The 288,358-nt window shown below is 46.6% G+C and overlaps 2 protein-coding genes across 5 annotated transcripts; both read right to left on the bottom strand.

Moving 5' to 3' along the window:
- Positions 1-12,469: 12,469 nt before the first annotated feature.
- GPS2 (G protein pathway suppressor 2) lies at positions 12,470-65,052 on the bottom strand. Of its 3 annotated transcripts, none has more exons than XM_086946093.1 (12): positions 64,900-65,052; positions 46,658-46,791; positions 45,845-45,954; positions 45,473-45,585; positions 45,085-45,164; positions 32,521-32,600; positions 29,472-29,640; positions 28,446-28,532; positions 23,812-23,891; positions 15,688-15,780; positions 15,013-15,087; positions 12,470-13,854 (listed from the first exon to the last, which is right to left on the bottom strand). In XM_086946093.1, the coding sequence occupies exons 2-12, from the start codon at positions 46,749-46,751 to the stop codon at positions 13,771-13,773; spliced, it is 1,065 nt and encodes a 354-aa protein (XP_086802219.1). In that variant the 5' UTR covers positions 46,752-46,791; positions 64,900-65,052; the 3' UTR covers positions 12,470-13,770. The 3 variants fall into 3 exon arrangements, with proteins under 3 accessions (XP_086802219.1, XP_086802220.1, XP_086802221.1); XM_086946094.1 differs by having other exon boundaries at positions 64,755-64,943; XM_086946095.1 differs by having other exon boundaries at positions 64,651-64,915.
- A 47,599-nt stretch (positions 65,053-112,651) lies between these two features.
- NEURL4 (neuralized E3 ubiquitin protein ligase 4) lies at positions 112,652-277,771 on the bottom strand. 2 transcript variants are annotated; one of them, XM_086946091.1, is made up of 29 exons: positions 277,568-277,771; positions 274,058-274,445; positions 250,422-250,487; positions 246,286-246,566; positions 246,073-246,184; positions 230,666-230,754; positions 230,233-230,305; positions 228,813-229,074; positions 228,249-228,430; positions 227,496-227,581; positions 226,758-226,923; positions 225,657-225,855; positions 211,949-212,025; positions 211,689-211,767; positions 209,081-209,256; positions 200,525-200,653; positions 197,083-197,228; positions 182,888-183,103; positions 180,332-180,430; positions 179,916-180,065; positions 178,835-179,017; positions 170,738-170,896; positions 169,755-169,934; positions 167,350-167,443; positions 166,978-167,085; positions 159,311-159,455; positions 159,091-159,203; positions 153,507-153,666; positions 112,652-117,496 (listed from the first exon to the last, which is right to left on the bottom strand). In XM_086946091.1, exons 1-29 carry the CDS (start codon positions 277,736-277,738, stop codon positions 117,292-117,294), a joined length of 4,494 nt encoding a protein of 1,497 aa, XP_086802217.1. In that variant the 5' UTR covers positions 277,739-277,771; the 3' UTR covers positions 112,652-117,291. The 2 variants fall into 2 exon arrangements, with proteins under 2 accessions (XP_086802217.1, XP_086802218.1); XM_086946092.1 differs by having other exon boundaries at positions 226,758-226,920.
- Between the last annotated feature and the right edge of the window lie 10,587 nt (positions 277,772-288,358).

Below are 288,358 nucleotides of genomic sequence, written 5' to 3'. Positions count from 1 at the left end.
CAGTATCTCCGTGCCCAGTCCGGAGTCACAAGGATGACTTGGGCCCGGTCTCACCTGATCTTCTTCAGCACTCTGGGCAGAAGTGGTATAGGCGGAAAGGCGTACAACAGACCGCAGCTACACTCACGACAAAAAGCGTCTCCGAGCAAGTGCTGCCTTGGAAATTCCAATGTGCAGAACTGATGGCATTGCGCGTTCTCTTAGGTGGCGAATAGATCTAACCAATGTTCTCCCCACTGCTGAAAGAGGCCTTGCGCCACGTCGGAGTTCAGACACCATTCGTGATCCATTATGCACCGGCAGCTGAGTTTGTCCGCCCTGGTATTCAGGGAACCTGCCAGGTGTTGAACCACCAGGGGGACACCCTGGTGTTCCAGCCATGTCCAGAGGCGCAGAGCATCCTGACATAGGGTCGAGTACCACATGGCGGTGGCGTTGTCTGTGAACACCTGCACTACACTTCCCCGGACAGAGGGAAGGAATGCCTTCAGTGCAAGCCGGAATCGCCCGCAGCTCCAGAAGGTGGATGTGGAGCCAGGACTCCGCCGGAGACCAGAGGCCTCTGATCTCCCTCTCTCCCCCCCATCCCAGGAGGGATGCATCCGTCACCACTACGTGCTCCGGTTGGGGAAGGGAGAGGGATCTGCCGTTGACCCAATCGCGGTTCATGAGCCACCACTGCAACTGGCTTGCAGCGCCCTCTGAGATCCGGACGTGGTCGGGCAGGTTGCCCTGATGCTGTGCCCACTGAAACTTCGGGTCCCACTGCAGAGCCCTCATCCGCCACCTGAAGTGATACACCAGAAGGATGCAGGAGGCCATCAGCCCCAGGATCCGCAGCGTCAACCTGACCGAGACTCGGGATAAAGGCTGAAAGACCGGAATCAGAGCCTGAATATCCTAAACCCGCTGTTCGGGGGAGATAAACCCGAAACTGCGCTGAGTCCAGAACCGCTCCAATGAAGAGGAGCTTCTGAGAGTGACACAGGTGTGACTTCGGCACGTTGATGGAGAACCCCAGCGAGTGCAGGAGGTCGGCTGTAGTCTGGAGGTGGGAGACAACTGTTTGGGGCGAGCCCGCTGTCATGGTTGTAATTGCAGAGCGCAACCACACACAGTTGCACAAGCATCAAGCTGAGGAAGGCTTAAAACCAGGTACAGACTACATGTCCCAGAAAACCTGGAGTACTACTATAACGAGTCAGCCACGTCCATATAATAATGTGAGCAACCAGGAAGGGCGTCGGATATTCTCCTTCCAACACAGTGTCCCTGGGTTGCGATTTCTTTGTTCTGGATTGCTTTGGTAACCTGCCCATTGTTTACTGCAGATCGTTGTGGATCCTCCGTTGGAAGAGCGGCAATTACAGCGCTCGTGCGGAGGCCGATTCAGAGGCAATCTTGTTTCCTGCTTCTTCGTTGTTTGTCCTCCGTTGGAAGAGAGGTTTGATCAGCGCTCGTGCGGAGGACGATTCAAATACCCGACTAATACTTGTACAGTTTGTGAATACGGGCTAAATTGTCTTCCGTTGGATGAGCTGCCTTGCCGGCGCTCGTGCGGAGGACGTTGGTAATACCGGACAGCTTTTTTGGCCGCCTATTGTTTTCGTGGTCCTCTGTTGGCAAACTCTGGGCTCAGAGTTCATGCAGAGGACGGTTTTGTTAATACATGGGCATATAATACATCTTTGCATATCCATGCTCTCCGGTGACGTTTATTGGCAACAGAACCCCAGCTTTACTTACAGGTACTCAGCTTGCGGTTCTTACATTATTGTTTAACTCTTATTTCTTATGGAGATGGATTTTGCGTATCATAACGATTGTGGATGCAACCTTTCCCTTGGGATTATTATATGCAAGACTAATACCACCTTGGTATGTATCTTAAACTTCTTGGTATTATACTGTTTAAAGGAAGGTAACAGTTGATGGGTTGTGGTTCATTGTCGAATCTTCTTTCTGTCTTCTACAGTGTTACTTCCCCACCCAGTGCATCCAGAGGGTACAACAATCCAGCCTATTAGGACATATATATATATATATATGCCCACATTCTTTTGTGTTACAGGTATGACCTCTGGGTAGATTAGCCATAGGTCTACTGTTAGGGGTTACCACTAGTGTAATAATTTATGTGATTTGTCATTCCAGATCTCCCTCCTCGCTGTTCCCTTCCTTTCCCGCCCTCACTTGTCCTCCTAGTGACCTGCACCATAATGGCATACAGGCTATGGTAGATCAGGAGGTGGAACCCTTTTTGCATCAATCGATCTTGAGGACTTGCAACGTAACAGAATATCCGACCCACGGTATCTAGTCCTCCCGGTTGGTTGGTGTAATAAATGGCCACTTTAGAGAATGTGATGGCGGCTCCGGTTACACTGCAAGTAGAACTAACTACCTCGAGACAGGAAACGGCCGAACTTAGGGCTAGGTTGGATGAGTTACAAAGGAACCCCTTCAACCTGGGAACAGCGACCATGCCTGCGGGTGCCATGGTGGTTGAACTACCCGTCTCCATCCCTTTATCTACCCCAGAAAGGTATCATGGGGATTCTATCACAGTACAGGTGTTTTTAACACAAGTATTGTTACACTTTTCTTGTAAACCAAAGTCTTTTCCGACCAATCAGGAGAGAGTAGCCTTCCTTATTTCATACCTGGCAGGGAACGCTGCTCAATGGGCAGTTCCTTTGGTGAATAGGAACGACCCTTTGTTACACGACTGGGAATCCTTGCGAGAGGAATTCGTTAAAGTATTTGTTGAAGGGCTGATTCCTACACTGCCGATAAAGAATTGCTGGAGCTGAGGCAAGACAGTAAAGTCTTGTTAGTATATTTAAATGTGTTTCGACGTCTGGTAGTAGAAACGAAATGGCCTGAAGCCAAGCAAGCTGCCTTGTTTCATCAGGGTTTAAGGGACAAACTAAAAGATGTTATTGCCCAGAAGATCCCCAGCCAGTTACTTGTGAGGATTTGATCAATCTGGTATTACGCCTGGATCACTGAATGAACAAGCGAAGATGTGACAACAAGAAGAAGGAAGAAGGATAAAAAAAAAATGCCTTCCTATGAATCAGGGTCTTCCGCACCACATCAAACCACTAAGACTGAGCCTATGGATATTGGGACAGTAAGGGCGTCATTGACCAGTCAGGAGAAGGAGACACGCCGCAAACAAGGACTCTGTCTCTATTGTGGGAAGAGAGGGCACTTTGTGAGGGCATGCCCGGTAAAACCAAGATTCAACCGGTTTCGTTCTGGCACCGCGGCTGCTGCAGACAAGGTGTCGGAAAACTAGATGACTACAGGAATCAGGAAGGGGATACTTGGAGTCCTGCAAACATCCATTCTTTATGTTATCAAGGCCTTGTAGAACCACGTCACTTGTATTTCGAGGTTAGTCTGCTGATACAGGATGAATGGATTGTAATGGATGCAATAGTAGACTCCGGTGCCACTGTTTTTTTCATGGATTGGGACGGGGCCAAGAAGGTAGGTATTGGTTTGATCCCTAAAGACGTTCCAGAGGAGGTCTACACAGTTGATGGGAGAAGACTGGTGACTGGGCCTATAGGGTACCACACGGCAGACACCATCATGCTTTATGGGTCCCTTCACCAGGAGACGATCTTTCAACATCATCAAGGCACCGCAATATGGGATCATCCTGGAGTTACCTTGGTTGCAGAAGCACAACCCCGACATCATTGTGAATCCTGCCTGAGCGTTGGCCTGTGGGCTGCGAATTGCCACTGCAGCCGAAAAGACTGTGCAATTGCCTACGGTGTACCTAAAATACGAGGGGGTATTTTACAACGTGCAGGTGGAAGGGCTTCCTCCTCATCGGCAGTACGATTGCCAAATTGATCTTGTGCCAGGTGCTGTGGTTCCCATCGGTAGGCTGTACGCCTTAACAGAACCAGAAATCCTCCACCTGCGAGAATATCTGGACAAACTTCATGAACTAGGATTCATCTGTCCATCTAAATCATCCGCCGCCTCACCGCCTTTTTTTTATACCAAAAGCTAACAGAGAACTCAGGGCTTGTGTGGACTTCGGAGCCCTGAACCCAGTCACCGTAAAGAATCGTTATCCCTTACCACTCGTTAGTGTTCTGTTGGAACAAGTCAAGAACGCCAGGATTTATACAAAGCTCGATCTCAAGGGGGCATATCATCTGGTAAGAATGAGATGTGGGGACGAATGGAAGACGGCATTCAAGACCAGATACGGCTTGTTCGAGTATCTGGTCATGCCGTTCGGGCTCTGCAATGCCCCTACTGCCTTCCAACTCTCTCAACGACGTACTTCGGGAGATTTTGGACCTTTACGTCGTTGAGTACATAGACGACATCCTTATTGATTCTGCATCTGAAGAGTAGCATGTCCATCATGTATCATCAGTACTACGGATTCTTCAGGAACATCACTTGTTTTGTAAACTAAGCAAAGTGTGACTTTCATGTGACCACGGTTGAGTTCTTGGGTGTCATGTTAAGCCCTTCCGGTCAAGAGATGGCTGAACGCAAGATCCAGGCAGTTCAGGAATGGCCCCCTCCCAAGAACGTCAGGGATGTGCAGTGCTTTCTTGGCTTTGCCAATTTCTACAGGTGCTTCATTGCTTAGTTCTCCAAACTGGTGATGCCCATCACACGCTTGCTGGAGAAGTCACAGGTGTTCGATTGGAATACGGAGGCACAAGCTGTGTTCATTACATTGAAGAAGGCATTCGTGACTGCTCCGATATTGGCTTACCTGGATCCCGAGAGACCTTACATTGTGGAAGCGGATGCCTCGGAGGCGGCTCTGGGTGCGGTTTTGTCGCAAAGACATTCATTCACGGGGCAGATGCATCCGGTGGCATTCTTTTCCAGAAAACTTAACGAAGCTGAGCAAAACTATCACATAGCTGAGAAGGAACTATTGGCGATTAAGGAAGCCTTTGAGCCTTCAGTTCATGACTGCAGCAAAACATCTTACCCCCCCCGTCAACTCCATTGGATGCTTTTCTTTTCTGGGTTCCATTTCGTGATCACTTACCGTCCTGGGGTGGAAAACCAGAAGGCAGATGCCTTATCTCGACAGACATCCGTTACCGCTAAAGTTCTTTCACCATCCAGTTCCATAATCGACCCCACCCCAGTCATAGGGAATGGCTGGTGAAGGATGGGTTCCCACTACGCAACCATCGTTTGTTGGTACCCACGTTGAGATTACGGAAACAGGCATTCTCATGGTGCCATGAGTCGCCCATTGCTGGCCATTTCGGAGTGGAAAAGACTCTTGAATTGATAAGTAGGCAGTTTTGGTGGCCTTCCCTTCGGAAGGATGTGAAGAATTCGGTCTCAAAATGTGTAACATGCGCTGCAATGAAGACAGACCATCGTAAGCCACAGGGGTTGCTGTATCCTCTTCCTACCCCTTCCAGACCATGGGAAAATATTTCTTTGGATTTTGTTGTCAGTCTGCCGCTGGACCAAGGGCAGGCTGCAATCTTGGTGGTGGTGGACTATCTCACCAAGATGGGGCATTTCATTGCATGCAGGCAGGTGCCTACAGCCGGCCAACTCGCGACACTACTGCTGATACATGTGGTGAGACTGCATGGACTACCCAGCGTCATCGTGTCAGACAGGGGATCCCAATTTACCGCCCAGTTCTGGAAGACATGGTGTTCTTCTTTGCATGTTACATCAGCCTTGTCTACCAGTTTCCACCCCCCAAACGGACGGTCAGAGGGAACGTCTTAACCAGACACTGAAGCAATATCTGCATTGCTACGTGGATAACAGTAAGGAGGAATGAGTGAACTGTCTGAGTGGCTGAGATGGCCTACAACAATGCAACACATGGATCCACGAGAGTATCTCCATTTTACAGCAACTATGGCCATCATCCAAGGTTCCTTCCTTTTCTCCATCCCATAAGGGATGAAAACATTCCTGAAGTGGCGAATAGGGTGGAGCATATTAGGGATACCCTGAAGGAAGCACGTGAAGGCTTGTCAAGGGCCAAGATGGCGTATAAGGCTTCAGCGGACAAGCACAGGAGACCTGGTCCTTTGTATTGTGTGGGTAACTCAGTCTGGTTGTCTACAAGAAACCTCACTTGTCCTCCTAGTGACCATACAGGCTATGGTAGATCAGGAGGTGAAACCCTTTTAGCATCAATCAATTCTGAGGACTTGCAACGTAACACCCGCCTACAACAACCAATCGTCGAGATAGGGGAAGACTGAATCTGCGCAGATGAGCTGTGACCACGGCCATCACTTTTGTGAACACCCGTGGGGCGCTGGTAAGGCCGAAGGGGAGCTCGGTAAACTGAAAGTGCTTGTGGCCTACCGTGAACCGCAGGTAACGCCGGTGGGCCAGCAGGACGGGGATGTGGAAGTAAGTGTCCTGCAAGTCCAACGCTACCATCCAGTCTTCTGGGTCCAGGGCAGCTAGGACATGATCCAAAGTCAGCATCTTGAACTTCTTCCAGAGGAAGCCGTTGATGCTCCTTAGATCCAAGATAGGGCGTAGGTCCCCTTTGCCCTTCTTGGGTACCAGAAAGTAGTGGGAATAGCAACCACGTCCTACTTCTGGCCCAGGAACGCGCTCGAGGGCCCCCTTGGCTAAGAGGGCCGTAACTTCCTCCTGCAGAAGTTGCAAGTGATCCCCCGACATGCAGTGGTACTGCGGTGGCATGGCTAGAGGGGTCGCCTCGAAGGGGTGGGAGTAGCACCGTCGGACGATTTGCAGCACCCACCTGTCCAATGTGATGGCGCGCCAGTGGAGGAGGTGATAGCGAATCCTGCCCCCCACTGGAGTCGAATGGGCCTGAAAACTCAACTAGGAAGGAGGATTTTGAGGCAGATGCTGCGGGGGTGGACGCGGACTGGCCTTGCCTGTGTCCCCCGGCACCGCCAGGGCGGTTACCACTTCCGCGACAAAGTGGATTCTGCAGCCTGCGGCTAGCTAGACGTGAGGCGGCGCCCCTTCCTTGGCCAGGAAAGGGACGAAAGAAGGAAGTCTGCTGGCGTTGGCCGAGGCCCAAGGACTTGGCCGTAGCCCTGGAATCCTTAAAACGTTAGAGCGCGCTGTCCGCTTTGTCGGCCATCAAAGCGATGTCCACATAATGCTTGGACATCACCTGAAAAGTTGGCGGACCTCAGCCAGGCGTGGCGGGGAACCGCCACCATCTTTGCAATAGCCCTGCCTAGCGAGTCCGTGGTATCCAGTCCGCACTGAATGGAATATCTTGCTGTGTCCCTTCCCTCCGCGAGGGCCTGGGTTAGCTTTACCTGGACCTCCACCGGGCACTGCGGGAGCACGTCCGCAACCTTATCCCACAAGGAGTGGGAATAACTGCCCAAAAGACAGGCGGTTTTGACAGACCGCAACCCCAAACTTAATGAGAGCAGCTTCTTACCAAACTGATCATACCTTTTGGATTCCCGATCCAGAGGGGCGGTCAGGAATGCGGTCTGGGAGGTTGAGGCCTGGATCACCAAACTCTCAGGGGTGGGGTGAACGGACAGGAAACTGGGGCTGCCCGGAGTCGGGCAGTGGCGTCGGGCCACGTTCCTATCCACAGGGAGGCCTGTGGCAGGCTTGGACCAGGTGCCCAACAGAACGTCAGAGAGGGCCTCGTTGAACGGCAGGAGAGGCTCCAGAGGAGCTTGCCTGCGGTTTGAGGACCCTTAGTGAGGAGGTTAGTCCTCACGGCCACGACTGGAGCTCAAGACCCAAGGCCTTGGCTGCCAGAGTCAACACCACACTGTAACCAGCCCCCTCCTCCGTAGCCACGGTAGGAGGGGAGACAAAACCAGTGTTGGGCGAAGTGTCCAGACCACTGGCATCCCCAAGTTCGTCCGCCCAGTCCTGACTTAATTGACACTGCAGAGCCAGAGGGTCCTCAGACCCTTCCCAATCCCCCTCGTCGTCCATCTCCTGGAGGTCAGGAAGAAATGATGGATCCGGATCGTCAGTGAAAGGCTCACCTATCGGCGTCGAAGACGGCGCCGATCCGATGCCGGATCCGGACCCTTGAGGGGGATCGGGGCCGCCTCCGCCCGAAGACTGCGCCGGGGACGACACCCTTGGTGACGACGCTGGTGGAGGGGTCGTGAGGTCCAACGGTGTCGACCCGGATCCAGGCCTGGAGCCGCGTGGGCAGTGTCGCTCGACCCCCCGGCCGCATCGCATGAGCGCCGGGGGGGGGGAAGTCAGCAGAAGAGATGTCGCTTCTTCGACTTCTTGTGCCTCGACTTACCTGAGGACTTCGAGCCCGACGAGTAGCCTCAACTCGCCGAGCTGTGATGACTGTGGCCCCGCAACCAGTCCCTCGACCTCCTTCTGGACTGGGACCTCGAAGGGCATGGGGCCGATTGCCGGATCGAGTCGCTTACAGGACCGCTTCCGCCTAGCTTTCGACGTCAAGGCCCGGCAGGGCAGTCGGGGCACGACTTGTCATCATGGTCGGCCCGAGGCAATAAAAAAACCGATGGTGGGAGTCAGTAACAGACATCAGTCGGTTACAGTCGTCGCAGGGTTTGAACCCGGGCATCCATATCGGCACCGGAGTCGATAAACTACTCAAGAAGATCCAAAATAGATCGAAAAAAGTTAGTCAAAAGTGACTAAGGAGCACTGCTTTTCCCGGATCTGCACTTGCTGGCGCGGAAAAAAAGAACTGACATCAGCGCGCGAGGGCGGCGTCTAAGTACTCAGACGACATCATCCCGGCGACCACGACGGAAGCGAAGCCGCAGACGACGCCTACCGACGAGCAGGGGTACTGAGACGCAAAACTTTCCGGATCCAGTCTGATGCCTGGGGACATTCTAAGGTAAGGAATCTAACACTAACCTGTTTCTTTCAGATTGGTTGCTTCGTGAGGGAGAGGATGAGCTGGGTGTCGTCGGCGTAGGATAATATGCGGAGTCCATGCTGTCTGACGATGACGGCAATGGGAGCTATGTAGATGTTGAAGAGCGTGGGGCTGAGCCATGATGCTTGGGGTTCTCCGCAGTTTATCTCTGTGGGTTCGGAGAGGAAAGGCGGAAGTTTGATTCATTGGGTTCAGCCAGTGAGGAAAGCGTAGATCCAGTCAAGGACAGTTTCCTGTATGCCGGCGTTGTGGAGTCTGGAGGAGAGTGAGTGGTGGGAGACCGTGTTGAAGGCTGCAGAGGTCTAGTAGGATGTTAAGGTTTTAACTTAAGTCTTTATGAATTTGTTTAGGAAGCAATGATCCAGAATTGGACATGGTGTTTTGTAAGGTTTCGCTACCAGAATTAGTTTCCCAGGCTGACTTCTGTTGTTGGTAACCTTTCTATTGTCTGTTTTAGCAGGAACTTCCCTAACTTCTGTTGCAGATAGATTTCCTTATTCCAGCGCAATCTTTTCTGTGGGCTTATGTTTCCCTTCCTCTATGAGACAGGGAAACCCTCTCTTGACATTGCTCTGGGGAGTGTTTCATTAGTTCCTCAATGTTCTCCCATTGTTTATGGGGGTAGTGATTTATCAGTGTTAGAATTTGCAATACTCCATTGAGTTGCTGCACCTTTAAACCCACCATCTCCAACCTATTGATCTCAGGAGGTAGTTGAGGGGACATAAGCTCTTTTCCTTGCAGTGGCCACTATGATGGAATCTGCTGCTGCACTGCCTCTGATGTTCAGTAGGTCCTTTGATGAGTGTTTAGATTTTTTCTTCCCTCTTTGAGTTACTTATTTGCAGCATGCTGGTTTAGGGCACATCGGGTGGTACTGGCTACAGCTCTATGAGGCTAAGATGATATCTAGCGGGAAACAAGCTTGTTTCTCTTCCTCAGGCTGCACTTTACATAGGTCTGTGGCAATCTTTACTACCACATTCTATTCTACATGGTGATGTCATCTGGTGGGGATGGTCTTGACGGTTGTGATTTGATTCCCCTCTCTTGAGAGGCTGTGTCGACTTATGTTGATCTGCTCATGCGCCGCTGACCTCTTCTCTCCTATCGGTTTTGAAGGGATTTGAACCTCTTAGAGGCATGCATCGAAATTCCTCTTCTGGAGAATTAATGCCAGTTTGACCTAGAGGCACCGAGTGAACAGCAGTCTTTTATTCGATGTCTAGTCATCTAGGCCCGCCTCCTTTGTCCACTCATGTTTCCGATCTCATTCTGACGTCAACTGTTTGTCAGAGGGACATCCTCCACTGGAGTCCTTGTTTTTGAACCAATGGGGCTCCTTTTGTTTTGACTTTCCATCGGCTGATAAGGGTGCAGTGACAAAGCAGTCTTACGAGGTTTCGTTTGTGAACGCTTCAGCGTAGGTTCAATAGGTTTTAGGGTGTTATCTAAGTTTTGTTTTGCGCTCTCCCTCCTTATGTTTTTTTTGCCCGCTTCAGCACGATCTCGTCCACTTCCCCTTCGGCGTCCGATCCTTCTGCCAGCCACACCTGTGTTCTCGATGCCATTCAAAAGCCTGTGCTCTCTCAGTGAAGGACTTTCCTTTTTCTGTGCCTGCATGGTGGCGTAGTATGCCTGCCTCTGCTTCTCTCTGGTTGTGTTTTCTTTTTTTTGGACACACTTCGATACCTTTGGTGCAATGGTCCCTTGGGAAGTAGAGGATAAAGACCTGAAGGTTGTCTCATTGGACAAACTTTCAGTGGAAACTGAGTCAGAATCTAAAGGGTTCGTTTTCCATCTCCCTCAACGATTCCAGCCACCAATTAGTGTATCCTCTCTGTCTCTCACCTACATAATGCATCAACTTTTTTGGTCTTCAGTGCTTGTCTTGGGTTTTTCCTCTTTGGATAATCTCTGTAAACAATTTTAACTCCACATTTGCGTGATGTTCTGTTGAATGTCCTTGGCCTTTTTTTCAGCATTCACAGAGCTTCAGCTGTTGCTTTCAGATCCAATGGCAGAAAAGAGAATGAGAAGATGGCGACCACGCACAAGGGTTTATGGGGTACATGTCTGACATCACAAGAGACAGACATACCACAAAAGGAGAATAGACTACGCCCCCCACAAAAAAAAAAAAAGGAAGCAGAGAAAAGTATTCAGACCCAACCACTAGATGGTGGAAAAATGCACAGCATGCAAATTCAGAACAGATCCACGCTGCAAAAACTCTATTCATAACTCCACTCCACTCCACTCTGTAAGAGAGCAGTTATGATTAGCATGTGCAAGAAATCTTAATCGGAGTGTAGCCCAAGCCATAGGAAGAGGACAGAATTACTTTAAGCGCGACATGGGTCTCCTAGTCGAAAAGGTTGGATGGGTTTCAGAAAAATGATGTGCAAGAATATCCAACAGTAGAAACTATTTTTAGATTTAGATCGGTTTTCAGAACAGAGGTTGTTTTCAACACCGGTTTGGATTTAAGCCTCAGCTTCATATAGGCTTTTGTCAGATGGTCCTTCAAGAGTATGACCTGCAACAGAATGGCCCTTTACAAATCCTCAATTAGAGTCCCAGAGGTCAAGGATTTCGCTGGTTTTGAGGCAGATAGCCCTGAAATTATGGTTGTGGGTTCTCAGGAAAGCAATACTGGTCACAGGTTTTGTAGGTGTTTGTGATTTGACTTTCTTGAGTAGGATACAAAGAGCAAAACTACAGCCTGGAAAACAACTAGAAGTAACAGAATTTGTAAAGACTCCCAGGTATAAATCCAGTCATGCTCTACAGAACAGCAATGACACAGTTCAGCTCAATTAAAATCTCCAACTCATTTTTTCCCCCCGACCACCAATTGGCAGCATTCTGCTTCATAATAGCCCGTCCGAACAAATGTGGGAGGAGAGCACAGAAGTGTGTACTGTAGGGTCCATTTCAGGCTACATGCCCCCATTATTGTCTGAATTGACTCCAATCTAACTGGCATCCTTGGCTTCTCTCCAAGCCTCAACTCTGACCCAAAGATCTTCTCCTTAGGGTCCGGACTCTGATACATTCGCTGTTAGCATGCTTGTTAACAGCAGCAAAACAAGGTCCATTCCTCCTTCGGAGTTCATCCACTCTCGCCATTCTTATTCTCAAACAATCCTCTTTGCCCTACTGCCACTCTCGCTAGCTGGGTTTTGAAATCATTGTGACTGTTACTCCAACCCTACTGTCACCTCCTCCCAATCCATATGTTCTACTCATTACATTCCTCTACTTCCTTCTCCTGTTCTCACTAACATTTACAAATACTACTAAGTACCCCATTCTTTTCTCCCCAGATTTTCAGAGCTGTGCTTTGAAACCTTGCCCAAAAAATTCTGTGATCCGGTTATCAATTCTACCCCTTCTTAATTTAGTTATAGGCACTCTGAGGAGCCTAAGAGACAATACCCTTGATCTATAAAAAATAAAATGTGTATGGGCGTGTGGTGCGTGTTATAAAAGTTCATGCAGTGTTTGGATATGACCACCTACCTCTAATCTTCCAGCTTGAGTATTTTGAAGAACTCAAAACAAATAACACAACAAAAGACCTTAAAAATTAAGAACTTTTTTTTAATGGTGAATCACCACGGAAGAACATTTCAAACAAGATCTCCTTGGTCAGGGCTTCAATGTTTTGTTACACAATGGCACGTTGTACTAGATGGACTGCTTCTTTGTGCCTTTTTCTAAGAGAGAAAAACTCCACGGCTCTGAGTGAGCTAGGTTAGCAGCATGTGTCTTTGAAGGGAGTGCTTCCAGAGCTCAAATGCAAAGTATTTCCTCCTTCGTTAGTTTTGAAAACACAGTTTTTAAATTCACCTCATTAGCTCGGCACATAAGCAAGTTGATGGTCTTGTGAATGGTCGCAGCAGAACAGCAGGAGTTCTCCAATCACAAGAAATAAAATGTACAGCGCTTCAGCTACGTTGGTAGGGATCCGTTGTTCAACATGAAGCTCTCCTTCGAAGTATAATGAAAGTAAATAAAAAGACACCGTTTAAAAACTGTTTAAGATCAGATAAAGTCAAATAGTTGCTTTATGCTACTTAAAATCAGGTCTGGGTTGGGAGAGGGAAATGTCTTTCCCTAAATGTGAAATAAAAGTTCAAATTCCTTTTTCTGGCTTAACACAGGGCATCTTTGTCCAGTAAGAGTTGGCCAAACAGGTTAGATAGGCAGAATCAATGAAGCATTCCCTCTAAATCTAGAGGAAGGACAATCTTTTATGATGTATGCCCAGTGGGTATCTGAACACCCACGCTGAGAGTTGCTGCCCTCTGTAACGATCCCTTTTAAAATGCACCCTCTTAACACCGATCCCATGATGAACACCCATAACCAGATCGCGATGCCTCCTCAACATCCTTGGTGCCTGTAAATTTACCCATGCAGACTGCCAAGAACAGGTTGCTGTAAATGAAAGGGTCTTCATTGCTGTAGAGATACCGCACAATAAGCCAATGGATAGATCAGACTGTGTCAGTAAGATGGACACTTCTATCCCTCTGATCTCATAAGAGGTCACTCGTGCCAGCTGGAAGGCACCCATGTAAAGGGAGTAAATAAAGAAAGGAATCTTTGTAAACTATCTTCGTATCATTGGCTAAAATGAAGATTGGAAGCTGGCTATCCTCATTGCCTCTCCAAGTTGGTAGATACAGCAATAACGGAGCACTCTTGCTCAAGTAACAATAAAAACATGAAGGCACGACTAGCAGGCATGAAGATCAAATGTGTGTATGCAGAGTCCAACAGAGGCTGGATCGAAGTAAATTTTCATGACCACAGCAAGGTCTCATATCACGACAGAACTGCAGCACAGAGTCGCCTGTATCCAAGTCTTGAAGCAGTTACTTGTGGTAGAACCGCTGAGTTTGGCCATGTTGAGGAAAAGTATGACGAGGGGCCTGCTGGACTGCTGCCTGAAATCCAGACTACGGGAATAAAGAAGAAGAAAATACAACAAAATTACTAACCCTCCCAGGAACACTAGAGACATTATGAGGGCATACCAGAGACAAAAAGAATCTGACAAGATCTTCCAAATTCACATAGAAAGATAACTGAAACATGCTGCTAGTAACGCTAATGTTCCAAGCCAAACGCCAAATAATTACCTTTATTTTGATTCTGGAACAGGATTTTTCTTTAAAGCACAGACAAGAAATGTTTGCATTCAATATTTTCATGGCTGTGTTAGAGAACACCACATTTCCCAGACAGCCAGACTATTATCTCTGATCATGCTGGAATTAATTCCACTTGTCAGTGGGGGCGCATCCACATTGCCCTAATGAATAATGTTTAATTCATAATGTTTAAAATAACAATGGGACTGACACCACAAGGAATATAAATTTTAGATTGGAATTATTAATTTGTGTTGCAAAATGGGCTCTAGGATTAATAATGAACTGGTCCATAAATAGCATTTGGTTTTCCTACCATAAGATTTAATCAAGTGGTCTTATATATTATTTTTCAGCAACCCATGTGCACGGAGCCTTTTCACTCACTTGGAGCACTTTTTCCTTAGTTGTGATTATTGCCATTTGTCGATCAATATAATTTGGAACAGGTTATGGCTGATTTTTTATTTGTTGATTTTATCACTTCGATTATAAACTCATGAATCGCATGAATAGGTTTACAGTTTATTGAATAACTCTGATGGTACATTTGTTTATTTGCTACCGTTTACCCAGGCTCCTAAGAATGCGGGGTTCCCCTTGTTACAGTAAAACATTTAAAATAATGGTGTAACTATTAAACATTGGTAATGGTGCCACTACCAAATATTGGTAATGCGGTCACTACCAAATATTGTACCGCATCACCAATACAATCTGCTCTGAGATATTTTTGGGCCTTTCTTGTAACAAATTCAAAACATTAGCATGTTGACACACGGAGGGAGGATATCTTTTGTCACTAATCTTTAAAGTGGGTTCTGTCTCCCCCTCTTTTTTGAGAACCAATCAGTTTTCCTTCTCGTTTTATGAAGGTGGATATAATTTACCAATTTCCTTCATGAAAAGATGATGGTGCCAAGAACACAAACTGTTTTAGAACGTTTTCCGTAGGATACGTACTGTGTGGGCCTGTTGCGGCGGAGTCCCATGAGTAAAGCTCCCAGGGGAGGCCGGTCTTGTGTACGCCAGTGCAGCCTATAAGCCAGAAAAGAAATTGTTACATCCATCTCAACTGGGTTTCTAAAAATAAAAGACAAGTCCCTAATAGTGGTTGTCGGTGGCTAAAACTACAGGCATATGTGTATTAAGAGGAGAGGAACTCAAAATGACCCTAATTCACAATCAGCAAAATTGACTGAAGATATTCTCTAGGCGGGCATTTCAAAGGATGACAACTCTCAATGAGGTCTCCTCAATGGGCAGGATTCCAAATTAGCAAGTAGTCAATGCAGCTATTTTTAATAGGTGTTTTTCCCCAATTAGCTGAACAGGGCATTGATAAGGGGTAAATTCCCCATAGTCAATACAGTGACTTTCCCAAGGGATGGAATATCCAATGGATCTGACTTCTGGGATACAAGTCACAATACAATGGAAAGGGCACTGCAGAGATAGTGGTCGATTCAAAAGGAAGCCTTGGTTTTAAAAAGAAGGCCACTGCACTCACCTATAATCTTTTAGGGCAATTTAAGTGTTGAGAGGGAATTCACTATTCTCTTAACCACTGGAGCAGAGCGAACCTCAACAAGGTGGAGAACTAGGGCGAGATGCCATGGTGGGAAATGAACCCTTTACCTTGGTTGGCTGCATCTGCACAGTGAGCTGGGGCGCAGGCAGCAGAGTCTGTGTAGCATGAAGGGCTTGAGGGTGCATCGGGCGTAAAGTCGACTGCAACACAAAGAACAACACAGATCACACTGTGAAGGGAAGTAGAACACAAAGACTTCTATAACCAGGAGACACCAGAGCAGGGATACGTGGATACAAGTAAGTGGAGAGTAGAATTAGGAGAGGGAAAGCGTGAAACTGGCTGCCCTGTATAAGCAGCAAATGCTATTACAATACAGACTAAAATGAGAGTTGTGTGCTAATGAACCTGGAAGTACAGCTGCGACACTGATGGAAAGGAAACTACCTTTTCACCTATGGCACTGAGCAATCTAAGAAAGAGACATAAAGCAGACTTCCTGTCCAATATCCGATATTTAGTGCAAGTGTTTCACCCACATCCCTCTTGTACTGCCAGATCCCTGTTGCTCCAGACTCACTGGATACTAATGACTGACAAATCAGAGGAGCAGGACACATTTGTGCCCAACATAAACATAGTGAAAGAAATTGAAGGCCAGAACAAATATGACTCTGCCAGCACTCAGTCGCAGCACCTCACAGACTGCAGGCTTTAGTGTTCAGTTCTAATCTTTTTTGTTCAGGTCACTGGTTGAACTTACAGCTAACTGGTGAGACAGACATCTGTAACATGGGTGACTAATGAGTTGAAGAATACAAGTCACTATTTGTACCCTTTCCGTCAAACACTTTGGCGCTTTCATATCACTTTGATTCTATTACAGAGGCTGATTACCATCAAGAATTATTTACTCAGGATGTTTAAGTGGGCCACATACCTTGAGCTAACAGCCATGACTTAATAACTGGAGAAGCAGTCAAATCCAGTACTTTACATAAAACGTACAAGGGTATATGACACTCCTATTTCAAGGAGAGCGCAGCCTTTGTGTTTGTAGTACTCCGAGCGGCAACCCAGTGAGCAACATACATTTTGGACCCCTGTCTGCCTTGGAATGGGCCACGGTTGAAAATTAGGAGCCAATGAGAATTTGTCAATCCTTTGGTCTGAACTAGGTAACATTTAAGAGACCCTCCTTGGATCCAGAATGTAATGGAGGATTTTCACATCCAAAGATGGACTGCAAATGCAAAAACAAGACATGAAATGCAGAATGCATGCTAGTAAGAATGCATTGAAAACTATGAAAACGAAGAACAGAATTACATCTTCTGGTGGAAGTAACAGCTAAGACACTAGATGTAGGTTGTGCTAACGATGGGCTTAAAAAACCCATTAGCCACAAGAGAGAACATATGATTTAACAGCCAACATGAATGAGAACTTCTTGTTAGCTGATGTAAGTGTGGAAAGGCCTTAAAAAGCAGCTGAACAACTGCATTCTGAAAGGAAAACCAATTTCTTTCATTCCAGGGAGAAGGCAAATTGGGGCTGCAGTTATTCATGTGTGTGCCAAAACACTAAGGGCAGATCAACACCCGGAAAGGTCGTCAAGGTTTTATTGTTATTCGTGACAACTCTGCAACAAAACCCTTTACTCTCATCTTAGAATGGGGGTGGAAAGATGCCTGCCGTGTATGTTATTCAACAGATTCATCTCCATTCTGGTAAACCCATGGATTTTCAGGTAGCATCTGGAGAAACCAACATTTCTGTCTAAAACTCAAAATACATAGGGGGGGGGGGGGTGAACCCCAAGTGTATGAGGGCCCCCACCATGCCCGAGCTCCAATACCATGCATATCCACATGCATACAGGTACTCATTTGCTCCTTCCTCAAGAAGGGATCCAAAAGCCTCTCAGAAACTGCCACATAGAGTGATATGTCAATCTGGAGGAAGAACACTAAAGACTATCAGTAGAAGGGTCAATACGGTATGTACATTCATTAAATTCAAGAGTTACTAGATGGAGAGGGTTGTTCTGGGACTATAGGAACGTGCCCAAATCATACACAACAATAAACTCCTGGGCTAACAGGAAGAGGGGAAGCTCTGTACAGAAGATCCTCAGAAGGCAGAAGAGGGACACGCCCCGGGATTGGGAGGAGTATTTCATGTGTTGCATGCAACAGCTGTGACTAGTCACTCAAGAGTCCCCTTGTCCATAGAGAACGATGTCAGGGTCGAGATCTCATTGGTTTATAGCCCATTTGAGAAGAGAAAACATTTGAAGTGGATGGGCCATTAGTGGGGGACTATTGAACTGGCCTTGATCTTTGCTATCAGAGGATTTGAAGTCTGGAAACATGACCTGGATGGGCTGCGACAGGGTCAAAGATGTAGCAGAAAGTAGATTCCTTCTACAGAGGGATGGATGCAAAACAGAAGACAATGTGGAGTTTCTCAAAGTTAATTGAAATATCCAGAAACTCCAGGTCAGCATGTAGGACATCAAAGGGATACCTGTGCGTACAAACTGATGTTCAGGGGATGTGCACTGTGAAAGGCAAAACAAGTCAACATTTCAGACTACAAAGCACAGGATGAACCTAACACACACACACATCTGCTGCAATACGGAGAAACCAAGGGCGCCTCCTTAAAAGACAGTTATACACATGCTCAGAGGGGATCCTCAAGGAATTCATAAAGTTAGTGACCACCAAAATTCCATTTAGAAACAATGGTTTCTGTACTGAGAGAACACAACTGGATTCTCTGAAGGATAATGAGTCCAAAAGCTCAGCTGGGATAATAGACTAAAGACTGTCTTGAAACAAATGCGCATAAAATGGCAATTACTTTCTTGTCAATTGCCTCCTAGACACCCCAATGCCCCACTTACAGCGCAATAGATGTTTAAGGCGATGTGGGCAGAGGCTGTGACCTTGCGAGAAAGGCAGCTAAAGGTCTCTGCTGGCTAGTTTTGCCCGCTTCACACAAGACTTCTCAGTTCCCAGGCACCAAGACAGCAGCAAGCATCTGCTTTAATGAATGGGTGATTTGGAGGTATGAGGGGCAGTTTCATAAAAACACCCATTAAAAAAAAAAGGTTACAGCCCTCTCCTATAATGACCCTGCCAGACTGTTCTTCTATGAGGAAAATGGGCAGCATGTAGGTTCAAATTAGTGTGAGCAAAGGGGACTGCAGGCAGGGTTTAAAGGAGGTGGGGAGTAGCCACCATAAGCTTGGAGACAATCTTCAAACAATCCTATGAGGATGTCCCTACAATACAACTGCAAAAAGACTGCACAACACACTATTGTGCACTCCTGCCTTCCACCACTAAACCAAACTTCTAGGCTCCTAAATGGCTGCAGGACCGGATTCCATCCAAATATAATAACTAGTTAAGCCCCTGTATTTATGCCTTTCTTCCTTCTTCTGCACACCCCCCTTTTATGTATGTCCTTGGTATCTGCTCAGTAGATTCTGCATGATTCCAACCTTCCTATCCTGCAAGAGATACTGAGAAGAAGGGTGATGGCAATTGGTCACGCTATTGTGTTGATTCAATAAACACATAGCTACTCTAAGATAACTGGTGTCTTTGCCGGTCTTTACAACACAAATTGTCACCGAGGACTTGTGCTGTGCAGAGGACAGCAAATCAACCTTCCTTGTTGCTTTTACCAGACCTATTAGTGCCTCTTATTGCGTTTGTTCAGGCTTCATCAAACCATCAGCTACAAGCACACCTACAGATGGAGACTTTTAAATCTCTGGTCCCCGAGGACGACCAGCCAACACGTCAAATTAAGGAATGCATACAAGCAGAGTGCAAGTTGAAATTACCTTTCAGGTCTTTAAGAGTGGCACCCAATAGTGTCACAGGTGTTGCTTCGTTTGTGTTCTTAAAAAGAAGCCAACCAGGCATCAAATAAATGCAAGGTAGGCTTTAAAAAAATATGTCATCATGGAAAGGATAAACGTTCATCAGCCAAAGTACAAAAACCGTAAGGACAGAATGCACAAAGTGCATAGAATGAAGTCATGTAAATGGGCAGTGGGTGATTTTGTGAGTCAAAAATCCATGGTATACTCCTAGAAGGTTCTGCGTGGTCCTAAAGTTCTATCTCGTGAGAGAAAGACTTGGAGAACGGGGTCCTTTGAAGCGTGAAGGCTATTGGTCATGGTCTGGTGTTGATTTAATAAACACATTCCCATGTTCTTTGCTCATTGTCACAACAGTGTCTCACTAAATGAGGTTTTGGAAGTATCTGACAACAATATTCTGCACTTTGTGCATGGAGAAAATGATTAATCCGAAAAGGACTGATTAATCCGAAAATGAGGCAGAAACAAAAAGGATATTGCATACTATCGTTCTTTGATTGAATCGGATTTAACATTTCCCTTCCAATTCGACTTAACTAGCATCTGATAAAAAGTAAAGAAAATGTCATTTCAAAGCATCCGTTTTAACCTTTCTTGTAATGAAGAAATACTGTTGAGAGGCTAAATAGGCTCTCATTTTAGATTGAAGAGACATTGTATTGTTGGAATAGAACGCAATGCTTCCCAAACAGACAGCTGCTCCCCCCAATGTAAGATATGGCTCACATCTAACTTATAACGATTATGCCAGAAAGTAGTTTTCTCGGCATTACACCTGCCAGAGAAGTGAGTGAAATAAAGGCCTCCCAGAAAATATCTTCTGTATTCTGGGACAGTTCAGTTTCTTGAAGAATTCACTCCTATTTCAAATAGAATTTCAGATTTTTATAAACAAAGGAATTTCCATGCAATCAAGACAGCTTTTAGGTATTTGGTCGACAAAACCAACGAGATTAGGAATGCAAAACAACTCTTTGGAAACTGCAGCTGTCTCTAGGGACCGAGCTCCTGATAAACAGCTCAGAGCCAAAATACAAGGTTTCACATGCTACCAAATACCATTCGAAACACGGCAGACCCTTTGAGCTTAGTCTGAAGGCTGATCCGGGGCAGAGAGGACCTGGTCCAGAATGTCCATCTTTAACTTTTCCTTTCGAAGGAAATTGATCTAGAATCAGTCTGAACCCACTATTTTTCATGGGCACCACAAAGTAGTGAGAGTAGCATCCCACGCTCTTTGCGTCTTGACGGGGGGGGGGTTCGCTCTACGACCTCTTTGGTCAACAGTGACTGAATTTCCTTTTATGATGGAGGCAGATGAATTGAAGTCAGACTAGGAATGGGAGGAACATGAGGGAGGGAATATATGAATGGGGAGCAGTAAGCACATTGAACAAAACCACAAACCAACCTGTATGAGGTAACTATCCTACAGCTTACTGGTAGCAAACAACCGAAGAAGGGTGATCAGAGTGGTTTAGCTGCAGTTACGGCAGGGGATGAGGCAAAAGATCAAGGTAGTCCCTGCTACTGTTCGCCACAGCCTCTGATGCCACCATGTCCTCTGGAATCTGGCTAACTCTATGCAGGGTGCTGTGATGGCTACCTGTGGCAACAAGGAGGGCTTCACAAGTACCACCTGAATTTCTGGTATGGCTGATGGCATTGAGGAGCTGGTGAAACCAAGCCCAAGGAATCGGCCATGATATGAGCTTCTTGAAGCGCTTCACCTCACCTGACCCTGATGGAAGAATCTACCTTTTCTCAAAAAAGCCTAGAGCAATCAAAAGGCATAAGGGATGCATGTATGTACACCCGAAAAACACTTGGTGCACACAAGTGATGTTGGATCACAACACTAGTGGCTATGGCAGGACTCATTCAACCCGTCTTGTCTAGGCAAGCTCTCAGTATGTACTTAGCCACATCCTGACCATCATAGATTGCATGTGAGAAAACACTCGTAAATTCTTGCTGAATAGCTGGCAAGATCTTGCTGGCAGTTTCCTAAACAGCAGTCATATAGTTCCCTAGCAGACACACCACGTTCAGGAACCTTAATGGCAAGTTGGGAGAGGAGAAAACCCTCCAACAAACAAGCTTGAAATCTGTCTGATGGGGTTCATGGGAAACTCATTTAGGGTTGACTTTGAGGCCTGAACAACAGGTGCTCAGAGTGTGCTGCTGTCTGAAAGGCTGGGTCCCTAATAGAAGGCCAATGATGTTTTGCTTGAGGGTGATTCGCCACATTGCTGTCAATGTTTTAGTAAGGGCATCTATAAAATGCAGCAAGGGATCCAAAAATGCAGAGTTGGGTGGCAAGAGCTCTGTTACCAATAAATTCTCCTTGGTTCCAACCGGGGGTTGCTGAAGGTTACAGTGGATTCAACCTTGGGGAGCCGAAGGTTAAGCACTTCTGCAGAGCTGAGGACTCCCATCACAAGAGAGTCACTCTCCTAGAATATGGTCTCATGGTGGATAGCCAAGGCCACTAGTATTTATTTTGTAAATCAACATACAAGCCTCATCATCATGCAAAAACGCAACGCCTAAATCTGATCCAAATAAGAGCTGAGACCATCTGTAATTTTGGAGTGGAGGTAGAGGTACTACTACTGGAGGATTCATCAAAACCAGTGGCTGTGTGTTAGTTATCTTATTAAGAGATATCGGCCAAGACTGGGCTGAAAATGTCTCTGGATCTGAAAATAGTGTTGGACCTGGAATCGGTGCCTGTGCCGACGAGACTGGCACTGGAGCAGTTGGGAGCAGATTGGCCTTCAGCACATGTATTGAAGAATGGCGCAGTGCCACTTGGGCGGGTCATCCAAGGGGACAGCAGACGTTCAAATGGGGGCTTCAAAGGCTCCATGGGGCCCAATAGCACCGGTAAAGACACAAACAAGACTGGGAGCAGAGCTCCGGATATTCGACGGGTGCAGAAAGAAAGGAATAGGCATCGGCTCCAGGGGTGGAATCTAAACAAGATTTAATGTAGTCACTTCAAGAGTCAGGTGGCACCAGCTGTCAATAGGCGGGAGCAATTGCTGTAAAAGTTCTGGATCTAGTATGGTGCCTGGGGTAACACTAAAATGTGGTACATGCATTAGAAATATCTATCAGAATGCAAAAGACCTCAGAGCAGCACCTCTTCTGCTGGAAGGTCAGGCGGACTTGGGCTTTGGGGACTGGAGACTGAGGTAAGAGAGTAAGTCTGGGAGCCAACATGAATGGTCTGCTCATTTTTGGTCTCCCTGCCAGAGGACCTCATGAAAAGTCACTCATGGTTTTGGCAGACACCAGGCTTCAGCTCCATTCTAGAACAACATATTGAATACAAGTGTCAAATGAAGCCACTATCTAATCTCCATGATGATTCTTGAGGGAGCATGTTGAAGAAAACTCTTAGAGGAAACAGGTGTCATCGCTTTGCTGAGATGTGCAGGCTAGCTGAGAATCAGCAAGGGCAGATCTGCTATTATATGCAGCAAGTTACATCTGGTATTAATGAGCGCCACAGGATCTGTGCTAGGAAGCCAGTGGAAAGGACGCCCCAGGCTGCAAAATCAAGAAATACTACTCAAGTAATGAAGAAATTTAAATGGGAAGAAAGCATTCAATGGCTCGACAAAAACACGCCTAACTGCTACCAATAAGAAAAAATGGATATGGAAAGAAGCCAGCAAGTATTTTGGGAGGAGTTACCGGGCTGGCATGTTTGTACCCGTGGTCACTCATGCACCCAGGCCCAATTTGTAACTTATTTGATGGCAGGCAAACATGTTCTGATCCTCTGCCAGTCCCAGAAAGGTCATGTTGTGAATTTGAACAAAGGAACCGTTCGCATATCAGTACGGTTAGCACAGTGACTAAAGAGACTCCCTGCCTCAGGGCACCAGGTAATATTAAGAGTAGGCTTAAAGATGTCCTTTTACAATACATTTTAAAAAACGGTGTGGTACAACTAAGCTAGACAGTGAAAAGATAGTACTTGAACATGGCACTAGCCTATACTATCAGCATAAAGACTGAAAGAAGGCCACACATCCCAGAATACAGGGCAATCTTTAGGCATCAAGGGGTATTTCCCTGAAAAGAGGAAGTCTTATAGCAAGGTTTGAGACCACCTTACCAGAAAAGAGAGGAAGGAAAGGATCTTTATTCCAGACACTTATTTCAAAACCGAGACCATCCTCTTCAAATGACTGAGCTGTTGAGTGTGGAGAGACAACTGGATATATGAGGGGTTTGGGTACAGTAGAACTGGAGCATCCTCAGAAAGCAGAGAGAAAAGCAGGGCAGAGCAAAAATGGGATTCTGCACTCACTGTGTCTGTAAATCCCGACTGCTGGTTTGCGTGCTCCAACTGCTTCTGCAATGGGATACCTGCACTGGAAGTGATGAATCCTAGTAACAGAAGAACATGGCTTTTTGAAGGAAGATATACAGCAGTGATAAAAGTTGGAGGGAAGGAGAAGACAAGAAAAGTTGAGAGATAAAGGACATAGACATATCGGGGAAGTGTGTTAGTGAAAAAAATGAAAATGTACAGAAAAATAGCAAAAGCATACGAGCCAAAGAAAAGGAACACCAGAAGTTGGGAAGCAAAGTTACTCAGAAGGAGATTTAGCAAGAACAAAGAAGGCAGAGAAAGCATCATAGAGGAAGAACAAGGAGGACTTGGAGACACGTGAAACAAAGATAAGATGCAGAGAGTGATAAATAAGGAAGAGAGGTTTGCAAAAGAACAAGCAGAAAAATTCTGCAGAAGGAGTTGCAAAGTGAGGGACAAATGGGGTGGGGGCAGATGAAGAGAATTAAGAGGAGAGGGAAAGAGGCAAGGATAAAGACTCACTGAATTAAAGAAAACTGACAAAGGGAAAGGAAAGCCAGAGGAGGGGGATGGATGAAAGGGCATGGATTGATATGCAGAAAAAAAGCAGGCGTTGATCTAGACAAGGGACACGAAGCAGACCAACACAAAGTGTAAGGTCTCATTTGAAGAGGCTACGGCAGAAGCAGGGCCTCTGTTGTGGTTAATGGGATTGTCTGCCGCTGATGACCTGGGACTGCCCCACTGGGATACTGGAAAGTGGACCAAGTACAATCCCTTCAACAATTCATTTTAATTAGTAGAGACTTTGAGCAGTGGCATGCTTCTCAATTATGACCTACCTTTAAAACAAGCATTAGAAATGCAATAGGTCTCGCAGCATTAGAGTTAGTGCATTTAGAATTGTTTATGGTTTTTTTTTGTAAATCTTTAGCATTTTTGTTCCCTGTAGCCAATGCTAAAGAAAAAAGCCATAAACAATTCTAAAAGCTCTAACTCCAATGCTCTGAGACCTATTGCACTGTGTGAGGGTGAGGAGTTGAGGGTGAGGGAGGGTGAGGGTGTGTGAGGGTGAATGAGGGTGAGTGAGGGTGAGTGAGGGGTTGAGGGTGAGTGAGGGGTTGAGGCTGAGTGAGAGTGAGGGTGAGTGAGTGTGAGTGAGGGTGAAGGTGAGTGAGGCTGAGTGAGGCTGAGTGTGAGTTAGGGTGAGGGTTTGCGGGTGGGTGAGGGTGAGGCTTTGAGGGTGAGTGAGGTGTTGAGGGTGAGTGAGGGTGAGTGAGGGTGAGTAAGAGTGACGGTGAGTGAGGGGCTGAGGGTGAGTGAGAGTGAGGGCGAGTGAGGGCGAGGGTGAGTGAGGGTGAGTGAGTGTGAGTTAGGGTGAGGGGTTGAGGGTGGGTGAGGGTGAGGGGTTGAGGGTGAGTGAGGATGAGTGAGGATGAGTGAGGGTGAGTGAGGGGTTGAGGGTGAGTGAGGGGTTGAGGCTGAGTGAGAGTGAGGGTGAGTGAGTGTGAGTGAGGGTGAAGGTGAGTGAGGCTGAGTGAGGCTGAGTGTGAGTTAGGGTGAGGGTTTGCGGGTGGGTGAGGGTGAGGCTTTGAGGGTGAGTGAGGTGTTGAGGGTGAGTGAGGGTGAGTGAGGGTGAGTAAGAGTGACGGTGAGTGAGGGGCTGAGGGTGAGTGAGAGTGAGGGCGAGTGAGGGCGAGTGAGGGTGAGGGTGAGTGAGGGTGAGTGAGTGTGAGTTAGGGTGAGGGGTTGAGGGTGGGTGAGGGTGAGGGGTTGAGGGTGAGTGAGGATGAGTGAGGGTGAGTGAGGGTGAGTGAGGATGAGTGAGGATGAGTGAGGGTGAGTGAGGGTGAGTGAGGGGTTGAGGGTGAGTGAGGGTGAGTGAGGGTGAGTGAGGGTGAGTGAGGGTGAGTGAGGGTGAGTGAGGGTGAGTGAGGGTGAGTGAGGGTGAGTGAGGGTGAGTGAGGGTGAGGGGGTGAGTGCCTAGTACCAATATTCCGCCACAGTTTGCCCGAGGCATCGGCAGACGCTGTAGGTAATAATAATAAAATAGCCTGCTTTCGGGTGTTCAGAAAGGGGGGGGGGGATTTTGCAATCGGGTATAGCAAAGAGATGGCGGGGATGTAAAGGGCTTGACTGGAACTATGCCAATAGTATGCTACACGTTAAACGCGCTGCTGTCAGACGCTGAAGGTAACGAAAATAGGGTGCATTCAGGTGTTTAGGGGGGGTTGTGTAAATAGAGCATAGCAAAGCGGTGGCAGGGAAGGCAAAGATGGATATGTAGAAGAATCCTAGGACTACTGCAAGACAATCACTGGCAAAGCTAAACTGTCTCGGCTGCCAAATGCTCGAGTACAACTCGGAAATCAGTTTTTTTTTTTAAACACATGCAGTGCCTGAGCGTTACAATCACTGGCAAAGCTAAACCGTCTCGGCTGCCAAATGCTCGAGTACAACTCGGAAATCAGTTTTTTTTTTTAAACACATGCAGTGCCTGAGCGTGTCACCACTGAGGGTGCATGGGGAGGGGGGAGGAGGGAGGAGAAATGCGGAAGTGGTTACGTTTCGAAGAGATATCTCCCTACGGAATTCTACTTGGTGGCCGGATACAGCTGGGCTGTGCCCTCAGCTGGTAAAACTCAAAAACCTTGAAATTATCCTAGATGACAATCTTTCACCATCAAATCAAGTCAATAGCATTACTGCCTCTTGTTTTCGCCCTTTAAAAATCCTACGAAAGATTTTACCTTTCAGGGGGGGCGCTAGAGGCCGCACAACAGCATGGCTGCACATACGGGAGGCTCCTGATGGCCAGACCAGATATCCTACAATTATCCTGCTAATAACTAAAGGTGCAGAATACTAAAGACTCGCCATGTTGTACCTTACGGCCCAGAGCGCACTCAGTCAAAGTCTGGGGCTGAATGCACAAGAATTGTGGAAACGGTAACTGAACCGGTTTTCGCCCGAGCGCTGTGCTGGAGACCCCCGGAGGCACGCAGCGGAGAGGAGCGCTGGGAAAGAAAAGGGTCGGAGAATCGGAAGGAATGCCCCAAACACACGACGTGTGGAAGGAAAGACTGGGAAGGACTCTGGGTATGGCTGACTGTCCGGACTGTGTGAGCGGATGTTTCTGAGACAGCGCGGCTCCCTGGAGGGGTGCCCTTCATGGTGAGACATGGCGGCCACTACCAGAAAATAGTGGACCAGCAATACAGTAGGGAGGAATTGACGTAGAGACCATCGGCGTAGGGCAGAGAGTTCCCATGTGCACAAGGTGACACAAGGGGGGGGGGGGTGCACGTAATACAGCAGCGAGAGACGCCATATATTCAAGACAGCGGTGCTGGCATAGACAGCGAGGTCCAACATGGCAGTCGGACGACTGAGACTGCAAGGCGCCATTTTGAGAAGCGCGGCTGCGGAATAGATCGGGGCAACGGATTGAGGTACTACATCCACCGTGAGTAAGGCAGCACATACTGGGACTGTGAGAGGCCTCGAAACATCTGAGGGTCGGTGCGAGCATTGGGGCCATGGAACGTTGATGAACAAACAGGGGGCGGAGATTCACTATCTTGCATTGGGCACAAGGAGCCCCGAGGCACGTCAGGCATACATGCGGACTGCTGCTCACTTCCACTCGGTACTAGTGAGGAAGAGACTGAGACCGCAGGAGAGTGACATAGCTAGTGACATAGCTAGTACCATAGCCTTACACCCCCCTCCTCACCTCTTCACTGGCTAATGAGCATGATGCCGGGCTAATTGGGACTGGCAGCCATTGCACTTGCAGAGGAGATGTACAACTGCGTGGTAGAGCAACAGCGGAGAGGCCCCCTCCAAAGCGTGGGATACACAAGGAGACTGCAAAGAGGGGAGGGGGGAGGAGAAATGCGACACGGCGGGAAGGGGAGGGGGCGGAGTGGGTAAAATAAACGAGTAAAATAAACCAAAAAAAAAAAAGAAGCCGGAGGGAAGAGAGGGGAGGGGGGAGGAGAAATGCGACACGGCGGGAGGGGAGGGGGCGGAACGGGGGCGGAGAGGGGAGAGAGAGAGTAGGCAAGGGTAAACAAACACGGACGTGCACGCGCCCGTGACTTTTAAGGTCAATGCGCATGCGCATAAGCTTAATGCGCATGCGCATTGACCTTAAAAGTCACGGGCACTGCAAGGAATCGCCACGATTCCTTGCAGTTAGATAAAGAGTCGATGAGCCCCTATAGTCTCGCTTGCTCGATGCGCATGCGCATCGACAGGCGAGACCTAAAAAGGGCATGGGATCTTATCTTCCTTTCTAGCATATAGTCTCATATTTAGTGTGGTTTATGAGCTATAGAATTTTTTTTCCTTAAATCATCTTACCAGCCCGCCTACTGCACGCTGCCATGGCCCCTCTCAATTCTCCAATCCTTGCCATAAAGTTTTGGAAGGGGGGCCCCAACCTCAAATCATTTTGCTTAGGGGGTGCTCAGAGGAAAAAAGTTTGAAGACCTGTGCTGTACACCACACAGGGCCGTTACTGTCCCAAAACAAGGCAAAAGACAAAGGAGTGACACACTGATGCAGAAGAAGACAGAGGAAGGACAGGCCAATACATGTTAGGGGGTGAGACAGATACGCACCTGGCTGTGTGGGTGGGAAGTGCCCATGAACGCTATAGGCCTGCGGCTGGTGAGACAGGTACTGCATGGCCTGGAACGCAGAGGGACCTGTTTGAAAACCAAGAGGTAGAGCCTTTAGAAAACTGCTTTTCTTCATGTATGAAACAATGACTTGTTTCCAAGCTGGGGGGGTGGGGGTCTCCAATAAATTCTTTTGGCTGCAAACAGTTAGCACCAATTTCCTGTTGCTTCTAAATCCATGCAGAATTATGGGGTCTTACATTTTGCCCCTTCATAACTTAAAGGTGTTGCGTGGATACAAACTCAAAACTATTATTTTCTGTCCAGTCTGTACCTCCTAACCCAGAGTACTTCCTATAGTTTGATTCACCTATAGCTATTTTCAAAATGTATGACTATGAACATAATTGGGGCCCATTTAAATTAATGGCTCGACTATGAAAAATTCCTTGATATCGGGATTCCTTTATTCTAGCTTTTATCTGCAAAGTGCTGCAGGTTGTTTCTTGTGCCACCTCAAGTGAAGCGCTCACGTGACAGCCAACAGCAATGGATGATGCCAACGGCTGCTAGAAAAGTTTTTAATGCACAAGAACATTTGGCACAAAATGCCTCCCACTTGGGCCAAACTTTAGGTTCCATGGGCCGTGTTTAATCTTGCCTCCTTTCCTACCCTTTGATCATACAAGAAATAAGGATAGGGACTAAATATGTGATACACTTTCAGGACAAATAGCCAAGTCACTGTTGGTTCTGCAAATCCTAGAAATCTTTCTTGGTTACATTTGTATGTTATGCTTTCACAAGCCAGATGAGGACTAGTGGTATGAGCCACACCAAACAAATTAGATTATTCAGTATAATCCAACCGCACACACCGCGCGCTTCTGTTCACTAACTTCACCTTAGATACTAACAAACTGTCACAATACACAGAACAAGTGAGCTTGCCATAGCCACTCTAACCTCCCCAGAGACCCGTTTTCCCATATGAAGTAGAGACATATGTAAGGCCCAGGTAGTTACCTCGGATTGGCTGACCACTGGCGTAGCTGACCGGCACAGCCTGTCCTGGTGCATAGCCATGTGGAGACTGCCCAACAGAGTAGGGGCTATGGCTGGATTGGCTGGTTTGGTACTGCCCGTGCTCTGGTGTACCTGGGGCAAATCCTGGCTGCCCTTGATAGTGACGAGACTGAAATGAAAAAATGCAGATAATAAATTAAACCTCTTGGAACCAGATAAAGCCATGAAATGTGCTGCAAGTAATGGGATGTTGGCATAATGTAAACAGGAAGGTAAAAGTACAGGCGACTAGCGAAACAAGTGACATGAAGCTTATTTGAATAATAAAGTACTCCAACTAGAAGGAAAAGGTATTAAAACATTCAGATCTGCGTTCCAAAATTTAAGAAGAGCAGAAAGCGAAATCCTCTAACTCAAACCTCATTGGGAGATCAGGGAGCTTCGCATTACCATCATATATAATGATGTGGAAGCAGTAACATGCTGGAGTGGGTCACCAAGCTTGAAGAAGTGATAGGGGCTAGAAGTAGATTTAATGTGAAGAAACCAAACAAGATGTGGAGGAGTCACGTGTGTTGGGATTGCATTAAACACAGGCAGCGAAACAAGGCGTTTCAGAAGAGTGACAGAGAATGGGTGCAATTATGTACCTAGAGTGCGATGGCTTGTTGAAGTTTGATGTATGACCACGTGGGATTTTATATGCAGTGTTATTAAGGGAGAATACATGATTTTTATAGAATATATTGTTCCAAGTCCCTTTAGGGTTCTCAGTTGGACACCTGTTATTTATCACTTTTCCAAATATACAGCCTTCATGATGTGGTCCATAGGAGGAAATTATATATGCAGGAAAAAAATTTACAAAACGCTGGGGAGGAGCGCTTTGCTCTCTGGTAAAATGACATGAGCAGGGAGGGAGAGGAGTGTTGTGTGATAGGACAAGATGTTTTCAGGGAAAATCTGGTCTATTGATTCAGTTAAAAGTGTGCAGTGTGTTACACAGGTAATTTACCAGCTATGTATTGGTTTTATTTATTAAAATAACTTTTTGGGCTTAAGGTGGCCAAACGCATTGAATTCAAAGCATTGTGCAACATGTTCAAGGCCAAATTTGGCCCGGGACCACATTACATTCAGAAACTAGTATCCCCCTGACCATCCAATCCGGCTACTAAATTCCTCGACCCAAGCCCGGTTTGGTGTTCACAAATTTCGACTAACCCGAATGAACGGCCATTCTTTCACCTACCTGCACCCTAAGCTTTGGAACTCGTTACCAGATAACTTAAGAAACTGTAAATAATTTCTCACGTTCCGTAAGATGCTGAAAACGAATGTATGACGTTACAACGAATTCCGTTGCAACGCATGCCTTTTCCACGCATGCGTTACAACGGAATTCATTATCCACGCTTAACCTTTACCTCGAATATACCTTTAACACGCATACATTTACAACGTTTTTCGTTGTAAATGTATGCATGGTGAGGGCATACTCTTGATAAAGGTTATAACTCTCCCCTTAAATGCCCCCTGCCTCCACTCCTTATATTTACCCCTGCCCTTAACCCTTAATTTATATATATTTATTTTACTAAAATGCCCCTTACCTTTTAACTCGCCTTCTCTCCTTCTTCTTTGTTTATGTCGGTCGTACATCGTTGAGAGGAAGCGGAAGTTACTTTCCGTTTCCTCTCTAACGACGTCGATTGCTTCAGCTTCGTCTTTTCAGGTAAGTTTTTTTTTGGGGGGGGGAGACCCCCCCCACAGCCCCCCTTTTTATCCCAACGCTTTATTTTTTTATGGGGGAGACCCCCCAAACCCCCCCCCTTTTTTTTCATTTACCACACATGCCTTTACTACGTATTTTGTAGTAAAGGTATGCGTGGTAAAACCTCTCGTTGTAACCACGCATGCGTTGTAAAGCATGCGTGGTAAAGGATTTCGTGGAAACGGCTTCGTTGTAGAGGCCGTTTCCCGCTGAAAACTTGGTTATTCTGATTTCGTACAGTTGGGACAGCTAATCTGCGACCGTCTTTGCCCGGGAAACCCCTCGGGTAGCTGTACGCACTACAAGTTGCTAATAATCTATACTACTATTATAAAGGAAGAACTTTGAGGCTTTGAGGCGGGTAAACTCGGGAACCACAGCGCCAATCCACACACCCGATACATCGTTGTAATCCTCAGGGTGTGCAGATGGACATAGGCTATATAAAGTCAAAAAATATGTTATATTTAAAAAATTTACATTATAAAAAAAGTAGTCCCCTCAAAGTAGCGCCGGCCGCGACCTGCGTGCTGACGTCACGAGCGCGGGGAGGTGCGGCGTCCAGGAGCTCGAGGAGGAGCGGCGGACATGGCGCGGGGGAGGAGCGGTGACGAGCGGCAGACATGGCGCGGGGGAGGAGGTGAGGAGAAGCGGACCGGCGGGAGGAGCGGTGACGAGCGGTGAAATGAGAAGCGGCGGTTGAGGTAAGGCTCCGGGGGACAATGTCGGGCAGGCGGGGGTCGGGGCAGGCGGGGGACGGGGACTTACACCAAAACAGAAGGAGGAGCGGTGAACTGAGGAGCGGCGGCTGAGGTAAGGCTCCGGGGGACAATGCGGGGCAGGCGGGGGTTGGGGAAGCCTGATTGCTCCCGGACAAGGTCGGGACGGGCTGCTAATAATAATAATAATAATAATAATAATAGCATGGCCAGGGAGTTGGACAGCCTGGTGGGGCGGGTGAGAGGTGTGCCAGCTGTGCTTTACATATGCAGGGAGCGGTACAACGTGCTGGGAAGAAGTGATGCGTGGTAGCAGTGAATTTCAATGGTGAACAGCAACACAAGCGGTCGTGAAGGAGTGCTGTGTATTACAAATGAAATTACTTGTGAATGGAGTGAGAAAAGCTATTGAGTAAGAATGACACTAGAAGTGAAATGAGCGGCGCATACTGTAACATTTTGTTGAGGTGTGGAATGTGATGGGATTGCAGCTGGGAGACACGCTTTAAGAGAAATAACACATATTGGGTGTCAACAAGGTAAGGAATGAAATTACCGCCATGACTTGCGATCCAAACATCTGCTTGGCTCGATCTGACATGAGAGTGGCTGGACGGTTGTGTCCCCCGGGGCTTCCTGTTAAAAAGACATAATTCTCAATGAATTGTCCATAGTGGTCACAGACAAGCCCTTCATCCAGCTGCTCTGCTGCTGCGCACATTGCCACATTCTGCCAATATTACAATCCCTTAATAGACACCACCATAATCTCTACCAACACCATGTAATGTCAATATGAACCTTTCACTGCCAAATACCATGAACATCTCACCAGGAGGCGACAGAGACTCTACGAAGACACTTTCTAACACACCAGAGCCCCTGGTATTGACCGGCAATGTAAACACAGTACAACACATGGGGCACCCTGGTGGGATGGAATATTCAGCAGAACCTGTAGCAAAACCCACCCAAACGCCAACAAGCCAGTACTGAAAATCCACTAACAGGATCAAAAGCAACCAGAAAGCATTTTTACAAACCACCCACACCCACACCCAACCCCTGCAGGAACGCCAGTCCAGATAACAAGGCCCGAACCAATTGAAGGAAGAATATGAGATCCAGGAGATAGGACAATCAGCAACCTAGAAGGTAAAAGAGACAAACAAGCCACACAGGAATTAAAGCAATAACCAGCGCTCAGGATGACAGCCACATTCAGGGGATCCACCTTCCAATTACAGTGGGGGGTTCTGGATAGATACAACAGAGAAGAAGAACAGAGCATAATGGTCTACACAATATCCTTGCCCTTTAGCCTCGAGAGAAGCAGAAAAGCAGTGTTCTGGTCTTCAAAACAACATGTATCTAGACTATCGTATAAGGTAATGGGTGAGCACTAGAAAACACAATGGATGGCCTAAAGGATTCATTTTGTTAAAGGTTTATCTAGGTAAGTTGTACTATCAATTACGGCTAGCACGTTTGCTTCTTTGGGTATTTTTTTGTACATTATCGGGTTATTGAGTAAGAGAAATAAATACCATCTAAAATATTGTGTTGGTTGCACAATTTATTCTACTCCGTTTCTTATCATAGTTGTCAATCACTGTTAATACGTTAATCAATAAGTAAAACAAGATTTAAGTATTGTGCCCCCTCTTTCATTTAACACAACTAGGCAGCATATTAAACAAAAGTTATTTAAAAAATATTCTCTTGAAGACCTCCCCATGGACTTAATTTAAATATTATCTGCAACACAAATTTTGTAAAGAAATTATTTTCCTAGTAGAACTACTTGAAAGCACAAGTATCATTGTAGGTCATTAAATACACCATTAAATACAGGAACAGTCATTCACATTAATGCCATTAGGCTGCTGTGAAAAAGGATTAGAAAGCATTTAAGCCACAAATGCAATATCTGAGATTCCCCACAGTCTTAATTGATGGCACTCTTTGCTTAGCTAATACATAATGGACAGGGAGCTGCAAATGCACAGACCTGTGTGTGTATGCCCAGTTAGTCTTGTACAGGCAACGGAGGAAACCAATTGAAAAATAGAGCACCAGCTACTTCACATTGGCATGAAGGGAATGGTTGCCATCTTGGACCAATGCAAGTCTCCTTCCAATCAAAGAGCCAGTATTTCCAGAGAAGAAACTCTGGGGGGAGTGCAACTAGCAGTCGTCAAAACCGACAGAAAATGCATCATCTACAAAGCCATCATGTCTGGCACCCTGGCTATTTGGCAGACAAGTGCAACATCTGCAGTAGCTCTTGGAGCCCTGAAACTGGCATCAATCCTCCATTACTGAAAAAGCCAAATCTAGATACAATGGATCCCAATAACTATCGTCTCATCTCAAGGCTCCCACTCCCAGCTAAACTTATTGAAAAAATGATGAACCATCAACTCAGTGAGTTTCTGGGGACAACTCGTGCCCTGGACCCCTCCCAACACGGGTTCAGATTGGGTCATAGCACAGAGTCTGCCCTATTAAAGGCAACCGAGGAAATTAGAGGAGTAATGGACCTGGGGGGTAGAGCTGCACTGGTCTCCTCAGCCTTCGATACGGTGAATCATGGAATTCTGATGCACCGGTTGAAGGACTGTGGGGTGCAGGGGGATCTCTTGAATGTGTCTGACTAATCGGGAACAGAGTGTGGCAATGGGAGAGTATGTATCTAAACCTTTCACTCTACCATGTGGAGTCCCTCAGGGATCCTCCCTAAGCCCCACTCCGTTCAATATAAATGTCACCTCCCTGGCCCCGATTATTAAGTCCTTCGGCTTTAATCTGACCTCCTACACAGACGATACTCAAATTTTGGTATCAGTGCTGCCAGGGAGAGAAGAGGGAGCGGCCTTACAATTCCAGGAATGCATGTTGGCTGTGGGCAGGTGGATGGGTGAAAATTGCCTGAAACTGAACACTGCCAAAACTGGTCATTGTATTTGGTGTAAGTTATGATTTTTGGAGCCCGCAATGGTGACCAGAAGAGATGGGTGCACCCCCTTCCTGTGGCAATGGCGAAGAAGTTAGGGGTTCTAATAGATGACCATTTAGGCCCCAGGTCAGTGCCCTAACATCCTCTATTTATTTTCTTTTGAAAATGTTGCGGAAGATACTCCTTTTCCTCCCTGAAAGCAGTAAAAAGACAGTTGTTACTGCCCTGGTCTTACCCCGGATGGATTATTGTACTAGCCTTCTGCTAAATGCCCAACAGGGGCTTCTTAACAAGTTGCAGGTGCTGCAAAATGCAGCAGCCAGACTCCTGACGGGCATTCCGAAGTATGTATCTGTGTCGTGGGAATTTAGGAAATTACACTGGCTGCTGGTGCGGAAGCGGATTGCTTTTAAGGCCTTGTGTCTGGTCTTTAAGGCCCTCCAAGGCTCCGGACCGGCCTGTCTGAAAGATCATTTTCAATGGTATAATCCCCTCCGACAGCTAAGATCATAGAGTTTGAGATTGGTCATTGTGCCTCGCATAAGGAAAGCTCGTTGGGGGGTGGGGGTAGGAGTTTTGTGCTGGGGGCTTGGAATGCCTTGCCCTTTGCTTTGAGGAACACAACTGATCTTATGACATTCAGGAAGGGCATCAAGACCTGGTTGTTTACACAGTAATCCCGTCGGTGCATTCCCTTTTTTTGTATTTCATTAGCGCCAGGACACCTCCGGGTAACAGTGCGCTCTATAAATGCCTAAATAAATAAAATAACATAAATAAAGTCAGGATACCATCAGACTGGAGATAAAGTGAAAAATGTAGAAATGGGGTAACAGGCCTTTTCCCTCTATGCACCCAGTACATGAAACAAACTTGATGTGTCCCTAAGGAACCCCCTAACCCTGCTTCACTTTAGAATAAAGCTGAAGATACACCTCTAAGAATACTACGTCAAGACACATTAACAGTTCACATCTGCTCTCAGGACCTAGCTATTTCTCCAATTGTTAATTGACTGTATCTTTGCTTCTGACCCAGTACAGCACTCCACTGTCTTTCGGTTAGCTTTATGCTACGCAAACACCCCATGCACACATGCCGCTCACCACCTAGCATCACCTTAGGTCCCAGGTAACAGTCTCTCAGTTCACAAGAGAATTAACGAGTGAGGCGCCCAAAGTCCCATACTTACTGTTGGGAGGACACAGGGAGCTGGTTTCCCTGCATGACAACAGTGATACTTGCAAGTGTTGTGGCAAGAACCGTAAAGAGCAATTCTATATCATACATTCAAACTAGATCGATGAACCAGCAGCCCCCCTTGCCCCTCTTACCCCTCTTACCCCCAGGCCCAAAAAGTTTTGAGACCTTAACAGGTGATACCCAGAGCATGGTATGTTCCTTTAAAATGATAAAAACAGCAGTTCTTCATCATGTGTAGAGTCACAACATGAAGTGAAATGCACATTTCTTACTGCTAATAACCAGTTTTAGTGCAAGAAAGGCACTGAGGGTTGTTGGATCGAGAAAGGAATTACGATTGGGAACACTTTTAGGAATAAGCTTTTTCAGTGACAGGTGTCAAGAGAGATTATTGAAATCGGTGAAATCAGTGAGGAGATTTCCAAATTGGAGATAGTCATAGAAAAAAACCAAGGTGGGACTTACCAGTGCATTTTAATTGGCAGCAAAGACTGAGTACACTTCAAGGAAGTATGAAGTAATTTATTGTACACAAAATTCACCCAGGCCTAGTGCTCTGCTCAATTCAGGCAAAAGAACAAAAATAATATGGTTAGCAACCTCATTGGCGGATATATCTGCACAATAATCAGTGGTTCATTGTCTCATCGCTTGTTGAATGCAGCCATAAGGGATAGGTCTTGCACACATCAATGGCAATTTACATTGGGAGCTCAAAGTCCTGAAAAACTTTGAAAATTGGAAGTGGTAGAGGAAGTTTAGGCAGAACACGAAAGTGAACACATTCAATTATGAAGGACAAGGCACTTGAAGAGTAGGGTTTTCTACCAATTTAGAGAGTTCCCCACTAAAACAAAGAAGCATAAAATGTGACAGACCGTAATGTCTAATGTTTCAAGAACTCCAACGAATTTCATCCAAAGAGATCAGGCACAAACACAAAGGTGGCAGACCTGTGTCCCAAAAATTGCCAGATTGCCTTATACACTTGTTTTCATGAGAGACACTAAAAGGTAAATGTGTACAACTACAATATTGCGGTAAGCAGAATTACAAAAAAACATACAAACAAAAACAAAATTATTGAGACCATCTTGAATGTAAACATTGCTTTGATTGGACCGTGCCTGATGCTGAAGGGTCTCATTAGAATGGTTAAGAGAAGCATAGAGCATCAGCTTCTTCTTGGTTACAGAGTTCTGGATAGATTTACAAGCGAAAAACTAAATTATGTTGTTAAAAACTAGACGCTTCCTTCAGTAAGGAGTACTTCTGAAATGCTGTCAGTTATTCTGATCACCAACTGTGCTGAGCAGATCTACTTTAACATCCAAACAAAACAATGTCCAGATTATTCAAGGGATCATATTAAAGCAAACTGTTCAGCGATGCCCCATGTGCTTTCACACTTGTTTCAGTCTAGATTCAGACCTCAAAGTCACAATGAAGCTGGTGCACTTTTAAGTACTGAATAATATGAGAGTCATCCACATTTCACCCTATATCACGAAAAACGTCATGATCATCACCATCATGTCTGCTAGGATGGAGATAGAGGGACAAGGCTGGAATGGTTCTCCTCCTCCTGGTCATTCAGAACCAAATTTCTTTTGAAACAATGAGTGCCTTCATGACCAACCAGTTATCCACATTTATTCATTCTCTACTTGAAGCCACTAGGCACAATGATCCAGGAAACTGAATCAGCATACATCAGGGTGCTGCTGGCGGACTACTTTCTCAAACAGCCCCCATCCCAGTGCATCTAACAATCCTCAAAGTCATCCCAAACAAACTCGAGGAATGCCTTCTACCCCAATCTAAAAACACAGCAAAAACAAGAGTTCCTTCCATCTTACTCTGCACAGCCCCCTACCCGTACAAATCTGGAATTAGCAACTTTTCTTGGTATATCCAAACAACTGCCCCATTGTCACAGTCATTCAGCTTCGCCATGGACAAGAACATATCCATGGTACTTTGTTGTAATTTCTCTCTTCTATTTCTTCTTCCTATTCTACACTTCCTCTCCACTCCTTTTTTTGCCTATTCTAATTCCCTCTCCCTTGGAAGCTTCCGTTCCACCCCTCCACTTTACTTTGAATGTTCCTTATGTCAACATTCTATTGTAAGCTTCAGAGTCAAACTGCCGTTGTGGTGGGCGATGGATGTCGACAAATCTCTTAAACTTACCTCGTTTCATCTTCTTTATTTCAATGGCGACGATTTTGTTGTGAGGAGGACAACGGAGTTGACATCCCCTCCGAAGTGTCGCCCATTGGTTCCGTGTGCGTCTTGTTGCTGCATCTTCACCAGCGATTTGCTTTGAGTGGGATCTTTCCGTCAAACTAAAGAAGCACTGTGTAGTGTCTAAATATTACTGCAGTGCACTCATCAAGGCAGAATGGGCTGTCCCAGGCCTTGTTTCTTGCAAGCTCGTCTGTACGCCCTGGTAGTCAAAAGGAGGAAGCAATTGACGCATTACCGGCCCTAAGGATTTCCTGTTCAGGGCACAACCTTGATCTGGGCGGAGTTGCATTTTCGAATTACCGGTGGTTAAAGCACTACATTTGCTGTGTCTTTGTCGAAGATAAGTCATAGAAATGCCCTCAAGAGGAGTCCCTTGTGTAAGCCAGTACTTAGTGTCAAGAATCCTGAGGTGAGCACTCATCGTTAAACGGTGAGGTGGGTGATAGGATTTTAACTATTCTTACAGCGATTTCAGCGTGACCTTCGTGCAAGGAAATTCCTTAAGGGAAAGCGCTTCTGTCAAACGGGTGGAATCGAAGAACAGGAGTAAACCTCTTAACCCAGTTGAGACCCGGGTAGAGTATATAACAATAGAACAAGGTCTCAGCCGGAAATCATTTAGAGAAGGTCAATTGTAAAAATAAGTACAAATTACATAAAGATGGAAGAGAGGGGAGACCACACCAACGACATCCATATTTCATGAAACTTTGGTGTGGTCTCCCCTCTCTCGCATCTTTATATGATTTTTACTCTTTTTTTTTACAATTTACCTTCTCCAAATGATTTCCGGCTGAGACATTGCTCTGTCAAATGCGTGGCGTCTGGTGGCAGTTATTAATGACAGTTACCATCGTGTGCGAGATGAATTCTCCTTAAAGGAGAGCGCTCCAGTCAATCGGTTGGCGTTTAGTGGCAGTTATTTACTACAGTTACAATTGGTGTGTGAATAGATAGCTAGGCTGTGTTCCATTCATCCAAAATAGTGTTCAGCATCAAGTGGAGGAACTATTTTGGCTAATATTGAATAACTTTAAGAAAAGCATTGGAGTTTCAATAACATGGACATAATGTTTCCCTTTTTGACATTATATTGGATATTTTTTTTCCTCAATGCTATGTTATATCTCAACTACAGATAGTCTTTTATTAACTTATTTCCACAGGGTGCTCAACCTTTTAGGAAGGAATTTTTTAGTTTTTGTTTATGTTCCACATCTTACATTAATAACTTTGCAATGTCACAGATTTGTAATTATTCAGTTTGTATTTTACTTAAACTAGGAAGTTAGAATTTCAACATGGCAGCAGTTAGCATGAATCAACCTTCAACCTTTCTGTCATATGCAGTAAAACCAATTGTAGCGTGGAAAAATTGGATAACTGTTTGAAACATATTTAATTGCCATATGTGCCAATGGATTCTCTGCAATAAGGAAACATAATATTACACAGTTTAGGTGAGGAAGGTAGGAAGGTTTTTGACAGTCTTCCAGATTTAGGAGAGGATTAGGAAGGTTTTGAAGAGATGGATGCCTATTCTTCACTATTGGAAAGTTAGAATTACAGTTTGACAGAGAGACATAAATTCTTTGTCAAGAGTCAGGGAAAGGATTAAAAAGTAGGGAACTTTATAGCCATACGAAGAGATTTGGCCAACACATTCAAATTCAATGAATTAACTGATTCGCTCATTCGTGATCAACCGGTACGTTGTAGTAACAAACATATGCAAGAAAAGTTGTAAGTTGGTAATCCTGAACATAAAAATGCCATAGATATTGTGAATTGTTGAACACACATCTGAATGCATTAAAGAGATGAATGTGACAACCGAACAAGGTGCAAATGAAATCTCAAGCGAATTTGGAAATGTATGTGCTATTAAGAGCCAAAAGAAGAGTGATGTGTATAAGGAGCCTAATAAGGAAAGATACAGTTCTGAACATAGACTAGAGGGTTTTAGGTGTGGTAGTACTGGGCATTTAGCGAATAATATTCATTGTTTAGCCAGAACAGCCATGTGCTGGAAATGTAACCACAAAGGACACTTTGCGTATGTATGCAAAGATACCACAGAGGTGCTTCAAGTAACAGTGAAGGGAAACTATGAAGTACACATGGTTGATCTCCTTAAGTGTGAGACTGGGTTAGACGCACAAATAATTGAAGTTTTTGCAGATTCTTGCTCACCTTTTACTTTCATTGACAGTGAAACTTACCATGCTAATTTTGGAGATGATCTCTCCTCCTTCAAAGAACCCAATGTGAATCTGGTTGGGTACAACAAAGACCCCATACCCTTGGAAGTGAAATGGAGTTCCAATATTTGTCCAGGAGACAGTGCATGACAACAAACGATAACTTGCTGGACATAATATTACACAATCTCTACCACTTATTCTATTCTAGAAGATTGCCTAGCCTGTACTGTCTGGACTCTGTATTAATAAGAGCAAGACTCAGATCTTCCCGGTGAGGCCTGTGCTGAATAGACCAGTGGGAATACGAGAGAGACTAACCTGGTCGCCATATACACCTTCAAATACCTAGGTATTCACATATTTCATGACCAGCAAGATTTATTGGAGGGAAATCTGGGAAAAGCTGCCCGTGCCTAAAGGTCAAATGTGGCCTTCTGGCAGACTTTCAGGCTTGCGGGCAAGGCTAGTATAGCACTCTCCAAAACGGTTATCTTACCAAGATTACTGTATTACTTTGTGAATCTTCCAGGTAAAGTCCCCAAGACATGGTTCAAAGAGATAGACACCCAACTAAGAGAACTGATGGCAGGAGACACAGGGTGTCCCTTATGACATTAAGACAGCCATTGACTTTGGGGTGTGGGGGAGGGGCCTGGGAGCACCTGACTTTGAAGCGCATCATCTGGCAATGCAACTCCAGTGGCTAACAATGGCTGGAGGGTCTGGGACAGGAGACACTGGCATTACCTGTGAAACCACCACGCGAGACGTTAATGCCCAGAATGTTACAACTCAAATACAAGATAGAACACATGGGAGTGTTGTTGGAGGTGGCCCTGAAATGTTGGAATAGATGACTAAAAAGGGGAACGGAGCTCCCCTATACTCCCGGACCTGCGCTTGATAAGCCTTCCTCAAGTTCGGGGAACAGAGGCACCCTCATACGTGGTCAACTGAAAGAATGGGAGGAGACTGGGGTGACTACAGTTTGAGACTGCTACCAAGACGGAGAGCTCTCTCTGAATTCTTAGAGTATCACGAATTAGGCCTGGGACAAATCTTGAATTCCCATGTAGTTAGAGGGGCTATGACGGCGCTCTGGGGTAGAGACACTCAGGGACCTGACACACACCCCGTGCTTCAGGCAATGGTTACGTTGGGTACTGCCAGACACCTGGTTAAATGGTTGTACCGGGCAACAATGGACACAGCGAAAACATCATTCACACACCTGCAGGAGAAATGGGGGGGGGCTGGTCTGCAGACCTTTGACATGGAATGGAAGAAATCCCTAGAGAGCATTAAGAAAATATCCGGGAACTCTAACTTATAACTAATACAATTTAATATTCTTCACATAACATCTCACAACCACACAGGCTAAATGTTCTATATATATGGCACGACAGACGGAAAGTTCCCCAGATGTGTTTCTCACATATACTGTGAAACAGTTCAGACCTACAGGGTTACTGGAGGAAGATAATCAAGACCCTCAATAGAGTGTTAGCGCGAATGTTGAGGTGCGTCCCAAAGTCTGTCTGCTTGGGCTTTTCCTTAGGCCAAACGCCCAAATGATTGGCCACAGGTTTGTGGATTTAGCATTAATACTGGCCAAAAGGCAAATAGCGAGCAGATGGCGAGCAACAAATGGCCCCAAGGTCCTGATCTGGGAGGCAGAGGTCTGAACATGGGCCAGGGCCGAGAAAAGAGTACTGACAAGAGAGGACAAGATAATTAAATGGTGCATGCCCCTCGCAGAATCCTGGGCGTAAATACTGCAGGCTTGGGAATCAATGTAATCTGGGGAAGCAGAGGGCGACAGGGAAAGCAGTGATATGAGTAGAATATAAAAGAATACATAGAAAGTTACATGGACCCCTGCCTGAGCTTGCACCTTTCAGTACCCCCCCCTCCTTGTCCTCCCGTCCATACAGAATAGAACTGAAAAATGTGTGTAATAGTAGGTAAGGCAGAACAGCATGAGAAGGGGCTCCAGGGAAAGCTGCAGATTGTGGGTATATAAGTTTGTTTTATTTTTCGCTTTCCTTTAGTTAAGAAACATAGAAAAGGAATATCTTTTTACGCATACGAAGATCAGAGGACACTACATGCCCCACACCAAAGGCTCCCTTTAATAAAGAATGTGAGATCTTTTATATCAGTAATTATCTAAAGTAAGACTAGATCACTTTAGACCGAGACACACAGGGTAACAAAATAAGACTGTTGACCCATGCCCGTTAAAAGCCTTTATCTTTTCAATCGGTACAGCAATAGAATAAATAACTATGTATGTACAATGGATAAAATATTGTATGATTTTCAATGCACAAAATGCTAATAAAAACAAAAAACAGATTGCCTAGCCTGTGGCTTCTCTTGTAAGAAAGATTCTGGTTCTCTACACATTTTGTCAATAGTGACAGTGTGCCAAAACACACGTAACCAAATCTGAACATTTCCCTTGTAATATCCAGTTAAATACCGGAAGACAATGCACCACGAACTTGAACTCTGCATTTTAGGGAGCAAAGTGCTTACCTATTATGGGGAAGGGTTCTGGCACAAAAAAAAAATAACTGTCCATAACCTGCACATATTTCCCTTCACACACTGAAGTAACCACCCAGATTACCTTTTCAATATCTCCTAATAACTGATCAAAGCTGCCTTTTTCAATGTCCGCGGGTCAAAGCCATGGATTGTTTAAGTTACTCTGGGGCGGATTATGATGGTGATTGGACGAGCGTCCGACCGCTATCGCTGCTGGAACAGGACTGGCTGACAAAGTCGGAGGTCCCACCTGCCAAATTACAATCCATCCACCGTGGAGGTGGTCAGAAACATGCCTCTTTATTTATTTATTTTGGAATTTTATAAAGCGCTTAGTTACGCTCTCCGGCGTGTCCCTGCGCTGAGAGTGAGGATGTGGAAGAGTGGGAAGTTAGGGCAGTGCTAGACGAAAAAGGTAGGTTTTGGGGGCTCTGCGGAATTTAGCCTCAGAGGGTTAAAGGCGTAATTCAGTTGGGAGCAGGTTCCAGTTCTTGGCCGCGAGGAGTCTAAACGATCTGCCCCCCATACGAGCTTTACGGATTTTGGGGACAGCAGCCAGACCAGTGCCAGAGGATCTAAGCATCCGCTCTGGTTTATAAGGGGTGATGAGACAGTTGAGGGGGGCGGGTGCCCTACCTCCAAAGATGCGATGGCATATGTATAAAGCTTTGAATTTAATCCTTTCAAGGATCGTCAGCCAGTGAAGGGACTTTAGAGCAGCTTGAGAGGATGTTCTCTTGGGGAGCCTTAGCACCAGCCGGGCTGTGGCATTTTGCAATACTTGGAGACGGTTGAGACTTCTGGCCTCTTTGCATTGAGGCTTGTGCTGCGGACCGCAAAACGGCCACAGCACAAGCCCCAATGCCAAAAGGCATGTTTGGAAACATCCCTGCAACCTGTGCTGGCACCATGCTGTGCCTGCCACATGATAAGGGATGTTTAGGGAGCATCACAGGTTCCCCCCAGGGCCCATAGTGGAGGGCCTCTAGGGACAGGGGCCATGCTAGAGGCCCCCCCCCCCAAAAAAAAAACTTTCTGCAGACTTGTTCCTCTCAGAAGAACAGGGGTGAAATTGCTGGTGGATCATAATACCCATGGCAGTGCCTGAGAAGGCACATCCTCCATTGTGGGGAATGAGATAAGACCACCCACCCGAGGGGGTCCTTGAGCCCATCGGAAGTGGTCGGTCGCTGGGCCAATGCAGTCCAACAGACTGCACCGTAATGTGGCAGTCTGACCAGGGTTAGAGATGTTGGTGGGACTGACCCCGGCGGGATGTTGGTGTCAGGCCCACTGAAATCATAAATGGCCCCCAAGTCTGGGTGATAGAGTAAGAGGAAATCTCGTTTCCATGGCAATTTATACAGGTAAACAGTACTGTAAGGCATCCATAAGATCTCTCTCTGCTTTCTCTGATAGCCAATGAAGTTGAATATCATTTGGTCCAATTGATTTATCCAGTTCCTAAATAACTGTGCTATGCAGACATTTTGACTCAAGCCATTTCCTCTAAATGTAAATCCTTTTTCTACATTTTAGCTGTGAAAGAGGAGAGGATGTTAATTGTTATCAATCAACATCACTTAGTTAAGACTCAGTTTTCACCTTAGGCAATTGTTTACCAAACTATAATTACTCAAAAGTATTTCACACGTCTCTGATAAGATCCAATGGTCCTAGATTTGTTAAAAACACTGTACATATGATAAGGCACAAGACAAAAAGATATTTAAATAGAGGACAGGTAAATTGTAAGGAATGGCATTTTTACTTTAAAATATTTCCTCTCCAAGCCGACACCAACAAAAAGATCAGATTAGTTGGCTTAAAAATTGTGTTCTACAGAAAACCATGGATACGGAGTCCTGTAAAATCACATCAGCAGTAAGAGGATATACATTTTTCTTCATATTTTAACTAAATGCTCAAGCTGTAATTTTCTACTTACCTTGCATATTAATAAGATGAGTTCCTGTGTGCACTGCCATACTCTGCTGATACGCAGCTGATGTCAATGTGGACATGTCACTGAAAAAGGAAACGGTTCATGGTTAAACCCAAGATTAAGGAGCCAGACTGAGCACAAGATGGCTGCCCCAGAACAGAGAAGGTCCACTTGTGAAAGTAACAAGTGAACACAGGGAGCCTGGAAGTTTAAATAACATAATGCTGCACTCCAACAACTGCTTTGCTTATGCATAGTGGAGAAAGAGCAACAACAGACATACACAAACAAGCACAAACATGTGCACACACAAGCATGCTCTTTCTCCCAATCTATTCAGTTCCTCTATGCAATCGCCCCCATTCTGCTCTTCAGCAGTTCTTCCTCTCACTTCTGCTCCTTGCGCCGTCGCTTCTCCTCCTCGTGGAGAACCTTCTTAAGCTGCAAGAACAGTTGATGCTTCTCCTCCTGCAGAGCAGTAAGCTTCAGCTGCAGTTTTTGGACCTGTGAAAGAGAGGGGGACAGTCAGATGCAGACTGCACAGTGTGATAATGGTGACTAAACAAAGACAATGCGAAAGAAGCAGTCGAGCTGGACAGTGAGGATTCAATGTTTTTTTTGGGAGGGGCTGTGGAAGGTGTTAGAAGAGGAATTCAATACAGGATGTGTGCCCAGAATGGAGTGAAAGTAGGGAAACAGTGAGGTTTGTGGCCTTCGTCGTAAAGTGCTCCCATATTCACAATACGCGTGCAGTAGGTTTTACCTGCTCCTTCGTTTCCTCCAGTGACATTCGCTCCTCCAGCTCTTTTTTGCGTCGGCGTTCCTGCTCTTCCCGCATTTTCTGTTCCATCATCTTATCCACCTCTTCCTCCTCTGAGAAGAAAGAGGTGCCAGTCAGAGGTTTTATCGGGGACATATTAAAATCAGAAGATGGTAACAGAAAAAATGTTTCCCCAACGAAGAACAAGGAGGTTTTAATGAGACATGACCTGAAAAGACTCAGAGACAACAACAGGGAAGGTGGTCAACTAGGAATGGTAAGGAAGAGCCTCGCCGGATGCCTCCTATGGAGGCTGTAAAAAGACAGGGGGCACACACTCCGCATAATGAATCTTCATTAGGAATAGGTGTAGGGTATTAAGAGACAGTGGCAGAGGACTCCGTGATGGGGATAGATGCCCTACTGATGTTACTGAAAAATGTAACTGTGGAGTGCAGCCTGGAAGGGGGCAAAGAACCAAAAGAGAGACTGTGCACCAGATTCATACTGAGGGCTAGAGAGAACTGTGCTTGGCTGTCTTCACTCTTGGAGTGGCAGGGGGACCAGCAGATATGAATGCACCCAAACTGTGAGAGACCCTTCAGGGGACTGTACATCAGATTTAATCTAGCCGCTCTTCAACCTCATGCCCTGGTGTGCTCATAAAACCGCCACAGATAATGCTATAGCAACGTATAGTAGTTTGAGCACCCCTTACCATACCAACATCACTGCATACTCTCTCTCTCCATGCTCACATACAATCACCTCCGGATTAAAAGTACCAGTGGTGGTTCCATTCCTCTATCAACATACCTTGGCGTTTCCGCTCCCTCTCCATCATGATATGGCGGTGCAGTGCCCGGGCCATAGCATTGGATAGCTTCGGCCTTTCCAACAATGCAGGCATCTTGATAGGCTGCAGCCAGTTCTAACTCTCGATGGCAAAACTGTTAACAGAGAGGAAGAGACTTGTGAGAGACACTGGCATAAAGAGTATTTAAAATCCCCAAATGTGATTGTCAACTCACAGCAAAGAACTGGACTAACCCAAACTAACTAGCAGTCCCAAAGTGAACTCACACGACTTAAGAAAACAAACACACAACTAACAGCATTACCAAAGTAACTCCATGACCAACAACAAACTAGTAAAAAAAAAAAAATTTTAAAAAAAGGCACCCAAACAGATTCCCTCAACTGTCTCAACACTCTTGATTACATGCTGCCAGATCAACAAAACTGTCCCTCGGCTGCTTGCCAAATGTAGCAACCAACAAATATGCCTACCTGCCCCCAAGAGAGCTGCAGGACACGGTCAACGGATGGGGGTTGGGGGGGGGGGGGGGGGGGGGAAGTGGTCGGGATTGAAGAGGAAAGTGATGTGAACGGAAGAAATAGAAGTGAGAGACACTACAAGGACCATTAACTCGCCCACAGTCCTCAGTAATGGCTAATTTGCACTCTTATATTTTCAGAATTCAAGTATGTTAAATCCATGTCCTTAGTCGCCTTTTAGGAAAGATTCATAGTTATGAATGTTTGGGCATGGCCCTTTTAGGGAGGCCATTACCTTTTTTTTATCCTACTTTAAACACAGTCTACATTTAGAGCCATATTTTTAGATGGCACTGTTGTATTTATTTTGTTCTTTGATTGCAGTCTCCTCCTGACCATGATAGCATGGTAATTCAAAATATGTACATTGTTGCAGGGTGTAGTCTCATTTTGCAAAAAATATAAATGAAAATAATGTTGTAAAAAGGACAAAAGTGTCTATTTTTCAAAAGATTTTCTTGAAAGGACAACCCCACGCTTCACTCATTTTCTGCACTTCAACTTTGAGCACTGTACATGCAGGAAGCAGATTATGAGAATTTTGGAAGTGTGAAGAGCCAGCATACCAGTGCGGCAGTAGCAGTCGAGGCAGAATTAGCATCTATATTTATATCGGTTGATTAACAAAAGCACTTGTTAATGGTGCTTCAGCAGCTGACCCATGGTAACATGAAGGGTCAAAGCAGCTGAGGAAAGCCAGAAAAAGAGCCAGTGACATCAATATCTGACCTCCTGTTGTGTGGGCGAGAGAGGCAGGGACATCCAGCTCTAGAGAGTGGACAAGATTTTGGTGAAGCATGGGACTGGTCACATCTGCTGCTTAATCGGTCACACACAATTTCAGCCGGGGCAGCAAGAGTGCTCAGTGAAAAGTGTTAGAAGCAGCTCCTTCGAACGTCAGAGTTAAATAACCTGTCTCTAGCCTTATGATGTGTACAACTTTATTTTGGATCACCTTAACCTTCCATGCACTGCAAAGATGACAGAGGATGTATTATACTGGCCCCTAACTGCACCACCTGAAGATACGCAATTGGTACATAACGTGGTGGTAAAGTGATAGATAGCATTCATACAGCGAAACACTTGCACCGATCATTGCCATTCCTTCATCGCTGGCCGTGCCTGTACAAATAAACATGTTTTAGACTGGGAGCATACCCCAAGCTGAGCACTGGGAGAGTTCCCTTATGATCTTTTCTTTATTTGCAGATTGCATTCAAATTCTTCATACAATAACATTCATGATGCAAATCACCATTAATATAGAACAAGAAACTCTTTGCAATATCACACTACCATTAACAGCAAGATGAGGGAAAAACAATGAACACATCATGTTCCAGACTTTCCAAAGTTACAAGCAGATCATCTGCGACTATATATTTGGGTTAATAATTTTGACTGGCATTAGTTACAACAAATGCTGGGGGTAAACAAGGCATGGACAATGGAAGGGAGGGCAAAGGCACAGACAATGGGGGGCAGGGGGTAAATAAGGCAGAGACAACAGGAGGGAGGTCAGGAGGTAAAGAAGGCAGGAGCAACTGGAGGGGGTCGGGGTAAAGAAGGCAGGAGCAACGGGGAGGGAGAGGGTAAAGGAGGCAGGGACAACGGGGAGGGAGGGAGGGGGTAAAGGAGGCAGGGACAACGGGGAGGGAGGGAGGGGGTAAAGGAGGCAGGGACAACAGGAGGAAGGGAGGGGGTAAAGGAGACGGACATCCAGAGGGTGGGGGTAAAGGTGTATGGTACAACGGAAGGGAGCGTGAGGTTGTAAAGAAGGCACAGACAACAGGAGGGAGGTTGGGGTTGTAAAGAAGGTACAGAGGGGTTGTAAAGAAGGCATGGACAACAGAAGGGAGAGCGGGGTTGGAAAGAAAGCGCGGACAATGGGAGGGGGGGCTGATATTAAGAAGGCATGGACAACAGAGAAAATCTTTGCAACGTAATAGGTCTCACATTTAAATTGCGAGACCTATGGCATTGCAAAGAAGCGGCCGCCATTGACCCGGCTGCTTAACGGCGGATAACTAGAAACCGGTCCTAGGATGCTTGATTCCGGTCCAGGGAAGACCTGGCTTGGTAGTTCGGGCTGGACTGTTCCCATGAGGCACAGGGTCAAGACTGATTTGCATATGGCCATGTCTGAACTGGGGTGGCTTGGTGAGCAAAACTGTCAGGATTGGTCAAAAGCGCCTACCTAATACCCGAACTACAACTCCCAGAATTCCTTGAGAGGGGGCGGGGTACTATATAAGCAGTGTGGGCCCTTCCCACACTGTTCGTGATTTTGTAATCAGCAGTACTGTTGAGGTTCATCGATTGTGTGCTGTGCTGGTCTTTCCCTGCATGAGGCAGAGAGAGTTTTGTTTCCCGTTTTTACCAACGAGTCCTGCGCGAGTAAAGCAGGAAACGCGCCTTGGATTTGAATTACTCGTGTCTTTAACGAGTAGCGCGAGGGTCGCGCATCTTTGTTAGCCCTGGTGTTCCTGTGATTTGTTTTCTCTCTGGTAACGGCGGATGGAGAGGAACCCTACGAGGACGAACGGAGACAGTAGCAGAGGCACCGTACTGTGAGTTATATTGCAGCGCGTGTTTGTTTAACGCGTTGCAGGGAACTGAATGACAGCTTTTTCCAAAGTGGTTTTTTGTATACGGCGTGACAATACCTGCGCTGTGGGATACGGCCGGAAGATACAAGTGAGAGCGGAGTGTGGCGGGGAATATTATCCTGCGCTCTACCGTTACGAAAAAAGGCACTAGTGTCGGTCAAGGAAATTGCCAAAGCGGAAGGTAGTGGGTTAAGCCTACACCTTGCCGTGTTTGGAACTTTACATTGTGTGAACTTGGTGCTTGTGGACTAGAGAGCGGAGGTCAGTAGTGGGAGGCTACGACTTACCGTTTCCATTTGAGGATATTAGTTGGTCATTCCTGAAAGAAAGGATTGGTCTTTCATACACAGACTATTTATTAATTGGATACACTTTTTGAAGGATACACGTTTACTTTAGAGCACAGATATACACAAGGCGGGGTAGGTGCTAGATCAATAGAGAGAAATTTACCACATGACCTTGTAGGCATCTGGGAGTAACTGGTGTTTTTTGTTTCATAGGGAATGTCGTGGCAGTTTAACATATCTGATTAACAGGGAGGAAGTGGAGCGCACTTCTTCAGGAAAGGTGAAAACTCATTATTCCACTTAGCGAGAAATACATGAGAGTAGGATTTACCTGTGTACATTAATAACCTGTATGCATATTGCTTTTGTCTTACAGCCATCCCTTCCCTGCTGCCCCCCTTCCGTCCCCTCCTTGTTTTGTTTCCTTTTTATTCCCTCGCTCTATCGCTCGAACTCGCTGTATTATTAATATCGGCGTGTTGGTGAGATAGGGAGGTGGAGTTATATGTACAACAACCGGATCCTGCAGCGTGGAGTCTGACAGAATCACGAACCCACGAATTGCATTCTGCCTGGTCCGGTTGGGGTACATATGGCCACCTTGGATGATGTGTTGAGGGCTCTGGTTGTGGTCCAACAAGAATTGGCTGCGTCCAAGGCGGAGGCTGTGCTTCTTAAGGATAGGGTAGAACAGCTATCCAAGAACCCTTTTTCTACCGGCCCTTCACAGATTCAGGTTACAGTTCCTCCCCCTATTCCATTAGCCACTCCGGAACGGTATGGGGGGGATCCACGCAAAACGCAAGCCTTTATGACTCAAATCTTACTTCATTTCTCCTGTAAACCCGCCTCCTTTCCTACTAACCATTCTAGGGTGGCGTTTGCTATCTCCTATCTGGTGGGAGACGCCGCCAATTGGGCAGTGCCTTTGGTGAAAAGAGATGATGCTATGTTGTCTAACTGGACTGCGTTCAGGGACGAGTTTGAGAAAGTCTTTGACAGGAGGGCCACCAACTTCAGCGCAGATAAGGAGCTATTATCTTTGCGTCAGGGTAGGAGTGACTTGATAACTTACCTTACTACGTTTAATAGGCTGATAGCTGAAACAGATTGGCCAGAGAGTAAAAGGATGCTCTGCACAGCGGCTGTGCCTTGCTAACCATTTTATTTCAATTACAATTGTGGTGTTCTCCGTAATTTTGCCTGCACAGCGCTTAGCAGCCTGAATCTCGTATAGCGCTTTCCTTTGCTGTCCTGCACTATTCTTGCCCTCATAGCGCTCCAGTGCAGTGTCAGTATTGCCCTCATTGCTGGGAACCCTCGCAGCATTTGTTGACCAGAGCGCCATTTGGTGTTTATTTTCGGCCCAGACCCTCCCTGCACCTCGCTCCCGCCTCCCACCCGCCCCTCCCACGCTCCGCCCCCTCCACTATCCATTTATGGACAGATGGTCCCACGCGCAGCGTCCACGCGCTTCGGACACGCCGAAGGTGCGCCAAAGGTAAGCCCGTCTACGCCCGTCCGCGCCTGGACCGCGCCCAGCGCCAGACCCTCTGCCCCTCGCGCTCCCCAGCCCTCCCGCATTAGCTATGATGCCGCCACCCTCCTAGCCCTCAACCCCGGTCGCGCCCCCTACTGCGTCCAAGCAGCTCCTGGACGCACCCATGGACCATTCTCCTGCCTCTCCTGCAAATATAGCAGCACCGACATCTACACCGCTACAACCACTCCACAGACTCCCGACCCCAACCACCTAGAATGCATCCTTCTCAACACCCGCTCGGTCCACAGGCACGCCATTGACCTTTGGAACCTACTAGACACCATCTCTCCTGACGTCGCCTTCCTAACGGAAACATGGATGAACACTTCCTCCGCCCCTGACATCGCCATCGCTATCCCTGATGACTATAAGATCACACGCAAGGACCGCACCGACCATACAGGAGGCGGAATCGCTATCGTCCATAAGAAATCAATCCGCATCTCAACCTGCTCTGACGCCAACCTCGCTAACTCCGAACACCTTCACTTCCAGATCCACACCGACCCCAAAACTACACTCAGAGGCACCCTCCTCTACAGACCACCAGGACCCCGCGCAAAATTCAGTGAAGACATCACGGACTTCATCACCCCACACGCGCTCCCCTCCAAAGACTACATCCTTCTGGGAGACCTCAACTTCCACCTTGAAAAGATCAACGACCGCAACACCGCCACCCTCCTGGACAACCTCGCCAACCTTGGACTTAAACAACTGGTCACTTCCCCCACCCACATCGCAGGTCACACACTCGACCCCATCTTCACCTCCAGCAACCATGTCTCCTTCAGCCACACTACGGATCTCCTCTGGACTGACCACAGCTGCGTTCACTTCACCTACAACAAGCCGAAACCCATCAACCACCTCCAACCAACTCTACAAAGAAACTGGAACAAAATCACCACGGAGCAGATCTCCACATCGCTCCTTCAAACCTCCCCAGCCCTCTCTTCTAACGCCAACGAAGCCGCCTCCAACCTCACCTTTTGGTTATCCAACACCGCCGACACCTTAGCACCACTGAAAAAACGTCAACACAAACTTGGCATCAAGAAGGCCTCATGGTTCAACGATGACCTCAAGAAGTCCAAGAAACTGTGCCGCTCCCTTGAAAAGGCCTGGAAAAAAGACCCATCCACCAGCAACAAGGACGCCTTCAAAAGCGCCATCCGTACTCACCACCAACTGATCCGAAAAGCCAAGAAAACAGCATTCAAGGAGCGACTTGACAACAACGCCCACAACAGCAAGGAACTTTTCAACATCGTCAAGGAATTTTCCAACCCCTCGGCCAATTCCAACGACATCACCCCCTCTCAAACCCTCTGCGATTCCCTAGCCTCTTTTTTCCACAACAAGATTGCTGACATCCACAACAGCTTTGACAACCAACCCGGAAGCCAACCCACCCTACCATCAGCTGACCATCTTCCCCCCGTTAACACCCTTAACGCCTGGAACCCAATCTCCACTGAGGACACCATCCGCCTGATGAATTCCATCCACTCTGGATCCCCCACAGACCCATGCCCTCACCACATCTTCAACAAAGCAGACTCCGTCATAGCTCCGCACCTCCGAGACGTCATCAACTGCTCCTTCAACTCCGCTACCTTCCCAGAAGACTGGAAACACGCTGAACTCACCGCCCTTCTGAAAAAACCAACAGCAGACCCCACCGAACTCAAAAACTACCGCCCCATCTCGCTTCTTCCATTCCCGGCCAAAGTCATCGAGAAAGCTGTCAACAACCAGCTCGCCGCCTTCCTCGAAGCCAACAAATCACTCGACCCCTCACAATCTGGCTTCCGAGCCAAACACAGCACTGAGACCGCCCTCATCGCAGCAACAGACGACATTCGAACTCTATTGGACAATGGAGACACAGTCGCCCTCATCCTCCTCGACCTCTCTGCAGCCTTCGACACAGTCTGCCACAGCACCCTTTTACAACGCCTCAGCAACATCGGAATACAAGGAAAAGCACTCGAATGGATTACCTCGTTCCTCACCGGAAGAACTCAGAGAGTCCGCCTCCCACCATTCAAGTCCGAGGCCTCTGAAATCATCTGCGGCGTACCGCAAGGATCCTCACTCAGTCCCACCCTCTTCAACGTATACATGAGCCCCCTCGCGGCCATCGCCCGCCAACACAACCTCAACATCATCTCTTACGCGGATGACACTCAACTGATCCTATCTCTCACCAAGGACCCCAGCACCGCCAAAACCAACCTACACGAAGGAATGAAAGAAGTCGCCGAATGGATGAAACAAAGCCGTCTGAAACTGAACTCAGACAAAACAGAAGTCCTCATCTTAGGTAAATCCCCCTCTGCATGGGACGACTCCTGGTGGCCGGAAGCCCTCGGAAATACACCCATCCCGACAGACCACGCACGGAACCTTGGCGTCATCCTGGATTCCTCACTCTCAATGAACAGACAAGTCAGCGCCGTATCCTCTTCCTGCTTTAACATCCTTCGCATGCTCAGAAAAACATTTCGCTGGATCCCCTCCGAAACAAGGAAAACAGTCACCCACTCTCTAGGTCACGAGCCGACTGGACTACGGAAACACCCTCTACGCGGGTACCACCGCTAAACTCCAGAAGAAACTACAACGAATCCAAAACGCCTCAGCCAGGCTCATATTAGACATCCCACGCAACGAACACATCTCTGGTCACCTTAAAGACCTCCACTGGCTACCCGTCAATAAGAGGATTACTTTCCGACTGCTTACCCACGCACACAAATCACTCTACGACATCGGACCAGACTGCCTCAACTCTCGACTATCCTTCTACACCCCCTCCCGCCAACTTCGCTCTTCCAGCCAAGCCTTCGCCACTGTACCTCGCATCAACAAGACCACCATGGGAGGCAGATCCTTCTCATACCTAGCTGCCAAAACATGGAACTCACTCCCCGCTTACCTTCGCCTCACCCAGAATCACCTAGCGTTCAGAAAGCAGCTTAAAACATGGATTTTTGACAAATAATCCTCCTCCCCTTCCCAAGCGCCTTGAAACCCTCTGGGTATGTAGTGCGCTATATAAATGTTATGACTTGACTTGACTTGACTATTTTATCAGGGACTGAGGGAGGAATTGAAGAACGCGGTGGCCTACATAGATCCTCAACCCACCACTTGTGTAGATATGGTGAACTTGGTCCTGAGATTGGATGGTAGGCTGACTGAGCTGAGTGGGGATAGAAGAAAGTGGGACAGGGGTTACAATAGTTTAGGGAGTTCCCCTCCTAGAGCTCTAGAGGCCTCGGCAGACGGGACAGAACCTATGGAAATAGGAGCTATTAGATCCCCTCTGTCCAATGAGGAGAAAGAAAGCAGAAGAGTACACGGTCTTTGTATGTACTGTGGCAAAAAAGGGCATTACGTGCGTGAATGCCCTTCTAAGCCCCAAAACCCCTCTAGTTGGAACAAGAATAAAAGACTAGCGGTTTCCACTGTGGGAAGGGAGACAGACAACTTGTTAGCACCTTCATCCCGAGAGAAAGTGATACCCGATTGGAAACTCACTTCCCTTTCTTCACCTGGTATAGGAGTGAATGAATCTCACTTGGTTCTTAACATGTCCTTAGAGTATGAGCAAAAAACCCATCAAGTTAGGGTGATGCTGGACACAGGAGCCACAGGTAATTTTATCGATAATGGGTTAGTGTCTCGTTTAGCTCTACCTAGAGATATACCAGAGGAGGTTTTGGCAGTAGATGGACAACCTATAAAATCAGGTCTAATAGTTGAGAAGACAGCTGAGGTAACGTTGTCAATAGATGTGTCAGAAGGGAGACATGTGGAAAAGATAACTTTGAATATCATTGAAGCTCCCCAATATGAGATCATATTGGGGATGCCGTGGTTTACGTACCACAACCCTTCCATAGACTGGAGAACTCGAACAGTACATTTTCTGTCTGGGTATTGTCAGGAACATCTGGTGTCTTATGCATCCTCACCTTTAGCGGTAGTTGCATGTCAGTTCAGGGTGGCCACATTAGCACAGAAAGAGGCGGTCGCTGTTCGCACTGGGTTGAGTAGTCAGAAGACAGAAACATTAACCCGACAGATACTGCCAATCAAGGAGGGAGTGGACGATAAACAGTCTATCATTCCTACAGGGAAGGTTAATGGCATGATGAGGGCGGAGAGGTCTAGTAAGAATGTGTGGTATAGCCCCCCTGGATGGTTTCCCTTCCTAGCTAATTCCGGAATTGACGCCAACACTTTGCCGGTTGGTATTCCTTTTGATCTCCAGTTCCAGCCATCAGTTGAGGAAAAGAAATTGATATTGCAGATGGCTCGCAACGGGGAGCAGGGATGTTTGAACAAGGTTAAAGAGGAGTTCATGCAAGGGGTGGGTTGTTCTGAGGTGCCTGCTTCTGAGAAGGTGCTGTCTTTTCGTCAGAGGTTTCCTGCTAAACCTGGTCCTAGAAGGCGCTAGGGACGGGGACATACTGTCAGGATTGGTCAAAAGCGCCTACCTAATACCCGAACTACAACTCCCAGAATTCCTTGAGAGGGGGCGGGGTACTATATAAGCAGTGTGGGCCCTTCCCACACTGTTCGTGATTTTGTAATCAGCAGTACTGTTGAGGTTCATCGATTGTGTGCTGTGCTGGTCTTTCCCTGCATGAGGCAGAGAGAGTTTTGTTTCCCGTTTTTACCAACGAGTCCTGCGCGAGTAAAGCAGGAAACGCGCCTTGGATTTGAATTACTCGTGTCTTTAACGAGTAGCGCGAGGGTCGCGCATCTTTGTTAGCCCTGGTGTTCCTGTGATTTGTTTTCTCTCTGGTAACGGCGGATGGAGAGGAACCCTACGAGGACGAACGGAGACAGTAGCAGAGGCACCGTACTGTGAGTTATATTGCAGCGCGTGTTTGTTTAACGCGTTGCAGGGAACTGAATGACAGCTTTTTCCAAAGTGGTTTTTTGTATACGGCGTGACAATACCTGCGCTGTGGGATACGGCCGGAAGATACAAGTGAGAGCGGAGTGTGGCGGGGAATATTATCCTGCGCTCTACCGTTACGAAAAAAGGCACTAGTGTCGGTCAAGGAAATTGCCAAAGCGGAAGGTAGTGGGTTAAGCCTACACCTTGCCGTGTTTGGAACTTTACATTGTGTGAACTTGGTGCTTGTGGACTAGAGAGCGGAGGTCAGTAGTGGGAGGCTACGACTTACCGTTTCCATTTGAGGATATTAGTTGTTCATTCCTGAAAGAAAGGATTGGTCTTTCATACACAGACTATTTATTAATTGGATACACTTTTTGAAGGATACACGTTTACTTTAGAGCACAGATATACACAAGGCGGGGTAGGTGCTAGATCAATAGAGAGAAATTTACCACATGACCTTGTAGGCATCTGGGAGTAACTGGTGTTTTTTGTTTCATAGGGAATGTCGTGGCAGTTTAACATATCTGATTAACAGGGAGGAAGTGGAGCGCACTTCTTCAGGAAAGGTGAAAACTCATTATTCCACTTAGCGAGAAATACATGAGAGTAGGATTTACCTGTGTACATTAATAACCTGTATGCATATTGCTTTTGTCTTACAGCCATCCCTTCCCTGCTGCCCCCCTTCCGTCCCCTCCTTGTTTTGTTTCCTTTTTATTCCCTCGCTCTATCGCTCGAACTCGCTGTATTATTAATATCGGCGTGTTGGTGAGATAGGGAGGTGGAGTTATATGTACAACAACCGGATCCTGCAGCGTGGAGTCTGACAAAAACAACGATGGATTAAACCCAGATCTGTGACTGGGGGTGAATGTTTTTGCCATTGTACAACATTCCGTCCATCATCTTGCGTGTTTTGCTGTTCACCCTATGTGGGTATGGTATGCCCAGATGTGGGTCCCGTGCTAACTACGCCACTGGAGTCAAACTATCTTGGCCGATGACAGCTGATAGCCAGAAACCGGTCCTAGGATGCTTGATTCCAGTCCAGGGAAGACATAGCTTGGCAGTTCGTGCTGGACTGTTCCCATGAGGCACAGGGTCAAGACTGATTTGCATATGGCCATGTCTGAACTGGGGTGGCTTGGTGAGCAAAACAACGATGGATTAAACCCAGATCTGTGACTGGGGATGAATGTTTTGCCATTGTGCAACATTCCGTCCATCATCTTGTGTGTTTTGCTAAAATGAGAACGTGGGCATGGCACGCTGACTGTAAGCAAAGCACGAAGTGCCTGCAGAAAGAGAAACTCAATAAAGAAAATAGTGCTTACAAGACTAAATAACCCAAACTGTGTAACAACCGACGTAAAAGGGCCAGTTGCCATGGGAGGTTACAAACGGAGAGAAGGAGGTACTAGGAGGGACTAACAAGCCTATTTACGAATCAGAAGCCAGCATTTACGAAGGACAATGGCACAAGCCAATGACCAATATGGGAGGAGAGTAGGCAGGGCTTCTATTCCATGCTCAACTACAAGTTTCGCAGCACATGTGCGCGGTCTCTAGGCTTGACCTAAAAAGGTACCCTCCTGCTCGCATCCCCTAGGGCATAACGCCGTCTCAAACCACCAATTTCTGACCAGTTTAGTATAGGTATAGTATGTTCTATGGAAAATGTTGAGGTGTATTAAATTAAATCAGAATGTAATGGCCACCTCCCTGGGGGAGGCCACAGCCTCCTGCCATTCTTCGTCCTCTATTAATCCCTGGTCGTTCTCCCAGTGTCTTCAAAGTGTGGATATTAGTTCCGGGGAATTATTAAGGATTTTGCGGTATGGGAGGGATATTGCTTTTTTGCCATATAATGGTCAAGCAATCTATCCTTTAGGGAAGAATATTCCGGGAGGTCCTCTCCTTTCGGCAGTGCTCCCTTAAGTGTATGGCTGACTTGGAGATAATTAAAGGCCTCAGAATGTACCAGTTGGTAGCCACGCTGGAGGTCAGCAAAGGGAATTACCTCTCCCCTCACCCACAAGTCTCCAACCCTTGAGATGCAGATCATGTCCTACTTATCGAATCCCCATTGCTTTGCCAAGAGACCGAATTTCACAGAGTCCCACAGCAGTCTCACTAAAGACTTTATTTCGCCAGCCTAAGGCCGCTGACGCCTCCTGCCAGACTGGTATTGTAACCGGCACTGGGCGGTAGCAAGTTGCTCTTACCCTCTCCATAGATCGCCCTGAGATAACCTCACAGCTGCAAGTTGATGCAGTGCATTCTGTACGCTGGTTCATTAGGGTGCAGGTGGGCCCAGTGGTTAATCACCGGGAGCTGGGACACCCAATAATATTTCCGGATTGCTGGAATCCCACAATTATACCAGCTTCTAGTCAACTTCGGGAGAGAAACCCTGGGGAACCCTCTCTCCCAGAGTAGTGAGCGAACCACACCATCCACCGATCCAAAATACGGGTTCGCCACTAGATGCAGTGTGTACTGAAGTACATACAAGAGGCAAGGAAGGGCCATCATCTTAAAAAGAGATGCTCTGCCCAACAGGGACAAGGATAGGGTTCTCCAATGTTCAGCGTGCTTCTCAGTCGCTTCAGTGGGGGTTCCAAGTTGTGATCATAGAAAATTATTAGGTCATTATTTATACAGATCCCTAGGTAGCGGAAGCATTCCGAAACCACTCTTATTGCACAGTCCCTGGGAAGACGCAGAGGGTCTCCCAGAGTATATATATTAGTGATTTCTCCCAATTAATGGTATACAGAGAAAATGTGCAATACAGTGTGAAGTCTATGGATTGTCGCGCTTGGGTTCGCAATTTAGAATCTGATATCGCCAGCGTAGATCGAGATCCTGTCTTCCCACTCCGTAGTTCACCGCAAACCTCTAATCAGTGGATCACCCCTTATCCGTACTGCCAGTGGCTCAAGCACTAGTGCAAAGATCAATGGGAAGAGAGGGCACCCCCCCCGCCTCGTGCCTCGACGCAAAGGGAAAACTTTTGACATGGCCTCATTGACTGTCACTTGGGCCAGTGGATTGGAATATAGGAGTTTCACCCAGGGCAAAAGTCGGGGACCAAATCCCTGTCCCTCTAAAACTGCAAACACAAGTGGTCACTGCAGAATGTCAAAGGCCATTTGTACGTCTAAAAATACCACTGCCGTGTCTTCCTATATATCAGTTGCCCTGCCCAGTACTCCAAGCAAGCATCTCATGTTGAGCGCATTGCACCTACCTGGCATAAAGCCCGATTGATCCGGGTGAATCAGTGAACATATGATGTGGGTCAGGCGGGTTTCCAACAATTTCACCAGTATTTCAACATCTGCAGTTTATAACGAAACCGGCCTGTATGAGGCGCACTCCTCCAGGGGCTTCCCCTCCTAATAAATCCCCACTATGTTCGCAATTCTTTAATCACTTGGCAAACACCCCAAGTCACAACTCTTCCGAAACATTTTTATAAGAAGGGGCGCTACCTTTGCAGCCATAAGTTGATACAGTTCGATGGGCAAGCCTTTCTGACCTCACCTGCCTAGTCCTTACACTCCCTCTGTTTCAAAGTCAGGCAATGTTGCGCCGACTCATTGGTCTCCTCGATCAGAAGGGCCTCTAAATCTAGGATTTCCCGTTCCAGCCCTTCCAACTTAGATCGTTTTTTTCTTTCTTATGGCCTACAACCAATGAGATACCTTGGTCCCTAATAACGGTTTTTAAATGCCTCCCACAATACGACATACGTAAAAAACAATATCCCAACAGGTATCAGTTCAAAGACAGTTATGCATGTATGTGGAAAGCATTACACAAACAAGAAACAAGGAGACTCAATTGGTTTGTCTAAAGGTTGTTAATCACCAAAATATTTCAAATACAGTTACACAGGGGTATACAGTTAAAGCAGCACTGTATAGAGAAAATCATATGACAACCCGAAGGCACTTGGTGTATAGTGATATATACAAGTGGATCAAGGTGAGGACGCAAGTGATCAGAGTGAACAGCGTGAATGGCGCAAGGTGAACAATAGTAAAAAAATAATGTACAGTGGTGGCTCAAAGAGTAACAATTTACATCAACTGCATTCATTATTTTCCATTTTTTTCGTGAGCCAAACGGAAGAAATATGTCAAAAAATTGCGCTGTGGTGTCGACGGCAGGCATACCTGGTGGATTCACAGGAGGTGCGGGGGTGAATTCCAGGGCGAGCGTTGCAGCGCCTTGCAAGGGAAAAGGAAAAGGAAAAGGACAAGGCGGATAAGAAAACGCCCGCAGTACGAGGGGGACGGCAAGAGTAGCGTGGAGCTTCAGACAGGGCAAATGCGTACCCGATTAAATCGTGGCAGCTGGCAAGGGGGCTGAGTCCCGGGCAGGAAAGACTGCAGGACGGCACGTTGGTATGAAGACCGACAACCTCAATGAGGAAGGGTGGGGTTCATATAGTATGCGATTGGACACGGGGCAGTAATGGCATCGGAAGGAGGCGGGGCATGAGGACCCCCGCACCTCCCGTGAATCCACCAGGTATGCCTGCCTTCGTGCCCCGAGTACCCGTTCCATTGTTACGAGCCTAACACGCTTTCATTGTTCCTTTTCCCGCCAGACGCAGCTCAATTCACTTGACCGCTCCCCCGGACCCGCTCAGAAACACGTCCAGATTCCTCTGATTTCAATGTTAGTATATCGCTTTTATACCGTGCACCCTGTCTTTTCCTGGCCCACCAGCACCCGCCTCACCCTGTTTTTTCCTTTCAGCAGGTCACGGAGACGCTGTTGTCCCGGCCGGCTCCCCTGGCACCCAAGACCAGGGTGGTGATGTTTAGGTATGCTCCCTCGCTTCACCCGCTTCTCCACTGCTCATTCACGTGTCACTCTCTAGTCTCACATGCTGCCTTATTTGAAATGTCCTACCGCGTATCGTGAGCAGCTAGCACCTTACCTGCTTGAGCACTTTAAACGGTCCTTTAACATGTACATAGACTGGTTGTACGCCGCAATTTTTTCCCCCTTAATGATTGCGCAGCCCTATACTTCTGTATCGCGCTTATTTCACGAACACTAACTGCACAGGGCATCATTTATACATGATAATTTTGGTATATCTAACCGCGTTGCTCTCATTTTTGGCCCAACTCTTGATCGTTCGCTCTGTATCCTCACGTTCTACAACACATCTTATGTTGAGATCTCCACTATCCTCACTCGGTAACCAGTAGCTCTCTATAGTTCCATAGTCAGACTCCACTGGTTTCACACATCAGTCTGTAATGCGATTTCTTACCTTTTTTCACTGCCCAGCCCCCATCTTTCAGCGCGCTGATCTCTACCCTTTTCCCCGCAGCACTCAGCAAATTTGACAACCCCGTCCTGAAGACGATCCCTCGTAAAGAGGATCGAAACGCCGTCGACACCACAGCGCAATTCTTTTGCGTATTTCTTCCGTTTGGCTCACAAAAAAAATTGAAAATAATGAATGCAATTGATGTAAATTGTTACTCTTTGAGCCACCACTGTATATTATTTTTTTTACTATTGTTCACCTTGCGCCGTTCACACTGTTCACTCTGCTCGATTGCGTCGTCACCTTGATCCACTTGTATATATATCACTATACACCAAGTGCCTTCGGGTTGTCACATGATTTTCTCTATACAGTGCTGCTTTAACTGTATACCCCTGTGTAACTGTATTTGATATATTTTGGTGATTGACAACCTTTAGACAAACCAATTGAGTCTCCTTGTTTCTTTTTTGTGTAATGCTTTCCGCATACATGCATAACTGTCTTGGAAACTGATACCTGTTGGGATATTGTTTTTTACGTATATAATATACCCAATCCCGACGTGGTTTATGGGTCCCACAGTGTAAACAAAATTGGCAAATTATCGACATAAATAAAAGGGAGAAAGTAAGTAAGACACCAAACTAGGTAATTAAAAAAGTATAAAGTATCATTTAATTGATCAACACATATTCATATTTAAAAACAATTAATGGTGTTGTTGTTTGCCACAAATATATGTTATAGGAATTTTTTATGGGATATATTGTGTTCTGAATTATTTGGTTGTTTTTGTAACAGATTCATTGTGTAAAATTTATGTATTTTATTAATTGTTTTTAAATATGAATATGTGTTGATCAATTAAATGATACTTTATACTTTTTTAATTACCTAGTTTGGTGTCTTACTTACTTTTCTCCCTTTATTTATGTCGATAATTTGCCAATTTTGTTTACACTGTTTATTTCCCTGTACCGTGAATTAAGTTGCTGAACAGGGGGTCCTTGTTATTTACATTGTTTATGGGTCCCACTCCTGTTTTGTTTCACTTTCCCACAATACTACAGCAGAGTAAACCGTCCCCTCATTCTCCACTATGTAGTGATCTGTGGAGTCCTGTAGTTTGCAGCGGATCTTGAGAACCAGGGACTAGAGTGAAATGAACAGCATATGAAAATAAGGAAGAAACTGACGAAAAGGAAGGGTTAAAGGGATGAAAGGATGGATGCAAGAGCTAAAGGACTAATGGATGTAGGGATAAAACAATATTTGCATGAGTGAGAGAAATAAAGTGGCTGGAATTATAAAAGTCTGTGTGAATGGTCGCCTGGATGGAGGTGTGGAAGGATAGATTGCTGAATTGATAAAAGGAGGGTGAGTTGGAGGATCGATGAAGAAAAATGGTTGTATGAATAAACAGTAAAAGGGTGTATGAATGTTTGGAAATGTGAGCAGCAGGATGGATAGATAGAAAACTAATAATGAAAAGATGGATGGACGAAATGGTAAAAGGATGGATTAAAGTATGAAAAGATGGCTAGACGGTTGTATACAGGAAAGGCTTAAAGATGACGAGAAAGAGTTAATAAGGGAGTTCATCTAGAGCTGGTAGGGTTTACTCGCTTCACTTGCCCAATGGCACTCACGGTATGGAACAAAATGGGGGGTATTTTAAGTTGCTGGCTACTCCCTTGACAGGGAATAAACAAGCAAGGCTGCTGGAGCAGTGACACCCACGAGAGGTGGTCGGGCTGCAACTCAGGTGGTGCTGCACCCCACTGACTGCAGTGACAGCAACACTCCACAGTGAGTAGCAGTTTCGTGCTGTTTGTTCTTCCACTGACCGCTAGCTCAATGTAGAGATTTCCAAAAGCATTCTAGCCCAGACCTGCACCGCACTCAGCTTCCTTCCATCACTTAAACACCCAACAAAGATCTAGCCCCACAATCCTGGTTGAACCAAACTCACAGCTAATATGCAAATATCTCTCTGCAACCCTCTTCAATGATTGCCGCTTCCTAGCGCCGAACACCGATCAGACCTCTCAATATTAAAGAACAGTATTGATCAAATGGAAGCAGTCTTTGATAAACAAATTCCTGTGTCTGGCCAAGAGTGTTAGTTTCACCGATAGTATAGGTGTCGATTGAGCTTTTACACGCCACAGATTTGCCGTAATGTAGATTTTAGCATGTGGTAGTGCACGATATTAGGCTGCAATGCTGCATTTCAATTAGTTGACATGCAACATTATCCAAATTAGAAATAAATAGTGCTCCTCGTACATCCAGGTCTGTAGCACGCTCACCTGTGTTATTATTGATCTCAGCAGTGTTCTAACTTTCACGTTCCCTTCCCTTTAACTTCGCCCATTACAAAAGCCAAACTACATGCAAGTTTCACCTGCAAGTGTAAAAGTGAATCGCCATATTGATGAGAAGTGAAACTACATGTCCCACAACGCAATACACTGCTGGGTGGGGATATTGGCACTTACTGCTGAGACACATGACATGGAGTCAACTTGTAGGTAAGCTCAGTCAAAAGATAAAAAGGGGATTTATTTTATCACTAGTTTGAAGAGTTTCATGGCAAAGTTTTGAACTGCTTTAAGGGTGAGGAGAGCTGTTGGATAGTTGCAATACAAGTTCATCGCTGGACGTGTTCCTTCTCAACATCAAAGCATATTTGTAGGAGTTTGGCTACAATGCAGTGGGATGATGGGAGGGCTACATCGTGTACTAAATATATATCTATGCTATTGAAGCACTATTCGATATAGGCATATTATACCAGTTAGAGCGCATGTTGCACACAGCCGACGTTGAAGTGTCACGCTACAATGTCACTCATAAGATACCAAGATGTCACGCGTACGGCCATCAGACTGCACTCACTACGGCAGAGGGTCGGCTGCTCAGCTGACCGGCCCGCGGCTGCGCCACCGGCCAGGAACCCGGCTCGGCGGGGAAGCGGCAGGGATGGGTTCGGACTGAAGCGCCCGGTCACGGACAGCTTCCCTGACGGCGCCGCGGCTCGTACCTCGCGCTGCCTCCCCGTCCTCCGTCCTCTGGCGGCCGCTCCTCTCGGTGAACCCGTGCCGGGGTCAAAGGTGGCTGAGGATCCCGGGAATCAGCACTGTTTATCTGCTGCGCATTCGCCGATGACAGCCACCCGGCCTGTACCCTACGTCACGAGCGCGACGCTTCCTGTGCGCCTCTCCTAGACTTCCGCCGACGGGAGCGCGCGTGCTGCTTGTATCTGAGTGACGAGCACGTTGGTTTTCGGGACTATTGAGGTTCCACTAGGGCCCCCCCCCCCCCCCCCCCACACACTCTACCCTGCGGCCCCGAAGAGTGACAGGCAGCCACCGGTGCCCCCGGCCTCCCGTGCACGGACACGTACGTGCCACGAAGCTCGAACCATGCGAGAGATTCCCGAATATATCAAGCCAAAAGCGGCCCCTATTGGGTCTCCCGGCTGAACTTGCCTCTGCTGCAATAGATTTCCCCTCCTATTTATTTTTTAGAACATCCCTCTTTCTTAATTTAAAATGTTGGCATGTATGCGGACGTTTACTTCTTTGTAACCTCCCCACTTCTTAAGAGTATGGGCAATACTCAAAATCTTTTCCCAAATATTTGAGTGCTGTTGTTAGACCAGTAAAGTGTCTGGTGCTCAAATATTTTTAGGGGGAGGCGTGTGTATGTCACTCCTCTACATTTCTCGGATGGCAGTTACACAACCCAGTTTTCCTGCAGTTTATGTGTGACGTATAATCATTCCCAAACTCCTTTTCAGAGCCTAATGTATGTGCTCTGAAAAGAAAACTCATCCGGGAAACCCTTCACTTTCCACCTCCTGGTTTCCCTCCACGTCCACTTCCCATTCCGCTCTCCCTGGCTAATGTGGAACATGCCCCTCTCCCTAATGACCTCCTTACCGTCCACGCTTTTAACCCAATCGCTTCTTAACATTAGACTCCACCTCTCTATCTAACGTTGGAACTTTTATCTCTCAGGAAAGACTACCTCCCTCTCTGATACTTAAGCCTGCCACTCATCCCTTCACTATGGGTGGTGTACATACTAACACTCCCCCCCCCCCCCCCTACGAGGATGTACTATTCCTTATGCCATTTCAGCCAAGGGACTTCCTGGGAACTGTCCCCTTATCCCATCCCAAGCCCCGACCCATCACTCCTCACTGGACCGAACGGCCGAGGGGTTTTTCAAGATTCAGCACTCATGTTTTGAGTTGCGGTCCCGAGATGGGTTATTATCTCGGGCCACAGGGCGAAACACATGTCCGCTGTTCTTCCTTTTGTTTGAATGTATTTGTGGATTAACAATTAAAACGGCACATAATGCTCCGAAAAGGAGATTGGATTTTGGGAATTATTATCCGGAATATTATTATTGATCATTAGGCACAGACCTCCCCCATGTCCTAAATCTTTTCCTCAAAACCAGTGGCTCTTGGGGGTGTGTGGCCATTTGGGAGATGTGTGCTAACTGCAACATTTGGGTCCTGACCCCCTTGGTTTGAACCCTAGCACCATCCACCCATTGCTTATAAAATACGTTTATGTGTGACATTTCCATGGTTCAGTTGTACTTCTGAGGGACATTCTACTACCAAAATGTGTGTCATTTTACTACCAAAATGTGTGACATTTTACTACCAAAATGTGTGACATTTTCTCAAGGAAAGTAAAACCAAGCAGTGAAGTCCTTGTAAAGAGCTAAAGTATTGCACATTGGTGACCATCCACCTTCACATGCATTACTTCTTTGGCAACACTCATTGAGTCAAGGGTTGCCACCTGGCTAGTTTTATACCGCATGACCAATATTTTAACGTCCCGGCAGGCACAAAGATTAGAACATTCTCATAAAGCTGGTGTTGGACTTGGCCCTTATGGCAGGTTCACCCCTAAACTTTTTGCTTGTAATGGTGACCTGGTGATGGTGATTTTTGGGTTCTGCGCACTTTCACTGTGTCCCAGTGGAAAGTGCGTGCGCACTCTGAGTGCATGTGCTGAGCTAGGCCTGCCCGCCCATAGGAATGCATGGGGAATGTATGTGTCCCTGGTAGTTCCTGATGCGTGGGGTGTACAGGCTTGAGTCTGGTATGTGTGAACTCGTGAGAGTGAATGCTGCGAGATGGTGTATGCAGCATGTATGTGTCTAGTAGGGAAGCGCCATTTCTAGACATGGCTGTACGTGTGCTGTGAGGGTGCTGTCGTGTGATTGGCTGGAGCTGGCTGGCATGCCAGGCTCCAGGAAGTCTGGATGGGTCTGCCCCGGTGGTGAGTGGGAGATTAGCATGAGTGATGTGTGGGAGGAGTGTACCTGTGTCCTGGATGGGCTGGGTTTTCCCCACACAATGCTGGCTCCGCCCCCCTGTGGTGTGACTGATGTCCCTAGCCCTGCCAGTGAAAGAAAGGGGTGGTTGGGCCATCAGGGGTACTCAAGAACCAGCTGCAACTGGTTTCTCCCCCACCCTGCACCGTCAGACAAAGGAATGTACTGTATAAAAATGGGGCTGTGTCCCCACAGAAGTTGTTCTTGTTCCAGGATCCTGAGGGGGCTGCTGTTGCTGCTGCTGGGCCAGAGGACCGCCACTTGGGGTGTCTCCCTGCCTGGAGACCCAGTGTGCTGGCTCTGGGCCCAGCCTTGCCCCCTGCCCTTGAAAGGACTTTTGCTGGGCTTGTTGGCCCCTAGCGCCTGGGAGCGCTTTTGATTGCCTTTTAGCGCTTAAGAGCGCTTTATTTTGCTTGCAGCGCTTGGGAGCGCTGTGGTCACCCCTTTAGCGCTAAGGAGCGCTTTGCCTGCATAGCGAGTGCCCACCTCGCTTATTTTGGTTAATTTGCCCCCTGGCAGGTGCCCACCCCGCCAGGGACCTGGCCGCTATATTTTAAGTTTACCTCGAGGGAGCCCACTCCTCGGTAAACTCATCCCCCGCCTACGAGTGCCTGGAACGGGCCGCCGCGCTGCCCGCGACGACCCGGAAGTGGCTGTCCGGCCGGCCAATCCGAGCGCGACCTGACGGAAAGCCCGCCCCCGCGACCCGGAAGTCAGGCGGGCCGGGGACAGGACATAGAGGCAAACCGGAAGCTGACGGGAGTCCACCCCGTGCTCCGGTGCAAGAAGGGAGAAGAAGTGTCCAGACGCCAGCGCCGGCTCCAGCAGGGCTCTCCTGAGAAGGGGGAGAGCCCGCCTAGGCACCTGGGGAGCAGAGCGGAGATTGAGGAAATCCGCCCGCCCCAAGCTGAGTTCACCGCCGCCGACCCCTCCGGAGTCCCTGTGCTGCACACCGGTGAGTGGAGCTGACCGGGAGGAGGGGGAGTGAGGCCGAAGCCCCGTGGTAGTTGTGAAGAGTGTGGGCCTTCCTGGGTAACCAAGTCCCCCCCCTAGGGGGCTCCCACATTGCGGCTGCATTCTTGTGAAGAGCCTGCGAGGCTCAGGGCAGCAGTTGTTTTCACGTGCCCCAGAGGCTCAGGGGGCATTTGGTGTCTGTGGTGGAGTGGCCCCAGAAGGCCCCACCTTGCCCCCACCTTGTTGTGAGCCCGGAGAAAAGGCTTAAGGGGCACATCTTCAGTTAAAAGCCCACGAGGGGCTCAGGCGCATTATGGTTGGCGAGCCAGAGAGGCTCCAGCGAGTGGGAGCATTTCCTTGGAGCCACGAGGTGCCCCGAGGGCATCAGTTGTTTTGAAGAGCCCAGAGAGGCTTGTGAGTCCCACATTGTTGTTTAGAGCCCTGAGAGGCTCAGAGGGGACATTCTATTGCTTCAGAGCCTGGAAGGCTCCAACGTTGACCTCAAACATTGTTGCACCAGTTGCCCAGCACTTTGTGGGCAACTGCTCCGTTTAGGCCCCCCTGACATTGGACACAGGGCGTCCTAGCCCCAACAAGGCCAGAGGGCCTAGGGACAGTCACAGGTGGTGACTTACGTGAGTTTGGCGCAATTGTACTTTCTCTGCACCTCTGAATGTATTGTTTATGCGTCATGTGCCTTTACACCTCTGAATGAATGTCATGCATTGCATCATGTGTATGTTCTTACACCCCTACAGGTATTGTGATACATAGGTGGTTGTTTTCTCCCTAGTACAGGTGGTGCTAGTGAGGTCCTGGTTACCAGTAGATACTGGTTGTGTGCTATTTTGTGCTAAAGTAAATTTATATTTTACCTTCTAAGTGCTATTTCTGAAAGTGCTACTTCTGATTCCTGACAGTGGTCCAGGTGGCCCTGTCTTGTACATATCCCTTGTAAATTCTGCCCGTGCCTCTGGCACATTGTAAAGTGTGTGTTTTATCTAATGTGTTTTGGTGTAATACAAAGGCTATTTTTTATATAACCTTGTGTGGAGTTTCCTTTGTGGTGGGCCTTGGGTGTTGTTGCTGGGGTGCGCGCGCAAATACTTAACTCATATCGCCTCCAAGTTTAGCCTTGCTGCTCGCGCCACGTTACCTAGAGGGCGAGTAGGGGTTATCTTGGCGTGTAACTCCCTTGCCCTGACCTTGGGAATGGTGATCCCTGACTGACCTCGGCGCGAGTCTTGGCCAGCCAGGGTCCCGTTTCTAACATTGGCGGCAAGCGGTGAGGATGAGAATTTGTGTTTGCGTTGTACCACAGTGGCGACAGGCCACATTACAAAACTCTGCATTTTAGATGACCACATTTTAGGGGATATTATTGTTTTTGAAGTTCCATTACTTTCTCCTCCTGAAGGTATCATTGTGCAATTGTGTCCAGTACATTTGTTCCCCTGCCCCGCGCCCAGAGTTTGGTACCTGTGTCACGTGTGGTCAGGTTGAGGAATCAGGGGTGGTAGAAACTGCCTTACCAGTCCGAGGGGGGGGTTGTGTGTGAATGAATGGTGTGTGGCACTAGGCAAGTGAGTGTGAGTTCTCTGGGAGAGAGAGCTTACTGAACCTTTGTGAATTTTGTACTCCTGTCTTAAGCTCAGACCCTTAGGTTCGCTGTGTGATCTTGTCTCTAGAACGTCCTGCCAAGATGGAGCTTGTGTTTGATCTCAGTGATCTAGTTTGGTATAATACGCAGGAGTTGGAAGGGTTCTGTAGAGAGAGAGACATAGGGGTGGATGGGTCAGATACTAAGTACGAACTTAGGAGCTACCTGGTCCGATGGTGTAAGGAACAAAGGGATCTTGAGCGCAGTGAGGAAAGGGTCCGGGCCTCACACCAGGAGGGTGGTGGGTCTGTGGGGAGCCCTGAAGATTCAGAAGAGGAGGAAGAAAATGATAGCACAGGGACGCCAGCAGATAGTGAGGACCCCATAGATAGGGAGTCCCTTGCTGGGTCCAGCGCAGGAGGCAGCGCCTCATCCCTTTCCCTGTCCCCAGAGGAGCTGGAAGATAGGAGGAGAGAAAGGGAGCACCAGCTGGCCTTAGAGAAGCTCAGGTTAGAGCATACCCAGGCTATGGCGCAGCTGGAGGTTAAGAAGCAACAGCTAGAGACTGAGAGGGTCTTAGCGCAGGAAAGGATGGAGGAGGCTGAGAGGGCCTCCACCAGAGGCAAAGTAGCTCTGGAGGGTAGACTATCCCCTGCGCGCAGTGTTGATTGTCTGGATTCCCCAGGGAGGGTTGAGTCCAGTGGTGGCAGCTATATAGACTTCAGTGCAGGAAGTCCCAGTCCACGTCCCCAACGTAAGGTACCTTGTTCCCAAGAGGAGGAGAACAGGTTGAAGTTCAGGAACCTTAGGAAACCACCCCACCAGGAGTGGAAGTATTTTGTGGATGACTGTTCTGATGCAATGTGGGAGTGGCTGGAGGCTAGCTCGGATGAGGAGAGGGACGGAGTACTGGATATGTTCCTCAAAGAGCAGTTGCTCAGTGTTGTTTGTCCAGAGTTGCGCCAGCACCTGTTGAAGTCTGAGCACTTTAGTCCTTGGGCGCTTGCTGAGGAAGCAGAGCGCTGGGAAAGTGCTAGAGGTTCTCTAGAGTCATTGGTGAGTGACTCCAAAAGTAGTGGTTCAGGTATCCTCCAGCCCAGCGTGGTGGAGGAGGCTCAGTGTAGCCCAGCTAGGTCCCAGGATAGCGAGGAGAGTGTAGGGGCTCACTGCCTGGCTCAGTGGAGCAGGAGTGAGGGGGAGACCGAGGTTCCCCAGACGCCCGAAGCCCTGCCTCAGGACTTGGATGGTTTCTGTAGGGAACACCAGGTTGGGGACCTAGGCTGTCCTGTTAGTCCATTTGAGGAAGATCTCCTAGTGAGTAGAGGACCTGGAGCGTCTGTAACCAGAGCTCCTGTGGTTCTAGAGTCTGGCAGTACCGCTCCGGTAGGGAGGGTACAGGAGTCCAGCGTGAGGAGTGATTGGGGGAGTTCCCCAGTGGAAGAACCAGTGGGTCAGGGACTACCCAGTTGGGCTAGGATCCCGTGTAGTGACCATGGTGACACCACTTCTGTGCTGGGGGATCTTTGCGCACTGTCAGGTGGACAGGAGGCGGGAGATCTGCGCCAGGCAGACAGTCACACAACATATGTGTCATTTGTTAGCCTCAGGGGGATGGTGTGTGAATCCCCAGAAGTCCTGGAGTGCCAGGCAATTGTTCCACCGAAGGTTTTAGACCAGAGGTTGGAAGGCCAGGTTCAGGATCAGCCTGACCTGAAGGGTAGGACGACTGTAACCAGTGTCCTGACCGGTTCTTCTTCCAGAGGAACTTCTCCAGTTGGGAGAGGGCAGACCTCTGGAAGGGGGTGCAGAGGGTGGGAGAGCCCACCTCTGACCCCGGTGCAGCCTGAGGGGTTAAACCCTGGGTTGGAGTGGCGCTGTAAGGGTACCCCTCGCAGGAGGAGGAGGAACCCTAGAAGAAGAGGTAGGGGGAGGAGAGCCTTCCCTGGGACTCCTGGTCCGCCTGAGGTTGTAGACCAAAGGCTGGTGAACCAGTGGCAGTCTAGTCCTGTCTTGCAGACAGGGAGAGTGGAGAATGGATACTATGTGCCAGGGGTTACTACCCCCCGCTCTGCGAATTGGCAAGGACCGGCGGCACCTGGGTGGCCCAGGGCCTGGTCCTGGCCGCGGACAGCTGAGGAGTACCAGTGGGGTAGCCCAGTTGGTCCTTACAGTAGCTTTAGAAGGAACCCTAGGGGTTCACCGTGGCATAGAACAGGAGGGTGTCCCGGCAGTGGCGGGCCTGCGTCCGTGTTCTATCGCCCCAAGCAGGGAAGTCCATCACGGTGGTGATTGTTCTACCCTGCGTTTTGGCTGGAAGGGGGTTGTGTTGGACTTGGCCCTTATGGCAGGTTCACCCCTAAACTTTTTGCTTGTAATGGTGACCTGGTGATGGTGATTTTTGGGTTCTGCGCACTTTCACTGTGTCCCAGTGGAAAGTGCGTGCGCACTCTGAGTGCATGTGCTGAGCTAGGCCTGCCCGCCCATAGGAATGCATGGGGAATGTATGTGTCCCTGGTAGTTCCTGATGCGTGGGGTGTACAGGCTTGAGTCTGGTATGTGTGAACTCGTGAGAGTGAATGCTGCGAGATGGTGTATGCAGCATGTATGTGTCTAGTAGGGAAGCGCCATTTCTAGACATGGCTGTACGTGTGCTGTGAGGGTGCTGTCGTGTGATTGGCTGGAGCTGGCTGGCATGCCAGGCTCCAGGAAGTCTGGATGGGTCTGCCCCGGTGGTGAGTGGGAGATTAGCATGAGTGATGTGTGGGAGGAGTGTACCTGTGTCCTGGATGGGCTGGGTTTTCCCCACACAATGCTGGCTCCGCCCCCCTGTGGTGTGACTGATGTCCCTAGCCCTGCCAGTGAAAGAAAGGGGTGGTTGGGCCATCAGGGGTACTCAAGAACCAGCTGCAACTGGTTTCTCCCCCACCCTGCACCGTCAGACAAAGGAATGTACTGTATAAAAATGGGGCTGTGTCCCCACAGAAGTTGTTCTTGTTCCAGGATCCTGAGGGGGCTGCTGTTGCTGCTGCTGGGCCAGAGGACCGCCACTTGGGGTGTCTCCCTGCCTGGAGACCCAGTGTGCTGGCTCTGGGCCCAGCCTTGCCCCCTGCCCTTGAAAGGACTTTTGCTGGGCTTGTTGGCCCCTAGCGCCTGGGAGCGCTTTTGATTGCCTTTTAGCGCTTAAGAGCGCTTTATTTTGCTTGCAGCGCTTGGGAGCGCTGTGGTCACCCCTTTAGCGCTAAGGAGCGCTTTGCCTGCATAGCGAGTGCCCACCTCGCTTATTTTGGTTAATTTGCCCCCTGGCAGGTGCCCACCCCGCCAGGGACCTGGCCGCTATATTTTAAGTTTACCTCGAGGGAGCCCACTCCTCGGTAAACTCATCCCCCGCCTACGAGTGCCTGGAACGGGCCGCCGCGCTGCCCGCGACGACCCGGAAGTGGCTGTCCGGCCGGCCAATCCGAGCGCGACCTGACGGAAAGCCCGCCCCCGCGACCCGGAAGTCAGGCGGGCCGGGGACAGGACATAGAGGCAAACCGGAAGCTGACGGGAGTCCACCCCGTGCTCCGGTGCAAGAAGGGAGAAGAAGTGTCCAGACGCCAGCGCCGGCTCCAGCAGGGCTCTCCTGAGAAGGGGGAGAGCCCGCCTAGGCACCTGGGGAGCAGAGCGGAGATTGAGGAAATCCGCCCGCCCCAAGCTGAGTTCACCGCCGCCGACCCCTCCGGAGTCCCTGTGCTGCACACCGGTGAGTGGAGCTGACCGGGAGGAGGGGGAGTGAGGCCGAAGCCCCGTGGTAGTTGTGAAGAGTGTGGGCCTTCCTGGGTAACCAAGTCCCCCCCCTAGGGGGCTCCCACATTGCGGCTGCATTCTTGTGAAGAGCCTGCGAGGCTCAGGGCAGCAGTTGTTTTCACGTGCCCCAGAGGCTCAGGGGGCATTTGGTGTCTGTGGTGGAGTGGCCCCAGAAGGCCCCACCTTGCCCCCACCTTGTTGTGAGCCCGGAGAAAAGGCTTAAGGGGCACATCTTCAGTTAAAAGCCCACGAGGGGCTCAGGCGCATTATGGTTGGCGAGCCAGAGAGGCTCCAGCGAGTGGGAGCATTTCCTTGGAGCCACGAGGTGCCCCGAGGGCATCAGTTGTTTTGAAGAGCCCAGAGAGGCTTGTGAGTCCCACATTGTTGTTTAGAGCCCTGAGAGGCTCAGAGGGGACATTCTATTGCTTCAGAGCCTGGAAGGCTCCAACGTTGACCTCAAACATTGTTGCACCAGTTGCCCAGCACTTTGTGGGCAACTGCTCCGTTTAGGCCCCCCTGACATTGGACACAGGGCGTCCTAGCCCCAACAAGGCCAGAGGGCCTAGGGACAGTCACAGGTGGTGACTTACGTGAGTTTGGCGCAATTGTACTTTCTCTGCACCTCTGAATGTATTGTTTATGCGTCATGTGCCTTTACACCTCTGAATGAATGTCATGCATTGCATCATGTGTATGTTCTTACACCCCTACAGGTATTGTGATACATAGGTGGTTGTTTTCTCCCTAGTACAGGTGGTGCTAGTGAGGTCCTGGTTACCAGTAGATACTGGTTGTGTGCTATTTTGTGCTAAAGTAAATTTATATTTTACCTTCTAAGTGCTATTTCTGAAAGTGCTACTTCTGATTCCTGACAGTGGTCCAGGTGGCCCTGTCTTGTACATATCCCTTGTAAATTCTGCCCGTGCCTCTGGCACATTGTAAAGTGTGTGTTTTATCTAATGTGTTTTGGTGTAATACAAAGGCTATTTTTTATATAACCTTGTGTGGAGTTTCCTTTGTGGTGGGCCTTGGGTGTTGTTGCTGGGGTGCGTGCGCAAATACTTAACTCATATCGCCTCCAAGTTTAGCCTTGCTGCTCGCGCCACGTTACCTAGAGGGCGAGTAGGGGTTATCTTGGCGTGTAACTCCCTTGCCCTGACCTTGGGAATGGTGATCCCTGACTGACCTCGGCGCGAGTCTTGGCCAGCCAGGGTCCCGTTTCTAACAGCTGGTATTTTGTTCTCCTTAGTACATACTTTTAACAGTACTGTTCTACAGCTGTCCCAAAGACCCCTGACCGATAACTAAAGCAAACAAACACAGGAAGGACATACTATAAATGAATACTGTTAATTATATTTCAAGCTTTACTTAACAATCGGGTCCTTTGCAGAATCTTAAAACTTAATCAGTGGCTGGTACCTTTCTCTAGGAAAGGTAGCAACCGTAATTGAGACTGGGGATAAATGTACGAGCTGCTGATTTTATGATTTTGGAAGTTACTGCTCAATGAATGCTTGCCACCAGAGGTCAGAGTAAATCAGTACAACTGCAGTAGCAGTTACAGCATGCAATAATCCCACCAGGAATTAACTGCTAAACCCAGTGAATGGTGATTGTAATTTGCTGACCGTGGGCGAATAAGTTAAGAAATTCCTGTGCAGAGACCTTCTCGTTCAGTTTAATAAAAAAAAAAAAGGCCATGGCAATTCGAACAAGCATCAAGATCAAATGAATTGCACAGAAAGTGCAGGTTATAATCTGTATTTCAATGTTACACTTCTCTCTTTGCAAATTTGACAGCTCTAAAGTTTGTTTGAAACCACATATTAGTGGCGTGGCTTAGTAGAGGATCATGGCTGACGCGTGAGCTGAGAGCTCCGCACCAGCCCGCTTTTTATCCTCGTAAATCACACAGCCACTCTTGGCGACCTCCTGGGAGCAGTGTGCCCAGGGGTGCATCCGGACGGGAAATGAGGCTCGTCTGTGCCGCTGGCCGAGACCAGCAACTTTGTGAGGAGCTTGTAGCGAAGGCCGAGGTAATGGCGGCCACGGGAGAGTGGCCTGAGCGCCCATCCACGTATGGCACTGGGCTCTAGTCGGGCGCCCACTGCTGCACTTGGGGACTGAGGAGCGGCCTGGGGCGAGGAGGCGCGTGGGGCGGAGAAGACCCTCGCAAGCAAAGGCAGACGCTGCAGCTGAGAGGCAAGATCCGAGCACCAATGTGGCAAAGTAGGCACCCACAGGCTCGCTGTGCGGCAAGGCAGCGGCTCTGGGGCACCGTCTGCTAAGCTGGACTGCCTCTCTGGATCCGTGGTGCGGACCTAATACACAGAGGGACGCGGCAGCACCGGAGGCTATTGCCAGAGACGGCTCATTGGCAGGTCATAGTGCATCAGTGGGACTGGGGGTTTTGCGGCTGGCAGAGCCCCAGCGAATTGGACCCACAGGTGATGTTGGGTGCCGTGGTGGCCCCCACGCCCCTAAATTCAAACCGCAGCTGGACTGGGTGGCAGGAGTGCGGCAGAGCTGGACACAGCTGGCCGGGGCCGTGTAGCAGTGAGCATCGGCGAAGCCAACGCAGTGAGCGGCACAGGCCTGCTTGGGTGACCCTCTGCATGGTCCTTGGCCCTTAACGTATCGGCCCCAGGGAGGAGGCACGGGCTGCGGTCCCGAAGTGAGCTTGACTGGCACGGCTCCCCCAACGACCCCATCTGCTAGGAATGCAGGGAGATTGGACTGGAGCGGTAGCCGGCTGCTGCCTCTGCGCTTTTGTGGCGCACTTAGTGGGCCTATACCAGGTGGTGTGGCGGTGGGCCCGATGCGCTGGGCAGCGGGCATGAACTTGACACACGCCTGATCCTTTCTGGGGTGCAAGTGGCGGACATCACCCCGAAGGGCTGACCACCTGCAGTGTGCTGGGTGTAACACAGGGCTGGACCTCCGTGTTGGAGCGCTCTTTGCGGACCCTTACTGCCTGCCGGGACCAGGGAGGCACCCGTAAACCCCAAGAGGGAGCCTGTGTGGAGTTGGGCTGCAACCACACGCCTAACCCTGGGTGTGGCCGGAGGATCGTCTGGATGGTCTGTGGGGCATTGCCGGGATTATAGGGTGGTGACGGAGGCAGCCTGAAGCGATAACACACCGGATCACCTGGTGGAGTGCGCCACGGGAGACAGTGAGACGGGGAATCCAGTGCACTGGCAGAGTTTGTAGACTGTGGGACTTTGTCGATCATGATTAGCTTGGGCAAGGATAGCCCAGTGGGGCCTGAATGGGGCTGTTGGCCTAGAGGAAGAGCGGCATACAGGGCCCGTGACGCGTAGCAAGACCACAGGGAAAGTTAGGAGGTGGCCCGGGCCGGCAGTGAAGACTGAATTGAGGTGACAAAGGCCTAGGTTCCTTGTTGGCCCTCGTCTACAGGGCGCCCTGAACCCACTACACACCGTCAGGCGGAGGCATTGCCTTGGACTAATGAGACCTCGGCATCATAGGCAAACCTAGAGGCCGCCAGACCGGGTCCCTTGAAGATCCAGAAGACAGTACCCAGGAACAGTCGCAAACTACTCCTGAAGACCCGGTACAACAACAACTCAGTCAAATACCGGAGGCCATAGCGGACATGAAGGTTACCTTCCACCAAGATATCAGCACTGTTGGGGTGGGGCTCAGTCTGCTGCGGGAAGAACATGAGAAATTGTCGGAGAGGGTTAAAGAGTCTTGAGTTTAATGTTGCGGAACTAGCACCTGCGCAAAAGGTACTAGAGCAGCAGATGGGTGACCTTACGGACAGGGTCTGTTAGCTGGAACGCAGGGCTGAAGACGCCGACGGGCGCAATAGAAGAAACAACATCAGAGTCCTCGCCCTGACAGTTGGGACGGAAGGAGGCGATAGTGTGCCTTTCTTGGAATGCTGGCTTAGGAGTGTGGTGGCACCAGGTCAGTCTGCCTTCCAAACACTGGAGAGGGCCCATAGGGTGCCTGCCAAGCCGTTGGCCACGGGGAGTCCTTCGAGAGCTGTGGTGGCCCACCTGCTTCACTTCCGGGACAGAGACCTTCTCATGCAAAAGGCAAGAGCAGAGGGCCCTTTCACTGTAGACAATAGCAAGGTGTCTCTTTTTCCGGACCATATGTTGGAGGTGCAGAGGAAGCAGGCCTCCTACCTGGAGGTCAAGAAGGTACTGAGATAAGAGGGCCTCCAATACTCTGATGTTCCAGGTTCGAATGCGTATAATGTTGGAGGGGAACACTCAGTACTTTGATTGTCCCAAAGATGCCTGGGTCTGGCTGGAGGCCTTCAAGGGTGAGACCCCACGGGACAGGGGTTCTGGAGTCATCGGGCGGAAGGCCACAGACTCTGGGGAACGCTTGAGATGACAACCTCATAGCGGGACCTCAAAGAAACCATGATCATCCCATACCGAGAAGGAGAGAGCTGAGGCGGCACTGATGCAGGGTCGGAGCCCTGCCCCGGAGGCAGAGGCCAGCTCCTCAAGAGAGACAGAGGGCAATGAAATGGACACTTTCCACAGTGATAGTGTGAAGATGCCAGTGGTGACGCCAAATACTGCGGACAATATTCTTTTATATACTTGGTAAGCTAAGGAGACTATAACACTTAAAGGGGCGCTGACCCGCAGGTGGCTGTTCTAGGCCCCACTGCTTCTTTAGATATGCGGCTGGTGCGCTCTACTTGATGGGAGCCTCTTTCTCTAACTTTGCTAGGCTAACCCCCGGTGAGTGCTGTACTAGGTTAGGGCCTCATTTAGTACTAAATTGTTTCACATGATGTTTGGGCGGCCAACCGTTGTCAGACTGCACTGGGGTCGGGGAGTTGACCATCACATGGGTCCTTTTTTTTTTTTTGTTTTTCACTGCTTGCTGAGGGGTAGGACGGTACGAGATTGGGGGGGTGTTGGGGGAGGGCCCATTTTCGCAATGCTGTTTGGTGACACTCAACATGAATGGCAGAGGCTCGGAGTATTATTCGGTTCCTAACATGGAACATCAGGGGAATGGGGTCTATGGCTAAACACCATAACATATATTCATACCAGAGGCGTAGGGACATCCATATAGCGTTCCTTCAGGAAACCCACTTGAATAGTGAGGAAGCTGGGAAGCTGAAACGGCGATGGAGGGGCCAGGTCTTCGCGACCACCTGCTCGGCCTTTGCCAGGGGGGTGCTGATCTGGGTCAAGCCAGGAGTCCCTTTTGCTGTTGAACAGTTGCGGCTGGATGTAGGAAGCCGATAGATACTGTTAACAGGGAGGCTGGCGGGTCAGGAGGTCACCCTAGGTAATATTTACGTTCCTAACCAGGACCAGGTTGGCTTTTTGGACTCCTTCTCTGTTGTATTGGCTGGAAGCCTGAGGGGGCAACCTGATTCTTGGGGGTGGGAGGGGGGACTTCAATTGTGTTGCGGACGTAGTCGCTGACCGGTCACACCCTCCCTTGATGGGGTCTCAGCACGCTGCACAGCCTTGGGGTTCAGTGCATGGATCACGCACTGGGGACTCGAAGACACTTGGAGGTTACAACACAACAGTCACAAGTAGTTCTCGCTAGTACACCAAGTGCATACATGATTGGATACATTCCTGTGCTTACCACCTTTAATGGCTCTATCCAACTTACAGAAAATTTAGGGCGCACATTGTCAGATCACAGCCTGTTAATCACACATCAACCCGTGGGTCGTTGCCCCCCAATTCCCACATGGAAACTTAATCCGGCATTGCTTGAGGACAATCCCTTTCGCACATCATTGCATACACTCCTAGACACTTACTTCCCCATCAACACAGCATCCTCCTCCCAGGTGACTTGGGAGGCATTTAAGGTGGTAGTGTGTGGCCATTGTATGGGACAGGCAATGGGAGCTTATAGGGAGCTCTGTTGGGAAATCTTAAACCTGGAGGGGAGCATCCGCAGCTTAGATAACGCTCAAGGCACTGACAATGCTGCCCGAGTGGCATTGCAGGATTCACAGGCAAAATATAATGATGCTCTGGGGCGGCTGCGCTGTTATAATCACAAGGACTACCTTGACAAAGTGCAGAGGGAGGAAGGAAAAGCGGGCCGTCTTTTAGCTCGGTTAATCAGACCTGAATTAGGGGGATCTCCCATCACACAACTGGGCCTAGACACCGTGGAGTTGGTGTATGACCCGGATGAGATTAACAATTATTTTCTAACACACTACGAATACCCATACACGACCCAAACGCGGCTCCCCTGCCTGTTGTAAAAGACTATCAGGAGCCTCTGCCCCTCCGGGTGTTAGAGGAAGAGATCAGGAAGAACTGGGGGAACCTATAAACCTGCAGGAAATCAAAGCAGCCATCCATGCATTAGCGGATGGCCTCCTGGTGGTATTTGATCAATATTTCACGGATACGTTAGTGCTGCACTTGGTCAGGTTGTATGCAGACGCGTATAAAGCTGGGGAGCTGCCCAGCTCCACCCAGACAGCCCTGGTGATCCCCCTCCCAAAAACTAAGAAGCCAGATGCTAGTGTTAAGAACTACAGACCCCTCTCCATGCTTAACATGGATCTTAAGATCCTACGTAAGGTCCTGGCCGGTAGGTTAGTCCCGCACATGACGACATTGATACACCCTGATCAGAATCGGTTTATCCCTTCACGCAACACCTATTATAATCTTCGCAAGCTGTACTCTATTCTCCATCGCTTGGCTGCCCCGACCCACCACCAGGCTGCGGTGCTCTCTGTCGATCGAGAAAAAGCTTTTGACACCATGGGATGGGAATATATATTTGAGGTGATGCTGCGCAAGGGCCTGGGATAAGAATGGGTGCAGCTCTTGTACCGCAAGGGTCAGAACAGGCAGAACAATCTCCAGAGAATATAGGGTATCAACAGCCCCCAGCGCCTAGAGACCCTTAAGGGTGATTGTGCGCTTTACAAATGTGGATTATTATTATCTCGGGGGACTAGACAGGGGTGTCCCCCTTCTGTTTGCCCTGGCAATCGAGCCCCTTGCGGAGAGACTATTCCAGGGAGGAGATGGGATCCGATTGGCTATCGAAGGGCGAACGCACCATGTTTCCTGTTGAAATACCTGGGAGTGCATCATAACTAGAATTCAGTCATTGCAAGGCAGTAACAACAGCCCTTTGATAGAGGATGGAAAAAAAAACCCTCGTCCTCATTGGGTTATCAGCCATTCTAAATGACCACTACGCAGCACAGGCCAGAACATCTTTTGCAGAGGTCGTTGATGGGGTTTGGAGAATGAGGGGAAGGTGCAGTCTGTAGACATGAAGAACATTTGCAGCAGAAGGATCCGCACACACTATATTTTCAGACACAAATTAAGTCACAGGAATCATGATGATGTAACTTCGAGAGGCACAACCCAGCACACCATGTATTGCCTTTTCTCTCCCACAATGCAAAGGCAAGTGTGCAAATTGCCAACCCTGGAAAAAGTAGAGGGTGATTTGTACTTTGTCTTTTGGCAGACCGCACGTTAGACAAACAGTGGCAAAGCCAATAGGTCTGGTTTTATTTTGCCAACATGTGTAAACACTGGTATTTACATCTACTGCATTAACAAATGCTGTTTATTAAAATAAAGTCAAACCTACTGGATTTGACAAGGCTGGGGAATAAGTGGCAAAAATATTTCTTTTTGTATCAAATGCACATAGAAAATAAAGAATTGCATGTGACAAACAGTGTAATGCTTCTGTGTACTTTTCAGATGTAAAATAGTCCCTCATGCATTCCAATAGAAGCCCTTCACATAAGGCAGAATGGTACAGCTAACAGTCTTAACCCTATCCATGCTGATGACTGAACCGCTCCGTCATCAGCCGCGGTGGCACTGTGCTGATGACGGAGCGGTTCCGTCATGGCCCAGGCCGCCGTGCCTGTGCGACGCTGATTTCGCGCCTGCGCGGCGCGTTCTATTGTGCGGGCGGGGCCATGACAGAACCGCTCCGTCATGAGCACAGCTCAGCCGCGGGTGGTGACAGAGCGGTTCAGTCACCAGCATGCGCCCGCCACGCGGCCCTCCCGCCCCCTTAGCGCTGTGATGGAATAGCTGCCGCAGCGAAGGGGTTAAGTGAGAAGAGAAATACTTATCTAGATAAAGCCAAAGCCTACTATATGCATTCTTTTAAGAACGGGTAACAGTAGGTATTAAATTAAAGCCAGACCTAAAACAGTGAAACAAAAGTTGCGTGACTGTTTTTTCAAATGAACACTTCTTCCCACATATTCCTCTTAAAAAAAACTATGCCGTAAACAAAACTTACACTGGCAATAACTCTCACCTTTAATGTGTATTACAGGGAAAAAGAGCATAAAACAAGTTAGAGTGTCCAAAAAGAAAATATTTATCATAACATGGCAGAGAGATCATAGTGGCCGAGTGCACACACTGCTAGAACCTGTGTTGGACCTCACAGTCACGGGTTCAGATCCTGGAGGGTTAACTCTCAGTCTTTCATCCCTTTTAGGTCGATAAACTTAGTACCTTTGTGTTAGACACGGTCCTTCTTAGGAGATTGCCCCCCAAAACATTTAGTTTTTCTTCCAGGGTTTTGGGGATTCTCTTTTTATGGTCTTAGGACTCTGGGCACTTCCCACTGTAATCCAGTGTTTAAGTGCATGCACCCTTCCTACGCTTGCTAGGAAGTGATGCTTACTTGATTGGTTTAGGTGCTTGTGATTAGACGCCTGGTCTGGCCTCTAGAGAGGACCCAGAGGCATGCCCCAGGGGGACCAGTCCGCTTCAGGCTGTGCAGGCCACTGTTTCATGACTTCAAGATGATTGTCCGACGTACAACAGGGAGGTTTGTTTGGTACTGGAAGTGGAAGAAGACACCTGAAGATGGAGAATCAAGGACAACAACGCAGAAGAAAGACTGGGCGATGGTGTGCAGACACGAGGACCAGAAGAGGCGAACCAGGGAAATCGAGACGAGCCCTCGGGTGACAGGAAGGTCTTGAGGCAGGAGGAGAGTATGTGACACGAGCAGGAGCAACCACTGACAATGCGAGAGTCGGGCGGCATCGAGAGAACCCCAGGGAAAGGCAACGTGGATGAGACCACCATGTCTCAAGGACAGTCACAGCCGCAGGCGAGTACAATAGGGGGCTTTGTGGTGAGTTGCTTGGTCGGCTCGCAATATAACAATAGGATGCAGCTGTAATGGCATGGTGTGCCTGATAACTAATGCCCTAAGGAAATCACTTATTTGCACGGGGAAGGAAGGGAAGCACTGTGAACAGCTACTCACAGGTAGAGGACCGGAAGTTAATTCCTCACCCTTTTTAGCTGCTTTTGTTAGAATTGGGGGTCTCTGGTTGGCGCAAGTTTTCTCTTGAAACAAGCAGAGACCCTCCTCTAAGTCAGGGCGAAGGATGACCCCTTAGAAGTACCCTTGCTCACCCTCTAGGTGCGTGGCGTGAGCAGCCAATGCTATTCTTCAGGCGTTTCTGGGTTAAGCGTTTGTAATCACACACACAGTAAATGTACCAATCCCCCCACAAATGGACACCAGGCTGTGGTTATCAAAATACGGTTTCTTTATATAAAAATATATCTGGCAGGCAAGTATTCATCACAAGACCAATATAACGTTTCTAACTTAGGCCACAAGATTGTAAATAGGCAAGTGTTCTCTTTGGATTAACAGCTGCTTCCTGTTAGTTTCTTTGGCAAGGGTGATACTCCTTTTAAAAATGCTTCTCCTGTACTTTTAGGTGCCTTAGGCCAGCTGGGCGCTTCGTAGCGCTTCGGTGTGCTCTGAACGGGAGACATCACCGCACCCCACCAAGTCTCATGCATCACGCGTGAGCCGAGTAAGCGGCGTACAGCTTTGCGAGGAAGATACGAAGCGTACAGTTCAGCTCCAGTCATACGCTGCGCACAGCGGTGCGAAGTACAGTTCAAGTCTAAAGGTGGGAAGCATACAGTTCCAAGGCAGAGTGCGACGCAAGCAGCTCACCCGGCCCTACGATGCGCACAGTAGCGTACAGTCTTGCACGGGGAGATACGAAACGCCCAGTTCTTTGAAATATGAATCGCACAATCCCTTGCTGGCAATACAAAGCGCACAGGCAGTGATTACGTGCTGAAGTACGGGGAAGTCAGGCGTTGCGGACCCCGAGTCCGGTGTGCACTGTACCTTTGTTTTCCTGATGATTTCAGCGAAGGCGGGAGCGGGCGCACGGTGGCTCTAGGCAGGGCGAGGCCGGCGTCCGATCTTAGTGGGGTCTGCTCTCTGGATCTTTAGGTCCAGTGGGTCTTCAAGCGGGAGCGTGGGGGGCACACCAGCGAGCCTCCAGTGGTGAGGTGACCGGGCGGCCTGACACAGCGGGGGAAGAGTTGCTCAGCGGAGCGGGGCTCTTCCTCGGCGGGACCGGCCAAACAGCAACGGTCACGGCCTCAAGGAGGGGCTGGGGGGCACCAGGGTCACCGCTCCAGCGGGGCAGAAATCCTCACAGTTACCTGCAGACGAGCAGGGAGCAGGTTGAGCCAGATGATCCTGTGGCTCAGGTCAGGGGGCAAGCTCAGTCAAGCCCTTGGAGAAAGGTTCAGCACAAGTCTACAAAGTCTTTTCAGCAAGTCCTCTCCTCTCCTTCCTCAGCAAGGCAATCAGCAGGCCAGTCCTTCCAGCGTCTTCTTCTCCTTCTAGTTGGGCAAAGGTTCGTTGTGGGAAACAAGATCTACAATAAGCATCTGAGCTCTTGTGCATTTGGGGCCAATAGAAGTGGGTGACAAGCCTGTCATAGTTCTTGTCCATCCCCAAATGTCCTGCTAAAGGCACATTGTGAGCCAGCCCCATTAGGAAGGCTCTGAACTTCTGGGGTACCACCAGCGCACGGGCTGACCAAGGTTCAGCAACCTTAGGCTCTGAATATAGGTCATTCTCCCAGTACACATGTGATCCAGACTGAACACCATTGGCCTGGTCTGCAGCCTGCTGTCGCATACCCACGAGAGAAGGGCATTCTTTCTGCTCCCTGCAGAATTCCTCCCTGAAGGGGCCTCCTTCTTGCTGCCAATGGGTCAGCTCAGGCAGGTCCCCCAGTTCAGCAATCTGTTCCCCTGTAGGCTCCAGGGCATCCCCCTGAAGGTCTGCTTCCTCCTGGACCGTGGGAACTTAAGGGGCCGGTTTCCCGCGCCCCCTGCGCCTTCTCCCTAAGGCCGGTTCCTGGGCCTCTCCTTCAGGCCCCAGGATCTCTTGAGCACCCCTACTGGCTGCCATTGACCGGGTGGTCATGCACGCCCAGTCAGGTAGGCCCACCATCCTCAGGTGAGTCGTCTTCTCCACCTTTCCCCAAGGGGAGTTCTCCAGATCATTCCCTAGCAAACAGTCTCCAGGCATGGCCGTTCTCACACAAACCTGCAGAGTACCAGAGACACCCCCCCCCCACACACACACTCAAAGGGAACTTGAGCCATCGGACACTGACTCTCTGAGTTGTCAGCATTGTTAACCCTACAGTAGGCATGGGGTACAACCTGCTCTTGAGACACCAGGTGCTGCCTCACTGCAGTCACACTGGCTCCTGTATCTCTAAGAGCCTCAGCTTTTTTACCATTGATGGTCACCACCTGCCCATATTTCTTAGTGTTAGAGGGCAGGTAGTTCTCAGTGACCATCTCGCGGTCTCCTAAAGAGACTAGGGTCATCTGGACAGGATCTCCACCCCGGGGACTACTACTTCTTCCCCCAAATTAACACTAGCCACTTGCCGGGGTGGAGCACCAGTGGGTGCTGGTTTACCAAACAGGTGACACTTAGGGTCAGTGGCAATGTGACCCGGGTCACCACACCTGTAACAATTGAAGGGCCCCTTTGGAACAGGTCTACCTGTCGGGCCCCGGTCTGCTTCGGGGGTGGGGGAGGCTGAGAACCTCTATGCTAGTTCCCTTGGGGATTACTTTGGGGGCCTCGCTGGCCTCTTGGTTTACCCCTGTCCCCCCCACTCTTCTGCTGGGGACCCTGCCCACCTCTGGCGGAGTCTCCCATTGGACCCTTGTGGACCCTGGTGCTGAGCCAGCGGTCCGCCTCCTCAGCAAGCTTCCTCGGGTTGGACAGCTTGCTATCAATCAGGTGCTGGCGTAGCTCAGGAAAACAATGACTAGACAAGTGCTCCCATGCCATTAAATCAAGAAGCCCATGAAAATCATTTACCTTACTACCCTTCACCCAACCATCCAGTGCTCTGCAGAAACTGGTCACATACTCCACATACGTACTCCCAGGACGCTTTTCACACCCCCTGAACTTCTGTCTGTACATTTCAGGGGTTAGCCCATACCTGGTCATCAAGGCATCTTTCATGCAGGGATAGGAATTGTGGTCTTTAGTGGGCAGATCTAGGAGGGTGTCCCACCCTTCGCTAAGGAACCTCCCCCACAACCCCGCCCCCAATCCTTTTCAGGGACCCGGTGGGAGGACATGGCTATTTCATAAGCCCTAAACCACTGTCCTATGTCATCCCCCTTAAAGAATTCCTTAACCACATCTTTGGGTATGTACACCCTGGACTCTACCTGCACCGGCGTTGTGCCGCCACCAGGAGGAGCTGTCTCCAAACTTTTCGCTCTCAGCTCCAGCTCCTTCAATCTCATCATGATCCATTTGGCGTTGTTGCGCTTCCATTGCCAATTTTTGCTTTTCCATTTCCATTTTTTGCTTTTCCATTTCCATTTGTCCAGCTAATTTTGCTATCTCCATCGCATGTGCCCTGTCTGCCAGCCCCTCAGTTGACAAGCCTCTGCTGGGATCCACAATGCCATCTGGTGGTATGATATCCACTGCATTCTCTGGTTCCCTTGACTCCTTCCAGGCTCTAAGCACCTTGACGAGCTGGGTTTTGTTTTTGCATCCTGTTTGGGGAATTCTGAACTTTCCGCAGAGTTCTTTCAGCCGATCATTTGTTAAGCCCTTCAGGGCTTCTTCTCCCCAATCTATGTCATCTTCTCCAGAGAAGACAGAGGCTGCTCTTCCAGCAGGGAGTGCGCCAGGCATCGCTTCAACAATGGCAGATGTCTCATCAAAATTAAAGAAATGGAAATCTGTGGCTGCGTTATAGGTGTGCTCTCACTATGTGGTGATCAATAATTCACTGTATGTAAACCACAAATGCAAATTCGCAAATCCACGTTTAGGTTGGTTCTTGGCTACCTGCAGCCTGTCCTGACATTGCGATATAGGGCGTCCTAGCCCCCGTGAGGCCAGTTGGCCTGGGTATAGTTTTGAGTTCATGCTAATATGATTTCTGCGAAGTGTTCTTTGCTGCACCTCTTAATGTGTTGTAGATGCATCATGTGCCTTGTTCCTTACCGCTCTGAATGTGTTGTAGATGCATCGTGTGCCTTGTTCCTTACACCTCTGAGTGTGTTGTTTATGCATCATGTGTTCTCCTGTGCTGCACCTCTGAATGTGTTGTAGATGCATCATGTGCCTTGTTCCTTACACCGCTGAATGTATGTTTATACATCATGTGTCTTGTTGCTGGGGTGGGTTCGCAAATACTTAACTCACATAGCCTCCAAGTTTAGCCTTGCTGCTCGCGCCACGTTACCTAGAGGGTGAGCAGGGGTTATCTTGGCATGTAACTCCCTTTCCCTGACTTGGGAATGGTGGTTTCTGACTGACTTTGGCGCAAGCCCTGGCCAGCCAGGGATCCCATTTCAAACAGCTTTCAGTAACAAGAGAGAGTAATTGTCTTTTCCACACTTCCCTACCCTGCACACTTCAGGTACGGAGAAGACGCACATGACTTCAAATCAGCGTCCCGGCTTGTATCTCAGGACACTGGTAGGGTGGTGGTGGTGGTGGTTAGCCTATAACTGGTAGAAGTCTACCTACTAAGAAGGTCTCTCCACATTTGTATTTTCCCAGGAGGGTCAGTTTAGAGGATGAAAGGAAGCATGGAGGAAAAAAACCAGTGGGCCTTATCCAAAGAAGGAAGACCTTAGGAACGTAACCCTGCAGGGATCATCTTAAGACCACTTCTTCACTTATCCGGATATGGTTATGCTAAAATAAACAAACCTTGTAATACAACACTGGTCTGGTCATTCTATGAACCCAACGACTGCTGCACCTGTGAGTGCCCTGGTTGAGACCTGGGGTGCACCCTACAACTTTGTGGTTTTGAATTAAAATAATTGCCAGGGTGGGCCTCATTCTGACAACGTTTTGCACCGCATAAGGGTGCTGGCGGCAAAGTAGCATCTTTCCCAAGTGTGCATATTACTGATGTCATTTTAACACGGTTAGGCCTAGTACTGCTAGTGCCATTTCCAAATGTGATTTATGCCCAGAAATACATGATGTTCATGTTGTGTTAAAATAATATGTGTTGAAAGCAAACGTTATTTACATACACCACATATAAAGTCTCTTTTGTGATGATGCTCAGTGTATTTTCTGTGTGAGAGTGCTGTGCCAATGCTTTTCACATTGTGTCGGTGATAAACCGGACTGCTCACTCCTACCCAAGGGTGAGTGGAGGTTATACAGTGAGTGAAATCACCCACCTCTGATGAGAGTGGTAGGTTCTGCCTGGCTAGGACCTCGCCTAAGCCAACCAGAACGTGCCAGTTCCAACACCTTTATATCGATATCAATAATAATCTGGTTTTATTGCCAAGATAGCCTTCTGAATAAATATGTGCTTTACAAATACATATGTGATGTTATGAAGCATCCACAAAGTGAGAGCAAGGATAGTGCAACACTTCACTGGAAAGAAAGTATGTAAATGGTAAGGAAAGTCTGACAGCTGTACTGTTTGGAATGTAGTGAAGAACATCATTTAGGACAGAAAGTAAAATATCACATAGCAACTAGAAAATGACAATGACCCGGATGGTGTAGGACTGTTTTGGCTACAGAAAGGAAGACTTTAATAATTACAAAGACACAAAAGCAGGTTGAATCAAAGCAAACCTTTCAATAGTACCTTGTGCATCAGAAGGTGGTGCCTTCTGGCTAAGCGTTGATGCCAGTATCCTCCTATATAGGCTCCACTCCCACGTGCTGACACCACTTGCTTTTGAGACTGTCTGCTGTAGGACAGTGCCCCTTTTTGACATGGTCACTCCCACTTTTTGCCTGGTAATTGATGGAATTTTCACAGAAGTACACTGGGTTCCTGTTATCCAGGTCCCCAGTGCCAGATATCCCCAACTGGCAATATCTTTAGCATCTCTGGACTTAGGCTCAGGTCAAAGGGGGATCTGGTTTAGCACACAAGGTGCACCCACAGCGGCGGCCAGGTGCAGGGTACTATGTTTGCGTTGGGTGCCCTGTTTTCAATGGGTATTCTCTGGTTGCAACAAATACTGCAGGCTCGGGGCTGAAGATCTTCTGCCAGTGACTACCGATTGGAGAGGTAAGTTGGGATGCCGGGACACCATCAGTTGGGCCACCCAAGGCCGTGGGACGTCGGGTGCAGGGGTATCTTTTGACGTCAGGTTTTTCTTACCGGCTCTGGTCGTGGTAGGGACGATCCTCCAGAAAGGGGCTGCAGGCATCGTCTGGAGACTTGCAGTAGGTCAGGGATGACCAGATCCCAGGTCGGGATCACCGGACTGACCTCATGGTGTCAGGCTACTCGAACTTGGGACGTGGGCGTCGAGTGCAGACTCTCGGATTTGGCCGGAGCCAGAATCTGTGGGTAAGCAAATCCAGTACTAACGGGAAACAAAGTCTGATTTGGGAAGGCAGGGCAGGTTCTCCAGGTTCTTGGGGGCTGCTGGCTGCAGGACACACCAAGCTTTTGTTGTAGTCGGTCGAGGTTGGGACAGGCCAGTAGGGCTTGGGAAAAGTCAGTTAGTGTCCTCCTCTTCAGCACAGCTCTTCGGCCCTTCTTGTCAGAGGAGGCAAGGTTCGGGGTTTCCCCGTAATTAATACATTTAGGGGGTTACAGGTAGGTACAGATCGGGACCAATAGGTCCCTTCCTTGGGGTGTGTACACCCTCTATTATGCCACCCTCCAGTGGGAGGGGGGCATGAGCCTCACTCTCGTTGATTAGGTTTCCCATCTGAAAGATGGCGGGGACAGAGTTGTGCTTCACCTTACCTCCTCCACCTGAGGGGTGAGGTTGGCAAAGGTGGGCACACCTCTCCTCCTAACTTGGGTTTCCCGCTAATTCTTCCACCCTAAGTGGGGGTCAGAACCGGTGGGGACCAGTTGCTGGGAGCAGCAAATGGCTGGGGGTCTCACAAAGGCGGTAAGCCTTTGAAGCTTCCCCTTCGTGGACACTGCCCATCCTGGGGGAGGAGGCTTGACACCACGTCCCAGGATGTGCTTTATTTCATGACCCAGAGAGCTGCAGGCTCTCGACCCAAGGGTGCAGAAACATGTCTGGTGGTGACAGCTGGTGAGCAGCCACTCAGCCAGGACACTAGACTTAGGTGGTTTTTCAGGGGGCATCTCTAAGATGGCATCTTAGTGCATTTTTTTAATTAAATCCTACACTGGCATCAATGTAGGTTTAATGGGCTGAGAAGTTTGATACCAAACTTCCCAGTTTTCAGTAAAGCCATTATGGTGCTGTGGAGTTCGTAATGACAAACTCCCAGACCATATATTCTTTATGGCATTACTGCACTTGCAATGTCTAAGAATTGACTTGTACACTGTAGGGTACAGGGCTCATGCACCTGTACCCTCAGCACTGTAATAGTGCATCCAGCTAGAGGGGTGGCTTACTTATGGCAGAGCAGTGGGTTGTAGGCATGGCACACAGGGATGTGTGCCATGTCGACTCTTCACTTAGTTTTGCACCAAAGAACGCTGCCTGCAATGGCAGTGTGTGTGTAAAGGTACAGGGCCTTTAAGGGTGGCACAATAAGTGCTGCAGCCCTTAGAGGCCTTCCCTGGTCACAGTGCCCTTGGGACCTTTTACAAGGGACTTACATGTGGCAGAGAATTGCCAATTGGATTTAGAAACTGTATAGTTTAAGGGAAGAACATAGGTCCTAGGTACCTGGCTGGCAGGAACCCAGGGCACACTTGGTCAAAGTTCATCAACTTTAGACAAAAAGTAGGGGGCAACCATTCAAAAATGGGCACTTTCCTATAACTGGTGATTACGAGTTCCCCAGCTACAAGATAGCTTAACTGAAACCAAAGAGATTTGGTAACAAACATTGCACATTAATAAACCCACACTGATTCCAGTGATGGATGTATTAATATATGCACCCAAAGGGTAGTCCACTAGTGTGCTGGTTGACGGATACAGGCCAGCCTGCTACCACAGATGTGTGCTTATGCTCCCCTAGAACAGTATTTCCCAAACTGTGCGCCGTGGCTCCCTGGTGCGCCACCAAAATCAGCCAGGGGTGCCGTGGTCGCAATTGCTGAACCGAGTCCCTTATGAATTATTCTCGCCTTTTGAGTGCAGGCCGGGGCGCTGAGTCTGGAGTCTGACGTCGACTAGGTGGTCCATTTGCTGCATAGTCAGAATATTTCATACCTAATCATGAACATCCTTTACTTGTCCTGTGGGCTCTCAGAAAACAGTTATGCCCATCCAGAACAAAGTATATTACCCACCTGTATTTATAACACCATAAAAAAGTTTGTTTTTATGTGTCACTCAAATGTGTTTTCAAAATAAAATATCTGTGCAAGTTTGACAGTGCGTCATATAATTTATTATATAAAACAAAACCACATTGTGAAACATGACGTAATCCACTTGTCATGCAAGTCTCAGCTGACCGATTGCTTGGCTTTAGGGGCAGGGAAGACTATACTGCAGTATGCATTGTTTGACATTGATTAACGCCATCTGTTAACGTGCAGCACTTTGTATTACAGTTGGGTCAAGTTACAACTTGTTTGAAATAGGATTGTCATTGTGAGACCTTCAGCGCAATGAAGGAAGTTTTACTTGTGACTGCACTCTACAATCAATGCTTACTTGTTTAAGTAAAACTGCAGCTTTATTATGACTAAAATACTTTTTAAAAGAAAAATGAGCTGACTGCAGCAGTTCTTTTCAGCTGTCCATTGAGACCAAGGGAAACAATTATCACAGAAATAAATTAATATTGATGTGTATGCCAAACTACAGAACATCCAGGGGTAAACCTATACATGCGAAACCTTTTCCTACATGTTTATTAAGTCATGTCCCAAGGTTCATAAGATATGTCAATTATACAATTCTGTTATTCAATCTGATGTTTTGAAATATAAACTAACCCGCACAGGGTTGTGCTTTATATGACTTGACACTGGAGTTTTTTAGTACTTCGCAGTCTCTTATAAATGGGGAGATATGTTTGTTGTCTCTTCGTGTACTCAGCCCCAACCATCCAAAATAGATCCATTAAGTTTATATAAGGTATCCCTGGTAATGCAGGCGTAACCTATTTTTTCCATTCCTGAAAAAGAGCAAAAACTGGGGACACAGAAGATAGAGCTAAGAAAAAATTATACCAGAAGCAAACAAGCATTGGAAAAGTAAATAGGCATCACTTAAATGTGCTAACAAAAGTTTGGGAACCACTGCCCTAGAAAGTGAGAGCCTTGCTCAGATCAAGAAAATGCCTGCTCTGGCAGGAGGTGTTTACACTTCCTTCAAACAGGATGGCACGCAACCAGCATAAAAAGTCTGGAGGCTTCAAAACCAGATCCCCTTTGATATGCGACCCTGGCATCCCAGAGACCTGGGAGATGCCATCCCCTGCCCTGAGGCTCATTTGGCAACAGGACATGTGAGAAATTAGTATGTGAAGTAGGCGTGGAGCACACCCATGACAGTCACACCCCTAAGGGAGCGGCATGATGTGCCTCAATCTAGGATCTTAGTGATGGCAGAATTTAAGAACCAGGGACAGTTATACCCACTTCCCACAGGAAGTGGTCATATAGGGGGCATAGTAACCCCAAGGATAAGTATCCCATTGGCTACTACTCTCCACTCGCCTACATTTAGTATTTAAGGGGCTCACTGAATTCAGAACTTCTGATTCCACTGATTGAAGAGAAGAGGACACTGAAGAGCTGACCCCGCAAGAACCCAATACTGCTGTGGACTTTTAGCACCAAACACTGCCTGCCGCACAGAGACTCAACAGTTGCAAAGACCTGACTCCTCCTGCAGCTGTTCATCCTCCACAGGTGCTGGAGGATTATTAGCATTTCGCCCAGGTGTCAGCAGCTCTCTTGGAGTAGAGGAGCAACTTCCCTGCAGCCTTCAGGAACCGCCCGTGACATTCGGTTTAAAGAAGCTGCTGTCCACAGGGTCCACCAAACAGTAGTCGCCCAGGAGCAGATCAGCACCCTCGAGGTCAGATCCTTCTTCCTGCCAAGCCTGAAGATGCCAGGACCTACACGAGCCCTCCTGCACAAATAGCCTGGGTACAGGACCCTTGCCGCGACCAACACTTGTTGAAAGTTCAGTCCAGACTCCAAAATCACCGATGACCAGCAGCCGAGGGACGTCAGCACTGGAGAAGCCAGCATCGAGAGTGGCCCGGCTGATCTGTTTTTGTCCCCTTTACTGGCACTGACTGACACCAATAAGTGCCTTGACGCACGAGAGCCAGCAGACCACAACACTCTGCACCCAAGCTGCCCAGCCTGGGCCTGAAATAAAAGACTGCTCCCCATGCTTCTAGGATCCTCAAGACCAGGGCCCCCCACTGGGATCTTCCGGACTTGTCCCCAAGTCCCTCCTCACAGCCCATTTCGAGGTGACCCCCTTTCCTTTCTACCGCGTAGCGTGCAAGGCTACCAACCCATCCAGCACCTCAGCACCAGGACTCACCAGGGGAGATACAACTGATCTGCTGGTAAAACGTTGGTCCTTGACCCTCTACCACCTACCAACAGAGGTCCCACAGAAACGCCTCTAAGTATATGTGTGCAGTGACTTTCTCCCTTAGGAAAGCAGGGTAAAAGCACACTGTTGGCTTACTGAGCTAAAACTGTACAAAGTCCATCATGAAAAAGTACTTACCCGATAACGAAGTTTTTGGGTTCAAAATATATATAAATAATCCGGTTATTTTTCCAAATTGGTGTGGTACACCTTTTTGAGTGCATCATTTATTAACTCTGTGTGTGCCACAAATGTCTAACACTCCTCTCTGAAAAGCCTAAGGCTGCTTGACCACACTAGCCTAGCTAGAGTACCGTGGGATTGCTCGAGCAAGACCATGTCCACTCTTTAGGGATACCTGGACTCCACTGAACATATATTATTTTGGTATACTATCTTTAGAACTCGTGACTCCTTATTGATAGACCTCATAAAGGGCTCTGGCCATTGCAGGATTAGTCTCCCCAAGTTACAGCTGCCAACGGAAATCGGAGAATCCTGGGACCGGTATCAGGGTGTCACCCCATATCGGCCAGACTAGCTTGAATCCAGTGGCATAGCGAGCACGGGACCTACGTCTGGGCACACCCTGCCCACTCCAGGCAAAAACTGCAAAACAAAGATGATGGAGGGAATGCTGAACAGAGCCAATCATTCACCCCTGTCCAGTCTGGGACTAAATCCATCATGTTGTTAGTTGTCACGCCATTCCATTCCAGTTTGGACGTAGCCATATGCAAATCATCCTTGACCCTGTCCCTCCAGCCCGAACTGAACGAAGGTTGTAAGTTTCTGCTGCATTCTCAGTGGTCATATCACCCCTTCCTTTCATACACTTCTGGATAACTGCACCTATTTCATAAGAACAAATTAAGCATGCTGTGGCATAGCCGCTGGGTTCTCCTACAGTGTTCAAGTCTGTGGCTGCCTGAAATGAATTAAAACTGCAAAGTCTGAGTCCTTGTCAAATTAAATTTAAACAAAGTTCAGACCTTTATATTATAAGTCGGAAATGCAGCTCTTCTCTCCTATAATCATCTGTAAAATATATGCTAGTGAGATTCAAAGCGGTACTGCAGGCCACTGAGCAAAACACATTGCATACCAGTTCACAAACAAATAAGTTAGCATTGAGGACAGGGAATGTTTGACCTGGTGGTCAGAGGTTCATAAACTGGTGGGTCTACTCAGCCTTTCAAACCTTCGTGGTCGCTCAAATGAGTACCTTCGAGTTAGCCAACAATCTTTGATATTCAGGGCCAAGATGCCCTTTGCTTATCAATGCATGCGTTGACTTAGACTTATTGGAGCACTTACAGCCCAAAGTTGAATGTATGCAGTATTAGTCCCAGTCTTGCAACACCTTCTGTGCTTGAAGGCGCACTTTGTCACACGACTTACAATTGAATCCAGAGCCTAGGCACCAAAGACACCCCTACAGTAGGCCCATGACTATATGGCTTGAAACAGCAAGCACTGCAATGAAAAAACTCATTGGAACCAGTCTGGAACAAGGGGACAGGCAAGGTGAGAAATCTACAATATTCCGTGGGAAAATGTGATCATTTGATGCCCGTTTTTCTTACTTGAGTCATTGTTTTTCTAAGCTGACCATATAACTTTGATCATTGGTATCCTGTGTTTCGTTGTCTTTACACCCTTTTAGCTCTCTCGTATTTCTATGACCTCCTTTTTAATTGATCATTGTAAAATTTCCCCTTCTGTTATATCGGTTTCCACTTATATCTTATACCGTATATCCAAATTTATTTATAATTATTTATTTTATTCTTAAAGTCTTGAATTATAATTGAGTCTTTCTCGGTTTATTTTAAATATTGGCAATTCATTGTGCCCATTGCATATTCATATATCCTTCCCTATTTAGCATTTATCCTTAGTTCCCCCTTTCAAATCACCTATAACACGAGGCGTCACTATTACATAGGGGGCCCCTGTTTAAGTACTTCAGGGTTTGTGTATAGCCGGTTCTTCCCGACGAGCTTTACTGGCCGAGTCTGTCCATCTTTTGTGTTTATTGCGACTCATTCCGGGATACTTTCCTTTAGTCCCTCATTGATGTCCATTAGAGTTAATGCTTTGAGTCCGTCTTTCCCTCGACTAAGAAATCCGTGGAGTTCATTTAACTCCGTCTTGCAGTCACCTGTCTACTACGTAAAAATTCACAGGTGTGCCTGCTTAGAAATCCGCCAACGTGGCTATTTATACAGCCGTTTCGACTAGGGACTTTGATCATTTTCACGCCATACGGACTGCACGACAGACACAGACGCTGCCTCGTCGTGCTTCTAAGGGCATCATCCTGCTCTCATCTTGAATCTTTAAGGTAAGCTTTGCCCCTAGAAACCTCGCTGATCTCCTTTATTTAATTTTTCGTTATTTTTGTTCTTGAACTGATTATTCCCTCTACTTGAACCTTTAGTTGCCGATCGACAGATGGCTTGGTTAAAGGGATACCCTCACCTCTCAGTGTCATCTATATATCCCAGATTGAATTTCGATAGGTAAGCGCCGCTTTTAAATTTTCCTCTTACCTTGGCCCCTGTTTTAAAAATCTGAATATAATATTATTATGTTATGCAGGCACTAGTCCTTCATTTGCTGATCGACAGAAGGCTCATTCGAAAAAGATATCTTCACTCTTCCGCGGCCTTCTATATCCATTTGCAAGATCGCGGCAATCTAAGGTAATTACAATGCCCTTTGCATCTATGTAGGATCACCATGTCGCTTTGCGATACGGACAATATTACACATATTTATGGTTTGTTCTCCCTCTCCCTTTGTTCATTTGCCTCCTAGATTTTATTGGTTTCACACCTACCACCTCTGCGGCTTTCCATCTATATAGCGTCCCATTGCCCCCCTTAAGACATTTTCGGAAGGTGCGTAAAGGAGTTTATTTATATTTTCAATTCTTTATTTGACAATCTATGTTAATTCTCTTATGTGTCTGGCTTGATCTGCATATTTTGCCATATTACTCTGAATCTAAGAACCACTTTGGCTTAATTTATGAGTACCTTTGTGACTAGGATATACTATCATGCACTATGCTCCGTCATATTTCCAATTCTCAGTACTGGTTGCATCATTAAAGTTTCTCCTCTTACTAGTGAATTTCAGCTCTCCACTGGACGAACCACAGCTGCGTTCACTTCACATACAACAAGTCCACAATCTACAACCATCCTCAACCCACCATGCGAAGAAACTGGAACAAAATCACCATCAACCAGATCTCCTCCTCGCTTCTTCAAAACCCTCCTGTCCACTCCTCTAACCCCGACCAAGCAGCCACTAAACTCACCCAATGGATATCCAACAGCGCCGACATTCTAGCCCCGTTGAAAAAACGTCAAAGCAAACCTGGCAGCAAAATCGCCTCCTGGTTCAACGATGATCTTAAGAAATCGAAGAAACACTGTCGCTCCCTCGAGAAGGCCTGGAAAAAAGACCCAAACACCAGCACCAGGGACGCCTTCAAAAACGCCACCCGCATACACCACCAACTAATCCGGTCTGCCAAGAAAGCCGCATTCAAAGACCGACTTGACAACAACGCCCACAACAGTAAGGAACTATTCAACATCGTCAAAGAATTCACCAACCTATCAGCCAACTCCAACGACATCACCCCTTCACAAGCCCTATGCGACTCCCTAGCTTCCTTCTTCTACAACAAAATCGCAGACATCCACAACAGCTTCGACAACCGACCCGGAGACCAACCTACCCAACCTTCTGCAGGACCTTCACCCCCCCTGAACACCCTCAACGACTGGAACCCAATCTCCACTGATGACACCATCCGCCTGATGAACTCTATCCACTCAGGATCCCCAACTGACCCATGCCCTCATCACATCTTCAACTAAGCAGACTCCATCATAGCACCACACCTCCGTGATGTCATCCACTGCTCCTTCAACTCCGCCACCTTCCCGGAAAGCTGGAAACACGCAGAACTCAGCGCCCTTCTGAAAAAACCCACAGCGGACCCCACCAAACTCAAAAACTACCGCCCCAGCTCGCTTCTTCCTTTCCCTGCCAAAGTCATCGAGAAAGCTGTCAACAATCAACTCGCCGCCTTCCTCGAAACCAACAAATCCCTCGACTCCTCACAGTCCGGCTTCCGAGCCAAACACAGCACTGAGACCGCACTCATCGCTGCAACTCACGACATTCGATCTCTACTGGACAACGGAGACACAGTCGCCCTCATCCTCCTCGACCTCTCCGCCGCCTTCAACACAGTCTGTCATAGCACCCTTCTACAGCGCCTCAGAAACGTCGGAATCCAAGGAAAAGCACTGGAATGGATCACTTCGTTCCTCACCGGAAGAACCCAGAGAGTCCGCCTCCCACCATTCAAGTCAGAGGCCACTGAAGTCATTTGTGGCGTGCCACAAGGATCTTCTCTCAGCCCCACCCTCTTCAACGTATACATGAGCCCCCTTGCGACCATCGCTCGCCAACACAACCTCAACGTCCTACGCTGACGACACTCAACTGATCCTCTCACTCACCAAAGACCCTAACACCGCCAAAACCAACTTACACGAAGGAATGAAAGAAGTAGCCGAGTGGATGAAGCACAGCCGTCTGAAACTGAACTCCGACAAAACAGAAGTCCTCATCTTAGGCACCTCCCCCTCCGCCTGGGATGACTCTTGGTGGCCAGAGGCCCTTGGAAAGGCACCCATCCCGACAGACCACGCGCGGAACCTGGGCGTCATCCTGGACTCCTCACTCTCGATGACCAGACAAGTCAACGCCGTTTCATCATCCTGCTTCAACATTCTTCGCATGCTCAAAAAAATCCCCATCGAAACTCGTAAAACGGTCACCCACGCACTGGTCACTAGCCGCCTGGACTACGGAAACACCCTCTACGCCGGTACCACCGCAAAACTCCAGAAAAAACTCCAACGCATCCAGAACGCCTCTGCCAGGCTCATACTAGACATCCTGCGTAAAGAACACATCTCTGGTCATCTGAAAACCCTCCACTGGCTCCCCGTAAATAAGAGGATTACTTTCCGCCTCCTAACCCACGCACACAAAGCACTTTACGAACTTGGACCTGAATGTCTCAACTCACGACTGTCCTTCTACACCCCCTCCCGTCAGCTACGATCCTCCAACCAAGCTCTTGCCACTGTACCTCGCATCAACAAAACCACCATGGGAGGCAGATCCTTCTCCTACCTGGCAGCTAAAACTTGGAACTCTCTTCCTACTCACCTTCGCCTTACTCAGAACCACCTAGCATTCAGAAAGCAACTTAAAACTTGGATATTCGACAAGTAATTCCCCACCCCCCCCTCAAGCGCCTTGAGACCCTATGGGTATGTAGCGCGCTATATAAATCTTTTTGACTTGACTTGTTCCACATGTCTATGTCATCTGATGTGGGAATAGTTGGCATTTTTTTATAAATGTTCTTTGCTCATTCAGCCCAGAAACGATACTCTATCTGATCATTTGGTAATTAATATGTTTTAGGAATATCTCTGGCGTGGTGACCTGTATATCTGCTGATAATCCAATAATTTGACCATCTCTCTAACATATACGGTTTAGGAGATTCTTCTGATAACAGTGAGTAACCTAGACTGTACTTCACATGGTTGCTACTATGTTAGTACCAAGTGTCAAATGTAAAATGATCAATTTGGATGGCGATAGCTATGACCTATGTATTAATTTGTATATCATATATATAAATGTGTATATAAAATAAATAGTTTTAATTTTCATCATGAATACACAACTGCTGCTTGTTAGGTCTGTCTTTTCTTGAAATTAGATAATGGATATTTGTTCTCTCTGAGTATGGCACACTTTTTTCCTATAATTACATCAAAAATTGTTGTGGCAACATGATATTGCATTTTCTCTTGACAGTGATCACTTAGGTGATTTTCATTGTTTGTATTTTATGAATAAATGTTAAATAGTTTTTTGTATGATTTGATTATGATGTAATATAATATGTAACACTATGTTTTGATATTTTCTAATGTATGTTTTAGATATCAACACATTTTGGTGGCTCCTGAAGAAGGCGTCCTAACGCCGAAACGCGCGTCGAGTTGCACTCGCCATAGTGTGATTTTTATCAATTAAATGATGTTCACTTTTTATGTAAAATAGTAATGAAATATATGCTTTTTAAATGTTATGTCTATTTCGTATGTTTATGAATATGCTATGTATCTGTATGATTTTTAACTGTCTACATTAAAATTCTATTTTTAATTTTCTTTGCTCACCTTTAGTTTTTACTGTCATTTGATATTACTTGTTTTGCCACTGGTATTGACTGCCTAGGGTGTTTACTCACACATTGTTGTCCCTGCCCTAGGAGTTCACTGGTATCAGTGTCCAGGGGGTCCTTGTTTTTCGGAATCTACAATAGACATTCATCACAAAAACCCCTTACCACTAACCTTAGCTATCACCCAACACCTTTGGGAATCACTTACAACTAAAGCACTACCCATAACAAAGAGGGGGACCTCCCTAACTTCAACAGCCTCCGTGGTAGCCTTCGAAATCCTAAACCCTAAGCAAAGTATTTTCTATCCATCATATTTAGTCTAGTGTTTCCTGAACGCAAATCATTTTGACATCAATAGGCAAAATTTTTCGATTCATACAAATTTTGTATATATATCTTAAACTGTTGACATTCCATGCAAGTACTGAAGCGCCCATCTTGCTAATGTTGCCTCTTCAACGATCTATGAACAGACTGTTAGAAAGGCGATCTCCGGGGGGAGGCAGAGGATATCTGGCCGACCACCCTGAGACCCACCCCTCCTATGAAACTGGCCGAGCTCCGCCGGGAGACCTCCGGGCGAGGTTCCTCTCCTAAGATCGTACAGGCGAGTAATCACACTACTACAGAGGGACACCACACAAGGATAGATTCTTAACGTCTTTATCAGCAATCAAGCAGGTTATCTTGGCAATATATGTACAAGAGGGATCGAGGGATCCTTAACGTCTGAGTAACTGTGAGAAGGGGGTAGCGGGACAGTCTTGGTACCAGCCTGGTACAGGGATACCCTACGCTCAGCTCTCAATCCTCGAGCTGGGCGGTTCCTTGGAGTCGGGCCCCGGCAGCGCCAGCAGGGCTTTGGAGGTGGTTTCAGCGAGGTCGGGCCGCGGCAGCACCAGCAGGGCTCCGAAGATGGTTTCAGCGAGGTCGGGCCGCGGCAGCGCCAGCAGGGCTCCGAAGATGGCTTCAGCGAGGTCGAGCCGCGGCAGCGCCAGCAGGGCTCCGAAGATGGTTTCAGCGAGGTCGAGCCGCGGCAGCGCCAGCAGGGCTCCGAAGATGGTTTCAGCCAGGTCGAGCCGCAGCAGCCTCTCGTTCAATGGTGCTCCAGCGTTGCTCTCGGGCCAGCAGACGTCGGCTGATTAAGGCCACCGGCTGGTCAACTCCTTCGGCGTTGATTTGGGACAGGACCGCCCGACATCGTGCTCGGAGGCATCCGTTTGGACTACGAATTCCCGGCTGTAGTCGGGGGCTTGGAGCACGGGGCGGTACACATCGCTGTCTTTAGGGTTTCAAAGGCGGCCTGACACTTGGGTGTCCAGTGTACCTTCGGTGGCTGCTTCTTGGAAGTGAGTTCAGTGAGGGGGCCCACAATGCTGCCATAATTCTTCACAAAGCGCCGGTAGTACCCAGTGAGCCCCAGGAAGGCTCGAACCACTGTCTGGGTGACCGGGGGCTCCCAGGCCAAAATGGCGTCGATCTTGGGTTGGGAAGGGGCCACCTGGCCGCTCCCCACTTGGTGTCCTAGATAGGTCATGGAACCTTGGCCGATCTGGCACCTGCTTGCTTTTATGGTCAATCCGGCCCGGCAGAGGGCCGCCAAGACCTCCCGTAGGTGCTGGAGGTGTTCGGTCCATTGGAGGCTGTACGCCGCGATATCGTCCAGATATGCGGCGCTGAACTCTTCGAGTCCCGCCAGCACCTTATTTACCAGCTCTGGAATGTTGCGGGGGCGTTTTTCATCCCGAAAGGCATCACCCTGAAGTGGTAGTGGCCATCGGGGGTTGAGAAAGCGGAGCGCTCTTGGGCGCCTGGTGTGAGTCCGATTTGCCAGTACCCGGAGGTTAAGTCGAATGTGCTCAGGTAGCGGGCCGCCCCCAGGCGGTCGATCAGTTCATCAGCCCGGGTAATGGGGTGTGCGTCGGTCCGAGTGACGGCATTCAATCCCCGGTAGTCTACACAAAACCTCAGTTCGGGAGAAACGCCAGGGGCGGCGACTTTGGGGACCAGGACGACAGGGCTGGCCCATGGACTGTCAGAGGGTTCGACCACCCCCAGAGCCAGCATCTTGGAGACCTCTGATTGAATGCAGGTCCGGACTCGATCGGGAACTCGGTAGGCCCGGTGTCGCACCGGCGGGCTGTCCCCAGTGTCGACATCGTGGACGCACCACGGGGTGACTCCGGGGGTGAGAGAAAACAAGTCTGCAAATTGTCCCAACAGCTTTTGGCAGTCTACGTTGTTCTGGGGTCAGGGCGGAGGAGAGGTTGACTCCCTCCACGGAGCCGTCTTTCTCGGAGGCGTTCAGGAGGTCCGGTAGGGGCTCGGAGTCGTCTTCGGCCCCGCTGTCAGTAGCCATCAGGAGGCTAAGTTCTGTCCGTACAAAGTGGGGTTTGAGCCTGTTGGCGTGGAGGACCCGGAGGGGGTTCCTGGGGGATTTTATGTCCACCAGGTATGTGACCGGGCCCTTGCGCTCCACCACTTTGAAGGGCCCAGTCCATTTGTCCTGGAGGGCGCAGGGTTCGACCGGTGACATGACCCAGACCTGCTGGCCCGTCTCGAACTCAATGGAAGAGGCGTTTTGATCATACCAGCGTTTCATCTCCTCTTGGCTGGCTTCAAGGTTGTTCTTGGCAAGTTCCCGGAACCGCCGGGTCTGGTCGCGGAGGGTCAGGAGGTACCGGTATACGTCTGGGGGAGTATCGGAGGCGGCCACCTGCCAGCCTTTCTTGACCAGGCTTAGGGGACCCCGGACGGGGTGCCCGTACAATAGTTCGAAGGGGCTGAACCCCAGGGATTTCTGGGGGACCTCCAGATAGGCGAAGAGGAGGCAGGGCAGCAGCACATCCAATTGGTGTCGTAGGAGCTCTTCTAGGCCCATCATCATCCCTTTTAGTGTTCGATTAAAATGCTCCACCAGTCCTTTCCCTTGGGGGTGGTAGGGGATCGTAAATTTGTATGTGACCCCACATTGTTGCCACAGGGACTTCATGTAGCGGGAAATGAAGTTCGTACCCCGGTCACTGACGACTTCTCGGGGGAAACCTACTCAGGAGAAGATCCCCATTAGTGCTCGGCCCACCACGGGAGCCGTCACAGTCTGGAGAGGGATGGCTTCAGGATAACGGGTGGCATGGTCCACCAGGACGAGAATAAAACGATGACCTTGGGATGTTCGGGGCTCCAGCGGTCCCACGATGTCGATCCTCACCCGTTCGAAGGGGGTGTTGACGACTGGCAATGGTTGCAGGGGGACCTTGTGCTTTCCGCCGCTGGCTTGGCAGGTGGGGCAAGTCCGTCAGTGATTGCTTACATCCTTCCTCATCTTGGACCAGAAGAAATGGGTCACCAGGCGGCTGTATGTCTTGTCCTGCCCCAGGTGCCCGGTGAGGGGCACATCGTGTGCCAGATTCAGATGGAAGTCTCTGAACCGGAGGGGGACTACCAGCACCCGGCTGGCCCCCAACTCGGCAATCTTTTGTTCACTGTAGAGGAGATCGTGGTTCCAATAGACCCAGTGGGACCCCGAGGTGTCTCCGGCGGTTTGAGCGGCGGCTTGCTGCCAGATCCCCTCAAGGGATAGACAAGTTTTCTGTTCTTGTCGGAACTGCTCTTGCGTGGGGCCACCGTCTTGGCGCCATTGGGCCAGTTCCGGAAGGTCGCTGAGCGGGGAAATTTCTTCATGGTTGGGCCCCCGGGGGCAGGGCTCTGGTTCGGAGTCTTCGGAGACGGCGGGCGTCGGAGGCTCGGGCCACTCTGGTTCTTCGGTTGGGGGGTGGCCCGGGCGGCCATGGATCGGGTGGTCGCACAGACCCACTCAGGGAGGCCTAGCATCCCCAGATGCTCTATCCGCTCGACGTCGGCCCAGGGGGAACTTTCCAAGTCGTTCCCGAGGGGGCAGTCTACGGGGGCATCGTCCCGGTCACTCTCAGCATGCCCGACACTCCCCCCCACTCAAAGGGGACTCGGGCCATCTGGCACAGGCTCTCTGAATTGTCCTCTGACCGCACTGGGCAAAGTACATTGGGCAGGATCTGGTCAGGGGTCACCAGGTGGCAACGGACGGCTGTCACGCTGGCTCCCGTATCGCGGAGGGCTTCGGCCCGGTGTCCATTAATGGTGACCCACTGGCTGTACTTCTGAGTGTTGGCCGGGATCGGGGCCCGTGGGACCATGTCTCTTTCTCCCAGACATACCAGGGACATGGCGGTGGGCTCCCACTCGGTCTGGTCATAGCCCTCTTCTTCGCCCCTCTCCTCTCCCAGGGAGGCGGCGGCGATCTGGCGGTTTGGCTGACCGGTGGTGCTGGCTCGCTGGTTCATTGGGCCATTGGGGTCATTGGCATAGTGACCGGGTCGCTGGCATTTATGGCAAATAACGTTCGAGCGGGGCCCCGGCCGTGCTGGGGGGGGGGGCCCTCTTCTGGCCAGGGATGGCAAAGTGTTGGTCGGGGGAGGCACCGCGGGGGCGTACTGGTTCCGGTTCTGACCTCCTCCGCCGCCTCGCGGACGGTGGGGCCCTTGGGTAGCTCGGCCGGAGTCTCCCATCGAGTTCCGGGGGACCCGGGTGCTTTCCCATCGATCGGCTTCGTTGGCGAGTTTACGTGGCTCAGTCAGTTTACTGTCGAGGAGATGCTGCCTGAGTTCAACAAAGCAGTTGTTGGAGAGGTGCTCCCATACAATAAGGTTGAACAGCTGCTCGTAGGTGGTGACTTGGCTGCCTTCGATCCACCCCTCTAAGGCTCTACTATAGGAGTTCACATACTCCACCCAGGTAGTACCGGGAATTCTCTTACAGTCTCGGAATCGCTGCCGGTACATCTCGGGGGTGAGTCCATAGCGGGTAAGGAGGGCGGCTTTCATGTGTTCATAAGAGGTCATTTCGGCGTCTGGGAGCTGTAGCAGGGCGTCTCTCCCCTCGTTGACAAACTTTCCCCACAAGCCAGCACCCCAGTCTTTTTGCGGCACCCGGTGCGAGGTCATGGCTACCTCGTAGGCCTTAAACCATTGTTGGATGTCGTTGTTTTTATAGTATTCTCTGACGACATCTCTGGGGATTTGGACCTTTGTGTCCGCAGGAGGAGGTGGGCTCCGGTCCCCGGAGGCGCTGCCCCCCCGTTTTTAGCCTTGATCTCAAGTTCTTTTAAACCACGCTCCTGTTCGTACGTGAGCTTCTTCTCCTCTAAGTCCCTCTGCCTTCGTTTCTCCTCCAGGTCCCCTTGCAGCCGTAGTTGCTCAAGGGCTATCTTTTTCTCGGCCAGCTGTAGTTCTCCATCCAGACGGAGTCGGGCCAGCTCCAATTTGTGGAGCCGGCTCCTTTCTCGCTCTTGGATGTCTTCGTGGGAGAGGCCTGTGTTTACGTTGTTATTTCCTTCTTCTGCTGTGGTCGTGATGGTTTCCGGGTGCCTATCTGGGATCGTGATATCTTCGTTCTGGGGTGACTTCGCTCCGGTCTCTACCCATGATTGTAGGGCCTGCTTGAAATCGTCCTTGGTGCTTAGTCCAGTGGTAGCGATGCCCAGGTCCTTGCAGAATTGTTTCAATTCTTTGTGGTTATAGTCTTCTAACCGTTCCTTCTGGCACTCCGCGGTCGGTCTGGTTTCCTTGGTAGTTATGGTCGTAGTGTGTTTCTGTCAGTAGTGGGTGAGTCACTCTCTGTACGATTTGCGTTGGCTCGGATCGCACCGCCTGCCTCCAATGTTAGAAAGGCGATCTCCGGGGGGAGGCAGAGGCTATCTGGCCGACCACCCTGAGACCCACCCCTCCTATGAAACTGGCCGAGCTCCGCCGGGAGACCTCCAGGCGAGGTTCCTCTCCTAAGATCGTACAGGCGAGTAATCACACTACTACAGAGGGACACCACACAAGGATAGATTCTTAATGTCTTTATCAGCAATCAAGCAGGTTATCTCGTCAATATATGTACAAGAGGGATCGAGGGATCCTTAACGTCTGAGTAACTGTGGGAAGGGGGTAGCGGGACAGTCTTCGTACCAGCCTGGTACAGGGATACCCTACGCTCAGCTCTCAATCCTCGAGCTGGAGGGTTCCCCGGAGTCGGGCCGCAGCAGCGCCAGCAGGGCTTCGGAGGTGGTTTCAGCGAGGTCGGGCCGCGGCAGCGCCAGCAGGGCTCCGAAGATGGTTTCAGCGAGGTCGGGCCGCGGCAGCGCCAGCAGGGCTCCGAAGATGGTTTCAGGGAGGTCGAGCTGCGGCAGCGCCAGCAGGGCTCCGAAGATGGTTTCAGCAAGGTCGAGCCGTGGCAGCGCCAGCAGGGCTCCGAAGATGGTTTCAGCGAGGTCGAGCCACGGCAGCGCCAGCAGGGCTCCGAAGATGGTTTCAGCGAGGTCGAGCCGCGGCAGCGCCAGCAGGGCGCCGAAAATGGTTTCAGCGAGGTCGAAGTAGGCGAGTTCGTCTCAGGGTCTCTCAACTCCAGGATACAACTACCGACCTGCTCCAGAGCTGCCCCAGATATAGGTCTGGAGTCCTTTGATGTCCGGACCCTCACGCCTGGGGGTCAGAGGGGCCGGGATAAGAGGGTCCAGACACCCAGCAGGGGGGTGGAGCCAGCGCCCAGGGAGGCCGGAGGGCCATCGAAACCAGGCGTCCAGGGACGGCTGGAGGGCCATCGAAACTCTCCTCCTCCTTGATCCAGCAAGTGGCCGCTTTACCACCTGGTCGGATCTTGGTGATTCGATGTCGGAGCTTTGCTGGGGCCGCGGCTGAGGTCGGGCCGAGGCCACCGGGCATGGACGTGGAAGGCCCAAGATGGAGTCGGGCCGGAGAGGTTGGTCCGGGACAGGGGTCGGACCAGTAGCGTGGGGCGAGTAGGGGTCGCCATGTTCTGGAGGAGGAGAGCCGGGGGTTGCCATGGGTGGCGGCTCTCGCGAACGTTGGTGAGGGTAGCTTCAGGCCGGAGGACGGGACGATGTCATCCGGGGCCCGCCATGCGGGAGGAGTGGGGCCACGCCACGAGGCCAAGTCCAACACAGACTGTCCACTCGAATGCCAGCAGATTTGCTGTGGGAAAACTTATTTTCATTTTCACACTGCAATCCGCCCTTCCTACCCCCACCCACTCTTGCCTTCCCACCACTTTCTGGAGCACTTCCAGGCACTCAGATCAGACTGAGGTTGTCCTTGACCTTCAGATAAAAAACAAGTTTTAGTAACAGAAATTGATGGTGCAGGCCTCCAGAAGCCACCCTTGCCATGCTACTTGAAAATCTTAGGAACCATTATTAGATTCAAGCTCTTGCTGCTAAACTGTATATTTCATTTATTGTAATAATAATAAGAGCCCCCATGGGTCTAATATGAATAAAGTGCCTATTTAGTCCAGTTTCATGGCCTAGCGAATATCTGATGTGCCCCCCGAAGACAAAGAATCTAACAATGCTTTTGCCTGTGCATCTGAAATGCATAGTTACTTGATAGCCATGGACGATCTTCAGTTTTGCGAGTTCCTGTAAAAATGTTTGAGTGCCAGCTGCCTGAAATGGGGCATCAGTCGACACATCTGCCTGCAAAAGTCCAAATAGACAAAATTGTAAATTTGCCATCTTTAACCAAGTTGAAATGGGATGGGTGCTTGAAAAGAAAAAAAACAAAAAACAGATGAAAACTAAAATTTGCTCTCACAAATCGAGACTGTTTGAGAATGGTGTGTTTTTCAGACCTCACCTAAGACAGTGCATGCGGTCTGTTGACAGATACTTTGGAAGGTTAGTATGCTTCGAGCCCACCTTCACTACTTACAATTAATTGGCTTCATTGTCTCCCTCATTTACTTGCTTCTAATTCATTAGCACATGTGGGCTTCCCTTTCTGTTCTTTAGTTTATCCCTCCCCTACAGCATGGACTGTGTCCATCCTCTGTTCTGTCTCTAGGTGCTATTATTTTATTTTTCTTTAAGCACTTTGAGAGTGTGTTTATTAGCTTTCTCCTTAGTAAATTTTGTCCTCCAATGGTCTCATTGCACGTGTCCTTCCTCCCCACCCCGGTATTATTATTCCACCCCACCTTTTCACCTATGGTTCTCTTCCACCTCCACGGTGCGCTCTTTTTTCTTTTGCTCCGCCACGTTCTTCTCTTGTTTTGTTTCACCCTACATGTTCATTTCCTGCATCCCCATGTTGTTTCTTGCACCGCCCTCCTAGTGCTCCCCCCCCCCCTCGGTGTTTACGTCTGCTGCTTCTCCCTCCCCCATGTTGCTTCCCTCACCTGTGCTACTTTTTTTGTTTACCAATCCAACCCATATTGGCCAAAAAATTATAATAAATAACACTTGCGTCACTTTGTTGATGAGCAAATGCTTGGTACCTGTGCCTACAAAATACGAGACAGCAGTATATGGCTTTTTCTTGTTCAAAAGCCATGCTGCACAGCATTGAGGATGCTGAACAATGTGGAGGGAACCGTTGGATTGCAAAAGCGTGACTTATTAGCTTTGCAATGCTTGTTTTATTATCCTTTGGCATTTGAAAGGGAAATACGTGGGCTGGCTGAATTAACAACCCATGTCTTAATTCCTTACACTTGGAAAAGGCTTTTAGAACAATCATACAACAAAGGCTTTAGACCAGTCACTTTTTGCACACTCCATAATGCCCAAAATTTCCAGATTGTTTAATCAAATTCTGTCCTTAACACCTTCCAGCTTTGGAATGATTTAAGTGATTTATGGCCCTGCTCTTTAACTTCTTATTTACAATTGTTCATTCTAAGTTGCTCTTTAACTCCTGACATGTCTGTGCCCAATGAGACCACCATTTTTGATTCCCTTACGAAGAGGGATCTGAGATTTAATATAGCAGTTTTCATTGCAACACTGTCCTTTCTGTATTCCCCCAATGTGCACAAATTAGTTCATTTATATTTGCTAACATGGGGTGTTGGCCAGAGGTTGCAGAATTAGTCACATTTTTGCACTCTAGGAGTGCATTTGCATTATTTGATACCCTGGACTTCGAGCTTGTCAAAATTTTCTTGATCAGATTCTATACTGGTGTACAGACCACAGAGAAGTTTGGCAGGTCCAGAGCCCACTGAAAAGTCTGGCAGCTCCCAACAGCCTGGTGGCCCGACCGGCATGAGGCTCATGAAGAAAGACATCATTGCTCGCTTACTACTGTGTCGAGGCTGAAGACTATTTCCTGAAACGGCCAGGGGACGGGACTGGGCAGCAGTCCTTGCCAGGAGAGAAACGCAGGCTACAACGCTGTCACCCTTGACCCTGCTTCTTGCAGGCAGCCATGTTGCCATATCCACCCTGACCTACTGATTCCAAAGCAACATGGCTGAAGCGGACGTCTGACCAGCTGGGTACACAGGAAAGCAGCAGTTGCTGAAGCTGTTTCAGCCACCCATTCAAGGTCTAAAAGGTCATCTAAAAAATGGCCATATGCAATCATAGAGGAGGGGGAAGTGAATAGCATTTAGTTTGGGTGTGGGCGGTCAAGAGCTTCAGTTAGCAATGTAGGCTCGCCTGCTGCCATATTGAATCTGTTTAAAGTGTTTTTTGATTTGTTTTCCAAACATGTTGTCTGTCAAAGCTTGCATCTTCCTGCTAAAAGGATGTACTTTACCAGCCATACCCACACAATGCAGCAACACTTCCTAGCTGGCCGAAACTGTCACAGGCTGATTTCATCGAAGCATCAAAGCAAAGGAGGCCTGCTCACCTTTCTTTATAACAGATTTTGCCTATACCCTGTAGTCCTTATGCAATTTCTCTGAGAAGGGGGTGATGTTGTATCATAAGTGCCTGTCAGAACGAGCAATGAAAGATGAAGAATTGGCTACTTTTATGACAGTGGCTGCGAAGACACTGATTTTCTGAACTATAATGCCCCTTTATTGTCACAGCTCAAGGAAGCGGAGATAAAAATCGGCCTTCTTTCGATTGGCCAAACGGGTGTCTGGGACTTGTTGGCTACTTCCAGGCTGGATACATATGCAAAGGCAGAAGTAGGATTATATATGTGAGCATAACTGATTGAGGGTAGGGATTGCTGCAACTGCTCTCCTGGATTTTTCTTTAAAATCAGAAGCAGGGTATCTTGGTATAGCACACTGGTAACCTTTGAGGTGCAATTTCGATAAGGACATGGAAGAAACTAATGTCATCAGGTAGATAAGCTCTTTCATTGGGCTCGAGTCCGACATTATCTGGCACAACAGATGCATTCCAATCTGCTTGCTTGGAAAATGAATATCTGGCTGATCTCAGCGTTATTATTGTGGCACTCCAATTATTCCATAGCATCGTCACCATTACTGATGTCATGAGCATCTTCCTGGCTTTGAGAGGCCAGTGGCTGTTAAGGGACAGGAGCTGCAGGGAAGGCATGCTAAGACTGTCCTTTTTTTTTTTAAAGGGGGCTGGGGATTGAACCGGGAAGCTGACTAATGGTGGCTGAGGTTGTTGAGATAACTGTAGCAGAGATGCATCTAAGGCAGCATGTTATTTTAAAGACACTGGATTGAGTGCACGTTCACCGTTTATTTCTTGGCGCTAATTGAGCAAGTCAGAATCCATACAATTAGTGTGCAAAGAGCCAGACCTTTATGAGACATCTTGAAGTAAGCAGGCAGTTTCTTCACGCAGCAGGGCTGGAACCATGTTTTGGGGCACAGATTGAGAAACTAAAGCTCCCTGCTACACGTTAGTAAACTTTAGCATAATCAAATCAGAAGGTGGGCAGATGAAGCGCGTAAACTGCAGGCGGGAACATACTTCACCACTCTTTTAGTGATGTAAGTTGGAGCTAATCTGAGGTGGGAAATGTGTTAATCGCTGCCACCACGTCACCTCCTCTTTTCGAGTTAGGCCGGTCACACTTCTAGATGTAAATGCCCGCTGGAATACTGGCCAAGACTTCAGGTACTGATGTGTGAGTCTTGCATACCGGAAATGGTGAGCAAAGTTCTGAATCACGTCCTGTAAACAGATGAACAGGAATCTGAATCATGGGAGGGGTTCGAGGCATATCATACCCCTTGTCACAGCCGTGCTGCAAGGAGAATAGAGAATGACAATAATGCAAATGCTTTCTGCATTCATGATCTGCTTGAGGACTACCCTCGTCAGTGTCATCAGGTGCCTAATATTTTATTTTTAGTTTATAAAATGCAGTTTCTTCTTGGCCACCTTCATGGATGAAGAAAATATTAATCTTATTAGTTCATACTTTTCAGTAATGTCATCACACTATTCCTCTTCCTGAGGTGAAGTCCCATGAAACAAAATGTCCAGAAGCTGCTAAATTATGTTGGTAAGAGATATGCAAAGTGACAATACTCTGAAGGCTGTCAGCATGGAGGAATCGTTTAAAGGTGAAGATAAAGTCAAGGCAGCAGCACCCGAAAACTAAAGAGCCAATGAGACCGCAATTGATGATATTATAACGACAATCTGGCAGCCAATGGTGAAGGAACCATGAGCACAGACACTAGTGGTGCTGCTGATGACAAAGGCAAAGCCAGAGTGGAAGACTATGAAATAGGTTTGCAGACACTTCCACTAACAAGGATATCACTGATTGGAGACATGTTTGAGTCAATTGAAGATGTGATCAACTTAACAGAGGGTGACATTGTTGTGCCAGGAACTAATGCACAGGCCAGTGGTGATTTTGATTGTGAAGGGAGCAGAAGGTTTTGAGGACTTCTTAGCAGGCAAGGCAAATGTAACCAATTTCATTAAATGACGGACTGGAATGAGTGACTGAGTTGCGGTTGAGCAGTAGCAACAAGGGATGGAGTGAAGTAACAGAAGCCACTTTGGAAGTCCTATGGAAAGGGACTAATCCGGGGTCCGAGCCTCTGTAGCAGGCTCAGGTGGTCATTTAGCCATTTTCTTAGTCTTGCAAACAAGAGTGATTTAGAGCACAGAAAATTACAGTTTTTCTTTTTAAGTGCAAAGGAGGAGGAAGCAGATTGTTTTTGCAAGGAGAGCAATTGTCACGTGTCTCTTCTGGTCCTGAAGTCTCTTCACTGAAAAGGAGTCAGAATACTTCTTGGGGTCACCATAGCCCAGGTGGAAACAGTATATACAGAAAGTATGGACATTATCGACACATATATTTTTCTTGTAGTAGTTTCTATCAACCTAAAGATAGTTTCTGATAACCAAAATTGAAAGAAGCGAGGCAAAACCTTTCCTCAATGCAAGCAAGATTGATACAATTTGAGAAAGGAAATTAGGCTAGATAAATATCCAAAGAAGAGGTACTGACAGTTCAACCCTAGCATCTCAACCTTACTGGCAGGAGTTTGAATCACACAGTGATGTTGACGGACTGCAACAAATATACTGCTGCTTTAATGTTGAGCGTATAAGTCCTCAGCTAGGTACACAAAGACTACTGGGGGGGTTCTAGTCTGGTAGCCAATAATTCAAACATGCAAATCTATGAAATATTAAATACTGGAGGAACGATTTACACTAACACAAACATTACCCATAGCATGTACTATCTCTAACCTCGTATCTATCAGAGAACCTAAAACAGCAACATTAACACCAACCCTAAAAATGGGAGCAAAACTTACCTGAACACTCACCTATGGTTTTCAGAGCAAATATTTTTTTTAGCCCTGAAATTTTTGTTCCCCACCTAGAATCAAATGCTAAACAATGCCCAAGGCATCAATGTTTATTTTACTATCAACATCCATCTGCAATTTAGCTCTGCTTTCAACACTGGGCATTTTCTACTGAGTCAACAAGCAAAGACTACCAAATTCTTATACACACGCAGGCGAAATGTGAATCCCTTAATTATATTAAACTAAAGGTAGTCTGCAAATCAAGTGAAAGGAAATCTTTTGAAGAAAAATATTTTGCTGGAAGAGAATTTAGTTGCTTAACTGACCCTCACAATGCTTTATCCATCAGTTACCAAAATAAGCCCTATAGACAAAAGAAAAGCAAATGTTATTATAAATCGGGGAGATTTATTTAACAGTCTGTACAATAAAGTCACTTTTTGTTTTACAAAACAATTTAATTTTTTTAATAAATGATAAAGTGAAAAGCAGCTTATGAAACAGATGTAAACTCCCCAAAATTCACATTTCAACAAATTCACCCTTTTAATAAATAAGATGCAGCCATTGGCTGAACAGTGCGGGACTCATGAGGGGAGCAGAGAAGATTAAGTGCCAAGAAACAGGGGAGCGGTACCAAAAGAAAGGAGGGAGAGGTAGTGCGCATTGGGGTCCACCTCCCAAACTGGACAAATCAGGAGAATAATCTGCAGGCACCAATCGAGACACTACTAGTACTTGTGTTTTTTGCCTCCCAGTGAAAGCAAGGACTCCAATTCTCTACCAAACTAGAGAGATTGCTTTTCACCTATTGGAAGCTGAATGGTATCTCAACAGCCCCGTCCTTCTCAAAGAAACTGTACTTCTACCCAAAGAAGGTTAAAAAATGGGGCAGTTAAGTACCTGGACTTAGAAAGTGCAGAAACAAATCAATAAAGACCACACCACCCACTTCGATAGGAAAGTAGGGCTATTTTACCTCTGATACAAACCACAGATTAATCTAGTGTGAGAGGAACAGATCACAGCGTGATAATTATATGCTCTTAATGCTTGTGTGCGAGGAAAGATGAAGTTCTATAGCTTCACCATTGAAGAATGTTCAGCATGCACTTTTCAAAAACACCCCTTTCCAGGTCAGGAGATGCCTACAATTGGAGTAAAATGTTTAAAAAAGGTTGACCTCACTAAATGCCTTTTACCACCTGCCTGCCTCTTCAGTACACCAACAACCACTTTGAAAAAGTTCTTCTTGAAGACCAAAAGGGAAAACTTGGCCAGGCTGAACACATTGAAGGCAAGGGTGGTGGCTGGGTAACAGGTCTCCACTGGCCACCCTTGCTATTCAGTGGCACACTACAACAACAATGTAACAGAAAGCAATACTGACGGCCCAACTGGAGTTTTTAGGGCCTAAATGGCTTTGCCTGTTTAATGTAAACATGCTAAGCTGTTCTTACATCCATATCTGAGATATTCGTTCAAAACTGGTGGAAGCCAAGTGGGAAGACTGGCAATCTGATTCAGATAAAAGTAGCAGATGAGGTTTGATTATAAATGCAGATTATTACTAAGGACTACCTTACCTGGAGAAGTCTCAACCAAATATGAACCAGTACAGAATGCCTATATCTTACAACTTTTCCAGCAGATGTATTAAGCGAAGATATTCAATAAAGACAATATCTTAAAAGGTCCAGAATGAAAAGCTTCAAGGCAGTAACATCATTCTCCAGACTAAAGGTTTGCTCCTAAGAAAGGATTAATCGTGCTCCTTCATGAAACTCTTAAATAAACTGAAATTACCTGTGCACCCATGCCACAGAGAACCTGACAACTGGGAAGATTAAATCACAGAAAATAACTGAAAACAGATGAATTTTGCACTTTAATCTCCTGGGCAGATTGTGCCACAAACTGCTGGAAATGGCAGATTAGACCGATAAAGTGTTGAACAGACATGGGCAGCAGGGTGGTGCCCCAGAACACGCTGGGAAGGTTACATTTCTACGCATACTATAGCCTATGGAAGCTTGCGTTTGGGTGCTAGGATTTTTTGAGTGAGGCACACATGTACTCTGGGATAGGATGAAGTGCTTTAGACCTGAGATGAGGAGGGGATGCTTGAAGTTCCAATGTGAGCAAAGAATATGATGGGTCATTCTGTGAGGAAAGTCTAGTGTTACTTATGTGAAGATGAATGCCCAAGTTCTCTGTCCGAGCATTAAACACTTGTGATCACTTTGTGAAGCTTGGAAAAATTAGCTTCTACGACATGAGGCAGACTAGAATTGTTTATGGGAAAGCAAAGAATCCTTGAAAAAGTAATGCTTAGGCTAGCCTTTTGGACAAAGTAATGTTCACAACCTGAATATAAGAAGGGTGAGGGAGGCGAGAAGGAAAAGGGTAAGAATGTTTGTACGCCTGTGTGCTTTGTTGGTGAGAATACTTGAACTACATGCATGAAGGTTTCCCCTGGGAGAATATGAAAGATTAGCGTTACGTATGGAAGGTTAGGGTTATATATTTGAGATTTGAATGCAGTGCCATGTTCTGTGTGACAGTGAGAAACCCAAAATTGGGCTGTGTGACACCTCTTCACTACCAGGATTGTCTTACTCTCCCACAAATGAGACAATTGGGTTCTTCAGTCATGAAGAGGTGGTTCGGTGCCAAAGTTCATGATCTTTCTGCAATGAAACTTAGACTCTTGGAGTGACAGCAATAAAGAGAAAAGAAAGGCTAGCTAAGTCAAGATGAACAATGAGGTAATGACACTCTCCAAAAGACCCGAAGTTGGAACATACTGAGAAACTGAGGATAATTCTAAAACGTCGAAGGGTAGTGCACCATCAGTCCAATAACAACTACTTTAAGCAAGAAAAGCACTACACACTTCTGAGGAAACCCAAGTTCTCAAAACAGATATGCAGCCCAGAGCACAATTTGCCTCATGTGTGCACCCATGACTGTTTCAGAGTCTCCTGTTCTGCTAGGACGACCCTTTGGAGTGGGTCATCCTATAGCACCCCATTTATCTTGCGCGTAGGCTAGCCTAACATGCCCGCTACCTCAGTTGTGCAAAATTCTTCTATCTTGAGGTGGAAAGGTATTCTTTGCTCTAGGACTGTGGGATAATGCTTCTGTGATTGTCTCAGGGCAACGGAGTTCCATGTTCCTCTGGGTTAAAGTTACTCGGGCCCCCCTTTTGCAACAGGCATTCACCATACTAGGCTTCCATTTGCCTCAATTGCGTAATAGCAGTTTATTCTACCTCTGATATGTATTAGAACAGAATTTGTTTTGATCCAGGTATAATGCAGCCCAGATTTTTTAACTCCATCACAAGTGCAATATTCCGTTTAGTTTTGTCTATTTGGTGTGCAGTATCCCAGTGATCTCCTCTGTAGCTGTGGCAACAGAGATGCTGTGAGCAGTAATGACTCCAGATGAAGGTCTTTCAAATCATCGCTTAGAAATTCAGACAACAGCAGGTCCCTCAGTACTCATCCAACTGTATTGTGCTCAAGGTAAAAAAAACATAAAGTGCTGAAAAAAAAGTTGGACTGAAAATCTTCAACTAAAAACCACACAGCCTGGCACAGACCCATACAATACTACCAGACTTAAGCATATCCCAAAATGTAAACCCTGATCCACATAAAATCACTTAGGGTTACAAAGTAGTCTACACCAGCACGGAGGTCTAGGCAGCTTTGTCGCCGGGAGTTATTTTATATCTGTGTGTATGTACATAAACACACACACACACGTGTAAACATACACACAACACACTCGCTGAAAAAATACACTCAAACTGCGCACCCCCATATTCAGACATGATGTGCAAACAATATAGACACAATCACTGCACCCCTATGCAGACACAATCCATGCCACTATGCACAGATACATTTGTGCACAAAGTGTTTTCTTAAATGTGTAGCAAAATCTCACACTTATTAAGGCAATAATGGCTGTGTACGGCATACAACCATAAACCCAACCAGTCCCTTCCACATACACATACATTCCTCTACACATGAATTCCATACACTCCCTAACCATGTGCACAAAGCACTACCCTCAATACATGTTACTATACATGTACACAAGCTCCACATTAAACAGACACAGGAGATCTCTGATAAATTGCCACCACACACATCCCTTCACATGAAGCGAACATGCAGCACAACAACAGGAACATAGCCTGTTCTCAGCTGGTAAAAAATAAAATAAACATTAGGAGAAAGACCAGGCCCAAGAGCAAATTATCATCACTGTGTCCTCCAGTCCCCTTTCACCCATGTCCCTTTTCACCAAAGTCCACCCTGCTCCCAGGGTGAAGCATTTGGGTGGATGTTATCCTTGGTGCCCAACACATTACTCCTGTTGTGTATTGAAGCCAGAACTTACATAGTTCCTTCAGCAAAGCACTTCCAGATAGTGTCATCCCAGTCATCTTTCCAGGTACACAGGGACAGAGACTGCTCAGACAAACATTATGGAAGAGGGCATCTAGTGTTCAGTCACAAGGGATTTTCTGTTGTTTCTCTGTACACAAGCACACGTCTTTGGCCTCTGCTCGATTTGCAGGAAGAATAATACTAACTCCCCCCCATTAGTGGACACATTCTTGGCATCAAGAATCCAAAGCAATTAATGGTTAGTTCTTTTGGCGGGCTCCTCCGCTCCCTCAATTGTGCAAATATATCCCCGCCACTAATCCAACATCCACAACGGAAAGGCCTTAAAATGCTGAACGACACATTCCTGCTTAAGAGCTTTGCTCCTCTACATCCCCCTGATAAAATTCAAAGCGACCAAGTGGTTGTAAATCGTGCGTTATGAGCTCAGTTCATGGTCTCAGCAGACTGAAATCTGTGCTTCAATCGGATGTCTTCGCCAACAATCGCAGTCTCCTTCAGTCACCCGTTGGTCCCCCAAGTCAGTCTAGTTCTGGGAGACATTATAGTAAAGTGTTTCCACCCCATTTTGTTCCTACAACTTCCAGTTTTTCATCAATCACTCCAAGTGGACCAGTAATCCATAGAGCACAACAGCCCCCTTCTCCTTGGTGACCCAGTCAAGTTCACTGCTGCTGAAACGTGGGTCCACAGGCTCTGTGGCACTGACAGTCTGAGGCCCCACCTTGTAGGAACCTGGCTTCACACATACTTGAAGGGCCACCTGCGCCATGTGCTGCCGGTGAGATTTTGGGTCCTTGAAGCTGTTGAGTAGAAAGGGCAGAATTAGTCACCTTATATAGGAACAAAATTAACTTTAAAATGAATCTGTTAAAATGAACCCATAGCCTCAGTTCCATTAACAATCTGTGAACAGAACCATAAACTGTTTCTTCTGGTACAGCTTTGTATGTATGGTACCAGGCAAGCCAACGTGCATCGTACACAGGCATGCCTCTTTTCCCTCTATTGTTAAGTACCCATTGCAAGGTTCCTCCTTACAAAACAAACCAACTGCTGCTTTTTTTTGTTTGATGACTGCGGGCCAGTGGAAAGCAAAGAATGGATTCCATCAAGGCAAAAAACACAAATGCACTGGAAATTAACAACTTGGGAATAAACACGCGGCGAATCCTGACCACTAGGCCTCATGAAACAGTCATATGGTTATAATGCACATTAGATCTGAAGCTGTCTGATGTGCAAGGGAGAAATTACTGTGCAATAAACCTTTCAAGAAAGAAGCATCAAGATGAATGTAAAGGCACTGAACATTAGTCTGGTGATAAACAGGTGGACACAGATGCATTATGCTCTTCAAAAGTAACTTGACAACCTGCCCTGATCAGTTGGGTCCAAGGGCTGTGAAGTAGGTCTTTTGTGTGTCACCTAGAAGCAGATTCAGCATGATGTCTAGAGAGGTTTACACCAAGCAAGTGAGAAGACTGATATTCTTTGTGAAGGCCCAATCACAGATCTATAGTCGCTTGGTAGCTTACACATGGACTGTGTTCTAATGGGGGACTTCCAAGCAGCCACCAGGTTCCGAGCCGAGAGACCTAGAGAGAAGCATAGGCCAGCTGAGCATGATAGGGAGGGGGTGCAAGTCTCTCTCCTCTAGTGTAAAAGTTGCAATTCGGGAGACAAAATATCTTGTTTCTAAAGAAAGTGACTAGTTTCTAAAGAAAGTGACTAGTTTCTAAAGGAAGTGACTAGTTTCTAAAGGAAGTGACTAGTTTCTAAAGGAAGTGACTAGTTTCTAAAGGAAGTGACTAGTTTCTAAAGGAAGTGACTAGTTTCTAAAGGAAGTGACTAGTTTCTGAGAAACAGAAAGTGAGCCCAGGCAGGAATCACCACAAAACTGACAACGGAATAGACCCTTGCCTTTAGGGAGCTCAGATTAAACAGGGTTGGGAAGACAAAAACTGTCCTCTTTAATCCAACATCAACCCAGGGTCCGTGACAGCTTTTTCCCTTGGAGGCATCTTCAGGTGGGATATGGTCATCAAAGTCAGGCAAGCTGGAATGAAGATGAAGTGAGATGTTGAGTTACTGGCAGTGCATACTTGGAGTCGGAGGTTGCTAGTGGGGTATGCCTGGACTTTTTTTTTTATTATTCGGGACTGGCATTTATTTTTCTCACCCCTCTGGCTGAGAGCAAGAGAGGGAAAACAAAGGACAAGAAGGCTAGGGAGTCCTCCAAATCCCTCAAATACAAAAAAGGCAAACACGTGGCACTGTAGAGACCGCCCTCAGATCACTACTGGACTGGAAAAAAGACAGAAGACCTGCCCTGCTGCGAACTGGACCCAACAAAGAGAGACTGCACCAAAGACTGGACAGCAACTGCTGCACCTGAGGGAACTGAAAAGAGTACTGTGCCAGTTGTGTCCACTTGTGGAAATGCACTGTTTGTGTGCCAGGTGTGACTCTGAGGGCTAGTTGGCTAGCCTCCTGTTAAGCTTCAGGACCCCCAAAAGATAAGGAAACCTGCCCCCCTCGAGAACAGAACACCTGACCCTCACTTGACGCTGAAGTGCCTGCTGGGAGACTGAGTCTTGACTCTCCAGAGGTGTCTTCAAGTCCTCAGTACCCGTAGCTGAATTGGACTCTGGTCCCCAGAAAGGAACGATCTGCTTAACCGGGAGACCAGTTGATCAGTGGCGAATAGACAAGCACTGGACTAAACTGCTGCATCATGGGAGATAGAGTCCTAAGATCGGAGACGACCCTTGAGGTTTATGGATACCAAGGTGGCACCAGGAAAACTCACGGCATCTCTTCAGCATCCTGTATTCCCAACATCAGGGCCACTTCTTTGCTGGCTGCGTTGAAGGAGAAAGTTCACTTGCACGTTGCAAGAGACCACAGAACAATGATAACCCTTACCATGTGAAAAGGGGGCTCAACGCTTGAAGGGACCATGTTGAAAGAGTACCCAATAGTTGAAAGAATGAAAGGAAGCGAACAAGCCCACTCCATTACCAAAAACAGTCCTGCCCAATCAAAAAGCCACGCCCCTCTGAGGAGGCAAAGGCAGTGGAAATAGGGCACGTCACACAAAAAACGGTGCACACCGTAGAACAGATGCGCATGAAGACCGCCTGTAACCACAGTGCGTACCAGTAAGTATAATAAGACCAGATCAACATGTGTCACGGCTAGAGGCCACATATGAGTAACAACAAAACATGTGCACCCCGCTTCCCAAAATGACCTACGAAGAGGACACATAAAATAGAACCTCAACCCAAGTGACTACAGCAGCAACAAGGGTTCCCCCAAGGCAAAGGAGGGGAAGAAGAGGCTGGAGGGAAGGTGGAAGGAACATGGGATCTGTATGTCAGAAGATCTGGGTGGAAGAGCAATGAGGCACGTAGCCTATCCACCCAAAATGAGAAAGGGTGAAGAGCCAATGCGGCAAAGCAGAGTGATATGCCCTGCCCCAGAGGTAGAGGAGCCAGAGCACCCCTCCAGAAGGCCACGGCCACCTGAAAGAAGGCCAGTGGACAGAACTCCACCTGAAAGGCCGTCGCAGAACGGGGCTGATGGGTGGGCGTTAAGGAATCTGCAGCTAGACTGTGTCTCTACCAGATAAACCGCTACCGAAGGTAAGTAACTCGTTCATCTGATAGAGACATCTAGCCGCAGAATCCTTAACTTAGAATAGATACCAAAGCCATACCCCATTGGAGGAGAATCTGCGACTGAAAATTCACCTAGTTCCAAAGAGAAAGAAGTTGTCAATAATATTGACCAAAACACGGTGGGGACAGCAAACGCCAGCACGGCTGAGACCAGACCCATGAGGCTCCGCAGGGAAGCCATAAAAAAGGGGAGGCAAAGACACCACAACCCTGCAAGGACAGACGAGACGTCAGACGTCCAGGCAGGAGGAAAAGAAGGAGATACACGGAACCAACATGGTGGAAGAATGTGTATAACTACTACAAAAAGAATTTCAAGTGAACACCAGATCCCACAGTTCCGCAAGAGACGCAGTCCCAAGAGAGGGACGAGACAGTAGGTCAGCGTCAGAGCGGACAGAGTATACATACAGAGGCTGCCAAGAAAGGAAGGTGTGATAACGTCACCATGCCTAGACAAAAAGATCTGTGGCAATAAGAAGAAGAAACCGGCATGAGGATGACATGATTCACACAAGGAGACGGTGAGTTTCATGAAAACCGCACCACACCTATGTAAGGGTCCTAAGACTGAAGCATCAGGAGTCAAACGCCAACTGTACCCAAAGGCACAAACGGCGAAGGAGATCCGGGAAAAATCCGGAAAGTGACACAGAGGTCATACGCTCATAAGAGAGAAGAAATGTGGGGTAAATACCCCCAATACCGAGCACATGAAACCCAGTGAACATGCTCATGCACTGAGGTAAAAGCTTAGGTAGGATATATATGTAGGATATATATATATATATATATATATATATATATATCCATATCCATATCCATATCCATATCCATCCAAAGGAACACTCCAAACTACTTCCAGCACACACGCCGGCGAAGGAGAACAGACCACTCGAATGAGGCAAGTTCTTGTTTATTTTACCAAGTTTCCAATATATATATATACTAGCAGCCCGCCCCAGCGTTGCCTGGGGCAGAAAGGGTCTGGGGGCAGCATTGTAAGCCTCTGTGCACCGCAATCTCCCCCCCCACCCCCTCCAACATTGCCCAGTCCGCATCCCTCCCGCCTCCCGCCTTCCGCCCCGACATTGGCTATACCGCCTCCCGCCTCCCGCTTTGAGCCCGCCGCCCCCCGCCCCGACATTGAGCATAGCGCCTACCGCCTCCCGCCTCGCGCCTCCCACCTCCCGCCTCGCGTCTCACGCCCGCCTCCCGCCTCCTGCCCCGGCTTTGTAAACCCCCCCCCCCCCAGGTCCCGACTTACCTCCCCGCCAGTGCTTAATTTGTAAAATATTAAGTGCAGGTGCTAAACTTTTCGTAGGAGGCCACACCCACTTCCACAGCTCCACCCACTTCTTCCACTGGCTCCACCCACTTACTATATTGGCTCCACATTCGTCCTCAACTGGTACCTCTGAAGACATGCGAGGCAGACAGGCATGCATCTGAACAGAAGGAGGCGGTGGAAGGGACAGTAGATATATTATTTGGGCATTCACAAGGAATATACATTCAATAGCCCTGGCCTTGTGTGCCCTATATGAAGGGATCCGGAGCCCGGCATGCTCAGACTCACTCAGCAGCACGCGCTCACCCTCATGCCCAGTCTCGCCTCGACGCCGGCTGTGGCGAGCCCTGATGCCAGCTGAGCGCACTGTGCACCGACCCCCGCACCTGGCCGCCCTTTAGTACCTGTTGAGATGGCCTCTTTATTGCCAGCAGTATTTATGAATCAGTGAATCTGCGAGACACACGGGGGTGGCGCTAACCTGGAACTCATCACAATCCCCTGCTTTTGTAAATACCAAATTCCATCATGCAGAAAAAGATTGTGGGGAAGTATGATGTTAGCCATTTACAACAAATCTGAGAATTTCCAAATAACTATCGCTCTGTTAGTACAAAAATTGTAATAGAGCTTCCATACCAGACTCAAGTGCTATACATGTATTCAGCCTGGTGAGATTCCATACCAAAGTCTGCAAATACATATTTACATATTGTGCCAAGTTCTCAATGGCTGATCCATTATCCTAAATAATGGACCTACCAGGTGGGGAAGAACCCATCAAGAGCATTTTGGGAACTGTATAAATACATAGGAAACATAATGGGGACAATGAGTATTCATAATCTGATGTTAAACCACATTCCTTCCACTAAGTGAGTTTATTAATTAATGGATGTGGTAATAGATGGCATAGTGTTACCATTCAGTTTTTTTTAACAGCATCCCTCATGTAACTGCCTTGGGATTTCACCCATAAAGTCTGACTTTTTCATAATGACAATAATTCCATCTTTGTCCGTATCACCTATGACATTGTTATCATTCTCCTGCAACTACATCTCTTGTGTAGATATTCTATTTATGGTGGCATTTACTCCCCTTAGACTGGGAAATTAGGGGTGGGGGAAAGTCACGGGATTTTACTTTGCTGAATTCAACAGTTACATCATGGGAGTGGGGTCAGGGCCTCACTCCTCAGCTCTCCTCGTCAACTCGGCCCTGCGCGAAAGGGAGATAGCTAGGGCTTCTTGGCGCCTGGCAGCTGTGACTGCTATCTACCAGCAGATCTTGTCTTTAAGGCCTCAACAAAAGTTAGTGACAACGTTCACATCTCCTTTTAAAGTGTTTTCACCCCTAATGAGTCACTGAAGTGTCAATACCTCCCCTGTGAGCCCCTCATCCCAGGTCTGTTGTGCAAGCAAGATGTCTGTCAGTCAGAGCGAAACTGCAGCGCCCAACTCCCACCCCCCTTGCCCCCTCGCCCCCTCCCACACACACACACACACACACACACACACACACACACACGGCCGCACTGTCAGTCAGGAGGTGCGAAAGGGCAGCCTGAGGCCAAGAAACCAAAGGGAAAGGAAACAAAAAACACACGCACTGGCAAAAACCAATAGGTTTCACCTAACTTAAAAGTGCTTAAATTCTAATCCTACCGTTACTCTTGGCGGGCCTGGGGATACAGTCGACACACACTGCCAGCTGAATTGAATACTGCCTTGTGTCTTTGCTTTCTAAGTACGTACGGTACTGCAATAGATTAGGCTGCGGGGGAGGACTGGAGGTGCTGGCCTGCAGTGATTATGCTTGTTCGTGGCAACTGGTGGAGGCAAAGTGAAAGAAATGTTCGCGCACAGCCCCTACCCCATCAGAACCTCCAGCCCGGCCCCTACTCTCCGCCCAAGGCACCCAAATACCCAGTGCGTCTCGGGCCGATTCCGAACTTCCGCTGCAGGCTGCCTGCTGGCTGCTGCATGCTAAGTCAAGTGACACTCTGCAGTATATCTGTAAAACACACTGCGTGGCTGCACCGAGTACAACAAAAAGGTACATTTTAGAAAACATCAACATGGGCGTGCACAGCAGATGCGTAGACCCGGCCGTCATAATTAAGTGCCGGCGCTACTCCCCTCACGCATACGTCCCGGCCGGCGCTACTTGCAAGGGACTACTTTATTTTTATTTGGAAATATTTTAAACAACGTTTATTTTTTACTTTTATGTCGCCTATGTCCTTCTGCTTGCCCTGAGGTTTTCTAAGATGGCTTGGGTGTTCAGATTGGTGGTGTAGTTTTCGAGTTTACCTTGCCTAAAGGTGCAAGTTCTCTCTTTATAATAGTAGTATAGAGATATATATATATATATATATATATATATATATATATATATATATATATTACCTACTGGCTATCGCCAGTAGGTATATATAGTTAGAATTATTTCTCTATGGGACTTTTGAAAATTCTATGTCTAATAACTTTGGCGTTTGTGGACGGAATCGGCTGAAATGTTCAGGAAAATGGCACATTTTGATTCTGAGCAGCCCCTGAAAATTTGGGGGGGTTTCGTCAAGGGGGGGCCGAGAAAAAAGGGGGGTCCCAAAACGCGTTTTTCCCATTCATTTTTCCATAGGGCGGTTGGACTCACTTTTAGCTCGAACGGCTGAATGGATTTGCACGAAACTTGGCAAAATTGTAGGGACTGTTAGCCCGATGTGCCTTTGCTAGGTCTCAATATATGTGCTCCAGTAGTTTTTGAGAAATTAACGTTCAAACCAAGATATATATCTGTAACAGCGCTCTGGGCAGCGATCCGGTCCGCTTACTTTTCGCTTATCGGAACTTTGCGCGCAGAAAGCTGATTGGCTCTCCGGTGTCTGTCAACATTCTAAACAGTCCGGAGCGGACGCCATCTTGTCTCTCGGTAGGATCGAGAGAGAAGAAGAGGTGGAAAACGAAAGGGGAATTTAATGAAAGGGGGCAAGGTATCCCCCTCTTGACCCCCTAGGAATGTTGTTGGGGTTATTAAAGGGTCCCGTGGGGAAAATAAAAAAAAAATGATTTTTCACGGTAGAAGCGCGGCCGCGAACTGGTAGCGAAACGGGAATTCGCCATTTTGAGCTTCGTTAATTAAATTACTAGTTATAAGTGGGTGCGGGAGACGTATCCTAATCCCCTATGTTTCCTGAGGGTGGCTGAGGAGGCTGATATATGTTGATACATCTCTTCCAGCGGCTGTGCGTGAGCTTTTTTTTTTTTTTTGCTGCGTGACAGTCCGGAGCGGCCGCCATCTTGTCTCTCGGTAGGATCGAGAGAGAAGAAAAGGTGAAAAACTAAGGGGGAATTTAATGAAAGGGGGCAAGGTATCCCCCTCTTCACCCCCTAGGAATGTTGTTGGGGTTATTAAAGGGTCCCGTGGGGAAAATAAAAAAAAAAATGATTTTTCACGGTAGAAGCGCTTCACGGGCCGCGAACTGGGCCGCAAACTGGTAGCGAAACGGGAATTCGCCATTTTGTGCTTCGTTAATTAAATTACTAGGTATAAGGGGGTGCGGGAGACGTATCCTAATCCCCTTACTAGTTATAAGTGGGTGCGGGAGACGTATCCTAATCCCCTATGTTTCCTGAGGGTGGCTGAGGAGGCTGATATATGTTGATACATCTCTTCCAGCGGCTGTGCGTGAGCTTTTTTTTTTTTTTTTGCTGCGTGACAGTCCGGAGCGGCCGCCATCTTGTCTCTCGGTAGGATCGAGAGAGAAGAAAAGGTGAAAAACTAAGGGGGAATTTAATGAAAGGGGGCAAGGTATCCCCCTCTTCACCCCCTAGGAATGTTGTTGGGGTTATTAAAGGGTCCCGTGGGGAAAATAAAAAAAAAATGATTTTTCACGGTAGAAGCGCTTCACGGGCCGCGAACTGGGCCGCAAACTGGTAGCGAAACGGGAATTCGCCATTTTGTGCTTCGTTAATTAAATTACTAGGTATAAGGGGGTGCGGGAGACGTATCCTAATCCCCTATGTTTCCTGAGGGTGGCTGAGGAGGCTGATATATGTTGATACATCTCTTCCAGCGGCTGCGCCATCTTGCCTTTTTTTCGAATGGCACAATTTTGTCGTGCACGGCAGCCATTTTAGATGCCAGGCTGGTCCCAGGATATCACCTAACCCTGCGGATGTAGTTTATGGCCCCAGCTGTAGAGAATTCAGACATGCCAATCCTCCTGATTTAGGCGTGTGACTACTGATTTCAGTGCTAGTCTCCCGCCTCCCGATTTCTGCAAGCAAAAACCCGGGGGCATATTACGAACAACTAGCGATAATTTTTGTCTCTAACTTGTTTAGAGACAAAAATTATCGCCGCACATCGGCGATTTTTATCGCAGATAAACCTTGCTATTATCGCAGAAAAGTCAGCGATATTCATGTATTATTGACCTAATGCTCTTAGCCATGTTATCCACCTCCCATTGGATAACATGGCTAAGAACTGCTCAGGGCAGGTGTTAGATTTTGGAGATATTCGCGCTTAGCGCGAATATCTCCAAAAGTTGGTAATAGAAGGTAGCGATGTTAGGGACTGTTTCCAGTCGCTAACATCTTGGCACGCCACTTTGCATGTCATTAGTGATAAATATCACTGACATGCAAAGCGGGGCCCAAGATGGTCGCTATCTCCTTTTAGCTGTCACTAACTGGTGTTAGCGACAGCTTGGTAATAGGGAGATAATTTTATCTCCGCTTTCATGGCTTTTAAAGCCAAAAAAGCGGAGATAAACCCCCTTGATAATATGCCCCACGATTCCTTGGGGGTTTCAGCCGACAGGGCTTGCTATTGTGTTACATGGTAATTTTTCCATGAAACGTCAGAGGGTCGATGCAGGGGTTCTAGAAGAGGTGATAAACCATTTAAGCCTCATGAACAAGCGCATGGTCTTTTAAAGATTTGTGAAGTACTCGGGGCGGCGGTGTGTGTGTGCCCTCTTTCAGGAGCGGGCGGGGGGGCACTGCCAGCAACTTGCCAGGTCAGGTAGTGTTCAACACGTGCATCACCCTTTCTCTGCCTGCTATTGCGCTCCATGCTTCGGAAAGGTAAGAAAAAGAACGTGCATTTGAGTTTGAAATGTCCGATCCTGCAGCAGCACACTTCCAAAGCCCACACATGACAATAACCCGATTCAAGGCCCCATTCACCCGTTTTTCAAAAAATAGATAACACTCCAACAAATTAAGGTTATAAAACTTTATTAACTTTTAACGATAATGAACAGAACAAAAACTAAAAACATTTAAACATTTCTTAACACAAAAAGCAACAATGGTTAGAAGCTGTCTTTTGTGCGAATAGTCCCAAGGCAGCACAACGTGCAGAGTTCTGGACGGCACCCAGGTGATGTCGCCTGGGTGCCGCACTGGTTTAGGGATCCTACAATGCTGCTCCGAAAATTGGCGTGGGGCGTCCCGGGTGGGGCGGGGGGAGGCCTCGTCAGTAGCGGTCTGTTGTGCGAATAGTCCCAAGGCAGCACAACGTGCAGAGTTCTGGACGGCACCCAGGTGATGTCGCCTGGGTGCCGCACTGGTTTAGGGATCCTACAATGCAGCACAGAAAAACAGCGTGGGGCGTCCCGGGTGGTGCGGGGGGAGGCCTCGTCAGTAGCGGTCTGTGTCCAGTGTCACATGGCTGACACAACATGTACGACAGGCACCCAGGTGATGTCCAGTAAACTGCCGCACTGGTTTTGGTATCCTACAATGCTGCTCCGAAAATTGGCGTGCGGCGGCCCGGGGGGGGGGGGGGAGGCGGCGTGAACGGGCCTCCCCAGGTGGCGGCCATCTAGCTGAGTTGCGCTCGCTCTTGCGGCCACAGCGTCTCGCTCACCATGTTGTGGAGTTGCTCCCACTCTTGCAGTGCAGCGATAGGCGGCTGCCACATGGCTGTCAAAATGACGGACGGCTCCTCGGTTTTGGGCCTGGTCCACTGAAATGGCCCTGGGACACCTTGGAACTCGGACGCTTGCCTGCTAGGGCTTGGGCTCCATTCTCGAAAAGCGTCCCCTCAGCCGTGAAGATTGTATAAAAGTCTTGGGGGCCCCCGACTCCCGCAGTCTTCCGGTGGGGAGCGGCTGCCATGATTGCTCGCGGAATGACCACGACGGAGCCACGAGATGGTGGTGCTCTCATGCTGACGCCAGCTTCAGTCTGAATGATCCAGAAACAAGGTGGGGCTTTCATCGTTTGGGAAAAAAAATGTTCTAAACCAATGAAAAGTGTTATTTTTAGGTCATATGACCAAGCCTTCCATCTTTAGGAAACCAAAAGTAAAATGAACCAATGAAAAGTTTTATAAACAAGTCACATGACCTGTTCTGCGGCATAGGGCTACAAAAAGCGTAGAAAATCCGTTGGCACGTGAGGCGGCGTCAGTAGCGGACCGATGTGCGAATAGGCCGAAGGCAGCACAACGCGTCGAGATCCGGATGGCACCGAGGTGGTGTCCAGCAAATTGCCGCACTGGTGTGGCCATCCTACAATGCTGCGCCGAAAGACGGCGTGTCCAGCTGAGTTGCGGTCACTGTCAGTAGCGGACCGATGTGCGAATAGGCCGAAGGCAGCACAACGCGTCGAGATCCGGATGGCACCGAGGTGGTGTCCAGCAAATTGCCGCACTGGTGTGGCCATCCTACAATGCTGCGCCGAAAGACGGCGTGTCCAGCTGAGTTGCGGTCACTGTTGCGGTACAGTGACTCGAACGCGCCGAGATCCGGATGGCACCGAGGTGGTGTCCAGCAAATTGCCGCACTGGTGTGGCCATCCTACAATGCTGCGCCGAAAGACGGCGTGTCCAGCTGAGTTGCGGTCACTGTTGCGGTACAGTGACTCGAACGCGCCGAGATCCGGATGGCACCGAGGTGGTGTCCAGCAAATTGCCGCACTGGTGTGGCCATCCTACAATGCTGCGCCGAAAGACGGCGTGTCCAGCTGAATTGCGGTCACTGTTGCGGTACAGTGACTCGAACGCGCCGAGATCCGGATGGCACCGAGGTGGTGTCTAGCAAATTGCCGCACTGGTGTGGCCATCCTACAATGCTGCGCCGAAATACGGCGTGTCCAGCTGAGTTGCGGTCACTGTTGCGGTACAGTGAGTCGAACGCGCCGAGATCTGGATGGCCAAGTTTCAAGTTTCATCTGGCAGTTTTTCTCCATCCCTCCTGGATCAAAGAAGGTGAATGCTATGCTGTCCTATGGCAACATGAGCATCAACCTGATGAATACGGCATTCGAAAATCATAAATGCCCTAATGCACCCAAGAAGTAATTTTTTTTTTGCTCCAGTTGAGCCGTTTTCAATGCCTGTTTTTTGTTGTTTCCCCTCCATCAAGAACAAAACAAAAATACAAGGCGCTAAGATCCGAATGGCAAGTCCTGGATGTTGAGTGCCTCAGTTGAGAGTTCTGAGCAGTGCTTGTAAGACTATCTGAAGTTTATTATAAGAATCAGAGTAAGTTGAAGACTTTCTGAAGCTTATTTGCACCTGCTGCAGCTTCACTAGGTCCGGCGGAACTTTTTGCCTTTTCTTTTCTGCTTCTTTTCCTACAATGCGTTTCATCTGAAGACACGACCAGGTCCCTGAATGTGTGCAGGGGGACGCTATTGATTGAATGAAAATGGCGGCTTGACACAAAGCTGACTCAAGCGTTACTGTTGGTGCTATACAGACAAAAATTGGTTTTCAGTTTGTACATTCTTCAGGTTTTTTTTTTCCATTCAAGTCTGATTGAGAGTTTGTAGAAAAATGGCTTCAGATTTACCACATACTACTCTTCAACATTCTTCCTAAATGTAACAATGTGAAACTCGAGAACGGCTGTTTCTGTTTCCTTTCAAAATGCTGCCACCAATATTTTCTGAATGGAAGACACCATCTTGTAGCATAAAGGGCCGAAAGGGGTTCTGGTCTGGCCGATGGTTGGTGGAGACATTTTGACTATATCTTGGACCTGCCCGGCCTCGCCCAAAATGGCGCCGGTATAAATGGGACTCGTAACTCCTTGCCCGCAAATGTATATCTAGAAAATGTTATTGTAAGTGGCCCTGTCGTATTTTAATTACAAAATGTACGTCCACCGGGGCGTGGCTTGGCGGGCGAAGATGGCGGTCGCAGCCTTGTAGAGCTCCCGCCGGCCCGGACTGAATCCGATCATTTATCCTGACCCCCGAGCCAACTGTTGGTGCCCAGTGACTGAATTCGATCCAGTGGGGTCTCCAGTCTGCGTTGGAGTGTCGATCCTGCGATTCCTCCCTTCCTGTGATCGAGGGGAGACGGCGGCGGAGTGCGGCCTGGTGGCTGGCCGGAGACCGGGGTCCTCGAGTTTCGCGACGCCTGGAGGCACTGTGACCTGGCGGGTGCGGGTGGCATCCGCCACGCCGTCCTTGGCTCATCTCATCGGCTGCGATCGCCTGGAGTCTGGGACGAAGTCAGCGACTCCTACCCGTCGGCTCATCCTCTGCAACGACCGGCGAGTGGTGGCAGTGAGGCGGGACCCGGCGACGGTCGCGCGGCCGGACTTCTTGTGCCCGGGAGAGATCGGGGCTGAACTGGTGGTCGGCTGGGCCGGCTGCTCCACTCTCCCTGGCCTGGCCCGCAGGTTACGGCGACCCATGGACCGCGGATCTACTGCTTCATCCTGATACCCTGGACGGCTGCTTGTGGGGTCGAGTGTGGGTGCGGCCTGACCTGCTGGGGCGAAGCCGGGGCCTCGATTTCCGCGACATCCGATTGCGGCGTCCCTCCCTGGGACCTCATCTGGGCCGCTCCGATCCAACTACTGGGACGGTGCCCGAGAGTGGGGGTGGCCCTGCCCGGCGATCGCCATGACCAGGGACAGGGGCGGAGGCCCGCCCAAGCATGGACCCATCGATAAATTCACGGGGCCGAGTGGTGGCGCTGGGGCGACCGGTGGCGGCGTTGGCCCCGGACCAGACAATACAGCTATCCTGGCGGCCATCACCCAGTCTCGGGACATGCTTGATGCCAAGATAGGAGCGGTTGGGGCGGATGTCACACTCCTACGCCAGGATCTTCGCAACGCAGTGGAGCGGATCGCCGGGGCCGAGACCCGCATCACGGAGACTGAGGCGGACGTTAGTGGCCTAAAGAAGCGCCTAGCGGAGGTGGAAAGCGTCCAGAGGACACTGGCGGCCCGCGTGGAGGATGCAGAAGGGCGCGCACGGCGCAACAACCTCCGCTTCGTCGGTTTTCCGGAGCGGTGCGAAAAAGACAGCATGGAGAGGTTCCTGACCGAGTGGCTGGAGGGCTGGCTCCCTGAAGGGGCGCTTTCTAAATGCTTTGTGATTGAGAGGGCCCATAGGGCTCTGGCCCAGCGGCCGCCGGAGGGTGAGCGCCCACGGCCGGTTATAGCCCGCCTGCTGAACTATCATGACCGGGATGTTATCCTGCGGGAGGCGAGGAACAAGGGCTCCCTCGCCTTCGAAAATCATACCATCATGATTTTCCCGGACTACACGAAAATGGTGCAACAGCAACGGCAATCCTTTATGGACGCTAAGGCTAAGCTCCGGGGCCTCAAGCTCCAGTACTCGCTCCTGTATCCAGCTCGTCTGCGGGTGATCCATCAGTCCCGTACCCACTTCTTCGACTCGCCCGAGGAGGTATTTCGCTGGACGGATGAGGCGGTGCGACTCCGGCCCCACGCACAGCCGGGACTGGATCCGGGCAGGTCTCCGGGATCGTCGCCGGAGCGGACACATCGCCAGCCCAGGAAGGGCCGACATCGGCGGTCTCGCTCCAAGAAAAGGTCGGCGTCCGCCTGTGCGTCGCAATCGGGTGGCACTAGGGACTCTGAACACTCCGAAGCGGGCAGCTGAACACTGTTGGGCCTACGCATATTCCATATGCTGCGAATGGACTTGCTCTGCTTTGGCCGGTGAGACTGTTTTATTTTGCTCTTGAGGCGCCGGCCGGCTCCCCTGTGGGGACTCCAACTATTGACATGGGACTCTGTGTGGCTCGGAGGGTACTGTATACGGGCCTCAGACCCTCACGGTTGTGAGTGTTGGTTGGGGGGTGGTGAGTGTGTGTTTTGGTGGGGTTTTGGGGATCCATTGGTGTGGCGGGCCTTGAGTCCTTTGTTCTGGGCTCGGGTCTCTCCATGCCGCGACAGGTACTTCACTGTTTTCTGAGGTATTGGGGTGGTGGGTGTGGGGTGTGGGGGGATGTTTTGCTGTTGCGCTTGTTATTGGGGGGGCTCTGGGTTGGAACGGGGGTGTTGCATTGGCGGGCTGGGGGGGTGGATCCACACATGTCGGGGGCTGGGTTTTCTGTCTATCTGCGGGTAGCACCTGGGTGGGTGGGTGGGCCGGACTTTGGACTGTATGTCGATAATGGCTAATGCCGCAAACGTGCCTCCTTCGAAGACCCTGCGGGTGGTGACATGGAATGTGCGGGGTGTCCTGGATAAGATTAAGCGTGGGGCTGTGTTGCGGTGGGGGAAACGGGAGATGGTGGATGTCCTTCTGCTTCAGGAAACACACATGTTGGGCTCCAAGGCCCTTAGCCTCCAGAGATTCGGCTATCACCAGGTCTATCATGCTGGCTTTACGAGGGGCTCACGGGGAGTGGCCATACTGATTCATCGTAGGGTGGCCTATGTCCACGAGAAGCAATGGATTGACCCCCAGGGCAGATTTGTCTTCGTAAAAGGCCTACTGGGTTCCGAGCCGGTGGTTTTTGGAAGTGTTTACGCCCCTCCCCCCCTGCAATGGGCACTGTCTGAGCGGCTGTTTGCATTGTGGGACGAGATCCCTGAGGTCCTGACTGTGGTGGGGGGTGATTGGAATGAGGTCATGGATGTGGGCCTGGACCGCCAGCGGCGAGCGCATGTGGTGTCTGACCCCCCCCCCGCGGCTGCCCCCACCCGGTTGAGTGCGACGGTGCACAGTCTGGGCTGGATAGATGTGTGGCGGCATTTTCATCCTGCGGTACGGGCCTTCACATATGTATCGGCGGTGCATGGGTCTTTCTCGAGGCTCGACTACTTGTTTGTACCAGGGGCCTGCCTGAGTCGTGTTCGGGACGCCACGATACTCCCCAGGGGCCTCTCAGATCACTCCCCCGTCCTGGCCACTCTGACCCTACCAGTTAAACGACAACCTTTTCGCTGGCGTATGTCAGCCTGGCAGCTGCAGCGGCCGGACTATGTGGCGCACCTTCGGGAGGCAATTGACCATTTCTGGCGCGAGAACCTGGTGGGGGGCGCCGACGCTGTGGTGGTGTGGGAGGCACTGAAGCCCACGATCCGGGGCATTGACATAGCTTGGTGTGCGGCCGCTCGGCGGGAGCACCGGGAGGCCATCGTGGCAGCCGCGGCCCGTGTGGAGGAGTTGGAGCAGCGTAGTAGACTTGGGGGTGAGGAGGGCGTGGTGCGCCGGCTTCTGCAGGCCCAGCAGACTTACTCCTCTGTCCTTTATGAGGAGGCCCGACTAGCGTGGCTCGCCACGCGTAGTAGGGTGTACCAGTGGGGCGATAAGTCCTGCACCATGCTACATAGACTATGCCAGGCGACTTTCCAGCCCCTGGAGCTGCCCGGCCTCACGGCAGAGGATGGCTCCGTCATGACCGATCCGGACCAATTGGCGGCCAGCTTTGCCCGCTACTACGAGTCACAATACGCTCCCCGAGACCCGCTGGGAGAGAGCGAGATTGCCTCGTACCTAGATGACTTACTCCCACAGGCAGTCCCGGAGGAGACTAGAACGGCCTTAGAGGTCCCGCTTACGTCTGAGGAGCTGGGGGAAGCCCTGGGCCAGCTAAATACGGGGAAAGCACCCGGCCCAAGTGGCTATCCTGCCGAATTTTACAAAAAGTTCCACGTCCAGCTGGGGCCCCATTTCCGCAATGCGCTAGAGGCAGCGCGGTCTGGTGGCGAACTACCTCCTGACTGGCGTCACGCCGAGATCGTGGTCTTTTTGAAGCCTGGTAGGGCGCCTGACCGTCATGACTCGTACAGACCTATCTCCCTCCTCAACATCGAGGCCAAGGTCTTGGCGAAAGCTCTGGCGAACCGCCTTCTGCCCCACATAGCCGACCTGGTCCACCCCGACCAGGCCGGGTTCATGCCACACAGAGCCACCCGACACAATATCCGGCGGGCGCAGGCAGCGGTCGACGCCATGAGCGCTGGAGATGAACAGGCCGCACTTCTCCTGGCGGACATGGACCGAGCCTTTGACTCGGTGAGCTGGGCGTATCTCTTCGCCTTGTTGGCCCGCCTAAACCTCGGACCAGTCTTTCTGTCCTATGTCCGTCTCCTCTATACCAATGTTACGGCGTCGGTCCGAGTGGCAGGCGCGGTCTCAGGTCGCTTCCCAGTCGGCCGCGGTACCCGCCAGGGTTGCCCGTTGTCCCCGTACCTATTTGCCCTGGCCATGGAGCCCCTCGCGTCGCGGGTGCGACTAGACGCCCAGGTGCGAGGATTTGTATGGAGTGATACCCTTACGGATAAAATTGCACTCTACGCAGACGATGTCCTCCTGTTCCTTACGGACCTGCGGCGCTCTGGCCCTCGAATCCTGGAGATCATGAGGGGGTTTGGTGAAGTCTCCGGGCTTACCCTTAACCCTTCTAAGTCGACCCTATGGGTTTTACGTGGTGGGGTGGTCGCCGATGGTTGGGCGGCTGACCTGCGTGTAGCGACGGACGGCCTGAAGTACTTGGGTGTTTTCCTCTCGACTTCGCGGGCCGCGGCCTGGTCTCGTAGTGTCCTGCCGGTGTGGGAACGGGTCCAGACGGATGTTAAAACGTGGTCCAGGATGCCGCTTACGATTTTTGGGAGGTCGGCCATCTTTAAGATGGTGGCATTGCCGAGGCTGTTGTACCAACTCCAGCATTTCCCGCACCCTATTGGCATGGAATGGTTCCGTCAGGTGAACTCCGTGCTGGGCCGCTTCCTGTGGGAGGGTGGAGCAGCCAGGGTGGCCCTGAAGACATGTTTCTTATCCACCTATTGCGGTGGCTTGGCCACGTCCGATCTCCTCTCCTACTACCAAGCTTCGCATCTACTTGTCCTTAACGACTGGTGGTACGGGGACAGGAACGATCCGGCATATGCTCTGGAAAGGCATCTTATGGGTGAACGTACGCTCCACACCATTCTCTACTCGGCGCGTATACGCCGTGGGTTGCCCTCGGTAACGAGGGTGGTCTTTGCAGTGTGGCGGCAGTCTTTGCGCCGCATGGGATGGTGGGGCAAATTAACGGCGGAAACGCCGTTGTGGCATAACGGTCTGCTCCCGGAACTGGCGGCCCTGGCTGGGTTTGAGGGTTGGGAGACTATCGGAATAACGCAGCTGGGCCACGTCATGTCCGGCGCGACTCTCAAATCCTTTGCAGACCTCCAAGTGGACTTTCAGTTGCATCCGACCCAGTTCTTCCGCTACTTACAGCTGCGTCATGCCCTCGCCCCTAGCATAGCCGGCCTCGACTCCCTCCCGGAGTTTAGTCCGATCGAGGCGAAGGTCTTTATGGGTGACTTGGGAGACAAAAAGGTCTCTAGGATCTATCAGACCCTTGTTATTCACTGCTCGTCTACTCTCAGCTCCCTCCGGGAAACTTGGGAGGTGGACGTGGGCACCTTGGATGAGGACGACTGGAGAGAGGCTCTGGAGTCCCCGCGTGGCGCCGCAATCGCGATTCGGCTCCGCCTCATACAATTCAAGTATCTGCACCGGGCCTATTACACGCGTGAACGACTGTGGAAGGCTGGTTTGATTGCGTCGTCGGAGTGCCTGCGGTGTGGAGAAGTGCCTGGCACCTTGTTGCATACAGTATGGTCATGTGGACGTGTGGCTGGCTTCTGGAGGGGTGTTTGGAATTGTCTGGCTGAAGTCCTGGGCTGGGACCTCCCCCGTACCCACCGGCTAGGCCTACTACACATCATGGAAGGGGTTGGGGGCAACATTTATAAGCGTCATCTGCTGCTGCTGGGCCTGGTGGTTGCTAAGCGAGACTTGGCTCGGGCCTGGAAATCCGTGAGGGCCCCCCCCCTGTCGGCATGGAAGGCGGGGCTGGACTACTTTATGGGTCTTGAGAAACCGATTTTTGAGGCGCGGGGCTGCCCGCGCAAGCACTTCAAGATCTGGAAGCGGTGGGCCGAATACCGTGGTTTATCCTTGGAGCCCCCGGCGGAACCGGAGGAGGACATATGATCGCAGCACTGTTCTGGCCCTACTGGCGCAACCCGGGTTGCATCGTACCTGCTTCTCTTATGCAAACCATATATATGTTGCCTCTGTACATGTGTGGAAGGGGGGGTGGGATAGTGGGTGCGGGTGGGGGTATAGTTGGGGTTGGGTTGGGTGGTGGGGGGGGTTTTTTCCTTTAAAGCTGAGCTTCCTTAATGCTTGATTAATATCTCTTGTGTATGTTATCAATACATTGATCTTGATGTGGTGATCTTGGTGTGGGAAGGTGCCACATACATGTCATTCTTATGCTCAAATAAACTTGGTTGTGAAAAAAAAATGTACGTCCACCGATTCCGTAACTGTTAGACACCTTTGTTCTTGTCAAATAATGGCCCGCTCGTTACGTTCTTCTACAGTGTAAATGTCTCCTCATCATATACGATTTCAGTTTGCTCCGTGGCCGGCCCACGTGGTTATAGGCCCGTATTTGTATACTGACATTTTCACAATAAAGGTTTTTAAAACAAAACTCGGTAGTAGTATTTACATTTGTAAAGTTTTTACTTTTAGTGACTGTTTTCGAATCAGTAAAAGGCAAGTGAAATAAAGCAGTCCAATTACATGACGGAAAAAAGGTATAATATGTAGGAACGCAGTAAAGATAAATGGTCAAGGGCAGTTGTGTTTTCCACTCCTGCAACATAAAGTGATCGATAAGAATCTGATAATCAGGCGTATCGGCGACTAAGACAGCAGGCCGAATCTCTTTTACTCAACGGCTCCGTCATGGAAGGAAGAAACGCCCTTTTTCTCGAAAAAGGAATATATTTTACTTGCAAGACAGTTGTAAATTTTCCGGGAAAGTACATTAGCCTGGAATATTATAACATATGTTTGAAAAAAAAATATTGTTCGAAAATAATAAAAAGCGTAATTTTTAGGTCATATGACCAAGCTTTTCATCATTAAATTAACAAAAGTAAAATGAACCAATGAAAAGTTTTATTAACAAGTCACATGACCTGTTATGCTTACGTTACGCGCTGCGCGCCGCGCCTCGGATCACTTCCGGGTGCGCTAACGCGGCGTGTCATAAAACGAATTACGCGACAACGTAGGTCAAGAATATAGTCAAAATGTCTCCACCAACCAGCGTTCACAACACAACCCCTTTCAGCAGTCCAAAAAGTTCTGTTAAATGACAACAGAGGGGACAGGCAACAAGAACCATCAGTCAAAGAGGGGAGGGCAAGTTCTTCTCTTCCGGGTCATGTTGGGGCGCTACCGGAACTGATCAAATTGGTAGTCTATAGTGTTTCTGGATGTTTCAGACTAAAGCTGGCGTCAGCATGAGACCACTACCATCTCGTAGCTCCGTCGTGGCCATTCCACGAGCAATCATGGCAGCCGCTCCCCACCAGAAGCCTGCGGGAGTCGGAGGCCCCCAAGACTTTTGTAGAATCTTCACGGCTGAGGGGACGCTTTTCGAGAATGGGACCCAAGCCCTAGCAGACAAGCGTCCGAGTTCCAAGGTGTCCCAGGGCCATTTTAGTGGACCAGGCCCAAAACCGAAGAGCCGGCCGCCATTTTGAGAGTCCTGTGGCAGCCGCCTATCGCTGCACCGCAAGAGCGGGCGCATCTAAACTACATGGTGAGCGAGACGCTGTAGTCGCAAGAGCGGGCGGTAAACAGCTGAATGGCGGAAGAGGCACAGTGTAGCAAAAGCGGGCGGAATGGCAACTAAAACGATAAAGGGGCGCCCCACTACAGCTTGTCTTCAGGTCAAACGGATTGTGGGACAAGGTCCAGAATTGAAGAGTCATCAAAAGGCAAAAAGTTCAGCCGGACCCCGGGAGCCGGCCGCCTATGTCGGGGGCGATCTCAGGCTACACCAGTGCTATAAGACTTGGGGAGGGTGTCGGAGCCAAGCGTCTTCTCCGAGTCCATGGCCATCACACCGCCCCTCAGGGGCCTCCGTCAAGCTGTTTAGGAAGGTAACATATCACATTGTTTTCTAATGCAGTCAGGTCCACAAACGACACTCACTTACTTTGAGAATAGTGAAGCTGCAGTAGGTGGAAATAAGCTTCAGACAGTGTTACAAGCAGTGCTCAGAACTCTTAACTATGGCACCCAACATCCAGAACTTATGCTATTGGAGAATGGTAGTGACATCGAAGCATCTCAGGGACCAAAACCATTAACGTACTTTCACGTATGAAAATCTTACTTGGGGAGGGGGCAGGAGCGAAGCGCCCCCTCCCAGTCAGCGCCACCACACCGTATGTTGAAAATCTGAAGCCATCGTTCTACAAAGTCAACCAAACTTGGATTGAAAAATCTAGAAAAATGTACAAACTGAAAACCAGTTTTGGTCTGCATAGCATTAGTAGCAACGCTTGAGTCAGCTTTGTGTCAAGCCGCCATTTTGATTCAACAAAGCACAGGCATTGAAAAAGGCTGAAATTCAGAACTCTAAACTATGGCACCCAACATCCAGGAGCTTGCCATCTGGATCTTGGAGCCTTGTGCTGTTTTCGATCTATTCACACATCGGTCCACTACTGACATCATCTTATAAAACAACGTTATGTAAATAGTTTTTTAATAAAATGTTTTACCCTGTTTCTTTGCTGGTGTGTTGTCTATATTTTTAATATTTGCATAGGGTTTGTCGTTATTTTGTGCGGTATGGGTGATGGAGCCGAGCTGTCTTGCAGTCCTCATGGTGTGGAGCTCAGTTCATCTCACTATTTTCGTATTTCTCATGAAGGGTTGTTCCTAATATTTCTATTTTAGCGAGGTCAAAAAGAGATCTAATTAGTGGCCTACTGATTTTGCTCGATTACTTTTATTATTTTACACGATTTTTCACTATCTGCAAAGACTAAACAGAGTATTGCGACTTTGTGCTTGTTTGTAAATAGAGAATGATCCAAAGAGAACCAATTCTAAAACAGTAAATGCTTGGACAACAATCAATCAAATGGAGAGACAAGGAGGCACGACGGATTACAACGGGGGTAAAGGCCTGCGTTAACTACCCTTCAGTATCTGCAAAGAGAGAGTACTACTAAGACAAAAGAGGGGAGGGGGGGGGGGGTGCAGCGTTCAAAGCACATCAGCGTGCATAAATACGAAAATGTTTTTATCTATCACGTACTTGACATTTTAAAGCTTTTCATATTTGCTATTAAAAAACCAATGAAATTCACAGAAAAAACCATAGGTTATAGTGGATATATAGTTAGAAATTTGCATTTAGAAAACCTTGAAAATTCAATGAAAAAACCATTGGTTTTAGGCCATATATAGTTAGGAATTAGCATTTACAAAACCTTATTTTACTCGCATAAAACCATTGAAATTCCATATATAGTTAGAAGCGCTAACTATATATCGCGCACCCGCAATCCACTGCTGATGATGTCACATATTACATCATTCATGACATGGTCAGTGACATCACTGATGACATCACTGATGACATCTCAAATGACATCACTGATGACAACTCAAATGACATCACTGATGACATCTCAAATGACATCACTGATGACATCACTGATGACAACTCAAATGACATCACTGATGACATCTCATTTGTCATCACTGATCACATCACTTATGTGATAATACAATGAACCTCTTCAGACTCTAATATAACCTTACATACACTCAGTATAAACAGACACTCACAGACTGTCACTCATCCATGGAGTTACTCACACACCTACTCAGTCATGCAAAGAATCAATCACACCTCCATTTCCTCAACTATAAAGTTATACACATCTTACTTATTCAAACATATAATAACACATATTTATTCTCTTATATAATCCCTGATACAAGCTCACAGTGATCGATACAGCCACTCACACATTCACTGGCTCTTATGTTCAGTTATTTATATATCTCAACTCTCACATGTATTGTGTTTTACATACGTACTTACTTGCTCATGTAGCAATGAGAAATCCATTCACTCACCAACACACCCATGCATAGTCAACCGCCCATATAGCTGTTTCCACATGCACTCTTGAACTCATACTCCTAGTGAATCAACTGCTTACACATCTATGCACAGAGTCACGCACCTCCCAGCCACCCACACACACACTCAGCCTCCCATTCAAATACTTGGGCAACCAATCAATAACCCATATGGCCACTCTTATAGCTACTGATCAACACATGCAGCAGCTTACACAACAACAAACATACTGATGCACAAATTAAGACAGTTTAGTCACTAACCCATGCACTCAGTGAGACACATTTAATCACTCACTCATACAGTCAGTCATGCACCTACTAAATTCTTCATCCAGACACTTATACATCCACTCATTCTTCAATATGTGAAACATATTTTAACTTTACAGAAACATACAGTCACTGGGTGTTGTCATCAGTGATGTCATCAGTGATGTCATTTGAGATGTCATCAGTGATGTCATCAGTGATGTCACTGACCATGTCATGAATGATGTAATATGTGACATCATCAGCAGTGGATTGCGGGTGCGCGATATATAGTTAGCGCTTCTAACTATATATGGAATTTCAATGGTTTTATGCGAGTAAAATAAGGTTTTGTAAATGCTAATTCCTAACTATATATGGCCTAAAACCAATGGTTTTTTCATTGAATTTTCAAGGTTTTCTAAATGCAAATTTCTAACTATATATCCACTATAACCTATGGTTTTTTCTGTGAATATATATATATATATATATATATATATATATATATATATATATACACACACACACACACACACAAAGAGAAAACCAGTGTGAAACGGGTCACAACAAGTGAAGACATCGAGAAGCGATAGCCTCTCGTGAAGGGGGCAGGAGCCCTTGCCTAATGGTAAACAATCGGGGATATCGACCACACACTCCACGAGGAAGGGAAAAGAAAGACATTATACTAACAGAAAAGAAGGCCATATCACAGTTGGTGGCGACGGAGAAACCACAACCAGAGAAACCTGGAGTGGAACACAGACCACCAGACCATAGTGATTGAGAAAAACAACAGCTGAGACCAGGAGCAGAAGCACCTAACCTTCAGCGTGGTAAACCAAAAAAGGACGAGAGTCCCCCTAAGGGAAGAACAACTGGAAGAAGAAGACAAGGTAACGCACAATAGTGACGTAGCTTGCGGACATACCACTGCCCTTGGACAAACAACTCAACTGACCCCGATCCATGAGGGAAGACATAACACTTCCCCACACCAGGGATGAACCCAAAAAGAACGTAGCCAAGACAGAGGCGCAAGAAACACAGTCCTCACCCTGTGGCCGCAAACACACGGTGCTTGTACACATAACATGGGGAAACCGTTCCGGAATGGAGCAGAAGACCACACCCCGAGGGGCATGTGCCAACAGGTGGAGAGAACATAGCGAAGCAGACAGAGCATGCCATGGAAATCCAGGCCTTGCAAAAGGCAGGAGAAGGGTATTGCCCAACTCGTAGAACATCTCAGAAGCCCCAGGAGAGAGCCATACCAAACCTCAAGGTTTGGGTCTCAAGAGAGGGGACATCCAACCAGAAGGAAGAACGGGCAAACCAGGAGACCCGCAGCTGAGACAGAAAGAATCAGTCTGCCGAAGACCCACGGAAGTCAGTCGAAACTTCCCGTGTCAGGGCTATACAATAGCCAACAAGTACCCCACATAGGGTATGGCACATCCCTACAAGCCAAATGACACCTCTTGAGACAAGCTCTTAGGCAGAGGACTCAAAACAAAATACATAAACAGCTGACTAGCTGTAGCAAAAGAAGGGAAAAAGGAGAAAACCGCACAGTCCGTTCAGGTAATGACGTCTTGAACCCATAGCCTTGGGGGTACAAGCAGTGACAAGACTGCAACCAAAGGAAAAGTCCACACAAGGACTAAAAACCATATAACACATGGAGATTAAAGCAATGACAATATTGCAACCAAATGAAGGACTAGGAACCATAGAAACTCAGACAGAAGACGTTGAACTGCTGAGCCTGCATGTCTGTCAAACAAGGTGGCCCCATCAAAGGGATAATCCTTAAGACACTCCTGGACATTGGCAGGGAAACAGCCATCGCGCAGCCAGGCATGGCGACGCAGTGCAACGGACCGGGCCATAGCTCGACCCACCGAGTCAGTTGTGTCCATGGCCGACCGAATGGAAAAATGCGCCATGTCCCGGCTGCCAATAATCAACCGATCCAGGTCAGACCGGGAACCTTCCGGGAGGGAGGGAGGGAGTGGAGGAGGCGCTCAACTTAGTCCCAAAGGGCAGCAGTGGCCTGTGCAGACACGCAAGGCGTGTTGAGGGATCTAAGGCTTGCACTAGTGGATGCAAATACATGGCGGCCACAGGACTCCAACCAACGAGACTCCGAAGAGGGAGGGAGTAATGGAGGAGGGGTAGAAGGCAACGAGACTGAAGCTGCCTGACTGAATCACCAGCCCTTGAGCCCTAGGATGGAGGGACAAACAGACAAGGTAATCTGGTGCAGGAAGATGTCAGTGCGCAATGGCCCGATCCACTGAGTCCCCAAAAGAGGGCCTCGTCCCAAGTCCCCAGAAGAGTGTTGTATAAAGACTCCCCAAAAGGCAACAAATCCTCTACCTCCACGGTGCCCTGGTGGAGTAAATCCAGCAAGGGATAAGAGGGCAGAGCGTCAGAGGGAGGCTGCACTTGCAGAATGTCCATAGCCCTGTGAACCGCTCTTGCAAAAGCAGCACTGGCCACCGTGGCTATTCCAGGGGGTGACAGCATGTCCTCAGTAGGGAGCAGCATAAGGCTAATTCTGACACCAACAAGTGGTGGCTGTACTGTCCGAGGGCATCCAGGGCCCTGCCAGTACACTGGGGCCTGGTCCGGTGGACAGTGAAACATCCCTGGGGGTGGCGAGCCCACAGGAGCCTCTTCACTATCGGCCTTTACATCCTCCACCAGCCGAGGAACGGCTGGGGATGGCACCACTGTCAAACGGCGTGAACTCAACATCAAGAATACCGGAATGAGCCTCGTCCATCTGAATATCGGACCGGTGTTGACGCGACCTCCACCGAGGTAGGAACCTGCAGCAAGGAGCGAAGTCGACTTGGGGTAGGGAGCTGCGCAGTAGCCATAGCCAGCGTCAACACAGGGAGCCGCACAGGGCTGTGCAAAGACAACCTAGAAGGCTTAGACGTACGAGGAGGACGCCCCTCCGGGCCATGTCCCAACGTCGCAGCGACTGCGGAGTTGGAGTTAGGGTGCTCGACTGGTGCAAAGGGCGAACCTGCCGGCAAAAACTCGATCTGAGGCCCTACGCCTCTATTGGGCCCGAAAGCACACTAGGGAGAGAGGGTGACCCTAACATGGAAAGTAAGGCCAGAGAATAGGCCTCCATCTGAGCCTAGTCACCCCAGCGCCAGGAAATGGTAGGTAAGTGGGGGTCGACTCCTGAGGTCCCGTGTCAGGTAGAGACCGGGAGCAGCAGACCATGCAGTTGCGTGAGATCGCCGACCCCTGCCATTTCTTTTGCTTATGCTTACCTGCAGCCGTAGAGAGACGTTCGCAGGAACGACCCCACGACTGGTCCTGAACCGACTCCCCAGCATGAGAAGACCGGTGGCGTGAGGGCTCAGAAAAGGACATGCGGGCAATCAACAGCTTCATGAGACGTTCCCGCAAGGACTTCGGCTTTAGCCAGCGACAAGTGTCGCACTCCTCAGAGTTGTGGTGCATGCCCAAGCACCACATACAGATCACGTGTGGATCCGTCGCCGACATTTGCCGCCAACAGGATTCACACGTTTTGAAGCCCGAAGGCATCACACTGTTCCCAGACCCAAAAGGTGTAGAGAAGGCCTGAAAAACAAAAACAGGCCAGAGGTAACCGCTTTATCGGATCCACGTTGGGGCGCGGAAAAGAAAAAAACTGACGTCAGCACGCCGGGGGGCGCCTATATGGCTCCATTGACGTCACTTTTGTGGACGTCGTCGGAACGGAGCTGGGCAACGACGCCCCTCTCGGCGAGCAGAGGTACTGCTGGGGCGAAAACTTTTTTTCCGGATCCAGTCTGACGCTTGGGGAAATTTTCTAAGTTAAGGAATCTGCGGCTAGATGTCTCTATCAGATGGTTAAGTTGGTGCACAGTCCCAGTAGTCTGCAGATGAGAATGCCACTTAGGGTCGTGTTGGCTGTGACTTGGAGCTTGAAAGGCATGTGCTCCATGTTGGTGGATGACATGTTCATGGAGGTAGTGCTGCTGATAGTGGTCTTGTAGATGATGGCAATTCCACCTCTGGACTTGCAAAATGTTTCTTGCCTGGCAATCTTTTGCTTTGGAGGTGTCCTGTGCTGATGCAGGGTTAGGCCATGTTTCTGTGAGGAAAAGTAGGCCCGAGGTGTTGTCGTACAGCAGGTTCCAGATCTCTGTGGCATGTTTGGTGAGTGAGGGGTGTTGAGGAGCAGGAATGTGAAGTGTTGTGTGGGTGGGTGCAGGACTGTGTGAATGAGAGAGAGTTGGGTGCTGTATGGTGTAGGTGTAGGTGCAGTGAGTGTTGGGTGTGTGTAAGTGTATGAAAACGTACAGGAAACACAAGAGAAAGCTCTAGCGGTGTGGTGATGCAGCAGCACAAGGAGCTGCAGCCAGGGATGCGGACATAGAGGGTAACAGTGCGGTATGGGCAGGACCAGGGGTCCTGTCCCTGGGCACAGTCCAGGCACAGATGGGCGCAGACAGGCTTGCCTGTGACACTCATACGCTGCGGCTGCCTTCAAGTAGATCCTGAGAAGTAGAGGAGTGACTATTTGCTGTGCAGATGGAGGACATGAAATCCAGTGATGTCACTTCCTGTGCAGATGGATGATGGGAAATCAAGCAACGTCTCTTCCTGTGCCGATGGATGATAGAAAATCTAGTGATATAACTTCCTGTGTAATTGGATGATGAAATACGTTAATTGTTTTATTTAGTGTTCGAAGAATACAGGTTTTGATGGATGGACACTTGGCAGTCAAGATGGCACAAACCACTTCGAGAGGGAGTTTAAAAGCCATTAACTGTCGCCATCCAATCTTCATGCAAGGTGGTGCAAGCTCAGATGCAGGACCCAGCCCAACTGCTGCAACAGGAGGTCTTCCTAAAGGGTCAGTCGGATAGGACGACAAATGCTCAAGGCCGGACGTAGGAAGCTGGCTCTGTGCACACTATACCTCTTTTTGGTATAGTATATACAGAGGATAAAGTAGAAAATACCTTGCTCTCAATTTAGTGGTAGCTGGGCTGAGTAGTTAGGCCTATCAGAGGGTAGCGTGAATGCATTAGGTGTACATACTCGTACAAGGCAGGAACACATACTCAATGAGTAACTCCAGGACAGTATTTTTTTAAATATTACTTTAGTTACTTTTATTTTAGGAACCAAGCTGAACTCAGTTACAAGTAAGCAGAATTTTCAATGATGCAATACTTTCAAGTTATTACTGGTAAAAGGTTTGTATAGCATCAATACCATTTTTTACATGTGCGTGTAATACATTTCAATGTAGAAAAAGATACTTTGTATTCAGGGTCAACACTTACAATACAGTGAAAGACCAATGCAATCCAATAGGAGGAAAGACAGGTGAGGAACTTACAGGCAAATAACCGGTTTTCAGATTCAGTCTCGGGGGTTTTGGTCAACACGAAGCATGGGTCGGACCAAGGTATGTACTGCACCACCAGCGGCATTGGGGCTGCCGGGTGCAGAGGACACTGGATCCAAAGTTATCCTTCGGAGGCCAGGGGCACTTTTGAAGAGGCACCAATTGTAGGTAAGTACTTGTGGTTCACGGACACAGGCCCTGGGGGCTGAGGTCGGCATTCGAAGGGCCACCAAAAGGCACTAAGGACTCACCACTGGTGGCACAGAGGGGCGGCCGGGTGCAGAGTGCAAAAGAGGCGTCGGGTGCCCTCTAGAAACCAATGGAGAACCTTGGTTGAAGGAAATGGCTGCAGGCTTGAACCTGAAGGCTGGCTGAAGGAATACTACGACTGGAGAGGTAAGTTGGATAGTGGGGGGATGCTTGGACACCGTTGGTTGGGCACTACTAGGCCTGGGGGCTGCGGGTGCAAGGGTGTCTTACCCCTTGGGTTTCTCTTACGAGTTCTGGTCGCGGTTACATTTCCACAAGTTGGAGATGCCAAAATCAGCATAACACAAGGTGAGAGCCTTTGAGGCTCACCGCCTAGTGTTGCTGTTCAAGCTAGTGGGAAGGGATAAGCACCTCCACCCAGAGCAGGCTTGGATACTGGCCTCTGCGAGCACAATGGCTCTCAACCCATGAGGTCAGAAACCTGCCTGGTGGTGGCAGGGATCAGTCTAGAAGGAGTAGTTTCTTACCTGTAACTCCAGTTCTGTAGTAGGGGTATCTCTGTTCTAGTCATAATCTAGTGAATAGTCCCGCCCATGTGCGTGGACCCCGTAGCAATCAAAAATAATCTGCATAGACACTAAAGAGAAAATTAAAGACAATACAGCAGCCTATACCTGCAAGGCGACACTGTCCAGTACTTCAACTAGAAATGCAAAGGACATTCCACCAATATCACATTTAACACAGTCTGCTAAGTTTCACCCATAGAGAAACTTCCCCTTCACAAAATCCTTGGAATGATAGAGAGGAAGGGATGGACAGACAAGCCCCCATAGGCTGCCATTATATGTCTGGAAAAGGTATACTGTGCCTTTAAGGAACTCTCCAGAGACCCTCGGTATCCCATGATGCACAGCCAAAGGCCTTTTACTTTCAGTTCTTTTTGAAGGTTATAACGCCAGGCCTGTAGCATTCAGTACATTATCTTTTCATCCACCAGGGAGGAGGGCGGGCGCTTATGACTATAACAGAGATACCCCTACTACAGAACTGGAGTTACAGGACAGAAACTACTCCTTCTGTAGTAGGGGATCTCTGTGTATAGTCATAATCTAGTGAATAGAATGGCAAGCCCATCTCAACAAACTAACCGGCGGTGGAGAAAAAGGTAACACCACTACTGTGCAAACAGATTTCTTAACGAAGCCTGCCCAACTTGAGCATCTGCTCTGGCATCAGAGTCCAGACAGTAATGCTTAGCAAAGGTATGGACCGACTTCCACGTGGCAGCTCTGCAGATCTCTGCAATGGGAACAATACGTAGCAAAACCGTTGTAGCCGTTTTGCCCCTAGTGGAATGAGCCTTAGGCTTACCCCCTAAGGTCTTATTAGCCTTCTGGTAGGAAAATCTCCTCACCAGACACAAATACATGTTGAGCTGGCTCACAGGTGTTTCAGGAGAAGCCTTCATCTCACAAAAGACACACTCCCATATGCCCCGGTACTACCGCTTCTCGGGATGCCAAGAGGTAGAGACCCTATAACAGACATGACATTGACACCCTGGGTTGCAGTGGGTGTAGAGAGACCTGTATGCGGACGGTGCTTTAATACCTTTTGCGACACTGACGGCAGAAAATCGACTACCAGCAGGTCAGTTTCTTCTGCACGTAGCCATTATGCGAACATTCACACAAAAGTGGGGTGACATGACCAACGCGCGACCGACACATCAGTTGTTACAGTACTTGCATGTAATGGGGGAGGGATCGCATGTGATACATTGGCTGGTACAAGCCCTGCTCATCCATGTACTGAAACCATTGCAGAGACTCCGCACATATTAGATAGAAGACAGAGGCCGTCCCTGGACTGATAAAGGGTGGGAGCGCGTTCTAGCTAGTGCCACGCATATACCGCGAAACTCACGATTCAAACTCATCCAAACTTACATATTCCATAGGGCGTATATTTCACCAGACAAAATAAATAAATATTTTAATGTCAACACTTCGGAATGCCCGAGGTGTCGTCTCCTGGGCGCTGATCTATTACATATGTTGTGGTCCTGTCCCCTGCTTCTACCCTACTGGCGCACGATATTGGAAACACTCGCCAACTGCACAAGCACTGAGATACCCTCCACGTGGGAGGTCTGCATCCTGGGGCTCTATAAGAGAACCAAGGCTAATAGGCATGCTCCAGGTTTTGGGACCTGGGCCTCATAACAGCGAAGTGCCTCATAACTAAGAGGTAGAAACACAAGGATCCAACAGAGGTGTCACATTTGGTGAAATCCCTTGAAGTCTGGGCGCGTGTGGAGGGTACCACCCTACACAGGGAAGAAACGTCAGGGTTGCGAAAGTATCCCATTGCGCAGACCTGGGACGAAATGCTAAGAAATCTCACACACTGATGCCACGCTGCTGATACCCCAGGTGCAACAAGCAGGACCTGACACCTAAATAGCCTCCTGGTCGCAGACACTGCGCTGTTCTACATGCTACCCGAACTGCAATTGTTGAGCTAGGCAAGTATCTCACATTCCCCCCCGCCCCCCCCTCCCCAAAAAAAACTCCATGCGAAAGCAGCTCCTGCAGTGCGTCACCTCCACAACCACACAATCATACAGAAAATTAAAGTAGCAGCCAACATACCATACTCTCTCTTCAGACTGGCTGAGGCTCCACCCGGACGATACTCTAGACACTCGACACAGACACTTGGTAATTAGAGGTCTCTCTTTTTGTTTTGATTTAATATTTACAGTTATTGAATGCGATTAAACTGTTGTTATAAAAAATATCTACTGCACGGACTGGACGTTGGAACGTACATTGATCTACTTACCAATGACATGTTATATGATGCACTTCCAGAGTTGGATCCCCATGTGAAATATACTTACCTGTATGCATTGATGTTCTTACGCATTACCATCACTGCCATGGAGAGGCGTACTCAGCACCTTCGTCCTGGCCCTCCACTGGAGATTACAGTATGTGCGGGCCGTAGGAGCCCAAAGGAGACTGTATACATATATGTGACCCCACATCCAAGACATGGCTGACACTGAAGCAAAATGCAGGAAATGCTTTGATTTATATGCATAGTGTTATGGAACAAGGGATATCATTGCCAAACTGATATGTATAGATGCGAGTGGACTAATGTACAAGAAAAGATAAAATGCAATAAAGATTTCTTTTTAAAAAGGACTTGATTCACCAACCTTTGGAAGGTGCCAGGGGCATTCTTTAAAGGAAGGGCATGACAGTAAACTGGTAGTGCCCATCAGATGTGGATAGTGTAGTTTTCTCTTTGGCTTCTTAGGCCATGCCAACCTGCCAGTACCCTGCAGTTAAGTCAAAGGTGCTGAGAAATGTGGCTGCCCCCAATCTGTCTGTCAGCTCATCACCTCTGGATATGGGGTCAGGTTTGGGGACTAAGACCACTGGCTAGCCCAGGGACTCTCAGAGGGTTCAACAACCCCTAATTCCAGCATCTTTCTTACTTCCGCTTTGATGCTTTCCTGAACTTGATCAGACTGCTGATAGATCTTTCTTTTGACAGGCAAGCTGTCACCAGTGTCCACCTTATGGGTACACCAGTTTGTCTGCTCAGGGTTAAGGAGAAAAGATAAGCATACTCTTGCAGGACATGCCTACAGACAGCCTGCCATTGGGCAGTGAGGCTCTCCGAGTAGATACCTCTTTCAACTGACAAATGAATGGGGGATATTGTTTTGTAGGCACCCAAAGCCTTAAATAACACACTGTGCCATTACCATCTTGAAACTGTTCTAGCGCGGAATCAGACTTCTCTCCGAATGATCAAAATCCATCAAAAGGGCATTTCCATCAGTGGCCAGTCATGGTATGTAACGCACAGCTTACCTTGTACAATAACAATATTACACCAGTTGCTTAATGGCACAGGCAAAAAGAAAAAGCAGACTATCAATATAAAAACATGTCTAACGCCGTTAGTTATGGTGTGCTGTTAAGTTATGTTATTGAGAATTTGTAGAGCGCTCGTTCACCAACAGGTCTCTTGGCGCTAGTATTTTCCATTGAAATCTCAGATTCGAAGGTCCAGGTCTAGCTGTAAGCTTGGGTGAAAAGCCAGGTCTTCAGCATCTTCCTGATGCGAAGAAGGTCTGTCTCTAGTCTCAATGGGGTGGGCAGAGCATTGCAAAATTTGGGTCCTTGTATTGAGAAGCGCAAGGCTCCTGTTCGTTTGCGCCTAAAACCCGGAACCAACAATAGATTCATGTACATGGATCTTAAGGTGCGCTGAGGAGTGCACCTGTGGGTTTTTCAGGATATGTACTTTGGGCCGCCAGTACCATGTAAGGCTTTGAACAGGATACAGCCTGTTTTAAACATGGAATGCTGCTCCGCTGGGAGCAAATGCAGCTCTTTTAGCAGCAGCTTAACGTGACAGGGCCTGCCTTGTTGGTAGATAATTCTATCTGCCTGGTTTTGTATCAGCTGCAAACTGTGTTTCTGGTTGCGCTCGAGGCCTAGGTAAATTGCATTAGCAAAATCTATTTTTGATAGGATCAAGGAAATGATGTGAATGCTAGCCTCTCTGCTGAAAAACCTTCTGATTTTTCTTAGTTTCCGCAGTTGGAAAAAACGGGCATAGGTAAAGGCCCAATCTGCGTGTTCATGGTGAGATCCGAGTCGATATGTATGCCTAGGCTTTTTATCGAGTTCTTCGGGGAAGGCGGAGGACCTAGCTCAGCAGGCCAATGGGCAGGAGTCCAGTTCTGGAATTTATTGCTGGGGATGATGATTTCAGTTTTTTGGGAGTTTAGTTTTAATTGGTTTTTGTTCATCCAATTCCTGATGAACAGTATGGAGTTCTTGAGGAACTCCTTGAAGTCTGTAGAGTTATTGATGGAGAAAATCATCTGCATATCGTCAGCATAGTTGTAAATCTGGATCCCATGTGGCGGAGCATGACAATGAGGGGTTATTACAGAGGTGCGGGGATAAGGAAGAGCCCTGCGGTACTCCCCATTTCAAGTTGACAATGACGGATTTGTATGGTGAGAGCCACAATGACTGTTTTCTATCCTGTAGAAAGGATTGGAACCAATTTAGGGCATCACCTCTGAGACCTGCTGCAGCAATACGTTCCACCAGGATGTCATGGTTGACGGTAGTGAACGCCGCAGACAGGTCCAGGAGAATCAAGGCTTGAGTGCTGTCTTCATCAGCCTTTCCTTTTAGGTCATCCATAATGGATAGGATAATGGACTCGGTAGAGTGGGCAGCGCGAAACCCTGCTTGATGTGAGTCTATGAAGCTGGTGTCTTCTATAAAGGTGCTGAGAATTTTAGCTACTCGTGTCTCTAATGCTTTGGCCGGGAAGGGAAGGAGGGATATTGGCCTATAGTTGTCCAGCCTCTGAGGGTCGACACCTTGTTTTTTCTGAAGTGGAATAATCACTGCTTCTTTAAAAGCTTGTGGAACTGTCCCTTGTGTTAAGAAAAGTTTCAGAAGAGAGAGAATGGTCTCTGGAAATGCTGTGAATATAGATTTTTGTATTTGAGGGGGACAGGCGACGTTGGGGGAGCCTGATTTTAATTTGTTTAGGTGTACTAAAAACTGTACTCTGCTTAGACATGGGAGGGTGGTCATGGTGTTCACGTTGGTATTTTCTGACCGATTTTCCACCTCCTTGTGTTTGGTATATATGGATTTCTGAATTTTCTTATTTTTTCTTTAAAACATTGTTTAGATCGTTACATAGTTTCTGTGTGGTAGGGATAGGCGGGGTTACTCCTGAACTGTGTTAAAAATAGCTTTGGTTTTATTGTTTGAGTTTAACACTTTGTTGGAAAAAAATACTTTTTTGCCACCAGAATGGTGTTCTTGTACATTATTAGGTACGTTTTATAATGTTCTCTGGATTCAATTGAGTAGGTGTTTCGCCATTTCCTTTCTGCCTGACATCTTCTAAGCTTTGCTGATTTTAGGTCATCAGTGAACAATTTGGATGCTTCATGTCGCCAGATACGAGAAGTTTGAGTTTGTAGGGGGCCATGAATGTTAATAGCATCCAGTTGCCAATCTGTAATTTCTCTCTGCAGGTTATCTACATTGTCCCTGCTTTCTGGTAGCTTACGGGTCAGGGTGTCACATAGCGATTCCAGATTAATGTGATGCCAGTTTCTAGATGAGCAAGTTTTGGCCAGAGAGATGTCACATACAGTAAAACTGATTATGAAATGATCAGACCATAGACAACGTTGTATTTCTAGATTCTGAAGAGTCAGAGTAATAGACAATGCTTGGTCAAGTATATGTCCTTTGATGTGTGTGGGTGCTTGGATGTGTTGTGTGAGGTTCAAACCTTGCGAGGCACTGGTCAATTCCTTGGCTCTCTTACCCCTGGTTACCTCATTAGCCCAGTAATTTAAATTGCCAATGACCAGGACTTTGACAAAATCAATGGACAGAGATGTGAGGCAATTTTAAAATACTTTGGAGAAGTCTGGCATAGCTGTGGGTGGCCTATACAAGAGTACATATACAATGGTGGTGTTTGAAGAGTCTAGTTTGACAATTAGACTGTCCACTAGTTCCATCTCTAGCAGGGAAATGGCGTGGAAAGACAGTATTTAGTTATTTATTTAGTGTTTTGTATAGCGCGAACTAGACTCGTTAGGGTGTCAGAGCGCTTAACAGAGCTACAGCAGTCCTGAATGAGACCGACAGCAAGCGACATAAACTTACGCATGCAGATAACATAAAACAGTATAAAAAAGTGGACAGTAAAAGTTCTCAGGAATTACAATAATATCTGAGACTGAACCAACAGTCCTTTTTTAATGGCAGCTGCCACCCCACCCCCCTTTTTTCCTATTGGTCAATTAGATTGTAAGAGATAGTAATTATCTAGGAGTGCAGCTAAAATGTCCGGGGTGGATTCTTCTGTCAGCCATGTTTCTGTCATGAACAGCATGTCGGGTGAATCGGTGTCAAGTAGGTTGAACAGTTCCAACTGGTGTTTGACCGCAGAGAGAGTATTTAAATACATTATGTTTAGTTCCTTCACTGGTGGTTTTCTTTTTGGAAGGATAGGCAGAGTAGTTTGGCTCAAGACTTGGCAAGAGTCTCTGTGCTTACAAGGATTCGGCGGCTGACCGGAATAAGAGTGCATGCATAACTAGCAAATATTAGGGGGTTTCCGCAGTTACATTTTTCAGTGAATATATAGATCTGCAAAATTGTCTCCTACACTGCCCTGCACCCTATTAATTTGAAGCTTTCTTCATGTAGCACTAGCGCTATGCAAAACCAATACATAAAATGAAGCAAAGACAGGGAATTAACCTAATGTCACATATTGACTACAGAAGGATATTATTCAAAACTAAAGGCACATATGGACCTCCTATCAGTTGCTTGATTTAAAAAAAATATATCTCATCAACAGCCGCTCCAGAGCTGGCAGATATTCCATCCAAAGCATGTGGGCTGGGGCGGACCATAGAAATATATCGAAAACATGCAGATAGAAAAAAACCTTTCTGATTTCAGAAAACCACCTCCAGGACACAAGTGCAGCAATTGGCCATCACCAACAAGCTACACCCAAAACACAGAGAAACATGTCCTTCGAGACACAAAGGGGCATCATTCCTTGTCCATAAAAACATTGACAATACATAAACAGCTGTCAATCCTTATCTCTTTAATTGTACTAAAACAATATAATAATCCTGCCAGATTCTACAAAGAAAATACGTACCGCACTCTGGGAGCAAAGTTTTCTAATCCAGCATAGCGCAGGGTGGGAGACAACTGGACCTTGTATGGCTCTCGCTCATGAACACTGTTCTCGTCCACCTCATGGTATCCATTCTGCATTTCAGCCTTGGCTGGTTTGCAAATAAATACAGAGGCAGCACCTGAAAGTGGAACAAAACAGTACTAATCAAAAGAAGCAGAAGAACCCAAAGTATTTTGATTATTTTTGATTTTTTATGCTATTTTATCCAGTGCCAACTTGGCCCAAGGGCATTAGAGCACTTTACAAGAGAGCTGGTAGTCATACCTATAAATGATCATTCTATACAAATAACAGTTGAGACTCAAAGGGCAGAGAAAACGGCTTCAGTCGAAGAGATAGAATAAACCAGTGAGGGCATAGGTTACTGAAATATCAGGATTAGGAGACACCTTTTGAAGAGAAATGATTTACTGTGGGGCATAAGGCTGGCTGGAGGACGATCCTAACCCTTGTTGCACTGTGGGAGAAGGTCTGACAGGTACAGCATTAGTGCCTGAATGCTGGCGGCTCCAGGAGAAGGGATTCAGTATTCATCAAACCCAGTTGGGTGCCAAAGATTTTCAGCTGTGCAGCCAGGTAGGTGGAAGCAGAGGTGAGAAGAGTTTTTTGAGTGATGCACGCCATCTTAAATTGAGCTCTTATTTCATTGGGGAGCCATCATAGGGAGCGCAAGATAGAAGTGATGTGGGCAAATTTCCCGTGACAAAGTGGGTGGCTGCATGAAGTACTGTTCTCATGGGTGATTATTGATATTTTGGAAACCTGGAGAGGGGTATTTCTCTTAATTCAGTCTGAAAAGAACCAGTGCTTAGACTAAGAGGTCTAAATCCTGCCTTGGAATGAATAGCCCAATGCCCCATAATAATAGCTTGTGGCGGGCATTCCTGGTCATGGTACAAATTTGTTTCTGAAGACTGAGACTATTGTTAAGGCTAGATCCTGGATATCTGCAACAGTCTACATAAGCCAGTTTGCAGTCTTAGGGAGAACAGGTTTCTTACCATTCTTGGATCTTTTTGTAGGGTTGCTATCTATTTCCAGACTATGACCAGGGTGTTTGGGAATAGATTGCAGTAATTTGGGGAAGAAATCTTCAGATCTACGAGAGCATCATCTGCATATTGCCCATACAGAATTCCTGAGCTTTTTAGAATCTCTCAAAGAGGTTTTAGCTATACACTGTGCAGGATTGCAGACAGGCTCACACCCAGAGGGGCTCCTTGTTCAAGGTAGATTTTGCTAGTAACAGAGATACCTATTTGAACTTTGAGATCAGTTTGACAGGTGACCGAGTTTAAGACTGTGCCATCGATGTCGACTCCGATCTCTCTAGATGTTACTCAGTGCATGATGGTTGACCATAGTAAAGGCAGCCGAATGTTCCAACGCAACAAGAAGAAAAATGTTGTCTAAATCGAGGAAGCAGAGGGAGTCAGCAACAATTTGATGGGCGATTTTTGCACTACAAGCCTGAATTAATCAAGACAAAAAGGTGTTGTTAGAAGGGGCGGTCCCAGAGGTCAGGTTATGTCTACCCGACGGCTCCGTGACCCACCTCTCCTGCCAATAATGCCGAGCCTTAGCGAGAGGTCCCCACTCGGGAGGACTTCGAGTAATGAATCGTACACACTGACATCACACCACACTTACGAACAGACACCACACTGTAGGTTTTCAGTAACTTGTTCTTTATGAACAGGAAAAGGAATCAACACTCATTTACAGGTGATCGAGGGATCGTAAAGTCTCTGAGATTCGGGTAACAGGGAAGCGAGACAGTCTTAGTTGTTTGGCCAGTATGATGCGTACCCTGCGCAAAGCTCTCAATCCTCGAGCCGGGGGGATACGGGAGATGATAATCGCACTGGATGTCCTACTCACTTCAGGTCAACTCAGTTCGTGTTGGTAGCGTCGATGGTCTAGCCAGACCAGAGTGCTTCTCGAGCTGCGACGAAGTCAGCAGGGCTCGATCCGGAGGGTAGTTCTTGAGGAGCCGTGACCACGTCAGCAGGGCTCGGGATATTCGATGCAGATCTTTAAGGTTCAAGATCGAGCCTCGACAAGGTCAGCAGGGCTCCGCTGTTCCGGTTCCGTAGATACGTTGAAGAGCCGTGACAGTGTCAGCAGGGCTCGAAGAGTTCCAAAGTTCCGTTTTCCCCAAGGGTCAGCCACGATCAGATCAGCAGGGCTTTCTTGTCCAGGATACAACTCCCCTCTAGTTCTTGGGCGAGTCTTGATATAGTCCAGTTGCCCTTTGATGTCGGGACCCTCGCAGGCGGAGGTCTTAGGCCTTGGGGGCTGGTCGTTGGTGAGGTCCGGTGGTTGGCCCTTTGATCTCTTTGAGGATGAGTCCGGGAATTCCCAGACGCCCAGCAGGGTTTGGAGCCAGCACTCGGGGAGGCCAGAGGTGCGATCGAAACAGGCTCCCAGGGGATGGCCAGAGGTGTGACAGAAACCAGTCTCTCAGGGGAGGCCGGAGGTGTAATTGAAACTCCCTGTCCTATCTCACTCAGGGAGCCCTCACCCTCCCAGCGGGGGCTGGCGTGTCTGGAGCCTGAGTGTCGCTGGGGCTGGGGGTCATGCTAGGCCCAGGGAGAGGGGATCTCGGGAAGGGAAAATGGCTGCCGGTGGGCCTATGGGGCCATGCAAGGTCTGGCGCGCAGGGCTGGGGAAGAGTACGGGGGTATGCCGGGGCTGGTCGTCGGCGTTTGGGCGGACATGGACAGGACGACCAGGGGTTTCTGGGTGCGGGCCTGAGCTAATGGGGCGCTGAGGATCGGGGGGGAACCACGCCACGAGGCCAGGTCCAACAGGTGTAAAGTAATTATTTTCCTGAACATATTGCAACAGTTGTGAGGCCATGCAGCTTTCAAGCAGCTTTCGTAAGAATGGTAGTGTAGATACAAGGCGGATGCTAAGTTCACTAGTATCAGCAGAGGGGTTCTTTAAGAGGGGAGAAGCCTGAAAAGGTTTCAAGCTGACGGGGAAAAGAACTTGCTTCAGTGAGTCCTTCACCAGGGAAGGCCAATAAAGGTAAAATCATTTTGCCCATTTCCATCTAAGAGAACCAAGCAGAGCATCTGAGAAGTAATTAGGCAATTTAACCTGGATCATGGTATCGAATAACTGATTCAGAAAGTGTGACCAAGCCCTCTGGGTCAACTCACAGTCAACCGAGAAGACCAATTTTGGAGGAAGAGATTTATTAATGGACTTTACGTTTCAAAAAGAAATGTTTGCAAATCCCTTATTTAGTTACTGGTGCTGATGGCAGAATGGTTGTTAGCCTGTTTAACAGGAGGGAGGGCAAGTGATTGTTCAAGTTTAGCCAAGAAGGACATCCAAGTTCTCAACACTATCTTATCCAGAACAAATGTGTAAGGCGGTTGCACCCACAATGTCTGAAGCTCACTCACACGACTAGCTGAAGTAATCAAAATGAGGATGATAGTCTTTAATGTGACGAGACGAAGCAAGCAGTTACACATCGGCTCAAAGGATGTGCAAGATAATGAAGCCTCTGCAGGTGAATACACCCTGCAAGAATCATTAGTAGAAAGTCAGGCTGTACGACGGTTGGTTGCACTTTAGTAATTTTTTACTGCAACAGTGGGCGATATCGAGTAAAGTCGGTTCCGGATCAGACACTGGAATTAGCACTGGATTCTCTTCCAGCCCCAGTGATGTTATTATTAGTGTCAATAAGGAATGAGCCAGGTGCTGGTCCTGAAACCGATGTAGACATATATAACGGAGTCATTACAGCACCCAGACCAGATCTTAAGGTGTCAGATGCGTTGGGGATGGAAGAGCCAGCAGGAACCTGACTGTAGGCCCGTGCTTATTTGGGGGACGAATGTGAGCGAGAGGGAGCCAAAAGGGTGCTGAGAATCTGCGGTAGGTGATCTTTAAAAGCATTAATCTGCTATGGTATCCCCAATGGCCCGGGAAACTAGCAGTCCACTGGGATCAGTTGAAGAATCAGTTCCAAAACCAGTGACCCCAAGGAAGACCAAATTACATTGTCACAAGCTTGCACCCTTGCCTTAGTTATAGAGTGTCAGGATGGGGTTGAGCCCCGCTGATTAGTTTGGAAGTGGAGCTCCGGATCCACGTCTGAAAGAAAGAAACTCACGTCAGCGCTCAGTGGTGTGCTTATATGCAACTCCACTCAGTCTCTAGCAGGGCAGTGCGGAGTGGCAAGGTGCCATCTAGCAAGGCCCCGCAGCATAGCTAGTAACATGTTCAAGATCCAGTCTGGAGAGGAATATACAGTTAGAAAATGCATCAGAAGTAAATTTTTTAGTGTCATGGAACCACACTTTCTTCCTTTTAAGTTGTCCTGAGATCTTTTGGTGGGTTAATGAAAGAGAGAAAGGAATTTGAAAGTGGTTGGAACAATCTACCAGAATGGGTTGGTCAGCAGTTAGTAGTGAGATCTTTAATATGATTAACTCAATAACAGAGTCTATCAGTTGAGTAGCCTTCTGGTAGTGTTGGAGGGGGTCGTAGTTGTCGAAGAGAGAAAAGAACAGCTTCACAAATGAGTTATCTTCACTCCAAGGAAGATTAAATTGCCTAGAAGATTGTGGACGTGGAGATTATCAGTTGCAAAGACAAATTCCAAGCATTCTTTGACAAATGTGCCATTTTCACTAGTGGAGTGGTAAATGGCATTCATTCTGAGATGAGGTGCTTCAGAAGCAGAGTCCCAGGAAGAGTCAATGGAAGGACTATGAGATATAGGTGGAAAGACAGTTGTAACTTCACTTGGGAATCACTGTTTCTTGTCTTCATAGCCACATCAAATAATGAAGTACTGGGGTGAAAAGATGATCTTGTCTGAGGCTTCTCGGAGCCAAGTTTCTGTCAGGGCCAAGATGTTTGGGTTATAGTTTGTAATAGTAGTCTGTGAGCTGCAGGCAGTGTTTGACTGCAGATTGGCTGGTAAGAAGTACGCAACAAGTGATGAATAAGTGTGTTGGAACTTGGAGCTGCTATGTTGTTCAATGTGTACCTGTGTGAGGTCGGAGAGATTTTCCCATGACAAATAGTATGGGTATGATTGCAACGGGGAAGTTGTTAACAGCTTGATTTAAACTAGGTTTTGCGAGTACTCTTCAGCCTTCATAGCTTATAACGAGTAGCCAGGAAAAACCTCATTCAGAGGAAATATATCTGTTGTTTTTTTGGTTCACAGTTGCATCTGGGCTGAATTTTGCCCCACGCATTCTTCTTCGAAGCATGACAAGTAGCACAAGGATTCTTGGTGAGCGGCATTTGAATGTGGCCAGAGTGTGAAACAACTTGGGAAAGTAAGACTGGAATAGGATGTCAGGTGCCATCAGGGGTCTGGATCAAACAGTTGGTTGCAGAGAATCTGAAGTTGGAGTATGTAGGCTAGTGCTTCGTGGGCGCTGGCTGGGAATTCAGAGAGGGGGATAAATGGAAGTGGGTGAGGGGAGTGAGTGATGAGAGGGAGACAATACTGAGCACCAAAGCAAGTAGTATCAAAGAACAGCTTGGTCAAAAGCATCCTTACCGGACAGCAGCTCTCCGCGGTCAAGTATCCTCCGCACAGCACCTATACTCGTTCCATGGTATGCCATGTGCCACTTTTTGCACATGTTAGTGGATTCAAGGCGTGGATTCAACCTGAAAAGGCAAGACAAATGGTCATATCTAGACAAAATCCAAAAGGTATATGATGCCATGATGAATATGCATGCTGAATAGTTCAACGTCTTCCAAAGCTACAATACCTAAGAGAGAAGCGGCACCACCCGAAAGGCAGTGCGTAGTCCCTTGGAGGCTCCCCTCGCTTGCAGTAGGCTTCATCCCCCCGTAGTTTGTGGCAGGACTCGCAGTAGCACAGGTTAAGCTTAGGATCCTCTGAAAAATATCCATCTAAAAAGAAAACGGAGGCAGCAGTAAGTTGGATTTGTCAAGATCATAACAAAACTCTTACTGGCTAGGGAGTGGCAGGCGAATTGTTGAACACTATTCTATATGCTAGCCCACTGAATCCAATATGCACAGAGTGGGCACAGCAAGTAACAGCAGTGTGTTAACAGAGACCTATATTTGTGATAATTATCAATCAGGTATCATTGGGCTTATGTTACTCTTAACTGCACTCAGTTTCCACAGCTCATTAGCGTTCACAATCTATGTGCAGTCTCAGAGTGGTGAAGAAACGTTTAATGGATGTGGGTCCTGGAATCAATGTCTATGATAGATGGGATCCCATGAGCGAAAGGGATCCAAGAAGGCTTTTCCCTCTATAGGATTCACTAAACACAATGGTACACATGTTTAATGCTTTTAACCAACTGTATTAATTGTAAGAAGGCAGACATATTCCGTCTAATTTCAGCGTTCAAGATGGAACTATACATACGTGTGAATTTAACATTACGCATAGCGTCCAAGAATTCCTGCATTAACTTACTGTTACTGGGATGCTGATTAGGTAACTGACCTTAAAGAGACTGAGCAAAATCAATGCACTAGGTTTCTTTACTGTTCTAGTCTGGAAACCTGATCACCATTTCAGTCACACCAATCAGCACACTTCCTTTAGTTCTGATCAATGAACACTCTGCAGTTCTATACGCTGCCATCACACACTGATGTCACCATCAAATGCAATGCCACCTTCATTTTATAGACCTGCTGTTTTTCACACACATCCTCTTTGCCCCAGCCTAAAACAATTCAGCATCTCAACCACTGAAGCAGAACAGATTGAGTCATCAAAGCCACCTACAGATCAACCTGACCCTGCATGCTCTTACTACATTCATCTAATAACTCGGTCAAGCTCTTTTCTTTCTACTCCCACAGGCCTATATCTATACTTTATAGGATTACACTTGAAGAAAGCCTTCTTCCGCTCAAAAAAAAGGTTCCAGCATCAGCTAGCTTCACACACTACTACCTAACCACAACATAGTGGATTTCAACAACACACCCAATTTAAGTTACCACCCTCATTCCACAGTACATTCAGCGGACTGACCCAGCAGCTATTTTCTTCCACCTACTCCAAAAATGGCCACAGTGGACAACAGAAACCAACCAAACAATTCTGCCCCGCTTTTCCCAAACTCCTTTAATACACTTCAAGACAACCTAATTGCCCTGAAAATGTTATCCTAACACCAATGTAAATTCCCAGCTCCCACCTTCCAGACAACAGAGAACACTCACAGCCCACTCAAAACTCACTCCCCCACAGCCAACTTTTTTTTAAATAGAGTTTTATATTGCGCAAACTAGACCCGATGATATCGGGTATCAGAGCGCTTTACATAGGACCAGCTTTGTTACAAGAGGACACATTCATTTTTTGTTAGGCTCGGGGAGATTAAGTGATTTCCCCAGAAGAACAGGATGTTGAGCGTCCTTGCAAAGACTCGAACCCAGTTCCCCAGCTTCGACGTCGACCGCTTTAGCCGTAAGGTTACAACCTCTCCCCATTCCATAGTAAACAAAACCCACATTCCATAGAAACAAAACCCACCACAGTAAATGCAGCAACACAAAACAGATATGGACACTGATGTAAAGCATGAGAGCCAGAGGCACCAAAGAACCTTGGTGGATTCTGCAGAAAGCTAATCACAGAAGTCAAGGCAATCAACCACACAAATAAATGGAGCCTTCAACACAAGTATATAATTCATCAAACCCAACACAGAGTAAAAGACATTCCTTGAACAATAAATAAGATGGCTCAGCCTTCAACATTATCAATAGGAAAACCAACAAAATTAAATTGAAGATCAACAATCAGAACTCCGCTCCATTCACAACCCTGACACACAGAATATGATCCATTTTGTCTCTCTCTCTCAATGAGCTTTCACGACTTCTAAACCTTCTGAAATACACATAATACCAAGATATCATCTTAGCATCGAACTGAGAGAGATGTCTCTGGCTGGTCTCTCGCCCCTTCCCCCCATCATACCATTACGCAAAACAAACCTCTCTAATTTCCTCAAGACTAGACAGGCATGGTTGTTGATCAATGGCAACCTGTTCCCTTCATTTAGATACATCTACCTCCTTTGATACCCTCAATCATCAAACCATACTCTATACCAGCTTCTCAAAGATGGACTTCCATGGCAGAGTCCTACACTGATTTGTATCCTGCCCATACAAAATATTCCAACTCATCCTAATGGGCTATGCCAGATCAGAGGCCAGATTGGTGTTTTGGGTGTCCCTCGCGGTTCTATTGAGGCTCCTGAATGTTTCCGCCTCTACAGAGAGAATGCATGAGGAGAACTATCTGACAATAGCGCAATAAATTAGAATGATGATAATACCAAGCTGTATATAGAGATCAATGGTTGAAAGAGAAACACCTGGCTGAAGGATTTCCATGGCAATAACCGCACAGATTTCAAATGGATATCCAAAGCTCAACCAAAATTGAAATAATGCAGGGTTGGCTCTCAGATTTGGCACACAAGAGCTTCAACCCAAGCCTGTAGGATTCTTCATAGACACCTGAATCAGCACCAGGACTATTACTGTGGAAACAAGCATTTGCAATGTAATGGTCTCGGCATCATTAAAGGTAGAGCTATTGGCATTGCTCATGACATTTTTTTCTTTAAATCACAAATAAATGGCATTGTCATTAATATTGCCAATACACAGCACTCTGCACTCAACAGCACACAATGCTCTGCACACTCACTCTGCACTCACTACTCACTACTCTGCACTCACTACTCACTACTCTGCACTCAACAGCACACAATGCTCTGCACACTCACTCTGCACTCACTACTCACTACTCTGCACACTCACTCTGCACTCTGCACTCACTACTCTGCACTCACTACTCTGCACTCACTACTCTGCACTCACTACTCTGCACTCACTACTCTGCACTCACTACTCTGCACTCACTACTCTGCACTCACTACTCTGCACTCACTACTCTGCACTCACTACTCTGCACACACTACTCTGCACTCACTACTCTGCACACACTACTCTGCACACACTACTCTGCACACACTACTCACTACTCTGCACTCACTACTCACTACTCTGCACTCACTACTCACTACTCTGCACTCACTACTCACTACACACTACACACTACACACTACTCACTACACACTACTCACTACACACTACACACTACACACTACACACTACTCACTACACACTACACACTACACACTACTCACTACACACTACACACTACTCACTACTCACTACTCACTACTCACTACTCACTACTCACTACTCACTACTCACTACTCACTACTCACTACTCACTACTCACTACTCTGCACTCACTACTCACTACTCTGCACTCACTACTCACTATTCTGCACTCACTACTCTGCACTCACTACTCTGCACTCACTACTCACTACTCTGCACTCACTACTCTGCACTCACTACTCTGCACTCACTACTCTGCACTCACTACTCACTACTCTGCACTCACTACTCACTATTCTGCACTCACTACTCACTACTCTGCACTCACTACTCACTACTCTGCACTCACTACTCTGCACTCACTACTCTGCACTCACTACTCTGCACTCACTACTCTGCACTCACTACTCTGCACTCACTACTCACTACTCTGCACTCACTACTCACTACTCTGCACTCACTACTCACTACTCTGCACTCACTACTCTGAACTCACTACTCACTACTCTGCACTCACGACTCACTACTCTGCACTCACTACTCACTACTCTGCACTCACTACTCACTACTCAGCACTCACTACTCTGCATTCTCCCTTCCGTAGTGTAAATGCCCTTCACTGCCGGATGCAGTATGTAGGTACTCTCATATATTTCTTGGCACCTACGATGTAAGACTGTGTGTTGGATCTAGGAGGACATATATAGCAGTTTTGTTTCACTCATTGCACTAGCACTGTGCTTTTATCCTCTCTTCTCTGTTTGATTAAACACATAAGCCAGCATGTAAACATTTGTATTAATGAACACTGTGCCCCGGAAGTCAGGCACGGTCGCCTGTGACGGGGGCGGGGCCACGTCCAGACCGGAAGAGGAGGCAGGCGGAGTCAAATGCGTCTCGCGCCCGGGGCTCCTGTGAGCGGTGTGGAGCCCCGGGGCCGCGCCAGCAGGAGGTTGGGCGCCGCGTGCTGAGAGCAGAGTCCCCGACATTGGCCAGGTAAGTTCCAAAAGGCTGGGGGGGCTTGGTGCACTTGTGTGTGTGCGTGTATGCTCGTGTGTGTATGTATGTGTGCGACGGTGACGGCGGGGGAGGGAGGGAGGGAGGGGGGGCCTCGGTGCACTTGTGTGTGTGCGCGTGTGTGTGTATGTGTCAGGGGGGGTGTCTCTGTATGTATGTATGTGCGTGCGTGCATGGGCGCTTGTGTGTGTGTATGCGCATGCGTGTGTGGTGCTTGAGCTTCCCAGGAGACAGCGCCTGGCCACAGCGCGCGTTCCCGTTTCAAATCGGCTCCAAGGATGCGCGCGGCCGAAACTGTCTCCTGGGAAGCACACTCGCTAACAAAAGATCTCGGCGAGACGCGCTTCCGCGCGTTTAGCCGAGACCTAAAAAGCAAATGTATCTGTTACTAACTTAGCTCTCTACACAAAGTGAAAGCCAGTCTCCATGAAATAGACTTCAGAACTAATGTAAAATCCTTGATCCTGCCAAACCTCAAAAAAAGCAGCCCTATAATAACTGGCGTGGAGTTTAATGCAACACTTCCAGTGAAGACCCTGTGGACCTACAAATTGTTGTATATATTTAAAACACTTCAAACTTTTGCACAAAGGCACTATTTCAGTCTCCATGAAATACACTTCAGAACTAATGTAAAATCCTTGATACTGCCAAACCTCAAAAGAAGCAGCCCTATAATAACTGGCATGGAGTTTAATGCAACACTTCCAGTGAAGACCCTGTGGACCAACAAATAGTTGTATATATTGAAAACACTTCAAACTTTTGCCCAAATGCACTATTCAAATGCAGATAAGAAGGCAGTAAAGATCCTCTTGCACTTATAAGGGAAAGCACCATCTCAGTTACTCAAATAATTGTTTTTATGTATCAAACTTCTCAATGTCTTACACGGGCACAAAAAACTGCCATGGTGATCATCTGACAATTAATTCTTTGTGAAAACCTCTCATATTATCTGGTGTACAGAGAAGGGGAAATCTCCTCTCCGCAGGAAAATATCCCTCTGTTTTAAATTAGATTGGATGTGAACAGACTATTCATTTTCAGAAACACTCTTCTGGGACTGTGCATGTAAATGACTACTCTTTGTAGTGGTTTTGTTGATTACTTAGGTACATTTTAAAGACTTCCAATCCTTTGTGTAGCAGAATGGTCTCAGCCCTAGGCAGACCTATGGATATGAAAAAAGTAATGGACGAGAGAATACCATTTCAGCTACTCTCTCTCTCTGTGCAGGTTCAAATCTCACTCTCTCTTTTTTTCAACTGTGCAGAAAAAGGTCTCTCCACTGAGACTTTTCTGGTGAATTAGAAATAGACCCTTAGAAAAGAATGCTCTCAAAATTACAGTCACTTGTAGATTTTAAAGAACTTTTCAAACTAAAAAAAATATTTCACTGCATTCAAGGAGTCTACCTCAAGAGTATAAGAAAGTAACTGGTTTCAGAAAAGTGGTGTTTCTAGGATTTCTGGTGAATTGTAAAGCTTTCTTCAGAGGTGTTTTCCCATGCAGTTCTAGAAATACTTTTTACAAACTGCAAAGCTACCAGAGTGTCCACAGTAAAGAGAAAGCATTTTCCTGCAGATCATGAAAATGTTTGATTATAAATAAATAAATAAACAGACTACATCTCTACACTGGAATACACTGCAGAGAATGATTAGTTACTTGCACTAAAGCGGCTAAATGGGTCACTACAAAAACCACCAGAGAGAAACCACACGTGATCGCTAGCAGGAATGCAAACTGTAATCATGTGACAAACGAAGAAAAAGGCAATAATTGGATAACATGAGGAAAGTCAAAACTGAAGTTTAACGAATGCATCCTATGCAACTGCTAGAATATTTGCAAGCTCAACATAGCTACCTCTATAGTTGATACCATGACGGAGTCCTTAAGTGATTACATTCAGAATACAAGTTAAAGAAACACTTATCATTAAATATCTAAAATGCATCACCTTTAACAATAAAAATCAAGTTGTTCACAAATACAAACTATCTTATAGGTAAAACACAATAAAAAGGGCCAATTCTAATTCCAGACACCGTCTACATCAAGGAATTTCTACATTGCCACATATATTTCTACAATTCCAGAAGGGATAGCCCATTTTTCCACTTAACCAAAGTTCACCTGGAAGGAACTGCATCCACAGTGATGGGGCAGTCACGGATCTCTGGATCTCACACTTTCAGAAAAATGATTGCTGATTCAGTAGTTCACCACTTTGATTGCTTTATGGATGCAGTTTTCATTTTATTTCCTATACATACAATACCTTCCTCAAAGCACCTTACAAAAGTTATAAAGTCACCAAAAAATGTAATAAAAAGAAAAAGATGTTTTTACAAGCAAATATTAAAAACTTGAAGGAGGATAGTTAATCCAGGAGAGCTTGGAGAGAAGCCACCGCAAGATAGAAGCAAGCAGTGGAACAGTGGGGAAAAAGGCCTAGGAAACAGGAGTGACCAAAGGTACTCAAAATAAAGGAACATTTTAACTGAAAAACAGAGTCAATGAAGACTTCTCAGATGAAGGGGGAGATTTAGAAGTATGATGGAACATACACATAATGAACACCACTGGGAAAAATAGACTGAAACCGCATGAGTTAAGAGATCGACATGAATTGGACTATTGCATCGGGTGAACATAAGTCACTTAAGCAGTTTAAAAAAAGATAATATTACAAGGTGAGAAACAATGTTCTTTCACAGTTAAAGGCAGCAGACGTGGGTGTGTGATTGGGGGTATGTTGATATTCAATCTTGAAATATGCAGGGAAGATGAAATTGAAAGGTAAGAGTGGGAGCAAAGAAAAAACTGGTGGACCAATGGACACAAACATTATTGAATGGTTAATAAACAGGAGTTATGAGGATGTCCATGCTTTGGAAACATTTAGATGCAGGCACTGAGGTCCCCCCAAATTCCCCAGAACAATTCAGCACTGACAGACAAGAGCCCCCTTTCTACGAGAAAAAAACACAAACATTGCATGAACTTTGCTTTTCAAGAAGTCATAGATATTAGGAGTAACAATAAAATTAGCTGTCCCATCGAGATTTAAAAGCAAACTCCTGCTTCTATGGTGGGGTGGGGGGGGGACCTCCACAGCAGGTTAAAAGACAGTAATATGGACCTGTTCACCATCCTTTAAACTGTTTATCAACACCCTTCCCACCTTCAGTTCATTCCTTCTCACCTGGCAGCATAAGTAGATCCCGGAAGCGGGCACAGAGAGAATGGTATTCACAAGTTTTCACAGTATGCACTTCCACAGGTGGTGTCCAACTCACACTCTCTTTAATTCCTGTGGGCAAAAAGGCCAAGGCATCAAAATTAACTCACACAACAAAGACACTGCATGAACGGTTGTATGAAAGGCTCAACCTGTGGCCTAAAAATGCACTTTTCAGTGGGTAAATTTGCTCACAGGATGATTGAAGGTGGGACTGGCAATAAGTAATTACTTAGCAATCAACGTTATTACTGCAAGAGTGAACTGATAGAAAGGCACATAAACTGAGCATGCCACATAAGTTTACAAGAAAGGGTGATGGGTACTGCAACTTACCGTCCACCATATCTGCTTTCTCCATGTCCGCTCTGCAACGAGACTGGATGCCATCGGCACCTGCAGCTGGGACATCATTTGTCACTATGGTGACCTAGAAAGAAAGACACAAACATTGGACATGGTAAAAAAACAGAATAGGCATTATCAATGAAGATGCTTAAAGCAGTTGATACAATGGTGGGTAGTACCGGGGATAAGGTGGAAAAACATAAATGGGAAATGAGGAGACAAAGGCATACAGAGGGGGTGGATAAGAGAAAGAGTAGGAAAAACTGGTGGTATGAAATTCCTGTTCCCACACACATTTGGAGAGGAGTTTGTTTATGGTCTTTGTCAATTATTTTACACTTAGTTGTGTCAGTCCTAGAATGTCTGTGTTAATTATCCTAATTGGGAATATGTAAACACTGAAGCGCTTAGGAAGAGGAGGCAGGGGGTTGAGGGTGGGTGGCAAAGAGAATACTATTTCAGGGAACTATCTTTACCAGTCACCAATTTGCTAAAGAACATTTATTAACAATCTCGGGTCATTACAATTTTTGCTGAGTCAGCAGACAATATGGTCAGCATTCGGAAATCGACAAAACAATCCCGACCCCTTGTGGCACTATAGCAAATCTTACAGGCTTGCTTGTATAGACTCATCTGCCACAGTAAATACACTGGAGAAGCTGAAAAAGTCCAAGGTGACTTGTACAATGAAGTCGCTGAGAGCCGGGATACGTGGACCCTAATAGGTGATTAATCAGGGCTGGATCCCTGAAGACTGTTTGACTACAGGACTACCCCCTACTCAGTGTTCCTATGTGATACGACTAGTCAACCACAGCAGGGTTGGACACAAAGCTGATACACCGGATTCAGGATGAGTATATTTCAGACCGGTTTTTAGAAGAAGCTATCTGCACTTTATATCACAATAAGGTAGTACCTTACTGCAATCTAGGGAGGAAATCCTAGGACCCAGATGGGCCAATCTCAATAGGCTGAAACATGTTGGCAGCAACATTAGGGACACAGGACCATTAAATTCTCACAACCCCATTACCTTTCTTTCTTTTAATATCCACTGAAACTCCGCGAATAAAGGGATACCTGGAGTTTTCGGAGGAGTTTTAATCTTTAGAACCCCCTGGCCTATTCTCTTAAGTGCTCCCTGAAATACAGTTGAGCCCACCCTGACCTTTCGGAGTCGAAACTGAGGCCACGAAACAAAGTAATTTGCCGAATATCTCACATTTTGGTGAAGACGGTCAGACGGCACTAGGTATGGGTCTTCTCCAGTACGCCACAATATACACAGGAAAGTGGGGAGGGAACAGGCGTGGCTTTGAGGCTCAGTCAATGTACAGTGTTTACCTTGAGGGAGCAAGCAACGGCGCCATCTGTTTCCAAAGCGCAAGCGCGATAATTGCAAACAGATGGCTCCGCTGCTCGCTCCTACAAGGTTAACGCCGTACATGCACGAGTGCTCATTGGAAACAGTGCAGAACATGCACGAGTTTCCCAAAAAGTCCGGAGTGATTCCAAGAGGTCATTCCAAAGCAGTGGTTACACACTGCGTAGGCAAGACCTAAAAAGGAACACTTTTCTACAAGCAGCACATACCAGTCGTGATTGCAGTAAAAGCCGCAAGGCATAAAGTCTTGAGACTAAGGCAGAGAAATGTTCCCCAAAATAGGAGAAAATGTTATCATAGTGCTGCTGAGTTTACATCCAGCGCCTACGTGATGGTGTGCACAAGGTCACTTGGGTCCACCTCGTGAGGATGTTCTGCTATTGCAGTATAGTGATAAAACACGTTACCAATATGTGGGAGCCATCATCCATTAGAATACAGTGTTTAGTGGGAAATTAGCAGGTACTGAACGAAAGAAAGAAGGGGACAAGAGTGCAGACAATGAAAACGCAGGACGTGGCACAATAGATAAAAACATGAGAAACGAAAAACAAAATTGGTGGCGAAGCAGGTACAGCAAGGAGAACCTAAACAGAGTAGCAGTACACAAGAGGGGCAAATGAGTACACACATTGGGTAAAGGAGAAAACAAGAACAGGGCAGAAAGACTTGATATGGAGTAAAAAGAGGCATGAAAGGGGAACGAAGCAGGTGGAATAAGAGTAAAAGGGGTGGTGATTAAAAATAGGGAGAGAAATTCTGGGAGTCAGTCAAGGGAGAGATAGAATGAAAGTGTTAAAAATCAGGAATAACAAGGAGGAAAACTGTTAAAGAGAACTTGAAGCAACAGAGTCCCGTGGGGTGGGAAAACAGAGATGGGGTAAAATGGACACCAAAAGGATGGGAGGAATAACAAAATATAGCAAATGAGGAGACCAGTAGGGCGTGGGACCCAGAGGAATGTAAAGCACAAGAAAGAGCAGGAAGAGCCACAGATACTCACCTGCTCACACTGGCCATACAGGTCGATAAGCAGGAAACAAGGGTTCGGCATGTCCTGAGCTGCTACGCCCTGGTCCATTCCATTCACAAAGAGATGTAGGCAATTGTTCCCATCCACCAGAAGGCCCAGAGCAGTCCCCTCAGGACATGTGTCCAGGTTTGGGCCATAGTTCTCGACAATCTGAGCAGTAGAAAGAAACCGGTGAGGGGGAGGGAAGACAACCCAATCATAAGCCAATATTCCATCTCTGTACCCCATTTTCACACCAGCTGAATCACTTTGCAGACTCTGAAGGATGCTCCTTTTTTGTAACCTTGACACTTTCCCTTTTAAGCTTAAATTCATGAATGGCTCACCATAAATTCCTCAGATGTACTTGGGGTCAATCAAGGATTCATCACCACGTCAACAAAAGGATGTTTGGGATGGGTTTGTCTAGTTATTGTATGAAAGCTGTTCACAAGATGGTAAGTGAAAGCAAAATACTCCCCAATGAACACTAAAACAGACGGAAGCTAAGTCTTCATCTAAAAAATACACAAAACGCAAAATACAACAGCTCAGAGTCTGGTCAAGATGAGCTTCTTTGTTGTTAGCACCCAACAAAGAAATCACTGCGAGCAGAGGGAAACATAAAATGACATGGGGCCTCTTTCTTCATTTTCCGAGTGTATACTCCAGTAATCAGCTGAGTTACCAGTCACTCTAGACGCACTCTACAACAACCTTCAGGGGGTTAAGTTAGCCTATAAAGATACACACACCGCTCACCTTCTGAAAGCCAATTCAGTTCCTCAAGAAGCACATTCCAGCAATCTTCAAGGAGTTAAACTAGCCACTAATTTATACTCAGTAACCATTAGAGTTGTTGTCCCTTCAGATGTGTAAACACCAAAATTCCTCAGCGTTCGTTCAGCCCACAAGAAACACTCCACTACACTTCAGCAAGTAAGCCCATCCCAAAAGATGTACATTCCGCTAACCTTTAGAGAGTTGTGGAATACGGAGTCACGTTGTATCAACCAGCTGGATCGCTTTAATGAACAGGCAGTGGCAGGGAAGTTCAGCCGCTCTGGTGGGCACCCAATGACACCCAGGGAAAGTGAGGACGTCCACTGAGGGTTCAGGGAATCAACTCGCACCTTAAACAAGGACAAAGCATGAAATTGAATGGAATAAATACAGGTAGAGTTGAAGTGGAGGAAAACAAAAAAGCACAGGGCAGTCACAGGTAGACTGTGAGGTCTGAGAAGACAAATGTGGCACCCACAGGTGCAAAAACAGAGCAAGAGAAATAGAGGGATTTTTTTTTATAAAGTAAAAATGGTACCTCACTTGGGTGGGTGGGCCTAGTGCCCGTGACGGGAAACGGCCCAAAAAACAACGTGGACACATCACATTTTTCAACAGAAAACTGATCCTTCTTTTTTTTTTTGCAATGTGTCTAGCTGGGGATTTGGGACCCTAGCTCGGCCGCCACCAAGGAAACCCTAGCAAACCTGCATATTTGTGAAAACTAGACATCCAGGGGAATCCAGGATGGGGTGACTTGTGTGGCTCTCACCATGTTCTGTTACCCAGAATCCCTTGCAAACCTCAAACTTTGTCAAACAAAAACATATTTTCCTCACATTTATGTGATGGAAAGTTCTGGAATCTACTTGGAGCCACAAACTTCCACTTACCCAACATTCTCCCAAGTCCCCCGATAAGAATGGTGCCTCACTTGTTAGGGTAGGTCTTTTTCATTTTTTTTATTTTTTTTTATTTTTATTGCTTGAAAAGCAAAACATTCAATTGGGAAAAGGAGTCGTAAGTACATAGAGTGTGTTAAAGTGCGGGCAGCAAGGTACAGCAATGGGCAGAAGGTATTGTAGCAGACTCCTCAACGAGAAACATTGATTCACAACAATATCACGTATATGCAACACATACGTCAATTCCAGTACAAACATAATCGTCAGGAGTGGATTAGGCATCACAGTTATTAATGGTTTGGTTCTGTCCTGCCGTGTGAAAGATCTAGTCTCCCCCCATCTGCGTCCAAGTCCAGATTGTAGTATTCTATCCATGGGGTCCAAATTTTGGGGAATTTACGCGGGCTACCCCTCGCCTTGTAAATCACTTTCTCCGCAATGTTTGGCTCGGTCTAGGGCCCGCGGCAGTAAATGGCCCAAAACGCAACGTGGACACATCATATTTTTACACAGAAAACTGACCCTTTTTAGGTCTCTCTATCGAACACAGCGCATGCGCTGCTTCGCCTTGCGAGCCTCTATTGTTGGCGCTTTCTGTGCAGAAGGGAGACCGGAGATGGCACGCATGGACAGGAGATGTGCATGCGTATGGACAGGAGATGTGCATTCCGTACGCGTGCACATCTCCTGTCCCCGGAGGCTGGCAGCGCGCGCATCTCACACTTTGTTTCCCTTCCCCCGTCAGCTCCACGGAGCCAGCTTGTTTAAGTATTACATGCACTTCCTGATGGCAGAAACAGCGAAATTGTATTATCTTCCCCCCTTCCCTGCCTTCTGCCACCTCCTGGGCACCCGCCTGGTCAGGCGTCATTGCCTACCATCGGATGCTGTCACACGCCACGGCGAGCATGCAAAGGCTGTCAGGTGTCAGGTGCTTTATCTGCAGAACCATATCCCATGAAGATAATGTAACATCGTAGTATTCCATTGGTATCGATAAAAAGTGCTAGGTTTCGGAATAGTCGGTTATAAGTGGAACTTTGGCAATCCACTACAGTCGGGTGTCGTGTAGTGAATGTTCACTTGAAGACACCAGGGTAGAAATTTATTACATTATGCAGCAAGAGTAGACTACGATATTAGACCCTTTTGATTGATATTAAATTGTATAGTCTCTGGAAAACCACTCTTAGACCCTTAGCACCAGTGATACAGTGACGCCCTTGAACAACATATTGGACCATCTCTTTACAGCCTTGCTGGAGGCAGTCTTGAGGCGTTTTTAAGCTCAATTTTAATTCAAGATGTCGTCCTAATTGACTGGTGAAATATGAGAACATAGGATATTGAGGTCTCCTCGAAGTAAACACATAAGGTATATTGAAATGACTGATTTGTATACAAGTACAAATGTATCCGGTGGCTATAGTTCAGGAATATCTTAAAATTAAAAACATTTTTATGTTCCTCATATAGGACCGCTTCAGTAGAAACAAACTTGCATCTATATCAACATTGATGCACATCAAATTGAATATTTAGGGTAAGATGCTAATGACTTGCAGTGGTTCTCTCGTTGATAGATAGACCTTGAGAATTATAATTGATACCATAATATTGCCCTGTTCTTTGACAGAGAGCAGAAACAATATTGGGTGCAAATGTTCATTACAATTTTTATATCTATTGTTGGAGAAATAGTGAAAGTAAGTACTCTATGATGGATTGCAATTTAAAGGCAACTTCTGGTCTATTTGACATTTACATTTCTGAGAAATGAATGGTGTCTTTATGATGAACTTTTATTCAGTTTTTCTCTCATTTTAAATAGCTTTTCTTGTTACATCTTTGGTGGTGGTGATCTAAAAAGCTATCCTTGGTGGCGTAGTTACAAGAATTATTGTATTCACTCACTCTGCCCTTAGTAAGTAGGGGTAGGAAGATAATAGCAACTTCTTAATAATTGTTAGGATACACTTTTCGGTGTTGTGCACTATTTGGAGAACTGTGGCACCGTTGGTTTTAACTTCACTGTGCTTGTACATTGGAGTTTGTGCTTGCAGGTCTAATTGATATCATTTTACGGTCAAAGCATGGGCTGTGAATTTATTGTATTTATACTTTTTTAGCTATCCCCTGGTTGTAGAGATACTGGTCTGTTATCTGGCGGGTCCCGATGAAGGTGATGCTCATCCTTCTCTAAACCACCGAAACGTGTTGACCAATGCTATTCAGATCCTGCTATATGCAGTTGCCCTAAATGGTAGAGGAGACTGAAACCATTTCTATGTCTCCTACTTTCCAGATATATGTAGTTGCGAAGGAGTATGAGTGTAGTTTAAGAAGTATGAATGTATGAGAGTCTGTTGTAATGCTTTTTTGTTGTTTCTTTACCTAAGGGTGTATGCTGTTGATACATGAAGATGTCATCATACTGTAAAGTTATATCTATATGTTTATAATATTTATTTGAGATGTTCAAATGATAAAAAAGGATACAAAAATAATTTTGATAAAAAGAAAGAAAATAAACAAAGTTAAGAATTATAAATATGTATATGTTTTGGGATTTTGTTATGGTCTCAAAGTTTATCTGAAATTGGCTAATACCGGATTGGCTTATTTAACTTACCTATAAGTCCCTAGTATATGGTCCAAGAGGTACTCAGGGCTAGACAGTATAATGTCATTAGAGAATTCCAGCACTTAATTGTGCCACCACTACTGTGATAAAAGTGAAAATGTGGCTTTAGGCCTGCTACTGGCAGCTTAGTTGGGTAGTGTTACAAGTGCCAAATCGACATGGCAAAATAAATCCTTTTGTCAGGTTAAAACCTTTCCTTCAAGAATAATAAGCCACCCCTAGGGAAGGCCTTCATAGCCCACCAGACTAAATAGCAGGGTGGAGGCATTCCCTTAATTATTCCCTTTACTAGATTGCAGAAATCCCTGAGCATATACAACGAATCTGATGGCAAGGACTGTATCAGCGGTTTTTAAATTTTGCTGCCAGGCTGGGAAGCGAACCTATTGAAGTCCACGTCTGGAATTATAAGGCAAAATATGATTCAGCCGCCTGCTATTGGAGCAATATTTGGAGCTAATTGGACGCCCCCAAATTACAAGCGGCAAAAAATAAGTATTTCAGGTGATTATCATCAGGTCCTAGGAATGTTTGCAATTTTATTATACATGAAGTGTTAGGCCTGGGATATATTGCAGGCGCCTTTGCACTTTGCCCCTTCATACAATGGATTTCAATCTTGCTCAATGCGGAGAAAGAGCTTAATCGTGCAATAGTAAGGAACTGCAGAAATCTAGAGGGCAGTCATGGGATCACATAGTTAAAATATGGAAGGTTAGAATACACAGCCTTGGATCGCATTGAATTGTTCGACACTCCCAAACTGATTGTTTAGAGTGGACCTGAACTTGGGCAATGAAAGATTTTTGTCCCTCACTAGGGTGAAAAGAGAATCAAGAGAATAGCATAAATCTTGTGTCCGTGCTCATGCCATATTGAGAACTTCTTCGTTTGTTGAATCATATTTAACATTGGCATGGGTGAGAGTTATGAATCATCGATATTTATCGAGGTTTAGGCTAAATTTAGTTCACTGCCTGCTAGCTACTCGTATGAGGTGGTACAAATTAACATATTTGGTTCATTGCCCATGTGATTCATTCTCTAATTAAGATACTTGGCATCTTTGATGCTCTATGGGTTTTATTACAATCTATATTTTAAACATATTGTTTCTTTGTTAAAAGACATGAATTTTACCACGTGAAGGATATGCTCTCAAATGGGTATACCACTAAAATGCTGTCCTGACTTTATGGAGATTTGGAAAGGAATATCCCCCCCCGCTACCCACAGCACAACTCCTCTGTACACAGAAATGGGCAGAAGACGTTGGCCATGAACTGACCAAGGCAGACAAGATTTTGATCTGGAGAGGTGCAACAAAATCTTCAGTGTCTCTTCAAAACAGGGCCCAATGCCTTTAAAATTATGTTGTGATGGTATATGACCCCCCCCAGTTACCTGAAGGCGAACAATAACAGCCGCAAGATTGCTGGAGGGGATGTGGTGTGGGAGATACTTTAGGAAGCTGGCTCTCTATATGTGTATCAAAATGAGGCATACTGTGCAGGAGTCTAGGCAACCCTTATTGGTTACAGTGGCGAAAATGATAACACTAAATGCGTTCTTTTGTGGTACTGCGGGCGAGCAGTTGAGATTTATCAAAGAGTAGTGCTAAGCATTTGTTCTAGTCACAGAGGTAAAAAATGAGACACACACAAGAATAAATCTAAGACCAATGTAGGAAAATGAATCATATTTTTATATACATTTTGATACCAAGAACTTCGTAAGCAGGTAAGTACTTTTTAAAATATCAACTTTCACAGGTAGGTAAAATGTTCACTTAAATGCATCTTTACGCTTAATGCTTTCCTTTGGAGTAAAAAGACATATACGGTATAGAAGTACACGCAATAGGTTTCCAGGGGTCCCCTTCAGAACTTAAGGTGGTAGGGGTGTAAGGCCTAAAGTACCACCAGCACTTATAGTTTACCTACTCTGGGACATCCGGGAGCAGAGGTGATGGTCGGTTTGGTAGCCTTATGTGCTATACCTAAAGGATGGGGACACCTACAAGCAAGCTGAAGATTGGGACTTCAGGACACATTGGGAGCTCCCAACGGGGGGTTCGGTTCACAAGGGTCTTTGGAGCAAAGCAGTACGGCCGGTTCTCCGGTGCAGAGAGGTTAGGTCGGCTGGGCTAGTGTGTCATAAAACTTTGCGGTTGTCAGTCTCGCCAGTTGAGTGTGCCAAAATCAGGCAGCTGACCTACTCTGGAAGTGGGTCTCTGCGGTGGGGAAGCTACTCGGCGGCTGCTCAGTCTCGGGGTCGTTGGAATCTGCATTGAACTCAAGCAGGCCTTGGTTGCTCCAACGGGTCCTGTACCCCTAGTATGGATGCTGTGCAGCTCCCGTTGGTCCCAGCTTCTTCTCACTTGGTGGGGAGACCGATCAAAATTTCTGCAGCACGGTGGCCTCTTCCTTGGCAGCTGCTGCGTTGGTACGACCAGGGAGCAGCAGCATAATAAACGGGACTCTGCTATTTTGGTTTCTGCAGTCTGCAGGCTCCTCTACTCCAAGGAAGATTTCTGGCAATTTGCAAAGGGCTGGCAGTCTACCAGGGATCTTGGACGAGGTTCAGCTGCAGGACAAGTTGGTTTCTTAACGATTGTTGAGACTGGTGGAGTCAGGCAGGTTTTGACGCCAAAAACTCCTGAGCAGGTTTTCAGATCTCATTTTTGTGGCTCCACTTTGTCCTCTTCTGGGTCGATCGAACCAGATTGCCACGCAACAGGGGTGCCACCTAAATACTCAATTTAGGGGCGATGAGGGGAGTGACAGGTACTAGTCTAAGGGCTACCTACTTTTAGGGTGACTACACCCCTTATATGACCATTTCCTGGGGAAAGTGAGCATAACATTGATCCAATGAGCCTAATTCCCCAAAAACCAAGATGGTGGAACTCTATTTTTCGAGTTCACATCAGGTAGGTCCACCTTAGGGATGGAACTGGACGGATAGTGAACCTGCCTCCTGATTAGCTAATTTTCCTGCCTGTACTGGTGCCAAATGGGCCTCACGGCAAGGGTTGGCATCTCCCCGGTCTGGGGGGAAGCCCTGCTCGCATAACAAAGGCGGAGGAGGACTTTGAAGCCTCCTGCCTTGGTATGCTGATTATTAGGCATCCTGCTTTGAGGAGGTGAAAACACCTCTGGCCAGAGCAGCCATTGTTTCTGCCCTTTCAACTCACAGTCGGGTGGGATTGATCTTACTGGTCGATGCCTGTTCTTGTACCAGCACATTGTATTGAGTGTCATTGTCCTAATTGTTTTAGTGTTCATAAAATGTAATACATTTGTCATATTTTTCTAGAATTATTTTGCACATGGGTTTCTCTTTTCTTCTGTCTTTTTCTTTATATGGCTTATTTATTTAGTTCTTTCACTATTTGTTTTGTTTGTGATTTGGAATTGTTTGTGTGTATTGTGTTTTTAGGTAAATTGCTTCTTGAACCATTGTTAGGACTATACATATTCGGATTCATCTGAGCACAGGCATTACAGGCCCTGGATATGCTACGCCGCCACACCTCATTAGCAAACTTTGTGATGGTCTGTCAAAGACATCTGTTTGCGTCAGTCCCTACACAGCTGAACTCTTATCTTAAGGGGGTGATATTTTCCCCTGTACACTAGTAAACTTTTGCAAAAAAAGCTTTAGAAAAGATAAAGGAGTAACAACCGACCCATGCCTGAAGGCATGGAAAGAAAGGAACGGACATCAGAGTGCATATGTAGTGCTTATATGCAGTTCCTCTTGTCACTTCCAGAGTTGAACAACATTGGCGTGGAGCTGAACAACACCACCTGCCAGCACGGAGGAGCACTGTTTAAAGATGCCAGATGCAGTCTGATGTATTGGGAATATTCACAAGGTGAGGAATCTGCAGTTAGGGGTATTCATTAGAAATACCGGGAAAGAATACTAAGCATTCTTCACATCCTATGGGCAAAGCACATTTTATAATGTTTCATCTCCAAATTTAATGCTAGAGCTTCAAGAAGAACTGCTGACTATACAATCTTTTTTTTACCATAGCTCAAGAAGAGATGACAAAGAGGAAGCTATTAAGCACCTTCAATCAGAGAAGAAGAGATAGTTCACAGTGACCAGACAAAAGATGGCTACATGCAAATCCAGCCTATTTATCGACCAGCCATTGCTGTATCCAAAATACAAGCAGCATTCTGGTTTTATTTGCTTAACATCAACGGAGGGTAGAGGTGAGTGGAGCGGTCTTGTTGACATGTTTAGAATTTGACTGTTCTACCCTCTATATTGGTCCGGCTAATAATTACTTATTTCACTGCTTTTATTTGAAGTGGTTTTTTCTTCTTGAAAGTTCTTATAATCAAGTTACTCCCATTTAAAAAATAGGATACTGTTCTTAAAGCGCCAGACAGAAATTACTATATACCCTTAAACATTCATGTAGTAACAAGCAGGGCTACTGCTAAAATATAAAAATTAATTGTTAAGAGTGGAGGTTTCTGAAAGAGTTCTGTCTAGACAACTTCGCAAAGAGAAACTAAGTAATACTGGAATTTAATAAAATAAAATCAAGAAACGGATGGTAAGGCCATAGGCTGAGAAGGAATGTTAATACTGCTGGTGTTACAGAAAATGATGCATTTGAAAAGCAATGCTTGGTCCCCTCCCAAACCTTGGCGAGGAGGTTTTTCAAGTACCCCACAGTGCCTGCACCATTCCCCGATAAGCTCCATTATGCTTACCTGGAAGAGCTGCTGTCGAGGCAATGGCTGGGCGATGACCACAATGCCCTGGTTGTAGCTTGAGACCCGTGTGGCTGTTTGGTTTCCGTTCGAGAGAAGTATGTTCCTACCATGATTCTCCAAAAATTCCATGGTGGTCGTGATTACGGGAGCTGCCAGGGCAGTGGGGACCTCATTCTCGCACTATAAATAGAAGCAAAGGTTCAGGTCTACTAGTAGCTCATCTGCTACACTCTCCTCAGGTCCAACTAACCACCTTTGCTAACATGGCCTGGCTAATGTCTTCTGCATTGTAAAATAGCTAGGGAGAGATAATCTAAAAGAAATGTACCACAACTAATGGACCTTGCACATATGGTGCAAAAATAGAGACTGTCATTTCCTAAGAAAAGAAACACCTAGAAGAGACCCCTCTCAATGAAGGAACCATACACTAGAAGTTCTCTCTGAAGCACGGATTTAATTTACTGATGTGAAAACCTAGGACACACTAACTTTGCTCCTGTTTACACCATGTACCACTCAGCATTCAAGCACTGGATTTCCTCAGATAACAAGCTCAACCATACCCCTACATCCGGAAAGGGCACACCTAACTCTCAACCACAAATGCTTTCCAGTGGAGATTAATTACCACACAATCTAATTTGCTCACCAGAAAAGCGTCACTTAGGCAGGTGCAATTACCCAGGAAGCCTCACTCACATGTCAGGCTGACATACCCAAAGGGTGGATGCATCATACAAGCAAAACGGGATAGGATAACAAAGAAATCTTAAGCATCAATATTTGGTTACTGAAGAAACATTTATCAATAGAAGAAAATAACATAACACCGCCGCAGCCAGGCTTAGATTATCTAAAGAGCTCTCACCAACAAAATGGTGAATTTCCACAAGGTCGCATTACCATAGAAGACGAAATGAACCAAGAAACACATGAATTATATGAATGGACACATCAGTACATCAACTGTGAATATCAAGTGCATTAACAGAGACATCATACACTAACTAACAGCATCCACTCCACTAGAGAACCCTTGGCTTTATCAGTTTCCTAAAGTATCTGGCTCACTCACCGCAGAGTGCTCTTCTTCCTCCTCTTCCTCACTGCAAATCTCAGATGTAATGGATGGAGGTTTAGTGCCGTCTGATTCCTCCTGAACGGTGGAGCTGACAATTGAGACTGCAGTCACGCGGCCGTACAAATCAAGCACTACGTGCACGTTCTGAGAAAGACCAGATCATCCAATAAGAAACAGGATGTAGCAAAGAAGTAAAACAAAGTGGAGAAAACCAGGGAGAAACCAAAGAAGGGAAGTAGGGCATACAAAGCGTTATTTGGAGGGCACACCCAGTAAGAAAAATGACTATGGTGAGAGTAAGATAAAAAAGTTGAGGCAGAGGGATCACAGCTGTGAGAGCAAGATAATCAGAGACAGTGGGACAACAAATGAAGGGAAGAAGCCAAGTTTCAATACGGATTGCGGAATACCTTGGCAACACCAGAGGCAGCAGGTCCCATATCCTCGCCATCTAGCAGAATATGCATGGAATCATCTGAGCAGCGTTTTACACCAATGCGGTTGCCAATCTGTAAGAATGCAAGAAAGTTAGCCAAAGTTGAAGAATGGGTGTTAGCAATAAAAGTGAAGAGAGGAGATGAAATGAGAAGACACAGATGGAGGAAACGCATCTAGAGAAAATCTCCAGATGCGTGAGCTGCAATTGCAAATTAAAAATTCAAGGAGGAAGCCACATATAGACTAACAACCTTTTAAAATGAATGAAGGAACGCAATCAGTGTAAGCTTTGTGCTTCTCTCCAGCCTTAAAGCCACTTCATAATGCTCTTCCGTACTGTGGACAGTGTGGCGAAGCGTAAGACGTTGGCCACAGTCTGCTGTTACCAATGGTGTGAACATGAAAAGTTTGTGCATAACGGGGCCTTTCCGTTTAGAATTGAACCTGCTTTGTAATGCCTTCCTTTTCTATCTTTTGATTTTGAAGGAAAGTATCTGGAAACCTCACTTGTGAGGGACACAAAAAGTTGGCACCCTCCCTTTGGGGAGAACGGCCACTTGCCATGGGCTGAGAGACTTGGAACAGCACTTGACCAGAGATCATTGGGTTTCTGGCACCAGAACTGGTACCAGAAGGTATGAGCTCTATGGGGCTTGACTAAGACCAGTAATTCCATCTTACATACTTGAGCACAACCAATCACAAGATGGTCCTTTGTTGACAAAAAGGCATGGTACACTAGCAGTTTCGAACCTTGGAAACAGAACTTATGTAGAATCCCTGCGTACTACTTAAAGCAGCAACAAGGAAATCTTTGCATGCTGCAAGTATCCCGATGAGACGAATGGAATATACCTCTTGTTCAAACTAATATAAACACTGTTGTTACAAAATGGGCATATTTAACAATATATTCTTTCAATCCATACAGCTGTAATTTAACCCCTTTAGCGCGGCATAGAATCTGCCGCAGTGTGGACGTTTCCGTGCGCGGGCGGGACTGCGTCGGCCAACGGACGTGCGCAGCACTAGAGGGAGTGCTCGCGACGGCAGTTGGCCGACGCACTCATGCAACAGGTTAATAATTACTGATACACAGTTCTGAAACACTGATGCTATAAGCAAGTGTAGCATTGCAAAAACTGTTGTAAACAAATTACTTTTAATATTTTGAAAAGGTGAAACACTAATAAAATAAAAAGAATGAAAAAGTGAATCAATTTGTAACTGCTGAATTATTATAATTAGGGCTACCGCTTTTATTGCATTTATATTTACATTTCCATTTCTATTTATCCATGTTTATTTTTTGGCCATCTTATTGGTATTTTTTCAATATTTATTTTGTGTTTGAATACAAACTGAGATGTAAAATTATATATTTTCGCATTTATTTTACTAACATGCACTCAGTTTGATGCTTGTTGCGCTTTAGCAAACTAAGCAGTCAAATATAACAAAACACTAAACTTGCAGAGGAATATTAGCATTATATACAAATATATGTGAAGATATGCCTGTAATTAAGGAAATCTCATCCTTTTATGAACACTCATGATGTCTATCTGCTCAGTTGTTGGCACTGCATTCATGAAGAACAGCATGGAGAGCAGCTCAGAAGAAGCAACATTTTGCAAGGTTTTCCTCTTCTAAAAATAAATACAGACATGAAACACATTGTTCTCTGTTTGTATTTATCTGTACAAATCAGTAAAAACTGATGACTGTGGAAGCCATAATTATATATAATAAAAGTATTTTTTTGAATCCAAATTTAGAGAACAAACCCTAGCAAACGTAGATAGAAAAAAATTAACTCTCAACAGCTTAATTGTCGACATATTTATGACTGGTGTGTTGAACAGTCTACTGGGATAGCAATCTCTTTTAGAGACTGCACAGGTGAAGAGGAATGGATTTGGCTTTAAGGTAATCATCTTCCCAGAACGTGTAATTGACAATGTATTGTCTATGATCTTCCTCTGCTTGAATTCATTTGGAAGGGGGTGGGATTTATTTTTTCTTATTAGTGTGCTTCGTGTAGAAACTCTTTCTCACTCACTCTCTTGTTTCTAATTGCCACCTCACCTTATAAGAAGTTCCATGTCTTGGAGCTGAACTGAAAATAGTCTTCCTCATAATTCAGCAATAGACTTGCTTACACACGTGTCCAGCAATACTCAGCCCTACCCAGGTGGGGCCTCCATTTCTTATGGACTACGAGTCAAATGAGCCTGCATTTCTACAGGCAGACACGACTGCCGCCAATTATATAGCTTAGAACTATCAGATGAAAGACTCTTTTACTTACTCACTAAGCAGTACTTGCAGATACTGCAACCTTCATTCAATACTGGGTTTATCCACTGTTGCATAGCTGCAATGAATGAGCATGGCATACCCAGCTTTTAAAGCAGACTTTGACAAGGAAGCTTGCTAAAGCACCTTACATTTTCGGTCTTCTGAATATGAAATGCAACTTGGAACACAGCAAAAGGACATAAAACAAGTATTAAAAATACACTCACACCGAGGCGTTCCAAAGAGCAGCCATAGTTCTGCTTCTGAAGTATTCCATTTCTGCGGACCTCAGAGCCAGTCACTAGCCATGTGACCTTGGATCTGAAGTCTAATATAGATGACGGCAGGCCTGTAACAGTATATGGGAGATCAGCGGGGAGAAGGGTAGTTAAGCCGATGTGAAAGCAACCAGACCACTTTCCATCCAGCTCGTCTATCTTCACCTGATGAAGAAGAGCAAAGTGTCACACAAAGGGACAGATACCTGAAGTAATCAACAAAGCAAAAAAACAGAGAAGCATTAGTGGCAAGGACATACACACGAGATGTAAATAGGGAGAAAAACAACAGGGAGACACAGAGGAGTCAATATTGCCCTTACGGAGCTACAGTATCTACATTTGCAGGGAGCCGCATAAGAAAGTACACAGGAAGAAACCAACAAAGTATTTAATGGGATACAGAACACATGTTTATAAAGGTGTGGCACATGCTGAGGGATGCAGAAAAAGGCAATTGCAACAAAACTTGGAAGACCCAACCAATCACCCAATGTGAAGCTATTGCCCTTATCAGGTGCAGGCAATAAACTTGAAAACTCAAACCGAGAGGGCAGGAAGGAATGTAACCCCTGGAAAATTGGGTGGATCTACGGATGTATCTAAACAATCAAAGGAGGGAAAACAGTGGCAACCTTAATCAAGTTCACACCGAAAGGAACCATACTCCAGCATTGGATCTTTCATAGATTCACATGCTTCAATCATTCTCAGTTGTTGAGTTGGGAGTCCTAGAGTTCCACTTTAATAGCAGTATTGTCAATTTTCCTTATTAATTCTAAAAGGAGAAATGACACAAACTGCAACCAAAGAGGTGAAGGCACACTGATCACCAATTTCCTAGAGGCGACAGTATGAAACTGGACTTTTGTTGCAGTTATCCTCCTACTTTTGTCCATTTTTTTGCTGCTAGATGCTGATTTTCGACTCCGACAGTGCACTGAGACCTGCTAACCAGATCTCAGTGCCAGTGCGCTTTCCCCAAAACAAGGCGTTGTCTAATTGTGCTACAATTGGCTAAGGACATTAGCACCCCTGTAAGCCCCAAGTAAATGGTACCCCAGGTACCTAGGGCACAAGGGCTAACGAGGGCCCTAAATGGCTGCACCATATCTTATGCCATCCTAAGGTACCCACACACAGACTGCTATTGCAGGCTGCATTTCATGGTGCAAACCATGAATGAAAAAATAACATGGCACACTCCTGTGTGTCATGCCAAAGTCGCTACATACAATATTTGAAAGTCACCCCTACTGCAGGCCTTTGACCCCTAAGGCAGGGTGCATTAAATTTTATGTGGGGACATATCTGCATGAGCAGATATGCCCCTGTGATGTCTAGTTCCATTACTGAATATTGCACGTGAGCAGGGAAGCCATATTAAGGTATGTGCTAAACACAGGTCAAAACGAGTTCCTCAGCTACATAATGGCTTCACTGAAACATATGGTGTTTGGTATCAAACAACTCGTATTAATAAACCCACTCTGATTCCAGTGATGGATCTATTAATACATGCACCCAGAGGGTACCTTAGAGGTACCCCCTGAAACCTATCAGTTCTCTTGTGTGCTGGTTGACTAGTCCAGTCCAACATGCTACCACAGATGAGTTTATGACCCCCCACACCCCCTCGGGGTGAAAGTCCCCAAACGCAGAAGGTCAGGAACAATGCCTGCTCTGGAGGGAGGTATTTTAATCCTCCCCCAGGAAAGCTGGTCATTTAGCATTCCAAGGCAAGAGCTTCAAAGACCCCACGGCCTTTGGTATGCGAACCTGGCTTGCCTCAGAGATAAGTGTGATGCCAACCAACACCCAACATCCACCAACCCCGACCAGGGCCCATTTGGCACCAGGACAGGCAGGAAAATTAGAGGTCAGAGAGTTGTGTCCACCCTCAGGCTAGTTCCAATCCTAAGGTGAGCAACCTGATGTGGATAAGAAATTTAAAATCTTGGTGATGGCAGAATTAGGAACTCTAGGACAGGGTTATGCCCACTTCCCACAGGAAGTGATCAGATAGGAGGTGTAGTGACCCCAGGGGTAAGTATCCTACACTCCCCTAACACTCCTAAATCTAGCAATGAGGGGCGCCCCTAGCACCAGAAAATCAAATTCCTGCGAGCTAAGAAGAACAACATAGAAGAGCCGCAAGAAGAAAGTGCTGTGGAGAAGCAACTGACTTGATACCAACCCTGCTGGCCTGTCTGCTGTTCCTGCCAGACTGCACTAAAATAGTCTTGCCCTGCAGCTGCTGTGCCTCCAAAAGCCTAAGAGGACTGCCTGCCTTCAAAAAAGACTCAGGAACTTCCATGGAGTAGCGCAGCTGCTTCCCTACTTCCTGCAGGCACTCCAAAAGAACTGTGAAGACTCCAGACCCTGACACCAGAAAGCACAACTGCACCCTTGTCCGCTAGCCCGAGTTGAAGTGGGCCAACAGTGCCAGCATGTTCACCCGACACTCCAGAGACAAAGCCCACTGTGGGTTTGCCCCACAGTTACTCACTGATGCCGTCTGCATCCTCTTTGTGCAGGTCCCCTCTACCGCGAGTGTCTCCGATGATGGAATCCAGACGCTTCAAAACACATCTGCCCCCGGCCGCCCTAGCCCGAGAAGAAGAGGACCAGAGGTGTGCCCACATCCGAGTATCGTCAGAACTGAGCCCCTTTGTGGGTTCAGATTGACTGGTCTCCCAGTCTGCCTCTTTGCAACCGGACAATTCCAATTAAAGTGAATGGGATACCGACACCGTAACACACTGCACCGAACGACTCAGAGCATCCTGAGAACACTTGTTGGTGTGGCCTTGGACCTTTTCCCATGCTCATCTTAAGCCCAGAAGATTGGTCTCGTTAAGTCACTGTGAATTGGCTGATTGCACTATATGTTTTCCCCCATAGGATAACATTGGGCACCCGACAATGAAAAGCACCTCTGCACCCGGCCGCCCCAGTACCACCCAAGGTGACATATTTGAGCCGCATTGGACCTTGCCTCATACTCACCATAAGACCAGAAGATTGGTCCCCTAAGTCGTTAAGTGCCTGAATGGAGTACGTTTTTTCCCATAGGATAACATTACTGCCTCCAAAAATTGCACTGTCAACTTTTGAAAATTGTAAAATGTCATAACTCGAAAAGGACTTCCATGATTTCGATGATCTTGGTATCCAAATTTATATAAAATTATTTTTTATAAATTGGTGTCAGATTTCTTTATTGTGTGTCTCACTTGTTGCCTTTGTGTGTGCAATAAATGCTTAGCACTACCCTCATTCCGCCCTGATGTGTGCAGCATAGCATACTAAATATGTCACCGGATGGAGAGGATCAGTTTTAAAACACATCAAATCGCACATGGACATTGCCCCATTCCTCAGGATTCTACAATAGTGTTCCAAAATCCTTTCTTCAGAGTCCAAGACGCAGATGTGCGCCATTATTTAGGGGAAGATTTCAACTGCAAGAGTTTCCATCACAGCAGCCTTAACAGATACCTTTATTGCGCCAAGCATTTTACCCATCCCAGTAGCAACAATCAGTGTCTTCAGCTCCTAAGGCAAGCAACAGCCACATAAGAGGCCCAAATCAGACCAAGCAGGATGCCACACACAGGTAGTATCACCTACCACATTTTGTATTCATCAGTGCAACGCCATAAGAGTGGCTGATATGCCCAAACAGGATCCTGTCCTCACTGTGCCCTGCGAAGAGGCCCAAATAGGCAGAAATCAATCTGGGGTTGCTTGTGTTCTGGTTAAGAAGCGATCTATTGTGGTAGTTTGGTTTAGACTGCACCTTTTGGGGCAGGACCAGGGCTGATTTGCATATGTCTGGGTCCTATCTGAGGTGGCATGATGGACACAAAATGGTGGACTGGGATGCGGCCGGAGTTACTACCAAAAACTGAGATTAATTCAACCATTTCACCCATCACATTTTGGTGTTCTTCAAGGCTGCTGGCACCAGTCACTCCCAAGAGTTTGCATCCAGACCGATGGAAGACGAATCTCTACTTATCATCATCAATGGGCCGATATAACATCAGACAGGTGGGTTTTTGACCTTCTCTATACACTCAAATTTGTACAAAAGCCTCCACCTAGCCAAAGTCGCAAAACCTCCCATAAATATCTGCAATTATGGCAAGAGAAGATTCTTCCATGATTTCCAAGGGGATGGATGTTAGATACCATCCCCAATACCAACAAAATACAGGCTTTTACTGCATGTTTTGTATTATGCGGAACAAGGATGAGACTGTTGACGCATTTTGGACCTCCGGCAAATAAAGACCTAGAAAAACAAACCTTTCGGACGCTCACATTGCAAGAGGTGCTTCACCTGCTCCAAGATGGGGAGTACATAACATTACTAGATTTAAAGGAACCAAATTCATATCTCTAACCGTCCCTAGCATTGGAAACAACAGTGGTTCAAAACAGGTGTGAGCCACTATCAGTTTAAGGTGTTATAAATCGGTCTCTAGATGGCACCAAGGGTAAATAGAGGGTATTGCCCTTCTAGCAGCACTTCTCAGGGTAAAAAGGGGACCAAATATTTCCTTACTTGGGGGACTGGCAGGTCAAAGGCAAGTTGTCACAAACTGCAAAGCCATACATATTAATGAATATCTGATTCTATTCAAAGCTCCGGATCTCAAGCCCAGCATGACTGAGTCTCATTTGACACCGACCAAACGCATTCCGTTCCTAGAAACCATTCTGGATACAGTTTGGGGAAAAGAGATCTCATCACAGGAAAGAATTCTGAAGTTGCAAACCCTAGCTTCACAGATAAAAGGACTAAAAGCGATGCCAGCTTGCGCATTTAAATACCTTTTAAGGGTAAATTATTAATTCATTCTAATGATTCCCCACTGCAGACTAAAGATGGCTCATTTAAGGAAAGAACTAGTTGTCCAGTGGCCTTAAGTGTCAGATTCTTTTAAAGATCTAATCCAACTGAATGCCAGAGGCAAAGGAATAATGGAAGATATCACCCAAAGTGTGAACGGGATGGTCCATCCAACCAGAAGCAGCTAATTGTATGATGACAATCAATGCATCTTTACATGGATCACCTATGAAGGACATTGGTTGAAGAGAGAAAGGCAGCTTCACAAACATCCTGGAGCTCAAAGCAGTCAGGCGAATTCTTAAATCTTTCTTCCCAAGGCCGGGCTACTCTTCACTACTGGAAAGAAAATAAGACTAGATAATATATAAACACACAACATCGAACCAAATAGGCAGGTCCTTCAGAAATCTGATTATCTAGGGCACCAGTCAAGCATCTCACTAAAAGTGGAGCATTTGCCAGAGGTAGACAACTCGTGGGTAGACAGCTCATGGCAGATATGCCCAAGCAGGACGGCAGACATAGCTCATGTGTGGGAGCTGAAACAAGATCTGTTTAACATGGGTGCATCTGGCCCTGAATTTATTCACAATACTAGAGAACAAGAAATGAGGGTAAGGCATCCAGAGTGAAGGGGAGTCACACTTTTAATGTCACTGTCTTTGCATGCACTCTTCTGCAGCTTCCCCCTGTTCAGCAGCTAATAAGTCAGATCAAAATGGAATTGTGCAAAGTGATCCTCGTGCTACCAGCATGGCCTAGCCAGTATTGGTTTACTGATTTCTCCATCTATTGGAAGCTCCCTGCATTCCACTGGGCAACCGCCAAGGACTTCTATTCTGCGGGAAAGGCCAACTTTTTCATCATAACCAAGGATTTCTCAAATTGACAGCATGGCTCCTGAATACATGGAATTCTCCAACCTAGATATTCCTTCAGAATGGAGCAGGACACTACATTATGCCAGCGAGACCTCAATAACAAAAATCTATCAGTACAGGTGGAAAAGATTTGGCATACAGTGTTGTTCCAAAGGTTTCTACACCACAAACATTAGAACTGCATCAAGTACGTCCTTAGTTCTTGCAGTTGGCCAAATCTGAATTGAAACGCTCCATCAGATTTAATTTAGTAACCATTTCAAGAAATTGGCACCCCTTAGACTCTACTTTTTTTTTACGAGCCTTTAGAATCATCAAACAATCTGTTAGAGGTCTTCTGCTTATACAGCAAATTCACCCAGAATGGAAAATGAATATGAGATTGCCTTTTGAGCCCATACATAGAGCAGACAATATAAGTAAAACATGGAGCGTGCATTGTTTTTGGCCTTAACATCGGCCAGGAAAGTGGGTGAAATCCAAGCATTCACTAAAGAGCCATGTTTGCGTTTCCAAAGCTGCAGATTTATTCTGCAAACAAATCTGAAATGTATCCTAAAGGTACCAACAGGTTCCTATCTGAATGAGAGACTGCGTCTCAAGTCTAACTTTCAAAATCCTTCAACAGAGGCTGACAGAATTGGTAATTTTTGGGATTTTCCACAGCATTTGAACTTTTATCTTGGCCTAACAAAATCATTCAGGGGTTTCAAGCAATTGTTTATGACCTTTGGCCAAATGCAGATAGGTCAGCCTTTTTCCAAGCAGGAGATGAAGTGGACAACCTCCACCTGCGAGTTCAAAGATGGTGGTTAATAAAAACATCTGTGCCGCTCATTTCACAAGAAGTGCAACAGAATCGCTGTATGTTAGTGTTGCAACTATCCGATATCTGCAGGCTGGCAAAATGAACGATCTCCCACATATTTGTGAAACATTAATGCCTGTCTGTGGATATTCTGGCGATTCAGTTGTGGCATAGGCAGTCCACTGTAATATATTTTGCTAAAGTAAGCCCCTCCTGCTTACTACTCCTATTGAGCTGAATTACTGTTCTGACACAGTTGCTAAACATTGCTTGAGATATACATATTGAAAGTGAACACTCCTTGCTATTCTGATTCAACCAAGAAGAAATGCATAATTACGTGCAACTCCAGTACTCCAGTGATGGCATCTTTAATGCATGCAACCCTAGCTACAGCTGAGGTTGTTCAAATGAATTCTTTCACATGTGCTTTGAATGCGAGGTATGGTGGTCTTTAGGTTAAAGGAGAAGTGTACCACCACCTTTTTGGTTGATCTTTAAGTCATTTCTAATGATGTGAAGAGAATAATATGTCTGACGGATGTGGCCATACTACAACTGTAATGTTACCATGGGACTCCCAGCTCAAAAATAGGGAATGATTCAAGCATTTGAATCTATAAACAATACCAATGCTGAAGAACAGTAAGGAAAATGCTACTTACCAGTATGCATCTGTTCTTGGCATTTAGGGCTGCTGACATTTACATCTGTGCATAGATCGCCGCCTAGTGTTGGGTCCGGATCTTCGCACTTTGTTGTCCTGGAAGAGTCTTTGAAGTATCACGAGATAGGGGACTCCTCCCCTGGACTACAGTGCGCATGGGCAGCTTCTCCATCTTCAGATTGTTTTTCGCCATTGTGGCAAAGATGGAGTATAGAAAAGTAAGAGATGACCATGTAAATGTATGTAGAAAGAATTACTGCAGCTGTGACAGGCACCGGGGAGGAGGGTGGGCAATATGAATGTCAACAGCCCTACATGCCAAGAACAGATGCATACTGGTAAGTAGCATTTTCCGTTCAAGGCATGTGGGCTGCTGAATTCATATCTTAGCATAGACTGTATAGCAGTATCTCCTCTAGCAGTGGTCACCTGAACCAGCTGCAGCAGTTTGAAAAAGAGTTTTGAGGACAGCCTGGCCTACAGCAGCTTGCTGCTTTGCTTGCACATCTACACAGTAGTGTTTAGTGAAAGTGTGTATGGTAGACCATGTAGCTGCTCTACATATGTCTTCTAGTGGAATATTTCCTACGAAAGCCATGGGTGCCCCCATTTTGCGCGTTGAGTGGGCTTTTGAGGGGTCTGTTAGAGTGCGCTTAGCCTTTTGATAGCATATCTGAATGTATTTAACTATCCATCTGGCTATCCCTGTTTTTGAAATGGGGTTACCCTTATGTTGTGGTGAAAAAGCAACAAATAGTTGTTTTATCTTTCTGAATGATTTAGTTCTGTCAACGTAATATAGCATAGCCCTTTTTACATCTAGTGTGTGTAGTGCTCTTTCAGCCACTGACTGTGGGTTTTGGAAGAAAATTGGCAATTCTATTGACTGATTGATATGGAAAGTGGATATAACTTTTGGCATAAACTTGGGGTTAGTACGGAGCACTATCTTATTGTGGTGTATTTGCATGAAAGGTTCTTGAATGGTTAGTGCTTGTAGCTCACTCACTCGCCTGAGGGAGGTAATGGCAATTAAAAATGCCACCTTCCATGTTAAGAATTGTAATTCACACGAATTAAGTGGTTCGAAAGGTGGCCCCATAAGTCTGGTAAGTACTACGTTTAAGTTCCAGACTGGCGCAGGTGGATTTTTTGGAGGGATAATTCTTTTAAGTCCTTCCATAAACGCTTTGATAGATGGTATTCTGAACAGGGACACATGTTGTCTGTTTTGGAGATATGCTGCTATAGCAGAAAGATGTACCCTTATGGAAGAGTATGCTAGGTTGCATCTTTGCAGATGTAACAAGTAACAGATTATGTTTTGGATGGAGGCATCTAATATAATGATTTGGTTATTATTGCAATAGATTACAAATCTTTTCCATTTAGCTGTGTAGCATGCTCTAGTAGTTGGGCGTCTTGCTTCCTTGATTATGTTCATACAGTCTGGAGGCAAGTTAAGATATCCGAACTCTAAGACTTCAGGAGCCAGATCGCTAGGTTCATCCGATTGGGATCTGGGTGCCTGATTTCTCCATGGTCCCGAGTTAGTAGCTGTGGCGATAGTCGCAGTCTTTGGTGGGGAGCTACTGAGAGTTCTAGGACGTCATGTACCATGGCTGTCTTGCCCATGTGGGAGCAGCCAGGATCATTGTGAGTGACTGTTGCTTCAGCTTGCGTGCCACTAATGGGATTAGTGGTGTTGGCGGAAAAGCGTATGCAAATCTGCCTGACCAGTTCATCCATATCGCATTGCCTGGTGACAACGGGTGTGGGAACCTGGCGGCAAAGGACTGGCATTTTGAGTTTTCTTTTGTGGCAAACAGATCTATCTGTGGATGTCCCCACTTTTGGAAGAATGGTTGGAGAACTTGAGGGTGAATCTCCCATTCGTGTATCTGTTGGCTGTGTCTGCTTAGTAGATCTGCGGTCTGATTGTCTGTTCCTGGGAGGTGTTCTGCCATGAGAAAGATGTTTTTTGAATTGCCCACTTCCATATGCTCTGTGCTAGGTGAGACAGCGGTGGAGAGTGTGTCCCTCCCTGTTTCTGGATGTAGTACATGGCTGTCATGTCGTCCCTCCGGATTAACACAGCCTTGTTGTACAAGTATTTCTGGAAGGCTTTCATTGCTAGAAATACTGCTAGCAACCCCAAGTGGTTTATATGCAGTGTCTTTTGTTTGAGTGTCCAGAGCCCTTGGACTGTGTATTGAAGTAGGTGGGCTCCCCAACCTGTTAGTGATGAGTCCGCTGTTAGAACTACTTGTGGAACTGGCTCTTGGAACAGTTGCCCCTTGGAAAGGTTTTGTGGGTTCCACCACTGCAGAAAGTTGTAAGTGCGACTGTCTACCAACACTAGGTCTTTTAGTTGTCCTTGAGCTTGGTTCCACTGCCGTGCTAGGCATTCTTGCAGTGGACGCATTTGAAGTCGGGTATGAGGGACAAGGAATATGCAGGAGGCCATCATGCCTATGAGCTGCATGAACACTTGAGCTGGCAAAGAGTGTTGTGGCTGAAATCTTTGAATTAGAGACTGCATGCTGGCTATCCTGGCTGGATTTGGATATGCCTTCGCACTGAGGTATCTATTGTTTCTCCCAGATATTGTTGTATGTGGGAGGACTGCAGATGTGATTTTGGGTAATTCATGGAAAATCCCAGACTGTGCAGTAGCTGGATTGTCTGAGATGTATGGTTTGCACACTGTGCGAATGAGTTGGCTGTTATGAGCCAATCGTCCAGGTAGGGGAACACATGGATGTGTTGCCTTCTTAGGTGTGCTGCTACTACTGCTAGGCATTTTGTAAAAACCCTTGGTGCTGTGGTAACCCCGAAGGGGAGAACTTTGAATTGATAGTGGTGACCTTCTATTGTGAACCTGAGGTATTTCCTATGAGCTGGATGTATAGGTATGTGAAAATATGCATCTTTGAGGTCTAATGTAGCGATGAAGTCGCCTTGTTGGAGTAACGGGAGTACTTGCTGTAGAGTGATCATATGGAAGTGCTCTGAGAGTATGTATTGGTTCAGAGGTCTGAGGTTCAATATTGGTCTGAGGGACCCATCTTTTTTGGGAATAAGGAAGTATAGGGAGTATACTCCTGACCCCTGATGTTGAAAAGAGACTGGCTCGATGGCTCCCTTCTCCAGCATGGATGCCACCTCTTGTTGTAACAGCGTGATGTGTTCTTTGGACATTGGATGGTGTTTGGGGTGGTATGTTGGGTGGAGTAGAAGTGAGTTCCAGGCAATAACCATACTGGATAATTTGTCTCACCCAACTGTCTATGGTAATTGCGTTTCAGACTGGTAGGAATTGTGTTATTCTGCCTCCGACTGGTGTTGAGTGGTCAGGATGGAGTGTGAACAAGTCACTGTTTGGTGGCGGTGGAGGCTCTGGTGTTGTTGCCGCCACGTCCTCTGCCTTGGTTATTGTTGCCTCTATAACCTCCTCTATTGGAGCCCTTATTAAAGGTGCTCCGAGTATTACTTTTCAATGTAGAGGACGTTTGGGAGGTGTTGCCTCTACCTGAGCCTCGAAAGGAGGAGCGGCGAAAGGAACTCCTAGATTGTTGAAACTGAAGTGTGCCCGTAGACTTCGCAGTATCAGTATCTTTTTTCATCTTTCCTAAGATGGTGTCTACTGCAGGGCCAAACAAGAAATCTTGGTTAACTGGCTGGTTGAGGATGGTTGACTGCACTTCATTCTTAAATCCGGAAATGCGTAGCCACGCATTCCGGCGTAGTAACACGCTAGTGTTGATGGACCTGGCTGCTGTGTCAGCTGCGTCAAGTGCACATTTAATGGAAGCGTTTGTGATAAACTTGCCTTCCTGTATGAGGTCGTTAGCTTTAACTTTAAAAGGTTCTGGGAGGTGTTGTAGTAAACCCTCCAGTTGGTCTTAATGTGCTCTATCGTAGCGTGCTAATAGAGCTTGTGTGTTTGCAATTCTCCAAGTGTTTGCTGCTTGGGATGCCACTCTTTTGCCTGAGGCTTCTAAAATCTTTGACTCCTTGTCAGGAGGGGGAGCATCTTCTGTTTGTGAATTAGCTCGCTTTCGAGTGTTTGATACAACTAGTGAATCTAAAGGCAACTGACACTTAATATAAGAAGGGTCTGTAGGGGCTGCCTTATACTTCTTCTCAATTCTGGGATTGAGGACACGCGCTCTGGCTGGGTCTTTGAATATGCCTGGCGCGTGTTTTAGTAGCCCTTTTAACATAGAAAGTGTACGTATATTCTTTTCTGAAGTTGGAAAAGTATCAAATAAGAAGTCCTCATCTATTGGGGCAGTGTGCATATCTACATTATGATATTTAGCTGCCCTATCTACTAATTGGCTAAAGACAATGGTGTTGTCAGTAGGCGACGGCTTTGTTGGATATGTAGAGGTGTCAGGGATGGGTTGTGGGTCGTATGTATCATAAGGATCATTCTGGTCATCCCATGTGTTATCCTGTATATCTTGATCCTCAGGTTCTACAAAATTATCTTGAGGCTCACCTTCTATGTTTTCTGCCTCATCATAACCTGATGTAGGAGAGTAAGGCACAAAAGGCATGTTAGGATAGAAAGGAGGAGGAGTAAAAGGTCTTAAAGGGGATGTTCCAAAGTATTTCTTCTTTGGAGGGCCAGGGGAAGAAGTGCCAGCGTTCAATGGTCTCTTCTTCCTGTGGTAAACTGTTGCGCGTGCTGGTTCAGGGTCTATATACAGTTTAGGTTCTTCGCCAACTGGATCAGGATGGAAAAGTTCTTCCTCAACTGTCCGTGGTTTTGGCGCCGATGATTTTGGCTTAGTCACTTGTTTATGGTGAGTCTTTGGCTCGAGGCCCTTCGGCTGTGGAGCTTTTTTCGTCTCGACTGCTGTTTTTGGGTCGGTGACCTTTTACGGGTCGGCGACTCCCTTTTGTTTGAAGTCTTTTGTTGGCTTTACTGCCTTTTTTGGTTCGGCGACCTCCTTTGGTTCGACGACCTTTTTCGGATCGACCGTTTTTTTCGGGTCGATAACCTTTTTTGGATCGACTGGTGTTTTCGGTTCGACCGCTTTTTTTCGTAGACTCAACTGCCTTCTTCGGGTCGACAGGAATTTTAGTGTGACCTGTTTTTGGAGGTCGACACTTTTTTTCGGCTCGGCGGCCTTTGTCGGGTCGACTATTCTTTTGGGATCGACGACCCTTTTTGTTTCGGCGCCCTTTTTAGTATCGCCGATTTTCTTCGGCTCGACAATCTTTTTCGGTTCGGCGGCCTTTTTAGGAAGAGTGTAGCTCGTTCCCGGGGAATCAGAAGGCTTGGGTTTGGTCTTCGGAGCCGAGCCGGAAGGCAGGGCCTCTGAAGGAGTTTGTCGATCTCGGCTAAGGCCTTTAGGCGATGCTTCGACCAGAGCCTTGTCTTGAGATGGAAGCGGGGTTCGGGGCTTGGTACTCACTGTTTTCCCCGGTGTGATCTGGTCATCGGAGTCCGACTGGTCTTCTACGGTGATAATTTCTAGGTCGGAGTCCGCCGCTTTTGAGAGTCATGTTCGTCTTCGAAAATGTTCCCCGGTTCCGGTGCCTGCCACTGCATCTCTTGTCTAGCGGCCCTTCGGTTCCGGATAGTTTTCTTCGACCGGAACTGAGCACAAGATGGACAGCTTTCTTTGTTGTGCTCGGGAGATGGGCACTTGTTGCATACTGTATGTTTATCAGTATGTGGGAATTTGGAGCGACATTGTGGGCACCTTTTAAACGGGGTCCTTTCCATCGGCAGCAGGCCCGCGTGGCGTCAAAAAGGCCCAACGGCCCACGTCGACGACCGGATCAAGATGGAAAGTCTTATTGAGTCAAGGGGTACCGAACGAGAACAATACCGTCGAGGTAGAAAGCCTTTTGGCCTTAGAAAGTTGAAAAGTTTCGGTTCCGAAGTTGGAGTTGAGGAATAGCATCCGAACCCAATGGCGGAAAAAAACAATCTGAGGATGGAGAAGATGCCCATGCGCACTGTAGTCCAGGGGAGGAGTCACCTATATCGTGATACTTCGAAGACTCTTCCAGGACAACAAAGTGCAAACATCCGGACCCAACACTAGGCGGCGATCTATGCTAAGATATGAATTCAGCAGCCAACATGCCTCGAACTTAGAGTTAAGTAACTTGTTTCGTCTAAAAGGCAACAGTGCGACAGCATCTATTGCTGGACAAAACAAGGTGCCAAACCATCAAAGCAAACACAAGGAGATGATAGACTGAGCACTGAAACTTTTCAGACACTCTCCCCCAGTCAGAGATCCGGGTTGAATCCATCATTCTTTAGCTCACTTCACCACCCCAGATAAGACCCAGCCATATGCAAATCAGTTTCGACTCTGTGCCTCATGGGAACAGTCCAGACCGAACTGCCAAACCAGGGCTTCCGGATAACACCACTCATCAGCCAAACTAGCTTGAATCCAGTGGCAAAGTGAGCAAGGTTCCCACGTCTGGGCATAACCTGCCAACTTAGGGCAAACAAAGCAAACACAAGGAGATGATGGACGGAGCACTCAAACTTTTCAGACACTCACCCCAGTCACAGATCTGGGTTGAATCCATCATTGTTCTTTAGCTTACTTCCCCAACCCAGTTCAGACCCAGCCACAGGCAAATAAGTCTTGACCCTGTGCCTCATGGGAACAGTCCAGACCGAACTGCCAAGCCATGTCTTTGTTGGGCCAGAAACAAGCATCCCGGAAATGGGATCAGGGTAACACCCCTCATCAGCCAGGTTAGCTTGAATCAAGTGGCAAAGTAAGCCTGGGCATACCCTGCCAACTTAGGACAACCATCAAAGCATGCACTAGGAACAGGACAGAAAAACATTTTCTGCTATAAAAAAAGGATCTGAAGCAACCACAGCTACTCCAAATAGGACATGAACATAAGGAAGGAGACGTGGTGAAAGTTTACCTCGAAGATCTCATCAGTTTTCAGTTCCTTCATGCTGAAGAGGACACCATGGGCATAGCCTGCCACTCTCACCGCCCTGCAGCCATCGTTCTGAAAGGCGATGTTCTTGCCACAACTTGTGTGGAACCGATGAGCCACTCCCGGAACTGAAAAGCACAATATGGTAAAAATGACTCACTCCTAACAATCCTAACTCCAGTAAAGGTATTCTTGCATGTGATCTACAACTTTTCAGTACAACCAACGCAGTCAGGGAACAATTCACCAAACACTTCAAATTACGTAATTTTCTTCATAACATTAAAAGACAACCAGTTTTGTATGAGCTTTTCAATGTTAACAAATTAAAGCTAGTTTACATCCTGGAAACCAAATGAAGTATATTTTACGAAAAACAGACCTCTCACAATGACGTCTGACGTCTCGTTGGCAGATCAAGATCAATGGAGTTTTTCTAAGGTGTTGGAGAATAAACATTAATGTGGGTACTTTCCCTAGTAAAACAATGCCAAAAATAATATAAAAACCACGGGCTAACTTTCAAGTCTCAGTATAAAAGAAGTGGCATTGCTTATTTTACTAACACTGAATTAAGCAACTAAGTTGCTGAAGCATTCACCATACTAGTAGAAAATTGAAGAGAATTAGCTCCACAAAATGGAGAAAAAAAACAGGTGTGATAAATTCTCTGACAAGAGAAAGTTCTCCTTAAATGTTCAAAGAAACAGTTAAATAAGACTTAAATTACATCTGTGAACTTCCAACACTATAGAAAATTAGAACAGGAAAACCAGAAAAAATTGAAAGGAAATCTAGAAGTGAAGTAGAATGATATATAAATGAGAAACTGCTTTCACCATAAATCCCAGTGATACAAAATAAGCTATAAAGTGCATAAAAACGCATAAATAAGGAAGCTAGATAGGTTCACCTGAGCAAACAAAGATAAAACCCATTTAAGATTTGCAGAAGGATTTCAAAAATGTACTCCGAAAAGAGTAAGCAGAATTTATGGACTATTTTATTTGGAAAGAGAGATTGTTTTCAAGGGAACAGTTTGGTAAGCTGCGAAAAGCAAACTAAAGACTTCAAAAGGTGGAACATAGCACACCTCAACCCAGTAGCATCAACAAATAGGTCAATCTCAGACTTTTGCAGGATCCGGCCACAGAATATTACGTTGACAGATTGGGCCACTTGATCACACTACAATGCAAGATGATGAATGAAAGGAATCTCTGCATCAATAAAGACCCAAAGTTCAGGCTAAAACATCCCACTGAGACTCAAAATAGCAACACGATTCACTGCAGCATTCACAATAAACCACTAAGCTATTAGAATCACATTTCAAATAGAAATCAGCCTCTCAAATGCTTCTAGGGGAACACTTCTTCAATGAAAGCATTTGAACCTCGGTGTGCAGGGTCCAATACAGTTCACAAATCATGCTGTGAAAAACTATGGGCGCACAGGAGCACGGTCAAACAACGTTATAACCCGTTTCATCTTGAGAATTTGTGTCTGAAAATACACCTTCTTGGTTCACACTTGAAGTATAATCATAGCCTAAAAGTATGCCATGACACAGAGTGCACCCCATAATGTAAATCCCCATGGGGTGACCAAGTATCCCTCAGAACCTGGGCAATACAGTTCAATATAAACAGTGGTTCTGTCGGGTTCTACCCGACAGAACCACTGTTTATATTGAACAGAGTGCACCCCCAACATTGTAATTTAACTAATAGAAGATGGCAGACTTCAATATTGAACATGTTCAGCAACATATTCAATAAAACCAACAGAAAAAGACTAATTTATATCCATGACAACTTGATGTGCAGTGAACAAAATCACCAAGAAAAGAATCTCTCTTTGTCTTAACTGAAGAAACTGAGTACGAATAACAACTATAATATGCAACTCGTTTGGACACCAAAAATCGTGTCATTTAACAAAATAAAGTTGCCAGTGGGAGAGACAAGAGGGCCAAGTGACAAACTTTTTTATTTCTGCAGCAGGTCTTTGCAGTAATCCTATCACTTCCATATCAACTGTGCGGCTGATTTTTATTTTGAGTGCATCCACCCATTGGAGCCTGCGTTTGAGTATGGTGGCTTGATCCAAGCACAAACAGAGCTTGGCTGAAAGATTCCAGCACAAATAGAACCTGGCGGAGAAGAATCCTAGAGAACAGGTGCTGTATAGTAGATTGAGGAAATGGACACAAAGTGAGAAACAAGAACAGGTCTGTGAAAAAAGGCATGGCCAGCAGGAGAAGAAAGGAAAAGAGGAAAGACCTGCACGCTCCAGAAACTAAGAGAGTAATGAGAAAATTAAAGGGCAAGGTCAATGTTATGTCTATCCCGCTCTACATCAAGAGACCTTGCTCACAAAAAAAACTAAAATACCCATGTGCCAATATCCATACACAAATGCAAACCCTTAGGTGTCATGAGTCGAAAGAAGACAGGAAGTTCAATTAAAGCAACTCCATGTTACTACTGCTACACAGAAAAAGGCAGGACAACCTCATGGAAGGATGGAATCCAATAAAAAATAATGAACATATGCAACAGAGTGAAAGTAGCTTCAGATAAACGGGTCACTGAAGAAATTAGATCAGCAAATAAGAAAACATCAGGAACAAAGTACAAACATTTTAAGAAAATCAAAATAGTAGGGATCACTCAGCAATCTCTAACTGCCCTTCGGCCTTTCTGAGATGTCAAGATAAAAAGTAAACAGACTTTCAAACCAAGGAATATTTAAACATCACCAGATTCATTACAACTTGGGGACCTTCCGAAATAGGGAGAGTGAAAATACTGAAGTGATCTGATGCATGGAGAGTCTACCTTCAGCACTCAATGGAGTTGCAAAAAATGTGGACAATTTGTAACAAGCAACAATAACTTTATTAAATATCACGTCAGCAAATGGCAAAGAACTAGCTAATGAGACGCTGAGTGCTTCATAAAGGAGTTACCACCTTGGTTATCATCAACTATTAAGACTTAGCTCACTAATCGAACTAAAGCACCAACACATTCATTAATCAGCCTACCAACCTGAGGGCACCTATCCTTGGGTAAACTGCAGAGATGGATAGGCAGTACTCCAATGCTGGTGAGTAGTGATTACAGGCAGAGTTATATTTTAACTTCTCTATTTCCTACACCCATATAAGGAGGGTCTCCCCAGAGAGCAGTACGATATGTACTACAAGCAAATACATACATTCTATAGTTTTCTATGGGGAAACTAGAAAACTGAAGAGGGTGAGGAGATAAAACCTGCAAATGCTTGGGACTGTGAAAGGTGTGGTACAAAAATTGCAGGGGCAGTCATGCTGCCCAGCAGCGATGCATGCATTCAACTCAGAACCCATACCTTTGTGTGTAGAAGGATGTGCACCGGTAATGTGCATAACTCTCACCTGGTGAATGGATGGGAAAAGATTTCTCAGTGATGTTACTGGTTGATAAACTGTTGTCCATGGGGCCGCTGGCACTTGTGATGGATACCTGCACACACTGACCGTACAGGTCAATCACAGCATACACTTCTACAGAAACAGACAAGAAAACACCAACAAAAACAATGCTTCGAGTTCCTTCAGGCTCAATGACAGGAGGAGTGTGGGTGAGTGCTCAAGTGTCTGCATTCATCATGTTGGCAGGTTTATAAGCAAATATGCATAGTTTTCTCTCTTAACAGTGAAGGGCACTAGTTAAGCAATGACACCATCCTGGAATTCATAAATATTAGAGCGCCTCTGGACAGTATTCCAAAACACATTTTAGTAGATACGTTTTTAAAATTTTAAATGGCCCAGTAAAATGAAGGACTGCCTCAGGTCCTAAAGGCCTCCTCCCACCTTTGATATGCGGCCCTAGCTTTCCCCAGACAGTGGACATTCCAACCCCTACCCTGGGCCCATTTGGCACCAGGACAGGCGGGAACATTAACAAGTCTGGAGGGGTGTTCACCATCAGGCTAGTACAACCCCTAAGGTGAGTTACCTGAAGTAAACATAATTTGGGAAACTCCATCATCTTGGATTTGGTGGACTTAGGTCCTCTGAGTCTGGGTTATATCCACTTCTCACAGGAAGTTGTCATATAGAGGGTGAAGTCACCCTAAATGGAGGTAGCCTATTGGCTACTACTGGACACGCCCTGAAATATAGTATTCAGGTGGCACCCCTGATGGGGTTTGCCTCGCCCCATTACACAGTGTACCTCATTTTGGTCCACTATATCAAGAGTCAGATTCTTACATGCAATGATCTCAAAATTAAATAAAACTGATTTTGGTTTAAAACTAGAAAATGGAGACACCTGACTTTGTCTTTCAAGATATGTAAATGCTGTGATGGATGGGCTCTAAAAAAGGAATATTTCAGCCTGTCCCAAATTAGCCAGCTGAAGCAAATAAAGCACACAACACACAATAGGTTATGGGAGGATGCTTGCAATAGGTCGAATCACTGTCAAGTGCTCGAGGTAGCTCTGCAACCCATTGTTCTTTTGCTCACTATGCCACCTAAGATTAAGCCCAGCCATGTGCAAATCAGTCTTGACCCTGCGCCAATAGGAACAGTATAACCCAACCCAGTCCAGCCAGGTCCTCTCTGAACCGAAACAAAGCAATCCAAGACCAATTTCTCCCTCACAGGGTCTCTTCAGTCAGGCCTAGATAGGTGCCAGTGGCACAGTGAGCAAAAGACCCATGTCTGGGCATACCCTTGCCATTTAGGGCGTTATATCAAACACACAAAAGGTGATGGCATGACGCTTGTAATACATTTAACCACTGACAATATATTGGAGTAGCATTGTTCGAGGCCCTAAGAGGCCAAGGGGGTTCCTAAACAACAGAAGTCTCACATGTGCAGGAGTGCGGGCTGCATGTTTGAGACTACATTTGTGCACAGCTTGGTAAATGCACACAGAAGAGACTGCAAAGATAGTTATCTGCAGAGTTACTGTATTAGACGCATAGGGGAAATCTGCCTTAAATAGCACTTTTGCTCCACTTAGGCATACATAGTCTAGTGAGGTGTCAAACTGTGGCGGAACATGCATGCCGAGTTTGAATATGAAGGTCTCAAGAATAAACATGTACATCTTAATGGTCGTTCAGTGTTGTCAATTTTCTCTGGATCATCTCTGAATCAGATCCTTTGCTCCCCAGAAGAGGGTTTCAAAGGCCTCCCCACACAAAAGGAGCAATTATCACAGCTTTTCTGAGCTCCTGAAGAGGACAGGGAGAAACAATCTGCATCTGGTAATTAGCTGTTACCGTGCACCAGGTTTGGGACAGCCCAGGCTCAGTGAACAAGTGAGGAAGACCAGACAGTTGGAGCTAACACAGGAGGGGTTCCCCTTTGACGTTTTGGTGGGAAAGTACGTGGCCGTGATGGTGGGAAAGTATGTGGCCGTGATGGCAGCTAGGAGTGGAGCTGAGGTCTTCAGAGAATCTGTGCTCATAGTCCACCATATTGGATTGTTCCAGAATGCTGTGCAGGGGAGGTGTGAAGGGGTGGAGGAGTGATGTGGCATCCTAGGAGTGGACAGGGATATCTGGCACCTAAAACTTTCCACTCAGGTCCAGGGAACTAGACCCCGGACAGAGACACCACCACTGACAGCTGGAAGGACAACCCCCTGATGCCTTGATGAACTGGACTGTCTGCAGCTGGCCTCAGGACTAGTGGTTCTCTACAGGGCCAATGAGGCTGGCCCCTTTATTCCCCCGGAGGACCAGTTGTGAAGAGGGAGGGGGGGGTAATCAGGGGGGCAGGAAAACTGGACTTCTGTGCCTAAGCTAGACTAGAAGGGTACCCAATGCTAAGCAGAGGGAAAAAGCTAGCATAGGGAGCAAGTGCAACTAACTTCCTGCAGAAAATGCTCCAGATTGCTACGGCAAGCCACCAGGCATGGTTTTGCACGAATGAACAACTGCTCAGAAGTGAATAGAAGGTACTTTTTGGGTCCCTAAGATGAAGATTGATAATGGACTCAGCTGAAGGCCAGATGAAGGAAACAGCAGGAGACATGATTGTTGTTCTATTCTAAGGGCACTAGGGGCCGGGGGAGAAGATTTGCTCCAAGGGGCAGATGGCTGAGAATGCGCTGGTCCACAAACCCCTAAGGTTACTAAAGTTGGGAGGGACGACAGCCCCTCTGTTAAGTTGGGGGAGGCGGGCAATAATGGCTCCATCAAGCAGGAATGCGGGGACGGGTCTTTGTTTTGGGGGTAAAGGTCTTGAGGGGGTTTTAATTCACTTATTAGGTTTACACTTTACACTTCTAAAGAGACACCAAGATACCAAATTAATCCTAAAGGTCAGAGCGCAACGACAGGCAAATCAGATTCCCACACCAAGAGGAGCACTCCCACCAAGGAGCAAGGTAGATCAACCAGGGCCCCAACTCACTGTGCCTACAGTTTCTACTACACATGGAGTTTTAAAAAAATCCCTAAAATCCGATAAACGACATGGACCGTAAACTGCTTGGGAGACAAAATTAAACGTGAGTAGTACTCCAGTTTCTGAAGAGACCCTCCCCAGATGTAGTTCTCCTGCATTTATTCATCGTCAAAAATCTACACTCCCCATTAAACCGACTGAAAGGGGAAGTGCAGCATTGGCGCTCACTACTTACCGGGCAGGGCAGCCCTCTTTAAAAGGATGGCTTTGGCTCATTTTATACATTTTACAGTCCCCGATAACTCTTTTAGAGCCTTACAAGGGGACTTCAGAACCCTATTATGGGATGGGGGGCCCTAGAATCACCCTCAATAAATTAACCCTGGGATGGTACAATGGCGGAATTGCACTTTCAGATATCCAAACAAACTATCGGGCGGTGCAATTGACAGTGATCAACTAATGGGTACATCAACCTATGACAGAACCAGCCTTTCGTATGAATCGCTTGGTCCTACAACAAGGTCGACATCTATGAGCACTGTACACCAAACCGAAAAATTGTTCCCCTAGAGGGGCCCACGGCCCTAACAATTCAAATGTGGCACTCTATACTCTGTAAGCTGGGATGGAAAAGCTAGATTACCTTGGCGACACCATTGTGAGAGTCAGATCTTCTTGGAGACATGGGCAAGAGGCAAGGGTTTGATAAATGGGACCTTCTGGGCATTTTAAGGCTGGGATATATATATATTCTGGAAAGGGATAATACCATTTGTAGACCTGCTTAAGGCATACAGTTTAGCCTCCACTGAGGCATTCCGATATGTACAACTCCAGCACGCCCTGCATGCAAGAATACCCAAAGGGGAAACTATGCCAGAATCATCACCCTTAGAAAACAAACTACTTGAGGATCACTAACATACAAGAAACTTGTGAACAATGCTCCAGAAACTGAGAAAGAGATATATATATCAGACATACAAGATGAATGGCCCGAGGCCCTGCCATCCCCTAGAGAAGTAGCTATTAGGTCGAGCTTCTGCCTCATTCAACTCAAAATAGCACACAGGACGTATATCTCCTGCACCACCTTGACAAAGATGGGGAGGAGACCGGCCCCACTCTGTCGCAGAGGTTGAAGTCAGGAGGGAACGTTTTTTTCACACAATATGGGCCTGTACGAAAATTCAATCCTATTGAGATGGAATAATACAAAATCTGAACAAGGTACATGGGACGCAACTGTAACTTTCGGCCAAGTGGTGCCTGCTTAAAGTATGGGATGTGACGGATTTGGGGAGGGGAGAATGGATTGGTCTAACACTGGGTTTGATGACAGTAAAAAGAAATACAGCGCGAAATTGGCCATCTGAAGCGACACCATCCCTAAAAGACTGTGATAGGGATATGGACTGGTGTATGGCAGCCGAAACGACTATCTACGTAAACACGAGGCTGCCCCCAGAAGTGGTGAAGATTATGGAACAAATGGAACGAATACAGAGGATGCCCATGCACTGCTCCAATAGCCCAAGGGAGACAATCTATATCTGATGAGGATAATTAGAGGAGGGTACTCGAGGGAGGGCGTTGAACAGGCAAAGTATAAGCAGGAAAACAAATTAAGATTATGCCTTGTTGTAAGATGACATTGATATATAATGGTGTAACCCAAATTATGGTGTAAGGTAATGTATAACATGTTCTTCTCAATAAAAAGGTTAAAAAAAAAGGCATGCACAATCAAGATCCTTGTCACAAGAACCAAGGAGCAATGACTCACTTGGCGCCAACCCTGCCGGCCGGGCTGCTGCCCTCAACAATCGTGGAAAAAGCAGACTTGTCCTGATGCTGTGCAGTCTCCAAGAAACCCAGAGGCTGCCAGTGCTTTGTCAATTGCCTGAAGAAAGTCCAGTGGAGTAGAAGAGCTACTCCCCTGTAGCCAAGAGAACCAAAGACACCACCCAGCCAGCCCGATGCAGCAGCACCCCAGGAAGAGGACCCTGTGCTCCTCAAGATTAGATCTGTCTCCCTACTGACTGGGTATACATCAGGATGAACCATTGCTCCACAGGACCAATGCTCGGGTACTGGACCCCTTGCAGCAGCCAAGGCTTGTTGTGCCCAGTACATACACCAACACCGAGGACGACCAACCTCCACATCGAGGGACTTCACGGACAATGAGACCCACTCCGTGAGTGGGCCAGCTGTCCGGTTTGCCCCACTTCCGTAAAAAAAAAAAAGACCAAGGCATGAGTTTGTGACCGCCGCCAGCAGATGCCTGTAAGCCCCTATGCACCCGGACTCCACAGCCCGAGTCCAAGGGAAGTGACTATGCCAAAGGGGTCTCCAGACCCACAAGAACTAAGCCCACTCTTGGGTATTCCCAGACTGGACTTCCAGTCGCCGCCTGCAGCCTCTTTCTGCAGGCCCCCTCCAACTGCGAATAACTCATGCACTGGATTCAAAATTAGACCCCCAAAAGACACCATTGTACCAAGCCCCACAGCCTGAGGAGAAGTGGACCAAGGGTGTCCCTCTGTGCCCAAGGATAGCAAGGGTTGAGCTTCCCCTGTGGGCTCCCCCGGACTGGTCCCCCAGTCCCATCTTGCAGCCTCTTTGTGACTGGACTGTTCTCCCAAGAAAGTGAATGGGACAACCAATGCCGTTGCACACCTCTGCACCCACCTTTTTGGTCCACTATAAAAAGGGCTAGCTTCCTACAATAAGTGAACAGGGAAGCCATTTTAAAAGGAAATACTGGGCACTGGTGAAAATGAGTTCTCCAGCAACATGATGGCTTCACTGAAAATAGGGATGTTTGGTTTCAAACATCTTGTATTAATAGACCCACACTGATTCCAGTGTTGGATTTATTGACACATCCACTCACAGCACACCTTAAAGGTGCCCCCTGAAAGCATACCAGCCATTAGTGTGTAAATTGACTGGTTTCTGCTCGCTTGCCACCAGAGACTAGTTTCTGACCCCCAAGGGTGAGGGCCTTTGCTCTCAGGAGGTTAGAAAAAAAGCCTGCTCAGGAAGATGGTGTTCACACACCCTCACACAGGATGACCTACTAATTAGAATTTGAAGGTATGGGAACTTCAAAGAAACCACCGCCTGGGAAATGCAAGTCTGACTCCACTCATAGGAGAGAAGGCAGACGCCCTTTGTCCAGAGGCTGTTGGCACCTAGATCAGCAGGAAAAGTAGCTAGTTAGGCAGGCGCGCCTCCTCCAGGCTAGAATCACCCCTAAATTGGGCTACATATAGTGGACACGACTATTCCGAGTTGGCCATCTTGGAGAGGGCAAACTTAGGAACTCTGGGACAGAGTTATGCCCACTTCCCACAGGAAGTGGTAATATAGGGGGTGTAGTGACTTCAGGAGTAGATAGCCCGTGGCTACTACCTTACACTCCCATAAAACACTCAAATAAATTCAGTATGTAGGGGAGCCCCTGGTACCAGGAAATCAGATCCTGGCGACCTGAAAAGACTATAACGGATGTGAAGAGTCACAAAGAGCAAGAATAGAAGATCAAGAAACTGACTTGGTGCCAATCCTTCCACCCTGCCTGCTGACTTCGACAATTGCATCAAAACGTGACTTGTCCTACAGCTGCCATGTCTCCAAAGCCTGGGAGACCTGCCAGCCCTTCACCCAGGAACCAAAAACTCCTGTGAAGTAGCGGACTTGCTTCCCTGTTTCCTGCAGGCACACACAGAGACTCCAAGACTCTGAAAACCTGACGCCTAAGGACACCACTGCACCCGTTTCCCCTAGACCGACTTGAAGTGGACCAACAGTGCCAACGTGGTCCCCCAGCCCTCCAGAGACCGAGTCCGCTGTGGCTTCACCCCTCGCGTTGGCTGCAGCCTGTCTGCAGGCCCCCATCGACCGCAACTGCTCTAGGTAAGAAAAACCTGACGCCTAAGGACACCGCTGCACCCCTTCATCCCAAGCCAGTGGAGAAGTGAAACAAAGGTGTCCTGAGTATTGTGAGGCTTGAGCACCCCTGTTGGTAAAGCCGGACTGGCCTCCCAGTTAAAGCCTGCAGCCTTCTAACGCAAAGGCCGATCCCCTTGGACTAACACTGGCCACCCAACTCGGATTTGCACCCCTACACCTGGCTGCCCTAGTGCCGCTGGTGGCGTTTTGCTGGTGCTGCCTTGGACCATGCCCACCACTCACCTCAAGTCCCGGAGATTGGTCCCATAAGTCACGGTCCTGTACCTGAATTCCGTACTTGGTCTTCCTCCCATAGGATAACATTGCAGCTTCTGAAAAATGCACTGTTGACTTTGAATGCAAAATAATTTCTAGTGAAAAATTTTTTTTAACTGAACCTATTGATTTTGATACCCAATATGAAGGCATTTGTTATTTTTATAAATTGGTGTGGATCTCCTTATTGATACGTGTGCATCCTTTATTGACTGTTGTGTGTATTTGCAGATGTGTAACAGTCTTCTCTGGGAATCCTAAGGCTGCTCAACCACACTACTCCCTAGAAGAGCACCTTGGGGTTAACAGAGCAAGCCCCTGTTCACTAGTAAGGGAATACCAGGACTCTTTTTGGTATATCATATAAACAGTATGCTTCCTACATGCTGTTGACAATGATTTTTGGTACACATTGCAATGCATGTATTCACATAATTATGGCATTTAAATATGATTACTGATTCCAGTGATAATGCAAATAATGGTTCTGGGCATCAATTGGGGCAGAATTAATGTGACTCGGAAGGGAACTGACCCACAGCCCCAATGTACCAAATTAGGTTCAGAAGCAACTATATGGGTTCAAACTCCGAAGCTGGGCCCTTTGCTAATGATTAGGTCCGTCCAGATGAAGAAGATAATGTACTTCTTTCTCTCCCTGACTGACTATATTCTGGCATTGCTGCAGAGGATTTTGACGCAGATATTGATGTCAAGTGATGGCTTGATGTCAAGACATATGGCTGTAGAGCACTCTCAATTAAGCCAATGGTCAAAACAGCCTCAATGTTAAATTAGTCGCTGGTGAAGCACTCAATAGGAAATGCCTTAATGTTATATACCGCACAGCTGTATAGCTCAAAATTGAGCAAGAACAAGAATGACCCAGTTTATTTGATGGGCCCCACTGGATGATCAACTATGTCTTAATCAAGGTCTGAGGGAGATGAGCAGTCTTCCTTTGTCCTACTGCTGGAGTAGGGCCCACACGAAGAAGGATCTTTACTCTTCACAGCAGGTTCCGGTTCAACCTCATTTTGCCTCCTATAGCCTTGTTTTCTGTATGAGAATTTTCCAAAATGACATTATATAAACATATTGAAATGTGTTCTGAAATCCAGGATATAGGTAGAGATAGTCCAATGTTTATGAATAGCAAAGACGATTTCATGATGGACAAGTATCCATGAAGCCACATGGGTCTGAGTGCTTTAACTTGTGTGCATTTTTTGAATGACTGCTTGCTAATTTGTGTACGTGTCTGGTTTTGTGAGTGAGCTTTAACTTTCTGCGCAGGCAGATGGTCAACAGGATTACCTTTGCTTGGGGGCAACCCAGTACAGGCGATGCCTTGATCCACACCATTGATGAAGTAGTGCAAGTCGCCCTTGGCTGTACGCATCATGCCAATCCGAGAGCCGGTGGTCAGTGAATCCAGGTCACAACCATAGTTATTGCGCATGGTGTTACCATCTTGCATTATGGCTGTACCACTGGGGAACAGAAAAATAGAAACTCTGTTAAAAAATGCACAATTAACAGTCCCCAAAAAAGAAGGAGACAAGAGATTAAGAGGAGACGGGTAAGGGCATCAGAACTTGCACAACAACTGATTGACTAGGAGTAACAGAAAGAATGGAAAAGACAAACAGATAACGAAGAATTGGAGACCTGTGTTAAGCAATTAATAAATCAAGCAAGCATCAACAAACACGCAGACAGGGAAAAAACTGCCAGTGATACTCCCAGCAACTTGGTGATAGGGATTAAAGTAGAGGGATGAGGATGTGGAAAATTAAAAGAGATAGAGTGAAAACAGCAGAATTTCCTAGTTACTGGCCTAACAATGGAGGGAAGGAAAGACAGCAGAAAATGATAGACTGAATGCAAATAATTATGGAGGGAAATAAAATAGGTGAAACCCATGCATCACTGATCCATTGTGAGGGTGAGAAAGGGCCCACTGTCTTTCAAGTTGGAGATTAGCGGGGGTGCCAAATTTGCTGTTACACTGTTATATTATGTAATTGGTATTTATATAGCGCTAAATCACTGTCAGGTCTCTTAGCGCTCGGGGGGGGGGGGGTGAAGCTGCATAGACGACAACCTGCCTTAGCAAGCAACAATACACTTACAAGAGCTTGCAGGGCAAAGTGAATAGGAACATGAGGGGATTGCTTTCAGGCCCCTACTCTATTGGAGGAGAGTCTGGGTAACCCCGGAGCTGACCTCCTATAGACAAGGTATGGAAGAGATACTTGGGATACAGGCGGGCAGACAACCTACCTTGGATTAGATACGTCAGAGAAACCTTGAGATGCATGGGGAAAGTCATGCTCTGGGATGACCCCGGGGGGCCTGCACCCTAATCTCTGAAGCTGAACTCAAACTGAGCTATGAGGATTTCAAAACTGGCACTCTCCAAGGCTCAACACTGGCTTCACTGCCAATCAGATTTGTACAGCTAAAGAACATCTATAAGGCTGAAGAGCTTTAAGCCAAAATGTAACCAAGCATGGGCAGAAAACTCTACATACAATTTAGATATGGGACCCTCCCACTGCGCACATTCACTCACAAATGAGCTAGTGCAGGCAATAACGAGGAGCTGGCCTTCCCATCCTGTGGCCTTGCAGATGAAACGGGGGTCCATGCCCTCTTTTTCTGCCCATTGTACAGCAGGCCTAGGACCAAATGGTTAATTCCCACATGCAGAAATCCAAGGACCTCACAGCAAATGGAGGCGTACAGAATCCTCAAAACAGATACTAGGGGAAACATAGTATTTACAATATCAACCTATTTATTTGCAATGTGGTATATCAGGAGTAAATATGTTTTGCTAGACGTCAATAGATGAAACCACATAGCTGCTAAATATAATACTCTTATGTAGGCAAAGAAACGCACATATTGTTAATCAATTGGGAGAACATAGATGGTTCTCCTCGTCTCCCAAAATAATTTTTTTGCGAAATGTTCTAATGTCCGTATTGGTGCCCAAATGGTGTTAATATGCCCATTCTACGCGATGATTGGGCAGAGAGAAGTATTTCTAACTAGAATGATATACAGGCTAGGGGTCAGCCATTTTACCTAGAGTGTTTTATCATTTTTAATTAACGACTGTATGTTTTCCTACATGTATTTTTATATTATTTGAATATGTGTTGGTCTTTAATGGCAGAATGCCGAAATAATGAATATGTATTAGGGATAGGACCAGCATACAAGTATTACATATGGAGACTTCAGGAACAGGACTGTGGTACATGCTACAGTTAAACTCTATTGTATAACACATAAGCATTATTACAATGTACCAAAGATCAACTGAGGTGAGTCTGTCAACATAAGGCCTGGAGGAAGAAGCGACAAAGCGGAACGTGGCTCAGCTGGAGAGTAACACAAGAAATCTGTAAACGTAACACTGTTGAGAGTGGTAGAGTTTAAGGAATAGGGATGTAAATCCAACATACAATACAATACAATACAATACAATGAGCGAGATTAAAGGGAAGAAACACCTATTGAACAAACTACACTAGACGAGGACGATGAGGAACCCAGTAAAGGAAGTGTGATGTAAATGGTGAGGCCAATCCTCGAAATCAAGGAATAGAAGCAGTGGATAAGAAAATAACACTGAAAATCTGTTTTACTGACAAACCCCGTGAGGCAAACAAGATGGAAAATAGCACAAGTGATATGTTCATCCACTCAATCCAAAGAGAGGGAAAGCAGCCCCAGATCTACACAGATAAAACAACGACAGAAGGATGAAATGAGAATGTCCTCAGAACAATTTTTGGCAACAAAACTTCTGAATGAAGAGGGATGTGTACTACAGATCTAGCAGAAAGAGACCTGTGAGACAAAGAGGGGGACAATAGTTTGACATGGACACACGCACAGCATCCCTCACCTCAACATCCAGGTGTCATAGTCAATGTCAGTCATGGTGTTTGGAAACTCCAGCTCATCTGGACGGATGGCGGTCACACCTAGAGGATGTGAAGGAATAAAAAACAGCAGTCAAATCAGGGAATTCAAGACATACTGTACCTCTCCTGGAGGATAAAATTTGCAAACCTCAAGTATGAGAGCTTCTTACCTCGGATAAAAACCTCTTCATGTGAAGCACTACACTTCTAACACAACAACAGCCCCTTCAATGAAACTCACCCGCTTCTATGGAACCAGACCAGCGATCCACCATCTTCTGAATGACAATCTCAAACAATTCACCATCTCGTAAGGGCCTGTGGCAAACAAAAGTCAGCAAAGGATATTTAGAGCTGCCAAGGTTCTAATCCTGTGTGCCTGATGTTATTTAGTAGTGTCAAAATACAAAAAGTAAACATGTCTTCTGTGGCCAATATACTCTTCCACAATTTCTGCTTCAGACCCACGCTTCCTCTCACACCCCAAATATTGCAGCTATCACTGTTCAATCCATTCCATAACCTTCCCTCAAAAAGGCCGCTAAAGAAGATTGGTAACAGCTAAAATGGAAGTGAGGCAAAAGAGCATGCGGACGTGGACAGATTCTCTGGTTTTGACACCATAAAGGCTCACAGCTTATGTATTGTATCCAACTTGCAAACCACTCTTGGATACTGAGCAGTTGTTTACTTTGAATCCCCAGTAAAAGATGCTAAAAGATGTATCACTTAAAATATCTAGTTTAAGATCAGTGCGCAATTTGGGGGACCAAGACTTATTTTTCACCATCAGACTTTAACTCCCAGCAACAGAGACAATGGCAGAAAAAGGAAGGAGTAAGAGAGTGTTTGAAAAACAGTGAGAAGGGCAGAAGGCAGATGAAAAACCTACACGAGTGGGAAACAAGGACACTAAGTTTATATAATGGAGTGGCATTTGTGAACTCATAAAACCCCTCCCCCCGTTATTATTATTAGCACTGCTTAAGATATTAGTTACGCTGAATACATTTACACGGTGCATCAGAGAGTATATTATGTATCTTGCGCGAATGTCGTGAGGGGGAACGGCTTACCTTTCCCGCATTTGTCTTTGCTTCCTGCTTCTGCTAGACGCCGTGAGGGGAACGGGCGGGCTTTCCCGCACCTTCCTCTGCTCCTGGTTTTCGCCAGACGTCGTTAGGGGAACGGCAGGGGCGCTCCAGGAACACGCCAGAGGACTACGTGTCCCAGCAGCCCCCAGAGCCTTTAACGCGGTATTTGTGGTGCCATTTAAACCCGAGGTGACCCGCGGGACGCGCACAGGCGGCGTCCAGGCAAAGCCCGGGCTAAGGGCGGGCCGTCTGTGGCCGTCCAGGGCCGAAGGAGGCCAGGCAGGGCCACGGGATTAACATCTATTCTCTGGATCATGTAAAATAGTGCCTGAGATTTGAATAGCGGGACTGGAAGAACTTAGTGTACTATTTGGTACTGGCAACAGCCTGTTGAATGTTATATATACCTATATTACCCTTGTAGGCCTCATAATTGTTCAGCATTATTTTCCTGGTGTAAAGCTACTGTCTTGCGGGGGCATATTTAGAATGGCAAAACAAAAGGATGGTATAGGGAAGGGGGTAGTCGGCACCCTGGACGTCTTCCTAATAAGAGCTGAATCAGCCATAATTCATGAAATAAAACAAACAGAGCGCAGATTGTCTTTAGATTCTCAAATGCTCCAAAGCTGCCATATCAGCTTGGTTAATGGAGGCTTACAAAGTAATGGGTGTGTTGTATCACTGACTAAGTCACCTAGTATTCAGGAGATTTTAGATTCTTTAGACTCTTCTCCTGCTCCCAACGATAAACTTAGCGTAGTTACAAGGGCACAAAAACAAAGCAAATAAATGGAAGGCGTCCTGCCCAGACTGCTAAAAAACGAAAGGGTCATGTACAAACAAACAAAAAACGGAAACAGACCCAGAATATATCCTAGCCTCAGGCAAGGAAGGTTATACCAGAGGCTACAGAACTTTTATCTGAGCCTGAGGTAAGTCAAGATATAGTTGTGGAAGATATACCATCCACACCGACATCATCAACTACAGAACAGAGCTTGCAAGGGAGTTTTTGGACTAAATTGGAAGTGGTAATTTGCACTCATTTAAAACCTGTACTCCATAAATTGACGAATATTGAAAATAGACTATCGTGCCCAGAGAATCAATATTCCAGTGTCGGCGTGTCATACCCTGAAATAAGACCTAGCCTGAATAAGCCCAAGGGAAAATCTGGTAGCATGGGCATAGATACACCAGATCCCTTGGGGAAAATTTAATACATGATGGCAACTCGAGTGGGAATTTAGGTAATGCGAGTCCCCACTTAAATACCATATCGATAACTCCAGATGGCCAGACTAAGGATGGTCCTCAGGTTCCAAACCTCCCAAGTATTAACAAATCCCAAGGGGAGCGAAATATTAAAAATAAGGGTATACTAAACACAGCTACAGTTGAGGAACACTATTCACGCCATCTGCCTTATAATGGCCCAGATTCGATCCTTAATCTGCCCTGACAAACTACACCCTATATTGTTGTTTTAGCAAATGCCCCCCCTCTAGCTCCTGGAGAGAGTGAAGATTGGTCCTCTTTGAGGAATAAATCCTTACATCTTGTAAATGCCAAGACTGATATAAATCAAAATCTCTTATTCTCAGAACTTAAGATGGCGCGTAGGGTTGGCCCTGCTGAGAAAACAATGGAGGGAGATTGTATTGTCCTGACCTTTAGGCCTCACGTTTGGTAAGAGCTATAATCGACAGGGTGAATGGTCAAGATATGGATAAGTCTATGGTCTTGATACTACCCTTGGGGTTATTCTATCGTCCTCCATTATGGAGATCAAGCAGAACAGAAATTGAGTCCCAAATAAGACCAAAACCAAAACCACAGTTTCCTCCATGGTACCACATAAATCGTTTCGACCCGCTAAACACTTTGTTGGAAGTTGATTGACTACACTTAGAGAATGTTAATTAAAATATTCTTACAGAAATAATCTCTCCTGATTCCTTGGGCACAAAATGGTGATTTGCAGTTGTCCTGTGACATTATTAATAAACTCCGGGGTCTAATAAAAGATAGTGGGGAGAAACAGAATATGACCCAAGCCAAAAATATAGTGGAAGAGAATAAGCCCAATAAACCCCCTGGCTTAGCTAATAGCCAGTAGGATAGCTATACTCTCCGCTTAATATCGTGGAATGTAGCGGACATATCGCGTACATTATCGGATGAGGTTTGGAGAGAGTATATTAAACGCTTCCACATTACCTGTCTTCAAGAAACCTGGAGCAGAAAGGATCTTTTTTTAGATGGCTATAACTCACTGGTTGTTCGGGCAGAACCGTCCCTTTTTGGGAGGGCAAAGGGGTGTTTAATGACCTCAATTTCAATATGGATATGTCTTTAAAGATAGAAAAAATATTTACTTCTACCTGGTATCAACTGACTTTGTGTACTAATTTGGTTGTTGTGCCTTTGCTTCTAATTAATTGGTACTACAATATCTTTGATACCCATTCCTCTGTTATCATCGACTCCCTGCAGGTGGAAATTAATGAAGTGGCTGAGAACATTTCTCCCTTGTGTATCATGTGGCTAGGAGATTTCAATTGTACCGTATGTCAATATAGTGGGAGTCAAGCTTGTGGGCTATTTGATACTAATGAACAACCCCTGGCACATTTCAAGCACACTATACAGGGCGACGCACTAAATAACATCATTGTGAAAAATTATCTTTGTATACTTGACACCCTGACTAATATATCAACGGTACCCATTCCAACATTTCAGGGGGCAGGGGGGTGTATGTGTGTAATAGATTTCATGTTCAGTTCCAGTAGATATGTTCATCTTGTCGAAAATTTCAGGGTAGAACCAAACCCTGCCAGCGATCACAACCCCCTTGTTCTATCTCTGAGTACTGAGGTTTCAAGGACAAGGCCCCTAGAACAACCAATAATATATAACCATAACCAAGGGATTAGAATAAAATGGGACAAGACTGATCCTAAAAAAATGGAGGAAAAGATCCTCAAAGCAAATCAATCGCAAATGATGATTTGTCAAACGGCCACTTCTGACCCAGAATTTTGAAACTCTCTGTAAAAGTGTAGCCATAAATCTGCTTAAATCTGCCAGGAAAGGTATTATCCCAGATATGAAATGGTTTAACGTTGAATGCTCCACAGCGCAAACAACGTTGAGGAAGGCACTCCATGTGGTTCCTCGGGATAAAGAAATGGTTAGGAATGCAAGACAAACTTATAAAAAGGCTATTGACAAGTGGAAGAATTGAAGAAGCAGGCTTGGGACGACCTTGAGAAAGCCAGTGATATGAGAGATAGCAGATTATTTTGGGAGGTCATAAATCATCCCCGTTTTATTAATGAAGATAGGTCTATGGTTTGGTACATAACCGGGGAGGTTTGGGAAGCCCACTATTCAAAGTTTTTTAACCCAAAGGGCATCCTATTATCAAATGAACGTAAAGAGAATGTCCCTTTTAATATCTAGACTGCAAGGCAGCTTAGTTTATCGCTCTCTTTTCTTTGGAGGAAGTGGAAGAGGCTCTAAGAAAAGGTATTGCTTTCAAGGCGGCGGGGCCCGATGCGGTTCCCTTGGATTTATTTAAAAATAACCCCCAAGTTTCGGCACTTCTCCTGTTAAATGTTTTCAAAGCGACTATTGTGGGACGCATTCCATTATCTTGGAAAGAGGCAGTCATCGTGCCCATTTTTAAAAAGGTAAATAAAAGTGACCCCTGTTGTTATAGACCAATCTCCCTAATAGATGCCTCTTGTAAACTATTGGGGAGAGTAATATTAGCACGCTTGGAGACATGGGCGAATGCCTCTGGCATTATTGTGGACTCTCAATATGTCTTTAGGAGATGCAGGGGGACTGCGGAACAGTGTCTCAACGTGTCGATGATTATGGGTAAGTACATAAAGGCCAAGGGTGTTTCAATTCACTTGGCCTTTATGGACTTATCCAATGCATTTGACACTGTATGCAGGGGAAAACTCTGATTGTTAATGGAGTCTATGGGATTCGAGGAGCCACTTGTCACCCTGCTGCGTAGACTGCATGCTGCGACTTCCGTAGCTGTATGATATGGCCCAGGTGGTGAAAAAACCGGGAAAATTGCCTCATCTGAAGGTGTCCGTCAGGGCTGCATCTTGGCACCCTTCTTGTTTTTATTACACACAAATGGTTTAGAACAGTTTTTATTGCAAAAAGGCTTAGATTTTCCGAAAATAAATGGCAATTACGTACCTCTATTGTCATATGCGGACGATACCGTGCTGATGACATTAACAGCAAATAGTATGCAAAAATGTCTGAATGCTTTTAATGAATTTATTTTGGGACTAGATCGTAGGGTGAATTTTATTAAATCATTTGCAATGGTCTGTGGTTCAAGTAGAACTAAAACTTGTAAATATATTGTGGACAATATGGTTATTGAGAAAGTTACAAACTGTAATTATTTAGGAACTCTTTTTAATAAAACTTTAAACTGGGACATTTGATAACGACCCGGTTCCAAAAAAACAAATAGATCAGTAGAGGTCCTTTTCCGCTTCGCTAGTAAACTTGGTCAAAAGCCAATTGCAGAATTGATGACCTTGTACAAATCCAAATGTTTGCCAGTGGCGACTTATAGGGCAGGGGTATGGGGATACCACAAATGCGAAAAAATACTAATTATGGAGAACACATTTTTAAAACAACTTATCTATTCCTAACAGTTCTCCAAACATTTTCTGTCATTCGGAGGTGGGTCTATATTTTGTGAGTGACAGAATTCATGTGTCCCCCTTGCTCCTCTGGGGAAAAATATGGACCTCTGAGGATTTGTCGTTTTCAAAAGAAATTTTAAAGGATTGCATGAATCTCGACAAGGCCATGACGATACCTTGGTTACGTTATGTGAAGGAAACCTTTTATAAAATAGGCCTAGAAAATTTTTATGAAAATCCTGATTCTATTAATCCGGACATGAAGGTGGTCATCAAGAACGCCTATCATACTGCTATAGGATTGTTTAGACAAGATAAACACACATCTGATCAAGCGGTTATATTACAGCATCAGTTTTACTTGTCCTTCTCTACACACATGCAATGGCGTTTTTATCTGACCAGGTTACAGTTAAAAGCACTGCACTTTCTGGCTGCTTTCCCCAAGCAAAAGGGTTGGTGTGAGAGGCTCCCCCTTGCCCCTGTAATAATTTAGCGTAATAATGTAGCCCAACAATGCACAGTGCAATTTGTACTCTTTTTTTCACTTTATAAAGCCCCAAGAGATTGTTTTATTAAACCTCTCTTGAGGGATATTCGACCTTGTACATATATGGAAGGCTTTGAGTACCTACGATCGTTAGCAACCGCTGCTATATGTAGTTCTATGCTTAGCTTTATTAGATCTGCCCTTTTAATAAGGAATCATTATGAATTATGAACTTATTTTATTGATTTTATGTATGTTTCAGATGTGATATATTGTGTATTGTGTATTTGTCCATGAATTCTTCTTGTGAATATGAAATAGGATTAGAGATTTGTATATGTGAAATGTACCTCAATGCACTGCACTTTGTAGTTTTTATAATAGGCAGGGGGATGGTGTGAGAGGCTATACCCCTGCTTATCTAATAATAATTTCGCCCAATAACGCATAGTGATATGATTTTTTGTATATTGCCCATTGTCCATGAATTTTGGAAATTGAAATACCTTTTGTGATTTGTATGTATAATATTTGATGTTTAATAGTATACTTTTATGATTCTTTTTTAATCGAATAAAGTCATTTGAACTGTATCTCCCCCAAATAGCTCTATGGTCCATTCTGGTCAATACTAGGCTGGTTCCGAAATTTCATTTACACTGGTGTAATTCACGTATTTTGGTGAACTTTGTGTTATACCTGTTAAGAAGAGTTCCTGAAATGATACCATAATTCCACTTTGCATAATTACGCAGCATCTGTGGTAAAAGTTTACAGAGAACTTGCCATTGCAGTAAAACTTTAACCAGAACATTGGGGAACAGCATAACACACGTAGCTGTTGTTTGCAGTGGTTTTGCCACGTTGCAGTATTCTTCAGCGTTAAATGCACCATCGCATCAAAATCTGACATTTCATGCTGCAAACTCTTGTATTTCATTTAATTATGAGAAAATTCATGTAAATTTGCTGAAACTTGGCATAATTACGCAAAAGCAAATTATGTGATGTCAGACACCCCTATTCTAGACATGCTTCAAAAACTTCAGTTTATAGGGCATGTTACTGTGGTGCTTTCAAGGGGAGTTTTACGAAAATAAGGAGTAGTTTCTGTCCTGTAACTCCAGTTCTGTAGTAGGGGTATCTCTGTTATAGTCATAATCTAGTGAATAGTCCCGCCCATGTGCGCGGACCCCGGAGCAATCAAAAATAATCTCTTAAGCTGTCAAAACATGCAGACCTGCATAGACACTTAAGAGAGAATTTAAAGACAGATAATGCAGCCTATATCCACAGGCTATACTGTCCAATACTTCAACTGGAAATTCCACCAAAAACCACAACAGCACAGCCTGTCCAGGGTTTTCCACAGAGAAAAACCTTGCTTTGAACAGCAAAACCCTCTGGAATGATAGAGAGGAAGGAGTGGACAGACAAGCCCCATAGGCTGCCATTATGTGGCTCAAAACAGGATACTGTGCCTTTAAGAGAACTTCCCAGAAGCCTCACAGTATCCCAGAATGCAGTGCAGGTCCCTTTCACCTTCAGTTCTTTTTGAAGGCGTAACACGCCAGACCTGTAGCATTCCTTACATGAATATCTCTCTCCACCGGGGAGGAGGGCGGGCGCTTATGACTATAACAGAGATACCCCTACTACAGAACTGGAGTTACAGGACAGAAACTATTCCTTCTGTAGTAGGGGATCTCTGTGTATAGTCATAATCTAGTGAATAGAATGGCAAGCCCATCCCCACACCAAAGCGGCGGTGGAGAAACGAGAAATAACACCACTATTGTGCGAACAAATTTCGCAGCGAAGCCTGCCCAACCTGAGCATCTGCCCTGGTATCAGTGTCCAGACAGTAATGCTAAGCCAAGGTATGGACCGTCTTCCAAGTGGCGGCCATGCAGATTTCTGCAATCGGAACATTAAGCAGCAAAGCAGTCGCGGCAGCTTTGCCCCTGGTGGAATGAGCCTTAGGTTTACCTCCTAAGGTCGTATTAGTCTGTTGGTAACACAATAGTGTACAGGACACAATCCACCTAGAGATGGACTGTCTTGAGGTAGCAAAACCGGTCCAGACTGATTCATAATTGTCAAACAATTGATCTGAACCACGAATATCTCTGGTTGTAGCCAGATAAAATTCCAACACCCTCCTAACATCCAGGGAATGTAGGGACCTTCCCGCTGGAGATGCCGGATTCTGAACAAACGTAGACAAAGTTATTGTCTGATTGACATGAAAACCAGAAAGAACCATAGGAAGACATTTAGGGTGAGTATGCGTAACAACCTCAGCAGCATGAAATACAGTATAAGGTCCTTGGCAACACAACGCCTGAATACCACTCCCCCTGCGGGCCGATGCGATGGCCACGAGGAACGCCGCCTTCCAGGACAGATGCTGCAACGAAGCCCTATGAATAGGTTCAAAAGGCTCCTACATCAATCTGGACAGCACCACATTCAATTCCCATGAAGGCGAAGGAAGCCAGACAGGAGGGAATGCTTTCTTCCAGCCTTCCAAAAAGCTTTGATCACAGGGATCTGGAAGAAGGAAGTCTGAAGGGCATTTCCTGTAGGCAGTCAGCGCAGCAATATGAACCGTAATGGAGTAGACATTAAGGCCCGACTGCGCCAGGCGTAGAAGATACAGAAGGAAGACATATTCCTTACACGTCGACAGGGCATGGTCCCTGGACTTGCACCAGATGCAAAAACTTCTTCCACTATTAAGCAGAAGAAGTCCTAGCGGAAGGATGCTTAGCCTCCTTCAGTATGTCCATACAAACTTTTGGTAGATTCAAATGGCCATATCACACTATCTCAGGAGCCATGCAGCCAAACTCAAAGACGAGAGGTTGGGGTGCAACGTCTGCCCCCTGAAATTTGCGAGAAGGTCCGGCCTGCAAGGCCTCCGTATGAGAGGACGGAGAGACCGGCGAAGCAGGTCCTTGAACCACCACCGTCTGGGCCATTCCGGGGCAATCAGGATCATCCGCGCCCTGGACTGGGACAGCTTGATGAACACCGCCGGAATCAAGGGAAAGGGTGGAAAAGCGTACAGAAAGCTGTTCGACCAGTTAATCCAGAACGCATTCCCCAGCTTCCCCACAGGCAGTACCTGGAGGCGAAGTCTCGGCATTCGCCGAAGACTTCTCCTAGTACTTCGTCGTTTATGACCCACTCATGGCTTTCCTGAATCAGTCTGCTCAGCACGCCTGCCTGAGCATTCTGCACACCTGGCAGATGGGTAGCCGTTAGAGTCAGTCGCCAGATCGCCCGCGCCTCCTGCGACAGAGTGCGCGATCTCGAACCCCCCTGCTTGTTGAGGTAATACATTGTGGTCAAATTGTCCATCTGTACAAGCAGAGAGTTGGTCTGGAAGGACGGAAGAAACGCCTTCAATGCCAAGGGAACAGCTCTGAGTTCCCAGAAAATGATGTGATACGTGGACTCCATCGGGGACCACGTTCCTTGTATCTGCAAGTCTCCGGAAAGCGCCCCCCCAGCCGTGGGGAGACGCATCCGTCACGACAGTCTGTGTGGAAATGTCCTTGTGAAAGGGAACCCCTCTTAGGAGATTCTCCGCTGAACACTACCACTTCAGAGACTGAAGAGCACGCAGAGACAGTCGTATCTTGTCGCCCAAGGATCCTTTCCTCTAATCCCACTGATCCTCCAAGCACTCCTGCAAAGGTCTCATGAGCAGCCGTGCGTGTGGCGTGAGGAACATACAAGAGGCCACCGACCCCAGTAGAGAAGACACCGTCTCCACTACCATAGATGGGGCGGACACAAGAGCCTGAGCCTTCCCAAGGGGAGATAATCGACTCTCCACCGAAGGAGACACGCTTGCTGACAGCGTATTGACGGAGGCTCCCAAGTACTGTATGCACTGGACCGGAATGGGGACAGACTCGGACATGTTGATGTGCAACCCCCGCTCGTTCCAGAGAACGCACGTCCTCCTGAAGTGCGCCTGAGCTTCCGAGAAGGAGGAGGCCCTGATCAACCAATCGTCCAGGCACGGTTAGAGAAGCCACCTCGTTTTTCCACAGGCGTGCAGCTACCACTGCCATGCACTTCGAGAATAGTCTGGGCGCAGACTTCAGCCCGACTGGTAGTACTGTGTACTGATAATGATGGGCGCAGACCTGGAATCGCAGGAACTTCCTGTGTGCAATGAGCACATGGGAGTATGCATCCCGTAGATCTATGGCACCAAGCCAATCTCCCTGTTGCAGCAGAGCATAAACCTGATGCAACGACAGCCTGCGAAACTCCTCTACTGCGAATCCACTTGTTTGCTTGTCGCAAATCCAGAATGGGCCGGAACTCGTTCCTGTCCTTCTCATGAACCAGAAGAACCAGGAGTACAGACCTCTCCTCTTTTGAGACAGAGGTACGTCCTCTATCGCCCTTGTCCTAGACAGGATAACGGCCTCTGCTTAGAGCTCGCACCGCTGAAACCGCGAGCCGACCGGAGGAAGTGCTGGAGGAGGGCCGATGAACCGAAGACTGACTTAGACCCAGCCGGCCTTTGTTCGCCGAGGAGCCACAAGTTCTCCCGCGTATGCACGCAATATACTTGTAAAGCATTAAATGGCGGCCCGGGACCACCGGCAAATGCTGGGAGGAAAACCGCCGCTAGAAAGGGCAGAAGACCTCAGGCCGTTCTCCATGCCCCAAACATACAGCCGTCCAAAAGTCTCCGATTCAGACTTCATGCGGGCCACCCACTACTCTCATGGCAACCCAAGGGTTGCCCAAAGAACGGGAGAGTAGAAGCACACTGCTGAGCCGCAGGCTGCAGAGACGTCAGGCAAATACAAGCATGGCAATGTAGGACAAACCCACAACACCTGGGGGTCGGCAGGAGAGAAAAACTTCGCTCCGACACCGATGCCTAGATCCGAAACTATCAGGCCCATTAGACCACCTCCTGTAAGGCTTCCCTCCTGTCTCTCGGCAGAGGAACCACAAAGCGGTGAAGAAACCCCCCCCCCCCCCCCCCCCCCCACAGAGGGACCTCACATCAACGGTCCAACAACCGCGGGCCACAGCGCGAGGCCTACATGCCGCCACCCCTGCGACCAAGTCAGGAGCACGGTCGGAGCCAGAACCTCCCGCCAGGCGGTAGTGGACGAAAGGTAGGTCCCGCCAACCAGTAAAGAGTCGGAGAGGGACTCCCCGTACTCATGGCAGACGCATCCCTGGCATCAAGGCACGGAGGTTCGCAGACTGAGGGGCAAAAGGCCCCGGGGTGGTGGACGGAAGAGGGAACCGAGGGGATTCTGAAACATCCCCGGTGGTCTCACCAGTAGTGGTTGAGCAGGAGGCGACCTAGCAGACGTGCAGGCATGCAAGCACTCCAAACTAAGCAAAAGGACAAACGTCCCTCGTGTACACGTGGTGAGTAACCACAAACTCCCCATCAGAAGGGCTCCTCGACGCTGATCAACTGCTCTGCGTCGTGAGTGGAAGGTGCCGGGAACACAAAGTCCCCTCTACGACGGGAGGCTCACCAAGGAGCGAGGCCTGGAACCAGACCCAGGCGTCAAGAGCCGGCAGTACTCTGCGGCTGTAACCCATGACGCCGACCTCACTACGACGTCCCCATCACTAGGACAGTGACTGGCTCTATGACAACCAACACTCAGACGTCAAAATGTCACTAGGTGTCAACCAAGGAGACGCCGAGCCATCCCGAACGGTGACGTCCCGACCCAACGGAAGAGGGCAGAGCCCAAGTGACCAATGCCCCAAAAGAGCATCACTGCTCCATGACGTTGAGCCTCACCGCTCCATGACGTCTAGCCTCACTGTCCCATGACGTCGAGCATCCCTGCTCCATGACGTCGAGCATCACCGCTCCATGACGTCGAGCATCACCGCTCCATGACGTCGAGCAACACTGCTCCATGACGTCGAGGCACCCCATGACGTCGGGGAACCCCATGACGTCGAGGTACTCCATGACATAGAGACACTCCATGACGTCGACGTCGAGACACTCCATGACGTCGACGTCAAGACACTCCATGACGTCGACGTCGAGGTAATCCATGACGTCGACGTCGAGACACTCCATGACGTCGACGTCGAGACACTCCATGCTCGAGGCCCTTCATGACGTCGAGGCACCTCATGACGTCGAGGCACCTCATGACGTCGACGTCGAGGTAATCCATGACGTCGACGTCGAGGTAATCCATGACGTCGACGTCGAGGTAATCCATGACGTCGACGTCGAGGTAATCCACGACGTCGACGTCGAGGTAATCCATGACGTCGATGTCGAGGTAATCCATGACGTCGACGTCGAGGTACTCCATGACGTCGAGGCACTCCATGACGTCGAGGCACTCCATGACGTCGACGTCGAGGCACTCCATGACGTCGACGTCGAGGCACTCCATGACGTCGACGTCGAGGCACTCCATGACGTCGACGTCGAGGCACTCCATGACGTCGACATCGAGGCACTCCATGACGTCGACGTCGAGGCACTCCATGACGTCCAGGCACTCCACGTGCCGACTGGAACCGCGTCATAGCTCAGACGTGCCCTTACTGGGGATAACCCCAGAGATTACAGCATGGGACTCGGTAGAGGACCTACCCTCACCTCACCCAGAGGCTGAAGATGCCTTCAAACTCCTCTGTTTGAAACCTGGAAGCCGAAGCCCCCTAGAAAAGAAGGTACAGAGAAGACAGGTGTCCAAAGACACAGGCAAGCACAGAGTACAAACCCTGTGAGCTTCAGCTTTGGCCTTCAGTTCAGCTGCAGACAAAGCACATGTCAGACTAGAAATAGTCTAAAGACAAAAAGACTGCAGAAATTCTGCCAAAAAACCACAGCAGAATGCAGATAAAGGCCAAAGACGTCGAGTGAAGCTACAAAAATCCAAAAATATCACAAAAATAGTATAGAAAAAGCTCAGAAAAGAAGAGCTAATGCTCCAGGGTCCTGCTAGCAGGAGCCGGAAAAAAGAACTGAAGGTGAAAGGGACCTGCACTGCATTCTGGGATACTGTGAGGCTTCTGGGAAGTTCTCTTAAAGGCACAGTATCCTGTTTTGAGCCACATAATGGCAGCCTATGGGGCTTGTCTGTCCACTCCTTCCTCTCTATCATTCCAGAGGGTTTTGCTGTTCAAAGCAAGGTTTTTCTCTGTGGAAAACCCTGGACAGGCTGTGCTGTTGTGGTTTTTGGTGGAATTTCCAGTTGAAGTATTGGACAGTATAGCCTGTGGATATAGGCTGCATTATCTGTCTTTAAATTCTCTCTTAAGTGTCTATGCAGGTCTGCATGTTTTGACAGCTTAAGAGATTATTTTTGATTGCTCCGGGGTCCGCGCACATGGGCGGGACTATTCACTAGATTATGACTATACACAGAGATCCCCTACTACAGAATCATAATTTCTTATTCCCCTGAACCCACAAAATAGTGAAAATAGTGCCTCTAAATCCAGAAGAAAAGAGAATCCACCAGTGGTGTCGGCGCCAGGTTCCCTACAATTCCATAAGTAAACTTCATGTCTCCAACATATGCTCCTGGCTAGAAAACCTGTCTGTTTTAGAGGGTGTTCTCAATTCACACAGAGGGGAGACTCTGCCCACCTCCACCCATCCAAGCTACTGGGAAAACAAACCTGTTGGAGATGACAATGGCATCGTTGAACTCGCTGCGACAGTTCTGACGCAGCGCTGTCCTGCCCCCATTGGTGATCACAGCGTTATTCCCATGCAAGCTGTGAAAACGGAGGTCATTCACGGAAGTGATGGATGAAGGGCTGCTCGGAGAAAGCTGGTTATTCCCTTCTGACAGATCATCAGGCAGAGGAAGCAGATCTAAGGGCACAGTTCAAGACAGAGTCAAAAGGAGAAGAATGAACGGCAATGGGTAGGAGACAGGACAGGAACAGCGAGAAGGACATTTTAAAGAGCTCATAAAACATGTCACATCACTAACCCATGGAAAGACTAGCTCACCCTTGCTTCATTGCTGATAACTTATTGACTTCATTGATAATGTATCTAAAAGCATAAAGAAAACAGGGGAGAGGAGTTGGCCTAACGGCTAGGGCGGTCGACCTCGGACCTGGGGATCTGGGTTCGAGTCTCGGTAACGACGCCAAACATCCTGTGACTCTGGGCAAATCACTTAATTTCCCTATGCCTAACCAAAATTAATGTGTGTCCTCATGTAACGTAACTGGTGCTATGTAAAGCGCTCTGATACCCGATTCGGTTCAAGTTAGCACTATATAAAACTCTGCAAAAAAAAAAAAAATGACGCTGAACATCCTGCGATTCAGGGCCAATCACTTAATCTCCCCGTGCCTGACAAAAATGAATGTGGCCTCATGTAATGGAACTGGTGCTATGTAAAGCGCACCGATACCTGATTCGGTTCAAGTTCGCGCTATATAAAAACTCAGTAAAAAAACAAAAGTCACTACTGAAACCCATGCAAATGCACCATGTCTTTTGTACAGTATAGCTACATGATCCATATTACCTGTTTAAAGCCATACAATTCTGAAGCCCTCCACTGGTTTTATCTATTAAAATAAACATATTAGATTTCCCAAACAGTGGTTTGAAACCATAAAAAATCTTTTTTTACCCTTAGAGTATTTTTTAATAGAAAACATGAAAAATCTTTACTTTTCTGAGATCCTAGTCTGGTCACTGTTTAAGGCTGAATTCGAGATTTTGTGGACTAACACTAACATCGCTCTTCCACCTACCAGAGTCATCCACAATTGTTGCCTGTGCAGCCTGCCCGTAGAGATCCACCACAGCATAGACGTTAGGAGGCACATTCCATGCAGCGGCACCCTGTGCCACGCCGTTCACAAAGAAGTGCACCGTGCCATCTTCCTTACGCACCACTCCAACTGTGTCTCCAGCCTGCTAAGACAGAAAGGAGTATGGGCAGAGGGTCATCTAGGCCTGGTAGTAAAGCAACCTGACAAGGAGACCAGGATCAACAGACCTGGCAAATGCATGCTGGACATGTCTGAATGATTGGAGAGGGTGATTCCCAAGAGGCAGACAGACACACAGGCAGAAAGAAGTTGGATGCACACATTTAGGGTGTCTGGAAAGGGCAAATCTTGGAAACTGAGGGAAACATCAAGAAATGGATAGGAATGGAGTATGTTAGCTGGAGAATTAGGAACCTGTCTGGCGATGCAGACAGAACACATATATACAGATTCAATCAGGGTGAAGGAAACCAAAAGGGCAGAAAAACAAAGCAGGGTAGGAACAGATGGAAAACATGGGTGCAGGAGTGCAGCTACACTAGAAGAAGATGCAGAGTATGGACACACATCTGAGAAAGGTAGGCACGTTGCAGACTACACGAAATCAGCAAAGAGATGGTAGCTTCAGTAGAGGCAAGGTAAGGCACAGCAAGACATGCAGGACGAGACCAGGAGCCTTGGTGATGAGCTGGGGTTGAAGGTGGGGCTGGGACTGACCTTTAATCGGTCAAGGTTATGACCGTACTCGTCCAGGATGGTGGTCCCATTATGCATCACTCCATTGCCGGTCATCATCCAGGTGCCTGAAATACCAAGAACACATGACGGTAAAAGGGGAAGGAGATTAAGCAAATTGGAAGTAATTCATTTTTCGATTCTCTGGACAAATGTTATGGGGCACGGATTACACTTTAAATGCCCTATGGCGTTGCAGAGATGTGGCCTGCGGCACCATCATGGATGGAATTTGATTGAAAAACGTTAAACCTGGGACTAAAGTGAAACAATGGCCAAAATCTGACAAGGCGCACTTAACGGTAACACATAGATCAACATATTGGTGGACTATAGAAAACATAGGAAAATACCATGAACAACGCAGAATACTCATCCTCAGTTATCTATATATTGGAGTCCAAGTGCAACTCCCATGACATTGATTGCTTTGGATGAAAAAGCACCTCTCTAGAGCTGTGACATCATTTATAATCTGGAAAACCAAGCTCACCAAGATCTCTGAAGATGAACCTAGAGAAAGAATCTCTCCTTGCGCTGAGAAAAGGCCCTTCCTTTACGACATTCAGCTACTGCTTCTTCCCAAAGAGTGGACACCTCTACACAAGCTGCTATTTTACAAAACTCCCCCGACAGGATCTCAAATATCCAATCTTGAGAGCAAAAGCCATCCACATAGCACTGGAAAGATTTGTATCACACCATCAGTGTGAACCACAGCAAACAGGCCCTTACCAGAGCGCAGGTTGGTCATTGTGGACGGTAGTTGCAGGTAGGTGGGATTGTGAGTGGTGACGCCTATCTCAATCGATCCCGCCCACTTGTCCACCATCTTGTCAATGCGCACCTGGAAGACCTCATTGTTGCGCAAGGGCCGGTTGCTGAGCACAACACCATGGTTGAAGTCATCTGTGGCACTGTGAAGACAAAGAATGAACAACTAATTCCACATTAACACTACTCTCAAGAATCTTTTAAATCGGTGTCCTCTGCAATGGAATTAGTCTGCACTCCGAGATGATGTCTTAACAACAGGCTAACCATGGGAGTGAAATCCTGGCTATCAGGTTATAAGAAATTAACATTCAGGGATTCAACGAAACACTGAGTGGTCACTCTAGCTCTGTTGTGAACAACAGCCTCATGTGCCAGTTTATCAGCATTCATCACACTATAGAATTAGGCTGGATATTGGAGATAGGATTACCAGTAAGATACTCCTAGGAGAGGGATAAAATACAACACACTGGATTTAGTCTATTATACCACACTGGCTCAATAAATGTGTGAGATACTTACTGCGGCCGTAGGGCTGTCCGGCCCTCATTGATAATGGCTGCCTTCTGACCACAATTGGAGTGGAAGAGGAGTCGCTCCTGCTCTGGTTCGGAGGTTTCAATGGAGCGACGCCCAACATCGGGAGAAAGGGCACGCATGATGGCATTGTTTCTTCGTAGACGGTCGGAGTGGTTGTGATTATGAACAATGGTCACCTTCACCGCCATTCCATAAAGATCCACCACACCGTAGACTACTAATGGTGTCTGGGTGGCTGCCACACCTGGAAGAGAGGAAGGACCTCATATGAGGAATTGGGATTCGCAGAACATGTGGTAGGAAAAAGCCAGGACAGTGAGGAATAGCAACACTGAAAGAAGGGAAATGAGGGCCGGCAGCAGTGCTATTTGAATGGACTTTTGCTTAATTACTGAAGTATTTGCAGATCTGCATCTTCAACTACTGCCATAATATTAGGCTGGATGTCTGACAAAGCTTCCACGGGATTTAGAAATTCAGACCAAATTTTTATTATCTTTAAGTTTGCGGGGTGGGATGTTGGTGCTTCTTTTACTAAACAAAACACTGAAAAATCTGATACTGTCGTTTGAAAGAAATGGCATGATGAACTGGAGTAAAACTCAGTGCTTAAAGCCAGGAAATGTCTGTCCACTCCATTTAATTGTAGTCACCTGTTTTCAAGGTCACTGCACACCATAAAATGTGTATTTCATTTTGCACCTGGTTTGATCTAGGCCATTTCCGAATGACATTCCTAGAACCAAGATTGCAACTGTAAAGTGCTGCCGATCTTGGGATACTGCATCCATTCAGAAACGGATAATGGTGGGACCAATGTCACTACTCAGGACTCCAGACAACAGGAATAAACTGAAATTATTTAATATCCCCATCCAAAACGGTGCATAGTTACGATGGCACACTTATGCTACACAAGCTGCTCTATTGCTCTGTTCAGTTAGAGTAGACTCTTCCACACTACCACCTGTGGTGCTTTACTGCTGCCTAACCAGAAGAGAACCTTGTAGACATATAGAAATATTTGTGGGCATTAAAAGGCTCAAAATGTTTGGTACAAATGAATCAATGTTTCCAAATAAAAATCTATTCTTTGGACTATAAAAACGATTTTACTACTGGTCTTTAAAGCTGGACTGTGTTCCAACACCTTGAAATTCTACCTGGAGCCTGCGCCTGCTGCTCAGTATTAATAACAAAGGACTTCTTCTTTGTAGGATTCTACATTACAAAGACATTTTGATATTCATCCTGGCCAGTCAACTGCAATAATGGAGACCTCTGGTTTTCCTGCTATTTGCCCCATCTGCCCAGGCTTCCTTCATATAGGCTATGGTTTTAGCTCCACCATCCAGGCAGCAGGCAAGGTCTAAGGTTAGGAGTGAAAGGAGGAAAGACAGACCTTGGTCAATGCCATTGATGTAAAAGTGCAGAGCACCATTCGACTTCCTGGTCAGGCCGATATGATCACCCTCCTGCAGACAGAAAGAGAAGGCACTTAAAGGAGTCCGCACAGAAATAACCCAAACCAACTCCAGCAAGAATAGGAAGACAACAGTGACCCTCGGACAATATCTGTAACAGAATACAATAAGTAACAAAGTGGAGGGTGGTAATGAAGAGAAAAGGGAGCGGTATGTGCAAGGCATTGAATACAGGGTGCTGCACTCAGCAAGACGGAGCAGGTTGGGTGGGTGGGGGTGTGACTATTATTTGGTGTTCTTAGAGTACTGTGATCTTAGTTCATAGAGAAATTCTCAAGTGTAAGACCGAGTGAAAAGACACTGGACTGAGCATGGCATTGCTATTTGCTCCTGCAGGAGACACAATCTCACCTGCAGCTCGTCCAGGCTGAACTCACAGTACTCGCGGCGCGTTCCCTTCCCATTGGTCAGGATCCCACAGCCGCTCATCATGATTGTACCTAAAGAGAAGCAAAGAAAATCAGCAAGGCAATGAGGACCAAGGGATAATCAGCTAGCGCCATCTATCAAAAAGAGGTATGCAACAGCTCATGTAAGAGATGTGGTCTAATGGCTACTTTGCAAAAAAATGTTATTAAAAGTTTTTTTTAAGTTAAATGTTTTATTTAGGACATAATATACATAGAATAAAATAGAAAAGCCAGGTAATATTAACTATGTTGAAAAAATTTAAAAAAAGAGAATGCTAGCATTAGGGAGGAGTTCATGCAGTGCAATTAATAGGGATGGTAATGCTAGTAGGTTTGATGATCTAACGCAAGTAACATTACAAGCAAAGGCGGGATGCACAAGGAATGTAGCAGCATTTGGAAGGTCAGTTTAGTGGTATGAGCTGGCATGGCAGGTCTGTACAAGGTGCCTAGTCTCAAGAAGACAGTTCCTCTAAAGATAGTGCATTAGAAATCCAATGTTTTATTGCGAGTTAAGTTGAGTCATCCTTTTGTAGCCGACTTTGTGTTAGTTGAAAGGTGAACACGTACATTACACCAATCACTGACAAACTGTGCACATGTGTTACTGTCTAGTCATAGGTGCTTTTTCAAGAATAATCGAGCAGAGGAAGGATTTGATCCTTTCAGAGGGTTGAGATAATAGAGAATGCAATACCCGGAAGGATATCCAGTCTACACTGCACAGTCTGATTCGTTTTCAAAGGGTTCATTGCCAATAGTTTTGAAAAATAGTTGACTTTGCAGTTTCTCAAGTGAGTATAACGATCAGTGAGATACTGTCCCCTAAAGTCTTTCCATACCAACATTTTTTTTTTTAAGGAAAGCTTAACTATGGACTTTGTATATGCATCAACGTATCTACAAGCACAATTTATTTTGTAAGCAGGCAGGACTATTGCCTGAAATTTGAAGATTCGCTAGAGCGAAGCTGGTGTCATTGTTTTGACCCACTTGTACATGGTCTTGCACAGTTTTAAAATCGGTTTCTCACGGAGTACAACCAAAGTTTTAAGAAAGGCTCAGTCTTATGTGTTGGGGAATGATATTGTAGTGATCTTTACCTTTTTGTTCTGGCAGATTAAAGTGGTATACCTTCTATACCATGTCACTGAATATTTTTTTTCAAATTATTTTTCAAGTTACAGATACTTTTTAGAGCCTTTATGCTGTGCAGGTACACTGCAGCAAAGTCTCTTTTGCCGCATAACAGTATTAATTTGATGTTTTTACAGTAGTTTGACTGATTTTAAATCCATTATAATAAGAATGGAAATCAAATTTCCACCAGCTTAATTCTTCAGGGCTTGGAAGTTTCAAGTTCAGTGTCTATTGCAAGGCTACCAAACTATTGACAACATACTTTTACTATTATGCAGTTTTTAGCCTGAACCTAAATGGCAGAAACTCTTATTATTCGAATAAAGTCGACCAGAATATTCCTTCACAACATGTCTGCTTTTGCTGAATCTTTATGTGGTTGACAATTATTAATATGCATCACAAGGATTAATGCTCACAAGCTTGGTCAGTGTTGATGCCTTAAATGATGTATTAAGGGTGCTCACCTTGCATGAGGGCAACAACACTGAAAAGCAGGCCTGTAAATTAATGAGAATATGTATGTGCAAAACTGTCACAACTGTTGCTCCAGCTACAGTGACCCACATTTTTGTTGTGTTTGCAGCAATTTGTCATAGCCCCTTGTAAGACTTCAAATCAATGTTGCAGAAAAAGTGGAAGTAATCAGGGAGAAGGTGGGGGCAGGGGGAGGTTTAAAAAAGCTGTGCAGGACAGCAAGATGAGAGTGATGCAATAGACAAGATGGGGATGTAGAGCAACACAAAAGAAGTGGCTTGGGATGTAAAGAGGAAAGAGCAAGCACACACATGCAGACTGCAGACAGAACACACATGCAGACTGCATAACGCAAAAGAAAATAAGTAGTCCCCTGAATGTAAGATGTGGAAGGATACAAGTCATCCAATCAAAAGGATGGCATAGAAGCAACACTCCAGGAGAGGCACATACACGTGAAAAGGAAGGAAATGAATTGAAGAAGAAGCAAGCAATTGAGATTGACAAGACAACCTAACAATGATAAGCAAAGGGCTGACCCAAGGCCCACTCTAAAACATTAGTATTGTAAAGAATAGGTCTTTATCCAACTAAAGTTGTCTATAGGCGAGAGATAACAAGGTATAATAAACTGACCCTCATTAATGAAGGGACAGAGAGGCAAACTGGTTACTGGGTGTTATGCGCTCTGTGGAACACTGATATTATGTCATTCTGGTCTGCAGGTATGCAGTGATATTATATGACTCTGCAACAAATTGAATTAAATAATATTATAATGGAAAGTAAGGAATTTTAAACTATTTGATTAGGGAGCATGATGAACAATGTTTGGAATATATATTTTATTTACCGTAGTATCTTTTAAGGTGATATGCTCAATATTATTATGATAATTCTTACTTCCCTATATACCCTTTCATAAGAGCAACAGATGAGAATAATTATAAAACAGCAAGGTGTGGGTACTGATTCCCGGAGTTGAGGGAGGGCTTGTGCTATGTTCACTGTAAGCACAAGAGATTATCCAACAGGTATGTAGATTCTAGGCACTTCTGTGTATGTACAACTCATAAAGAGAGTTGAGAAATACGTGTCCATTTTCCTTTTGCCTGAAAAAGGTGCAGTTTACATAGGGGCGATGGGAATCTATCAGGTGTGACCCCCAGAAAGTGGATAACCACAATACTATGGACCTGGAAAACAACAGCACTTTGTTATGGTGGGCTAAATACACACCTTGTGAAGTAAAACATCCTTTGTGAAAGCCTTTTAAAAAAGAAATTAGCATAACAGATCAAGAGACGCAGAAAAATCCTGTAATCTGCTGTTTGCAGTCAGAAGAATCGTCATAGATAGCTTTTTCGTGCACCATGCACCACTTATTAACATTAGGAGCCAATGAGGGTAACTCAGTTTTTTGCTACAATTAAACCCAGGGCTCAACCTGTTCCCAAAGCACTCCTGAAGTTACCATCATTTCAACATGATACTGCATGCAGCACACTCCTAAAGTATGAAAAACATCAGCCTAGTGAGTGAGCACATCAAACACAGGTCGCTGACTCAACCAGACCCACAGTTTAAACCTATGGCGAGTGTGAGACATTGGTTGTTGTTTGACTGGGGAGTGAGCCATGGTCAAGAAACAGCCACTTCTGATGTAGGAGTATATTTAAAAGTGTGTTCTTTCAAGAAATACCGAAAATAAAGAACAAACTTTTAAACATACTCATACATTTTTCTGTGGTATCTTGACCAACATATTGGATATCTACAAAACTTGGATTGTATTTATCGATCATGATTCTTCTACTGGTTTTACTTATGTGCCTTCCAAGTATTGTGCCAAGCATTTTCTTGTGGTATTTTGTCCAAAAGATTAGATCTTTATGCAAGTTGAATTGATTCGACTGATCAGGACTCTTATGCTAGAATTATTTTTGTGCATTTCTAATATTTTGTTATGACTGTGCAACGATTTCTATGGATGGATTTATACAGAGTGCTACTCCCATATCATTTTGTAGACCAGCAAACTGGCCTTTGGAGTCACTTCTTGTAGTCCTGGGTGCAGGTTAAGATGCCGGGCTATACAACGGGGCTGGCCTCTGAGGGTTCAAGGTAGGCTCAGAGTGCACAGCAGTTTACAGAAGCAGCCAGTCCTCTGAAAGTCCTTCTGCAGATCCAGCAGTAGACTAAAGAGTGGGTCTGAAGGTGCTATTTTTATACTTTGGGGCCCTTCTTCTCTAAGGTGGGAGAAGCTTCTGGAAAGGTTTTTTAAAGTGCATGGAATTTCCTGACTCCTTTGTCCATGCTCCAAGCTGACTGCAGTAACAAAACAGTGCTGTTAGGCCCTTTATGTGAAGGCAGAGCACATGTTATTCAGGTGTAAGTGAGGCTGTGCTCAGCTCCACCCCCATTCTGCGAGTAGATGGCCTACTGAGGCACACCTAACCCCTCTAATGGGAATGTCTGAGAGGAATTAACAAATTCTGTCAGCTACACCCAGTCACGTGACCTAAGACAGGCTGCAGGCACAAAGGGCTAAAGGCAGGAAAATTACAACTTTCTATAAGAGGCATTTTCAAAATTGTTGTGAAAATCAGACTTTACCATTTATTTATCATAGGTACCATAACCTGAATTGTCTACCTGCTCCCAACTAGGAATTACAGCTTATTAAATGTAATAAGTAATCCCACATGTTACCCAATAGGAGGGGTAGGTACACAGCACCATGCTCTATGGGCTACCTAGGGCCTTTCTTAGGGGTGACATATGTAATAAGAGGGGTGTTTAAGGCTTGCAAGGGGGTTTAAATGCCAAATCGACATAGCAGTGTGACACTGCATTCAGGCTGCAATGGTAGGTCTGGGATGTGCTTTAGAGTGCTACATAAGTGGGTGAAACAATACGTGCTGCAGGCCCACTGGTAGCAGTTAATTTACAGCCCTGGGTATATGATATATCGCTCTACAAGGGACTTATAAGTAAAATAAATATGCTAATTAAGTATATGCCAATCAAACCATGTTTGGGGGAGCACTTTAGAGTGGTAAAAAGCACAGAGCCCTAAGACCCATAAAAACGAATTTCAACACAAATTGGAAGTAACTAGGCAAAACGTTTGTGGGGAAGATCCCCTTCCCTGCCCCCACCCCACTCCAGGCTGACAGGTCTAACAGTTACAGACTATGTAAAATCCTGAGTTGTTTAACCCTCCACCACCCAACTGTCAGTCATATTGCTTATAGTAGTGGTATAAATGCATTATATAGACTTTTCTGTTATTTTTTCCTATCAAATCCTTGCTTCTAGGAAGAATGAACTGACATGCAAATCATAGCGAGTGGGGATTTGATAATCAAATTCAGGGAATCAGAACAAGAAAACCAAAGCCATTGCCCTCAGACGGCACAGAGAAAGAAGTAGCAAAATGATCTCAATATTAGAGGATAATTTACGTATCTGAGGTTACCCAAGGGAGGGGTCTTTCTTCCTGTAAAATTCTGAATTCAATTCCTTTAACTGCAGAAATCTTGAGACCAGACAGAAATGCTACACGCTAAACAATTCTAGAGAGTGGAACAGTTCTTTGACGTCGGAGCAGAAGACTCGGACTGCACCATTGCACCTGTGCATCTGAGCAATCAGGTCATTAGTATGCTGGGAGAAAATGCATAGAGCTCTTGGATATGAAAAAGTGTTTGCTCATTTCGTCTCCCACCGAACAAGGGTGACTGTAGCCATGGATCCTATTCCAGTAAATAGGCTTGCTCTTGCATCCTTCATGATTTTTAACCACAGACAGAGTGCACATTCGACAACCACAAACTGGGCATTTATGAACTCTCATGGATAGCACATCCTAGCAGCACACAGTATGATTTTTATTTTTATTTTAGCTGTTTTATATCGCGCTCAAATACTACCAGAGTGTCCTGGCGCGTAAGAAGAAACAAGCATGTGGCCAGAGGGAGAGAAGAGAACAGAAATTAATAAGCCATTCTGAAAAGATATGTTTTAAGTGCCTTTTTAAATATCACAAAATTTTCAGTTAATCTCAGGGAGAGAGGGAGGATATTCCAAGTCCTGGCCGCGGTGACAGCAAGTGATTGGCCTCCCAAACGAGCTCGCTGAAATCGAGGTACTCTTAAGAAATTACAATCTGCAGAACGCAGAGCCCTAGTAGGGACATAGCGGGAAAATCTGTCTCTCAAATAAGAAGGACCAAGGTCATGAACTGCTTTAAAAGCTATAGTAAGAATTTTAAAGGTAATCCTCTGTGCTACTGGCAGCCAATGTAGTTCCTTCATGTGAGCCCGAGGACTTTCTCTATATGGCACATTGCACAGTAGGCGAACAGTCGCATTTTGGATGATCTGGAGCTTTGAGACCAAAAAAGCCGGAGATCCACACAACAGAGAGTTGGCATAATCGAGTCGTGATAGAATAAGGGCTCTTGCGACCGACTCTCTTGCTGAAGAAGGTAGATAAGGAAAAATCTTCCTCATGGCCTTTAGGGACCCGAAGCACAGGGACCCGAGAGCAGGAAACTACAAATTAAGACTGGAAGCTTGGTGAACTAGATGGAAACTTGAAGATGGAAAAAAATATTGAATAACGCTCTACTTCACTGTGGTTAAACTCAGACTCAAATGGAAAGTCAAGCCCCCCCCTACACATTTACCAGTACTTTTACTCTTTTAAACACTTTCAATAGATAACAAACATCAAGAATGAATATTAAAACCTTGAGCTAGTTCAGAACAGAGGTTTACGTATGCCGATGAAAATTATTACACTTGCTCAAAAATGATCCCGGAAATCCATACAGAGAAAGAGCAAACACTAGCCTGAAAAGGTAGTTACATTTACTTGCAGAGCCATGTACTAGAAATGCACAAAAAATTGAACACCCAAGTTTCTGACAAAAGAACAAATTACTTACTTTTGTTAAACCTCTGCCTGATAGATTCTCTTTCTAACTGAAGATTCCTCACCTTTGAATATCCCCTGGCACCAGATTGGGAGGGGTTGGGGGTGTTCGAGCAAACTATCCTGCAAAACCGAGAGAGTGGAGTGACCTACCCACTGGACCAGACATTCAAGACAGTAGTCCTTTAAAGAATATATAAACGGTCCCCATTTTGGAACCTAGCAGATGTCTAGAACAAGCAAACCTTCACACCAAAGCCATTGTAGCAGCCTTAGTGGAGTTAACCCGCAGGCCTTCAAGGAGCGGTTTTTGGGAAAGCGCATAGCAGATTGTATGCAGATGACTATCCAGCTTGACAGGGTGCTCCTTTGCACCACTCTGCCCTTCTTTAGCCAAGTAAATCCCTCAAAGAGCTGGTCATCCAAGCCATGGAACTTTTTGTGGTCAATGTAAAAGCTCAGCAACCAATTAGAGTCAAGAAATTGGATTCTCACTTCCTCTTTTGAGCGAAGCTGTGGGGCAAAAAACGCTAAAAGAGTGATCGACTGGCCAACATGGAAGAGGGACACAAACCTTTGGGGGAAAAAGGCACTGATATCAATTTGTCTTGAAAGAAGGTAGTATGAGGCACAGTTACACCGACAGCACCTACACTTCGCTCACTGGGCGTGCATATATAATTTCAATGAAGAAGATGGTTTTTAGTGCTAAGAGACTTAAACAACTGTGCATAAACTCAAAGGGTGTGCACGAAAACCATCAAAACCAAGTTTAGGTACAAACAGTTTTTGTTGGTGGGGTGGGGGTAGGTGGAGCACTAGGGTCGGACGACATTGGGTTAACACGTATCTCAAACGTTTTAAAAACAGTTGGGCAGATAAACACAGAAAGACTAAAAAGGCCAACGAGTTACCTTTTGTTGTGCCCACCAAGACCTTGTAGAGCAAATGAAAAGAAAAGCACAAAAATAAAGAACAGTAGAAAGTTTGGCTTGTAACACCTCAGGGTTACAAACACCACACCAAGAATCAAACTTCATCGTAGGATGACATCAACCACCTTGGTTGGCAATTCAAAAACACTTAATTGCCACTGTTGCGTCTCCTTGTATGAAGGTGTAGGTTTGGGAGACTCGGATGCAGGACCCTGTTCTGTTGCCTAAGCATGTCGTCCTCCTGAAGTGGACCTTGGAGGACAAACACTCAGGCCCAAGAACTCTGGGTATCGCACCCTCCTGGCCCAGTTCGGGGCGATGAGACTAACTGGAGCCTGGTCTGTCCTGATCTTCCTCAGAATTCTAGGCAGAAAAGGAAGCAGTGGAAAAGCATAGAGTAATCCGGCCTTCCATTCTAGCTGGAATGAGTCTCTCCGAACCAGTACCTTGGAGGAAAATCAATGTTCAGAACTGCTGCCACTGCACGTTATCGACGGTGGGAAACAGATTTAGCCAGGGCGTAACCCATCAATCAAAGACACCCTAAGCCATTTGGGGATGCAGTTTTCTCTCTTTGGCTGCTAGGCAACACCTAGTGACTTCATCTGCTCTGACATTCAGGTGTCTCGCTAGGTGGCTGGAGGCCAATAAGAGGTGCTGCTGGCCCACCCACCAACATAGACATAGTGCATCCTTGTACAATATAAAGAACATCACCCACCCTGCCTGCTACACCACCACAAGCCTCCCTTTGGTAAAAAGCAGGAATGCTTTAACGGCCTGCTGGTTTGCCCGAAGCACCATAAGACTGATATGGAGTTGGCTCTGCACCAGTGACCAGAGGCCTCTGCTCTATACTTCTCCCAGATACCACAACCCGAACCAGCAGTGATGCGCCTGTCACCACTGTGAACTTTGGGTTTGGAAGGGAGAGTGGACTATCCAAGTCAGATTGCCACCTGCCGGCCACCACTGCAGACCCTGCACCATATTCTTCAAGATCTGTAGAGTCAGAGCGGCAGCCTTAATACTGTGCTCTCTGGGTTCTGAGGCCCTCTGCTATGACTGGCATATGCCACATGGGGATGGGAATGAGGAGGATACACAAGGTCAGGAGACCAAAAATCATCAGCCGTCCTCACCGAAACCCAGGGTGGATCCCAAAATATTAGGCTCATATCCTGAATGTCAAGGACTAGCTGCAGTGGATGAAAATGCTTTGAATGTCCCTGTTGACAACTGCCTGATGTATAGAATCCTCTGAGTGGGGCTCAAGTGGGACTTAGATTTGTTGCTGGTGAAAACTAATGTTGTAAGAGATTCAGTCATTGTCCAGAGATGTGGCGAGCCAGCCTACAGCAGCCAGTTGTTGAGGTATGCGGAATATGCGTACTCACAACCTCAGAATATGGGCTATGACCACCAACATCACTTTTGTGGAACACCGGAGGGGCAGAGGTAAGGCCGAAGGGGAGTACACGAAATTCAAAGTGTTGCTGGGCCTACCTTGCACCACAGGTAATGCAGCATGGGTATATGGAAGTGTACGTCTTGCAAGTCCAAAGACACCATCCAGTCACCTGCATCCAGAGTTGATGGGTTCTGGGTCAGAGTAAGCTCTCTGAGAAGTTGCACAACTAGCATCTGCCCCCTTTCTCAGAATCCAGTATCTGCCCGATGCCACTCTTGGACAGCAGAAGATGGACCTCCAGTATCAGGATAGCAAAGTGCTCCTCCGAAAATTGTACTTGTGGTGAGGAGAAAAATTGGGTTTTGATGAAGGTTTGGGCACAGCCCCTTTGAATAATTTGCAAGACCCAGCTGTCTGACATGACGGCTCTCCAACTAGAGAGGAATGCTTCATTCTTTCTCCTATACACCAAGATGAGCCAGAGAAGGCAAACTAAATGGTTTTGTAGCTGCTACAACAAGAAATGAAGCATTTGAGGATCATTTCCCCCAACAGGATTAAACAGTTTTTACTGGTGCCATGTCTGTGGCCGCAAAAGAACTAGGTCAGCTGTTGCAGTACAAACAGGAAGAGCTGGTTAGCCTGTAAGCTAGATCCCTGCAACAGTCTCTAGCATTTTATATTGGTGTGGAAAGTATTTAGCTTGTGTCAATAACCCCATTGTTCTTGCTATGGTGTGTTTGCCCTTAAATAATTCCAGCACCTAATCAGCCTTTTGTCCTGAGAGTCTAGGGCCAAAAGTAATGCCCATTACAGCCCCCTGCATGTCTGCCGAAAATCCAGTTGATATGATCCACATGTGCCTTCTGAGCAGAACATATGTCACAACAGCTCTTCCGACACAGTCTACAATGTCCAGGCCGGCAATGAACACATATTTGGGTGCATGAAGACCATCCGGTACTGTTTGGGCAAATGAGGTCCGGAAGTCCTCCGGAATGGCCAACAAGCTGTTGCTGGCCACTTTCCATAATGTGTGGGTGCACCTAAACAAAATACAAAATGCATCGATATATCTAAGAGCAAGACAAGCCGAATAAAACATGCCGTTTCCCGAAACATTAAGTTTTTTTAGAAACCCTTACCAGAGGATCGGTCGATAAGGAATTCACATTGACCTTGCATACTGAAGCTGTGGAATATCTGGTTAGGGAGTCCGGGTCCCCAGGTACCAGACTATGTTGCCCAGCCACGGCACAACTGACCAGAAAACAAGGGCACGTTTTGGACCATGTAGTCACAAGAGATCAGTAAGGGCTTCATTAAAAGGCATTAATGGGTCCAATGAGGCTAGCCCTGGTTGAATCATTTGAGTTCAATACATTTGTTTTAGTTTTGAAATTGGTTTACTGCAATTCTAGTATTTCAACTGCCCTCTGAACCACCACTTTATTTATTTATTCATTTCTAAAGCGCCTGGTTACGCCAACCGGAGCGTCCCCGCGCTAATTGGACTAGTTACTAGAAACTTGATGCACGCACCTCCCAGAACTTACATGAGGATGGTGAGCCTGTCTTTATTTGAATCACAGTACAGAGGAGTAGAGCACGGTTTTCAGTTTTTTCCTAAATGTGGTTTCACATTGTTCCACTATTAGAGTTTCAGGGAGCTTATTCCACAATTGTGCCACCATGTATCTAAAGGACCTTGTCCCCATTCTAGTGGTCCGTATTCTAGGGATTTTTACCAGTGCCCTTCCTTCTGATCGCAACTTGCGGCATGGGATGTAGTGTACTATTAAAGGGTGCAGGTATTGTGGTCCTTTTTTCGCAAGAATTTTATGGCAGTAACACAGTGCCTTAAATTGTACTCTTTTTTTCTACCGGCAGCCAGTGTAAGTCCTTTAAAGCTTTTTTTGCAGATGCTCTTTTAGGGAGACTCAGTACCAGCCGAGCTGCCGCATTTTGTACTACCTGTAGCTTGGTTAGCCCCTTTTTTGGCGCTCCCAGGTATAGTACATTCCCATGATCTAATTGGGGGGTTACCAGGGCATGCACTATGGTTTTCCTAGTGCTGGATGGAAGTAGGTGCAGTATTTTCCTCAACGTTTTTAGGGTACCGAAGCATTTACCCACTACCTTCCGTATCTGGGCATCAAAAGATAGTTCAGTGTCTAGCCAGACACACACATTTTTAACCGCTGATTTTGGAGTGGGTATGGGACCCCGTACTCCTGGCCACCACGCAGAGGACTGCAAATATAAATGAAGCATTTTCATCTAATTGGTGGCCCAAGAGGCGAGTGCACTTCTGTGTCAGGAAACATGCCTATCCTACTGGCATTTTGCAAGTGAATACAATGCACCATCAGCATAATTAGGAGGCAACAATCTGTCAAATTCCACATCTCCTCAGTATCCTGAGGTGTATTTGGCGACTCTTGTGCTTCTTCTGAATTGGAGCTCACAATAGTGTGAATCCACTGCTGGTACTGGCATGGAGGCAGTCTTGAATTGGAATCCAGATGCTATTCACTGGTTTCTCTTTCACAATTTCATAGGGTAACAGACCTGTAACTAGCCAATGTCTGTTCGTGGTCAGAGATCGCCATCAGATCACTGATCGGAATAGTCAACGTGTGTCAGTATGGAAGGAACCGGCGTGGATCTTGGCACTGGAGAACAAGCAAGGACCATAGACAGGAGGCAGATCCCTCGGAGAATCGGAGCTCCGTGGCAGCCCCGCAACCATCATCAGCCTCACACTCTCTACTGAGTACTAAGTGCAGGAGTCTTAGGAGCCCCAGGCGACTTAAGGAAGCGGCCTGCTAGGTCAGGGTGCAGCCTGCAGGTCGGCTCGGTGTGCCCGACTCACTCGGAGCTGCGTGAGGGAGGGGCAGGGGAGTGCAGCACTCCCCTGGTGCACGAGCAGAGCTGAGCTCACGGGTTGCAGTACCAGCAAGGGGGCAGTGATACCCACCGTCCATACAGACTTGCCTGCCTACCTACTCGGATTGGCACTGGTACAGTAAGGATTGCACTCTTCTTCCCACCATTAATAAAGCCTGGGCCTGCCACAGACTAGCAGTAGACCGGCAGCAGAACCAGCATAGGCACTCCTGCCACACCCCCTCACTAGTTCTTCCACGGCGGCCATAAGTCTCCAATAGGCGAGTGGTGGGTACTGTTACAGCTTCTCCAGCTCTTACCCAACAGTAGTGCAGGGCCAGCTAGAGGTATAAGGTGCAAGTCACCTAGGAGGAAGAAGGATTGTCATTTCTTGGCAATCTGGCCCTGGAAAAGGCACCACAGGACTAGTTCCACCTTATAAGGTTCCAAGGGGACAACAAGGACCTGTGTGGGTGCCATCCAAGCACAGGCATCCAAGCAACACACCTCCTTCCGAACACTAGGAATTTGGAAAACCCCAGTAAGATTACACCCAAGTCAGTCAAGGCAGACCGCCCCCAACTGATAAAAATTGAAGTACATCAGTGGAGAGAAAAGGACAGCGAGGCCAAAGTTGCCAACGACTCTACTATATCCACCCCACGACTAGATCAAACCATGACACCAGGAAAAAAATGTTAGGCTAATTCCCCAGAAACTGACGAACTCACCAACTCCTTCCTACAAAAACTAGAACTGACAATCGAAAGAACTTTGGAGCTAACCCGAATGATTTTCGGAAAGAACGCAGAATCGAAGGACCACCGCACCAAGGGACAGAGCCCAATGGGCCAAGAGCTTCCCAAAGAAGATCCACATAGGAGAAGTACAAAACACAATAGCCAGGGTCTTGATTTGGCAGTCCAAATCGATTTACTGCAATCAATCACACATCGCTTAGTGAACCAGGGCGAAAAGCTGGCACAGCTGGAGGCAACAATTCATAACCACCAGGCCACCCTGGCTCGCACGTGCTCATGTGCCGACATCATAGAAAAGTGGGCCGAGTTACCGGAGGTATTGAAAGACATGCTTGAGCTCGGCAAGGGGGAGTCACCAACACAAACTCAAGCTTCCTCTAGACCAATAGCTGGGAAAAAAATCGTACTCCGCCTTCTTTAAAAATACCTTCCTAACAATCAGCCCTGTAAACAAGGAAACCAAGGAAAGGTACAGCAGCACGAACAGCGCAATAACCCAAAGAAGCGGGATAGTCGGGGGAAGACCCCGTCATCACACAAAGACAAGACCCACAAGAAGACGCAGCACCAGATGAACCCATTGAAAGGGAAACAGGGGCGGAAGCCCCACTGTCAAGGAAGGCCAAGAAAAAGCTGAAAAAAACACTCAAGAAATTGAAAATTTAAAGAAGATCAATCATGCCTGCAATGCTTAATAGCGGTAGCTTGGAAGATAAAAGCAATCAAAGACCTCTCTTTCCCATCTTCAGTTTCAAACAGTAAAACAAGACACAGACAACAATGGAACAAAACGCCAAGAAGCCGAGGCCTGCTTGCAACAGAGCAAGCATCAGGAGGGCCCCCAACCAACAGGGCCAAAACCGAACCCGGGTCAGGCAGAGCCAGCAGGGCCTACCCCATCAAAGGAGGATACCTGCACAAAAACAAGGGCTCTGGAACCTCAGATCCGAGCCCTCAAACGGTAAGGAGGTGCAAAATACACTCCCTCAGAGTGAGCAGTGAACAAAAGATAGCTTGGCTGGAACATCAAAAGGGGCAGTAGGCAAACCACAGGATGGAGCCCATAACGCCCTCCCAACTCCGGGCCTTCACAGCCTCACCCAGGGGGAGGACAGATGCCCACCGAACACAACTAAGTTCAACAAAAATAATGCAACCCAGAAGGTGGTGCTCACCACTAGGTACACAGTCAAAGGCTCGTAGGACATCCTGAATAGGTCCAACATTCTACGGCTATTAAGACATATCACCACGCTGACACAGATTGGATCGGAAAACCTAGAGTGGATAAAATTTAGAAGGTTGGCAGCGATACCCACGGAGATGCCACCTTAGTGGGATTCAGCCACCAGCGAATCCAACATGCGGTCCCTGGTGAAGTTCAACAACTACCAAGGACTGCCACTTGACCACTTGGCAGGAGAGGTCCTTCACTCTGATTTTGCACGAGATACTGCTGGATACGGTCTTGACTGCTGTCAGCACACTAAGAAGAGCTGAGTTCAGGAGAAGGACGCTGCTGCAGCATGTGTTTTCTTTTTGCAGGGAACACTGACTTTGCGTCTCTTTGAGAACCACAGCTTTTGCTGTCAACAAGGTATGCGGTGCGTTGCTTCTCCTTTAAAAGTCTACATTGTAAGTTCTACTTTCCATGCTCTCCTAATGTCGCAAATAGGAGTAGGTTTTTAGGGTGTAAGGTTTTAAATGACATTTTAGCTAGGTTAGAAATGGTAGTGGTATTTTCGTTGTTTACAATGTGCCTGTTTGCTATTTTTATGATGTTGTGGGTGGTTCTTTTAGATGTACTGAGAAAAAAGTTCGCCCTGTTGCAATAAATGCTTTTAGTTAATAGTGTCTATTCTTCGTAGTTCAATTTGTATGCGTGATATTCAAAAGAGTGAAATAGGTCTGTTTCCTATACCATGGTGCCCCAGACACCGGTTCAAGGATTGTTATTAACCTAAAAGCAATGACTGTAATTCAACTATGTATTGGGTGGGGTTCTGTGAGGCTACAAAAACCTATCTTTCACATTCAGTGCTTGTGCCTTGAACCAAGTTCACCTGTAGCGCCTGTGGGTGGGAAAGCAAACCTTATAGAACTATACCAGTCGTAGTTTACACAACATGGCAACCTTCCTCCAGCTGCCCTTCGCATATAAAGCTCTGAGATCACTTGTAATGCTCCTTCAAGTGTCTGCGCCCAGATGCAAATTCCATGCAATTATATTGGTCCGTGTAATGCTCTTAAACCTGCTATACCTCTGGATTTCTACTACAGTAAATTATATAACCCTGAGGAAAGCACTATGTGCAGGTGCTAGTGTTCCCTTACTTGCAAAAAACGAAAGAGCATGGAAACAGTTTAATATCAATAAAGTACTTTATAACAGTTAAATGGAACAACATGAAAAGAGAGTGAGAAAGGAAGGCCAATTAAAGGTGGCATTTAAGAGCCATACTGGGCATCAGCAGTACATAACTGTACTAGAACGTTGATGCATTAAGAAGGGTTACTGAAGCACAGGGGAGTAGAAAACAAACAAAACAAAAATAAATAAGACTTTACCTGTAAATCATATCAATCTTGTAGTGCTAGTAATAGATTACTATTTCCTCATTTAGTGCTGCTCTTAACAACCTCAGAAAGTTCTTAGAGCATTATCTGATTTGTACAAACAAAACCCACGAAGGAATGCAGGTACATGGAAGAAGCGCTATTAAACAGTGAGAAGCTCTACGTATTCAGGGGTACATGCAAAACCTTATTGAACACTAGGGTGTATCAATGTTACCTGAACGCAGATTGGTCATAGTAGCAGGATATTCCAAATTGTTAGGGTTGTGCGTTGTCACACCAATCTCGATAGACCCTGACCATTTGTCTACCAGCTTATCAATCCGAATCTAAGAGAACATAAAGAAGAGCATTTAAGGAGAACTGATTTCCTGCATAGAGCATCTTTAAGTGGGCCAGAAACTAGACATGGGCTCTGCAACTCCCTTACTTCAAACATTTCGTTATCTCGCAATGGGCGGTTAGTCATCACCACTCCGTTGTTGAATTCATCCAGGGGTCGGCGCCGCTCTGCAGTTTTGTTGTTGTTGCTGAGTTTGATGAGGGTGCCACACTTCTCATGAAAGAGAAGAGCATCATTGGAAGTCATGGATGGGGTGCAGGCAGCACTCGTCTCTGTCGGGCTCCCGAGGCTGACGTTCAACAGGCTGCCATTGTAGGCCGACAATATGGCATTGCTCACCACTTCAGAGAGTTCCATACTGGAGAATCCTGAAAGGGCACCAACAGATGTTAGACATGCAGCAGGGTGAAACACTGATTGATGTCTGAAAGTTCACCGATTTCATGATATAAGATTCAACACTGAGATTCTACTCCAATTCCAGATAAGAAAGATATCAATAGAACATGACACTTATCTCACTCTGTCTATGTATTGTCAGTCACCGATTGATGTCTAAATGTTCACCGTTTTCATGATATCAGATTTAACGCTAAGATTCTACTACAATTCCAGATAAGAAAGAAATCAATAGAACAAGACACTTATCTCACCCAGTCTATACATTCTCAGTCAGTCTCATCCCTGTCATGCTCCAGCTGTTTTCACAAGGTTCAATGTCCTCCATTTGTACACATTTTGAATCTATAAGACAGCAGTGGGACAGGATGCACTCACCCACACTACCATAAGAAAGGTGATGAAACTAAAAGCCATTTCAGCGCTTGCTTCACCCCTGGTCTCCCTGCCGGGAGGGGTTCAAAATGGTTAGAGGTACTCAGGCTCTAAGCATCCTGTCCCCTATAGAAGAACTGCATTCAGCAATCTGTCCAGTTGGAGGTGGGGGTTATTCCTTTATTTGCTGTGCATTATATCTACTTTTTGAAAGATTTATTAAGCCATCTGTTTACTAGAGATAAACATATCAAATACCAAAACCCATGATCAGAAAGTGAAGGCCCTAGAGATTTGAATGGATGCAATGGCAAGATAACATTACTACATCACACAATAGTGGTCACTGCTATTCACAACGTTTTGCAAGGGCTATGGGTAAATCAGAGGGGCTGGTTTAGAGGGCAAGAGCACAGATTGTTTGCCACTCACACATTCAATCAGCACTATGGAATTCAATGCTTTGTCCCACAGAGCAGGCTGGACACCACCCCCTCATTCCTCAGGAACAGCGTCATGCCACAGTCATGCCAAATTTTCAGCATAATCATGTATTATATATTTCCACACACAAAATGTAAATACAACTCTCTTAAATGGCTTAATCATATAATTTTACATGGAGATGGTCTTCTTGGATTTAAGTAGACAGCTGTTTTAATTGTTGACTTTTCACATTTGGGACAGGGAGGAGAAGCCATGTTATGAAGGACTCACCCATTACTCCTCTGTCCCTGCGCAGAAAGCAAGGGCAACTTTGATTTGATTTAGGATTTATATAGTGCCTGAATCACCCCCCGAAGGGTATCTCCGCGCTCGCAAACTGCTTAGTCGGTCAGCAACAGGGGTGTGAGTTAAAACAGTGTAGTCTTCATAAGCCTAGGGAACTGCAGGTGATCAGAGCATTAAGTTTGTTCCAGAAGGTAGTGGCTAAATGGAAGAAGGCTTTCCCGCCTTGTCGAGCTTTTTTACAGCGTGGGACCACAAGTAGGGATTTGGTCCCTGTAGTGTCCTGGAAGGCTGATATTTTTTTTATTTCTCTGCCAGATAACTGGGGCATTTACCATTTAGGGCTTTATGCACAATGCAGCAGATCTTTAAGCGGATTCGCTTCCGCACTGGCAGCCAATGCAGTCTCTGCTAAAGGGGAAGGGAAGGGGTAAGAGCAGGAGCATTGGATACCAGTTGGGCATTGGTGTTTTGGACCACTTGCAATTTGTTCAAAGATGCTTCGCTGGCTGAAATCAGCAACGCATTGCAGTAGTCTAATCGACTTAGTACTAGTGCCTGAATCAGGGTTTTCCGAATGGACAAGGGGAGAAAGGGAAATATTCTTTGCAAGAGACCTAGAGCATGGAAGCAGGCGCCAATGGTGGTAGAAGCCTGCTCCTTCATAATTAATTTCTGGTCCAGGCAGACCCTTAAGTTTTGACCAGTCTTGGGTTCCGGTGCAGGTCCCAATTCCGTTGGCCACCAGCTCAGGGACCATCTCGAGGGAGCATCACCAAACAGGACAATTTCCGTTTTCCCGCGTTGAGCTGGAGGAAATTTTGCCTCATCCAGCTGGCGATTGCTTTCATACCTTCTGAAAAGATGGATTGAGCAGTAGGGTCATGTTTATCAAAAGACAGCAGGAGCGGAGTATCATCCGCATAGGAGATGGGTATAAAACCCAGCTTACTAAGTAAACCTGTGAAAGGAGCAACATAGATGTATTTGGTGGAGGGGGGGGGGGGGCACACATACCATAAAATTATAAATGGGTATAAAATGAATGAGGAGGATGCTTTTCACCTCGGGGTTCTAAGTGACATCACAGACAACTTGAGCTTCGCTGTCGTCTATTTAATGCTACTCAGAACCCCTCGGTTAAAAACATGCCTGTTATTTACTATTATCCATCTAGAAGTCTACATGGTATGTATGGATCCGACAGAGCGCCACTAGAATGAATACATGGATTCAAATCCAGTTACCTCCTACTGTGACTTAGGAACAGCTTTTAAAAAAGGAATTCTAGGATGTTCCGACATGATGCTCTGACAGGCCTCTTAAGAGCAGTGCTGGAGAGCAAGGAGCACAGGTTCTGTAGGAGAGGTAAAGGGAAGGTGCAGGCAGTGGTGGGGGGAAGAGGGTGGCAGGAGGACAGGTATTTTTTTAGGTTGAGCCTGGGCAGCGCATGCGCTGCTGCGAGGCATCCAGTAGTGGAGTATGGCTTTGAAGCCCAGCCCACTCTCCGCCCACATTTTTAATTGGCTTGTGTCATTGTCCTTTGTAAACGCTGGCTTCCGAGTCATTATTAGGCTTGTTAGTCCCTCCTTGTCTGCATTTATCTTCCATAAGAACTTTACCGTTTACTGGTGTTCTTACAATGGTCTGCTTTATAAGTCAGTGAGCACTAATTTATTATTCGGCTATTCCACCCACTACCTCGCAGCACCCCACCTGCTTCTATTTTAATTCTTACTAATGGCGGCCCGTTTTAACTATAGCGGACGCGTTTTTTTTAATTTATTTTATCCGTGCGGTCCGCATTTTGCAACCACGCTTACTAATTTATTTTGTTTTACTAGCACCCATGCAGTGCTTTCACATTCATAGAGGTCGCGCCACTTTCTTTACACAAACAATGGCTAAAGAAAGATATGGGGCCAACATTAAAGAGAAAGCGCGGAATGGGCGATTTTTCTCCAAAAAATCATCTGTTTGTCAACTTCACAAACAGCTGCTTCTTTTTTGTGAAAGCCTCCATGCTGCGGTTTCACTTTAATGTCCGGCACGCCCCTTTCTTTAGACGCTGCTTGTCTAAAGAAAGGGGCGCTGCCTTCATGAACGTGAAAGCCCCACATTGGCGCCAGTAAAACAAATAATTGCAATGCAATAGGTCTCGCACTTGAGAGTTTAAGCTACTGCATTGCCAATAGCTTAAACTCTCATTCATGTGAGACCTATTTCATTGCAAATGCTTGTTTAAATTGGGGACAGGGAGGAGAGGGTTAGTTATGTATGGCTCCCCTATTACTCCTCTGCATAGTAGTTGCAGGGGCAAATGATTTTGGGGGCCATACAGAACATAAAATTATAGTTGGGTAAAAAGTGAATTACAGGGATGTTTTTCAACTTGGGGTTCTGAGTGACATCGTAGACAACTAAGCTTCGATATTGTTGTCTAACTGATGACACTATGAACCCCCGGTAAAACACATACTGGACTTCACTATTACCCATTTATAATTCCAAATATAGTATGCTACCCACTAGCAGACACTTCTCCAGCCTAAGGCAAAAAAGACAAGTTTTGCAGAACGAGGATACCAGCTTTGCAGAACATTTTTAAAATAATTTCAGGAGTTTAGGTAACCATGGTTGCATTGGTTGTACAAAATGCTTAGAGGCATTTTCTGAAAACACAAGTTGAGGTTAAAATAGGTCAACAATTGTTTACTCACCGTTCTCGGACTCCAAACTGTTAGGAAACTTGTCCGGGCGAGACTGGCTGTGAGTAAGTGCAGGCACTGAAAATAACAAGTACAGAAAATATCAGAAGGCTAAATAATGGGAAGACAATGCCATAAAATGTAATACCTCAGGGATAACCCTTCAGAATCTCTACATTAAAATAACATTTTCATTAGAGAAAAAAACACACAATAACAAATCTCACAGAAAAATTCACAAACCAACACACAATGAAGACCAGTAGATGGCAAGTCACACCAACATAATCAAATCCTTAAAACAGGGTTGCATATTAGTACTAGCAGAATACCAGACATATTGTGTATTCTGGCATTTGCTGTATTTCAGCCTCTTACTGCAGTCTATAGTCAATCTCATAGATGTTCCATGCAAATACCAGACATTTAACAAAAGCAAAATATTTACACCCTAAAATGTACTCAATGCCTTTCAGTAGCCTGTGGTGTTACAAGGCATTTAACATAATCAGACGGCCCACTGCTACCTACTGGTGTTAAATGCATCAAGGGGGTATCTTAAAAAAGTTGACAACTATTTAACTAATTCTGTGGTAGTGTAGCTAATAAGACTGGTCTGCGGTCTCCCTAGTAAAAGAGAAACAGTATGCGTTCTATTCAGCCCTGTACAGACATGCGGCTCGTAAGTTGATGTGGTCATCCAATACCATCTTGAGGAAGTGGAATTCCATGTTGGTGATTGAACCCAAACAGAGTGCACAGGTCCTGGCAGCTGCAGCAAAGAATAAACCATGCCAGGCTCCAATCGAAACAATCTACAAATGCCAAAGGGGTTACAACTGTGCAGTAAACAACATCCTGAAATGTTATCACTTATCTATCACAAACCTATTGGGTCTTGCATGGGCTCTCAATATCGGAAAGAGACTATTTCAAAACCCGGTATGGTCCACAAAAAAGGCTCCACCTGGAAGTCCTCCTCTACATACCTCTAAAACGCAATCTGAAAATATTAGTCTGCCAGATACCTCATCAACTAGCCTTCCAAGCGGTTTGCGTAAATTAGAGATACAATCCATTCAAATGGAAGCCTCTGCCCTCTGGGGTACACTACATTCTACACCTCAGGCATAATGACTGTGGAATAATGTTCCAAACTGAAAAACACTACTGTATTCCATGCATTTTCCATTTCTTCTTGTCACAAGTTTACTTCATCCCCTGCTTTTTCATGTTTATCCCGATCCCTAGAGACTGGACAATGTGACACAACAAAGGAATATACTTCTGCCCGCTGGGGTATGCACAAAAGTCTCTCCTGGTGAGCAACCATATCGAGCTCTCTTTAGTTGCAGGCAGATTACAAATGCAACTGTTCGCGGTTGTCTGCTGGTTAAGATAATCCCAAGGCTGCCCATACCAACAACTCTCCTCAATTCGAATAATAAAATGGCAACCAGACCTTGTTCTCCAAATGTAAGGCTATCGGCATACGGTTTGGATGTTGAAGGTATGACATTGTTCTAGTATGAACGTGAAATAGGATCACCCTCAAGAATGCATGTAAATTGGTATAAATCAGAGTACATTCGGTACATTCTGCATGTTATGGAGACTCTAGGAGATCAGGGTGGTTAGCCACCTGGCACTTGCAATTAGTCCGCTCAAAACACAGGGTTTGGATCTCCCAGGTAAGGAGATGTTCACTTAACCCCACGGGTCCAGCTATTTTTGGCAAGGTAAAAGGCACACTGAACGAAGGAGCCTACAATACAGCAGTGCCTGGAAATGTCCCTTGGAAGTTAGCACATTGGCCTTCTTCCTGAAAATGAACCCAAAGAAGAACAGAACAGATGCCTACTTCTACATTCACCCAACCCTCACCACTCACCACAAAGAAGCCTCAAATAACTATCCTCCTTATTTAGAACCCAATCTCTTGCCAGTAGCTAAAACACTTGGGTTGCCACTTGATAACTCTCTAAGCTGCACAAATCACTTCAAAATTCTAACAAGAGAGGCAACTTACAGTCTGCATCTTCTTAGGAAAAAATAAGAATGCCACTGCCCAGTAGACTGCAGACCTGTGGAACAAGCATGAGTTATTTGGCAAATTGCCAGCAGTAAAGACATTCTAGCCTGATTCCTTAATCCATCAGTGTAACTCTCAAAGCCATCCTACCCACCACAGTTCAGCTGGTAACAAACACCAGAAAATTGGAGCATGTATCACCAATTCTTAAACCACTCCACTGTTTCCCATTAGAAGTATGCATCACTTTCAAAATTGCCTGTATAATGCACACAGCTGTCCACACAGTGCTTCATTCATACCTAAAAGACAAACTGCACATTTACAGAAGCCCAGTGCTGAATTTGAGCCAGTGGTTTCTGGGGTTCGGCCTGGCATTTATTTGTGAACAACGGCACTTATGACAGTCTGCCATGGTGGGGCTGTCTGCCTAATTTAGGGATGAGCACTATCACAGTTGTTTAATGATTCAATATACGTTGAAAATGACTTAAACTTGCCACTGAAGCCATTCTTATAGCTGGAGGGACCTGCAGTTGTCTCAATGGTCACACATGTAGGAGTGTGGTGGTTATGAGTTCTGCTGGTAATAGGTGAAATGGGTGGTGCAAGATACAGTGACCTGCTGACGAGGGCACTGACAACTATTTGGTTTTACAAATTAACCACTGCAGAAGCCTAGGAGAAACAAGAGGGAAAGACAGACAAATCCTATGGATTTCTGCAGCTAAAAGAGCAAACCTGTGCATGTCAGACTGCCCTTCTTGGGCCTAGCACCCAAACTCTGGAGCCAAATACCGACAGACATAACAACCATTCGTAACCCACTCATCTTCCACAAAAAGCTAACAATCCATCTCTTCCATCTCCACCTTCCATAGCTTCTCAGTCTTTTTTGTTCTTTTGCAGCTGTATTTCTCTGTCACTTAATGTTCTGATGTTTTTATGTATCTATACTACTGCATGTAAAGTGACCTACTGTATCAGTGGCTATGGCTGCACTATTTAAATACCAAAAACAAAGAAAATCTGAAATGTTGCAAAGAGGCAAGTATACCAACAAGAATCATCAGGTTGATATTTTGCCAGCCACTGTAACCAAACTACATTGCCTCCTACCAGCTCCAAAAGCCTTACTGCTTAGGGGCTGATTACGATCTTGTTAGGAAACTCTTCCGACCGAATCGGTTTCGGAATTGTTTCCGAACGATTCAGGTTGTGCGAGTCCGACCAACCGATTACAATGCATCCGGATGCTTCCAGGCACAATTCAGTTGGACTTCCATTTTCAATGGGAGCCCGTGTTCCGAAAGAGAACACAGACTCCCAATGAAGAAAATGGTGGCTGTGGAAAATCGTGCACACTGTAGCAGGCACCATTGTGCATGGCTGGAAACGGGGGTCCTTTGGGGACCCACACAGGCCCAATTCGGAAGGCCCCAGGGGAAGGGGGGCCTGGTACGGGCCCCCAAGACAGATTCAGACAGCCATTTCGGGCAGATGGAATCACAACAGCTGTCTGAATACCTTTAGGAACAGATTCAGACAACCCTAATGGTTTCGGGGCATCGTAATCGGTCGTTGGGAACTGTGTACGATTCGGTTGGAAACAAGCGTTCCGAATCAGATTCTGAGCCCTTCCAAATGGCATCGTGATCAATCCTTTTGTGTGGTGTGTGAATAAGCACCACAATCCTACTGTAAGATGCTCTGTCAGACTCGATGTCCCAGTGTTGCATTACAGGGATATAAGCTGCAACTAGGGCGTGGAGTACACGAGCAGTGAAGCACTTAATAAATAAATACATAAATAAATAAACAAGCATTTGCAATGCAATAGATCTCGCATTTGCGAGAGTTTAAGCCATTGGCATTGTAAATGACAATGCCTTTTATTTATCTGTTTTGCTAATTAACACATAGATAAAAGGCATTGTCATTTACAATGCCAATAGCTAAAACTCTTGTAAATGCGAGACCTATTCAAAGAAGCGCCCACCATTGTCCCGGGGTGCTCGGAAAGTGAAAGCGTGCAGGGTGCGCAGAACGTTGCAGGAAAGCGTGTTGTGCCTGCAGTAGGAGAAGCTCATTAAAGAAAATAGTGCTTACAGACTAAAACGGACATACCGTGTAACAACCAAAGTAAAAGGGCCAGTCCTCGTGGGAGGTTACAAATGAAGACAAGGTGGGAATAACAAGCCTTTTAACGAATCAGAATCCAGCATTTTCAAAAGGCAATGACACAAGCCAATGACAAATATAGGCAGAGGGTAGACAGGGCTTCTATTCCATACACCAACACAGCATGGCGCAGAGCAGCCCATGCTCTGCCCGGGCTCGACTTAAAAACGGGGAGTTCACATTTCTTTCCGCATAAAGGAGGATCGCCAAATAGCATGTTTTGCTTCGTACAAGGATCGATGCGGGGGGTGCATTAATGTACTGAGCTAGCATTAAAACTAGCTACTAATGGATTTGCCTAATTCCACTTATTGAATGTATTCCTGATTTCACAACGTCTCATGTTACAGCAGCTCCTGTGACAGGCATGTCACCTTGTTGTTGGATACAAAGATGCGCTACCTGCTGAAGTTTAAAGTTTAAGTATTGGCAGCTGCTCTAGTCTAGTCTGTAACCTCTTTTCACAGAACACGTCTGAGGACGGGCAGGAGACGAGCGGGACTTCCAACCCTCCACAAAGAGCTCTCTCATTGCCAAGGTGAGCGCGTTAATAGGAGATAGGCAGCGACATTTCCCCCAATGTCGGCACTCAAGGGGATCGCAAGAAAGACCGATCTACACCAAATCAGACCTGCCTGACCTTAAAATGGCGCCCCGATTGCCCGGTAAATTGAACGCGGTAATTTACACTTTACAAACCGACGCTCTACTATCCAGCCTTCTACCAAATTTGGTGTAATTCTGTTCAGAGGTTCCCGCTGTAGTCGTGTTAAAAAAATGTTAAATCGCCGTAGACATAACATGGGGGAAACGTGTTTTGGGACCCCCCCCTTTTTCTCAGCCACTGCTTGACGGATCACCTCGAAACTTTCAACACAACAGCTTTACCCAAAAAAGGAAAATTTTGGAAAATGTTGTTAAGATTTGTCAATCGGTACCAAAGTTATTGACAAAACAAAAAATTTACTCCGGCATACATTCTGCAGCCATGCCATGGACAAATGCTGAGGTATTAGTCAACAACATGGCCTTGGTAGAGGAAGAATGTTAAAGGAAAGATGCCCCAACCCATGACCAAATGCTCACCTGACTAAATGCTAGGAGGTTCAAGACTTTTTTTTAAAGAACTGTGCAGGGAGTATGATAACAATGGCGATACAGGCAAATTTGCAGCGGTCTAGGCAGACGCTTATGACAAATCCCCCATACAGCTTCCCTGTCCTTCTCTTATGCAGCATCTGAATATGTATGGATGGCAGGGTGACTAGGTATGGGGAATATAGAGCCTGTTATCGCATTCCCTGTACTCTAAACCTGTGGAAACAACTACAAGGCAAGGCTTGCAGGTTATTCAAAATAAAGACTACTCTGAGCCAGAGTGGTCAGTTAAACTAGAAACTCATGATAAGGGGGTCTCCTAGGTCTGAATTAAGTTTTCACTGTCCACAATTTTACATTACAGGTACTGGTCACTATACTGATTGAATAAGACCAGCCTGCTGCCCAGTGCTAACTGCTAGTGGTGCAATATTCCAAAGTGTGACACACCACATATTCGGTGTGTTGCATTTGGTAGTAATTGCACTGGCAGGCTCTATGGGCTGAACTAGCTTGTGTACAATTTGAAAACACACTCCATCTAACAGTTTGGCTCTGAAATATGACACTACTGACATACTAGATTGGATTTCACACTCAAATAGATTGTTAGCGACACTACTGGCAGCAGCCAAAATCTACATACTTAGACATTAGTAACACGCCACTTTACCCATGGAGGAAAAATGGCTCAGACAAATGGCAAGGATTGCTTATAACAAGCAGATTGTTTACAAAGCAAACCTCAAAGCTATCTGAATTTGACCAGACCTGGGGTCCATTCCTATAACAATTAGATGATGATTAATTACTTTACAGAATTATTGGAGGAAAGTCCAATGAAATTTGGACAACTGATATTAATTGACTGGGGGTATACTGCAAGGTGAATCTATATACTCGTATCGTATCAAAACTTTTATACGGTTATCACATAGCAGAACCATAAAAAGTACATTAAAAAATTGCAATACATGTTTAAATCACAATGTTATGATACAGATAAAAACTGTTCGGCATTTAAAACATTTAGTTAAAATAATTCATTAAAATGGTGTACATGGAAGCATGGAACCGTGTAAACAGTAGCTCAAACTTTGCAGCAAATTTTTAAACATGATTTTAAAAAACAGGCTACACATTTAGCAGCGTTTTGGGAATCTAGTAACTGCAGGGCCAAATAAGCAGGCCGGCAGGTTCTCAAGCCCATTTCACGAAGGAGGGGAATAATCCAGCGCTTGCGGGGTTGCTCGTAATATCGGCAGAACAAGGTTACATGCATTGTGCACTGGGATGATATTCCGTCACGAGGACATTTCATTAAATCATGCGACCGGTCAAATTCATTGGGGAAAGTAACAAGGCGAAAAAAAGAATTAAATCGAAACCTGGTCAAAACATATTTTTCATAATTGGGTAAGAAAAAAGTTAAGTATGGCTGAATACCAGGGGCGGACTGAACCATTAGGATCTGCACATTAGATGGTTTGATTACTTCTTGGGAAAGACGTAAATCTCTGAGATGGTTTAAACAGAGATTTTTCAGGGCTTTCCTGGTGATGTCTGATATTGTGATGGGCTCAGAGAAGTAAGATGTGCAGTTCAAATCCTTGAGGAAATTGGAGACATATAGTAGCCAAGGAATTTTGCTCCAATTTGCCAGGGATAAGCAATCGGTTATTAATGAACGGGTTGAATGGCATTGCGGTTTAATCCAAATACATTGCCATAAGAGGATCGGCTGGCATCTGATGTTATCTGTCAGGTAGTCGATGCCCAGCTCGATGTGGGAACCGTATATTGGGGCACTTTGAGGAAGAGCCAAAATGTATTTTAGAAACCCGTTTTGTACCTTTTGTAAGTTATCTACAGGAGCGTAGCCCCAGACCCCTGCGCCATAAGTTACTACGCTATGGCATTTGGCGTGATAGATTTTAAGCAACTCGGCTGAGGCAGGTTTGCCCAATTTTCTCGAGAAGGAAACAAGAGCTGAAGTTGCTCTCTGGTAGAGTAACTTTTTACTTGTCATAGCTTGTTTCCAGGTTAATTGGTCGTCCATCAAAATTCCTAAATAGGGATATTCCCTGGTACGTTCCAGTCTAACTTGTTCTTTAAAGACAGCTTTTGGGTTCTTCGCCTTGGGGCCGACGTGCATAACAAAGGTTTTATTTTTATTTACTTTCAACCCCAAGGAAAGCATAAACTGACAGTATTTGTCCAACTGTCTTTGTAACTGAATTAGTGTTCTTGCTAAGATTACAGAGTTGTCCCCGTAGAGCAGCGCGGGAATAGGGCGGTGATTACTAGATGGAAGGTCCTGGCTCCCTGCTAACATGGCCGATTCCAGCCCGTTGGTGTAAAGATTAAATAAGAAAGGGGCCAGGACACAGCCCTGTCGAACTCCTTTGTTTACTGGGAAGGAGGGAGATAGTTCGCCGCCGATCCCATATCTGACGCAAGCGGTAGCATCGGAGTAGAGTTCGCGGAGAAATTGAATAAGAGGAGGGTCTACCCCCAAATCGCTGAGAATGGACCACAGCCTAGAGTGTATCACGCAGTCAAATGCTGCGCTAAGATCGACATAAACTAGATACAGGTTACCTCCTTTTGCCCCTACGTATTTGCCTATTAGAAGGGTTAGATTCGATGCCTGCTTAACAGTACCAAGTCCCTCCTGGAATCCATACTGGAGATCTGTCAGAATGTTATTCCCAGACGCCCAGTCCTGGAGACGTTCCAAGATCAGCCGGCCAGCGACTTTCCCCAGGGAGTCCAAGAGGGAGATGGGCCTGTAACAGGCTGGGTTATTGCGTTCACCCTTCTTAAAAATTGGGAGCAGAATAGAAGAAGACCAAGAATCTATTAGACCTATCTTTGTGACTGCTGCCATTACCTGGGTGACGAGGGGTGACCAGAGTTCTATATTGCTTACAAAGATATCTAGTGGAACCCCATCAGGACCAGGGGCCTTACCAGTTTTGGAAGATAACAGTGCGTTAATGACCTCGCTATAATCAAAACAGAGGTCAATCTGGAGTATTTGGTCCCCGGTACGTTCGCTTTCCATCTGAACCACAGTTATAGTGTCGACGGAGGGGCCACCAAATATCTTTGAGAAGTGAGCCACCCACTCATCAGCCGTCACTGCCACATCTAGGTGTTGGGAAGCTGTGGCATCTACCAAGAAGGGTGATTTGACTGTGTGCCAAAACAGGGAGCTGTCTTTACATAGGCAGCTCTCATGTAATTGGGCCCAAAGATTTTTCTTTATTTCCTTTTTACGGTTTTGTTGTGACAATTTGTAAACCTTTCTAAGTTTGGCTATCTCAGCAGTGTCTCTGTCTTGGCTGTGAAGAGCTCTTTTTAGAGCAGTTAAAGCTTTACGACAGGTTGAGTTAAACCAACCTTTGGATTCCTGTTTCCGGGGTTTGTGGTGACGAAATAGTTCTGCGCGTATAATTTTTAAAATCTCCAGGAAACTGGATATAATCAACTGAGGTGAGGAATCTTCTGCCAGACAGTTATTCATCCATGGAAGGGCTTTAGATATAACTTTGCCGGTGATTACTTCTGGGTCGACTTTGGACCATTTTACGGAAAAGCCGTTTACTTTGTCCATGGACAAGGATTGTTGGTTTAATAAGCTGACCCTAGTAAGGTGAGGTAGAGCAGTATTAATTGACAGAATGACACTATTAGGAAAGTGGTCGCTGCAAATATCAGAACCTCTTTTAAATGATTGCAGTAGACCCTTTAGTATTTGGGAGCATAAAATATAGTCAATGAGACTTGACAGACACCTACCGTGAAATGTTGGATTAAATTCAACGGGTGGATCCACAAGGTCATTCGCGTATTCCAGCTCCAAAGAGAATAGACACTCATTCAGGGTATTACCTAAATACGAATGTGTGAAATGGGTCAGGGAGCAGCCATTTTCATCTTGGAGACCACAGATACCATTTTTGTAATTAATGCATAGAGGAACAATAAAATCCCCCTCCCAAATCACATAGCAGGTAAGAGAGGGGTACTTGTTTCGTTGTTCTTTTGTGAAGGATGTGATGTCAATTAGAGTTTTGACACATTCGACTGGCTGAAGGTTGTTATAAAAATTAATAAAAAAGTGCAACGTGCGCTTGTTAAATGAGACCATTATAATTTGAAAGTTCGCGCTGGTAGGAAGGACAGTTACGTTCGTAGATGGTAGATTATTTGAGAAGTATACTACTAGGCCTCCCTTGGGTCTACCGTGAGTTGTAGGACTAGCTGGAACATAGTATGTTTTGTAACCCTGGATGTGTATGGGCTCAGTGGCCCAGGTTTCCTGTAAGCATACTATTTGGTGTGCATTTACTGTGTCTAACCATGGTTTTTGGTTTATCTTGGAGCGGAGACCTGCTACGTTCCAAAATAGGACAGCAAGCATCCGATTAGGGTTTACCAGATCAGTTATGTTAGAGGGGGCATCAGAAGCTAGAGTACCTGGCAATGGGGGTGAGTGTGATATTGAAACTGTGGAATGTAATTCAGAATGGTCATCACAGGTGACAGAGTTGCAGTAGATCTGGGTCTGTTGGTCTTGGGAGAACTGCTTGCCTGGTATTACCAGGGAGCTCAGTAAATGATGTTGCGTCTGAGGACATTAATGATTCATAGGTTGTTTCTACAGAAGAGGATGGTGTTGTTAATCTGGATTCTGTCATCGTAACTAAGATACCGTTTGTAGGATGTAATCTCAAGGAGCGGAAAGCTGGTCGCAAGGATTTGGACTCAAGGAGGGAGAGATCTATACTATCCTTACTATTACAGGCTGATGGTCAATCCACCATTTCCAGGCAGTCAAATCTATTTGCTAGTGGAATGCCTCTCCATCCCAAAGGTGGAGCAACTTCTCTACCTCCGTAGCCAGGCCAGTCAACCCAATCTCTTCCCCTGTCCCAATTTCCCACTTGAGTCCAGTTCCATTTTGGTCCTTCATTATATCGGGGTATTGGCGGGTAGAAGTAAGAGAGTCTTTTGGTATCTATCCTGTCGTTTGATGCTTGAGTACCCCAGGAGCAAATATGCTCAACTGTGAGTGGGTCATCAAAATTGACAATGACGCAGTCTCCCTGGATTCTTTTTGGCTCTTTGCCTATCCAAGGGACCCTGCGGACCATTGAAACGCTACTAGCTGAATACGGTGGAAGAGGTCTGTTAATAGATAACCAGTGCAATACTTTGTTTTTTAGAGACCAGCCTGGTTCTTCCATGTTTGTACTCAGCTCAGGAACCCCGGTCATAATCACCACATATGGGCTTGCTTCTGGTGGAAAGTGAATAGGATGTCCACCCCTCCCCCTGGACCTAGAGATAGTATTTTGTACCCCTAGTGGCTTAGCTTGAACAGGCGCCTGAGTTATTTGGGGAGCTAGAATTTTTGTTGTAGCAGGACCCTTCTTCGCCACAGTGGCAGGGGGCTTTTGTTGTACGGCTGACACTACGGTGGCCGGTTTTGTGGCTGCCGCCCCTTCCTTATTGGTTTTGGGATTAGATTTTTGCACCACTGTTTGACCAGGACCCGTACCCTTTTGGGTTTTTAAAGCTGTACTCAAGGCTGCTATCTGCTTTTCAATCTTTAGGAGGGTCTGTTCAATGGGTTGCACGTAAGATTTGATTAGTTCCCCCTAATCTAGCCAGCAGTTGGTTGTTTAAACCGCAGATTTTACACCCTCTTCCCACGTTGCTGTTTACACTAAGGTTTGCAGTGTTTGTGGAAAGGTTAATTGTTTCTGGAGGTGTGGGGTTTAACTCTCGCTGTATCGAAGCAGCTTGACTTGGAGACTGAGTAGTAGGTAAAACTTTATGGTTAGGTTGTTTCCTGGAATGGATCGGTTTATGCGATTTTTTTGGTTTCTTGTGTTTGGGTATCGCTCCCTCCCTTAATCCCCTATTTAATGCTGTAGTGGAGTCCTCCCTGTTCGGGCTCGCAAAAAGAACAGGGGTTTTCTCCAATAGGAAGGATGACTGTGAGTCTGAGAACGCTAAAGATGCAGACAGGTCAACAGTACATGGGACAGTGTGTGTTTCGACATGCACTTCCAGTAGTGAGCCGGGTTCTAAGGGGCGTGAAGGTGTTTTCGCAACAGCGAGAGAGCCCACCGAGGACCGTTTGGCCATGGCCAAGTCTTGCGAAACCCTTCGTTCTAGCAAGATTATGCCCTAGTCAATTGCCTCGTTAGCCCTGGTGATAAATTGGTCAATTGGGCCAGTTATCTGAGCAGCACCTTGTGCTGTTTTGCTTCTGCTACCTGTAGTTGTCATGGTCAGATTGCGAGACAATCAGGTATGATACAATATGACAACAGATGTAATATGGTATTAGTCCAATAGTGATAGACAGTGTTTTCGCGATGCAAATGTTAATAGGGTGGCCCAGTCCAGTCTTAAACGGGCCCGCCCTTGGCCCGGGCTTCGCCCCGTGCTCCGTACCGCTTCGCGGAGAGCCTGGACTACTCTTGTAGCCCTCAAGGCGAGGGGGCGTGGCAGCTGCGGGAAGAGGCTGCAGGTGTATCCAATGCCTCGCAGTCCCGCAGCGATAGTGGGTCAATCAGCGTCACTCCCGTGGAGCGGGTGCCGCCCTTGTCAGCGTCCGTAAGAAGCCCCAGCAGCAGTGGCAGCAAAACTGCAAGTCCTCTGCAGTTTCCAGACAGCGAGTACGGTCACCTTTTGCTCTGGTGTACAGTCTTTACTTTTCGTTAGCCCAAAATCTACTTGAATTTAGAGCGCTAGCCTAGCATGTGAAGTGATGTGATTTTGAGACTGAACATATGCTACATTTTAGTAAATGGAGGAAAACTGATGGAAAAGCCAATGTGAGGTTAAATGTGATTTTATTCCTTTAAAACAGTCATTCATGCTAATATCCAAGGTCTAGATTTTTAAATATTAAAATATGTTCAATCGTTTGAGGCACTGTCAAGATTGGAAGTTATTGTTACACGGATCGGTTCTCTGTTTCTGGTACCTGTTTCTAGTCAACACGATACTGTGATTCTAGATCACCATTTTCACTCTCGTCCCATCCACCTGTACTCCTTTCCCTACATTTTTAATAGGACTTTGTTACATACCATAACAGTTGAGCCATAATTACTTGATAGAATTCCTTGATAAGCTTGAGTATACTTTAATATTTGTAAGGTAATAAATCTGTACATTATATGGTACACAACAAACCATCCTAATTGACTCTGCCTTTAGCCTGCTTATATCTTTTTTAACTAAAACCAGAACCCGTTCCTTCCCCGCCATCATCTTTACTGTCCCATACCCATTATCTTATAACCAATACCATGGGTTTCCATTTTCCTCTACTCTAGACTAATGTATGTATCATTGCACTTAACAATCCTCAATAAAGCATCACTGAAAAATATAAAAATGCATATTGGCAAACTACAAAGCAGGAAAAAGCCAGAACTACAGTTGTTTTCTTAAGTTGGGATGGTGTAACTGTTTTCTTAGTTGCAGAGCCATCTTATTCCAAAGTGTTGTTGCTATGGTAGAAAAAGCTCTGCCTCTTCGAGTGGCCTTTCTAAACTTGAGGATTTTTAATAGGAAGAGGTTACCTGATTTTAGCCTCTGTGCTGGTTCTGTAGAATGCGTATCTACATACATGTGGCTAGGACTTGGGCCATGGAGAGATTTATGTACATGGTAGAATGGCTTGAACATTATTCTTAGCGCCACTACGAGCCAATGAAGATTAGTCAAAGCCACTATTAGTGAGGTTAGTTCCCACTAACCAGGGCCGGCGCTAGGCATGGGCAGCATGGGCGGCTGCACAGGGCCCCGAGCTCAGCTCATCAACAGGGGGCCTCGCAAAAGTTTTTCTCCACCGGCCGCCGTGAGGCCCAGGGAAGGGCTGCCTCTCCCCTGGGCTTCACAGGCATGTGCAGGAAATGGGGAAGAGGCCCCCCTCCCCTGTGCCTCGTAGCACTGGGCAATGGCTGTTAACCCCCAGGGAGGGGGGCCCTTTTCCCCTGGGCCGTGCAGCCCACATGTTAGCCCGAGGCCCGTCTGCATTTGTAATTGGGGATGCTGTCCACTTCCCACTCCAGTGCCAATTAGCACGCATTTCGGGGGGGGGGGGGGGGGGGGGGTGGTTGACAGTGGTAAAACAATTTATGAAGACAAGCAACTCTCACAGATGCTGAACTGCGAAAGAGAGGCTGGTCAGTGGCTGAATGGAAGGTGTTATAGCACACGAGGGGGGCACGCACCATGCAGGGTCAGGAGCACCTTCCGTAATTTAGATGTAAATAGCTTTCAATCTCTGCGGTCTAAAGAGCTCTCTCAGTCCAGGGGCTGTGAGTCAGGTCAGTTAAGAATGTTAAGTGTTTTACAGGCTCCACTGGTGGAGAGTTCATATGTTCTACTCCTCATTTCAGTCGTGCATGAATGTTACGCGTCCCCAAAGCTTTGAGGGGAAAAAGTGTTAACTTTTAATTAGTAGTCACGAAAAACTTGATTGCGAAAAATGATGTCTATTTGGGCAGTACTGTGTCTAGTAGTCTATGCCATAGGCTACGTTTTACAACTTTTTTTTTAAACAAATCTGGAGAGAAAAACACTTTAATCATCGAATGCAAATACATAAAATAAAAATGTTGCCTACCCAAAGGTATTCCCTTGAGTATATGCCCATTTTTAATTGGCCTATTTGAAATGTATACAAAGGGAAGATTTTACAGAAAGTTTGTAACCTAAGCTCTGCTATCCCAGTACAAAATCTTAGGCTAGAGCTTGGACTCCATCACCCATGTCCAAGCACTGGCTAATGTGATTTCTTGGGGGGTACAAGGTCCTTAACTCTCTTTACTGCTAGGCCTTTCCCCGAGCGAAGCCTTTTTTTGGCAATTTGTTGTAGTTTGCGTTTAGGCCTGTAACTTTGTGCATGCAAGTGGATGGAACCACCCTCCTCTGGGCCTTACAGCTCAGGCTCATGGTGAGGGGGTCCACACCTTGAAGCCATGGTGTAGCACTGAAAGGCCTTGCAGAGGGCCCCTCTCCCTGGGCCTCATAGCCATGGTTCAGTGCTGATAGGCCTATGGGTCTATCCTAATCCTTTCAATGCTACACCATGTATGAGAGGCACACGAGAGGGGCGCTCCTTGTGTGGGCCCCCACCCCTGGGTCCATTAATAATGTTCTTACAGTGCTGGACCCTGGCCCTGTGCATGTGTCTCTAACAGAGGAATAGCAATCGGTAGTGCAGCAGGTGGCGTGGCACCAGGCTCAGGCATATTAAGAGCTTAATGGTCCCGTATTATGCTTTACTTTACTGTGCAGCCAGTGGACGAGGGTGAGAGATGCTTTCACTTTGCACCATGGCACCACTGGTGTGCTACAGCCCTCTTTCATGGGCCTCACAGCCATTTTACAGAGCCGTGAGGCCTGCGAGAGGCTTACCTCCCATGGGCATCACAGCCATGGTTGGACACTCACAAGAGGAGGCACCCTCCTATGAGATAATCAGCACTGGAACATGGCTATGAGGCCCACAGGTCCTCTCTCGGGGGGTGTAGTTAACAATAGTGCAGCAGGTGCAGTGGCACCAGGGCTCTTTCTTGCATCACGGTCCATGGCAACATTACTACATTACATGCACCGCACAGCCATGATCCAGAACTGCTGTGCAGCTCTCGCAAGGCCCACCCTCCCCTAGGCCTCACTGTCATCGTCCAATGCTGAGAGGCAGCACAGATTCATGAATTCCATGCTTAGGGCAAGAGGCGACATCTGAAGGGCCTAGCTATCAATAGCGTAGAAAGTGCAATGGGACCATGGTCTTTTGGGGTTAATTGTCCAATGCACCCAAATTATGGCTGTATTTTACTGCTCAGTCAGTGACTAGAGGGTAGTGTGGAGTCACAATTTGCCTTGCTTGCACGACGGCAGGCCTGCTCTCCTACACCTTGCAGCCATGATCCTGTTATGTGATGTCCAAATGTCATTCTCTCCCTTGGGCCTTATGTTTTTTATTATATGTGTTGTGTTTTACACTTAACATAGTTCTGGCGAGTAAAGAGCCTACACACAAAAAAAGATTGTCCTACGTCTCTTAGCATGTGTATAGAGATACTGGTTACCGAGAGGATTTATGTTAAAACAAATTACAAAGTATTAATGTCATCCTAAGGTAGCACAATGATGGCACAGAAAGATAAGGGAGCCTTTTGAAATTTGAAATTATATCCATGGTGTGAGAGGTTTTCTCTTGTGCCATTTTATATTTTGAATGATCCCGCTCCTCATTATTATTATTATTATTAATTCTTGTTAAGCGCATGGCTACCCTTAGGCATCCCAGCGCTATCATTACATCACAGGATCTCCCCCCTTTATGGAGCAGAACTGGAAATTGTATCATGCACTCATCTGGAAACAATCAGTTGAGGAGTAAATAATATACATCTTTGTGAGACCTGCACCTAGCTTTTCCATCCAATGTGACAAATGTAATCCATTTAATACAGTTTTAAAATATATGGACTTATTTCATTTGTATATATATCTTTTTGTCCATGTTACTGATATCGATGTTAGGTCTCTTCAGGGTTGCCAAATAAGATCAATAGTCCTTCGATGTCACTTTCTGTGATGTCACTTCTTGTGATGTTACCAATGGCGGCTCCTCCACTAGGGCGGAGGTGCGTTGCCCCACTGCTTTCTCGCAGTGTGAGAAGCTGAAACACAAAATGCTAAAACTACCATTTTATGTTTCTGCTACTCGCACTGCGGGAAAGCAGAAGGGTTTGGTTGGGGGCGGGCGGGTCTGCTTTAAGGCAGGCGAGGATTGCCTTGCCCCCTGATAAAGGCCCTGACTGTTGGTCGGCCCTCCGGGATCGACCAAACAGTCATGCACACTCTAGCCTTTCTCCATGTAGGCACCAATGCACCCTACATGGAGAAAATGTCCTCCCCATAGGTGCCTGGCTGGTCAGCGGCCCAACCAATCACAATGCTGCCATTGCAGCGTTCTCATTGGCTTAGGAGAGGGAGGCTGCCTGCTTCCTGTTACTGCCAGAGGCAGGAAAGAAAGAGAGCAGGTCAGGAGCAGAGATGACGCCAGACCTGGGAAGGTACGTTTATTTTATTTTTAAATTACCCTCCGCGCGACCCCCTGCAAGAACTCCCACCCGCGACTGGATTTTACATGAAAATTAGAGGGGCCTCACATCTTCCCTTTCGCCCGGGGCCCCAGAAGTTCTAGGACCGGCCCTGCCACTAACAATTGACGTAGGCTTAAGCATAGAGTGGAGGTCGAGAAAAAGGAAACCCTGAAGAAGGTATCAGAAGTTGTGATTGAAGGTTTGGAAGCCGTCGCAGCTGATAAAGAGTCCAATGACCAAAGACTCATCTGAAAATGTATGTGCAATACATAACTCTATAATTGCCTCCCTCAGAAACCTATTCATGAAAGAATCTGCAGGTGCAGAGAAAAGGAAAAACGAGGCCATTTGGTAAACTAAATCATGTAGGGAACCAAGACGTGCCTTGTTGAGATCCACAAAAACTGGGTCCAGAAATTCTATTACGGCAGCTCAGTCGCTTTATAAACCCATCATTTCTAAACCTAAAAAGTGCAACGACAGCAATAGATAGGTTTTAATTCTGAATACCATTAAAAGTAAAGATCATAGCACCTTTTGCCGCTTAGTTGGAGGGGGCGATTCTGGAATGCATGCTGCACCTGAAAGTAACATTACGGCAGAGGCTTGGGATGAGCACTTTCCCCATGTGTATGCTGGGGAAGATGCCTGGGAATTGACTAGTCTGCACTTGATATATATTGCACAGGATTCAACCTCAGTTGAGGTATTATCCCAGACTACACTTACCGGTTAGAAAGCTATGTGGAATGGTAATTTGCCCCTTGACATGGCCCCTGTTGATTCCTTCATTGACATAGCGCAACAACAGCTACTTTGTATATCAACATAGAGATCTTCAGAGCCCTGGACATGATTACACGTAAGAAGGCACCAGGGTGATTACACATAACAAGGCAACAGGGCTGGACAAAGTGCCTGGTGACCTGTTCAAGTTGTTTAAAGGTATACTGTGTCCTTATTTTGTTCATTTTTTTGTAATGCCCAACTGACTAGTGCACCTAAGCCCCAACGTGGGCCAGAGCAGAGATAATCCACATTTTCAAAAAGGGGTTCTCCGATCTGCTTTTGACCTTGTCCCAGAGAATCCTTATGGAGGGTCTTGGCAGAGATGGGGGCCTCTCCCTATCTCTTAAAAAGTCATCATTAGGCTACACTCAAAGAACTGTGCACAGGTTAGATGGGGACCTCAGGGTGAGATAACCAACCCTATTCCTGTAAACCAGAGAGTGAGGCAGGGGGTTGTGTTGGCCCCATCCCTCTTTCTCCTCTATATTAACGATCTAGTATTCGATCTAGAGAACTGTGAGGGGGACGTTCCGTCCCTTGCTGGGGTTAAGATCCCAGCCCTACTATTCGCAGGAATCGCAGCAGATATCCTTTTGCTATCCAAATCTCCCATTGGTATACAAAAGGTCTTGGATTGATTAGGGGGGAGATCAACCACGGCACAACCAAATATATGGTGTTCAACCCCTGCTCAACATCCCGTTTCAATTCAACCCTCAAAGGTGAAAATATTGAATGTGTTCAGGTGTTTGATTACCTATCAGAACATTTTGACTGGACGTTTCATGTCCAGAAGCGTAGACTTTAGATTGAGTAATATTGTGTGGGGATTTTAAGGGCCAACATACTTCTATGTATCATCCAATCACCCCAGACCTGGCGATCTATAGGTATCAGGCTCTGGTGGCCTCTTTATATGGTAAAGAACTGTGGGGCCATTAGTTGCTGGTACTCGAGTTAGTAGAAAGCCAGTTTAAGAGAATCTTAAGTAACCTCCCAGCAAGCACCCTCCTGTGTCTATTACTATTAGATTACAGGCTAAGGTGTGTTGATGGCAGTGTGCTTGAAACCACTGTTGTATTGGCAGAGACTGTGGTTAGCTCCTGAGTTCATAGCCTTTCGAAAGACTCTAGAATAGTTAATGGGGTAGCCGGGGCCAGTAAGTTCTCCTGGCTTAGGTGGTCAGAATTCATCTGAATCAGATCGTGCTTGAGAATCTATGGCCTACACATGCAGATGTATCATTCTCGAAACAGGCACTAAACTGTGCTTCTGGCACCACGCACACCAACATCTAAGTTCTTCCAGTGTTGGTTTCCTCACTGCTTCTTTTTTGGAGTTTAAAGCGAACTGTTGCTTGGAACCATTTTTGGATGAGGTTGAGTCCCCCCATGCTAGGACTTTGTACATCAAATTCCACTTAGGGACTAAACCCATTTTTGCCTTCACAGCTGCATGGGAGTGCGGAAACTCGGATTCTATTAAAACTTGCCCTTACTGTCAGGAGTGGTAGAAGCGACTGAACAGGTCGTTTTATTTTGTGCAACCGATCATGGGTATAGGAAAAAGTGGATTTTGTCAGTTGGTCGTAACCTGGGTTTTAGGAACTGCAAGACTGCGTTTAGAATACTTGGAAGTGACATCAGGCAGTGTATCATCTTTGCTGTCTCAAGGTACCTGGTGTACATGTGGAGTTAAGACAGAAAAAGATGTCCGCTTGATGAACTGTGCTTTCTCCTCGTTGTGTATTCAAATTTTATGATGTGCATTTAATTATGGTCTTTTTTAACATAACTTATTGTGTTGGAATTTTATATGTACTGCAAATTTTAACTGGGATCTTATTCCTACATTGTTTTTATTTAAGTATCTTCCTTTATAGTGGTTGTGCTGAAATAAAGATTATTTTATTGATTGACTGATTATATTTATCAATTGAACCGGGTTCAAACCAGTGCTCTGGCATTTTTTTCAGTTCATTAAATCACTCCAAAAATTACTTCAGAGAGGTCAGCTGGAGAGAGAATTTCTGTGAATAGTAAGCGTACTTCGAAGTAGTTTACCCCATTAGGCCGATTAAAAATTACAGTATCCGCGCCTGCATTCCAGACACAGAAGGGCTTGCCGATGCGCATTAGGCGACTTAAATATCACACTTACTGCATAGGGAAACAACTAGACCTCCTCTCAAAATGGTGTCCATAACCTGGCTCAAAAAGGAAGACCAGAGCACAATACAGGAATTGAGTCTGGTAAAAAATTAAATCAATCACTTCTGCATGGCCACCCACAGAGCGGGAATTACAAGTACAGATCTCTATAAACCCATCCACCAGGTCAGAGCAGAAACAGTAATATTAGAACTCTTTGATAGCTTAGAGTCAGAGTAAACCTGGTTACTTTTCTACTCATGCCAATAATTTAGAGAGTATTAGGTCAGACAGTATCCTGCCTATCCTCTACCCTATGCAAGCTTTTGTCAATCCAAATGTGGGGCTATAAAAAAACTGCAATTATGTTTTCCTCCTATTGTATTCCAATAGCTTGTCAGATCCTACTCCCCCCAAGCTTTCATCAATTTTGAGAATCACAAAGTTTGCACAAAATCAGCACAAATATGCAATGCCTTTGAATTCTATTATACCCTCCTCAAAAGAGCCTCCATTTTGTAGAGATTCTTACTGCTACCTTCCTAGTCTGTCAGTCTTAGAACGAATAAAACTCACCCTATTGAGAGCCTCTTTTTGCAGCTGCTTAAATAAGATGGTTTTAATTATCCTATTTTATCAATGGGAAATTATTTTCTCTGTGTAACCAACAGACCACACCTGCAACCAGGTGGGGTCTGTTGGTTACACAGAGAAAATATGTGCTTTTCCGATACTCCTTTAAAACCAGCCGTGTACACCTCCAGCACCGACACTTTTTGATCTCAGGTCGGAACATGACCGTTAAAACTTTGTCCGCCGCACTTTCAACTGAATAGACCTCAATACTTGGATATTGAAATTATATTGTTTAGATCTGCTTGGCATTACATAGGATATACAGTCCCCTGCTGAAGGGTCTCTGACCCGAAATGCATTGGGATGATTGATATGGCATGTTGAATATCTGCGATACCAAGAAGTAATTACCAAGACGTACATGCATCCATAAGATTTATCATAGTGATGTTATAAATACGCAATAAAAAGAAATTCACTTGAACAAAAAAACTGCAAATATTTGTGGACTCTATTTGAAATGGAGAAAGTTTACTATAGCCGAGCCGGAGTGCAACAGGAGGACACTAAGTAATGTCCAACTTAGTGCTATATTTTGAGTATTGACCCAACTCCCTTAGGCCTGAGGACCCAAGAAGCTTACTGAACAGAAGGATTTACATCAGACTTAAAATAGTGTGCCTCACTATCTGTTGTTTTTATTGTGTGCAGACCCTATATCTCAGACTATTGATGGCAGTTCTACATCATAGGTTCTGTCTTGCTCTTCTCTCTAGAAAGGCCCCTCTCCAGGTGTGTGCTCTCTATGCATGTACCACATTATAACCAAAGTACGAGTTCCAAACAGCTACGTTGATATGTTTTGTCTAGGTGCTAGGGCCTGACCAGAACAGAATAACAAGGGGCATTGTTTTTCAACCTTGCACACCATGTTCAGACTAAATCTCAGGAACTGGCAAAAAATGAACACAGCAGGCAGTTCTCATGTGAAAAAGACGAGAAAAGTATTTGCACAAATAAAGCCATGTAGTAACGTGCGCAAAGCCGCGCACTGTCTGCAGAGCTCATACTAACTTAGAGAAAACTGCAATTTCCCTATGGGCCACGTGACACCTTGAGAGGTCCATAAAACGAATACCTCACAGAAATACTTAGCAGTTCTTACAAATGGGACAAATCACAATCTGTACAAATAATGGGCACAGTATTCATTATTACTACGAGTTCCTTGCACATTGCTAGAGCTCCACATTGGTAAATCATCTATATAAAATACATTTTCATTCTGGTTATGTCTGAATATGTGGCAAGCTCCAGTTCAGACCGCCTACCCCCTTTAAAGGCTCCTCACGGGCCAAGAGTATCAGATGAATTGGGTTTCTATCCAAGAAATTCTACGGCTCTGGCTCCTGTATCTGGAGCAGTCTACTACTGTGTTCCATCCGGTATGACATATGGTGAATAACTGAGATATATATCTCTGTAACTTGCCTGCAGGGCTGTGCTGAAAATCCCTATCTAGTTTGTGTTCATTATCTGTGCACCATATTTTTTACACAGATAATGAACAATGTGTACGACAGGTGTTTTTCTCACCACCCCGTTTGCAAAGATCGAAGTGATATGCATACCACAGATCACACAGTAAAGATATTTTGTCTGATACTGCTTTCAAAAACACATTTGTGAAGCAGCAAGACTGTAAAAAAGGATTGTTTTTGTAACATTATTAGATGGGTATAGCATTCTCTATGGTAAAGTAAGCAAGCTTTTTCACAGGCTGAATTTACTTTGTCAAAAAGCATTGATTTGAAATTCTCCTTTGTTTAGGAGTAGCAATAATTAGCTCGCCATTATATAATTACAAGCCATATAAATTATAAGTCGTTTTACAAAATGATGTGCTGATAAATGCAGTTGTGTGCAAACGTTTGATTGTGGGTGCTGCAAAATGAACTAATCCATGCTGCAAAATCCTCATGGGACTGACTTCTTCTCGTTATTGTGAAAAAGTCTCACAGAGACATACCCAGGGAAGCAAACACACGTTCAGGGTATGTGGAGCTCAAATTGCTTAAAGAGGTCAAGCTAAAAGTATTCTGATTTCGTTCAATAGGAATGTAAATAATGTGTTTCATTGATACAACTGGCAGGACACATTGTACTCTCTCTGCAAATCTACTATAGGAGTCCTTCATGGAATACTAGAGCTGATAACTAATCTCCAGTTAAAACGAATGCCTTATGTCAATAAGTTTAGTAATAGACAATATGTAAATCTAGCATGGCCATATTTTCCCTGTGTACACCTGTATCAGTAGTACGGCGCTTTATTTTTAAATATCATTCATTAGTAATGAGAAATGTTTTTGGCGGTACTATCACTAAGGCAGCCACTACATATATCTACTCATATGTAGCATAAATCAATGAGCTAAAAAAAACACCAAAGAACGCCCCCCGCTCAACATCCACAGAGTATAATAATTGCTGTCAACAAAATATCCCCATGAGCTAAAAATCTAACAACTCAAATAAATCCCTACACCACCTGACAAAGCCACATCAACAAACAAAAAAATAAAAACTTAGCAAAACAGATACAGACTCGCTGAGGAAAACTCGTTCTACCCACTAAAGGAACACATCAACTAACTGAAATTAAATCTCTCTAAATAATGAAATAAACACTATCACCCAAGCCCAAAGTACTACAACAGATTTCTCATTATCACCGCAATCAGCATGAAAATCAGAATAGGATGGTTTTGGAAAACTGAATATTCTATTGGATTCCCGTCTGCAGTCGACCAAGTACATCCAAAAGTACTGCCTAGAAGACAGATCAGTTGACACTTTAAATGATTTACAAGCTAATTCATTAGCACTATATTTGTATACTGCCAATACTGCACACTGAGAGACCACTCAAATGATTATCATAAAACCCATAATGCTGTATGTTAATTCTTATCAAAGAAAGGGTAGACTGATTCAGAAACCAGTGACAAGGATGGAGTGCAAGCAGAGAGTGTCTTAGCTACATAGAAGAATTACACAAATTCATATTCAGTGAGGAAGCGTAACTTATGCTGGAGCATGTTTTAACCCCTTCGCTGCTGATGATGAGCTCAGCTCGTCATCAGCCACGGGTGGCGTGTGCTGATGACGAGCTGAGCTCGTCATGTAACGCGGTAAATCAAAAAAAGCCGCACAGCGCAAAAATCGCCGCAGCAGCGATGCGGTTAAAAACAAAGAAATGAATGCAGATTGATACCTATTAAGTAGAGTATCTGCGTCAGGTCAGGAATCTCACATGGAAGGCCATATGTTTCACTCACAAGAGCAGGCTCGCTAATTGTGTGAATTAAGCCCAGAGTTATTTTAGGGAGTCCAATGAAAAAGGGGAAGAATAACTGGATAAATACTCTGACTTGCACTTTAGAATTAAACTTATCATGTCTGTAAGATTGCCCTCATAGATCCATCCACACAAAATAAAACTACAACTTTGGATTCAGAATTATTCACACGCACAGTAGGTCTGGTTGGCACAAGGTCAGCTCTATGAGAGAGCAAAACCACAACAAGATCCTGCAATGTCTTATACCTCCATTACAAAGCAGATAAGAGAAATTGAACAACTGCAAGCACATCATGTACCTTCCTCTCCAACTGATGCTTCGTCTGCCTCCTCTTGCGTGGGTGTGTCACAGGAAACCAAGGTGACTTGCGTGCACTTTCCATAAAGGTCCACCACTGCCCAGACCTTTTGTGGTATCCCAGAGGCAGCCACACCACAGTCTTGTCCATTTACCCAGAGGCGAAGGTCCCCATTGGCAGTTCGTTGAATACCCACCCGATCTCCCTCTCCAAGTTGATCCAAATCCTGCCCATATTCTTCCAAGATTGATCGTCCATCTCTCAGTACTGAGCACCCTGAGATAATCCAGGAACCTCCCTTCAGACCAGTAGCGCTGCTGGGGAAATCAAGGAGGTTGGGGTCCAGCGCAGTGACACCAATTTCAATTGAACCGCTCCATGAATTGACCTAAGAAATAAAAAGCACAAGGAATACATTAAAATAAAGTAAACGTGCGTGGGGAGATCTAAGTCTTTAATTAAAAACAACTATAATGAAAATGCAATCAGCATGCAACATCTCATAGCAAACACAAACAATAATTACTACCAACTTGAACCTCATCGGATGCAATCAGACCAAAATCTAGCAAAACCAAATATCAGACAATAGAAATGACCAAGAAACTTAAACAGGGTGATCATTTGCCTCCAGCTTAAGATCATAATAAGAAAAACAGATCAATATATACAGAATACAGCACTCATCCAACAGAGAAAATCATCATGCTGAATAAGATATAAAAAAAAACTTTGCATATGCACGAAACATTAAATCAGCTGTCTGCTGCCTTGTCAAATATGCCACATGACACAGAGGAAAAGCATCAGACGTCCAATGTGGATTATATCATGTAACTTCAAAATCTGGAATCTAACACCCAAACGTAACTATTAAAAATATGCACTGTCCACTCCCAACACCAGTAAAATCAAAAATTCCCTTGGCAAGATTACTAACAAATCAGGCCCAAATAATATTGGACATTACTATTAGACAAGTATGACAAAACATGTATGTATGTATAAAAATGATACCAAATGTATTTGTATATTAAAAACAAACAATGCACAGTAAACGCAAATTAACATTCCATTGGCATATTATACTAAAATTGTCACAGTTCTAATTCATCTAAAAATTGTGAACAAAAGATAACAACCTAAATAAAACAGTACCATACAATTATTCAAATATAAAAACACAAGGAGGGGGAGAGACGAACAAAAGACAGTGTAGTTTGTTATCAAGACTTGCACATCAAGTGTCGGAAATTCAAAAACCCAATCCTGGACACATTTGATTCTTGCAATACACAGGATAAACTTGATTACTCGATTATGCAATTTGTTTGGCGTTGACGCGTTTCGATGGCTTATCTTTCAATAGTATGCCATCTTTATCAAGACTCAATATAAGATCTCTCCTATTAGACGGCACTGGGTGGTTGCCTTGTAGTAAAACGTCCTTATTTCATATTACTTCTGAAGTTCTTCTGATTTTTCGAACTCCACATCATAAGGTTTTGGTGAATCTGAGTGTCTTCTTTTATTACTTCCACTCATACCACTGTTAAGGGATTGCGCACGATCAAAATCTGCTTTCGATAATGCTTTTTTCGATATTTTGTTTCTTTTGACCTTGCAGTCTTGTACGGTGCCAACTTCTTAGAAAACGTTGATCCCTGTACTCAGAGGGTTAGATACTTCCTCTTATCACAACCGTATGCGTCTTCATTGGGGTGGATGCAACGAAGCCTTTAGCTGACGTATTGTTAACCGATTGCAAGTCACAGCCTCCGCGTCTCCACACCCATCCAGCGTCTACCGACGGACTCTTCTGTTCCTTCCACCCTGAAAAGGATGTTAGTTTTTTCACTATATTTATTTGGTGTATAAATTTTCACATATTAGTGTTTCTGCAATAGCAAAGGTTGAGAACAGAGACCCTGAAGAAAGCTGAGGGCATCGATTCCCTATTGGCTGAAACATGTTGGCCTTATTCATTGCAGTTATTTGTTGAAACTGCTTCTTGCACTGTTCTGTTTTTAGATTAGGGTGCGAGGTGATATTTAGAATAAAAAAATCCTGTTGCTTTTCTCCTCACAACTGTATTTTAATATCACCACTTTTTGTTCTGCACTGCACTCAATTCCCATGTGGTCTGGAATTTAGGAACTGATTTTCGGTTCTTTCCTTCTTTGGGATTTTGGTTTGATCCAATTTCCCTGGTATGCTAAGTCTCTATGATCAAGAGACACACCAACCATATGGGTGAAGGACCAAATGATAAGATTGATCACGACGATATATTGATGGGAATCCAAGAAGTTGCTCTAGGATCTCATGCTTTTTCACTCCTGGTTTGTTCACTTTCTTTCTTTATTTATTTTTCGGTATGATACCTTCTTGGACTAATTGTTGAGAGTAGGTTAAGGCAATAGTTGTCATTGCTGATTCAAGACCCCCGGTTCTGTTTGTTGTTGTCAAACCTTAGATCATGCCAAATATTGTACAAACAGACGTATGTCTCATGCAGTTCTGAAGATGTCAAACAGTAGCATCTCATACACAAAAATGAAATAAGTTATGTTTTCAGACCGTGCCTGACACATGCACGTATATGTCAGACCTGATTATACTATGGCTCTCCTTACCAGACGTCCGGAGCAGTATCCAGACGTGGTGGGGGAATAGGGCTCTAGAAAACTATATATTTGTCCGCTCATCCAGACCTGCAATTATCGGGTCCAGAAACAAATGACCCAGTTTTACCAGATGCAGAGAGACACGGACTGCAGGCCAATGAAGAAACTGAAAATCCTACCCCATCTCACCAGCAATCAACACAGTCAAGTTCAGTGATTTGTATAGCGCACTACTCACCCAGAGGGTCTAGGGATTCATTAAATCTGGCACTAGCGACATGCTGTCACTATTTGAAGAAACAGTTGGTAAATAACAGCTTAAAAATAGAGGGTCATCATGTTTAGGATTGAAAAAGTATTCAGTTGAAAGCTCAGTTTATGAGACCACTCACTGAAACCTTTAAGTAGCATTATAAAACCACTTTAACATAATAAAAGTGCAAAGCGCACCTAAAAGTATTTGAAACTACATGCAAAAATCAGAGTCGGACCATTCTGGGCAGTGGAGAATGGCAATTAACCTGTCATTGAAGAAACACTTATTTACAATCACCGTTGGGGGCGTGCAGTCGGATAGTTCACGCTGAGACCCCAAGGGAAGGGCCCATGCCTTGAGGGTCGACGATCGGGCGAAATCTGAGACATCCCGCACAAATTCAGTCATCATCCTGACACCTGATGAGTGGGAGATGTCTCAGTACCTGGGGTGGGATGGACAGGTGGGCAGATTCCTTGGGGAATCTGGTCACAGGTTGGCAGGGGTGTGCTGGCCCCTGTCGGGTGTCCTCGGCTCTGTTGGGGGCTGATCCTCGCCCCTGGGCTCACTCAGTGGCGGAGTTGACACCCCCGGGGCAGAGGCCCTTCCTTCCATCTGACAGCTCACCTTGCGGTCTATCCGCACGCTGAACACCTGCCCCTCCCGCAGCGGCTCCCGGCTCAGCACCAGGCCGTGGTTGAACTCCTGCACCGGCTGGCTGCGCTGGGCCGTCCGGTTCCAGTTGGACAGGGAGATCAGCTTCCCGGTGCGGGGGTGCAGCTCGGCTGCACCCGCCATCTTCCTTCCGTCCGCCCAGCGGCAGCGACGCGCGACATCGCTCGGCACCTTACGGCAGTGTGACGTCATCAGACGCTTCACGGCAGAGTGGCCACTCTTTTGCTCGCTTTACGGCAGTGTGGCATCCGGGCAACCGTTTACGACAAGGTTGAGCACCTACCCAACTGTTTTACGACAGTTTGGTGTCGCAATGCTTTATGCCAGAGCCCAGAGGGTCGCTTCAGTCACCATGGCTGTAACAAATGTTGTGATTAAAGGGCATTGTGCAACTGTTTAAAAGTAATAATAAGAAATGGAGACATGAAATACGCAAAACTGTGTGGGCGTATTGCATCACACAATGCGTTACTACTGGCCACATCCCTTTTGAACTTGTAGTGAAATGTACTTGATGTAATGTCATTATCTTGTGGGAAACCTATGGATTAAAGCTTTCTTCTAAAGATCATCTTTGTCCTGGATTTAATAAGACAGCTTGTCTTTTACAGAACTGATGCGCGGCAGGACTCCTTTTTGCAAGGATAATGTAGGTTGGTCTAAGGCAGCCAAAAGGGTCAATTGGTCAACAGAGCAAGTTAAGGAAAAGTTGAAAGCAGCACAGACTAGCTGCAAGTAAAAATATGATTTGAAACATGGGTGCAAACCATTTTTTTTTATTTTTTACAAAAACGAAATTTTCGATAAAGGGGACACCAAATGGCCGCACTTTCTAGGCAATGTTAAGCAATTCTAGTGTTGTTACGCTCAACCTCTCTGACACTCAATAATCAAACCAATTTAGAAAGGAGCGTAATAGTAATCTGATGCAACTATAATAACTTCAATTCACAATGACATTTGTTCACAAAAAGCGTCTTCTGAACTTGTTCAATGATGTCTTTATTCTTTCAACTCTGTAGTTTTCATATAATTACAATACAAGTTCAACAGCCAACGTGTTTCGTCCCTTAATGGGACGTCCTCAGGGCTTCAATAAGTGTGATTACAGCCAACATGTCACTTAATCAAGAATTCTATCTCTTCACCGGTATTCTGAAGGCGACTCGAAATGTTTAGTGAAGCAAATCTGTGTTTCCCCAAATCTATTCCTCTTAACAATCCTTTTCTAGATAACGCTCGATCCAGCTTCAAGATCACTTGTATTTTCTGAATGCACAACTTAGTGATAATCTCCTGTTATCATATTTGTTTGTTTCTCCAAATGCGCCAATATCAATCCGCTAATTCTCGCCAACACGAAACAAGTACTCCTGGTTTCAGGTTCTCTGTACGTGTTCCTCTTTATTACTCTCCTATCCTTCTGGATGACAAATATCTTATCCCAATATCACAACTCTAGATTCTATGCCCGTCGCCTTCATCTCCTTCCTTGCACAAACCCGAATCAGTCTGTCAGTGAAAGTTACTCCTTTTAGTGTAAACATCCTACGTGAAATGTCTAGAGCTCTAACACCTCTCACCCCACTTCCTTGTGTAAGCCCAGCAGGGGCATCCAATCACGGAGGGGGGGCGCTAAAGCTGCACCCGGCCATTTAATGCCGGTCGCAACACAGGAGCGAGCTCTACAGGCATTGCCGCTTACCTGTGCTGGTTGTATTGTTTTAACCATTTCTGCATCATGTTCTGTATGAGTTGGACCTGCACTGCTGCTAATTTATAGGTCTCCATGTGAGCCAGGCGCGTGCACAGGAATTCGCTCCCCCTACCCCTCCCACAAAGCAAAACAAGACAAGAACATCAAAGCGACCGCGGCCGCTCTGATTCCATTTGCCACCAGCCACTTCACGCGCTCCTCAGGTCATAAACATAACCGTCTGCTCGTGATTCGGAATGCTGGCATGGTTGCCCAGCCCCCCTCCCAGCGCTGCCTTTTCTCTGCCATTCTATAGTTTCCAATACATCGGAATAAAAACTAGTTTTATCAGGGCCCTCTGCACGTCATGTTACTGGGGTCATTTATTGCATGGTTTAAGGCTAAAACCACTCTTCCACAGCCTCGAGAAAACCTTTGCATTTCACCATGGGTACGAACCCGCCGCAGTGTATTTTCATGGGTTACGCATTCTTAATTGAATGAAGAGCATAGTCTTGTGGCTTGCTTCTAACTGGCTATGTTCACTTGCTGGAAAACAGAGTCTTCTTTACAGTGTTAGAAGGTGACCGGCAGGAAAATCTTCGTACTTGCCCATTCCTTCTTTATTTGCTGCACACTTTTGTATTCAGTACTTGGAAAGCTACGTGTCAGAAATGTGTGAAATCATTCCTCCCACATATTTGAATTTAGGTATTTTAAGAGGCTGATTAGATTCGGCATTTACCAGACGAATGCATTTACGGCCATAACACAGGAAATAATTGGGAGACGTTAAATCAGGCTGTGCGGTGGGTCACTGAAGTTCTTGAAAATCAGAACATTCACATTTAAAACATAGCAATGCTTATTAAAAAGTAAGAGCCACTGCAAACTCATAGTTTAACGGGCCTGCAATGTGAGAGTTTAAGAGTCTTTTACTCCTAGAGTGGTTTAGACATGTGTTTAAAGGAATAACTGCAGAATGATTAATTAGTAAAAGTCCCTCTTCATACAAGCGAGGTGCCCGGCCTGAGAGCTATTTTCGTCACAATATCGCACGTGCTGCACTAATGCGTTACAGGATCTGCCTTGACCACGCTGAATGCACAATTGGTTTGGTAAATGATGTGGCAGTAACTGTGATTGATGCCACCGCATTTGTGTTGCTGTCTTTCGTTGCATGATTGTCGGTGTCTTCCACTATAGGCCTTCCGCCATGAAGACAATATGCTCTGTTGGAGCCTTCATACTATATGGGAAAGGTGTCTCGCCCTCACTCTCCCACTCTACCGCCCTCACTCTACTGCCCTCACTCTACTGCCCTGAGTCTACCACTCTACCGCCCTTACTCTACCACTCTACCGCCCTTACTCTACCGCCCTCACTCTACCACTCTACAGCCCTCACTCTACCACTCTACCGCCCTCACTTCACCGCCCTCACTCTACCACTCTACCACCCTCACTCTACTGCTTTATTGCCCTCACTCTACCGCCCTCACTCTACCACCCTCACTCTACCACTCTACCGCCCTCACTCTACCGCCCTCACTCTACCACTCTACCGCCCTCACTCTACCACTCTACCGCCCTCACTCTAGCACCCTCACTTTACCGCCCTCACTTTACCACTCTACCTCCCTCACTCTACTGTCCTCACTCTACTGCCCTCACTCTACCACTCTTCCGCCCTCACTCTACCACCTTCACTCTACCACTCTACCGCCCTCACTCTACCGCCCTCACTCTACCACTCTACCACCCTCACTCTACCACTCTACTGCCCTCACTCCACCACCCTCACTCTACCGCTCTCACTCTACCACTCTACCGCTCTCACTCTACCGCCCTCACTCTACCACCCTCACTCTACCACTCTACCAGTCTACCGCCCTAACTCTACCGCCCTCACTCTACCACTCTACCACCCTCACTCTACCACCCTCACTCTCCCGCCCTCACTCTATCACTCTACCACCCTCACTCTACCGCCCTCACTCTACCACTCTACCGCCCTCACGTCCTCACTCTACTGCTCTACCGCCCTCACACCCTCACTCTACCGCCCTCACTCTACCACTCTACTGCCCTCACGCTACCGCCCTCACTCTACCACTCTACTGCCCTCACTCTACCACTGTACCGCCCTCACTCTACCTCCCTCGCTCTACCGCTCTACCGCCCTCACTCTACCGCCCTTACTCTACCACTCTACCGCCCTCACTCTACCACTCTACCGCCCTCACTCTACTGCCCTCACTCTAGCACCCTCACTTTACCGCCCTCACTTTACCACTCTACCTCCCTCACTCTACCGTCCTCACTCTACCGCCCTCACTCTACCACTCTTCCGCCCTCACTCTACCACCTTCACTCTACCACTCTACCGCCCTCACTCTACCGCCCTCACTCTACCACTCTACCACCCTCACTCTACCACTCTACTGCCCTCACTCCACCACCCTCACTCTACCGCTCTCACTCTACCACTCTACCGCCCTCACTCTACCGCCCTCACTCTACCACCCTCACTCTACCACTCTACCACTCTACCGCCCTAACTCTACCGCCCTCACTCTACCACTCTACCACCCTCACTCTACCGCCCTCACTCTCCCGCCCTCTATCTATCACTCTACCACCCTCACTCTACCGCCCTCACTCTACCACTCTACCGCCCTCACGCCCTCACTCTACTGCTCTACCGCCCTCACACCCTCACTCTACCGCCCTCACTCTACCACTCTACTGCCCTCACGCTACCGCCCTCACTCTACCACTCTACTGCCCTCACTCTACCACTGTACCGCCCTCACTCTACCTCCCTCGCTCTACCGCTCTACCGCCCTCACTCTACCGCCCTTACTCTACCACTCTACCGCCCTCACTCTACCACTCTACCGCCCTCACTCTACTGCCCTCACTCTACCACTCTACCACCCTCACTCTACCACTCTACCGCCCTCACTCTACCACTCTACTGCCCTCACTCTACCACTCTACCGCCCTCACTATACTGCCCTCACTCTACCACTCTACCGCCCTCACTCTACTGTCCTCACTCTACCACTCTACTGCCCTCACTCTACCACTCTACCACCCTCACTCTACCGCCCTCACTCTACCACTCTACCGCCTTCACTCTACCACACTACCGCCCTCACTCTACCACTCTACCGCCCTCACTTTACCACCCTCACTCCACCACCCTTACGCTACCACTCTACCGCCCTCACTCTACCACTCTACCGCCCTCACTCTACCACTCTACCGCCCTCACTCTACCACCCTCACTCTACCACTCTACCGCCCTCACTCTACCCTCCTCACTCTACCACTCTACCGCCCTCACTCTACTACTCTACCGCCCTCACTCTACCGCCCTCACACCCTCATTCTACCGCCCTCACTCTACCACTCTACCGCCCTCACTCCATCACCCTCACTCTACCACTCTACCGCCCTCACTCTACCGCCCTCTCTCTACCACTCTACCGCCCTCACTCTACCACTCTACCACCCTCACTCTACCGCCCTCACTCTACCACTCTACCGCCTTCACTCTACCACACTACCGCCCTCACTCTACCACTCTACCGCCCTCACTTTACCACCCTCACTCCACCACCCTTACGCTACCACTCTACCACCCTCACTCTACCACTCTACCGCCCTCACTCTACCACTCTACCGCCCTCACTCTACCACCCTCACTCTACCACTCTACCGCCCTCACTCTACCCTCCTCACTCTACCACTCTACCGCCCTCACTCTACTACTCTACCGCCCTCACTCTACCGCCCTCACACCCTCACTCTACCGCCCTCACTCTACCACTCTACCGCCCTTACTCCATCACCCTCACTCTACCACTCTACCGCCCTCACTCTACCGCCCTCTCTCTACCACTCTACCGCCCTCACTCTACCGCCCTCACTCTACCACTCTACCGCCCTCCCACTACCACTCTACCGCCCTCATGCCCTCACTCTACCGCCCTCACTCTACCACTCTACTGCCCTCATGCCCTCTCTCTACCACCCTCACTCTACCACTCTACCGCCCTCACTCTACCACTCTAATTCTACCACTCTACCGCCCTCACGCCCTCACTCTACCGCACTCACTCTACCACTCTACCGCCCTCACGCCCTCACTTGCTTTGGTGCAATGGAGTCTATATGAGTGAGCATGCTGTCCAATCCCACAGTGCACGTGCAAGGAAATGGACGAGGTGGAGTCGACCTCACATCGCCCTTGAGAGCATGGAGCCGGGTGGGCATAGCCTTGAAGCTGGTTAAACTCAGTCAGGTAAAAAAGGAGACTTGACAAGAACATAGATGGTTCTTTAAGGGTCAGCAAACAGTTTGGCGAAATGCCATCCTGGAAACTGACATTCGGAATGCTTTATTTAAAGTCAGGTAGAGTGGCATGTTTCTGCCAGCTGTGCCCCCGCTGGCTCGGCAGAACCTTTAGACCGATGACCCCACTTCTCCCTATTTAGGGTGAACATTCTAATTACTTTTTCCACATTCAGGGACACAGGGAAAAGCCAGGTGGTCCCAAACGGACAAAACTACACACCCTAAGAGAAAATGGCCAGGGTGTCAAATCTCAGATTGGCAGAGCCATTAGTTTAATGTTTTTTAAAATAGCCTCCGTTTTGAGAGTTTGTAAAAAAAAAATTAAAATAGCTAATGAACACATGAAATATGGCAGCTAACCAGCAGAGCTGTACAAGGCGTTCAGCAGAGCCATTGTGCCTTCTCTGGAGGGAACAGAGATCTCGGCCATGCATGCAGTGCTCTCTAAATATGGCAGGCTGTAGTCCGTCAAACCCTAAAAAAAAACATAGTGGGCGAGCAAAGACCCAGGATCCACCCTCAAGAACCAGGCCCCTGGCTGCTGAACCGGCCTCTCCCCTGGTGTTGAGTAACGCCGAGGGCCCCAGTGTACCTTACCTCTCACCGCTGGCACTGTAGAATCTGAAGCAGCAGCCCTGACGCCTGGAGTATACCTGGGCATGTTCCACAGCTAGATTTAGGGTGAGGGTCATGCGGGACTGTATGAAGCAGAGAAGGAACGGACGGGAAGGCGAGGACCTCCCGGTGGCAGCAGCCATGCTTATCCGGGCACTGCCACTCGCAGATCAGAGGGCTCTCTTCCCAAGAGGTGACTGAAGTACGGTGGCTCGGATCCAACCCCAGCAGGCATGACCAGCTTCCGACTTTTCTGTTCTGGTGGCTTCTGTCAGACAGGTGGGAGGAAGCTCTGCTTATCACAAGGATCGCAGGCTTCAGCAGCCTGTTGCAAAGCAGAGTATCCACCGAAGGGATGGAAGGAAGGGCGGCCTCCTTGAAGTTTGGCTCAAAGCACCTATGATTCTGGGCAAATCATTGAATCTCCCCCTGCATAACAAAAAGCGCTCTGAAACCTTGGGGTCCAGTTTGCGCTACACAAATCTATGGAAAACAAGCCTGCGAGATCCCTGCAAGGAACGGGCGCCGTCAGAAAGCAGCGTCCCGTGAGTGGTGCACGCGCAACAAATCTGTTAGGCGCATGTGAAGCGAGCGATGAGAGCGTGTGAGGAGACGCCATACGCGCGCACATCACCTGTCCGGGCGCGCACATGGTTTGTCTCCCTTTGCGCTCTAAAGCAACGACAATAGAGTCTTGCCAAGGCGTAGCAGCGCATGCGCTGCGTTAGCTAGGCGATACATAAAAAACTGAGACAAAGTAACCGAGCTTTTGTTGTGTTTTAGAGGGGACGCGGGACAGCTGCTCTCTGTCTTCAGCCATTGCTAATAAAACCGAGGCTGTTGTGAGAGGAAGAAAGGGCATGATTTAAAAGACAAGGTCTGCACGCTGCGCATTTACGCCAGGCTGCTGCTCACTTGGCTCTTGCAGGAATTGGTTGAGGCTGCATTAGAAGGAATGAGGAAGCCTTGCCTCCGGCCATTTTGTGAAAGTGATAGCGCACAATGGTGCTCTGAAAACTAAAACAAGCAGTTTAAAAACATGATTATGTAAAATGCAAGGGGGGGTGTAGGGGTGGAAGCCAGCTAAAGCGTTGCTGGATATAAAAGAACTGGCCGCCATTGCTATGTGCTCGCACCACATGTCGTGCCTGCTTCTGCAAGACATTAAGTAAATAGTTCTACCTTAACTGCTAATAAAAGCTAAGGAGTAAGGACACATGTAAGAGGGGCTGTCCTTATGGGATGTAACAACAGAATACAGGGAGGTACTAAGGAGGGACTACTAAGCCTATACTTGAATCAAAAGCCATCATTTACAAAGGACAGGAAGATAAGCCAATTTGAAAGGTGGGCGGAAAATGGGCAGAGCTTAAAGTACATACCTCAATACAGCATGTCTCGAAGAGACAGTGCAAGCGCTGCCTAGGGGAGACCTAAAAATGGAGAGCAGATGCCTTATCTCACTGGAAAGGATAAAGTATTCAAGGCGGGAGCAGAAGTGAGTGAAAAGGGAAGGCAGACTCTAGCCGGCTACATCTGCCAGTGAAAAATGTATGTCTAATTGTAAACACTCCGACTTGATCAAAAATGGTGCCGTCCCATCCCAGCCATGCACTGAAAGATACTGAAGGAACGTTCCATTGCAAAGAGAAGAAGGGTGGAATTCAAAATTAGGCGACCCATAAACCAAATTCCCTAACAAACAGCAATACGTATATGACGTGCCTTTCCCCGGGAAGGGATTTGACCCCACCAAGCCCTGTCCAGTTGCCACAGCAGCACTTTCAGTCACTGTACACCACAAAAAGAAGAAGACACACCTGCCTTTGCTCAGTACCTTGCTGAAATGGGTGGCCCAGTGGATCGGGGTCCAGAAGGAGTCCTTGACGGCAATAGGGAGCACAACTCGGCCATGTGAACCCTGCACAGCTGAACCTGTGCATGGTCTGCTTTTCACTCTCCTCAGAGGCAGGAGGCCATAAAGCGGCAGTTCAGAGCATAAAGCCCGGAAATTCCCAGCCACATATGTGCACAAAATGTGCGGTGACCCTACGGCCTAGTGCAGCACTCTGCAAGCTCTGTCTTATGCCACGTTAGCCTAATGGCTGGTCCCGTCCCTTGTCCCACATGGATAGTTATCATTATGGTGACTCCAGGCTGCCTATCTCCTGTAAGCAACAATGACTCTAAGGGTAGCACAATTAATAGCTGAGAGCGGAAGGAGATAAAGAAAAAACCAGGGAGAAAACATTTTTGGTAACATAGAATGTACTTTAGTAAATGCATATATTTGTCATATTTAGCTTCATATATTCACTCTCACTTGTTCTTTGTTGCGCCCCATCGTGTAAAAAACAGAGAGGTACCCCTTGTGTAGGCCAAGGGAAATAGGGTTATTCAACCTAGGTAAGAGAAAGGGTTCCCTTAAGGCACAGATAAAGACAGGTATAAAATAATGTACCTTATGACTTAACAAATACATACAACAAAATATGGAAAAGTTAAAAATTAATTTATTTGAATATGTTAAAAAAACAATCAATAGGGATAACTAAACTAAATCCCTGAACTAAAACAAGATAAAATTGAGACAATACATATAATTGCGACCTGCACAATTACAAGCAGACAGAACAGTTACAACATACATTTGTTGGATACAGGTTTGTATATTCTTTCTCCGCTCTAATATCACCAGAGTAGTATCACTACCAAATCAGCGTATCTATTATGGTGTTGGAGACTTTAATTATACGCTTCGTGTCCCTGTACATTATTCCTCATGTGTCACTTGCGCAGTCACAATTATCTCTGAGCACTTGTGCACAGTATTTCCACGGGTAACATGCTATTCAATGTAAAGCAGTGTCAGCCTTCCATATGTTTGAATATATGAAGCTAAAGCGAAACCTAAAAAGAGGGCAAAAAGTGTGTGTGTAACATTACATGGGAATACCATATATTCCCCTGGTGACTGATGCTATTCTTTAACTATAGGACTCATCCATTTACACCTGACGATAAGCAGCCAAACTCCCCAATAGCTCATCCACCGTGCTCCAGCCTTCTTCCTTGTCCAGTTAAAACACAAATACAAGTTAGAGGAAAGGGACAGTGGAGTTGGTTCATGTTGTCTCAGCAAGCCACACCGCAGGCTCAAGGTAAAGTTTGCAGTGGTCTGACAAAACCACCACTTTGGGAGACCTGACATCAACATGCTGTTGGTGACGGATGTACCATGTTACAACGCATACCATTACAACTACCTACTATTACAACGCGACCATTACAACGCATACCATTACAACGCATAGCGCTTTGAGGTGCTGGATAGTGGTAAGTATAATTTACTATTCTAACTCCAGTCCCCGTGGACACTAGGGAAGGTGTTGGATAGTAAATTATACTTATTCCCTATCCTAGAGCGCCCCCCCAGCGCAATGCGTTGTAATGGTATGCGTTGTAAAAGTTGCGTTGTAATAGTAGGTAGTTGTAAAAGTTGCGTTGTAACAGGTGTATACCGTTGGTGACAGATGCTGGTGGAGAGGAGAGTGATGTCCTCCCAAACCTCCTGTCTTCCAAGGAACGAGGTGAAACAGAGTTGCTGGACCATTTTGCCCTTCGGTTCTTGTTTATTTCAGGGCTCACTGATTAGTCTAACCATGAAAAAGACAATGGGGCAGCATGCCAGTCAAAAACAAAATCTGCAGGCTGTCAGACAAAGTTAGAGTCAGCATTAAAGTTGAGGTGTCTAAGAAGTTGGAGTTGGAGGAGATTGAGCCCGCTGTAGTCCCATGTCCAGTCAATTAGTATTGGCATCCAAAGCTGAAGTTATGTGCGGACAAAAGGGGTTTTAATTCAGTCAAAAAAGACTGATGCTCACCCTATCCCCTGAGCTGATGGGCTCGTTGATAAGTTTGAGGCTGCCAAGTTCCTAAGTACTTTAGACTTGACGTTAGGGTATATTGGCAGATTGTCCTAACTAAGGTGGTCGAGGAGAGATCGACATTCTCCACCCCATAGTGACGCTTTCAGTTTAAAGTGATGCCCTATTGACTGAACAGTGCA

Source organism: Lissotriton vulgaris, chromosome 12, assembly GCF_964263255.1.
Source record: "Lissotriton vulgaris chromosome 12, aLisVul1.2, whole genome shotgun sequence".
NCBI lineage: Eukaryota > Metazoa > Chordata > Amphibia > Caudata > Salamandridae > Lissotriton > Lissotriton vulgaris.
Note: the sequence above shows the minus strand (reverse complement) of the source record. Positions and strands in the feature narration are given on the sequence as shown.

Excerpts from the sequence above, each read along its gene's own strand:
- GPS2 (XM_086946093.1), bottom strand. The coding sequence starts at position 46,751 with ATGCCTGCATTGTTGGAAAGGCCGAAGCTATCCAATGCTATGGCCCGG. Across the intron at positions 45,586-45,844 it reads TGGAGGAAACGAAGGAGCAG|GTCCAAAAACTGCAGCTGAA; the intron begins GTAAAACCTACT and ends TCTCTTTCACAG. Across the intron at positions 32,601-45,084 it reads TCATCTTATTAATATGCAAG|GAAGCCCCGGGGGACACAAC; the intron begins GTAAGTAGAAAA and ends TCTTTTTAACAG.
- NEURL4 (XM_086946091.1), bottom strand. The coding sequence starts at position 277,738 with ATGGCGGGTGCAGCCGAGCTGCACCCCCGCACCGGGAAGCTGATCTCC. Across the intron at positions 230,755-246,072 it reads TATGACCAATCTGCGTTCAG|GTACAATCATGATGAGCGGC; the intron begins GTAACATTGATA and ends GCTTCTCTTTAG. Across the intron at positions 169,935-170,737 it reads TATTCCACAACTCTCTAAAG|ATTGTCGAGAACTATGGCCC; the intron begins GTTAGCGGAATG and ends TCTACTGCTCAG.